Source organism: Chiloscyllium plagiosum, unplaced genomic scaffold (genome assembly GCF_037043375.1).
Source record: "Chiloscyllium plagiosum isolate Xiang-an unplaced genomic scaffold, Cpla_swu_hap1 HiC_scaffold_6, whole genome shotgun sequence".
Lineage (NCBI taxonomy): Eukaryota > Metazoa > Chordata > Chondrichthyes > Orectolobiformes > Hemiscylliidae > Chiloscyllium > Chiloscyllium plagiosum.
The window spans coordinates 57,175,842-57,464,199 of NW_028270144.1; the positions used below are offsets into that span (position 1 = coordinate 57,175,842).

Below are 288,358 nucleotides of genomic sequence, written 5' to 3' on the forward strand. Positions count from 1 at the left end.
ATAATAGTGTATATACGGTGCAGGATAGTTCTTTATCATTAGTTTTACGGAGTACTGGGGTCTCAGTGTTCCTCATGGCCTTTACTACCATCTTCCTTTGTCCTTTCTTACAGGTGCAATATAAGCAATTGTTTTGAGGGCTACACTACGAGAGCTGGGATTCTACTTCTGAGGCTGGAGAAGGCTCAGGTCATTGAGAGCAGTTTTGGGCCATGTAAAGGAAGGCCTGGGAGGGGATCTAGAGGAGATTCACAAGACTGACCCCAGAGATATGAGGAACAGGTAAGGGCTCTGGGCCCTTACTCAGTGGGAGTTTAGAAGGAAGGGGGAGGAATCTTGTTGAAACGTCCAGAATACAGATAGAGTGGATAGGGAGATGTTCCCACCAGTAGAAAAAACTGGGATCTGATGGCACAACCTCAGAGTGAAGAGATGACCCTTTTGAACTGAGAAGAATTTCTTCAGCCAGAGGGTAGTGAATCCGTGGAACTCATTGCTCCAGAAGGCTGTGGAGGCCAAGTCATTGAATGTTTTTCAGACAGGGAAATGTTCTTGATTAGTGAGGGGATCAAGGGTTACAGGGAGAAGGCAGTCGAATGGCTTTGAGAAATATATCAGTCATAATCAATTGGCAGAGCAGAATTGTTCAGCTGGATGGCCTAATTCCACTGCCATATCATGACTGTATTGTTTTTGTTTGGGAAAAAAAAACAATTACTGGAGCAGTAAATCTGGTTTTACTTGTTAACCGTTTGAATTTTGAAAAAAAAATTCTAAATTTGTAAAACTCAATGTCACCATTTGTTGTGGTGGGATTCATCCTCTTGGCCCAGAGCATTAGGCGGGTCTGTGGCTCATCAGTCCAGCAATAATATCCAAACAAATGCAACTTGGCCACTTTTCTGAAATTTACTCCCCACGTGATCTCCCAATCAGTACTCCAAGTCCAGGAGAGGGCTTGTCTACCATCAGGCATTTTGTCAAATGATAGTAAGTGCGACCAAAAAGACTTTAAACTAGAACCATTAATTGATTGATTCGATTTTGTAAACTATCTCCAAGAGTCAGGTCGTCCAACAGATTTTGTAATCTTATTTGCAGTACTTATCCAAGAAGTTGTACACTTGGACACACTGGACGGATTTACATAGAATGTAGCATTTGATATTATGCACAAAGTTTCCTGTTTATTTCACAGCAATGCTAAGCAATACTTGATACAATGGGAAACTTCCACGTACAAAACTAATGTTGTGGATGTGCTACAGATGAACAAAAAAGGAATCACGAATGAGTAATTTAACAGAATAAATCAATTTCCCAATTTATATAAAGCAATGTTTCAAATTTATACAAAAGTCTAGAAAGTAACTGTATGAAATGTAGTGTGCAAATTCTTCCTATATATAAACCCCAAATATAAAGTTTACAAAAAGAAACAAATTCTAGACACCATTCAGATGCAATTTCTTAAGATTCATCTCAAAAAATAAAATTACAAATAAGGTACCTATGATTTACTAATATTAAAGCAGATTGAAGAGATTTATATATTAACACAGGTATGAACATAGATAAAGTTGTAGCTGTTCTTGATTGATTCTGACTGTAGAGCATCACCGATGTCTTTTCATAGCTCTCAGTTTTTCCAAAGTTTTCTGAGGGAAACAGAAACATAATTTTCAGTAGATTCATGTACAAGCTTAAAAACTTGTGAGAAATCATAGTGAATGCACATAGAATAGCTAGCAAGCGTATTCTACTATATGCTGAATCTGTGCCATACATGTGTCCTTTCCATTCCACTTTACTTTTACCAAAAGATGCATCTGTCGGAAAAAACAGAAGTCTTACACAACATGCAAAACAGAAATTGCTGGAGAAACTCAGCAAGTCTGGCAGCATCAGTGGAGAGAAATTAGAGTTAACGTTTCAGGTCCGGTGACCCTTCCCCAGAACTCTTTTCTTGCTTCTTTTGCGGATCACTTCAAATCTATACCCCCTTGTTCTAGTTCCTTTTACTGGAACAGCTTCTCCTCACCTACGCTATCCAAACTGTTCAATTTTAAAAACTTCAATCATATCTTCTCTTAGCTTTCTTCTCTCCAAGGAGAACAATCGCAACTCCTTCCTATTTTCAAAGATTCCCACCTCTAGAACTAGTTTTGTAAAATTCTTCTACATTACACTAACTTTATTGAGTTTTTTTTTGAAGAAGTGACAAAGAGGATTGAGGAGGGCAGGGCGTGGACATGAACCATATAGACTTCAGCAAAGTGTTCGACAAGATTTCTCATGCTGGTTAGTAAGGTTAGATCACATGAAATATAGGGAGAACTAGCAATTTATTTACGGAACTTGCTTAAAAGGTAGGAGACAGAGGGTGATGGTGGTGGAGGGTTGCTTTTCAGACTGGAGGCCTGTGACCAGAGGTGCGCCACAATAATTGGTGCTGGGTCCACTGCATTTTGTCATTCATATAAATAATTTGAATGTGAACATAAAAGGAATGGTTACTAAGTTTGCAGATGACACCAAAATTGGAGGTGTAGTGAACAGCAAAGAAAGTTACCTCAGAATACAATGGGACTTAGATCAGATGGACTACTGGATCGACGACGAGCAGATGCTTAGCATTTAGACAAATGTGAGTTACTGCATTTTGGAAAGGCCAATCAGGGTAGGTACTTGGGAGTGTTGCTGGACAAAGAGACCTAGGAGTGCAGGTTCATAGTTCCTTGAAAGTGGAATCCCACGTAGACATGATCATGAAGATTGCTTACCTTTATTGGTCAGTGCATTGTGTAGGAGTTGGAAAGTCATGTTGCAACTGTACAGGACATTGGTGAGGCCACTTTTGGAATACTGCATGCAATTGTGGTCTCCCTGCTATCGGAAGGATGTTGTGAAACTTGAAAGGGTTCAGACAAGATTTACAAGGATGTGACCAGGTTGGAGGGGCTATAGAGTGAGACTGAATAGCCTGGGGCTATTTTCTCTGGAGCGTCAGAGGCTGAAGGGTTTCCTTATAGAGGTTTATAAGATCATGACAGCTATGGATAGGGTAAGTAGCTGAGGTGTTTTTCTTGTTTGGGAGGGTGGGGGGGGTGGGGGGTGGGGTGGAAGCGCACCCCAAAACTAGAAATCATTGGTTTAAATCTTTCCCCTATCACCTTGAAAGGGGCAAAGTTTTCACCCAGAGGGTAGTATATGTATGGAATGAGCTGCCAGAGGAAGCAGTGGAGGCTGGTACAATGCAACATTTAAACAGCATCTGCATGGGTGTATGAAAAGAAAGTGTTTAAGAGTAATATGGGCCAAATGCTGGTAAACGGGACTAGATTAATTTAGGATATCTGGTTGGAATGGATGAGCTTGCTGTACAGCTCTATCACTCTCCAATCTTTCCTACAACACAGCACCCAAACACGTGGAAGCATGGTCTCTACCTCTCAATGAGGTTGACACCCCCCTCATTCTTAAACTCCATACCCAGAGTCCTCAACCACTTTTCATATGACAAACCCTTCATTCCTGGGATCATTCTGGTCATTGGTCACATTTTCATCTCCAGTTAACTACGATCAGCAGGCCTTAGGAGAATGGAATTGAATTGGCTGTAAACTGTAGTCCACATGAAGATGTTGAAACACTCTCTCTTGCTGGCTTCACAAGAAGCCCAAATAATAATAATTTTTTTTTATTGACTACCACCAGACTATTGACGTTCAGGTCCTGTGACCCTCCTTTAGAAGTCTGAAGGGTCACTGAAGTCTTAACATTAACTCTGCTTTCTCTCCACAGATGCTAAGAGAGCTGTTGAGTTTCTCCAGAAATTTGTTTTTGTACTCTGGTTAATTCCACCAAGGGTTCCTTTAACAGGTGCTTGCTCCTGAATTATAGAACATTGAACATAGAAACGTACAGCACAGAACAGGCCAAGGATTAATCCTAATGTAAAATAAAATCACTTAACCTACGCACCCCTCAATTCACTGCTGCCCATGCATGTCCAGCAGTCGCTTAGATGTCCTGAATGAGTCTGCTTCCACCACCACTGCTGGCAATGCATTTAATGCATTCACAACTCTTTGTGTAAAGAACCTTCCCCTGACATCCCCTCTATATATTTCTCCTAATATCTTAAAACTATGACCCCTCGTGCCAGTCAATCTTGCCCTGGGGGAAATGTCTCTGGCTACTGACTCTATCCATGTCTCTCACTACCTTGTATACCTCAATCAGGTCACCTCTCTTCCTCCTCCTCTCCAGAGACAAAAGTCAGAGCTTAGTCAACCTCTCTTCATAAGGCAAGCCCTCCAAGTCCAAGCTGCACCTTCTTTGCACCCTCTCCAAAGCCTCCGCATCTTCCTACAAAAGCGCGACCAGAACTGGACATAATATTCTAAGTATGATCTCACCAGGGTCTTGTAGAGCTGTAGCAAAACCTTGCGGCTTTTAAACTGTATCCCCCGTTAATGAATGCCAAAATACCATATGCTTTCTTAACAACCCTATCCACTTGGATGGCAAATTTGAGAGATCTATGTACTTGAACACCAAGATCCCCCTGTTCCTCCACACTGCCAAGAATCCTGTCTTTAATCTATATTCAGCATTTGAGTTCGTCCTTCCAAAACGCATCACTTTGCATTTATCCAGGTTGAACTCCATTTGCCATTTCTCAGCCCAGCTCTGCATCCTGTCTATGTCGCGCTGCACCTGCAATAGCCCTCCAACCTTTGTTTATCTGCAAATTTACTAACCCACTCCTCAACCACTTCATCCAACTCATTTATAAAAACTATAAAGAGCAGAGGCCCAAGAACAGAGCCCTGCAAGACACCACTGACCTCCAGGCAGAATACTTTCCATCTACAACCACTCTCTGCCTTCTGCCAGCCAATCAATTCTGAATTCAGATATCCAAATCTCCCTGTATCCCATACCTCCAGACTTTATGAATGAGCCTACCATGGGCAACCTTATCAAAAGCCTTTAAGTCCACATATACCACATCCACTACCTGACCTTCGTTGACCTGTCTTGTCACCTCCTCAAAGAACTCAATAAGATATGTGATGCATGACCTGCCCCTCACAAAGCTATGCTGACTGCCTTTAATCACTCTACGATTTTCCAAAGAGTCATAAATCCTATCCCTCAGAATTCTTTCCAAAACCTTGCTGACTACAGATGTAAGACTGACTGGTCTGTAATTGCAAGGGATATCCCTATTCCCCTTCTTGAAAAGAGGAATAACATTCACCTTCCTCCAATCCTCCGGTACGACTCCCGTGGAGAGTGAAAAAGCAAAGATCTTCGCCAACGGCTTAGCAACCTCCTTTGTCAATTCCCGAAGCAGCCTAGGAAAAATCTGGTCTGGCCCTGGGGACTTATCAATCTTAATGTCTGGCAAAATTTCCAGCACGTCAACTTAATCAATCTTGATCTGTTCAAGCCGGTATCCCAGCTTCTCATTCACAACAAGGTCCCTTTCCTTAGTAAAAACCAAAGCAAAAAAGTCATTTCGAGTTTACCCTATCAATTAGACTCCATGCACAAGTTCCCTACGCTATCCCTGATCGGCCCTATCTTCTTCCTGATCATTCTCTTATTCCTCATGTATGAGTAAAATGCTTTTGGGTTCTCCCTAATCTTTCTTGCCAAGACACTTTCGTGTCCCCTTTTGGCTCTCCTCAGTCCATTTCTGAGCTACTTTCTAGCAAGCCTGTAATCTTCTAAAGCTGTGCTAGATCCTTGCTTCCTCCATCTTACGTGAGTTGCCTTCTTCCTTTTGATGAGAAGCTCCTCTGTTCTTGTCATCCAAGGTTCCTTAATTTTATCCCTTCTTACCTGTCTGAAAGGAATATATTTGTGCATCACTCGCAACAATTGCTCCTTAAGCAGTCTCCACATGTTTGCTGTGCCCTTTCTGTGGAACAATTGCTCCCAGTCTGTACTTCCCAACTCCTGTCTAATAGTGTCATAATTTCCTTTTCCCCCAATTAAATATCTTCCCTTGATAAATGCTACTTTCCCTCTCCAAGACTATGGAAAATGTGAGGCAGTTGCGATCACTGTCACCAAAGTGTTCTCCCACCGCGAGATCTGACACCTGTCCTGGCTCATTGCCGAGGACCAAATCCAAAATGGCCTCTCCCCTCGTCAGCCTGTCTACATACTGAATAAGGAAACCCACCTGAACACACCTGACAAAAATGGCTCCATCCAAACCATCTGCACTAAGGAGGTTCCAGTTGATATTGGCAAAGTTGAAATAATCAATAACAACCCTGCTACATCTGCATTTTTCCAAAATCTGCCAGCCTATGAATTCTTCAATCTCCCTACTGCTATTAGAGGGTCTGTAGAAAACCCCAATGAAGTGGCTGCTTCCTTGCTGTTCCTAACTTCCACCCATACTGACTCAGTAGACAAATCTTCCTCAACAACATTAGTTTCTGTAGCTGTGATGCACTCTCTGATTAGCAATGTTACACCCCCTTCTCGTTTTCCACCCTCCCTGTTCTTTTTAAATGCTCTAAACCCTGGAACACCTAGCAACCATTCCTGCCTCTGAGAAACCGACGTTTCCGTTACGGCCACAACATCTCAAAATTAATATAAATGAAATAAGGGCAGGAGTAGGCCATTCAATGTTTAGACCCTGCTCTGTTAGGTGGTGGACAATCCTTTAGATTAAGCACAGACATTAGTCCTAATACTAATTTGGTATATTTAGCAATTGAACATGCATAAAACTAAAATATGGAAGAAGAATTAAGCCATTCAGCTCAAGTCTGTTCCACCATATGATCACAGCTGATGGTTTTTTAATACTATTCCCAGTAACCCTTGTTCTCCTCACTAATCAGGAATCTCTGTCTTAAAGCTGAATGCAAACCAGTTTTGATCTGTGCCGATACTGCATGCTACAGCCCTGTTGTTTTTGATGATTAGAAATTATTTGATTAGTGAAAAAAGGAAAAGAATAACAATAACAATCTCTACATTAGCATGACAGCTACTCAAAGAAAAGGATAACAAACTTGTCACTGATCTTTAACAATTACAAAATGAGGTGCTCGAAAGGAGAAGAAAGCAACAGGTGGATTATCCTTCCTCAAATTTATCAGCTTTCCTCCAACGTTATTACCCACAAATGCAGAGATAAACAGATTAAGCATTTACCTTGTGGAATTCTTTTGCTTTTTCACGATTTCTTGTGCACTCTATTTGTCTGGTCATCTCTTTTTTCCTCGTTTTAACCTCATCAAGTTGGCTGTAGAGACTGCAAAGAACAAACATTATGGTTATACAAGGGGATTAATGAAGGGACCTTGTGGCACTGTGCTGATGTCCCTACCTCTGAGCCAGAACATCTTAGTTCATGTCCCACCTGTCCCAGAAGTGTGTCTTAACATGTCAAAATATCAAAAATAATTACCAAGGAAATTAATGAAAGGATGAGCACAGAATAGCCCCAGAGCCTTGACTTAAAATCAGTAGTTCAAACAAAGGTGTTGAATGGAATCTATAAATGGCAACAAAATCAGATGGGTCATGGATTATGAACATATGTGTACAATATAGTTTGGGGTATTTAGTGTACAAATGTCTCCAGGTGATTCCGTTCAGGTTCAGAATTTCCAAGATTAAAGGTGGAGGGGAGGTTTCCATGGTGGTCCAATAGTTAGGATTGTGTGTTCCCACTGTTATGGCCCAGGTTCAATTCTCAGTCATGTAATGACGATTTATTACTCTGATGCAGTTTGTCGGAATAAAGCTAAAATTGACAGAGGAACTCTTGGAGTGCAGTGGTAATGTCCCTACCGCTGAGCCAGGAGATCCAGGTTCAAGTTCTACCTGCTCCAGAGGTATGTCATAACATCTCTAAACAAGTCGCTTAAAATACCTCCAAGGTTGAGAGGAAAATGCAATCACAATGAAGCATCAAGGAGTACTGAATTTCTGGAAACGTATATTCCAGGAAATGGTCATCTCAGAGCAAGAGTGTGTGTTCAGGACAGTAGATAGCCATCTAGAAGAATAGGAAGTGAGGATTCTTCATGGTTTATACTACTCAAATCAGTACTGAGTAAAGGAAACCTCTGGGTGAAATGATACCTTTGGTAAGGGTAATGCCACCATTATAGATGTTCTAAAGTCAGATGAACAAACAAATGCTTCAGTAGCTATTATTGTGAACCCTCAATGTGTGTTACATCCTTGCTACACTGGTATACGAAGGTACTAGACAGAGAAGGTATCAAGGTTCTATATTTAGACTTCCAACAGCTCGAGTCAGTCTAAAAAGTAGGTAAGTTTCAAATCAGTAATTACTAACAGAGCTCAGACATCAATATTCTGGAATTGCTCACTCCCGTATCCTGCAGCTTTTGCAGTTCACAAAACTAAAAGACTAGTGGATAAGGTCTTCCTGGAAATATCTGCTATACAGAGAAAGCTATATACTAGGAGATGAGCTCCCTATACAACATTATCTTGGGTCTGGCAACTGTCACCCATCTGGGCAAGTTGACCACCTAACACTCTCCTTGATGACTGCCCCAGGTTGCTGGAATGTTGGCTGTTTCCTAGACTTCAATGATTTCATTACAGTACTGCCTGCAAATACTGGAGAGAATTGCTTCTGCAGAATCTTAAGTGATATTAGTGGTACAGGAACCAACCGCAACAAAACACAGAAGGGTAAGAGAAGTACGGCTTCGTATAGTTTGTGCTCTGAAGACATGGATGCTCCAAGCACGCTTCTAACATCTTCAAAATGTGCTGTTTGCTTTAGTAAGCTATTGTTCATTTCCTTGTCCAAGGGAGCATCAAGTGAGATAACACCCCTCAAACAAAAACTCCCTAAGATTAGTTGACAACGTTCAACTTTGTCCCTTGAGGACAATATTTAGTGGTCTATAATTTTCTTGGAGTGCAGCATGATGTAGGAATTCAGTTTTCAAACAACTGCTTTTTAGTTCTAAATGGTGTGTCACCTTGTAAAGCACTTTATACTGGGAGAGCAGTAATTGGCAAAAACAAGTTAATGCATGCGTTTTTCTATGTCGTTGTGTGAAGCTGAAAAGACTTCCATCAGTCCAGAAATATGTGAATCCTCTCCTTAAAAAGGTCTATAAGGACACTGGCCACAGCATACTAAAGATGGTGAATAAGATCATGGTGAGCACACATCCTGACTACATACCATTGGAGTTTCAGAAGGAATTTGAGGGGACAATTGTATTTTAATTAGGGATATTCTATAGGCCTCCAAATAGAGTGAAAAATATTGGCAAACCTGCAAGAAAATCAGACATGCAACAATTACGCGGTGGTGCTGCTAGTGGACTTTAATTACTTAAGCATCAATTGGGAGAAAGAAATATATTCAGGACAGCATCTTCATATGCACATTTTTGATCCAAACAGAAAAGGCACATTGCCGGATCTAGTGTAGAGGACTAGGTTGGGCCAAGTGAATGAAGCGTCTGTAGGGAAATGTGTGGGTAACAACATTCATTCTGCAAAACTAAGTAGTTAAGAATGTCTAAATTGAAAAAAGTTAAAAATCACACAACACCAGATTATAGTCCAACAGATTTAATTGAAAGCACACTAGCTTTCGAAGCAACGCTCTTTCATCAGATGATTAAGGAGCGTCGCTCCGAAAGCTAGTGTGCTTCCAATTAAACCTGTTGGACTATAACCTGGTGTTATGTGATTTTTAACTTTGTACACCCCAGTCCAACACCGGCATCTCCATATCATAAATTGGAAAAGGCTAACTTCAAATGGGATGAAAGCAGATTTTACCAGGAAACAAATTGGCAGGGAAAAGGCAGACTAAGTATATTCCAAAGGGAAAGGCAAGTTATGAAAGAAATCTGGCTTTGGTTGAGGGAGATAGTGGATTTGACGAAACCAAAAACTAAAGTGCATGATGCGCATCAGATGAATTCTTCAAGTGAAAATCAAGCTAAATAAATTAAGTTTGGAGGAGAGGTGAAGAGGAAAATATGATATGCAAACAGAGAAGAGGAGAATATACTAGTTTTAACATAAAAAGAGGAATCCAAACATCTTTCAAAGGCATGTAAAAAGTAAGTGGGTTAAAATTTATAGTGGGATCTAATAGGGGCAAATATATGTCTAAGGGGATAATACATGCTTAGAGCCAGAGGGCAACAAGGCTGGCACACAAATACTTACTCGTGTTTACAAAGGAACAGGATGCTGATAAAAATATTAAAAAAGAAAAAGGAATTGATGAGGTGAAAATTAATGGGAAAGGTGTACAGGAAAAGCCAGTCAAGTTGAAAACAGATAAGACATCTAGTCTGGATGGCTTGTATCCTAGGTTGCAAGAGAGCAAGGTAATAACAAAATGACTGGTTAATGTATGCATGTCCCGCCTCTCTATTTATAGGTCTTGGTTTCTTAAGGTGGGTGATGTCATTTCCTATTCTTTCTTTCAAGGGAAGGTAGATGGGATCTAAGTCGGTGTGTATTGATGGAGTTCTGGTTAGAATGCCATGCCTTTAAGAATTCTCATGCGTGTATTTGCTTCATCTGTTATAGGATGTGTGTGTTGTTCCAGTTAAAGTAGTGTCCTTCTTTATCTGCATGTATGGAAACCAGTGATAGTGGGTCATATCTTTTTGTGGCGAGTTGGTGTTCAAGTATCTTGGTGGCAAGAAATAAACCCAAACAAGCAGACTCAACTAAAACTTATAGACACATTACCTTACATCAAAGGCATATTAGAAATGACTTCCAGACGAATCGGATGCTTTGGTATCATGGCAGCCCTCAAACCTACCAACACTCTTAAACAGCGACTAATGAACCTAAAAGGATCCATTAGATACTAGCAGCAAAACTAACGTCATTTACAAAATACCACGCAAGAACTGTAAAAAAACACTATATTGGACAAACAAGCAGGAAACTTGCCACCAGGAAATGACATCACCCACCTTAACAAACTATTAACTATTAAGAGAGAGGCAGGAGATACTACCAGCGCTTCACTGGAGACACTCACTGATGATGTTATCATGTGGTGACGAAACGTCTGAAAACAAACCTTCCAGATCAATGAGCTAACTTACATTCCTCTCTCTCTATATTAAAAAAAAATCACACCACCAGGTTCTAGTCCAACAAGTTTATTTGGAAGCACTAGCTTTCGGAGTGCTGTTCCTTCATCAGGTAGCTGTGAAGCAAGATCATAAGATACAGAATATATAGCAAAACTTAGAAACGATACATTGAACAAACCCAGATTGCTGTTAAGTCTATCATCTTTTGCAATGCGTTGAAGGTTTCGGTTCATTCATATGTAAATTCCAGAACTTCTTTTCAGTCACATTCTCGAGATAACTTAAGGTTTTATCAAAAATGGTGACATCTCAGCTCAGACAATGCATTAAAGATGTGAGGTTAGAGTCTGTCTACATCCCAATTTGAGGTAAAAACAATGACTGCAGATGCTGGAAACCAGATTCTGGATCAGTGGTGCTGGAAGAGCACAGCAATTCAGGCAGCATCCGAGGACAGGCTGCCTGAATTGCTGTGCTCTTCCAGCACCACTGATCCAGAATCCCAATTTGAGTTAGACTAGTTCAATTTCCAAAGTAGGAATTTATAAAATATTACATGGATTGACTGCCTGCAGATTACATGCTTTTTTAAAAAGCAGTAAAAAGTGAGGACTGCAGATACTGAAGGTCAGAGTCGAGTGTGCGGTGGTAAAAAAAGCACAGCCAGTGAAGAGCAGGAGAATCGACATTTCGGGCATAAGTCCTTAACTCAAAATTGGGATACAGACAGACTCTAATCTCACACCTTTGTCTGAGCTGAGGTGTCACTATTTTTTTTAATAAAGCCTTAAATTATCTCAAGAATGTGACTTAAAAGAAGTTTGAGGATTTATATATTAATGAACCAAAACCTGCAACCCATTCTAAAAGATGAAAGACTTAATAGCAATCTAGGTTTGTTGAATTTATTGTTTTAATTGTATGATACTGTAACCTTTTGCTATAAATTCTGTGTCTTATGATCCTGCTCCACAGCTACCTGATGAAGGAGCAGCGCTCCAAAAGCTAGTCAGAGTCATAGAGATGTACAGCACTGAAACAGACCTTTTGGTTCAACCCATCCATGCCGACCAGATATCCCAACACAATCTAGTCCCATCTGCCCCACATCCCTCCAAATCCTTCCAATTTATATACCCATCCAATGCCGTACTAGCCTTCACCATTTCTTCTGGCAGCCCATTCCATACACGCATCACCCTGTGTGAAAAGGTTGCCTCTTAGGTCTCTTTTCTCTTTTCCCTCTCACCATAAACCTATGCCCTCTAGTTCTGGACTCTCCCCCACTACAGGGAAAAGACCTTGTCTATTTACCCTATCCATACTCCTCATGATTCTACAAACTTCTATAATGTCACCCCTCAGCCTCTGACGCTCCATGGAAAATAATCGCAGCCTATTCAACCTCCCCCTATAGTTCAAATCCTCCTACCCTGGCAACATAGTTTCTGAACCCTTTCAAGTTTCACAACATCCTTCCGATACGAAGGAGACCAGAACTGCACGCAATATTCCAAAAATGGCCTAACCAATGTCCTATACAGCTGCAACATGACCACCCAACTCCGGTACTCAATATCTGACCAATAAAAGGAAAACATACCAAACACCTTTGGAGAAAGTGAGGTCTGCAGATGCTGGAGACCAGAGTCGAAAGCGTGTTGCTGGAAAAGTACAGCAGGTCAGGCAGCATCCAAGGGGCAGGAGAATCAACATTTCAGGCTGGAGAATACCTGATTAAGGACTCCGGTCCAAAACATAGATTCTCCTGCTCCTCGGATGATACCTGATCTGTGTTTTTCCAGCAATATGCCTTTTCACTATGCTATCTACGTATGACTACTTTCAAGGAGCCATGAACCTGCACTCCAAGGTCTCTTTGTTCAGCAACACTCCCTAGGACCTTATCATTAAGTGTATAAGTCCTGCTAAGATTTGCTTTCCCAAAATGCAGCACCTCGCATTTATCAGAATTAAACTCCACCTGCCACTTTTCAGCCCATTGGCCCATCTGATCAAGATCCCATTGTAATCTGAGGTAACCTTCTTTGCTGTCCACTACACCTCCAATTTTGGTGTCATCTGCAAACTTACTAACTGTACCTCTTATGCTCAGATCCAAATCATTTATATAAATGACAAAAAGTAATGGACCCAGCACCGATCCTTGTGGCTCTCCACTGGCCACAGCCTCCAGTCTGAAAAACAACCCTCCACCATCACCCTCTGTCTTCTATCAGGTCTGTATCCAAATGGCTAGTTCTCCCTGTATTCCATGAGATCTAACCTTGCTAACCAGTCTCCCATAGGGAACCCTGTCGAACGCCTTACTGAAGTCCATACAGATCACGTCTACCGCTCTGCCCTCATCAATCCTCTTTGTTACTTCAAAAAAACTCACTCAAGTTTGCGGGACATGATTTCCCACGCACAAAGCCATGCTGGCTAAACCTAATCAATCCTGGCCTTTCCAAATACATGTACATCCTGTCCCTCAGGATTCCCTCCAACAGTTTGCCCACCACCGATGTCAGGTGCACCAGTCTATAGTTCCCTGGCTTGTCCTTACCACCTTTCCAAATAAACCTGTTGGACTATTACCTGGTATTGTGAGATTTTTAACTTTGTCCACTCCAGTCCAACACTGGCACCTCCACATCATAGCTTACCCTCTATGTCTGCCTTCTTCATTAAAGTGGTTAATAAAACATTCATCTTTGACCAAGCTTTTAGCCACCTGACTGAAGATCTCTCAAGTCTTATCAAATTTTGTTCAATAATGCACTTCAGAAATTCTTCAGATATTTTACTACATTCATGATGCTATGGGAATGCAATTTGTTATTGACTTCCCTATGAACATTGAAATTACATCTGGTCACACTTCAGATTTTGTCACTGGCTATTCCCATTGCATTGAAATTAGTGCAATAGAGAAAAGGTACTGACTCAAAATCAGTCTGGCTGGAACTATGAAACAACAAGTCAAAGAAAACATTGGTGGGAATTTTCTACAGGCCTCATTTTCTAAGACAGTAACGTAAAGATTGTGGCAGTGTTAAACTGGCAGTTAGGCAAGTGTGCAACAAGAGTGATACAGTAAGAATGGATTTACATATAGATCTTACAAACTATATTAGCAATAATACTGTGGTAGATAACTTCCTAAAGTGCGTATGAAGTTGTTCAAAAAAAAAAGTGCTTTGAACGACCAGCTAGGAAACATTCTAATATGGAGTTGGTTGTTTTGCAACGAGAGATTAGTTAGTCATCTCATTGTACAGTGTCCTTAGGGGAAAAGCAACCATTATCACAGTCAAATTTACAAAGGTATGAGGAGAGAGTTGACACTGACTGATTGGGTAACTTCATTAAAAAGATATAATGGTGGACAGGCAATGGCTAATATTTACAGAATAAAATGTGCGCATTGCAAAAACTCAACAGGAAAAGTAGCCTAGCCACATCCAACAAAAAAAAAGGATAGTATTAGGTACCAAGATAAATTTTTAATAAGTTTGCTAAAAACATTCTACAGGGAGGAGCATCATCTATGGTGAACTGTAGTAGTTACGGAAAGTATCAAAATTAAGGGAAAAGCATATAACTAGGCAAAGATGAGGTACAGGTCAGATGATTGGTCAGAATATAAACAACAGCAGGGACTGACTAAAAGGTTAACCAAAACAAATGTGGGCGGCACGGTGGCACAGTGGTTAGCACTGCTGCCTCACAGCGCCTGAGACCCGGGTTCAATTCCCGCCTCAGGCGACTGACTGTGTGGAGTTTGCACGTTCTCCCCGTGTCTGCGTGGGTTTCCTCCGGGTGCTCCGGTTTCCTCCCACAGTCCAAAAGATGTGCAGGGTCAGGTGAATTGGCCATGCTAAATTGCCCGTAGTGTTAGGTAAGGGGTAAATGTAGGGGTATGGGTGGGTTTCGGCGGGTCGGTGTGGACTTGTTGGGCCGAAGGGCCTGTTTCTACACTGTAATGTAATCTAATCTAATCTAATCTAAAAAAAAAAAAAAATAAATAAGTACGCGAAGCAGCTACGCAGAAATGTAAAAACAGCTGAATATCTCCAGGCCTAGATGGACACTATCCACAGGTCTTAAAAGACGTTTTAATGATGCATTGATGTTAATTTCCCAAAATTTGCTCGATTTAGGAAAGGTTTCATCACATTGGAAAGTAGCAAATATAATCTCTCTATTCAAGTGGGGAGGAAACAGAAAACTATTGGCGACTTAGCTCAATATCCATTATGGGGAAGATGTTAGAAATTATTAAAAAGATTATAATCGGTCACGTAGAAAAACATTGTATCATCAAAGGGAAATTATGTTTAACAAATTTATTTGGTCCTTTGAAGAAATAACATTTGCTGTGAATATAGGGCAGTCTCATACTTTGTTTTCCAGAGGACACTTGGTATGAAGCCATATCAGAAGTTTTGTAAAACAAATAGGCCCTTGAAGTATGTGGTAATATTTTAGCACGGATAGAAGGTGGTTTGTTGGCAGAAAACAGTATGTATAAATGGGTCTTTGTCTGATTGGTAGGATGTGTTGAGTGGAATTGCGCAGGGTCTTTGCTGGTGCCTAATGCTTGTACAGTTTACATCAATGAATTACATGAGGGGAGAAAAGGAACGGTAGCTTAATTTAAAACAGAAAGACAGGAAGGAAAGTATGTTGCAAGGACACAAGATAGTTGCAGACAAAACACAGATTGAGCCAGCAAACAAATATTACGCCATAGAAGGACAGCGACAAAGATTCACTAGACTGATCATTGAGTGGCAGGATCATCATAAAAAAAAAAGGTTGACTAAGCTTGCACTGAAGTTTAGAAAAATGAGGAGCGAAATGTGAATAACTCAAGTCGTCTGGACATAATGCATGCAAGGATAACGTTTCCCTTGGCTGGGCGTTCTGAACAAATAGAGACTATCTCAAAAAACAGGATAGGCTATTCAGGACTTTTAAGTGAACAGATTTCTTCACTCAGAGGGTGGCAAACCTGTGGAATTCAGTACCAAATAAGGCTGTGGAAATGAAGTCACTGGGAAAATTTAAGGAATAGGAACTAAACACGTCAAAAAGGTGTACAAGGAGAATATGGAGTATGACGCTGAGATTGAGGAACAGCCATGACCATGCCACATGGTGGAGCAGGCTCGATGGCCAAATGGCCTACTCCTAATTCCTATGTTTTAGGTTTCTGGATCAGAGTAAACTTCAACATGTAATCTAAAAAAAAGTGGCACAGCAACTGTGACTAAGTTGTTTAAAAATTATTTTTTAGAAAACTATAATATCAGGGAGTTTAACCAGAAATTCTGCAACTACTTCTACCATACCGGAATGTTCTTTCGCGCATCTCTACTTCAGCAGCTTTTCTATCTTCAGGAGTAGAGACTTTCACTTCCCCCACCATCTTCAAGTGAGCTGCTACTGATGATGATGCTGATTAGTAGAGGGAAATTAATGTGAGATTAGATCTATATAACTCAATTAACAGCAAAATCATGGAAAATGTGCAGAACAGTTCTTACCAAATACAGAGGGTTGTTCCTGTTTCAAAGACATTTTTCTATCGAGCAGTTCAGAGTTAACTTCTCCAGAGCTTCTCTTTCTTTTCATATCCTCCACTCGTTTTTTAGAATTTGCAAGAAATTTATGTTTTTTCTTCAGAACCACTTCATTCAAAATCTTAGTAGGTGAGTCAAACTGAAATATCATCGCTTGAAAAAAAAACTTAATGTATTAAAATGAAAACATCACTATATCCTGAAATATAAAACCAATTTTTGTGAGCAATTTAGTAGAGGGATTCACCTTTTTAAAAAGTGGTTTAAAAGCCTATTAAAATTCAGAATCATACGGTACAGGAGAAGCCCTTTGGCCAATTGAATTTGTACAGCTACTACACTAAATCTACTCTATTCCCACAACAGGTCCATAACCTTGATCATTTTGACACTTCAAGTGCTCATCCAAGTACTTATTAAAAAGGTACAGAGGTTACGTGTATCGATTACTCTCCCAGGCCATGCATTCCAGAACCACCCGTTCTTGAAAGTGTGCCTCCTTGCTATTATACTTGAAACACCAACTTTTCCACCTCCTGATGCTGCCTGGCTTGCTGTGTCCCCTTCTAGCCCTCTGCTTGTCTACTTTGGATTCCAGCATCTGTAGTATTTTTTGTCTCAAATCGTTGTTATTGGCCAACTATTGGACACAACTACTTTCCATCCACACCCTTCAATTTTATAGAGCTTTATCAGAATCCCCTTCAACATTCTCTGCTCTCAAGAAAACTTACACAGCTTCATTTTATAGCTAAAACTCAACACAGGCAGCCGTCATGGTGAATTTCCTCTGCAGCCCCTCCAGTGCAATGACATCCTTTCTACAGTGTAGTGGCCAGAACTGCACACAATATTCCAGCTTAAGCCTAACCAAAGTCCTGTACAGCTCCAGCAATAACCTGCCTGCTCTTAGAATCCATGCTTCAACTGATAAAGTTAAAAATCACATAACACCAGGTTATAGTCCAACAGGTTTATTTGGAAGCACGAGCTTTCAGAGCGCTGTTCCTTCATCAGATAGTTATGGTAGCGTGACTACCTGATGAAGGAGCAGCGCACTGAAAGCTCATGCTTCCAAATAAACCTGTCGGATTATAACACAGTGTTATGTGATTTTTAACTTTGCCCACCTAAGTCCAACACTGGCATCTCCACATTAACTGATAAAGGCGTGTCCTATGTGCCTTCTGCTACGACACGGCGGTGAACCCTTCTGTTAATTAAACCAAACACCTAGAGAAGCTCACCTCGCCTTGTAATCTGTTAAAATGAGTGACAAAGGACTCCCCAAATCCCACTATTAAAAAAAAATCAATTTATTCTAAAACTCTAAAAGTGAACGTTAAACAATTATTCACAACACTCAGCCCCCTTTTCTCTTAACTGCTTATTACCCGCCTCCAACTCAATAACAATATACTGTTCTATAAAACACTTATTAAAATAACATCAACATAATTTCAAAACCACATAGCGGCTGTCATCTTCGGTGTCTGTCTTCTTCCGGCTGAAGATCTCTCTTGGTCACTGTCTTTCTTCTTACTGTGAATATGTTCCATATGAAAAGGTACCTTTGATAGATCGTGTTTCCTAATTTCTTGGATCTGTATTGATAGCAGTTGCTCTGTCCGATTTTCAAAATGCCTGTGTTTTTTTATAATATCCCCAACATTGGATCATCTTATTGGTTCCATGTTGGCAAAACAATAAATTCAAACTCAACTGGGTTTTCGTATCCTTGGGCATAGTTTAAACTAATTGCTGGTTTGACAACAATTTGAATGTAACCAACCAACTCATTTCACAGCCAAATGTTACATGTTTTCAATTATCTCGTTCAGGCCGAGACTATCTAGTCATATGACAGAGATGCTTGCAAGCTCTCAGTTCAAAACAACATTCACTCTAAGATACAGTACACACCTTCAACTTCATAAAGTGGAATTTTCTGTGAAAATGTCCACACATTTAAACAGATAAGTTCATTTGTTTGATTATTAATTTCAAAGATTTTATACATTTGCATGAGAAGATTGTTTTGGCTCAAGTCAAAAATTATGCAGTTGCAGGGTTATACATTTAGGAAAAGAGAGTGCTCACTGTCACAATATTAATCTGAGAGATAATACTGTAGATGAGGAATACAGCTGTACAAGGTTAGCTAGGAAAGCACTGCAATTGGTGAATCAAAGCAGAAGACTCAGTAAGGTTTTTCACATTAGATAGAGTCATATAACATGGAAACAAACCCTTCGGTCCAACTCATCCATGCTGACCAAGTTTCCCAAAGCAAACCAGATCCACCTGCCCGCATTTGGCCCATATCCCTCTAAATGTTTCCTGCTCATGTAACTGTCTAAATCTGTTCTAAATGTTGTAACTATAACTGCATTTTCCATTTCCTCTGGCAGTTTCTTCTACATTCGAATCACCCTGTTTGTGAAAAAGTTACCTCTCGGGTCCCTTTTAAATCTTTTTCCTCTCATCTTAAAAAAATTATGCACCCTAGTTTTGAACTTCCCAACCTAGAGAAAAGTCCTCTTGAGGTGAGAGGTCGGAGAAGGAATTATTTTTTTAAAATACAATTTATGTGAGCGCAGATATTTAGCTTGGAGTGAAGTAGGATACAGTGATTTTTCAATACTCCTTCTAGATAGAAACATGACAGAAGAGGATAATGGAATCAGTACATTCTGTACAGTTTGTGCTGCTGGGTTTTCTATTCAATGTTTAGAGAATGACATCGAAGGTTGAATCATCATCGTTATTAGTCATTGATGTATGTGTGAGACTTAACCATGTCTACAGATGATACAATCAAGGAGTATCAAGTAAATGAGGAAGACAAAAAAGGCGAAGAATTCATCCTTGGATACCCTTAATATAACTCTGTTGGAGTCAGAGCACATCATGGGAAATTCCCTAAGTATGACCAGATAGGCACACGTGAAGCTGAGCAAACAGAAACAAAGGGGAGGCTTTAAAAGATGGTTTAAAAGACTGCAGAGGAGGATGATTTTAGTTATGGTTATTTTAGTACTAAAGGGGTGAAATTTTGATGGCAGAGATTCAAACAGAAATCTGCAGATATAGTCAAGGCTTTTGGGGAAGATGGGATGACAACTCTATCTTAGACTGGAAAAGAAATCAAAATGTAATTTGGAAATTGTACGTAAATTGTAAGGGACATGGGTGTCGAGAATGGAACATATTTTGTTTCACAGTAATTCAAGAATAGTTTACTAATTCCAAAATTATCTAGTATTTGGGACACTTTAGAGACTGACCTGAAGGTTTGCCTCATGGACAAGATCAAGATTAGCTTGGAGATGATATTTGTGATGTGAACGCCAAAGGAAAGAAGAGGTAACTGAAAAGAAAAATGGGTTTCAGGACAAGGACAGCAAGGAAACAAAGCAGAAGAACAAAGATTTCTACAATGGTGACACAGCAATATATTAAACCCTCATACTGCTTTTGAAAGGTTAACGATGCAAGGAAAAGGGAAAATTCAGACAGTGAAAATACCAAGCATTTTGACATATCAGGAGATCCATTGTCCCCAGAATGCACCAGACAATCCACTCTTCAATGCAGGTGACTGGTTGCAGGCTCTAAACTAGGTGGCAAAGTGATGCCTTTCCCCCTCAGTCGCCCTCTGCTGGATGCTCTTCCTGTTGATCACAGGGGCTGTTGCTAGACAATCTACTCTTTGCTTTCCTGGAGAGTAAAGCAATTCACTATCTTGGTAATTAAATTGAATATTTATATATACTTTGTGGATGTCTCATGGAGTAGCAAATGTTTGCTGACAGCATCAGTAACATTAATCTTTTTAGGCTTTAGAGATTTCCAAAGTCCCAATAACATGGGCATCCACAATGACCAGGAATACGGAGTTCATGAAAGGACCGGTTTAGTTGACAAGCAACTGAGTCCAGGCTTTACCCGGCTACTCCCACAAATGTGGGGGGTACTGCTGGTGGCAATTTTTGCCCTTGTTGGCACTCTGGGAATTGCCCCAACAATGCAGTTATGTCAGCGCTCAGCTCTGACCATCAGGCGTAGCTTCTTGCTAGCATCTTCATCTTGGAATCTCCAGATGACCCTGGTAGAATTTGGCCAGTATCGGGCAGTGACCTTTATCTGGGACAATCATTCTTGCTCCCCACAGTAATATGCCTTCAACTATAGTGATCTGACCTTGCTGTGTTCAATCCTGGTTGCAATGGCCCTTCTGTCTCCCCATTACCACAGCTGTTTCAGTTTTGCTAGGACAGGTTTATTTTGTGTCCACAGTTGGATATTGTTGGCAGTAACTGGAAGGGTGTCCAGAATGTTTAAAACCAAAAAAGTCTCTTCCAGAGGAGGCATCACCCCTCGAGTATCTGCATTAGCCACTCTGCTTCCTGGATGGTGTTCCATCTTGCTTTTGTACACACTGAGAATAAGGGCTCACACTGAATTCTATTGGAAGCTTTAAGCTGCACTACCTTGAAGACAAGTAGTCTTAGCACGGGTTTGTGATCTGTTACTATGAAAGATTCCCATCTGCAAAAGGTACTGGTGGAACTTCCTCCCACCAAACCTTCCTTCTCTATCTGGTCATACTTTTGTTTGGCATCAGCCAAAGTCCAGGAAGCATATGCTCTCGGTTCGGCCACTGGTGAGTCAATACTATCCCAACACCACACAGGGAGGCATTGTATGTCAGCACCACTCTCGTCTCGGACTGTAGTGACCCAACTCCTTACGTAGCAGCTTTATCATTTCCCTGAAGACTGCTTCTTGGCTTTGCGGCCATTTTCAAGGCTGATCGTTTTTCAACAAGTGTAAAGGAGCCAAGATGGAGGTCAGGTCACATATGAATTTTCCGTAATAATTCACTAACCCAAGGAAAGACCTAAGCTCCAGTACAGATATGTGAGCCAGGCTCCTTTGATTGCCCTCACTTTCTCTTCCATCGGGTGTAATCCGGTTTTGTCGACTCTGTAACCCAAGTAGGTCACTTGGGCCGCCTGGAACACAGTTTTCTCAATCTAAAGCATACACCCACCTAGGAACAATGTTTAAGCACGATGTCTAGTTCTCTTTATTGGTCTTCCCTGTTATTATTACACCATCCAGATAAATAGCAACCTGGTGTAGCCCTTGTAAAATGCACTCCGTGGTGTCCTAAAAGAGGATACAGGCTGATGATAACTCAAATGGCAGTCTTGTATAATGATATAAACCCTTATGGGTATTAATTGTAGCATACTTCTGGGACTCCTCATCCAGTCACACTCGGGGCGACGCAGTGGTCAGCACTGTTGCCTCACAGCGCCAGGGACTCAGGTTCAATTCGAACCTCAGGCGACTGTCTGTGTGGAGTTTGCACAATCTCTCAATATCTGTAAGAGTTTTCTCTGGGTGCTCTAGTTACTTCCCACATTCCTCAACAGATGTGCAGGTTAGGTGGACTGACTATGTTAAGATTAAATTAGATTACTCAGTGTGGAAACAGGCCCTTCAGCCCTACAAGTCCACACTGACCCACCGAAGCGTGACCCACTGAAGCATAACCTACCCAGACCCATTCCCCTACATTTACCCCTTCACCTAACACTACGAGCAATTTAGCATGGCCAATTCACCTAACCTGCACATTTTTTGGACTATGGGAGGAAACCGGAGCACCCGGAGGAAACCCACGCAGACACGGGGAGAATGTGCAAACTCCACACAGTCAGTCGCCTGAGGCGGGAATTGAACCTGGGTCTCTGGCGCTGTGAGGCAGCAGTGCTAACCACTATGCCACCGTGCCTCCCACAAATAGTTCTCTATTAGCCGAATAAAACCGATAGCGTCTTAGGATTAAAGAAGGTTCAGGTCATAATATTTCTTAACTCAGTCAGTTTTTGGAGGATTTGAGTGTCTGGTGCCTCTGGGAAAGTTGAGCCTCTGATCATTAAAAATGCTGCGGGTCCACGTGCAGTCAGAAGGATGACGTTTTGCTTTTCATCTGCCCCAAATGACATTTACCCAGAAAAAAATAATATTGTATTCTTTCCACATACTGGGCCCAGTCTTCGACAGCAGAGCCAAATGAGTCAAACTTCCCAAATAGAAGCATGGTACCAGAAATGCTTACCCCAACTCCAAGATGACTGTCGCAAGCGAATATTCTTCAGTCACATCCTGTTTTCTTCCATTCCCACTGAAATAACTGCAGAGTGGCTGGGTCCCGTCACTAAGTCTTCCTCTAATTACTCGAGCACAGTACATTGGTTGTCGCCAGCCAGCTCAGAGTCCGTCCTCAACTGAGGAGATTCAAATCTCCTGGTTATATTGGTCAGCCAAGGTTTTACAGATTGGCCCAGGTTAACAACCAACAATCGAGAACCTCAGTCAACAAGGTCCATCTGGTCCCAAACACTACACAGTCCCATTAAATTTCTCTAGCACTTTTTTTTTGAAAAACACTAATTTGCTTCCATTTCTTCTTCACAAAAGACCCTTGCTTCTCTATCACTTCTGGGAAGATTTTTGTGACTTCTGTTTCAGACTATAAGTGGATTACATGTGTCTTCACAATTTTTTTTCTTTTAACATACTTTTAGAAGTTCTTTACAGTTCATTTTTATGTTCTTCATAAATTGACTTTCATACTCTAATTATCTCCTCTTAATTTCTTGGTCTTCATTCAATGAATTTCAATCCTTTCCTATCCTCAGACTTGATTTTATCTTCACTTTTATTATTTGTTCATTTACACAAAAGGAATATAAAACTGCTGTAATGCATACATTTGCTCCTTAAATTTTAACCATTACCTATCTATTATCATGCCTTTTGATAAGATACCCAGTCTAACTTTTCTTTGTTTAGATTTAGAATCAGAGTTTCAGATTAGACTACTTCATATTCTATTCCAATTAAGAATTCTTTCATGTAATAGTCACTTTTTCCTAAAAGATCTTTCATAACAAGATTGCTAATTATCCTTATCATTGCACAAAATAAGTCTTAAGATACATTTTCCCAAGTTGGTTCCTCAAAGTGTTGGGCTTAAAAAAAATCCATCCTGTATACTCCTCGGGAACTCATTTGCTATAGTATTATGACTAATGTGGCTTACCCTAGTAACATCTAGATTCATATCAAAAATTAAATTACTGTAGTACCCTAGTTGCTTGCATCTCTAATTTCCTGTTCAATGTTATCATCTATTTCATTACTACCTTGTGGAGGCCTCTGGACTACACCCACTAACGTTTTCCACCCCTTATTTCTGCTTAGCTACACCCATGCCTATTCCATATCTATAGTATTATAATATTCACTAATAACATCAGCTCACCTCCATTTATGTTTTGCCTGTACATCACAGAATTTGACTACTCTTGGACGTTCAATTTCCAGGCGAAGTATTCACGATCATGAGAGCTCAAGACAGAGTAAATATGGAGAAAATGTTCCTATTCATGAAAGGATTGATAATGAGAGGGCGCTGATTTTTTTGTAACTAGTAAAAGAAGCAAAAATCAATAAGAGGGATAACTGTTCCAAGCACTAAGTGGTTCATATCTGGAAAGTATTATCCTGAATTGTGGTAGAGGCAGGTTTAATTGAGGCAAAGCGAATTATTTGAGAAGGATGAATGCACAGAGAGACAAGGAGAAAGATGGAGACGAAGCTACTCATTTGGAGAACCAGCATAGAATCCCTCCAGTGTGTAAGCAGGCCATTTGGCCCATCAGGTTCACACCCATCCTCCAGAGAGCATTCCTCACTCCTATCTGTGTAACTCTGCATTTACCCTGGCTAACCCAGCTAGCATGTGCATTCCTGGACACTATGGGCAATTTAGCATTGCCAATCCAGCTAACCTGCACATCTTTGGACTGTGGGAGGAAACTCATGCAGACATGGGGAGAATGTGCAAACTCTACAGTTACCCAAAGTGAAATTGAACCCTGGTCCCGGATGCTGTGAGGCAGCAGCATTAACCACTGAGTCACCACACACAGAGGCTTTGAAATGAGTGGCCTCCTATCTTGTACGGTGACATGTCAAATTGCCAATGTTCCTTTTTAGATTTCAATAGAGTTCATAATTATATCAAGTGTTATTAGTCAACTCACAATTTAAATACAGCTTGGAGCTTCCCCTGGAACTGTCAAGAAACTATGGGGCACCAACCCCTGACATGAAAGTTCCTGAGGAGACATAGTTTGCCACTTCCTTCTCAGTGCTTCGATGTTAAAAGGTACATTCACCAACATCACATTGCAATACAGTCTCATGGTAGGGAGGATTTTGGAACGGTAAAGGTGCAAGTGACTAAGTGAAGCGGGTCAACAGAGGCATTGAGACCTTGATAGTTACAAGCTTGGGTTATACAGCAAATGAGATAACATACATTTGGAAGAGGTCAAACTGATTCGTTCTAAAATTGAAGAATCACACTATGTTATTGAACAAAGATTGCAGCTGCAGACACTGATGCAAAAGACACTTCAGTCTAAAAATTATAAACTTGAACTCTGCCCACCTGAAAAAGAAACTTTTTTTAACCATTAATCTTCTACGAGGCTTGTGTCAGGAGTGGGATAGAATGCTCTCTCTTCCTAAGCAACAACACTGAAGTTGATTTGACACCATCCAGGAAATGCAGCCCACTTAATTGGTACCCATCCAACACCTTCAGCACCATTGCACAATACGAGCAACACTGTAGGTTGTACCTTAGCTCTTTTGCAGTACATTCCAAAACCACCATGCAGCAAATGCATGGGGGGGAGCACTGTCACTTGCAAGTTCCCCTCCAAGCCACATACCTACCTACTTAGTACTATATCGTTAGTCAAGTATAGATTTTCACTTTTCTGAGAAGCTTATGTTGGCAGTGTCAGTATGTAGTTGAGTCTTTGTGCTTGCAAGCACAATCTACTATCATTTTAGATGGTCTTAATTTTACAATGAAGTGCTGAAATGTTTGGCAACAGGTTGTCTTCTCTGGGATAGTCAGCTAAGACTGATGAACTGACTTCTTTATTGTTCACAAATCTTCAAATTCCTCATCATTTTCATTAAACCAGTCCCAGTTCTTCTTGGATGTCAGATCTCATGCCCACATTGAAGGAATCAGCAATGAGATTGGGTGTTCCAGTCTGATCCGCAAGATTGCTTGCAGAAGTGCCTATCAAGCAGAGATTTGCAGGTTGCTGACTCAATACTTGAATGTATTGAGTCTCCATCTATTCTTGGGCTTGAAATGGAGGTTCAGCTCTGAGTGATCGAGCCAGTTGCTATGGCTTTCCTAACTTTGAAGCTAACATCAAAAGAGATGTTGTTCATCTTGGAATCTCTGATTAAAAGAAGTTGTAGTCAGTGTTGTATTTTGGTAAGCTACCTTGCAGACCTTACACAAGGCCGCTCTCTTGATGCAAAAGCAGCAATTACTGGAGAAAACTCGGGTCTGAAGGGTCACTGGACTTAATGTTAACTCTGCTTTCTCTCCACAAATGCTGCCAGACCTACATTGTTTCTCCAGCAATTTGTTTTTTGTTGTTTCCAATTCCCAGCACCTGCAGTTCTTTGTTCTATTTCACTGCCACATTGATGTCTAGTCTGGCGAGTTCAGGGCCACCAAAGGAGAGTGTTATTTGGGATGACTGTTACTAATTTCAAACAACAGTTTCAAATTCCGGCAGGCAGGTTTTGGAATTTTTCTTTTTCCCCACCTTTTCAAGTTAGAGATTGTTCTTTTTGCCTCTATTGTAGTTTGACAGCATTATGAGTTTCCCATTGACTGCAGTAAATTGGTCATAGCCACAGGAACTAAGACAGTATCTGTGAAGTCTCTAAGCTGTGGATTCAGTTTCAGAATTTCCCTCTCAGGTGGGTTGCCAAGCAAAGCTCAAAGAATCTCCTATTCTTGTTTCTTTTCATCCACAGTCTGGTAAACAAACAACTGTAATAGAGTGACAGAGTCAGAGTCATACAGCATGGAAACAGACCCTTTTTTCCAACTAGTCCACACCGACCATGTTCCAAAATTAAACTAGTTCCACTTGTGTGCGTTTGGTCCATATCACTCTTAACCTTTCCTATTCATGTACTTATCAAAATGTCTTTTAAATGTTGTAACCGTACCTGCATCCACCACTTTCTCTGGCAGTTCATTTCACACACAAATCATTGCATTAAAAAAGTTAGCCCTCATGTCCTTTTAAAACTTTCTCCTCTTACCTTAAAATGTGCCTCCAGTTTTAAAACCACCCCATCCAAGTCAAAAGATCCTTGTTATTCACCTTATTTATGCCCAAGATTTTGTAAACCTCTTTAAGATCACTCCTCAACATCCTATGCTCCAGTGAACAAAGTCCCAGCCTACCTACCTCAACTCTCCATTCATGGCAACATCTTGATAAATCTGTTCTGAACCTTCTCTGATTTAATCATGTCCTTCCTATAACAGAGTGACAAGTACTGCACACAGTACTCCAGAACAGGTTTCACCAACGTCCTTTAAAGTTTAAATGTGACATCTCAACTCCTTTCCTCAAATAGTGTAAGCAACGAAGGCAAGTATGCTTAATGCCTTCTTAACAACTCTGTCTAATATATGGAATATGGTGTGCTTTTGCTCCAAAACATGATCAATTTAATCAGTTCGGCTGTATGGATTTCTTCCCACCTGACGTTTATTTGTATCAAGAAGGATATCACAGAGATGCTGTCAAGGTTCATTTGTTCTCTCCTCAGCCAGCAACACATATAGCCATGATAGACTACAGATCTAAAGTAATAGTCAGAAGGATTTGTGAAGAGTTGAGAAGGAATATTTTCACTTAGCGGATTATGTATTCTAGAACTCTGTCTGAAGAAGAGTTGCAGAAGAGAAAATCTCAAAGCATTTACAAATCACCAAGGTGGGTACTTTAAGTTCTCATAACCTACAGGTCTATGGGAGTGAGAATAGCCTGAACAGCTTTTTTTCCCTGACGGCCACAGAGATGATGGTGTGAAACGGTCACATTCTTCTGTGCCAGCCTAAATTTCTAACTAAACATAATTTTTCACGCGCTTCATCCTATTGAATAGTTTAAGGCAGACAGTAAACACTCCATAAAGTTAATCACTATCAGCTAAAAGAAAACAAAAGTATGACATGAAACTTATTATTTAGCAGAAGCAATGCAATGAATCAATTGGATAAGCTTAATATTAAACTCATCATTTTCAACACTGGTATTATTAAATTACTTAGGTAAAAACAATGACTGCAGATGCTGGAATTAAATTACTTCTCCATACCTTTTGGAGAGTTTTGAGAAGATGCCATGTGATTTATTTTGCAATCTGCAACTTCTAAGTTATGCAAGCTCGTAATTGCATGATCAGTGGTCTTGAGCTTTGAAGGCTGCAACTCATTTACCTACATAAAAAGATATAATACTTAATATTCTAGATGACTTTCAGACAAAAATATTCAGAAATAATTTAACTTTTTCTGTTTCATGTAATATGAAACTAATTTGAATTTGTAAACTTTACAGTCTATTATTTACCATTAGTATTCGGCAGAAATGTTACCAACATTAGTAGACTGAGCTCATGATATGTTTTTATTTGCATCAAGACAACAATCGAGCTGCAAAAACTTATGTATTCTAAAGTTCTATGTACTTGTTCAAAAATAAAAATACGTGATCCTCTGGAATTCAAGAGGCATATTATAGTTATTACATTCGTCAAGATGTTCATGGACATTTGGAGGTACTCAAGTTTTCAAAATCTGGATTAAAGCAGCTTTCGAACTAGAGATTTGAGGGGTTTTGGATTTGTTCTAATTTTTTTATCCAAATGAATTTGAACACCACAGTTGAAACAGATTGAGAATTTCTGGTTTTACACATCAACAGCGATATAGAATATGAAGTATGGAATATATTTTTCTGTTGAGCCTTTATAACATTCTTACGTACAGTTGGAGAGAAAGTGGGAGACAAGTGTTGCATAAAAATCAAAGTCTATGTGCAAAGTGTGGAAATTAGCACCAAAAGAAACATTCTAACTTTGTAGGAGTGGGAAATAAAAATCAGGATTCAGTTTTCAATTGCCAAAGTAACTAAACGGTTAAGGAAGAGAGTGTCAGCAATGGTAAAATTGTAATGTTTAGGTTGTACAATTGATTCATGGCTGTAGACCAGACAAATGTAATTAAGTTGGTAAGAGGTCAAAAATATAAAAAAGGAATATCACACCATCAGGGGCTGCAGTACAGACTTTATAATTATGAAAAGGTAATAGAAGAAAGAATTTGCAGACAATCAAAGTAATAAAATTCACAGAGGAGATTTCTCGGAGGAGAAATGGAATTTCTACTAAAGGGTATAAATAAACAAAAAAAAATTGAGATCTTAAACCAACTACAAGACTCTTTACTCAAAGATTATGCTGACCTCTAAAAGAGGAACACCTTGTCATTTTCACTTATTAGCAACCAATTAGATCAGGAAGCTGAGTTAGGAACATAACATGTGATCTACCATAAGTGAATCGTAGCTAATACGCACCTTCAGTTCCTTTTGCTACCTCTGCTCCATAACCTTTATGCCATTAACAACACAAAGCAAACAATTTGCTTGAAAGCTCCAATATTTCAAATGTCATGTGAATATCCATTGACTATAGCCTTAAATTTATACAGTTTTAAAAATAGGTCCAAACAAAAAATCAACCCAATTGAATTGAGACAGGGTAAATTTCAGAAGATGCAGGAGCTAATTAGCTGAGGTGATGTATTAAAAGGTGAAATTAGTGCACAGATTTATTGATCAGCAATAAGACATTAAAAAGGAAAATATAAACAGAATTCAATCCATTCACTTCCCATTTTAATGGTAGGGGCAAGATAATGGCAATTGCTAAAGTTTCACAATCTTTCATTCATTTATATATTGAAAGGAGGCTTAGTGCCTTAGTTTTTTATTCCATGTCCCACTGTTAAAAGGTGACAGGCCAGGTACCAATGCCTTGGAAATGCAGCATGTAAAAGGTTAGCATTAATGTAAGTGACAGTGCTTTTCTAGAACTGCTTGAAAGCCAAAAGCAGCAGGTGTGCTGATCCACACCATGAAGAAAGCCCATCAAAACATTCAGCAATTGGATCCACACTTAAAGTCCTCCTAACCCATGGAGTCTTTGTAGGACCGTCCAAAAATCCTCACTTGATCTTCCTAGCCCCACCATCAATATGTCTTCTCATTTTCCATCAGTCCAACCAACCCACTGACATCATCCAACCCTCAATCTCTACTCCTTCTCAAATGATTGCCTACAATAGGAAATGGATTTCAAAATGGACTGAGGAGCAGGAAAGGAGCAAGGACAAGGCCCAGACACGGCACATGCCAGAACTTGAGAGCAATATCTGAAGGCCACAATGATAGTAGCTGATACCAGCGGATGTTAAAATTGAAAATACAAGGTGATAAAAGGGAGCCAGGTGAAAGATGGAGTTCAAGTCTGAGCATGCAGTAGAAACAGTGAGGAAAAGGTCACGTGAGCAGGCAAGCCATTGAGCAGCAGTCTACAAACTATGTTAAAGAGAAACTCAGAACATTAAATGGATATATCAATGTTATAAAGAGCCTCAACAGAATAACATTAAAATGGTCAACATTAAGCATGCACACTTTAAAAATACTTTTACAGAATCATAGCTTATATTGTAATTGAATTTTAATAGCTTGTGTATGACTATAGCACAATGAATGTCAAGGTTTTAGGAGAACTCATTAGCAACATTAAGTTTTCCATATTTGAATATTTATGTTCAGTAAAATGTCATATGAAACTGTCACATGGGTGTCCATTACCTTAAATTATTTCTCCTTATGACTTATAGTCTCATAACAAATAATCAAAAAATGCAACCACTGTATAAAAGAGGTTTTGTAAAAGAAACACAGAACATGGTCTGCCAGATGTCCACTAGTGGAAAGAAATGTGGTGCCTCCAATGATAGTTTCTTTTCAAAATTAAAAATGTAATTCCCTAACTTCCCGTTATTGCCTGGATATCTATTCAAATCTTAAAAAACAACAAATCCAGCATTAATTACCAGTTCATATTTTAAACTTCTCAAATCTAATAAAGGGAGTGTACCGTATAGGGCTTCTTTTGCAACATATTTCCTTTTCACTTATGATTTTTCACATCCTAACAGTGAGAATAATTCTGCCCTCAGCAGCAATTCAATATCTAGAAAACACATTTCCCAACAATAAAAGGGGAAATTACTCAAATCATCTTCATTCTAGCAGAAGAGATTATGTTATTACATACAACCCCTCGTGCTCCAAAGCAGAAGAAAAACCAATGGACAAACCTCTAAAAGTGGGATCATAAAAGCTTCAAAATGTCACATCAGTTGTTTAAAAAAACAGTTTGGGAATTTTAAATCAGAGTTTCTAAGTTCCTTAAGCTGATAGTTAATGACTGATGACTAGTCTGTAAAATATGCTGTATGTTCAAGTGACTATGTACATAAAATAACTGTCCGATGACCTCGAACGGGAAATATTTATTCAAAAATCAGTGTTCATTCCAAATCAGAAATGTTCATTCAAATCATTAAAGATCAATTTTTCAAGAGAATATTAATAAAACCACCGACTATGCTTGTTGCCGCCATAGCCACAGTCCTTTCGACGTCATTATAAGCATCCAGATAGGACTGGCGAAATAGCTTCATATTTTGTTTTGTGCAGTAGCTTGGTTGCTGTGAAATGAATTCTAATAGAAGTGATGCACAGTAGACATAGGAACAACCCATGGTGACACATTCACTAACACACTTGCAAATATGTGAATGAAAATAAAACCAAGATACATTAAACCTGTGTCATACACAAAACTGTCTGAAAGTTGTTTACAACAATTAATGTTAAGTTTAAGTTGCCTTATGCGGTTGGTAGGAAATAAAAGGCCATTTGTAAATTAGATCCGTGAAACTGAAGGAATATACTTACTTGATTTCTTACCTGAGTAAATGTTTGGAATTCATTTTGACTTGTATTGCTTTTTATTGGAAATGTCAGTCCTAGTTCTTCATCTACTAAAGTTGAATCATTCAAAGATAGTTGGGAGAGTTCAGGTTCTTCCATGATCCCAATATTTGATTCAATTTCCTAAGAGTATTTACAAAATGGATTATTACAATTCCCAGCAGCATAAAAATTGATGAGAAAGCTCAAGAACACAGCTCATAAACTTGAATTACATTCAACATCATAAGCTCGAGCTACCTAATATTATAGTAAAATAACATTGCAAAAACCTCTCAATAGTTAAACAGTACTCAAAATGCAACAGCATTGCTGGAGATTAGTATTGTTGAGTGTTTAATCTTTACATTTAACAATTCTTCAATTAAAAACATCCTCAATGAGTCCTATTTTGCCAAACTGTGAAATTTTTAACAGTTCAAACATTCAAAGCTTTTACATTTAATCTATTTTGCGAGACATGAATTGTAGTCCATTTACTTCAGTATAAAACTTTCAGCAACGGCTGAGGAACATTATTTGTTTCAGCAACTTCTGATAGAAAAGAAGGAAGTGTTACAGATGGATGAGGCCAATTGGTAGAAATAATAAAGAAGATGGTGTTAATTGGACATAATACTACTTTCGAGGATGGACATTTTATTTCATCTTTAATATAAATTGGTGCATCCAAGTGAACAGTTCTGATAATCAGTGATAGGGTTGGTAGAAACAGAGGAAAAAGGTTTCCTTCAGAGGACTTGAGACTACATATTGTTTTAGAGTGGTTCCTTCGATACCAAGGTTTAAGTTAGAAATAAAACGGTGTTTGAAGCAGCAATTTTCAAAGTCACTCCACAGCTCCAATAAAGGATGTACAGTAACAAAAGACCCCGTGCTGGAAAGACAGCCAAAACTTCCAACAACTAATTCACCATTACACAGGCACAAGCCATTGTCTTCCTCCAATAAGTAACGTTAAAAAGAAAATTCAGGGCTAGAGATCAAACACATTTGGATTGATTGGGCTCCTAATTGTTTTCTGCACATCAACAACTTTTTAGAAAACTAAAGATGACACTTATATAGCAGAAGCATTTAAAGAAAAAGCTATTGAGAGCAGAAAAAAACAACAGGATTTCCCCACAATATTTATCTTCTTTTACTCCAGGCTACAACATTAAACTTGACTTTAATAGTACTATAAAGAGGAAAAAAATACTCTGGAAATAATTCAGCATTTTTCTCCTTCTGAATAATCCAGTAGTAGATTGTAATCATGAACAGCAGGTCCAAGAGAGCTTACAATAAAACAAAAATTAGAATTTTAAAGATATTAAAAATGTTGGGAAATCATGCACATAAATAATTCACAAACTAAGTGTTACAGTAAGCAATGTGGACTGTTTTCTTTGTCTCATTTTGTCATAGGTGCTGCCAGAGTTACTTCATCTGCACTGAATCTACTGTTGCCCCAGCTCCTACTAATCAGACTTGAACAGTTCCTGTGAAATTCTCTGTCTTCCACATTTGCTGCTATTCTAAATATAACTTTGCGTTCTTTTCCCATCCTCAACAACACACCTGCAAATTGAGTTTCCTATAGGTGCACTGGTTTCCTCTCTCAATCCAAAGCTGTGCAGGTTTGGTAAACTGGCGATGCCCATAGTGTTCAGGGATGTGTAGGTTAGGTGCATTGATCAATGGTGAATATAGGATAATAGGGGAGGGGAATGGGCCTGGGTGGATTACTCTTCAGAAGGTCGGTGTGGACTCGTTGGGCCGAAGGGCCTGTTTCCATACAGTATGGATTCAAAGAAACATTTGTGTCGAAAGGCAGTGCAGTTAGCAGGCCAAGCAGCAGTGTTTATCAAGCCTATAATTTTATAATTGTCCAGCACTGGATTGGAGGGACCTTTCTTGAATTATTTGCAGGCCTCAGCCTTGACTTTCTTGTGGACTACTTAGGATTTATTTTGAATCTTGGTCAGCAGGAATTTATAGTATAGAAACAGAACCATTCAAACCCTCAAGCTGAGTTAATGGCTAGTCTGTTGTCAACTTCAGCTGCCTTTCAACTGTCTTACCAAATAAGAACAAGGAGAAAGTGAGGACTGCAGATGGTGGAGATCAGAGTCAAAAAGTGGGGTGCTGGAAAAGCACAGCAGGTCAGGCAGCATACCAAACATCAGCATTAATGTTACAAGTCAATTTGCTTTAAATTAACACAGCTAACATAAAAGTTGAAACAATCATCTCAGAATGGAGAGAAAAATCTGATTTTCAAATTTGATAGAGTAATTCAGCGAGTTTACAGGGTTTTAAAAATATTTGTGACCTGGTTTCATCTCCTACCTAGTACAGTGATATTAAAGGTACCTCTTTGCTGGTGAGGCTAAGTTTGGCAGCATTGATTCAGTTCTTCATGGCCATAAGCCCACAGCACAGAATATGATAAACTGGCAAACACACTGAATGTGCAATGGCCCAGATCTTCTGGTTACCACAAGATAAAAGACTCTCTACTAATGGCCACTTTTATAGTCAGATCTGTCCTGGATGCCTCCATCGTAAGAAATTGGGTAGGAGTCTACTCAGTGCATGACCAGAGGCCAATACACCTTCCTTTTAACGACGATAGCTGTCTTTTCCAGTAAGTAAAATGTTTAAAATAACTAATTATGATCAGGAAGCACTTAGGGACAAGGCCGTAGGAAGATTGGAAAGGGAACTGAATTGAGAAATGGCCTCATCAATCTCTGTTCAACATCATTTCCCAGTGCCCTACAGTTAACGCTACAAGTCTTGCCCTGGTTTGCCTTACCAAAAGGCAACACCTCACATTTATCAAAAGTAAACGTCATCTGCCACTTCGCCTATCTGATCAAGATCCCACTGTTCTCTCAGATAACCTTCTTCACAGTCCACTCTGCCACCAATTTTGGTGTCATCCACAAACTGCCCACTTGATATAAATCACAAAAAACAATGGACTCAGAACCAGTCCTTGTGGCCTCCAGTCCAAATAACAACTCTCAATCACCACCCTCTGTCTTTTACCATCAAGCCAATTTTGTATCTCTTCCTGGATCCCATGTGTTCTAACCTGACCAATCATGTAGGACTTTGTCAAAGGCCTTGCTAAGCTCCATGTAGACAATGTCTACCATTCTGCCTTCATCAACATGGTAACCTCATCAAAAAACTCAAAGTTAGTGAGACACAACTTCCCATACACAAAGCCATGCTGACTATTCCTAAACAGTCCTTGCCTTTCCAAATGCACGTAAATCCTATCTCTCAGCACCCCCTCCAACACGCACCACAACTCACAACAGATTTGTTAGTCTTTAGTTCCTAGGCTTTTCCTTTCAGCGTTTCTTAAACAATGGCCCAATATTAGCCATCATCCACTTTTCCATCAGTTCACCTATGGCTGTTGATGATACAAATATTTTGCAAGGGACCCCACAATCTCTTCCCTAGTTTCTCTCAATATTCTGGGATAGGGTGGCATGGTGGTTCAGTGGTTAGCAGTGGGAACAAGCTGGAAATTTAAGAAGGAAGTTAAAAAGTAAGTGAGAATTAGAGAAGTTAAGACAGACAACAGATTCAATGGAGCACAAAACTCAAGGAGGGATCATACAGTATGGTCAAGTGAAACAGGGATTGATAGGAAGGTTGAGGGGAGTAACAAATTAAGAATATTATATATGAATGCACAAAGCATAAGAAATAAGATGGATGAGCTCGAGGCTCAGTTGGAAATCGACAGGTACGATGTTGTGGGGATAACTGAGATGTGGCCTCAAGTGGGCAGGGCTTGGAAATGAATATTCAAGGCTATACGTGCTATCAAAAGGACATACTGACGGGCAGAGGGGGTAGGGTGGCCCTGTTGATGAGGAAGGATATTCAGTCACTTGTGAGGGCGGATATAGAATCAGGATATGTAGAGTCAGTATGGATAGAGCAGAGAAATTCTATGAGTAGAAAGACCCTAATGGGAGTTATCTAAAGGTCCCAAACAGTAGTCTGGATGTAGAATGTAAGTTGAATAAGGAGTTGAAACTGACATAATAACTACAGTTGTTATAGGGGATTTCATCATGCAGGTAGACTGGGAGAATCAGGATGGTACTGGACCCCAAGAAAGGGAGTTTATGGAGTGCCTCAGAGATGGATTCTTAGAACAGCTTGTACTGGAGCCTACCAGGGAGAAGGCAATTCCGAATCTGGTGTTGTGCAACAAACCAGATTTGACCAGGAACTAGAAGTAAAGGAGCCATTAGGAGATAGTAACCACAATATGATTAGTTTTAATCTGCAATTTGAGAGGGAGAAGGGAAAATTGGAAGTGTCAGTATTGCAGTTGAACCAAAGGGAACTATGGAGCGATGAAGGAGGAACTGGCCAAAGTTCAATGGTTCAATACCCTAGCAGGGATGGCAGTGGAACAACAATGGCAGGTATTTCTCGATATGATGCAGAAGGGGCAGGATCAGTTCAGTCCAAAGAGAAAAAAAGATCCTAAGGGGAGGCAGGAGCGGCCGTGGCTGACGAGGGAAGTTAAGGACTGCATAAAGATAAAAGAGAAGTATAACATAGCAAAGATGAGCGGGAAGCTGAGGATTGGGAAACTTTTAAAGAGCAACAGAAGAGAACTAAAAAGGCAATACGCGGAGAAAAAAAAAAGGTACGAAGGCAAACTGGCCAAAAACATGAAAGAGGATAGTAAAAGCCTTTTTAGGTATGTGACAAGAAAAAAGATGGTTAAGACTAAAAGACTACAGCCCTGGAAGACAAACGGGTGAATTTATTATGGGCAACAAGAAAATGGCAGAAGAGTTGAATAGGTACTTTGGATCTGTCTTCACTGGGGAAGACACAAGCAATCTCCGAGATGTAATAGTGGCTGAAGGACTTAGGGTAATAGATGAACTGAAGGGAATTTATATTGGGCAGGAAATGGTGTTGAAAGACTATTAGGTTTGAAGGCTGATAAGTCCCTGGGACCGGATGGTCTGCATCCCAGGGTAGTTAAGGAAGTGGCTCTAGAAATCATGGACGCACTGGTGATCATTTTCCAATGTTCTATCGATTCAGGATCGGTTCCTGTGGATTGGAGGGTGGCTAATGTTGTCCCACTTTTCAAGAAGGGAGGGAGAGCGAAAACAGGGAATTATAGACCGGTTACCCTGACGTCAGTGGTGGGAAAGATGCTGGAGTCAATTATAAAAGATAAAATTACGGCTCATTTGGATAGCAGTAACAGGATAGGTCAGAGTCAGCATGAACTTACGAAGGGGAAATCATGCTTGACTAATCTTCCGGAATTCTTTTGAGGATGTAACTATGAAATGGACAAAGGGAGAGCCAGTGGATGTAATGTACCTGGACTTTCAGAAATTCTTTGATAAAATCCCACAGAGGGGATGAGTGAGCAAAATTAGGGCACATGGTATTGGGGGCAAAACACTGATTTGGATTGAAAATTGGCTGATTGACAGGAAGCAAAGAATGATAGGTGGTGATCAGTGGGATACCACAAGGTTCAGTGCTGGGACTGCAGCTGTTTACAATGTACACCAATGATATAGATGAAGGTATTAAAAGTAACATTAGCAAATTTGCTGATGACACAAAGCTGGGTGGCAGGGTGAAATGTGAGGAGGATGTTATGAGAACACAGGGTGACTTGGACAGGCTAGGTGAGTGGATGGATGCATGGCAGATGCAGTTTAATGTGGATAAATGTGTGGTTATACACTTTGGTGGCAAGAACTGCAAGGCAGATTACTATCTAAAAGGAGTTAAGTAAAGTAAAGGGGAAGTACAACGAGATCTAGATGTTCTTGTACATCAGTCAATGAAAGCAAGCATGCAGGTACAGCAGGCAGTGAAGAAAACTAATGGCATGCTAGCCTTCATAACAAGAGGAATTGAGTATAGGAGCAAAGAAGTCTTTCTGCAGCTGAGCAGGGCCCTGGTGAGACCACACCTGAAGTATTGTGTGCAGTTTTGGATTCCAAATTTGAGGAAGGATATTCTGGCTATTGAGGGAGTGCACAAGGTCAATTCCCGGAATGGCGGGACTATCATATGTGGAAAGATTGGAACAACTGGGCTTGTATACACTTGAGTTTAGAAGGTTGAGGGGGGATCTGATGGAGACATAAGATTATTAAAGGATTGGACACTCTGGAGGCAAGAAGCATAGTTCTGCTAATGGGTGAGTCTAGAACCAGAGGACGCAGTTTAAAAATATGAGGTAGGCCATTTAGAACAGAGTTGAGGAAAAACTTCTTCACCCAGATAGTGGTGGATATATGGAATCCTTTGCCCCAGAAGGCAGTGGAGGCCAAGTTGCTGGATACTTTCAAGAAAGAGATGGATAGAGCTCTTAAAGATAGTGGAATCAAGAGTAGATAAGGCAGGAACAGGATACTGATTGTGGATGATCAGCCATGATCATAATGAATGGTGGTGCTGGCTCGAAAGGCCAAATGGCCTACTCCTGCACCTCGTTGTCTATTGCCTCACCACACCAAGAACACAGGTTGGATTTCACCTTTGGGCAAAGTGTGGAGATTGCACTTTCTCCCCATGTCTGCATGGGTTTCCTCCCACAGGCCGAAGATACAGCTTAGGTGGACTGGCTATGCCAAATTGCTCATAGCATCCAAAGCTGTACAGGCTAGGTGCAGCAATGGCTAATGCAAGATGATAAGATAGGGAGGTGAGTCTGGGCGAGATGTTCTTCAGACAGTCAGTCTGGACTTGTTGGGCTGACTGGCCTGCTTCTATAGTATAGGAATTCTATACTTGATCAGGTCCCAGGGATATACCAATCTTAATGCAGTTAAGACCTCCAGCACCACCTCCTCTTAAACGTGGACACTTTTCAGGATATCACTATTTACTTCAGAGTATCCTAGCTTCCAAGTCTTTCTCCAGTAAATACTGAAACAAAATATTCATTTACTATCTCACCTATATCCTGCGGTTCAACTCATATGCAGCCTTGTTGATCCTTAAGAGGCCCTATTTTCTCCACAATTACTCTTTGCCCCTAAAGTACTTGTAGAATTTCTTAGGATTCTCAGAATCAGAGATGCACAGCACGGACACAGACCCTTCGGTCCAACTCATGCATGCTGACCAGACATTTTTTAAATGTCGCAATCATACCAGCCTCCACCACTTCTTCTGGCAGCTCACTCTATACATGTACCACTCTGACTGCAAACTGTGCCCCTTGGGTTTCTTTTAAATCTTGCCTCTCTCACCTTGAACCTATACCCTCTAGTTTTGAACTATCCATGATAGGGTATGCCTATTTGCCCTATCTACGATAGGGTAAATAAATAGGAAAATCAAGCCTGTCATGATTTTACAAACCTTTATCATTAACCTTATTTGCCAAAGCTATCTCATGTCCCCAATTTGCCCTTCGGATTTCCCCAAATATACCCCTACTCAGAGTTCATGGAATGTTTGCAAGAATTTTCTAGTGTGAGCAAACTGTAGGCTATACAGTACTTGTCTTAGTATTGTGAATGAGATAGGATTAATTCAGGATTTTACAGGAAAGGCTGTGACCATAAAACGTTTGAATTTTACATTCAGTTTGCATTAGTGTGTAAAAAATTATTTATAAACGAGGATAATTATGACAGCATAAAAATAGAGCTGGCTGAAGTGATTTAGTAAGTTAGGTTAAAGAATAGATCATTTCAGAATACTTGGAATAGATACATTCTAAAGAGTAAGAAAAATTCCAAGAGTCAGCCTCACCAACTATCCTTAACTAAAAAGATAGTAATAATCTTACGCTGAAAGCATATAATTGTGCAAAGTGGTAAGTTAAATGATTGGACACACTAAACCAAAGAAGGATCAGTAAAAATACCGAGGGAAAAATTACAGTACAGTACAAGGGAAAGCAAGCCAGAAATAAGCATAAGAGTTTCTATAAATAATGACAAAAGACCAGACTTAAGAATGAGTTTTTATCCTAAGTAAGCCTGGAAAAATAATAATGGAAAACATGACAGCAGTCGAATTAAACAGGCTTATTTCATTGGTCTTCACTATAGAGGTTACAAGTCACATCCCACATGAAATGATAAATTAGGCAAATGGAACAGAGGGGCTAACACACGAAAATCACAAATCACCAGAGAAGCAGTACAGACTTGGAGCTGAGGCTGACAAGTGCTTGGGTTCCGATGGACGTCATTGTAGAGTCTTAAAAGAAAGTGATTAGCTAATGCAATTTTATTTTTTCCACGTTCCCTTGATGTGCAGAACGCCCCATTCAATTGGAAGATAGAGGTTATTCAAAAAAAGGAAGAGACAGAAAGAAAGCAGGAAACTAATGGTCAGTTAGCTTAATATTTGTCTCCTGGAAATGCTAAAGCTATTAACAAAGAAATTGTAGCAGGGCACTTGGATGAGTTCAAGGTAATCAGGCAGAGTTAATATGGGTTTTTGAAAGGAAAATAGTAATTACTAATCTATTGGAATCCTTTGAGGAATTTTCCAGAAGGCATTTGATAAAGAGCCAAATCAAACATTATTGCAAAATGGTGTATGATGTAACTTGTTGGCATAGACAGAAGATTGGCTGACTAACAGGCAACTGAGTGTAGGCATAACATGTGTGTTTGAGGTTAGCAAGATATAACAGGTGGTACGCTACAGAGATCATTGCTGGGATCTTCATTATTTATAATTTACATGAGAATGACTTAGGGATGGAATGTATAGTTTGAAATTTGCTGACCACCCAAATGTGTTGAAAGGTTGTGAAGAGGACACAAGGAGTTGAATCTGATACTGAAAGATTAATTGAGTGAACAAAGATCAGGCAAATTGAGTAATATATGAAAAAAATATGCAATTTTCCAATTGACGGGAACAATAAAGATGAAAATAAATTTTTTTGGTTGTCATTTATATAAATGATTTGAATATCAGAATATAGAAGATATTGACGTTTGTGAATGACACCAAAATTAGTGGCAGAGTAGACATAAAGAAGTTTTTCTAAGATTACGAAGTGATCTTGATCAAATGGGTCAATGGGCTGAAAAATGGCAGATGGAGTTTAACCTGGATAATGCGAGATATTGCATTTTGGTACAACAAACAAGGGTAGGGATTATATCATTAATGGTAGGGCCTTGGGTAGCATTGTAGAACAGAGACATAGGTGTTCATTTACATAATTATTTGAAGTTTGCATCACATATAGATGGGGGGGGGCTAAAAAGACATTTGGCACGCTTGCTTTCATTGCTCAGTCCTTTGAGTAAAGGAGTTGGGAAGTCATGTTGAGATTTTACAGGACATTGCTGAGGCCTATTCTGAAATACTGAGTCCAGTTCTAATCACCCAATTATAAAAAAGGATACTGTCAATCTGGAAAGGGTTCAGAAAAGATTTACCAGGATGTTGCCAGGTACGGAAGGTTTGAGTTATAAAGAAAGGCTGGATAGGCTGGGATGTTTTTTTTAAAATGGAGCATAGGAGGTTGATGGGCGATCGGATAGAAGCTTATTGATAGATTTAATGGTAGTTGTCTTTTCCCGAGGATAGATGATTTCAAGACTAGCAGGCACATTTTTGGAGAGAGAGAGATTTGAAAAAGACATAACAGGCGGATTGTTTATACAGAGGGTGGTCCATGTGTGGAATGAACTTCTTGAGGAAGTGGAGGATGTGGGTATAATTACAAATGTTTAAAAGACTTGAGAGGGAAATCAGGAGGGCAAAAAGGGGACATGAGGTAGCTTTGGCAAATAGAATTAAGGAAAATCCAAAGGGTTTTTACAAATACATTAAGGACAAAAGGGCAACTAGGGAGAGAATAGGGTCCCTCATAGATCAGCAAGGCAGCCTTTTGTGGAGAGCCGCAGAAAATGGGGGAGATACTAAACGAGTATTTCGCATCAGTATTTACTGTGGAAAAGGATATGGAAGATATAGAATGTAGGGAAATAGATGGTGACACCTTGCAAAATGTCCATATTACAGAGGAGGAAGTGCTGATGTTTTGAAAGATAAAGGTGGATAAATCCCCAGGACCTGATCAGGTGTACACAAGAACTCTGTGGGAAACTAAAGAAGTGATTGTTGGGCCTTTTACTGAGATATTTGTATCATTGATAGTTACAGGTGAGGTGCCGGAAGACTGCAGGTTGGCTAACGTAGTGCCACTCTTTAAGACAAGCTAGGGAACTATACACCAGTGAGCCTGACGTCAGTGGTGGGCAAGTTGTTGGAGGGAATCCTAAGGGACAGGATGTACATGTATTTGGAAGGGCAAGGACTGATTTGGGATAGTTAAAATGGCTTTGTGCGTGAGAAATCCTGTCTCACAAACTTGATTGAGTTTTTTGAAGTAACAAAGATGATTGATGAGGGCAGAGCGGTAGATGTGATCTTTATGGACTTCAGTAAGGCATTCGACAAGGTTCCCCATGGAAGACTGGTTAGCAAGGTTATATCTCACGGAATACAGGGAGAACTAGCCATTTGGATACAGAGCTGGCTCAAAAAGGTAGAAGAAAGAGGGTAGTGGTAGAGGGTTGTTTTTCAGACTGGAGGCCTGTGACCAGTGGATTGCCACAAGGATGGGTACTGGGTCCACTACGTTTTGTCATTTACACAAATGATTTGGATGTGAGCATAAGAGGTATAGTTAGTAAGTTTGCAGATTACACCAAAATTGGAGATATAGTGGACAGCGAAGAAGGTTACCTCAGATTACAATGGGATCTTGATCAAATGGGTCAATGGGCTGAAAAGTGGCAGATGGAGTTTAATTCAGATAAATGCGAGGTGCTGCATTTTGGGAAAGCAAATCTTAGCAGGACTTATACACTTAATGGTAAGGTCCTAGGGAGTGTTGCTGAACAAAGAGACCTTGGAGCGCAGGTTCATAACTCCTTAAAAGTGGAGTCACAGGTAGATAGGATTGTGAAGGCAGTGTTTGGTATGCTTTCTTTTATTGGTCAGAATATTGAGTACAGGAGTTGGGAGGTCATGTTGTGGCTGTACAGGACATTGGTTAGGCCACTGTTGGAATGTTGCATGCAATTCTGGTCTCCTTCCTATCAGAAAGATGTTGTGAAACTTGAAAGGGTTCAGAAAAGATTTACAAGGATGTTGCCAGGGTTGGAGGATTGGAGCTATGGGGAGAGGCTGAACAGGCTGGGGGCTGTTTTCCCTGGAGCATCAGAGGTTGAGGGGTGACCTTATAGAAGTTTATAAAATCATGAGACTAATGGATAGGATAAATAAACAAAGTCTTTTCCCTGGGGTCGGGAACTGCAGAACTAGAGGTTTAGGGTGAGAGGGGAAAGACATAAAAGGCACCACAGGGGCAATTTTTTCACGCAGACGGTGGTACATGTATGGAATGAGCTGCCAGAGGAAGTGGTGGAGGCTAGTACAATTGCAATATTTAAGAGGCATTTGGATGGGTATATGAATAGGAAAGGTTTGGAGGGATTTGGGCCGGGTGCTGGCAGGTGGGACTAGATTGGGTTGGGATATCTGGTCGGCATGGATGGGTTGGACCAAAGGGTCTGTTTCCATGCTGTACATCTCTATGACTCTATGTCTTTTGGATAGATATATGAACAGTAAAGATTTGGAGGGGCTTAGGCTAGGTACAGGCAGTTGGGATTAGTTTAGTTTTAGATTACGTATGGCAAGGACTGGCTGTGCCCAACAGTCTGTTTCCGCGCTGTACAACTCTATGAAGCATATTATCTAAACAGTGAAAATGGCAGAACTCTGACATGCAGAGAGCTGTAGGTGTTGTAGTGCTTGAATCGATGAAGGTTCGTGTGCACATACATCAAGCAATTTGGAAATCTAATTTTTCATCGATATTGCTCCTCTACTGCGATTAGCAACTCCATATGCCTTTTGCCCTAATCACCATTACCACGTATTTCACTTGTTTCCACACCTCCATCTTTTGTTTACAACAGTGTAGAACTACCACTTTCCCTTTGTTCTGAAGTCATATCAAATTCAAGACATCAACTCTACTTTGCTTCACAACTGCTTCTTTCAAAAGTAGGGAGCTTAAGCTTCCGGTTATACAGGGCATTGGGTGTGACCAAATCTGGAGTACTATGCACAGTATTGGTCACTTAATTTTAGAAAGCTGCTCCTTTTATTAGCCAGGAATTAAAGGTAAGTTTTCATTTCTCTAACAATCCAATGACCAAAACATCCAGAGATGTGGGCTAATGATAACTGGTCGTGGAAATACAAAATAATCTATGAAATAGGAGTGGAGAAACACAAGAGAAAAGGATGGGGTGGAATCTTTGCTGTAATTTGATACTTTGCCCATGTGACAAAATTAAAATAAACGTGGTAAGAGAAATATAAACCTGCCAATTCCTCCCTTAGAAATAACTAATTAACCTTGAATTTTTAACCACAAAAATACCAACTTGCTATAATAAACTAAACAAATGGCTTATGTAACGGAATCAGTTCAAATCAACTCTTTGTTCGTGCACATCTGTTATTTTTGAACAAAATATATACATAATACACATACCCTCGCTGGTATAATACTGTGCAAATTGCAAACTTCTGATGCAAGGTTTGATGACGGACGCTGATCCTGTTCAGTCTTAAACTCAGGTTTGGCAGCAGTTTCAGTTCTTCCACAAGGTAACAGCCCAGATTGCACCACGTGATTCTGCTCTGAAACACACAGCACTTCACTTCCAGTGCAATTCCTTTTCCTTACTGATATTAGCCTAGAAAGTTCAGTAGTTTGACCATTCAAAGTACTCACTTCATTTATCTTTTTGGATTTTATATTCTCAGTAAAAGTGATGGCATGTGAAGTTATGCTTTCACAATTCTCCAGATGTTTTCCATTTTGATTAGGAATGTCACAGTTGTGATCATTTTCTGAACTCAATGTTACATTTAACTGGGAGAACGAGCCAAAGTCCTCCTGAGTATTTTCAGAACAAGTTGGCTGGTCTGTGGATTCAAGTGTCTGTGAAGCAGCAGCTACAGTTTCTTGTCTTATAAGATCCAATGGAGGAAAACATAGCGAGTGTATTGAAGAGGCACAGTTATTAAATCCTTGCTCCGAATATCTGTTGCACATTACATTTTCACTGGAATCATCAGTGTCCAAACTGTATTTGCTTGAACTAATTTTCAGTTGAAGTGGTTGAAAAGTGTTCAACCTACCATTTTCTACAAAACAAATAGAATCAGCTTTAGTCACCTAATGCATGGCACATTTACAAAAGAGACTGGATTCTTTACTATACATCAGTATACATATTAGTTTGCTTATTGTTCTAAGTACTTATTTTGTCTACTGAAACGAGATGATAATTTATGCTAATTGGATTTATGAAGTGATTCAATTAAACACTTTAATGTTAGTTATAACCAGTCAGTCAATTTAGACAAACAGATTTGAGTGTACCGGATTTCAATATGAACCAAATTACACAAGGAGAAAAATGACACACCAATTGATTACAATTCGTGAACAGCATGACAAGAGAAGCTGTGATCTTAGTCAAAGAGAAAAAGGAGGCATACTTAGCGAACTGAAGACCGACAAGAACATAAAAGAAAACAGGAAAGAACTTAACCAGGAGTTAAAAAGGAGCCATGAAATATCCTTTATCGACAGAAAAATCCCAAGGCATTTTATAACTAACTAAGGTGCAAGACAGTAACCAGGGAATGGCCAGGTCCATTCAAAAGACAAAACATAGGATTTATATGTGGAGCTGGATGAAACGGATGAGGTTCTTAACGAATACTTTGCATTCACAAAGAAAGAAGTGGCAGCTGATGAGTCCAGAGAGGGGTACATTGATAGTCTAGGGCATGGCGATATATAAAAGGAGTGTTTTGAAAAGCATTAAGGTAGAGAAGTCCCCAGCACTTGTTGGAATTTATCCTGGAATACTGAGGGAAGAGATTGTTGGGCCTTGTACAAAATCTTTGAATTCTCTATAGCCACAGGACAGTCCCCAGATGACTGCAGCATAGCCATTGGATTTGTTTAAGAAGGGTCACAGAGATAATCTGCCAAATAACAGAAGGGTGGGCTTCACTTCAGTGATAAGGAAAGTAGAGGAGAATAATTTTAGGGACAGAATTTACTTACTTTTATTTTATAGAAAAAGAGGCAGCATAGCTTTGTATTGGAAAGGTCATGTTGAACAAACTTGTTTGAGTTCTTCAGGAAGTGACAAAAAAGAAAGATGAGGGCAGGACAATGGATGTTGTCTACATAGACTTTAGCTAAACCTTTGACAACGTTCCTCATGGAAAGCTGATACAGAAAGTGAAGACACATGGGATCCATGGTGAGCTGGCAAGATGGAGACAGAACTGGCTTGATCAGAGAAGACAGTAACTGTGACTGGAAATCTGTGATCAGTGGTGTTCCACAGGGAGACCCCTGTTGTTTATACTTTATGTATAAAAATGATTTGGAGGGGAATGTAATAGTGTGATGAGTAAGTTTGCAGATGACTCAAAAATAGGGGGAACTGTGGATTGTGTGGAGAATTTCCAGAGGACACCCCAGGAGATAGAGTGGAGATTTGGGTGGAGAAATGGCAGATTGAAATTAATCCAGACAAATGCAAAGTGATACATTTGGAAGGTCTAATGCAGGAGGGATATAAAATAAATGGCAGAACCCTTAGAAACATTAATATAGATAGGGATCTAGGCCTAAAAAGGTCCACAGTTCCTTGAGAATGGCAACACAAATGGATAAGGCAATCAAGAAGGTGTACGTCATCTTGCTTTCATTGGTCAAGGCACAGAGTATAAAAATTGGCTTGTCATACAGCAGCTGCATACAACTTTAGTTAGGCCACATTTGGAATATTGTGTATAGTTCAGATTACCAGACTATCAGAAGGATATGAAGGCTTTGAGAGAGGGTACAAAAATAGTTTCAGGTTGTTCCAAGATTTGGAGGGTATTAGTTGTGAGGAGCGATTGGACAAACTTGGCTTATTTTCAGTTGAACATTGAATGACGAGAAGTGACCTGATAGAAACTTAGAAAATTAGTAAAGACATGGATAGAATGGCTAGGTAGAGTTTTGTCTTCCACAGAGTAGAACTGTAAATTAGTATGGGACATCGGTTTAAGGTAAAAGGGACAAAGTTTAAACAAGATGTGAGAGCTGATTTTTTTTCTGAAAACAGAGGATGACGAGGTGGCAGACAGAGATACAACGGCAATGTTTAAGAGGCATTTTGACAGATACACACACAGGCTGGGAACAGAGGGATATGAACCATGTAGAGGCTAAAAGTTTTTGTAGAGATGGAAATGTGTTGCTGGAGAAGCGCAGCAGGTCAGGCAGCATCTAGGGAACAGGAGAATCGACGTTTCGGGCATTAGCCCTTCTTCAGGAATGAGGAAAGTTTGTCCAGCAGGCTAAGATAAAAGATAGGGAGGAGGGACTTGGGGGAGGGGTGTCGGAAATGTGATAGGTGGAAAAAGGTCAAGGTGAGGGTGATAGGACAGATTGGGGTGGGGGCGGAGAGGTCGGGAAGAAGATTGCAGGTTAGGGAGGCGGTGCTGAATTTGATGGATTTGACTGAGACAGGCTGGGGGGAGGGGAAATGAGGAAACTGGTGAAATCCGAGTTCATCCCTTGTGGTTGGAGGGTTCCTAGCCGGAAGATGAGGTGTTCTTCCTCCAACCGTCGTTTCGAAACGACGGTTGGAGGAAGAACGCCTCATCTTCCGGCTAGGAACCCTCCAACCACAAGGGATGAACTCGGATTTCACCAGTTTCCTCATTTCCCCTCCCCCCAGCCTGTCTCAGTCAAATCCATCAAATTCAGCACCGCCTCCCTAACCTGCAATCTTCTTCCCGACCTCTCCGCCCCCACCCCAATCTGTCCTATCACCCTCACCTTGACCTTTTTCCACCTATCACATTTCCGACGCCCCTCCCCCAAGTCCCTCCTCCCTATCTTTTATCTTAGCCTGCTGGACAAACTTTCCTCATTCCTGAAGAAGGGCTAATGCCCGAAACGTCGATTCTCCTGTTCCCTAGATGCTGCCTGACCTGCTGCGCTTCTCCAGCAACACATTTCCATCTCTGATCTCCAGCATCTGCAGACCTCATTTTCTCTTAAAAGTTTTTTTAGTTTAGTTTAGAGAGGTGACATGGGCCAAAGGGCCTGTTCCTGTGTTTACTGTTCTTTATAACACTAAAACTTTGTAAAATATTCATAGTTTTAACGAAGACATTGTCGAATTCGTCAATATTAAATAATAGGTGAAATTTGTCATTGCCTGAAGCAGCATGAGTAACTAAAACAACATTATGAAAATAGAATGCAAATGAAAAAAAAAGGTTCCTAACATTGAGAAAGGAATTTCTGATGCTTCCCATTAGATTTAAAATGGCCTAGTTCTGAATCTTGTCATGTTAATTTTCAGCAACAACCTTATTCAGAAGTATTTGAATTTCATTATTAGATAATCGTGCCTCATTTCTACACAGTTCCCATTTCTTATTTCCTTCCTCAAAAAGCTACATAGTACAAATTCCAAACATAATCAAAGCAGTTGCCTTAGCATTAGTTTGTCACTTGTTTCTCCAGGCATCTGGCAACTCTTAACCAACCAAACCTCATGGACATCATCCTACTCTATTCAATTAGACATCGCCATTTAACCAGCCACACATCATCATAGCTGCTTTTACACCAACACTCATCATTTCAGCCCTTCAGGATTTTATTTTGAAGCTCATAGGGACACAATCTGCATGGTCCAGCCAGGTCACTGTGCACGCAGAGATATACACATTTCATATGCTTTTAGCTTACTTTCTTAACATGCTCACACTTTGTAGCCACTTGACTTGCAGCTGCTAGCCTCTGGCTTGCATTACGTTTTAGCCAGGAGGGAGAAGCAGATAGTTTGTCACAGTTCAGAGCTCTGAACATTTAGGAGGGTAGACATGTTGCTGTACAGTACCATGCTATGTCAATGTCACACCTACAGAATGTGCCAGTAGTGTGTGGCACAAACAACTTGCGGGCTTTGAATAAAACGGTCATGTGGAATGAAGTGGGACTATGGTCGCTCAGGGGGTGCCACTCAAATCAAGCAACTGATCAAATCTCAGTCCAGGAAGTTGACCAGAATCAGTCAGGTGCTTGGTTCTATCAGGCCACAATCAATCCTACAGGTCAAGCGCAACCGGTCCAGGGATTATACATCCGTCAGGGTGTGTGGCAATAGTCTAGGTGCTGGGCACATCTTTGTCACAAGACAGTTTGCAGAAGTGGGCCATGATCAGTGCTGGGAATTTGGCATTAATGGGGCTAATTACCATTCATTTGGAATCACCCTGGGATAGTGAAAAGCACAAAGAGAAGTTTTAGTCAAAAGCAATTTGGAATGCCATGGCGTCAAGGTAAATTGGGAACATTAACAATACTAGAGAGGGGCTGAAAGGTTACAGGGGCACAGGACAGCAAGAGAAAGGAAACATGAAGGATACAGATTTATACCTTCTGTCAGGGGAAGATTACACATAATTCATGAGGTCATAATCTTAAAACCTTGATATCATCATTTCAAACTCAACTGAATATGACAGAAAATGGCCAATAAATGGATAAATCAATGGCAGATGCAGTATAATTTGGATAAATATTCACTTATAACTGGAGGTTATTCACTTTGAAAACAAAAATAAGGAGGGATATTACTACCTGAAAAGCTGGAAACTGGGAAAGGGAAGTGTGCAGCGGGACCTGGGTGTCCTTGTGCAACAGTCGCTGAAGGTAAACACGTCGGTGCAGCAGGCGGTAAAGAAGGCAAATGGTAGGTTGGCCTTCACCACGAGAGGTTTAGAGTACAGGAGCAGAGATGTACTGCTGCAGTTATTCAGGGCCTTGATGAGGCCACACCTAGAATATTGTGTGCAGTTTTGATCCCCTTTTCATGAGGAAGGATGCTCTTGCTCTCAAAGACGTGCAGCAAATGTTTACCAGACTGATTCTGGGGATGGCAGGACTGATGTATAAAGAGAGATTGACTAGGTTAGGATTGTTTTTGGTGGAGTCCAGACAAGTGAGGGACGTGTGTGGGGGGAGTCTCAGAGACTCAAAATTTTAACAGGACTACACAGGGTAGATGCAGGGAGGGTGTTCCCAATGCTGGGTGCGTCCAGACTAAGGGTCACAGTCTGAGGATTTGGGCTGGACCATTTAGGACAGAAGTTAGGACACATTTCTTCACCCAAAGAGTGGTGAGCCTGTGGAATTCATTACCACATGAAGTAGTGGATGCCAAACATTGAATGTATTCAAGATGCGCCTAGGTTTACTACTTGTGATGAATGGGATCAAAGGATTATGGGGAGAAAGCAGATTAGGCTACTGAATTGGATGATCAAGCGTGATCATGATGAATGGCGGAGCAGGCTTGAAGGACCAAATGGCCTCCTCCTATCTTCTATGTTTCTATGTTACACTACTTGCAGCTTTCCCCCAGCTGCAGAATGCTATGGACTGCACCAATACTGCTTTAAGAGTACCCCATCAACAACTTGCAGGCTGTGCAGTATAGCTCATCATTATATGTGCTGCATCATTATGGCACGTTGTGCCCTTCACAACAGAAACTGAAAAAAGGTGTTTATGGATGAAGGAGGAAAGGAGGATCAAGAGTAATCTTTTGAGGATGAGGAACAGGCCATCCAGAAGGCCATGGTAGTGCTACACACTAACAAGCACAGGAGGTCGGACAGAACCTTACTGAAACGTTTCCAGGAGGAATTAGCTGCATTTGGACTTCCTTTCATTGTGTAACATTCTGTTGGTTGTTATGAAGACGTGGGTGAATTATACCTTTTAACACCAAGTGTTCTCAATAAGACACAATGAAACATGTGCCCCAGCTACTGGAGTAGCTGATTGCTTGGGAACAACAAAAAGAAAAGGTTTGAATTAGACCAATCGGTTTAAATTATACCCTGGAAAATACCAATTTCCAATCAAGTTTGAATGGAGTATATTGACAATCTCATAAGCCAATGATACAATCTGATGCTTTGGGGATACAAGACCAGGGAAAATTTGAACAGTTGGGAGGAGAACCGTCAAGCCCCAGCAGGTAAACAACCGACTGAAAAATAGCTCTCTCAAAAGTACCTTTTTCGATCAGTAACCTATGAAGCAAAATACCTAAGATGAAAAGACAACAGGAAAATCCAAAGAGAAGAACCAAAAGCCCCCTGGCTTTGAGAGGAGAAGTGTTGTTTTGTAAGTCATAACTCTGAGCATTATCAGACTAGTCTTATAGAAGGGAAGGTAAAAGATAGGTTAGAGTAAGGATTTGTACATAGTTGTTAGATAATTATTTTCTGATACACTTTAAGAAATAAAGTTGTGAATTTTTACTTTAATTAGTTCTTGGCCACTCAAATTTATGACAGAATACTGCATGGGATGAATAGTTTGTGTTGCCGGTTTTAAATTAAGCAGGAGAGCTTACCCTGTGCCATAACAGGTTATGAATAGTCCTTGGTCAGTTCACAGTGCACATAAATCTGGTTGTTTCTGCACTGTTTTAACTTTTTTGCACAGGAATAAATGCTCTCGTCCAAATAATTGTATGCTTGGTATCTTTGGGTGATCTAACCTTAAAAGTATTTGCATTTTACAGGTCCTCCTTGCCATTAGGAAGAAAGCAGCAGTCTGTGACACATGGCAAAAACATTGCATTGCCCAAGGTTAGTCAGATTTTTAGGTTTCATACGGTGTACTATATCGGAGTAAAATAAAGCAAAGAACTGTGGATGCTGGAGATCTGAAACAAAGACAGAAATGGATGGCAAAGCTCAGTAGGTTTAGCAGCTTCTGTAGAGACAAAGCAGACATTTAGAATCTGACGACTCTTAGTCAGAACCAATTCTGATGATGATATCTGAATGCTGTACAATCTAATCTCTCGTGATAGGCAGCATGTTGAGAACAATCCTGAGGCACCTACTTTCCACCACACCTCCAGGTTGTTGTTGGCAAAGCACTTTTCCACTCTACCCCCTCAGTGACTTCCAGTTCAGCAGCACACTGTGGAACCAGTGTTTTAATATGACAATAGCGCATGAATGTGGATAAGCCCTGGCAGCTGTGAGCACATCCATCTCTCCTGCTCTATGATTTTGATGCATTACAGGCCAATTATATAATTAATGAGCAGAAAGGTGGACAATTGCCACCACACAAACTCAAAACACAAGAAAGTAGTAGTTATGTTGCTATGAAACTTTCATTTTAAAACAATAACTGCAAAGGAAAAAGTTTAAACAGTACAAAAATCTGAAATCCTAGTTACTTGCTGAAAGGATGAAGCAATAAAATTAGAGAGAGTCTGAAGCAATAAAATTAGAGAGTCTGAAACAATACCTTTTACTGTACCAGAGTCAACACTAAATCTTAAAAATAGTAAAAGTAGTCGCCATTGTCCCAGATGACCATAGCACTGATCTCTTGGAGCACACAAGAATGTGCTAGCAAACGAGAATGAGTTAGAATGCACGAGACAGTAAGAATTGGTGGTAGTTTAACCTAAAGTTCACCATGCCCCAGAAAAGGAGGGATCTTCATACAAACTTCAGCTGGTATGGGAATTGAACCCACACTACTGGCATTGCTCTGCATCATATACCAACTGACGACTATTTCTTGCAAAATACCACCTTACCCAATGACCAACATTCATTATAGAGTCAAGGTCAATATTACCTAAAAACAAATTAACAGGCTTCATTGATTACACACTATGAATTACATCACGGTTCCAATTACAATGAGGACAGCTTACAAATTCGCTCTGAACTATACTCTGCATATATATAGATCAATCATCATAGGTTCTTCAAAACTTTTCAGAATTCCAAAGATTTTAATTTCTTCTTCAATGATGTAACCTATTCTCCAGCTGACTGCAATACATAACTATTTATAGATCCCCAGATGCAACCTTCACCTAAAAATACTGCCTGGATGTTGCAGCACATTTTTAAATTCAATCAGGATTGTAAGCTTCGCTGGCTTAGCCAACGTTTATTATCCATTCTTACTTGCCCTTGAGAAGTGGATGATGAGCTGCCTTCTTTAATCCCTGGTGCACATACACCCACAGTGCTGCACAGCTTCGAAGGAGTGATATATTAACAAGGCAGTATGGTGTGCGGCTTGAAGAGCAATTTGGAGGCGATTGTATTTCCCTACATTTTTTCTTCTCATTATTCTAGATGATAACAGTCGTGGGATTGGAAGGCGATGTCTAATGAAGTGTCTTCTCTGTTGTCTTTTCATCTTAGGTATTTTGCTTCATAGGTTACTGATTGAAAAAGGTACTTTTGAGAGAGCTATTTTTCAGTCAGTCAGTTGTTTACCTGCTGGGGCTTGACGGTTCTCCTCCCAACTGTTCAAATTTTCCCTGGTCTTGTATCCCCAAAGCATCAGATTGTATCATTGGCTTTTGAGATTGTCAATATACTCAATTCAAACTTGATTGCAAATTGGTATTTTCCAGGGTATAATTTAAACCGATTGGTCTAATTCAAATCTTTTCTTTTTGTTGTGAATTTCTGCAGTGCATCAGGAATTCAAACACACGATGCATTAATGGAGGCAGGGGGAAATAAATGTTTGCCGATGTAGTGCTAAGCCAGCAGGCTATTTTGTCCTAAATGGGGTTGAAAGTTTTATTTAAAGTGTTGTGTGAGCTGTGCTCATTCAGGCAAGTAGAGTACTGCGTCACATTCCTGACTTGTAAGTGATGGACTGGCTTTACAGAGACAGGAGCAGAGAGTTATTCACAGTAGGATTCCGAGACTTTGACATGCTCTTAAGAGTCACAGCATTGACACGGACTATTCAATTGAATTTTAGGTTGTTGGTAATTCCCGGGAGATTGACATTGGGTGAGTTTTGAGAAGATTTGTAGCTCAGGTGGAGGTTCTGGATGTAGGTTTGCTTGCTGAGCTGGAAGGTTCATTTTCAGACATTTTGTCACCACCTGTGTTTAATTCGGAGGCTCACTGAAGATGTTACCTAGTATGGTGACGAAACATCTGGAAATGAAACTTCCAGTTCAGCGAGCAAACCGAAATCCATTGACAGTGGGCATTCAGTAATGATACTATCATTTAATGTCAAGGAGGAATTATTAGAGTCTGACTTATTGGAGATGGTCATTGTAATTATTATTCACACCGTAAGTGTTGTGCAAACAGAAGCCTTAACGTTGTTCAGGTCTGCTACATTGGGACATGAGCTGCTTCAATATCTAAAGAGTCATGAATGGTGCTGAAAATTGATATGTTCGCTGATGACTGTACAACGACTTATGGGACAGTGACTAAATTTACAGATGACAAAGATAACAAGGAGGAAGACGGAGATGGATAGGTTAACTGAGTTGTCAAAAACTTGACTGATGAAATAGTGTGAAAATTTGTGAATTTCTTTACTTTGGCAGGAAATTTAAAAGATTATATAAATGGCAAGTGCAGAAATCCAAAGTGCAGACAGATCTGGATGTTCTACTGCCCAAGTCACAACAAGCTAACAAGTATGTGCAGCGAGTGATTAAGGCGAATAAAACTGAACCTTTTATCATGGCTCAAATTGAACATAAAAGTATATTATTTTTCAATTATACAGGGCACAGTGAGATAACTCAAATACTGCATTAAGTTTTGGTTTTCTTATTTAAAGAAAAGCTTTATAGGACAGCAGAGTGTGGGCTGTCTTATGTAGAAAGGTTGGACAGACTAGCCTCATTTTTTTACTGGAATTTAGAAGAACAAGTGGTGACTGTAGTAAGATTCTGAACAAACTTCACAAGGAGGACATGACAAGCTTGTTGCCGCTTGTGAGGTGAGTCCAGAAGGGTGCACAGTTTTAAAATTAGTCATGACATTTTAAAAAAATTAATAGATCACACAGTACAAAAGGAGGCCTTCTGGCCCATGAAGTTTGCACCGACAAAAACCACAATCTATATTTGCCCCACTTTCCAGTATTTGGCCCTCAGCCTTCAGCGTTATGACATTTCAATATCGGAGCACTTCAGAAAGTTTGAGAGGTTTCCAGGTTCAACGACCTTCGTGAGCAGTGCATTTTAGATTCCCACCCTGAGTGGAAAAGAATCCTCCAATCCCCTTTAAACCTCTTGCCTTTCACCTTAAAATGATAACCCCTTCTTATTGTCCAACTCGAGGAAACAGCTGCCTATGCCACTCTGTCTATGCCACTTATAATCTTATAGGCCTCAATCAGGACACTTCTTCAGCCTTTTCTGCTCAAAGAAAACAACCTTGACATAGTTAGCCTCGCTTTATAGATAAATTGCTCCTTCCATCACAGACAACATCCTGGTGAATCTTCTTTGCACCCCCTCCAGTGCAATCACACCACGGTGGCACAGTGGTTAGCACTGCTGCCTCACAGCACCAGAGACCCGGGTTCAATTCCCGCCTCAGGCGACTGACTGTGTGGAGTTTGCACGTTCTCCCCGTGTCTGTGTGGGTTTCCTCCGGGTGCTCCGGTTTCCTCCCACAGTCCAAAGATGTGCAGGTCAGGTGAATTGGCCATGCTAAATTGTCCGTAGTGTTAGGTTAGGGGTATGGGTGGGTTGCGCTTCGGCGGGTCGGTGTGGACTTGTTGGGCCGAAGGGCCTGTTTCCACACTGTAAGTAATCTAATCTAATCTATAGTGCAATGAGCAGACTGCACACAGCACACCAGTTGTGACCTAACAAAGTTCCGTGCTTTGTTTATTCATGGGACATGGATGTGGCTGGCCAGACCAGTATTATTGCCCCTCCCCAATTGCCGAGAGGGCAGCTGAGAGTCAACCACATTGCTGTGGGTCTGGAGTAATATGTAGGTCAGACCAACTCCAACATAACTTCCCTGTTCTTACTTCTGTCAGTCATGCCATAGATTATAAGTGTCCCATATGCCTTAACACTATTAGCCTGTCCTGCCATCTTCAGGGATCTGTGGACAAGCATCCCAATATTCCTCTGAGCTTCCTAGCTCTTGCCATTCATTGGAGCACTCCCTTCTGTGGGGACTTTTTTCAAAAGGTAGATGGAATGAAAATTGTTCAATTTATTGATAGAGCTCTCATGCATAGAACAAATAATGCTTACAGTCCAGGAACTGGCCCTTCGGCCCTCCAAGCCTGAGCCGATCCAAATCAACTGTCTAAACCTGTCACCCAATTCCTAAGCATCTGTATCCCATTACTCCCCACCTATGCATGCATTTATCCAGACGCATCTTAAATAAATCTACCGTGCCTGCCTCTACCACCTCTGCTGGCAACGCATTCCAAATGCCCACCACCCCTGTGTGAAGTACTTGCCACATGTATTTCCCCTTAAACTTTCCACCTCTCACCTTGAAAGCGTGACCTCTCGTTATTGAATCCTTCACCCTGGGAAAAAGCTTGTCACTATCCAACCGGTCTTTACCCTTCAAGATTTCGTAAACCTCAATCAGGTCCCCCCTCAATCTCCTTTTTTCTAATGAAAATAAACCTAACCTACTCAACCTTTCTTCGTAGCTAGCACCTTCCATACCAGGCAACATCCTCGTAAACCTTCTCTGCACCCTGTCCAAAGCATCCACATCCTTTTGGTAATGTGGTGACCAGAACTGCACACAGTATTCAAATGCGGCCGAACCAAGGTCTTGTACAATTTTAACATGACTTGCCAGCTCTTATACTCAATACCCCGTCCAATAAAGGCAAGCATACTATATACCATCTTGACCACTCTATCCACCCGTGCAGCAACCTTCAGGGTAGAATGGATCTGCACTCCCAGGTTCTCTGCCCCTCAACTTTTCCCAAGGCTCTTCCGTTCATTGTATAATTCACTCTAGAATTAGTCTTGCCTAAATGCATCACCTCACATGTGTCTGGATTGAAAAACCATCTGCCACCTTTCTGCCCAACTCTCCAGTCTATCTACATCCTCCTGTATTCTCTGACAGTCCCTTGTGCTTCCTGCTACTCCACCAATCTGTGTCATCTGCAACTTGCTGATCATACCAACAGTGCCCTCTTCCAGACCATTTAGGTATATTACAAACAACAGTGGCCCCAACACTGACCCCTGTGGAACACCACTGGTCACCTTTCTCCATTTCGAGAAACTCCCTTCAACTACTACTCTGTCTCCTGTTGCTCAACCAGTTCTTTATCCACCTAGCTAGAACACCCTGCATACCATGCAACTTCACTTTCTCCATTAGTCTACCATGGGGAACCTTATCAAACACCTTACTAAAGTCCATGTATATATGACATCAATAGCCCTTCCTTCATCTAACAACTTCCTCGAAGAACTCTAAGTTGGTAAGGCACGATCTCCCCCGCACAAAACCATGTTGCCTATCAATGATGAGCCCATTCTTTTCCAAATGTAAATACATCCTATCCCGCAAGACCTTCTCCAGCAACTTTCCCACCACTGACGTCAGGCTCACTGGTCTGTAGTTACCCAGAATATACCTACTATCCTTCTTGTACAGGGGTACAAAATGAGCAACCCTCCAATCCTCTGGCATCTCACCTGTATTTAAGGATGCCACAAAGATATTTGTCAGGGCCCCAGCTATTTCCTCTCTAGCCTCCCTGAGCATCCTGGGATAAATCCCATCCGGTCCTGGGATTCCTTAATAACCTCTAGCCTACCCAATACATCTTCCCTACTTAGGTCAACGTGATCCAGACTAATCAAACTTCTATCTCTTATCTCCACATTCATCATGTTCCTCTCCTCAGAGGATAATGCTGTAATCATTCAGAATCTCACCCATTCCTTCCAGGTTTGACGTACAGCCTTCCTTCGTTATCCTTTAGTGGACTAATCCTTTCTCTAGTTACCCACTTGCTTCTTATACAAGAATAAAATGCTTTGGGATTCTCTTCTTCATGATTCCTCGTTTAAGACTTGTCCTACTCTTCCGATATTCTTCCAGGGCCCGTTCGATTCTAGACCTTATGTATGCTTCCCTTTTCCTCTTGGCTAGTTGTACAATTTCTCCTGTTATCCACAGTTCATGAATCTTGCCTATCCTATCCTATCCTGTGCCTTCAACGGGACATGCCTATCCTGCACTACTGTTAACCCATCTTTGAAAGCCTCCCACATCTCAAATGTCGACTTCCCTTCAAATAGCGGTGTCCAATCCACATTTCCAAGCTCCGCCCTAATTTTGATATAACTGGCCTTGGCCCAGTTTAGTACTCTTCCATTAGATGAAGAGAGTGGTCCTAAGAATATTCTAAAACTTACAGAATTGTGGTCACTGTTCCCAAAGAAATCCCCCACTGCAACTTCTACCACCTGTCCTGGCTCATTCCCCAGAACCAGGTCCAATATGGCCCCTTCCCTCGTCAGACTATTGACATACTGCTCTAGAAAACTCTCCTGGACGCTTCTTACAAATTCTACCCTATCCAGACCTTTGACGTTAAGTGTATCCCAGTCAATGTTGGGAAAATTAAAACCTCCCATCACCACTACCCTTTTGCCTCTACATCTTTCCATAATCTGTTTACCTATTCTACCTCACGCTCACTGTTGGGAGGCCTGTAATACAGCCCCAACAGTGTGACTGCACCCTTCTTATTTCTCAGCTCCACCCATAATTCCTCACTACCCAAACCTCCATAGTGTGTTCCTTTAGCACAGCCGTGATATCGTCATTGACCAGCAATGCAACTCCACTCCCTTTTACATTCCTCCCTGTCCTGTCTGAAGCTTCTATATCCTGGAACATTTAATTGCCAATCATCATGCCCTTCCTTCAACCAAGTCTCTGTGATTGCAATAACATCATACTCCCAGGCACCAATCCAAGCCGCAAGTTCATCTGCCTTACACACTATAGTCCTTGCATTAAAGTAGATGCATTTCAGGTCACCAGCTTTTTGTGCTCATCAACTCTCTGCCTACTCTTCCTTTTATTAATGCTATCTTCATAATTCTTACAGTCTACAATCTCCACCTCACTGACTAATTGTTTTCTCTTCTGGTTCCCAGCCCCCGCCACACTAGTTTAAAACTTCCCCAGCAGCAGTAGCAAAGACTCCCCCAAGGACATTGGTTCCGGTCTGGTTCAGATGTAGACTGTCCATTTTGTAATAGCCCCACCTTCCCCAGAATCAGTCCCAATGTCCAACAAATCTGAACCCCTCCCTCCTACACCATCTCTCAAGCTAAGTGTTCACCCTGCCTATTTTTTCATTTCTACGCTGGCTAGCACGTGGCATTGGTAGTAATTCCGAGATCACTATCTTTGAGGTGCTCCTCTTTAACTTCTCTCCTAGCTCCCTGAATTCTTCTTTCAGGACCTCATCTCGTTTTCTACTTATATTGTTGGCGCCTATATGCACCAAGACAACTGGCTGTTCACCCTCTTCTTTCAGAATGCTCTGCAGCCGATCGGTGACATCCCTGACCCGAGTACCTGGGAGGCAACATACTGGAGTCCCATGTCTTTGTTTCGCCTGTCCTAAGATGAGTGTGTTGTCCCAAGTCCTATCCACCTACCTTCCTTTGAAGCAAAAATCAGAAATGACATCACCCACCCTAAGAAACCAAGACCTATAAATAGAGAGGCAGGACATACCACCACTGCTTCATCAGAGACTCTCACTGACGATATTACCTCGTATGATGACAAAACGCCTGAAAGCAAACCGTCAAGCTCAGCGAACTAGCTTACATACTGATTGAGAAGGTTAAAAGCACATGAAATTTAGGGAAACATGGTGAGATGGATCAGAAACTATCTTAATAACAAGATACAAACAGTAGTGGTAAAAGGCTATTTGAGTGACTAGAGGCTTATGTCCAGCAGTGTACCACAAGGATCAGTACTGGGACCCTTGTCATTTGTTATACACATTAATTATATGAATGAAAATGTGGGGGAAACTTAAGCAAATTTACAGAAGACGCCAAGACTGGTAGAGTGAGTAATAATGAAAAAAATGGTTGTCGGTTACAGGAAGATATAGACAAGTTGGTCAGATGTGCAGACCAGTAGCAGCTGGTATTTAACCCTCATAAGTTGGAGGCAATGCATTTGCAAGAAACAACAGGATGAGGAATTGTTTAATGAATGGCAAGACAATGGGTAGCTTAGTGGAACAGAGGGATCTCGAGGCAATTATTCTCAGATCCCTGAAGTCAAGCATAGCATGTGAATAGGATAGTTAAGAGGACATATGGAACACTTGCTTTCAACAGTCATGGCATTGAGTAGAAGAGCAAAGATGCAATGTTGAGGAGAAAGTGAGGACTGCAGATGCTGGAGATCAGAGCTGAAAATATGTTGCTGGAAAAGCACAGGTCAGGCAGCATCCAAGGAGCAGGAGAATTGACGTTTCAGGCATGAGCCCTTCTTCAGGAATGAGGAAAGTGTGCCCAGCAGGCTAAGATAAAAGGTAGGTAGGAGGGGCGTAGGAAATGCGATAGGTGGAAGGAGGTTAAGGTGAGGGTGATAGGCCGGAGTGGGGGTGGGGACGGAGAGGTCAGGAAGAAGATTGCAGGTTAGGAAAGTGGTGCTGAGTTCGAGGGTTGGGACTGAGACAAGGTGGGGGGAGGGGAAATGAGGAAACTGAAGAAATCGGAGTTCATCCCTTGTGGTTGGAGGGTTCCTAGGCGGAAGATGAGGCGCTCTTCCTCCGCTCATAGGTTTGGATTGTTTTCTTTAGAGCAGACAAGATGGAGGGGGCATATGATTGAGGGATATGGACAAGGTGAATACAGAGCAGCCGTTCCCCTTCGTTGAGGGGTCAAATCATGTGAGCGCATAGTTTTAAGGTAAGGAGCAAGAGATTTCGAAGGGCCTGAGAAAAAAAAACCTTTTCACTCAGCAGGTGGTGGGAATCTGGAATGGTTTGCCTGGGAAGGTAGTGGAGACCAGAAACCTTACAACCTTTAAAAAAATATTAGGATCAGCACTTCTAAAGAAAACAATCCAAACCTACGGGCGGCACAGTGGCTGAGTGGTTAGCACTACAACCTAACAGCATCAGGGACACGGGTTAGATTCCAGCCTCAGGCAACTGTCTGCGTGGAGTTTGCACATTCTCCCTGTGTCTGCATGGATTTCCTCCGGGTGCTCCGGTTTCCTCCCACAACCCAAAGATGTGCAGGTTAGGTGGATAGGCTGTGCTAAGTTGCCCATGGTGTTTGGTGCATTAGTCGGGGAAATATGGAGAAATAAGGGTCTGGTTGAGTTACTCTTTGGAGGGTCGGTGTGGACCTGCTGGGCCGAATGACCTGTTCCCACACTGTAGGGGTTATAAATAATTCTATCTTATCTCCATTACAGCTCAGTTTCTCCATCTCAGGCAGCATCCTGGTGAACTTCAAATATCATAATATTCAAGAATATGGGACAAGTGAAGGAAATTTGAATTAGCGCACCTTTAGTGCTAGTTATATCAGTCTAGATTCCATGGACCGAAGATCCTTTTCTGTGCTAAATGAATCTATGAATTCTTATGACAGCAATGGACTGGTATTCTTTGCTGACTTTGTTTTTCAGTAGATTGAAATTTCATTGAAGATTCTGATTTCTTTCTTTAAATATTTCCCATTGTTCATTCATCTTTCAGTCTGCATTCCCAATTAACTTCAGTTTAGTTTTCCTCTCATGCACATGCAATTCAAGTGTAAGACTGATGTTCACCTTTGGAGTAAATTACTTTCAAACTTGGTATGGCGGTCAATCGTATTTTGATCACTAGGATCTTTTACACTTGTCTTACCAATTAACTTAAATTTTACCATGTTATAAAGCCAAGATAGCTTTATTACCAGACAGTTCCACACACATTCCATAAGTAACTAGTATTCTGGAGTTAAACAAAACAGGAGGACAGATTTGGCCGTAGTCTCCTGGGCAGGAAGACTAAAAGGGAGGATAGTTGCTAAATTGTAGTGGATGTTTAAGGAGATACTCAACTGCTCCCAACTAAAATTTATACCAGAAATGAAGAGGCTAAGAGGAGGAAAAGCAAGGAAGTTAAAGATAATATTAAGACAAAAACTAAGGCATATCATATTGCAAAAGCAAATTATGAAAGAAAACTAGCACAAAAACTATAAAACTGGATACAAAGGCTTCTATATGTAAGGAAGTATTTAAAGCAAATGTTGGTTCCTTGGAGGATGATACTGGGAAATTAATAGTTGGGCACATAGAAATTTGGAGTCACTAAAATAATATTTTGCTTCAGATTTAAAGATGGAGGACACTAGTATCACCTCAAAAGTAAGAGATTATGCAAAGATTATAGAAGGGGAGGAACTTAAAACACTCAGGAAAAATGGTCTACATCAGAGTGAGTATCTTAGTGGAATAGACAGCAGACATAGTGGATCCATTGGTTATAATATACAAAAATTCCCTGGATGCAGAAAAGCTTCCAGTGGATTGGCAAAATGCTAAATATAACACCCTTATTAAAAAAAAATGGGGTGGATGGGGGCGGGCAGGGTAGAAAAAGACAAAATAGGAAACTAAATACCAGATAGATTAATGTGTTTTTTGGAAACTGCTACAATCCAAAGAATTGATTCCACGATAGCTAGAAAGTCAAAGTACAATCCATCAGAGTCAGTATGGTTTTATGATAGGTGGCTCAATGGCTAGCACTGCCACCTCACAGTGCCAGGGATCTGGGTTCAATTCCAGCCTCAGATGACTGTCTGTGTGCAGTTTGCACATTCTTCTCATGTCTGTGTCGGTTTCCTTCAGGTGCTCGCAGGTTAGGTGAATTGGCCATGCTAAATTGCCCATAGGTGTTCAGAGGTATGTAGATTAGGTATTAGTAAAGAGAAATGTAGAGTAATAGGGTTGGGGAATGGGTTGGTGCTGTTGGGCCAAATGGCCTGTTTCCACACTGTAGGGATTCTATGATTCTATATCTTGTTTGACTACTTTGTTGGCATTGAAGATCTATCAAGCAATCCGAGTAATGAGGATCCTACAGACTTAGTATTTTTGGACTTCCAGAAGGCATTTGATGAGGCACAGCATGAAAAGGTCAATACACAATGTAAGATCATAGGGGGTTCAGAATAATTTGTTAGCTTGATAATTTGTTAATTTGATAGAGAATTGGCTAACCCATAGAAAGCAGAGAGATGGGGTAAATGAGTCTTTTTTGTTGGCATGTGGGGTGTCACACTGTTCAGTTCCTGGGGTTCCAACTATTTACAATCTATTTTAATGACTTGAATGTTGGGATAGTACGTACTATTAGGAGAAAGTGAGGACGGCAGATGCTGGAGATCAGAGCTGAAAATGTGTTGCTGGAAAAGCGCAGCATCCAAGGAGCAGGAGAATCGACGTTTCGGGCATGAGCCCTTCCTGAAGAAGGGCTCATGCCTGAAACGTCGATTCTCCTGCTCCTTGGATGCTGCCTAACCTGCTGCGCTTTTCCAGCAACACATTTTCAGCATAGTAAGTACTATTGCCAAATTAGCAGATGACACTAACATAGGTGGGAAAATAAGTTGCAATGAAGAAATGGAAATGGATAGGTTAGGCGAATGGGCCAAAATGTGGCAGGTGGAAACTTCCGTGTTCTTCAATGCAGAGAGATCTGGGTTTTCTTGTGCATGATACACAGAGTACAGTACATATTAACTGGGGAGAGGCAAAAACAAAATTTTGGCTTTGATTGAAGGAAAAGAGTATAAAAGTAGGGAAATGTTGCTGCTTTGTGTCCAAGGCATTAGTTAGATTGCACCTGGAGTATTGCAGACAATTTTGGTCACTTAATTGAGGGAGGATGTAGTTGAATTGCAAGTAGTTCAGAGGGGGTTCACTCGATGCATTTCAGACATATGGAGTCGGTCTTATGTACAGCACTTGAACATTTTAGGACTATATTCTTTGGAGTTTAGAATGAGAACAGATTGAATGGAGCTGTACAAGATGCTAAAGAGGACTGACAAAATAGACATAGAACAGATGGTTACTCACTTGGGAAATCTAGAATTAGAGGTCAAGATTTAGGATAGGGTGGTGGATTTAGATTTAGACTTTTTATCACGTACTCAAGTATAAAAGTACAGGAGAACAGTGAAAAGTTTGCAATGTTGCCTTGGTAGAAAAACTTAAGAACAAGATAGAAAGAAATAAGGAATAAAGTTTAAAGCTAATCATGAGCCCTTCTTCAGGAATGAGGAGAGTGTGGCAAGCAGGCTAAGATAAAAGGTAGGGAGGAGGGGCGTTGGAAATGTGATAGGTGGAAGGAAGTTAAGGTAAGGGTGATAGGCCGGGAGTGGAGGTGGGGAGGGAGAGGTCAGGAAGAAGATTGCAGGCTAGGAAGGTGGTGCTGAGTTCGAGGGTTGGAACGGAGACAAGATGGGGGGGAGGGGAAATGAGGAAACTGGAGAAATCAGCGTTCATCTCTTGTGGTTGGAGGGTTCCTAGGCGGAAGATGAGGCGCTCTTCCTCCAGCCGTCGTGTGGTTATGGTCTGGTGATGGAGGAGTCCAAGAACCTGCATGTCCATGGTGAAGTGGGAGGGGGAGTTGAAGTGTTGAGCCACGGGGTGGTTGGGTTGGTTGGTCCAGGTGTCACAGAGGTGTTCTCTGAAATGTTCCGCAAGTAGACAGCCTGTCTCCCCAATATAGAGGAGGCCATATCGGGTGCAGCGGATGCAATAGATGATGTGTGTGGAGGTGCAGGTGAATTTGTGGCGGATTTGGAGATATGGATATGGAGTCCTGGCTCCTCCAGGGCGGAGGAGCGGGAAGTGGAGGAGATGCGGTGGAGAGCATCGTCGATCACGTCTGGGGAGAAATTGCGGTCTTTGAAGAAGGAGGCCATCTGGGTTGTTCGGTATTGGAACTGGTCCTCCTGGGAGCAGATGCGGCGGAGACGAAGGAATTCCCAATTCCTCCCCTATCAGCGTTCCGAAAAGACCACTCCCTCCGTGACTCCCTAGTCAGGTCCACACCCCCCACCAACCCAACCTCCACTTCCGGCACCTTCCCCTGCAACCGCAAGAAATGCAAACCGTGCGCCCACACCTCCCCCTTTACCTCCCTCCAAGGCCCCAAGGGATCCTTCCATATCCGCCACAAATTCACTTGCACCTCCACACACATTTACTGCATCCGCTGCACTCTATGTGGCCTCCTCTATATTGGGGAGATAGGCCGCCTACTTGCGGAACGTTTCGGAAAACACCTCTGGGATACCCGGACCAACCAACCCAACCACCCCGTGGCTCAACACTTCAACTCCCCCTCCCACTCCACCAAGGATATGCAGGTCCTTGGACTCCTCCATCACCAGACCATAGCAACATGACGGCTGGAGGAAGAGCGCCTCCTCTTCCGCCTAGGAACCCTCCAACCACAAGGGACGAACTCAGATTTCTCCAGTTTCCTCATTTCCCCTCCCCCCACCTTGTCTCAGTCCCAACCCTCAAACTCAGCACCACTTTCCTAACCTGCAATCTTCTTCCTGAACTCTCCGCGCCCCCACCCCCACTCTGGCCTATCACCCTCACCTTAACCTCCTTCCACCTATAACATTTCCAACACCCCTCCCCCAAGTCCCTCCTCCCTACCTTTTATCTTAGCCTGCTTGGCACACTCTCCTCATTCCTGAAGAAGGGCTCATGCCCGAAACGTCGATTCTCCTGCTCCTTGGATGCTGCCTGACCTGCGGTGCTTTTCCAGCAACACATTTTCAGCTCTGATCTCCAGCATCTGCAGTCCTCACTTTCTCCTTAAAGCTAATCATGTCAGTCACTCTTAGTATAGCATAAAAAAAGCTAAAAAGTTCAATCATTACAGTCATTACGCGCTTAGTCATGCTGGGACCACACTTCCGACAAGGGCTTGATCGTCCCAGCTCGTCATTGCTGCAGATGTCGGGAGAACCTCCACTGCCATGTTGGATCCCAGACCAACAAAGCCCTCATCCAGGTGCCGTTCATGCCAGACCTTGGACTCACCTTTGGTTGGCACGTCAGGCATCAAGATCTCACCAAGAGCCCGAGTCAAGCACCTAGCCACTACCTTGCACTCGACATCTAGCCGACTGCCAAATTCAATAAGCCTGATACTGCCCCACTGCCTGGTAAGTTAGTTGAAAAACAAAAAAAGGGGAAAAAAAGGAAAAAAAATACATCAGAAAAGGAGGAAGAAAAAAGAGAAAAGAAGAGCAGAGTAGATGAGCCTACACCGCTGCCATCCTGCAGAGATGCCGACTGCACAAGTCCATGCTCTTCAACAAGGGGTAAGATAAAGAGAGAAATAAAGGAGAAAAGAAAAGAAACAACCAGAAAAACAGAGTGGCCCAGGGTTCAGAAGCCATACGAGAGCATTCATAAAATTGCTGTTGAGTTGGGATTAATGGGCACTTTGTTGTCAAATGCAGGGGAAAGGAAGTTGATGAGAAGCAGCCAGAGGGCTCGGAATTAAAACAGAGTTGAGGAGAAACTACTTTTCTCAAAGAGTTGTAAACCTATGGAATTCAATACTCCACAGTCTCACGGATGCTGGGACAGTGAATAAATTTAAAGGGGGTCGATAGACTTTTAATTAGTAAAGCAGTGAAGATTATGGAGACTGGAAAAGTGGACTTTAGGCATTGATCAGCCATGAGCACATCAAATGCCATATCTGCTAGAGGGGTTGAACAACCTACTCTTGCTGCTTGTTCTTATGTTCTTGGGGCTCCAAAGAAATGTCACAAAACCACTCCTTAAATTAATCTTCTGGAGCTCTCGTATCAATATGGTTGTCCCAATTTATAAGAAGATCAAACAACCTCAAATTATCACGCTTTTTACAAGCCTTTCTTACAAGTTCCAATAATTTTTTTCCCTAGTCATCAGCTGTTCAACATTATAACCATTATGGTGGCCTATGACCTAGCACCACCAGTGTTTTCAGACTCTTGTTTTTCGTAACTTCCATGCTTCTACTCATTTTATATTTTATATCTGTGCATACATCCTTTGTTTTTACATTCTCCAGAATTATGAAAAGAAAGTTTATACAAAGCATCTTAATTATATAACATTTTCTAAAACACTTTAGCATCCAAGAGTACATACAGGCACATTAATACTGCAGAGGGAAGAATTGGTGAATTTTCTTTTTGAGAGACACTTACCAACATCATAATTCTGCTGAATGCAATTGCTCCCTTGACTTGCATTGCAAACTGCACTTCCATGGTCAGGACTGAATTCAATACTGTCTGTAAAGGACTTGATCTCAGAGTTTGTGGTTGAGTTAGAATGTTGATTTTGTGTGTTGCGATCAGTATCAAGGACATTTCGAATCTGTAACAGTTTAAAAGAAATGTTACCTCAGTTCGCTCAAAAATGAGAGTTTTTTTTTTTAAACTGACCTTAAAGATGCTCAAGCATCATGTCAAACATTGCTGTTTCAGATTTTGAAAGAAAGAACATCTGACCTCTAAACTCCTTGAAGAAAAGAAACCATACCAAGAATTCTCCAAATAATCATAACTTTTATCTTCCTGGTTGTGGTTAAGAGACTATACTACCCTACAGGTAATCATTTGGATTTAACACTTCTACATATCTTAGGAAACTGATGAGTTTTCAAATATTCTAAGTTGAAATACTGTGCATTCTTACTGGCCCATGATTATAAAGAACATGAACTTTAAAATGAAATGAATTTAAAATTATGAATAATAGTCACAAATATAAATACCATGACAGAGAAATTAAGAAAAGGAAGAGATGATCCAGGCAAGGAACAAGAGAAGTTTAAGAAAAGTGAAAGGTGGCAGAAGAATGGATCAATTTTTCTAGTTCAGGATGAGGGAAAGAAGTGGTACTACTACAACCATTGTTGTATTCAAAAACTAAGTTGTTCTAGCATAACATAAAAAGTCAGTGACTTAACATTACAATCAAATCTGAGCACCTTGCTGGAAGTAGAAGATAATGAAGTACTTGAAAAACCAAAATCAGGTATGGTCTCCAAAGGCTGAAATTCTAGATCTGAATCTGGTTGTGAAGACTGCAGTTCTAGATAGAAATTAGGTACTCCTTGGGTCGAAGTGTTATGACCAGTTGGAGGATCTAGAAGAAAAAGTGGAAAATTAAGAACCGGCTCTTACAGAACCAGAACATGACTCAGTGACTCTTAATTCCATAACAGTACTGAAGAAAATAAACAAAAAAATCTTGCACAAAGTAAGATTCATTAACCAGGTTCCCTTGTTAGCAAAATTATCCAGTGAGTAGATAATCTAAAGAAAATTAATCAGGTTTCCCCAATTGGTGTTTGCATTTGCAAGTTCTAGCAAAGACCCAGTAGCAAGGGAATCAGTGGAGACAAGATGGCTCCAAAGAGTGGCGACTTACATTCCAGCGGCGGAGATGCAAAGGAGACTCATGCCGAACCATCAGACCCATGGATCATGATGGACCATTTAAACAAGGAGGTCTGTAAAAGTTGGGTATTTTTCTTTATTTTTTTCAATGTTTTGGTTCATTTTGTGTTAAGATGGCACTGGAGAGTGGCAACATTATACAACACTTTCCACTATTTTTGTAATGTGGCAATAAATAAATCAAATCAAGTCACATCATTTGGTCTTTATACTGGAAGAGGGGTGGAAAAGACAGAGGAGGATGAGGAAAGATTGCTTGGGAGGGGTAATAAAGTAATTGCTTGCTAATGTACTTGGGCATTAAATGACTGCAGAGTTCAGACCTCCAACATATTTATTTTAGCTGTTGTCCTTCTCGTTTTCAGTGCCTGACCATCTTGCTAGTGCATATGCAATTTGGTGCAATCATACTGTTGCAGCAATCCTAACAAAACCAAAGTACTCTCTACTTGCATCAATGATTCCTGCTGTTGAGACTTCAGTGTTGACAATTTTGACAGAAAAACGCAACTGGAACTTAAAAAATATCCTCTGCTTTTTTGATGATTTCTATACACCTTTTTCCTGTACAGCAGCATTTTGTTGTAAAGCAGTCCAAGAATTCTCAAATCCAGCAATAGAGGAGATCGTTGTTAAAATCGGGCCTTCTTTTATATCAATTAGAACTTATTTTGAAGTTTAACTGCTCAACAGACACTTTCAAAACTACACAGGTTTTGGTTTGCAATGCCACACAAAGGTAACACTACCACATTGGTTGTGTATTTTTTGAGGTGGGAATGCCTAGGAAGGAAACAGGACAGATAGGAGAATATGGGAAAATTGTGCTGGGAGAGTGCTTAAAGTAGATTGGAGTTTTGGGTCAGGTGTGGGTGCTGCACCGATTGGGGGATGCAGAGGTCAGTGCTGAGCAGGGGTGGGTTCAAATTAAATGATTACTAAAAAATTATAAAAGTTTTTAAGAGGATGAAAAACCAGTGTTAGAACCCTCACTCATTTCATCCTTTTGGTTTGGTGCTGTGAACTAGGAACGGAGCGTGAAAGATGACCTCTGAACTGTGGGTAACAGCTTGGATTAAAGGCAAAACAGACCCAAGTTTTGTTCATTTGTGAGGCCAGGCATGGAAGTTAGCTGCAAGTTGGTTCCTGATGAAAGATTTCTGCAGATGTATTGTCACATAATAGAAGGTCGACAAGCAGGAGACTGGAAGAACACAGCACGCCAGGTAGCATCAGGAGGTAGCGACGTCAACATTTCGGGTATTACCTTTCAGTGATTTCCCCCTCTACTGCCTGCCACCTCATAGTCCCCTGGCTCCATGCTGCCAGAGATCCATAAGCCCAACTGTCCTGGCCGACCCATCGTTTCTGCAACCTCCTGCCCCACCAAACTCATTTCGTCCTACCTCGACTCCATTCTCTCCCCCTTGGTCCAGGCACTTCCCATCTACATTTGGGACACCAACCATGCCCTTCACCTCTTCAAAAACTTCCAGCTCCCCAGCCCTTAGCGCTTCATCTTCACCATAGATGTGCAGTCCTTATACACATCCATTCCCCACAATAACAGCCTGCAGGCCCTCTGTTTCTACCTCTCAAAGAGACCCATCCAGTCCCCCACCAGCAATACCCTCTTCTGCCTCGCCAAATTAGTCCTCACTGTCAATAGCCTTTCCATCAACTTTTCCCATTTCCTCCAAATCGAGGGCGTGACCATGGACACTCACATGGGCCCTAGCTACATATGCCTCTTTGTCGGCTACATGGGACAGTCTCTCTTCAGCACGTACACAGGTACTGTTCCCCAACTCTTCCATGTCACAATGATGACTGCATCAGTGCTGCATTCTGCACCCAAACTGAACTGAAGCAGTTCACCAACTTTGCCAACAACTTCCGTCCTGTCTTTAAATTCACTTGGTCTCTCTCAGACACTTCCCTCCCCTTTCATGACCTCGCTATTTCCATCTCTGCCGACAGTTTATAGACTGACATTTACTGTAAACTCTCAGACTCCCATAACTACCTAGACTACAACTCCTCCACCGTATATCCTGCAAAACCTCCATCCCGTTTTCAAAATTCCTCTGCATCTGCTCTGACAAGGAGACTTTCCACTCCCAAGCATTCTAGATGCCCACCTATTTTAAACAATGTGCTTCCCTGCCCCCGTCATCCACACAGTCCTCCACTGCAACTCCACCATTCTCCGTTTCACAGCATTGTCCTGTAAACATAAAGACAGGGTTCCCCCTTATCCTCACGTGCCACCCCAATAGTCTCCGCATCCAACATATAATCCTCAAACACTTCTGTCAACCCAAACCAGACCCACCATCAAGACCATCTTCCCCTCCCCACCCCTCTCTGCCCTCCACAAGGACCATTCCTCCTTCATCACTCCTTATTTCGGCCACTATCCCCAACCTTCCCCTGCAACCTTAGATGCAAAACTTGCCGACACACCACCTCCCTCACCTCCATCCAGGGCATTAAACAGTCCTTCCAAGTGAAACAGATGTTCACCTGCCTCTCCTCCAATCTAGTTTTTTGCATCTGTTCTTCCCGATGTGTCTTCCCTGCATTGGTGAGACCAAACGTAAACTAAAAAAACGCCGAGCATCTCAGTCGGCCCATAAGGGCCAACCTGATCTCCCAGTCACTGCCCATTTCAATTCCCCTTCCCACTCGCTCTCTGACAATGGCATCCTTGGCATCTTCCATTGGCACAGTGAATCAGACCACAAATTGGAGGAATAACATCTTATCTTCTGTCTGGGCAGCCTACAACACTGAGTTCTCCAATTTCAAATAACCTTCCCACCCATCTCCCAACTCTCCTTCCTCCCTTCCATTCCTCCTACCAACCCTTCCATCCATCTTCCAACCAGATTCATTACTCCCAACATCTAACCAGGTCATACCCATTACCTGTATTAATCTATTGTTACCTCACTATTTTGCCCCTCTCCTCACCCACATCCTCCCACCCTGCTTTATCTGCGGCTCCCCCTACCTCCACCTCCATTCCTTAAGGGTTACCTATTAAGCGCAATGACTCAGTCTAAGAATCTCAGTTTCAGACGCAGGGGGATTGCCCAGTAGAATTTTCAATATCCCCAGCATTTCCCTCAGAGTCAGCCATTTTGGAAACCCAACATGGTACCAACGTGCAACTCCAGTCTATGCTACTGAAAAGATTATTGCCCCTTAACAACATCTGGGCAATTTTGTTCTGCAACTTGCTGGAAATGAGCAGGGCAATAGTGCAATACCAGTGAGAGGGCAAATGGGATTGAAATAGACAAGTGAACGGAATGATCAAAATACCTCTTGCAGTGGGCAAAATGACAATGTACCACAGAGGAATGTATACATTAGATCTGGGGGCTTATGAAAGACTTAACAATTTAAGCATTTACACAGTGACAAACATGAGAATGCTGAATTATACATCTAAAGTCATAATCAGAATGTCTTTGCAGTTCATCCTCAATGAACAATGGAACGGCCAGACTTTATTTGCAACATAGCACTCTATTCTAGTTATAACATCACAGTAAGAATCATGAGCATTAGATAGGACACAGGATAGAGCAACAAAACTTGCTTGTACAAAATAAACAAACCTGCAGGAAAGATTGAATAAACGTATAAGCATGCACAGACAAATCAGTTCTTAAAAATAAAGGTTAAAAACAGCCCAATTAGAATATATTTCATCAGTGAAAATCTTTAGAACAATTTTCCAAATGGGATAATATACACATTGAAATACAGTCATTTAACAAAGAAAACATAATAATACAACAGTTAATTATAGATAAACATTGGGTTAAATTATATTTTCTTAAATTTTCTTCTCGTAATGAATAATATTAAACAAAATTATTTACCTTGATTCTTTCCAGTCGAATTAAGCCATTGGTTTAGGTTTCTAGTATACTTCTCCACTACCTGCTGAATCTTTCTTCCTGTTGGAATACATTCTTCTAAACTGGGACAACAACGATCAATGTCTTGATTTTCAGCTGTGTCCTTGTTCACAGAGAGTGAAGTTGAAGTTGAGGGAGCAGTTGACTGTCCAGTAATGATGTCATGAGCAGCGGAGGAATGATCACCTATTAGAGAAACAAAAAAAAACTTTAAGAACTATGCTAATCATACGGTACTGAAGATACAACATACAAGAGCAAAGATGTACTGCTGATGCTATGAAGCTCAGGTTTGACTGCATTTGGAATAGTGAAGTTTTGGGTCCTGGATCTAAGGAAGGACATTTGCCTTTGGAGGAGGTCCAGAAGAAGTTTACAAGACTGATCCCAGAGATGAAAGGTTTGTCACATGAGGAATAGTTGAGGTCTCTGGGACTGTACTCAATGGAGTTTGGAAGGATGATCGGGTTCGGTCTGAAACCTAGAGAATTTTGAGAGGCCTGAATAGAGTGGACATGGAAATGATGTTCCCAATAGGAGAGTAGGACCAGAAGGTACAGCATCAGTGTGGAGGAGTGACCTTTCAGAATGGATGAGAAAGAATTTCTTCAGTCAGCAGGTGACTCTGTGGAATCCATTGCCACAGAAGATTGTATAGGCTAAGTCATTGTTTGTATTTAAGACAGAAGCAGATAGGTTCTGGATTTGTCAGGAGATCAAGGGTTATGGGAGAAGGGAGGAGAACGGGGTTGAGAAATATATCAGCCATAATTGAATGGAAGAGCAAACGGAATGTGCCAAATGGCTTAATTCTATTCTTACGTCTAATGGTCCACACATCACTACAAAAAAATGGATGTTAAATAATGCCCATTCATCCCTTATTAATGCAAAAAATTATGTTGAATCCTGCAGAGTTGAGAATCGAACATACATATAAAATTGATTTGCACAACATTTTGAAATTATAAAACATCTGGGATGTCAAAATATGCTGCATCACAGAAGTTTCCACAGACAGTAGAATATGTGGAAATGAAAATTACAAACCTGGACTGACAGGACCAATATCTGTTGGTTCACTTGAAGGTAAACTCCCAGTAGATAGTGTTGTGGAAAATAGTTGACCTTCCTCAGGAGCTTTTTGAATATTACCAGACCAAGAATAAGGAAATAACACCTGTAGCATATAAAGATGTTATGTATAAAAAGTGAAATCTAACAACAGATTCTAAAGCATAGAGCAATTAAAGGGAAATAATAGATTATTTTTTTCAATTACTCCTCGGTCATAAATTTAAAGTTAAAACAAAATGCTCAACACGAGCATGAAAAACACTGAATCAGCCTGAGGGAGGTCATATATTTGTTCCACCTCGCAAAGAAAAATTAAAGAGATGACCATTGTGTATCTTAGAATTGCAATAGGACGAGTCGGGAGACTAACCGAGAATCGTGCTTCAACGGAAAACTTCTTACAGTAGACATGGTATGTTTATTTTCTTAATGCATTGGATGATTCTTGGCTAACTCCAATGACAATGAGTAGAATAGCACTAAGGTTCAATTCAGCTCTTCCTACAGTTAATGGGCAGTTTAGGAAAAGAGAGATCAAATCAACAGAATTCAGCGAGATTATCATGGCAGGTTGAATACTGTAGCTAAACTAATATGGAAAGGAATCTCAAAGAAGTTTACATAAAAAGGAGACACGAACCATGATATATTTAGCAAGAGAATTAACATTTTGACAGTTCCCAAATAAACTTTTACCATCCCCCACGGAATCAGTGAAATCTCACTATTCAGGTATATTTAATATCAAGTTTCAAGACATTCTCAGACCCAGTTAAAATTGCACATAGCAATTTATTCATACTTGCCCATTTTTATGGATAAATTTCAAAAGGCCATTTAATACTCAAGATTAAATTAAAAACTATGATACCATAAACATCTTAATTTAACTCTGAACTGCATTCAGTAGGCAGCAAACTTACATACTTTACTGAGGTTAATGCTACACCTTGGTGAAAATCTTTCTGCATTTGTTGGCTAATCTGGGTTTTATTACAATTAATTAACCCCTCAAATATGTTGTTTCATACAGTATTGTGATCTCTAAAATCCAAACAACAAAAGTTGTCACTGAATGTCGTCAAAATGTTGCATTTTAGACGCCTCAACAATAATAATGCTGCAAGAAAATGGTGTTTAAACATGAAGATCGAGCTGATTGTTTTCTTATTAATGACTTAAGTATACTTTTTAATATACTAGACACTAAATCACTAATTTGTTTTTAAATCAAGTACAAGGATTGGAGGGAGGAGAATGTTGTTTCTCTTTTCAAGAAAGGGAATAGGAAAATCCCTGGCAATTACAGACCAGTCAGTCTTACGTCTGAGGTCAGCAAGGTTTTGGAAAGAATTCTGAGGGATGGGATTTATGACTATTTGGAAAAGCATAGTGTGATTACAAGCAGTCAGCATGGCTTTGTGCGGGGCAGGTCTTGCCTCACAAATCTTATTGAATTCTTCGAGGTGGTGTCAAGACAGGTTGACTAAGGTCAGGCAATGGATGTGGTGTAAATGAACTTCAGCAAGACATTTGATAAGGTTGCCCATGATAGGCTCGGTCATAAAGTCAGGAGGTATGGGATACAGGGAGATGTGGCTGTCTGGATTCAGAATTAGTTGGCTGACAGAAGGCAGAGGGTGGTTGTAGATGGAAAGTATTCTGCCTGGAGGTCAGTGGTGAGTGGTGTCCCGCAGGGCTCTACTCTTTGTAGTTCTTATAAATGACTTGGATGAGGTGGTTGAGGGGTGGGCTAGTAAATTTGCCGATGACGCAAAGGTTAGAGGTGCCGTTGATAGTATCGAGGGCTATTGCAGGCTGCAATGTGACACTGACAGGATGCAGAACTGGGTAGAGAAATGGCAGATGGAGTTCAACCTGGATAAATGCGAAGTGATGCATTTTGGAAGGTCAAATTATAGAATATAGGATTAAAAACAGGATTCTTGGCAGTGTGGAGGAACAGCGGGATCTTAGTGTTCAAGTGCATACATCCCTCAAAGTTGACACCAAGTGAATAGGGTTGTTAAGAAAGCATATGGTGTTTTGGCTTTCATTAACAAAGGGATCAATGGGAGGTTTTGCCGCAGCTCTACAAATCCCACACTTTGAATACTATGTCCCATTCATGTTGCCCTATTATAGGGGAGATGCGGAGGCTTTGGAGAGGGTGCAAAGAAGGTCTACCAGGATACTGCCTGGACTGGACGGCTTGTCTTACGAAGAGAGGTTGACTAAACTCGGACTCTTCTCTCTGGAGAGAAGAAGGGAGAGAGGTGTACAAGGTAATGAGAGACATGGATGGAGTCAATAGCCAGAGACTTTACCCCAGGGCAGGACTGACTGCCATAAGGAGTCATAGTTTGAAGGCGTTAGGAGGAAGGTATAGAGGAGACATCAGAGGTAGGTTCTTTACGCACAAAGTTGTGAACACATGGAATGCATTGCCAGCGGTGATGGTGGATGCACAGTCATTAGGGTCATTCAAACGACTACTGGACATGCACAACTGTAAATTGAGGGTTGCGTAGGTTATTTTATTTTAGATTGAGATCAATCCTCAGCACAACATTGTGGGCTAAAGAGCCTGTTCTGTGCTGTACTTTTCTATATTCTGTGTTCTATACTTTAAAGGTTAAGTGTTATTCAGCATTACAAGTCAACATAGTGTGAAGACCTTTCTTAATTTACTGTTTCTGAAAGGAAGAAATTATATCTAGATAGTGCATTTAAGATAATGAAATATTCCATTCTGCTTCACAAGAGCAAAAAACAAAGTATGACACCAAAAATATACAATATTAGGTCAGTTGATCATAAGGTTAGGTCACATGTTTAGGGTTTGAGGAGTGTTTCAAAGGAGGAAATAAATATAGAGGAGGAGAGCTGGTGAAGATACTGAAGTTATGTAGATTTTAAGCTCTAAAGGGACAGCTACTTCTAATGATAAAGCAATTAAAATTAAGGATCCACAAGTGGCCAGAATTAGAGCATCACGGATAGCTCTGATATTACTGGGTTACAGAAGATTAAAGAGATAGAGGTGGCATGCACATGTTTGTTTTCAAAATTACAGGAGAATTTTTAAAATGAAGACACTGCTTGACCAGCAGCAGCAAGCACAGTTTATAGAGTAATGCAGCATGGAAGCAGATCATTTGATCCAACAGGTCGAACATAATCCTAAACTAAGCTCATCCCACCTGCCTACCACCAGCACATACTCCTCTAAACCTTTCCTATTCATGTACATAAACAAACATATTTTATGACGTGGAGGTGCCAGTGTTGGACTCAAGTGGACAAACTTAAAAATCACAACATTAGGTTATAGCCCAACAGGTTTATTTGGAAGTACAAGTTTTCAGAGCAATGCTGACCAACCTTACAACCAACTTACTCAGCCAGCAAACTTACATGCAATTTATCTCCTTTATCCTTTTTTTCCTTTCCTCATTTGAGTTTCGCATTGGGAGTAAACCAGGAATTACCACTTTTAAAGGTACTATTTTTAAACCTTTGACTAACTTCTTAAATTCACTGTGTACTGCTTTAATCTTTTCCCTAAAAATATCAACTAGGAGAAAGTGAGGTTTGCAGATGCTGGAGATCAGAGCTGAAAAAGGTGTTGCTGGAAAAGCGCAGCAGGTCAGGCAGCATCCAAGGAGCAGGAGAATCGATGTTTCGGGCATAAGCCCTGAAGAATTCCTGAAGGGCTTAGGCCCGAAACGTCGATTCTCCTGCTCCTTGGATGCTGCCTGACCTGCTGCGCTTTTCCAGCAACACATTTTTCAGCCCTAAAAATATCAATCCAACCAATGCATACAATTATTTCCAGCTTTCCCCTTTAACAATATGCTTGAAACATTTAGAGATTTCCTTAATCCTAGCACCAGGAAAGCAACATACCATCCTAAATTTACATTCAATGCCACAGATCTCCTGTCCATGATTTTGACAGAATAATCCCCTCTAACAATAATGCTATTAACTTTTGTCAAACATTGCCCAACATAAAAATCACTGAGCAGGAATATCATTGATACATATAAAATTCTAAGAGGTCAAGACAGGCTAGATGCAGGGAGGATGTCCCAGGTGGGGTGAGTCCAGAACCAGGGGTCATAGTTGAAGTGATAAACTTATTAGGACTGATAGGAGGAGGAATTTATTCAAAGAATGGTAAACCTGTGAAATTCACCATCACAGAAGTGATTCAGACCAAAACACTGTTTTCAAGGAGGTAGATATAGGTGTTGCTAAATGGATCAAGGGGAGGTGGGATTAGGGAATTAACCTCAGCCACGATTATACTGCATGGCAGAGCAGGCTCAAGATGTTGAATGAGCCTACTCTTGTTCCTTTCTTCTGCTTCTTCTTCATGCATCATTGCTCTACAGAAAGAACTGTTAGGTTATCAGAAAAGTAATAACCATTTCTACATGCGCACACACAGAAACAAACAAACAAATAAACAAACATTATATAGATACATGCATAGAATCATATGCAAAATACTGAGCTCAGTTCAAGTGTAGTGAACATCACTGGAAACATTTTAAAATCAGTAATTAAGTATTTTCATCATTGCTCAGAACAAAAAATGCTTACAATCACAGAAGAAATACCCATTTACTCATCCACACAATAACTTCAACACACACACACACACACACACACACACACACACACACACACACACACACACACACAGCTTCTCTGGTCTGATCACTAATCATTCATTATTTGATTAAATAATGATCAGATTTGGCTATTTTTCATCATTGACCCACTGAATACTCCAGTAGATCTCAGAAGAGATTCAGATGGATTATAATCAGTGTAACAAACACATGTGCCCTTTCCACTTAATTACCTCTCCCTTGACTTGGCAATGTCACCATTTCCCTACTTTAAATTCTATGGCACAATAAAGTACCTCTAGCTCTGCTTAACACAAACCAGATTCAAAATGAAGTCAAAACCAAAAAAAAGTCTAATGTATTTAAAATATCAGATCCCGATGCCAGCAATTGAGGAAATATTACAAATTAAGAGTTCATTAGACTATGCCTCAACAACTTATTGATTCATAAATACAGAAATGAACAGAAAAATATATTTGATGGTAACCATAGATGTATTAATATTAAAAGTGTGTTGGACTGCTTGCTTGCTATATCAATCAAAATGAACACTTATGCTTTACAATAATGCTGATATTCATAATAAAATTATTACTTGCCTTACTAGCTGTATGATGTATGGGACCAGGAAACGCAAGCATACTGCTTTCAACATGAGAGGAACCTAATTTGAAGTAAATAGAAAGAATCAGCACAACTGACACCAAACCTAGTCAGTCTGGAATTCATTCTTTCTCTAGATTCGTGCATCATTTCATCTATCACAAACTCATCCATATAACGGTCAAAATCTTATTAAAACAGAATTAACTGAGTTATTAGACTTTTGGAAATGAAAATTATTTTCAACCTCAAATGTTACAACTTTCAGTTATTTATTCTTCTTGCTTTGATCTTTCTTTTGCCTAGCAAAGATGTACCAACAGGGTATGTCTGTAACTAACATCAAAACTTGCTTTAAAAAATACTTTTAGGATAACTAAAGGCTGAAATTTCTAAGTAATCAAATTAGACTTTCTTATACTGCTGCAAGTTTGCAGTAACATAGACACTAACCGAATAAATATCAAACCAAATAAACTGCACATCTTCAGAAATTAACTTAGGCTACTCAAGACATGTTTAAAAAAAAGAAAACAAATACTTGGGTATTACAACAAATTAATTATAATTTCTTACATTATTTGAAGAGACCCCGAAAATTATACTTAATCTTGAGTTTTTTTTAAAGAATGTCATACATTCAGAGCAAATTGGTTTCACAGGTCATCAGTCAACAGTTAATACACATCTCAAGTTTCCCTGGAGGTTGTGGTCAGATGCTTACTTAAAGCAGGTTAATATGCAATTTATTTGGTTTGATATTTGTTCAGCTAATGTCTATGTAACTGCAACCATGCCTTGTTCTGGAGGATGTCAAACCTCTTGAGTAATGTTGGAGCTGCACTCGTCCAAGAAAGTGGGGATTATTCCATCAGATTCTTGCTTTTTGCCTTGTAGATGACCAAGGAGCTTTGGAGTGTCAGAAGGGGAGTTACTCACTGCAGAATTCCTGTTTTTGTCGGCCCATTATTTATATAGCAAGTCTAGTTGAGTTTCTGATCAATGATAATCACCACGGTGTTGACACCAGGATATTCATACATTTCCTGAAGAAGGGCATGTGCCCGAAACGTCGAATCTTCTGTTCCCTAGATGCTGCCTGACCTGCTGTGCTGTTCCAGCAATAAAGTTTCAACCAGGATATTCAGCAAAGTTATTGCAACTGACTGTCAGGAAGCAACAATTCAGTTCTCTTGTTGAAGATGGTCACTGCCTGACACTTCTGGGGCACAAATGTTATTTGTCAAGTTAGCCAAAACCCGAACGTTGTCCAGGCTGTATTGAAATTGGACACAGACTGAAGTAGTATAAATCACCATGAATGGTGCTAAATAATCACTCAACCATCCGCTAACATCACCACTTCTACCTTATAATTGAGAGGAAGTCAGCAATGAAGCAGCTAAAGGTGGTTTTGCCTTGAACACCTGAAAAGATGTCAGAGAACTGGAACATCAGCCTTCAAAAGCTACAAACATTTTCCTTCGTGATAGATATGACTCCAACCAGCAAATCTTACTCCTAATTCCCATTGTGTCCAGGTTTGACAAGCGCACTTTGATGACACACTCGACCAAAAGTGGCCTTGATGTAAAGAACACTGTTTCTCACCTCACCTCTGGAATTCGACTCATTTGTTTAGGTTATAAGTTAACCTAATAAGTTGTGATTCTGACAGAAACCAAATTAGGCAAAAACAAATAGGTTATTTTGAAACAAGTCCGAGCAATGTTGATAAACCCTTACCATCAGTTTACCGAAAGTTTCAAAAATTGAACTGAATATCAATTAAACAAAATTGTCTAAAAGGTAAGGAACCTAGAAGTACAGACTTTTAATATTTAACAAATACAAATGCACTTTTTATTTTACCTTGTCCTGCGAGACTGCTAATCTCCAATTTCAGTTTATCTCTCCAAGTCATTCTGCTCATTCGAAAGGAGTCTCCAGTGCAATTTGAAATATTAGACATTTGATGGCTGCTGCTTGTTGATACATTTGACAAATCTATTTCAGAGGAACAGGATGAATCTATCAGCTTTGGCCTTGACTCTTCAGCTTCTGAGCAACAGCAGTTATCTAAAGGCGTATTCCTGTTGACTGATGTAGAACAGAACACAATTAAGGATGGCAACTGTATACCAATCACTAATATCATCTAGGTAGGAATTAAATATTTTATTAAAAACTGTTTTGTTAAAATTAGCTTCTACTGCAAATGTTGTTGACCATACTGATTTTCCATTATGCCATTTTTTGTGGTAAAGATTCCATTAGAATAATTTCAGGTTGTGTGTTCAGGCAAACAACAAGACCCTTCAAATTTCCAATCGAGAATATCCTTTGCAATCTGCTTAAAGTGCACATTGCTACAACGAACATGAAGTTGTTTTTTTTTGTAAGTGAGTTGGAAAATCTTTTGAATTCAATAATTCAAAAATACCTAAAGAGTCAGTTTTTGAATTTCCATTCAAAGTCTCATTTGTTACTTGTTCAAAACCATCTATTCTTATTTTTGGACTTAAGTTGCTAAATGTTCAACTAAGCACAAGCAAGCAGCTGGCCAAAACAGGGGATACTCCACTCATTTAGACTCACAGTCATGCAGCATGGAAACAGACCATATGGTCCAACCAGACCTTGATGACCATAATCCCAAACTAAACTAATCCCACCTGCCTGCTACTGGCTGATGTCCCTCCAAACCTTTGGTATTCGTGTATCCAACCAAATGTCTTTCAAATGCTGCAATTTTACCCACATCCATCACTTCCTCATGAAATTCATTCCACACATGAACCACCCTCAAAACAAATCTGCCTCATGTCATTTTTAAATCTCTCTCCTCTCATCTTAATGTGCCCCCTTGTCTTGAAATTCCCCATCTTATGGAAAAGACTACTACCATCAACTCCACAAATACCTCATTATTTTATGAACTTCTCAGATCACCGGTCAATCTCCAGTGAAAAAACTGCCAGCCTATCCAGCCTCCCTTTATAACTCAGACATTCCATACCCAGCAACATTCTGGTAAATCTCTTCTGAACCCTCTCCAGCTTGATTATATTCTTTATATAACTGAGTGACCAGAACTGAACACCAGTACTGGGGCGGCACGTTGGCTCAGTGGTTAGCACTGTTGCCTCACAGCACCAGGGTCCCAGTTTTGATTCCAGCCTCGGGCTACTGTCTGCGTGGGTTTCTTCCAGGTGCTCCGGTTCCCTCCCACAGTCCAAAGATAACAGCTGCTCCTTTATTGAAGTATTTTAGGTGTTGGAGGCGATTTCCTCAAATTCCAGGAGCAGTAATTACTGTTTTATATGCTGTTGCATTGTTTTGGAACTTTGGGGAAAAAAGTCAAAACAACAGCAGTTTTAAAAGGGAGAAGAACAGACAAAGGAAGCACTTGGTGAGGTCAGTGCAGGAGAGAGAGAAAGAAACTGGCACAGCAGTGAACCTTCAGTTACTGCCTTTGCTGTTTGAATTCATGTATCGCTGGACATCGGAGTGCGTCTGGGATAATTAGCAAACAGTGAAATTCACAACTGATATTGAAGGAACTGTCTGGGTGAAGTTCACAGCACAGAAGCAGATAGGTGTATGGTTTTTATGTGTAACCTACAGAAAATCTGTAGTGAGTAGAGTGGGATCTTTCTTGATTATATGTTTTTTGACATATGTCTCTTGATTAAACTTAAAATTTAAGCCATAACTATTAATTTAACCTGGGGCAGTGTTTTGTAGAGGAATACGGTGGTGTAATTTTCTGGGTCTGTAGATTGTGAAGGAGCAAAAATGGTCTTTAGTAGAGTGATACGCACTTCTTGTCAGATGTGGGAGTTTAGAGAGAGTTTAAGGGTTACTGTGGATTATATCTGCAATAAATGCTGTTGGTTGCGAATCTTATCAGATTGAATGGATCGGTTGGAGAGACAGTTAGAAGCAATGAGGAATTTGCAATAGCAACAGTATGTGATGGATGGCAGTTATAGGAAGAGGGGGGAAATCTCAGATACAGTCACATACATGGGTTATCTCCAGGAAAGATAAGAGAGATAGGCAGCTAGTGCAGGAGCCTTCTATGGCTATACCTATTTCAAACAAGTATGCTGTTTTGGAAAATGTAGGGGGTGATAGATTCTCAGGGGAACGTAGCCAAGTTTCTGGTATTGAGACTGGTTCTAATGCAACAAGGGGTACATCAGGTTCCAAGAAATCAATTGTGTTAGGGGACTCTCTAGTCCGAGGTACAGACAGACGTTTCTGTGGCCAGCAGTGAAAAATCAGAATGGTGTTTTGCTTCCCTGGTGCCAGGACCAAGGATGTCTCAGAGAGGGTGCAGAACGTTCTCAAGGGGGAGAGGGGCCAGCAAGAGGTCATTGTCCATATCAGAACCAACAACATAGGAAGGGAAAAGGTTGAGAATCTGAAGGGTGATTACAGAGAATTAGGCAGGAATTTAAAAAGGAGGTCCTCAAGCGTAGTAATATCTGGAATACTCCTGGTGCTATGAACTAGTGAGGGCAGGAATACGAGGATAGAGCTGATGAGTGCAAGGCTGAGGAGCTGGTGTATGGGTGAAAGCTTCACTTGTGTGGACCATTGGGGTAGAAGTGACCTGTACAAGAAGGACGGTTTGCACCTAAATTGAAAGGGGACTAATACGCTGGCAGGGAGATTTGCTAGAGCTGCTCATGAGGATTTCAACTAGTAAGGTTGGGGGGGGGGGGGGGGGGGCACCCAGCGAAATCAATCAATCAATCTGAGACTTGTGCAGTTGAGAACACAAACGAGTCAAACAGTCAGGGCATACGGGGACAAGGTAGGACTGATAAATTAAACTGCATTTATTTCAATTCAAGGGGCCTAACAGGGAAGACAAATGAACTCAGGGCATAGTTAGGAACATGGGACTGGGATGTCATAGCAATTACGGAAACATGGCCCAAAAGCGGGCAGGACTGGCAGCTTAATGTTCCAGGATATAAATGCTACAGGAAGGATAGAAAGGGAGGCAAAGAGAGGAGGGGGAGTGGCATTTTTGATAAGGGATAGCATTACAGCTGTGCTGAGAGAGGATATTCTTGGAAATACATCCAGGGAAGTTATTTGGGTGGAACTGAGAAATAAGAAAGGGATGATCACCTTATTGGGATCGTATTATAGACCCCCTAATAGTCAGAGGGAAATTGAGAAACAAACTTGTGAGGAGCCTTCAGCTATCAGTAAGAATAATAGGGTGGTTATGTTAGGGGATTTTAACTTTCCAAACATAGACTAGGACTGCCATAGTGTTAAGGGTTTAGATGGAGAAGAATTTGTTAAGTGTGTACAAGAAAATTTTCTGATGCAGTTTATGGATGGACCTATTAGAGAAGGTGCAAAACCTGACCTACTCTTGGGAAATAAGGCAGGGCAGGTGACTGAGGTGTCAGTGGGGGAGCACTTTGGGGCCAACAACCATAATTCTATTTAATTTAAAATAGTGATGGAAAAGGATAGACCAGATCTAAAAGTTGAAGTTCTAAATTGGAGAAAGGCCAATTGTGACGGTATTGGGCAAGAACTGTGGTGGCACGGTGGCTCAGTGGTTAGCACTGTTGCCTCACTGTGCCAGAGACCCTGGTTCAATTCCACCCTCAGGCAACTGCCTGTGTGGAGTTTGCACATTCTCCCAGTGTCTGCGTGGGTTTCCCCTGGGTGCTCCGGGTTCCTCCAACAATCCTGTAGATCAGGTGAACTGGCCATTGTAAATTGCCTGTAGTGTTAGGTGCATTAGTCAGGGGTAAGTGTAGGGGAATGGTCCTGGGTGGGTAGCTCTTCGGAGGGTCAGTGTGGACTCGTTGAGCCGAAGGGCCTGTTTCCACACTGTCTGTAATCTAACCTAATCTAATCTAAACTTTCAAAAGCAGGTTGGGGGGAGATGTTTGCAGGTAAAGTAACGGCTGGAAAATGGGAAGCCTTCAGAAATGAGATCATGAGAATCCAGAGAAAGTATATTCCTGTTAGGGTGAAAGGAAAGGCTGGTAGGTATAGGGAATGCTGGATGACTAAAGAAATTGAGGGTTTGGTTAAGAAAAAGAAGGAAGCATATGTCAGGTATAGACAGGATAGAGTATAAAGGCAGTAGGAGTATACTTAAGAGGGAAATCAGGAGGGCAAAAAGAGGACACAAGCTAGCTTTGGCAAATAGAATTAAGGAGAATCCAACGGGTTTTTACAAATACATTAAGGACAAAAGAATAACTAAGGAGTGAATAGGGCCCCTCAAAGATCAGCAAGGCAGCCTTTCTGTGGAGCCGCAGGAGAAGGGGGAGATCCTAAACAAGTATTTTGCATCAGTATTTACTGTGGAAAAGGATATGGAAGATATAGAAAGTAGCGACATAGATGGTGACACCTTGCAAAGTGTCCATATTACAGAAGAGGAAATGCTGGATGTCTTGAAATGCATAAAAGTGGATAAATCCCCAGGACCTGATCAGGTGTACCCTAGAACTCTGTGGGAAGCTGGAGAAGTGATTGCTGGGCCTCTTGCTGAGATATTATTGATAGTCACAAGTGAGGTGCCAGAAGACTGGAGGTTGGCAAACATGATGCCACTCTTTAAGAAGGGTAGTAAGGATAAGCCAGGGAACTATAGGCCAGTGTGCCTGACCTCTATGGTGGGCAAGCTGTTGGAAGGAATCGTGAGGGACAGGATGTACATGTATTTGGAAAGGCAAGGTCTAACGAGGGATAGTCAACATGGCTTTGTGCCTGGGAAATCATGTCTCACAAACTTTTTTTGATTAGATTAGATTACTTACAGTGTGGAAACAAGCCCTTCGGCCCAACAAGTCCACACCGATCTGCCGAAGCGCAACCCACCCATACCCCTACATTTACTCCTTTACCTAACACTACGGGCAATTTAGCATGGCCAATTCACCTGACCTGCACAGTTTTGGACTGTGGGAGGAAACCAGAGCACCCAGAGGAAACCCATGCAGACACGGGGAGAATGTGCAAACTCCACACAATCAGTCGCCTGAGTCGGGAATTGAACCCGGGTCTCTGGCGCTGTGAGGCAGCAGTGCTAACCACTGGACCACCGTGCCGCCTAACTTGACTGAGTTTTTTGAAGAAGTAACAAAGAGGACTGATGAGGGCAGAGCGGTAGATGTCATCAATATGGACTTCAATAAGACATTTGACAAGGTCCCCCACGGGAGACTGATTAGCAAGGTTAGACCTCACGGAATACAGGAACAACTAGCCATTTGGATACAGAACTGGCTCAAAAGGTAGAAGACAGAGGGTGGTGGTGGAGGGTTGTTTTTTCAGACTGGAGGCCTGTGACCAGTGGAGTGCCACAAGGATCAGTGCTGAGTCCTCTACTTTTTGTCATTTACATAAATGATTTGGATGCAAGCATTAGAGGTATAGTTAGTAAGTTTGCAGATGACACCAAAATTGGAGATGTAGTGAACAGCGAATCGGGGTTACCTCCGATTACAACAGGATCTTGACCAGATGGGCCAATGGGCTGAGAAGTGGTAGATGGAGGTTAATTCAGATAATGCAAGGTGCTGCATTTTGGGAAAGCAAATCTTAGCAGGACTTATACACTTAAAAGCAAGGTCCTAGGAAGTGTTGCTGATCAAAGAGACCTTGGAGTGCAGGTTCATAGCTCCTTGAAAGTGGAGTCGCAGGTAGATAGGATAGTGTAGAAGGTGTTTCGTATCAAAAGAGAAAATGCTGGAAAATCTCAACAGGTCTGGCAGCATCTGTAAGGAGAGAAAACAGCTGACATTTCGAGTCTAACTGACCCTTTGTCAAAGGTGTTTGGTATGCTTTCCTTTATTGGTCAGAGTGTCAAGTACAGGAGTTAGGATGTCATTTGCAGCTGTACAGGACAATTGGTTAGGCCACTGTTGAAATTTGCATGCAGTTCTGGTCTCCTTCCTATTAGAAAGATGTTGTGAAACTTGAAAGGATTCAGAAAAGATTTAAAAAGATGTTGCCACAGTTGGAGGATTTGAGCTATAGGTAGAGGCTGAACAGGCTGGGGCTGTTTTCCCTGGAGTGTCAGAGGCCGCGGGGGTGAACTTATAGAGGTTTACAAAATTGAGGGGCATGGATAGGGTAAGTCGGCAAAGTCTTTTCCCTGTGGTCATGGAGTCCAGAACTAGAGGGCATAGGTTTAGGGTGAGAGGGGAAAGATATAAAAGAGACCCAAGGGCAACATTTACACGCAGAGGGTGGTACGTGTATGGAACAAGCTGCCAGAGGAAGTGGTGGTGGCTGGTACAATTGCAACATTTAAGAGGCATTTGGATGGGTATATGAATAGGAAGGGATATGGGCCGGGTGCTGACAGGTGGACTAGATTGCGTTGGGATATCTGGTCGACATGAACGGGTTGGACCAAAGGGTCTGTTTCCATGCTATACATCTCTATGACTCTACGATTAAGAGATTGCATTGAACCAAGTTGTCTATACCTAAAGTAAGATTCTCTTTCACACTTGGCTGGAACCTCAAAATCTTTATTCATCCATTGTTCCTTCACTTTACCAGCCTTCCCCTTCACTTAAACAGGAACAAAATGCCTTTGAACTCTCATCATCACACTATCCAACACCTACTTGTCAGATGTCTTTTTAACTGCAAAGGTCTACTCCAATCAACTTTTGAAACTTCTTGTCTCATACCATTAAGATTTGCCTTATTCCAATTAAAATCGTTAACTTTTATGGAAGGCATGTCCTTTTCCACAACCATTTTAAAACCAATAGAATTATGATTGCAAGACCCAAAGTGTTCCCCAACCTTTACTTCAGTCACTTGCCCTACCTTCTTGCTCAAGTTCTAGTTTTGCTCCTGCTCTTGTAGGAGTATCTACATATTGATAAAGAATTTTTTTTGTTGAACACTTGATAAATTCTTCACCATCCAAACCTCTAACTGTGGTAGTCCCAGTCAATGTGTGGAAAGTTAAAATATAATTATGATTACAAAAATCTGAGATCTCTGATATTGGTTTCTCAATTTCTTTCTTACTGTTTGGGTGATGGGCTATAGTACAATCCCAAAGTGAGCTTTCCTTTATTATTTGTAATTTCTACCCATAAATTTTCACTAGACAATTTTTCAGAAATATCTTCCCTAATTATCGCAGTAATGTATTCTTTAACCAAAATTCCTTAATCCCCCTTCCTTTCTTGCCTCCTTTTCTATACTTCCTACAGTATCTAAAACCCAGAACATTGAACTGCCAGTCTTGTCCATCTCTCAGCCAAGTTTCTGTAATAGCTATGCCGTCCCAATCCAATGTTCTTAAACATGCCAAGTTCATGAGCCTTATCTCTAACACCCCTTGTATTGAAATAAATGTGGGCGGCACAGTGGCTCAGTGGTTAGCACTGCTGCCTCCCAGCACCAGGATCAATTCCAGCCTCGGGTGATTGTCTGTGTGGAGTTTGCATATTCTCCATGTCTGCATGGGTTTCCTCCGGGTGCTCCGGTTTCCTCCCACAATACAAAGATGTGCAGATCAGGTGAATTAGCCCTGCTAAATTGCCCCAGAGTGTGAGGGTAATTAGTCAGAGGGAAATGAGTTTGGGTGGGTTACCCTTCGGAGGGTCGGTGTGGACTGGTTGGGCCGAAAGGCCTGTTTCCACACTATAGGGAATGTAATCTAATCTAGTTCTTCAAAGTTACTACATTGTCTGATTCTCTTATCTTTCTTTTCTAATTGATGTGGTGTCCTCACATTCAGAGCCAATCCCTTCAATCCTTCCATTTACATTGCTACTTAAAATTCCACTATTCACTTTCTATATCAGTCTAAAGTTTCCCTTAATGGAATTAGCAAATCCCCCTGCTAAGACATTGGTCCCTTTACAGTTCAGGTTAGATCCATCCTTTTTGAACAGGTCTTTCTGATCTCAAAAGACATTCCAATTGTTCAAAAACCTGAATCCCTGAACAATATACCAGTCCTTCAGCCATTGATTTATCTCATGAAACCTTTTGTTCTTTCTCTCGTTTGATTTTAGCATTGGGAGTAAACCAGAAATTACTACTTTTAAGGTTTTAGCTTTTAATCTTCTACCTAATCTCCTAAATTCATTCTGTACTGCTTTAAGCTCTTCCTTAAAATGTCATTCCTACCATCACGCAAAATAATTTCTGGCTTCTCAACCTCATCTTTAACAATATGTTTGAAACATTTAGAGATGCCCTTAATCCTAGCACCAGGAAAGCAACAAACCATACTAAAGAATCACTGCCACAGAACCGGCACGGTGGCACAGTGGTTAGCACTGCTGCCTCACAGTGCCAGAGACCCGGGTTCAATTCCCGCCTCAGGCGACTGACTGTGTGGAGTCTGCACGTTCTCCCAGTGTCTGCGTGGGTTTCCTCCGGGTGCTCCGGTTTCCTCCCACAGTCCAAAAATGTGCAGGTCAGGTGAATTGGCCATGCTAAATTGCCTGTAGTGTTAGTTAAGGGGTAAATGTAAGGGTAAGGATGGGTTGCGCTTCGGCGGGTCGGTGTGGACTAGTTGGGCCGAAGGGCCTGTTTCCACACTGTAATGTAATCTAACCTCCTGTCTGTCAATGCCTCTGACAGAAGAGTCCCCTATAAAAAGTAACTCCATTCAATCTTGTTAAATTCTGCCCAACGTAACAATTGTTTTAAGTGTCCAATAACTGACTGGCCTTCCATTTTCCTCAGGAGACTATCCCCTTCAAAGTTCCAAAAACTGAATATCTAATTGATGGAGGCATAGCCATTGGAGACTTTTGAACGACCTTCTTACCTTTCCTGACAGTCACCCATCCATCTGACTTATACTGCTGGGTAATAACTTTTCTACTAGTCAGCTCACTCGGTACCTTATATATTGCCTTAATAACATTAAGCCTAAAGTTTCAATAACACCTTACAAATAAAATAATGTTAAAATGGAAAAGAAATTAAAATATATGTATAAAACTTAAATAAAATCAACCATTTAACTGATTATTAAATAAAAATGATTCCTCTTCAATAAATTGCTTGAGGAAAAAAAGAAAATCTCTACAGCTGACCACATATAGGACTTTTCAGAATGAAAACTCCTGAATTAAAATGAAACTATTCAGTTTTCAAAAAAACCTTTGTAATGCAAAAAAACCCTTCTAAAACACCTAGACTTTTAAAAATTTTTGAGTTAAGAATAAAAAAAATAAGAATTCACAGTAAACCCTTAAAAAGCTTGTTTTACAAAGATCTCAGTTTGAAAAAGAGATTTTTTTGTTTCATTTTGAATGTTAATAAAACAAAATGGGAAAAAAATTATATTAGTAAACTATAATGACTAAAGTAACTATAAAATTGAGCAAGATCCCAAAATGGCCATAAAAAGACACCATTTCGTGTAGGTACACCATTTCAGATCAGTTGGCTGGACATCTGGCTTGCAATGCAGCGCGACGTCAACAGCACAGGTTCAATGCTGTTCCGCCTGAGGTTACCATAAAGGTTCCCCCTTTTTAACCTCTCCCCTCACCCGAGTTGTGGTGACCCTCAGGTTAAACCATCACCAGTCTCTTTAAAAAAACTGAAAGAACTACAGATGCTGTAAATCAGAAACAAAAACAGACATTGCTGGAAATGGTCAGCAGGTCTGGCAGCACCTGTGAAGAGAAATCAAAGTTAATATTTTGGGTCTAGTTACTCTTCCTCAGAACTGATCGTAGCTCAGAAAATATGGGTTTATATACAGAAGCAAGAATGGGGGGGAAGGAGGTAAAGATAGGTAGGGATGGAGTCCAAAGAGAAGAACAGCTGAACAAAAGAATCAATAACGATTTGGCTGGGAGGGTGAATAGCTGTTAATGAAGACAGTTAGTGGCTAACAATGTGCAAACATTGTGTGTAATGGCAGATTATATGATAACAAGGCCTAGTGTGTGGTGTAAGGGGCAGGGACACAGAGTTCAGACCTTAAAATTATTGAATTCATATTGAATCCAGGAGGGCTGCAGGGTCCCCAAGTGGAAAATGAGATTTTCTACTTCTGGCTTGCGCTGAGCTTCGCTGGACAGAGACACAGATGTTGGCCAGGAAACAGGATCGTGTGTTAAAGTGGCAGGCAACGGGAAGCTCAGGGTCTTTCTTGCTGACAGAATGTAGATATTCCACAAAGTGGTTACCCAGTATATGCTTCACTTCCCCAATGTAAAGGAGACCACATTGTGAACAGCGAATCCAGTAGACTTGATTGTGACAGGCTCAGGCAAAAATGCAGCTTCACCTGGAAGGTACGTTTGGGCCCTTGGATACCGAGGATGGGGAGAGAGATACATGGGCAGGGGAAAGTGCCATGGAGTGGAGCAGCAGAGAGGATTATTGGGTGTGGATTACGGTGTCCTGGAGGGTGGATAAGGGAGGGGAGAGAAATGCGCTTCTGGTGATGGCTTCTTGCTGGAGGTGGAAGAAATGACAGCTGATGATCTTCTGGATGTGGATGCCACCAGTGGGATGGTAGGTGGGGACAGATCAGACGTTTGCTGCAGAAAGAAGCAGAGAGCGCTCAGAACATCCTGGTGGGGGACGGTCGTGTAAAGGTATTGCACATCCGGTCTCTCTTTAATGAGAGCACAGGAGTACAGCAACTATACCATACCATCTAAAGACTTCAGAATGGTATCAAGCATCCAAAAGTGACTTGTCTGCAGGATGGCCTGCAGCTAAAGAATGTGTCTGTAGTTTGACTGCTTGCTAGATTTGTTTAGTTATATTTCTCACAAAAAACGGATTTGAAAATCCAAGTTTTAAAAAAAAAAGGTATGCTGTTGAACATTCAATCCCATGCTACCTAATCTGTAGTCCGATCGTGGTGATTATACCTTGCCTTTTGGTTGTGGAATACCCCTATAGTTGGGGAAATAGAACAAAAAGCTGCAGAAAATACATATTTTGGAAGAAAACTTCACTTTAATTTGTCATAAAGCTATGAATATAATTGCAATTCAAGAAACAAAAAGAAAAATAGAATAGTAGTTACCAAATAGAGACAGTCTATCACTTTTAGGGGATTCTCCTTCCTGGATTGCACTTAATTCATGCTGGTCAAACAGCCCAAAAAGTCCCAGTCTTAGCTTGGTTACAGGTGGCTTAGAAGGTCGCTGATACTGATCCTCACTTGAGAGTGCTTCAACATTTTGAGATGCTGACAAATAACTTCCTTTGCAAGTGGGAACTAGATTACAATAAAACATTGAAATAAGATAGGTTAATATCACTTAATTAATAATTTCCTACACAAGAAAACAATCACTAAAACAACAGTGTGCTTAAAGTGTCAAAGAATGATATATGAGGATCTTTCAGGGAAAGAAAGCTTGAACAACGCAGCAGTTACAAAAAGGCTTACATATTAATTGCACAAGAATATTTTGTTCTAAATATCATTTCACTTAGTACTAATTAAGTTAGCTTTGTGTAGAATTCCCAAGATTTCTAGTTAAATTGACCAGTTCGTATCAATTTGGAATCATAGGACCACTGAGGAGTTAATGTACCATTTAGTGGAGTTGTTAGCTGCAGATCTTCCAGCTGAGCTTCATTTTTTAGTTGGAAATTCTCCTTGGTTGGTCCAGTGTTCAAGTCCTATAAATTTGCAGAAATGATGATGTTGGATGAAAATGCTCAACATTTCCACTTTCACAATGCAACAAGAGTCCAGAGTAGAACAACATTCAATAATATTTTACCCAACATACATGCAGACGGTAAAAGTATCTTATATTTTCATTCTGGTGCACATTTTAAAAATACGCAAACATGAATAAAATGAATAAATATACCAACAGTAATATCCACACTAGTAGAAAAATCACAATGTATTCAGTATCAGTAAGTGCATGTGTTCAAATCTATAATGCTGGATTCCAGTATAAATATTGTTTTCTGGATTTTAACAGATTGTTGCATAGGGATCAGGTTTTAGATTGGAAGGGGGTTTCAGGCTTTTTGTGTGCAATAGAATTTCCACAGCACCTCTTTTGTGTTCAAGTACTCACACCCAGAACTGACTGGTTTTCAGTTGGGATACAGTGCACAGACGAGGACAGGAAAGAAGTCCTATTTTGCCTGGCCCGCAATTCGTATTGGAAAACACTTCATTTCAATGCAGGAGAAGTCTTCAGCTTTCTTCAGCTGTTGAGTTTCCCAAAATCTGGGATACCTTGTCAGCCATAGTTTAATCTGTTGGCTGCAAGTTTTAATAAAATATTGAAATTGCCAATCCACTTGCTGTTACAGCCCATCCCTCATCTCATCTCCATTAAACATAGAAGTGAGTGGGTTCACTGAGTATCAGGTTTTTAGAAATATCATTTGATCCCATTCCAACAAAATGTTATGGCCTTTTTAAAAAAAAATACTTTGTAGGATACAGGTGACTTTCGCAAGCATTTAGTGGTCATCATCAAATATACTGAGATGATCGTTGTGCAGTCTGTCTAGTCAAGATATACTCTGATTATGTTAGGTTGTGAACTGAAGGACTTTGACACAGTAACAATGAAGGAATAACTAATTATTTCCAGGTCAAAGTTATATGACATGGAGAAGCGGTATGTTTGCATATACCATCTGGTTTTATTTTCTCAGATGGATGCTAAAAGTTTGGAAAAAGTTCTCAAAGAAACCTTGGTGAGTCACTTGTTGATGGTACACAAAAGCAGTCAAAAGGCACCAACAGTTTAAGCACTGAACGTTAAGATGGTGGTTCAGTATCAGTCAAGTGGGCTGTTTGCTCTGAACGGTATTGAGCTTCTTCAGTAATGTTGGAGCTTTATTCATCCATATATGGACTGGACCATGCTCCCAACTTATGCGTGTCAGCAGTGGAAAAGATTTGGAGTGTCAGCAAGAAGTCTCTGACCTGCTCTTGCCATCAATATTTCCTGTAGTCTGTAGTACACGATTATTCTACTGTACTAGAAATTAGAACGAATGATCAGTAAGCAGAATTATGGGAGCAAGGCAAAAAAAAAATGTTCGATCCTAGACTTGGAACTTGGCCTAACAGCCAAGCTATGGAGATACATCCATTACAAGGGATGTAGCGGTTCAAGATGATTCATCAGAAGATAGGCAATAAATATTTGCTTTGCCAGCAACAAGTACATCCCTTAAACCAAAAGAAAATGTAACATCTTTCAACATATCACAACTGTCAGGGATTCAGCAATGGTAATACCATTGGACATCACAAGGCATCGGAAATTATGTTTGGATATAGCCATTCACTGATACATGGCTCAAATGTTACTGACTATTTATCAGTCCAAACTGCATGTTATCAAGGTCCTGCTGCCTGTAGTCATGGACTGCTTCAATATGTGAAAAATTGTGAATGGTACTGAATACTGACCAATAAGCAAACATCTTCACTTCTGACCTTAGTTGGAGAAAACGTAATTGATGAAGCAGCTGAAGATGATTGGGCCAAGGTTGCACCACTATCTTGGGACTGAAGATTTTCCTCCAAAACTTTCACTACCTTTCTTTGTGCAAGGTATTACTTCAGTCACTAAAATATTTTCTAATAAATTGTCATTGATTTTAACTTTTATTTAGAGGTTCCTTGATATGTCAACTCAGTCAAATGCTACTTTAATGTCAATAGCAGTAAAGTCTAGAGTGAAGTGGTTCTGGAAACGATAAAAATGAAACTTTTATACTAAAATCACCCTTTTTCCACGAAGATGACAACATCTGTTAGGGAAAGATTACTTAGATATATGTACCTGATTCTCAACAAAATTAATTTCGGATGTGTTGTGCTGATCTTGCATTGATTTTTTCAAAAGTTTTTGCCTGTGCATGAATTGCTCTTGTAACATTTGCGTGGCAACAAGATTCTCCCTCTGTCTACACAATCTCTGATGCAAGTCTTTTAAACGTTCCTTTGGAACCTGAATACCGGTTGATGCAGCACATGATCTCTCTTGATCGCTCAAATTTTTAACTGATTTTGTCAAGGTTGAGGAAGGAATAGAGTGTGTCAATGTTCTCACTGAAAGTTCTGGTGTTCCCTGTTGTCCTTCTAAGGGTTTTAACTGATTTTGCAACATCTGCATTAATCCTACTTTTGTTAGCCCCTGTTGTGGCTCAACTGTGCCTGACGTTGCAGCACAATGTTCTGATACTTCCACACCATTCACTTCAAGTACACCATGAGGCATGATAAATATTTTAGATTTTGACAAATCAGATTCACTATTGCTAACATTATACACAACAGACTGGTTCTGATTAACATGGTCAAGGCCTCCAGAACTATTTGATCCAGCATTAAGTACGCTGTCTCTTTGTTGTTGTATAATTGTGGACTCAGCAGTTGCAGTATTTTGCTGGGCAGTTTTGAACAATGCTGAATTGAATAAAGTAGAATTTTTTAAAAGTTGGTGCCTCGGTGAAAAACCAGAAGCATTTTCTGAACTCTCAGGCAAGCAAACAGTGCCAACTCGTACTTGTAACCTTTGATTTACCGGTAGTGATTGACAAGTAAACTCATATGGCAATTTGGTCTGTTGCAAGTGAACAAATGGTACAGTTATAGGTTGGTTCTGACACAGAGTTCCAGATCGATTCTCAAAGTTAGGATATTGAGCAGAAAGAGCACAAGTCACTTCAGGCTTATTCCTGGTCACATCAACTTTGAGTTCAGATCCAATAGATTTATCATAATGGTTTATACAAGATGGCAACTGTTGTTCAGACAAGTGTTTTGCTGTAGTAGAAACAAAAGACCATCCTTTTTTCAACCGATACTCATCCAGCTGCTTCCTGATTCCTTCCAGTGATGTTTTATGCAACCTTAAAAAAAAGTTAAAAAAAGACTTTTACTACATTTTCTTTAATAACAAAACAGTCATAAGTACTTAATAAATATGCAAAGTTACTATTCTCAAAAAAGAAATAGCCACTTTCAAAGCTAAATGTAAAAATGAACTGTATTAACTTACTCAAGATCTCACTTAGCAAAACTCAAAAACAATGTTTTAAAATTTTCTCAAGCTAACCAACCAATTTGAGTTCGACTATCCATTCACCTCGAATTGAGGGCACTGGGTTAAATTCCACATTATAAAATGGTGTTCTGCTTTTCCATTGTTCTATCCATGTGTTGTTGCTCCTCCTTTTTTCTCCATAAATCAACATGAACATGACTGATTCTCTTTCTCAACAGCATATTCCAACTTTCTCTCCAAACATCTTAATGTAGAACATAGAAAAGTACAGCACTGAGTTGCAGGGAGGACATTCAATGCCCTTACTACTGAGTAAAGAACGTACCTCTGACATCTGTCCTATATCACCCTGAAAAATGTGTTGCTGGAAAAGCGCAGCAGGTCAGGCAGCATGCAAGGAGCAGGAAAATCGACGTTTCGGGCATAAGCCCTTCTTCAGGAAAGGGCTTATCTATCTATTATATATCTATTACTCCTTAGTTTAAAGGTATGCCCCCTTCTGCTAGCCATCACCAGAGGAGAAGGGCTCATCGTCCATCCTATCTAAATCCTCCAATCATCTTGTCTGCCTCTAATAAGTCACCTCTCAACCTGCTTCACTTTAACGAAAACAGCCTCAAGCCCCTCAGCCTTTCCCCATAAGACCTTCCCTCCAATGCAGGCATATCTTGGTAAATCTCCTCTGCACCCTTTCTAATGCTTCTACATCCTTCCTATAATGCGGCGACCAGAAGTATATGCAATACTCCAAATGCGGCCACACCAGAGTTGCAACATGATCTTATGGCTCAAACTCAAACGCTCTACCAATAAAAGCTAACACACCATATGTCTTCTTAACAACCCTATCAACCTGGGTGGCAACTTTCAGGGATCTGTGCACATGGAGACCAAGATCTCTCTGCTCATCCACACTATTATGAATCTTACCATTAGCCCAGTCGTCTGCATTCCTATTACTCCTTCCAAAGTGAATCACCTCACACTTCTCCGCATTGAATTCCATTTGCCACATCTCAGCCCAGCTCTGCAGCTTATCTAGATTCCTCTAACCTGCAACATCCTCCTGCACTGTCCACAACTCCACTGATACTAGTGTCATCTGCAAATTTATAACCCATCCTGCTACATACTCATTCAGGTCATTTATAAAAATGACAAACAGCAGTGGCCTGAAAATACATCCTTGTAGTACACCACTAGCAACCGAACTCCAAAATTTCCCTTCAACCACCACCTCTGTCTTCTTCTAGCTAGCCAATTTTTGATCCAAACCACTAAATCACCCTCAATTCCATGCCTCCATATTTTCTGCAACAGCCTACCATGGGGAACCTGATCAAATACTTCACTGAAATTCATAAACACCACTTCACCCTCATCCACCTGTTTGGTCACATTCTTAAAGAACTGAATAAGGTTTGTGAGGCACGACCTACCCTTCACAAGACTATATTAATTACCCCTAATTAAAGTATTCCTTTCCAGATGATTATAAATTACCTCTCTACTAATCACTTCCAACACTTTACCCACAACCAAAGGAAGGCTCACTGGTCTATAATTACCAGGGTTATCCCTACTCCCCTACTTGGGGAAAACATTGCTATCCTCCAGTCTTCTGGCACTATTCGTTTAGAAATAAAGATCAAAGCGAAAGGCTCTGCAATCTCCTTCCTGGCTCCCAGAGAACCCTAGGATAAATCCCATCCAGAAATGCTAACATCTCCTCCTTATGAACTTCAATCATCTAGTCTAATAGCCTGTATTCTCCTCGACAACACTGTTTTTTTCCTGTGAACACCAGCAAAAAATATTAATTTAGCGCCTCTTCTACCTCCTCGGACTTCATGCACAACTTCCCACTACTGTCCTTGACTGGCCCTAATCTTATTCTGGTCATTCTTTTATTCCTGACACCTATAGAAAGCTTTAGGGTTTTCCTTGACCCTTTCTGCCAAAGGCTTCTCATGTCCCCTCCAGACTCTTCTTAGCTCTCGCTTTAGGTCCTGCCCAGTTAACCTGGAGCTCTCAAGCACCCTAACTGAACCTTCATGTCACACCTTTACATAAGCCTTTTTCCTCCCCTTGACAAGAGAGTCAACATCTTTAGTAAACCACGGTTCCGTTGCTCGACCACATCCTCCCTGCCTGACAGGTGCATAGTTATCAAGGACAAGCAGTAACTGTTCCTTGAACAAGCTCCACATTTCAGTTGTTCCCATCCCCTGCGGTTTCTTTCCCCATCCAATGCATCCTAAATTTCATCTAATGGCATCACATTTGCCTTTCCCTCAGCTATAGCTCTTGCCCTGCGTTATACACCTATCCCTTTTCATCACTAAAGTAAGCAGAATGAATTGTGGCCACTATCACCAAGTGCTCAGCTACCTCCAAATCTAACACCTGGCCTGGATCATTACCAGGTACCAAATCCAATGTTGCCTTGCCTCTTGTTGGCCTATCTACATACTGTGTCAGGAAACCCTCCTGACATTGGACAAAAACTGACCAATCTAAAAGAACTCAAACTATAATGTTTCCAATTAATATTTGAAAAGTTAAAGTCCCCCACGACAACTAACTTACTTTCAATCCTGTCCAGAATCATCTATACTATCCCTTCCCCTACATCTCTGGAACTATTCGGTGACCTATAGAAAACTCCCAACAGGGTGACCTCTCCTTTCCTGTTTCTAACCTCAGTAGAAGTGTCCTCATCAATGTCCTTTCTGCCACAGTAATACTGTCCTTGACTAACAATGCCTCACCTCCCCCTTCTTTTACCACCTTCTCTGTTCTCACTCAAACATCTAAACCCCGGAACTTGCAACAACGATTCCTATCCTGCTCTATCCATGTCTCCGAAATGGCCACAACATTGAAGTCTCAGGTACCAACCCATGCTGCAAGTTCACCCACCTTTTTCCAGATGCTTCTGGCATTGAAGTAGGCACACTTTAAACCACCTTCCTGCCCGCCGGTACACTCCTGTGACTTTGAAACCTTTTTCATAACCTCACTGTTCTCAACTTCCTGTACACCGGAGCTACAATTTAGGTTCCCACCTCTCTGCTGGATTAGTTTAAACCCTATTGAACAGCATTAGCAAATTTCCCCCCCAGGATACTGGTACCCCTTTGGTTCAGGTGTAGACCATTCTGTTTGTCAAGATCCCACCTACTCCAGAATGAGCCCCAATTATCCAGGTATTGGAATCTCTCTTCCTGCAACATCTTTGTAGCCACATGTTCAACACCTCTCTCTCCCTATTCCTTGCCTCGCTAGTATGTGGCACGGGTAACAAAGTAGAGATAACAACTCTTTTGTTCGAGCTCCAAGCTCCACCCTAACTCCTTGAATTTCTGCCTAACATCCCCATCCCTTTTCCTACCTATGTCGTTGGTGCCTATGTGGATCCTGAGAATATGATCAGAGATATCACGGATTCTGACAGCAACACACCAACCGTGAGTCTCTCTTGTTCCCACAGAATCTCCTATCTGTCCCCCTAACTACGGAGTGCCCAATGACTAATGCTCTACTCCTCTCCCCTTTCTCTTCTGGAGCAACATTGACAGACTCTGTGCCAGAGACCTGTACCCCACGGCTTACCCATGGTAAGTCGTCCACCCCAACAGTATCCAAAACGGTATACTTGTTATTGAGGGGAACAGCCACAGAGAATCTCTGCAATGCCTGCCAGTTCCCTTTCCGTCCACTGACTGTAACTCATCTATCTTTTTCATGTACCGGAGGTGTGATACCTTAAAGGAGCAGCATACGTGCACACCAAGGTCTGTCTGATCCTTGGTGCTTCCCAGAGTGGGATTGTTCATCATTTATTCCCTTGCCTCATTTGTCCTGCCATTTGTCACACTAATCTGTATTAATTTAATTTGCCACTGATCAGCCCATCTAACAAAAAAAATGCTGGGAAAGCTCAGCCAGTACATCAGCGTCTGTGGAGAGAAAGCAGAGGTAACATTTCAGGTCCAGTTACCCTCCTTCAGAGCAGTATTTTTGTTCAGCCTCATCTAACCAGTCCATCCAAATCCTTTTAAGACTATCTTCCTCACTATTTACCACACTACCAATTTTCATATTAACCACAAACTTGATAAACACTCCTCATTCTAGTTTAAAACAAACAGCAAGGGCATCAACACTGGTCCCATTGGATCCTCCTAGACACAGACTTTCAGCCAGAAAAACACTTTTCAAGCATCACCCTCTGCTTTCTGCCATTCAGCCAATTGTGGATCCAATTGGTCAATTCCCTCATATCTCATGGACCCTTAACTTTGCTATCAGTCTCCCATGCAGCACATTATCAAAGTCCTTGCTGAAGTTCAATCATATACAAACGTGGTCATCTCTTTGAAGGATTCATGCAAGTTAGTCAGACATGACCTTGCTTAACAAAACCATGCTGACTCTTATTAATCCCTGAAACTTCAATTGCATATTAATTCAGTCCCTCTGAATTCCTTTGAACACTTTCCACACCTTTAAGGATTAGATTAGATTAGGAAACTACAGACCAACTAGTTTATCCCTTACTCCCTTCCTGAATAATAGTACCACATTGGCACAGTTTCTGTAACCAGACAGGAATTGAAAGTTTTTGCAAGTCCCCCTGCTATTTCCTCTGAAGAGGGTGATGGCACGGGGTGGGGTAGGGTAGGGTGACACCCCCCCCAAACACAAAGGTTGGGATTTGAAGTGGGAATTGATGGGCCAAGGGCACTAGGGGTTGTGAAGCACAAGTGGCAAAGTCAGCTAACACTGAATTCTGTAGGGGCGAACAATGCAGAGTCCATTAGAGTTTAAGTTAAAAGTTGAATGCGGTCTGTACTTGTAACTTCCAACGTAGTGAGAAAGAAGAGCTGATTACTTTGACGAAGAGCCAAACCTCAGTGGAGCACATGTTACCAAGGTGGGTAGCGTGGACACTGAGTAACCATGATACCCTGTCAGTCCGTGGTAGAACGACAGAGCTTGAATAGTTGTGGTGGCAGGGAGGGTAAAGAGTCCCACTGGAAAATGCACACCAGGCGTGAGGTAGGTTTCTGGGCCTATCGGGAGGCGTTGGGTCAGTAGAGGTGGCCAGGAGTCCCACTGGTAGAGAGCACACCTACTGAGCCAGCATTCCCAGCCAACTGGTAGGCACCAACTAGTAGTGATGGCCAGGAGGGCAGAGGAGTCCCACCAGTAGAGAGCACACCTTGCTCGGAGGCTGCTACGGCCGTACAGACAGTGCTGGGACAGTATTATTGGCCGGGCAGTAGAGAAGTCCTCACTGGATTAGGAACATCTTACTGTTCGCAGTATTCGGGGGTACACAATCTGCTAAATGGCAGGTAAAAAGCTTTAAATACTGCAAGTTCCCTTATTCAGAGGTACAAGGCAGACAGACAGACAAGGGCTCACAGATTAAAAGAAGAAGAATGGTTGGGATCCATCCCAGACATTTGCACAACAGAGAGAGTGGATAGATAAGCGAAACAGAATAAAACTAAAAAGATAGGAGTAGTGTTAGTGCACCAATTAGCCAGCCTAATTGAACAAGTGACTGCCTCCACAATTAGGAGGAGAAAGGACCAGGAGCAAGTTAGAGAACTGGAAGACAGAATTCACATTAGGGAAAATGCGAGAGGAGACAGAAATATACTGTCTCCCCTCTTATGAAACTGTCCAGCAGGAGCCAACTGCTCCCTCTGTTCAACAACCTGTGCAGCAGCATAACTTAGCACCTGTTACCAGAGGAGGGACAAAGTCCCAACCCAAAGCAAATTATAAACCCTTCACCCCAAGGGAAGAGGAATCAGATTATGACTTCCCTGGGCAAATTACAGCCCTGGAGCACTAACACCAGATTCTGGGAAAAGCTGGATACTGTATGGACAGTGCACCAACTACACTTGAGGGACATACACCAGCTGGTCAGGGCAGCATTCCCAGCAGACAAGTGGAGACAGGTAGCTGGCGGACCCGACACCACAGCAACCCGAGACTTTAGGGGAGGACAGTGGGCACATGCCATTGCCCTCATAGCAGAAACAGATGCCCAGCAGGTCCCCTTCACAGACTTTAAAGAAGAAATCCAGAGTGTGTTAGGAAATGTTCCCACGAACTGGAGCAGGATCACAACCACTAAGCAATTCAAAGGTGAAGGGGGCCTCTGAATATGGGGAACGATTATTTAAAATATATCAAGAATGCTCAGGGCAAGCAAACCCAGATCGAGGGGACTGGGCATTCATCCAAGCTTTTAAAGATGGCTCTCTAGCACCCACAAAACCATCCTGAAAATGGGAGTGATAATGTCCGAGGATTATGATGACCTAGTCGGGTAGGCTAGCAGGGTGCCAGATGCAGAAGCTCCTGCACCAAAGGCAAGACCTGACAAGGCAGCCTACCGGAATGGAGGCGCAAATAGAATAAAACGATCCTGCCACAACTGTGGCCGGCAGGGACACTTTGCTAAAGAGTGTAAGGTCCCATGAGCAGGATTTAGACCAGGAAACAATGTAAAACACTGCAGTCACTGCGAAAGAACAGGACACACAGAAGCAGTGGACTGGGAAAAGCATGGGGCATCCCCAAAGACCATCCGGAACACCGCAAGAGTCCAGAGGACAGCAGAGCTGACAACCAGCTGCCCCCATTCGTGACAATAAGGGAGAGGTGAGAATTTACATACCCGCAGTTATAGGAGGGAGGAAATGAGAGATGCTAGTGGACACAGGAGCTGCTGTATCCATCACAAACTTATCTTTATCCCACACAATGATTCACTTAACCGGGGTCGGAGGGGATAAAACACCAGCTTACCTAAGCAAAACTACCTTCGTATATATATCCCCGTGATATATTTATGTATACTAAAATAATGAGGGCACCATAATGGCAATGATCGCATGAAAGAATGTAATGTTTTAATTGACTGTGTAAAAGGAAAATTGATTTGGCCCAGACAGGACGGTCAGAAGACTGAGATTGGGAAACTTACAAATCACCTTGAAACTATTAAAGTGGCTACAGTCACTAGCAGGCACTGGAGCCTCAAAAGGAGGGATTCGAAGGAACAAAGTTGAATGCAGGTCTAATTAACACAGACCCGATAAGGATTCCCAGACCTGAGCATAAGCCCCACCGACAATACCCAATAAAACCCGAACAAGCAGTTGTAAAGATAGTGCAAGGACTAGTGAAACAGGGTATCTTGAAAGAAACTGCAAGTACAACTAATTCCCCAACTTGGCCAGTAATAAAGCCTGACAGGAGCTACAGGCTCACCACTGATTATACAGGACTAAATAAGCTCACCCCTAAATTGCATCCCATTGCAGCAGACCCCCCCACCATTTTAAACGACTTGGCCCCCAAGTAGAAGATTTTTACGGTTTTAGACATAGCCAAGGGTTCTGGTCTATCCCATTATACCCCAAGTTCCAGAACAAATTTGCTTTTACAGTAAAGGAACAGACAGTACATGTGGACTCACCTGCCACAAGGATTCCACAACAGCCCCACTATTTTTCACAGGGTGATGAGTGACATCTTAAAGAGAGTAGATTTACCAGAAAGTAGCACTGCCCTCCAATATGTAGATGACATCCTAATTCCCTCAGAGTCCAGGCCAGAACAACAGGAAGCTTTAGGCCTAGTATTGCAGGAATTGGCAACTGCAGGGTTAAAAGTCAATCCCACAAAAGGCACAAATTGGCAGAACACAAGTCTTATACCTGGGACACCTCATATCCCAGGGATTCAAAGAAATGCCCAGCGACCACAAGGCGGCAATCCAACAGATGCTTTGACCTGCCACAGTCAGGGGAGTCAAGAAAGGTATGGGGCTATTCAACTACAGTCGGACGTCATACCAGAATTTGCAAAATTGGCTGAACCGATCTGAATTAAAGCAGGCAAACCTGCCTTAGAACCTATAATCTAGGGGCCAGAATAGGAGGAGGCATACAGTCAGCTTAAGACTCTACTCAAATCAGCCCCCGGGCTAGGGCTGCCAGACCCCAGCAAGGATTTTCACATCCACTGTAGTAACAAAGGAGGATTTTACTTCACAGTGGTCACCCAAGACCACGGTGGCATGAGAAGGCCTGTAGGATACTACACAACAATAGAAGGGCCAGTAGTCACCAAGTTGCCCAGGTGCATAGCAGCCTTAGACTGTGCTGCTTGGGCTGCAAGGGTTAGCGAGCCCATAGTAATGACAGGGAATGTCATCCTCCACAGTAAACACACCCTAGTAGAGATGCTAAACACAGGGAAACTGAGGGCCATTTCCAATATGAGAAGGGCAAAGTGAGAGACAGCTCTTTTATCCCCAAGTCAGTCCGTGGTAATAGTCAGGGACATGGGAGAAAACCCAGCTGAGGGAATTCCAGACAGGGGAACTGCACAACTGCGGAGATATAGATGGGGATGAGGATAGGGGGCAAGTAAAAGATACCCCCCTAGACACAGCCGAGGAGACCCTCTTCGTGAATAGGTCACGAAAATACGTAGCAGAGTCGCCCCAAACAGGATGGGCTGTGGCAAATGATAAATTTGAAACAGTTCTGTCTGGAAGGATTGATGAAAGTCAGTCCGCACAGGTAGCAAAACTGGTAGCACTCACTAAAACACGAACTAGCGAAAGGAAAAACCGTGAATATATATACGGACAGTTAATATGCCTTCGGTGTAGTCCGTGACCAAATGGTGGCATGGGGTAGAAGAGGTTCGTCACTGCAGGGGGAACCCCTATCAGACACCGATTAAGAATTCAGGCACAACTGCGTGCCAGTGAACAGCCAAAAGAGGCTGCAGTAATAAAAATAAAGGCCCATCAAAAAGAGCCAGCAAAAGAGCCCAAATTGGCTCTTATTCAAAGGAAACCAAGCAGCAGACAGAGCAGCTCAGAAAGCCCTAGAACAAGACATTAACAAGACTGCAATAGCCACTATTGAATTAGAAAAGCTATGCAAATTCAGCAGTTACAGGAGGATACATTGCAGGAAGAGAAAGAACAATGGGAACTGCAGGGGGCATTCAACGGAGAGGATGGTGTCTGGAGGCGAGCAGACAAGGTGGTAGCACCAGCATGTATACAAAGCACATTGCTTGAACTACACCATAGGCTCTTCTATACAGGTAGAGAGGCCATGATAGCAAGCCGAGAGACAGAGGGTGGAAGGGAATGGGAAGAGATGTGGCCAAGTACTGCCACAGGTGCATGCCTTATTAGATTAGGTTACTTAGATTAGATTACTTAGTGTGGAAACAGGCCCTTCGGCCCAAGTCCACACTGACCCGCCGAAGCGCAAGCCACCCAGACCCATTCCCCTACATTTAGCCCTTCACCTAACACTACGGACAATTTAGCATGGCCAATTCACCTAACCTGCACATTTTTTGGACTGTGGGAAGAAACCGGAGGAAACCCACGCAGACACGGGGAGAATGTGCAAACTCCACACAGTCAGTCGCCCGAGGCGGGAATTGAACCCGGATCTCTGGCACTGCGAGGCAGCAGTGCTAACCACTGTGCCACCGTGCCGCCCACAAACATATGGGTTATGCACAACATAACCCAGGGAGACCCATAAAAATTAGGATGGGACACCAGCCCAGACCCAGGGGACCTTGGGAACACCTTCAGATAGATTTTACGGTGCCATACCACCTTCCCATGGGAAAACGTACTACCTGGTCATCATAGATCAATTCACCTGGTGGGTAGAAGCATTCCTGACCAAAAGCTCCATGGCAACCACTGTCGCCACAAGATGAGGCATTCTCTAGGTGGGGGGTAGCCCTCCAGATCGACTCCGATCAAGGAACACACTTTACAGGAAGAGTCATGAAGACTGGATGTCGGTTGCTCGGCATTTGACAGAAATTTCACATTCACTGTCATCCCCAGAGCTCAGGGATGCTAGAGAGAATGAATAGAATGCTGAAAAATGCTTTAGGAAAGGCTATGCAAGCCTCAGGCAGAACATTGGCTGAGGTGCTGCCAGCCATACTGAAGAAATTAACAGCCACTACGAATCAGGCAACCAGCTAACACCATATGAATTAATGACCGGGCGAACAATGCAATTGCCAGAGACAATAACAACAAGTGATACTGATGAGGGTCATTAAAAGACAGAATTCGGCGATATGTCATAGAATTAAGCACCCAATTGAATGCGGAAATCTGTAATTGACAAACAGGACAAGGCAGGGGAACTCAATATCTTTCCTGAGGTCCCAGCAGCAGGAAGCCGCATCCTAGTCCGAGCATTGCCTGACAAACCAGGCTTTGTCCCAAAATGGAATGAGCCATACAATGTGGTGATAAGTGGGGATACCTGTGTCTGCCTGGATATTAAAGGGAAAGGAACATGGAAGCAGTGGACCCAACTAAAACAGTTTAAAGACTCCTGCAACCAAACTGACCAATCCCCAGGTGCAAACAGCAAAGTTGAACAAGACTGACAGTCATCCCAGGAAAAGTACTGAAAACACAATGGAACAAGCCACACAGGAGGAAGACTGCACCTTCTAACAAAGACAGATATATTTTTCTGATATCTTTATCTTTAACCACAAGACATATATGTTTGTATGTATTTCAATGTATTTAGGTGTTACAATTGTCACAAGCATTCCTGGTTTTCAAGATAACCTCTTCTATAAAACCCAGTTGCATGGGAACTGAACCGTCTGCTATCCACTGACACAATCAGTAGAATTGTGGACTCCTCGCGAACTGTATGCAAGTCGACATTTTGGGAGTGCCATATAAAGGGCTGACAGGGAAATACAAGCAGGGACTCCAAGGGAGACATGTGCAGCTGGACAGGACCACTGGCCCGTGGGGCTGGGGCTCCCAGCCTGTTGAAGGGAAGACCCATTCAAAACCCCGGTAACTATCCACTCAGTTTCACAGGCAGAGATGGGGATGTGTTTATGCCTGGTTCCAAAAACGACTCATGCATCCAGACTCAGTGCACTTATCAGCAGCATACTAGGGGACAGTTTATCTGTACCTGCAGCGAGCAAGCATGCTTTAATGTGACCGCCAGCAGACAGTTCGTATGTGGTCAGTGCAATGGCACCTATGTCAGCTCTGCCACATGGACATACTCATTCAATACTTACCAGCAAGAGGGATTGGGGCAACATGGGTGGACAGAAAGGCAGAACAATGTCTGTTACTGAGCAGCGATGGGATTTGTTTTCCTATTTAGAGAGACTTACATGACAGACACCCCAAACCTGTTCGCAGCAGGGACAATTGTGCCCTTTACAGTACCTTGCCCCAGCAGGGGACATATTCGGAGAAGGATAGTGGCCCGCACCAAGAGTTTTGCGCTGATTAGCAGACCCCCTCCAACCAGGGATTCCTGGGATCTCTATTTGGGGAGGGGGGGGGAGGAGGAAAGAGTAGGGGTCGTCAGCATCAGAAACAGAAAATTATCTTGTATGTGGCCTGACTATCCTCCGCAACAGAACCTCGAAAGCTCTGGAAGCAATTAACACAGAACTGGCTGAACCCAGACTCTACATACAGCAGACACGTTACGCGGTGGATTGTCAATTAGCAGAGCAAGGGGGAGTTTGCACAATTATTGGTGACAATTGTATTACCCATATTATTGATGCCTTTTATAATATTACAGAAGCCATCAAAAATATCAGAGACCAGCTGGACAGTTTTCGACAGGGAGCCAGAATTACAGACAGCTGGCTAAGTTGGTTGCTAGGTAAATCTTGAGGACCCTATTTGGCACATGGGGTAGTTTTCCTCATTGCACTCATGCTGGTATGCTGTGTGGGCCTCAGGTGTTTAAAGCTCTGCTGCATGACGCTACTAACAAGGACTGTGCCAGCAGTGAGTGTCACCACGGAAGAGCCCCCAATAAAACTGGCACTCCATAATACCCCCTTACGAGGAGGAGCTCCTACAGATGACCTACCTCTACATGTAAATTGGGTGGTCTGAGGGAGATCTCCGAAATCGCTTCCTTGACCAAAAGGGAGAGTGAAGAGGGAGATGGCACTGGGCAGGGTGACACTAGGCACATGGACACACAAGATGGTCACCGAGCCATCAGTTGGCCAACCTGGCACATAAGACGGCTGCTGGATCACAACATGGACAGAAACAGCAGAGCAGATACAGACACTGCCTGAAGCCACCAGAATGCCAGCACAATGCACTTGATTAGTTTAAGACGGGTGGGGGAAGAGAATACACGAGTAACGAACACTGTCTACCAAAACGTCCGGGTCCAGCCAGCACCTCTTACAGAAATGCTAACGACTTGATACAGACTCAATATGAATGTCAATGGCCAGGGCTGCAGTAATTGCCCTTCTCAGGAAGGGAGATTAGTGCCTACTACTACAGCAATGGATTTCCATGCAGGCATTGAAACGGACATTGTTTACACCAGAACTGACGACGACCGCACAGAAATTAACAAATTAACCAATGATTCAGTAATGATTACTATAAACAAACCATGTACAAAGACAATAATCTCATCACTGACCTATTGTATCACAAGATGTATAAACATTTCGCGACAGAAGATTTGCAGCTGACTGCTGTGCTGTTGGTGTCTTTCTCTTCCCAGAGCTCCAGCATTTCCGTATGCAATAAACTCTGTCATTGAACCCCGATTCCGACTCAGACTGGTGATTTTCCCCACAACACCTCCTTGACTTCATTCAAAACCTGGGATACATTTTATCCGGCTGGAAAGTTAGCCTTCTTAGTCCTGACCGACAACTCAAAACCTCCTTTTTGTCTATGCTCACTTCTTTAATTGTATCATAGACCACCTCCCCAATTCCTCTGTCCATATCATCCCTCTCATAAGTGAGAACTCAGACAAATTATTTAGAATTCCACCTACCTCCTCTATCTGTCGACACACAAATTACCACTGTAGTCCTTAATAGGTCCTACTCTTTGCTTCATTATCTTTTTAACCTTGATGTACTTGTAGAATAATTTAGGAGCTTCCTTTACTTTATCTGCCATTCTTTCATAATCTCTTTTAGCTTGCCTAATCTCCCTTTAAAATTCCCCCTTTAACATTCTGTAAACTCTAGGGTTTGCACTGTTTTCAGCCCTCAATATCTGCCATAAGCCTCCCTTATTTTCTAAATCCAATGCTGTATATCTTTTCATATGCAAGATTATTAGGATTTGATGGCCCCACCTTTATTTTCCTATTGGAACATCTTGGTTCTGAACTCTCCACATTTCCTTCTTGAATGTGTACTGTCCCAAGACAGGATTGCCTGAAAGTCAGAGTCAGAGGGAAATAGCACAGAAACAGATCCTTTAACCCAACCCATCCATGCCAACCAGATTTCTTACACTTAATAGTTTCATTTGTCTGCATGTGGCCCATATCCCACTAGATTTTTCCTATTCATATACCTGTCCAAATGTTTTTATATGTTGTAACTGTACCCACCTCTACCACTTCCGCTGGCAGCTTGATCCATGTATGCACCATCTGTGTGAAAAAGTTACCCCTCAGGTCCCGTTCAAATCTTTCCCCTCTCAACCTACACCTATTTCTTCAATTTTGGACTCCCCTACCTTGGGAAAGACAGCCTGGCTATTCACCTTATCTATGCCCTGCATGATATAATAGACTTCTACACTCCAGAGAAAAAAGGTCCCAGCTTATCCAGGTTCTTCTTAGAACTCAAACCTTCCAGTCTCTATAACATCCTTGCAAATCTTTTTGTACTCTTCCCAGTTTAATAACATCGTTCCTCTAGCTGGGTGACCAGAATTGTAGTGGAGTGTGGGGTGCTGGAAAAAGCACAGCAGGTCAGACAGCATTCAAGGAGCAGGAGAATCAACATTTCGGGCATAAGCCCTTCATCAGGAAAGGTCGATTCTCCTGCTCCTCAGATGCTGCCTGACCCACTGTGCTTTTTCCAGCACCACACTCTCAACTCTGATCTCCAGTATCTGCAGTTCTCACTTTCTCCTGACCAGAATTGTAGACAGTAATCTAAATGTGGCCTTATCAATCACTTGTACAGCTGTAATATGACATTCCATCTCTTGTACTCAATGCTCTGATCAATGAAAGCAAGCGTGTCAAATGCGTTCTGCACCACCCTGTCTACCCGTGACATCACTTTTATCAAACTATGTACCTGCACCCCTCGGTCTCACTGCTCAACAACACTCTCCAAAGCCCTACCACTAATGGTGCATGTCTTACCCTGGTTTGTCTACTCAAAATGCAATATGTCAGGTTTAAGTGACTTAAACTCCTTCTGCCATTTCTCGACCCAATGGCCTAATTGATCAAGATCCCCTTTGTACTCTTCGATAAACCTCTTCGTTGTGTATTATACCATCAACTTTGGTGTCATCCGCACAATTACTAACCAGATCTCCAATATTGTCATCCAAATCAATTATATGAATCACGAACAACAGTGGACCTTGCACCGATTTTTGCGGCACACCACTGGTCACAGGCCTCCAGTATGAACAACTACCCTCTACTACCATCTTCTGTTTCCTATCAAGCCAATTTTGTATTCATTTGGCTAGCTCTCCAGAGATCCCATGTGATCTCACCTTACTATGGGCGGCACGGGGGCACAGTGGTTAGCACTGCTGCCTCACAGCGCCAGAGACCCGGGTTCAATTCCCACCTCAGGCAACTGACTGTGTGGAGTTTGCACGTTCTCCCCGTGTCTGCGTGGGCTTCCTCCGGGTGCTCCGGTTTCCTCCCACAGTCCAAAGATATGCAGGTCAGGTAAATTGGCCATGCTAAATTGCCCGTAGTGTTAGGTAAGGGGTAAATGCAGGGGTATGGGTGGCTTGCGCTTCGGCGGGGCGGTGTGGACTTGTTGGGCCGAAGGGCCTGTTTCCACACTAAGTAATCTAATACAAACCAGTCTACTATGCAGTGCCTTGTCGAAAGCCTTGCTGCCTTCTACCTTCTTGGTCACCTCTTCAAAAATCTCAATCTAGTTTGTGAGACACAATTTTCCACACAAAGCCATGTTGACCATCTCTAATAAGTCCTTGCCTTTTCACAGGCACGCAGATCATGTATTTCAGAATCCCTCCAACAATGTACGTACTGACATCAGGCTCACCAGTCTAATTCCCTGGCTTTTCCTTGTAGCCTTTCTTCAATAATGGCACATGAGCCTTCTGGCACCTCACCTGTGGCTGTTGGTGATACAAATATCTCCATTAGGGGACCCACAATTTCTTTCCTAGTTTCCCACACTGTCCTCAGATACACTTCAAATATTTACTTACTTATGTGTTTTAAGACCTCCAGCCACTCTTCTCTTGTAATGCAGATTCTTTTCAACACATTATTATCTACTTCCAAGTACCCTAGCTTCCACATCTTTCTCCTAAGTATTGATGAGAAATATTTAGAATCTCACCTAACTCCTGTGGTTCCAGTCAGTTGGCCTCAATGATCTTTAAGAGCCCTATTTATTGTTTTCCCCTTAATATACTTTTAGAATTTCTTTGGATTCTCCTTTACCTTATCTGCCAAAGCTAAGTACCCCTTTTGCCCTCTTGATTTTCTCTTCAGTATACTCTGACACCCTCTATTCTCTTTAAGGGACTCACTTGCTGCCAATACTTGACATATGCCTCCTCCCTTTCTTGACAAGAGCCTCAATATCTCCAAGTATCCAGAGTTCCCAACTCCTGCCAGCCTTGCCTTTCATAGTAACAGGAACATGCTGGCCTTGAAGACTAGTTATCTTGTTTTTCAAAGCCTCCCATTTGCCAGACTCCCTTTACTTGCAAACAAATCAACTTTTGAAAGTTCCTCTCTAATCTCATCTAAATCGGCCATGTCCCAGTTTAGAACTTTTAACTTGTGGAGCAGACCTATCCTTTCCCATAACTACTTTAAACCTAATAGAATTATGGTCACTGGTCTCAAAGTGCTCCCCTGCATACACCTCAGTCACTTGGCCTGCCTCACTTTCCAAGAGGAGGTCATGTTTTACCTCTTGTCTAGTAGGGCCATCTACATATTGACTCAAAAAAATTTTCTTGAACACAATTAAATTCCTTCCCCTTCAAGCCTTTAACATTATGGCAGTCCCAGTCTATGTTTGGAAAGCTAAAATCCCTTACTGTTACAATCCTTTTATTCTTACAGCTGTCTATAATCTGCCTTCATTTATACTCTTCAATTTCGTACTGACTATCGGGGATGCTATAGTACAATCCCAAAGTGATCACCCCCTTATTTCTCAGTTCGACCCATATGACCTCACTGGATGATCCTTCAGAAATAATCTCTCTTGCCTCACCATCTATCCTTCCTATAGCATTTGTACACTGAATCATTGATAGGCCAGTATCTGCCCCCAGTCCACTCTGGCTAAATCATATCTGATTAGTTGAGAACTTTAATTTCATCCTCAAGGTCACCAATAGCAGATTCAAGGGGCTGAATAGTCTATTCCAGTTCTTGGTTTTCATATTATGTTAGAAGGCTGGGATAAATCAATCTTTTTCTGGTTGGCAAGATGTGATTAGCGAGGTGCCAAAAGTTTCAGTCCTTGGGCCCCAACTATTTACAATCTATATTAATGACTTAAATGCAGAGATAAAATATACCACAGCTAAATTTGCAGGTGACACTAAAGTAGGTGGGAAAGTACATTCCAACGAAGGAGGAAGAAATTTATTAGGTGAATTGGCTATAATGGGGCAGGTGGCATTTAACGGTGTGAGGTTTCTAATTTTCATTGGAAGAATACATTGGCAAATTATCTAACAGAAGAAACTTTAAAATGCTTTCATGTAGAGATCTAGATGCCTGTGTGCATGAGTTGCAGAAGGCTAGTATACAGGTACAGCAGGCAATAAAGGAAGGCAAATGGAATTTTAGCATTTATTGCTAAAGAAATGGAGTATAAAGAACAAAGAGAACAGTACAGCATAGGAACAGGCCCTTCGGCCCACCAAACTTGCGCTGACATATGACATTTTTCTAAACTAAAAACCTTATGTCTCCAAGCAGTTCATGCCCCTCTATTCACATATCTAATCAAAAAAATTATTGCTATTGTACTTGCTTCTACCACCTCACCTGGCAGTGCATGCCAGGCACTTAAAACCCTCTTTAAAAAAAATACTTGCCTCTCTCATCTCATTTAAACAGTTTTTACCTTAAAGGGATGTCCTCTAGTAGTTGACATTTCTACCCTGGGAAAAAGACTCCGATAATCCATGCCTCTCAATTTCATAAACTTCCATGAGGTTGCTCCTTAGCCTCTGATGTTCAAGTGAAACCAAACCAAAATTTGTCTGTCTTCATAGCTAATACACTCCAAACCAGGCAACGTCCTAGCAAACCTTTTTTGTACCTTCTCCAAAGCCTCCATATTCTTCTGGTGGTGTGGCAACCAGAATCATATGCAACATTCCCAATGTAGCCTAATTAAAGTTCTATACAGCTGCCATATGATTTGCCAATTTTTATAATCTATGTTCCAACCCATGAAGGTAAGCATGTCATACGCCTTTTGATCAGCTTATCCACTTGTGTTGCCACTGTCAGGGAACTACTAACCTATATGCCTAGATCCTTCTGTACGTTAATACTTTGAAGTATTCTACCAATTACCATATACTTTCCTCTTGGAGTTGACCGAACAAATACAACATCTTGCATTTTTCTCCAGAATAAGTTCCATCCATCATTTCCCCACCCAAATAAAGGTAGGCAAGTCCTCAGGACCTGATGGGGTCTATCCCAGAATACTGAGAGGGGAAATTGTTGAGGCCTTGTACAAAATCTTTCCATCCTCTTTCGTCACAGGCAAGGCCCCAGAGGACTGGAGAATAGCTAAAGTTGCCCCTTTAAGAAGGGTAACAGGGATAATCTGGGAAATTGCAGGTCAGTAAGCCTTATGACAGTGGTAGGGAAATTACTAGAGAAGATTCTTAGGTACAGGATTTACTTCTATTGCCAAGAGGTGGTGCTGGTAGATTCCTATACAAGGTTCCAAAAGACTACTGAGTATATATTTGAAAGATGATAAATTTGGAGGGCTATGGAGATAGGACTGGAGAACAGGATCAGTTGGGTGCCTCTTTAGAGAACCGGTACAGACACAGTGATCGTCCTCTGTACTGTAAATGCTATTGGATTCTAAGATCTTCTGTTCATGAAGCCGTGCTAACTCAGCTTTATCTTGCATACTCCTTAATCTTCTGCTATTACTTGCCTTACATTAGACTAACATTTTCCCAAAGAACAGATGTTCTTCAACCATCATTCCGGTTAAGCTCCTTTCCTAGTCCAATCCAGTCAGCTCTTAAATACCTCATTGTCTAGCCAGCTTTGCCCGCATATTTAGACTTAGCACAGTTGTTCCAGACCCAAGTTCCTCTCTCTCAACTGAATACCAGTCTTTACTATTGTTATAATCACTGCTTCCTAGGGGATCATTTCCTGACATTAATTAAACCTGAAAATGTGTTGCTGGAAAAGCGCAGCAGATCAGGCAGCATCCAAGGAGCAGGAGAATCGACGTTTCGGGCATGAGCCTAATTAATTAAACCTGCCTCTTTACACATCAGTAATCCAAAATAGCCCAATTCCTGGTTGGATCCACATACTATTCTTGGAAACTGTCCCAAATACACTAAGAAATTCTTCCTCATGACTTAGTGTGCCAATTTGACCATACCAATCTGCAAGATAATAATAAAGTCACCCATATGCCTTAACATACTGCCCTTGTTACACACCCTCTTTATCTCTAAATTTATGCTCTGTTCCATGGGATAACTTTTGCTCGGAGGCCTATAGATTACTCCCACCAGTATCTTTTTAAAAAATATTCTTACCATATGGATTCTACATCTTCCAATCCAAGGTCATTTCTTGCTATTGCATTTACTCTGAATTTCATCCTGTACCAACAGTGCCATCCCACTACCTTTCCTTACCTTCATTTCAAAATCCCATGCAGCCATTATAGTGACATGTTTTCAAGATGATCAAAGTTGGGAACTAAATATTCAAGAGCATAATAACAAACATATTAACTTATATTGATGCTATTAATTCATTTATTTTGTTCCAAATAACATATGCATAGTTACAAACTTTGCCATTTTATCTCCCCACCAGCAGCATTAGCTAGGCAACAAAGTTTTCAGGACTCCTGCCCATGGCTGTTACAATTATATTCAAAGCAAAAGAAGAGCCATATTAATAATGATATATAGTGGAAAAGGATATACCATGAGGAAAAGGTTGTAACCATGAAATCGACATGTTATGCACCATTTTCAATGATTGACACACAGACTCTGAGGGCACATGGCTAGAGGAAAAAGATTGGGCCTAGAAATTTTTGGGAGTCGGGCGGGGGGGGCAGGGGGTGGGCAGGGTGTGTGGTGGGGAATAGATCAGGATCTAGGAGACAACGGAAGGCATGTGGGAGCACAGAAGGGAGACTTAAAGCATGGGGCCTCTGGTTCCTGGGCCCTCCTGACACACCCACCCACCCTTTCCTCCTCCACCTCCATTTCAGTCCCTTCTTCCCTTTTCACTCCTGGAGTACTCACACACTCCTGGCTCTGCAGTCCAGTATTGTACGCCTTGCTGTAGCCCAGTTCGAAATCACACATGCTTTCCTGCACATGCAGTCATGCACTTATGCAAAACATAACATGTAAAATCTCTGCGATGGGTGTCAGAACTTGGAACCATTCATTCCCCAATGAGCACACATGCATACTTGTCCATAGTCGCAAGCAAACACTTGTGAAAAAAGGTGTCAGCAAACACTGCCTAGAAATAATGTTCTCCACCTCTACGTACAATGGAGGAAAAGGCAATGTACTGACATCTTGAGGAAAGTAGTACTGAATCAGAGATTCAGATGCTCACTAAAACTAAACAAAAAGCAGAAATTGAGCAAATAATAGCACCAAAGACATTAAATGCTTGCATCAAAATGATTCCACGTTGCCAAGACAAGGGTTTTAAAGGAAGTAGACAAGACACTGCAGATATCTTAAATGTTCTAACTATCTACTGATTGAATGACAGTTCCTATTGACTGGAATATTTCATGTGACACTTATTTAAAAAAAGAACAGGACAGGGATGCACTAAGGAATTCTACAACAAATGGCTGAATATGTCTGGTCATAAATTTAAAAGATTCTATTCTTCAGGATAGACCAAATCAATGCCTTAACATTTTATCCCCCCACAGATTAGAGAGACAGCCATGATGAATTTACAATGAGGGTCACACCAGATGAACTAGATTGAAAACGTTGGGTAGTGGAAGCATCCAAAGGACCTGCCTCACTGAAGGGAGTGGCACTTGTCAAGGACAGAGGCAGTTCAGTACTCTCTGGAAGGAAGCACTTCATGGATGTCCTCAACAAAGACCTAGCCCTCAACATGTGTGCCCTCAATCATATTCCAGAGCATGCTACTCATCACCATTTCAGCACAACCCCAGCCCAACAAGTTTGCAAAGATTACCTGCTAGCTGAGAACCAAAAAGGCTAACAAGCATAATATACTCAAAAATACGAAAACACACAGGAGAACCAATCTAGACATGAATCCAAGATCTCAACCCTCTCATCCAAAAGGAGATGAGCATGTCAGAAGATCCGGAACACGATAATTGTGGCCACCTTTGAAAAGTGAGACTAAGTGATTGTGTTCTAATCACTCCTGTCTGATCCAGAGATGGTCACTACAAGAATCCTCAACTACCTCAACAGAATGGGCAACTGTTTCAACTTTTGTCATTTTCATTCCAGAACCAAAATCAGACCAACCTCGGTCATTGAGCAGCAGCATGCTGATAATGCTTACTTGCATGCGTACTCAGAGGCCAAACTCAAAACTAGATGCATTCACAAAGAGTATATTAAAATAATGGGCTTTAGGTTAAACATCCTGAAGTCAAAAAGATCTTCTACCAGCCTGCTCTTACTGAATAAACACTCTTGCCCAATTATCAAGATACATGACAAATCAGGAAGAACGGCATCAATGATGAAACTGAACATTTTTACCAATATGCCAGTGCAGCCTGGCAATTGAGGAAAAGTAATTTTTGATGTGAAAGATCCCCAAAACAGCACCAAGGTCAGTCTACAGAGCTAATGTTATCTGCCTTCCTGCAAACAAATACAAGGACACTGTACAGCGGACATTCTCAAAGTTTCCCTGAAAAAAATACAACACCTGACTGTCTTGGGGGAACCTGTTGCTGAAGACTGCTCAAATTGGAGAAAGATCAAGATGATGTTAACCATTTCATGCATCTCTGACAGACCATGCTGGCTTGAAGGTAAGTGACAGAGGCTGGTGGTGGAGAGTTGTTTTTCAGACTGGAGGCTTGTGAAAGATAATAGACAATAGGTGCAGGAGTAGGCCATTCTGCCCTTCGAGCCTGCACCACCATTCAATATGATCATGGCTGATCATCCTTAATCAGTATCCTGTTCCTGCCTTATCTCCATAACCCTCGATTCCACTATCTTTGAGAGCTCTATCCAACTCTTTCTTAAATGAATCCAGAGACTGGGCCTCCACTGCCCTCTGGGACAGAGCATTCCACACAACCACCACTCTCTGGGTGAAGAAGTTTCTCCTCATCTCTGTCCTAAATGGTCTACCCCGTATTTTTAAGCTGCGTCCTCTGGTTCAGCACTCACCCATCAGCGGAAACATGTTTCCTGCCTCCAGAGTCTCCAATCCTTTAATAATCTTATACGTCTCAATCAGATCCCCTCTGTCTTCTAAACTCAAGGGTATACGAGCCCAGTCGCTCCAGTCTTTCAGTGTTAGGTAATCCCGCCATTCCAGGAATTAACCTCGTGAACCTACACTGCACTCCCTCAATAGCCAGAATGTCTTGCCTCAAATTTGGAGACTAGAACTGCACACAGTACTCCAGGTGTGGTCTCACCAGGGCCCTGTACAGCTGCAGAAGAACCTCTTTGCTTCTATACTCAATCCCTCAATTCCATTTAGGTAGTAATCTGCCTTCCAAAGTGGATAACCATACATTTATCCACATTAAACTGCATCTGCCATGCATCTGACCACTCACCTAACTTGTCCAGGTCACCCTGTAATCTCCTAACATCCTCATCACATTTCACCCTGCCACCCAGCTTAGTATCATCAGCAAATTTGCTAATGTTATTGCTAATACCATCTCCTATATCATTAACATATATTGTAAAAAGCTGCGGTCCCAGTACTAATCCCTGCGGTATCCCACTGGTCACTGCCTGCCATTCCGAAATGGAGCCGTTTTTCACTACTCTTTGTTTCCTATCAGCCAACCAACTTTCAATCCAAGTTAGTACTTTGCCCCCAATACCATGCGCCCTAAGTTTGCTCACTAACCTCCTATGTGGGACTTTATCAAAAGCTTTCTGAAAGTCCAGGTACACTACATCTACTGTGATCTCCCTCGTCAATCTTCAGAGTTACATCCTCAAAAAATTCCAGAAGATTAGTCAAGCATGATTTCCCCTTCATAAATCCATGCTGACTCTGACCTATCCTGTTATTACTATCCAGATGTGTCGTAATTTCATCCTTTATAATAGACTCCAGCATCTTTCCCACCACTGAGGTCAGACTAACTGGTCTATAATTTCCTGCTTTCTCTCTCCCACCTTTCTTAAAAAGTGGTAGAACATTAGCCACCCTCCAATCCACAGGAACTGATCCCGAATCTATCGAACTCTGGAAAATAATCACCAACGCATCCACGATTTCTCGAGCCACCTCCTTCAGTACCCTGGGATGTAGACCATCAGGCCTCGGGGACTTATTAACCTTCAGACCCAACAGTCTCTCCAACACCAATTCCTGGCAAATATAAATTCCCTTAAGTTCAGGTCCTTCAGCCACTGTTACCTCAGGGAGATTGCTTGTGTCTTCCCCAGTGAACACAGATCTGAAGTACCAATTCAATTCTTCTGCCATTTATTTGTTCCCTGTAATATATTCCATTTCTGTCTTCAAGGGCCCAATTTTAGTCTTAACCATTTTTTTGCCTTGCACATACCTAAAAAAGCTTTTACTATTTTTGGCTAGTTTACCTTCGTACCTCATTTTTTCTCTGCATATTTCCTTCTTAGTAATCCTCTGTTGTTCTTTAAAAGCTTCCCAGTCCTCCGTTTTTCCACTTATCTTTGCTATGTTATACTTTTTCTCTTAACTTTATATGTTTCTTAACTTCCCTGGTCAGCCACAGCCATCCATGCCTCCTCCTAGGATCTTTCTTCCTTTTTGGAATGAACTGATCTTGCATCTTCTGCATTACACACATAAATATCTGCCGTTGTTCCTCCACTGTCATCCCTGCTAAGGTATTGCATCATTGAACTTTGGCCAGCTCCTCCCTCATAGCTCCATAGTTCCCTTTATTCAACAGAAATATTGTCACTTCCGATTGTACCCTCAAATTGCAGATTGAAGCTTATTGTATTATGGTCATTACCTCCCAATGGCTTCTTCACTTCGAGGTCCCTGACCAATTCTGGTTCATTGCACAATACCAGATCCAAAATTGCCTTCTCCCTGGTCGGCTCCAGCACCAGCTGTTCTAAGAATCTATCTCTGAAGCACTCCACAAAGTCTCTTTCTTGAGGTCCAATACCATCCTGATTCTCCCAGTCTACCTGCATGTTGAAATCCCCCATAACAACTGTAGTAACATCTTTGCGACAGGCCAATTTCAGCTCCTGATTCAACTTACATCCGACATCCAGACTACTGTTTTGGGAGTCATCTACAGGCCCCCAGAGGGTCTTTTCACCCTTAGAATTTCTAAGCTGTATCCATACTGACTCTACATCCCCTAATTCTAGGTGCCCCCGCGCAAAGGACTGAATATCATCCCTTACCAACATGGCCACCCCACCCCCTCTGCCCGTCAGTCTGTCCTTACGATAGCACGTGTATCCTTGAATATTCATTTCCCAGGCCCTGTCCACTTGAAGCCACGTCTCAGTTATCCCCACAATATCGTATCTGCCAATTTCCAAAAGAGCCTCAAGCTCATCCATCTTATTTCTAATGCTTCGTGCATTCATGTATAATATTTTTAATTTGTTACTGCCCTCACCCTTCTCATCAACTCCTATTACACTCAACCTTACAGCATGATCCCTTTCTGAGTTTTCTGCCTCACTGATAGTTATCTTTCTTGACTTCTCTTGTTCCAACTTTCCAACTTTTGGGCGGCAGTGGCTAGCACTGCTGCCTCACAGCACCTGAGACCCGGGTTCAATTCCCTGCCTCAGACAACTGTCTGTGTGGAGTTTGCACATTCTCCCTGTGTCTGCGTGGGTTTCCTCCGGGTGCTCCGGTTTCTTCCCACAATCCAAAAATGTGTAGGTTAGGTGAATTGGCCATGCTAAATTGCCCATGGTGTTCGGTGAAGGGGTAAATGTCGGAGAATGGGTCGCGGTGGGTTACACTTCGGCGGGTCGGTGTGACTTGTTGGACTGAAGGGCCTGTTTCCACACTAAGTAATCTAATCTAATCTAATTGAGCATCGTGTGTAGCTGCACAGGACTTTGATGTTTTAAAATACCACATTTGTTTCTGGTTTCCCCGCTAAATGAAAAGATATTATTAAACTTGAAAAGACTAATCCTTGCCAGGATTGGAAGGTTTGAGCTAAGGGAAAGGCTGAGTAGGCTGGGGCTTTTTTCCATGGAGCATCGAAGGGGTAGAGGTTTTGTAGAGGTTTGTAAAATCATGAGGGGTATGGATAGGGTAAATAGATGAGTCTTTTCCCTGGGGTGGAAGAGTCGAAAACAAGAGGGCAGAGGTTTAAGTTGAGAAGGGCAAGATTTAAAAGGGATTTATGGGGCAACTTTTTCACAGAGTGGTGCATATATCGAATGAGCTGCCAGAAGTAGTGGTGGAGGCGGGTACAGTTACAACATTTTAAAAGACATCTCGATAGATATATGAACATGAAGAGTTTAAAGGGATGTGGGCCAAATGCTGGCAAATGGGATGTACTGTAATCAGTTTAATTGATAGGTTAGCATGGATGAGTTAGACTGAAGGGTCTATTTTTATGCTGCCTGACTATCCCTCAGACAAAAGAGGACTTTTTGTCTATTCTGGAGGTGTGGGCCCCTGAGATGACCTGAATTGTTTAATACTAGATCCACATTCCTTGCCACAGGCGGGCAGATGATAAATGAGGCATTTGGGTACAATATTGTGATTTTTGGTTTATTCCATTCATGATTTGTACCTGACCTCCAAATGGCTAGCTCCCCCTGAATTCCATGTGATCTAACCTTGCTAACCAGTCTCCAATGTGCAACATTGTTGAATGCCTTATGTTGAGGAGGACTTGTGCCTCACAACACACTTCACATTCAACAACCAGATATACGAACAAATCAACGGAACACCCATGGGATCACCAATCTCGGGACTCATAGCAGAAGCAGTAATGCAAAGGTTAGAACAAACAGTCTTACCGCAAATTCAACCCAAACTCTGGGTCAGATATGTTGATGACACCTTTGTAAATCATTAAAAACACAGAAATAGAGAAAACACACCAGATCATCAACGCCACACTCACAGGAATCCGATTCACAAGAGAAGAAAAGGATAACCAACTCCCATTCCTAGACGTGATGGTACAGAGAACACCGAACGGAGAATTCAGCACAAAGGTATACAGGAAAGCCACACACACAGACCAAGTCCTAAACTATGAAAGCAACCACCCCAACACACACAAATGAAGTTGCATCAAGACACTATTCAAAAGGGCCACAACACACTGCAGCACACCAGAACTGCAAAAAGAGGAAGAGGAACACCTGTACAAGGTATTCGCCAAAAACGGATACCCGCGCAATTTCATCAACAGGTGCCTAAGAGAAAGACAACGGAACGAGGACATGCCACAACCCAAAGGACTAGCCACACTACCATACATCAGGAGCATTTCAGAACTGACAGCCAGACTACTGCGACCACTGGGACTTATAACAGCACACAAACCAACAGCCACCCTCAGACAACAACTCACCAGAACGAAGGACCCGATACCCAGCATGACCAAAACTAATGTAGTGTACAAAATCCCATGCAAGGACTGCACAAAACACTATATAGAACAAACAGGAAGACAGCTAACGATCCGCATCCATGAACATCAACTAGCCACGAAACGACACGACCAGTTATCCTTAGTAGCCACACACGCAGACGACAAGCAACATGAATTTGACTGGGACAACACTACCATTATAGGGCAAGCCAAACAAAGAACAGCCAGGGAATTCCTAGAAGCATCCACAAACTCCATCAACAAACACATAGACCTGGACCCAATTTTCCGGCCACTACAGCGGACAGCTGAAACTGACAACCGGAAGCGGCAGGGACAGGCCACTATAAATGCTGGAGGAAACACCACAGAAGCGCTTCACAGGAGGCTCCCAAGCACTGAGGATGTCACCTAGACAGGGGACGGAACGTTTGCAACAAACATTTCCAGCTCGGCAAACAGAGCCACAACAACGTTGAGGAGGAATGAAGGGGATAATGAGAAGACAAAACAGAAGATTGAGGATGAACTTAGATGGAGGAAATAGAAAGCATATATCCAAAAACAATGACAAAAGCAAACAGCACTGTAACAGTATAGATGAAAACACCAAATTATAATATGGTTATAAATTAAAAGTAATGGGCAAATTTATGGTAAATAGACTTTACTGCAGGCAAATGAGAGCCATCCATATTGTCCCTAAAGCGTGATAAAGCAGCGTAATTATTCAACGGAATAAAGATAGAAATGGTGGAAGCCCAATGAGACGTGAGGACCCAGGTAAACACATTACAGATGTGTCACGAATAGATAAGAAAATACGTGAAAACACTAGTAGAACATGGAACAGAAAAGTACAACGGAGCAGAGGGAAAGACTGGACAGTTCTAAATATTTAAACATTTAGAATAAGCAGAAGGTAAGCAAGAGCAATGGAGTGAAACTATTTTGGGTATTTTATTGGGATAAATGTTAGAGTGACAGCCAAAAAGGGCTGTATTTCTGCAACTTCCTTCTTGGTCCATCTCGCAAAAAGACATGGCTGGATCAGGTGCTGAGGATTTACGTGGGTCAAATAGATCAACCAAGTATAAGCCCACAGATGTTTAAGAGTCAAAGATTAGCTTTGCAGTGGACATAACCAAGAACGAAAAAAATCTGAAGCTGAACTTCTCACTGGAAAAAGGCTTTTTTTCATACTAGTTTTTATAACAACTAGCAGTGGCTATATGGTCACAATTAAGTGAGTCTTCTATTCCAGATGTTGGTGAAAATAAATTTTACCATCTGTCATAGTGGGGTTCAAACCATGTCCCAGAACATTGGCTTGGGGTTTTGGATTTACTAGTCAGTCATTATGATGTGAACATGATAAGAATATAAGCAAGATCTTTTCTGAAAAAGAGATAAGAGTAAAGGAATAGATTTGCACACACATAGCACTTTTCATAATCACCAAACATCTCAGGTCACCAACACCACCCAAGTGCTTTTTGAAATGTAGTCATTGATTGTAATGTAGGAAACACAGCATCTCATTTTAATAATTTGATGAACAGCAAAGCAAGTAATTTTTTCATAATATTGATTGTGGAATAAGTATCAAACTAGGAAATCTGGGATAACTCCCCAGCTCTTCTACAGAATACACATCTTTAACATCTACCTCAACAGGCAGATGGTCCTTTGATTTAACATTTCATATGAAAATGGCACCAATTCTTCAGCACTGCACTGGAATCTTAGCTTTTCTTTTCCCCCTTGTTTCAACACGGGATTTGCACCTCGTGATTCACAAACAAAACGTATTCCAATTTGGAGAATACAGATAATGGACTGAAAGCATCTATTAAGAAGGCTGGCTATGTGGACAGGGAATAAGTCATCTAGTCAGAATGGCTTGCATCCTAAATTGAAGTAGGGGTGGACACCGTAGAAGGACTATAATCTAATTAATTATCCAACAGATGGCAAAGGTAATTGGAGGAGAGTGGAAAATTCAACACATTCATTCAAGGAAGAACACAAGAACATACCCAACAGGCTGGTGAATTGACGGTCTATTGGGAATATATAATTCAATAGGTACTTGGAGAGGTCTAACTTTGTTTTTAAAAACACACAGATCATGTTTAACTTGGTTAATGGAATTTTTAAAAGGTAGTTACAGAGAAGGCTAAAGAAGGAAAAACACTATGCTGCCCATACGGAATTGAAAAGGCAAGTTAACAAAATTGTGGCTTATGGAATGGAGGGTGTCAGCTTATGGGTTGAAAGACAAAACACTGAATCAAAATAAATGTTTGCTTTTCAGACAAGAGTGAACTGTTTCAAGAGTCAGTACTAAAATTCCTGTTTGTTTTTATTTATGCAACTACCTTGGATATTGAAGCATGGATGAAAGTTTGCTGATGACACTGAACTGGGAGGTTTGGCTAACAGAAAGGTGATATCAATCAACTACAACAGAATATAGATAGACTAGCAAAACAGTAGTCAGTGTAGCCAAGGAAGACAGGCAGCCAAAAACAAAAACTGAAAGAGAGAAAAGGGAGGTGATAGACTTTTGGCATAAGTATGAGGCAAATGGTGAATCTAAGAAATTTCTTTGCCTGCAATAATGGAGTGTGTTAATATCATTAGATGTTGCGGTTTTAAAATAACTATGGTTCAAAAGCATTGATCAAGACAACATTGCATGGATTGCCACATTAGCAGACAACTTAAAGACATGTACATTGAAAAACATCCAAATAATTTAAATCAGCAAATGCAATCTATAATTAGGAGCCAAAAATAGTTTACAAATATCTTTGCAGAAAAAAAAATGGTTAAGGGCATCATAAAACATCAGAAGATGAGTAACTGAATACCTTACCTGTTTTGCTCAATAAGGTGCTGCTGGTACTGATGAATTGCACACATATGCTCATCATCTGGGGATGGCTCATTTGTCAGAAAGTACTTGTGATGCTCCAACTGTGGAGAACAGAAAAAAAAACAAAATTATCCTACAAAAATAAAACTACTCTCAAAAAATTGATTTCCTTTGTAACATGTAATATCAAGATTATTTGAAGCACTAAACAAATATATTGGACACCTGTTTACTGAAACAGTTACAATTTTGTTTCTACCTTACATGTCCACTCAGCATGGTATCATGGTGCCAGCCAGCTTCAGTAACTGACAAATGACCTTGAACAAAGTGCAGTCATCAGCAAATATCTCATTTCTGACCTTATGATGGACAAAAGCTCACTGATGAAGCAGCTGAAGATGGCTAGGCCTGGGATACTACTTTGAGGAGCTCTCAAGGTATTCTATAGCTGCAGTGACTCACCTCCAACAACTAGAACCCTTTGTGGTAGGCACAATTCCGAACAGCATAAAGTTTTCCTCCTTAATTCCCATTGGCTCCAGTTTTCACTTTGACCCCACACTTGGTCAAATGCAGTCCGTACATCAAGGGTCATCACACTTACCTCACCTCTAGAAACTGTTTGATCAAAACATGGATCTATGGCTGTTAGGAGATCGGGAGCTGATGTTGAAAATTAGGGTCACTTTAAAAAACTTCCTAAGTATTTACAGTACAGCATGAGATTTCATTCAACTTGTGTTAAAGCAGCCATTGGTTTTCCAAAAATCTAGCATTAAGTCGGTCTGCAAAAATTGGTATCAAAGGTCACAAAGCTCCAATCATTCGAGTGATAACAACAATTTATCTGGCATCATATTTATCTGGAATCATTTCAAAAAATTAGTTTTTTGTCTTTCTAAGAAGAAAAAAAAACTTATCTTCTGATGAATGTAGACAGCCATCCTGGCATCATGTGTGGCTGCCCGAGGTCATTGGTCAAAAGAATTTGGACAGATGACTGATGAGGCATAGATTGCCAGCACCCGAAATATGGTATTTTGAGAGGGTTAGGTGTGAAGTTGAGTCAGAGGAGAGCCAAGGAACACGGCATCACCTTCTCTGGAGAAGGCCAGGAGTTCAAGGGAGCAGCAAAGACTTACCACTAGAGACTACAAAACATCAAGGACAAAAAAAAAATCACCAAAACACTAAACGTAAGGATAAATTTGTTTCTGCTCCTCCCTTCTACAGAATTGCTTCAGGAGAAGTAATATGTTAGTGTCACAAGTTGTACATTTCCTTTGTGTTTAAACTACTGCCTCTCAAATTAACAATCTGGAATATGCAGAAAAATGGTGGTTGATCAAAAAATTTCCAAAATCTTAAGAGTAGCCCTAGTGAGATTCAAACTGATTGTCAGCAAGAAAATGCTGCACTGTTGATAACACTTCCCACTTTTCTGATCAAGAGTAGACTGATGAGGCAGCATATTCTTGAGCATCAGTCTTATTGCCAGAGTGCTGTCAAAGCTCATAGCCTCTACAGCAGACAGTGGCTTCAGCTATTTGGTGATATCACATGGAGTGAATAAAATTGCATGTGGGCAGCCTTTGGGAGAAGGCAGAAATAGATTAGCGAGCTTTGAGAAGATTTGCAGCTCAGGTTGAGGTTCTGGATGTAAGTTTGCTCGCTGAGCTGGAAGGTTCATTTTCAGATGTTTCATCACCATACTAGGTAACATCTGGGTGAAACACTGGTGGTATGGTCTGCTTTCTATTTGAGTTGGTTTCCTTGGGTTGGTGATGTCATTTCCTGTGGTGATATCATTCCCTGTTCTTTGTCTCAGGTGGTGGTAAATTGGATCCAAGTCAGTGTGTTTGTTGATAGAGTTCCAATTGGAATGCCATGCTTCTAGGAATTCTCATGCATGTCTCGGTTTGGCTTGTCATAGGATGGATGTGTTGTCCCAGTCGAAGTGGTGTCCTTCCTCATCTGTACGTAAGGAAACTAGTGAGAGTGGACAATGTCTTTTTGTGGCTAGTTGATGCTCATGTATTCTTGAGGCTAGTTTCCTGCCTGCTTGTCCAATGTAGTGTTTGTTACAGTTCTTGCAAGGTATTTTGTAAATGACATTAGTTTTGCTTGTTGACTGTGTAGGGTTTTTCAAGTATCACTATAAATGCCGGAGGAAACATCACAGAAGCGCTTCACAGGAGGCTCCCAAGCACTGAGGATGTCACCGAGACAGGGAGCGAAACGTCTGCAACACAAACTCCCAACTCGGCGAACAGAACCACAATAACGAGCATCCGAGCTACAAATCTTCTCCCAAACTTTGAGTTCATTGCTGTTTTAGTTTGTTGGTGGGTCTGTGGGCTACCATGATGCCAAAAGGTCTGAGTAGTCTGGCAATCATTTCCGAGATGTCTTTGATGTAGGGGAGTGTGACTAGAGTTTTTGGATGGGTTTTGTCTGCTTGCTTGGCTTTGTTGCTGAGAAATCAGGGGACCGTGTTCATTGGGTACCCGTTCTTTTTGAATACACCCGTTCTTTTTGAATATAGGTGATTTTCCTCTGCTCTTCATAGTTCTTCTATGCAGCGGTGTGTGGTGGCTCGTTGAAATACTACTGTAATGCAGCTTTGTTTGTGGATGTTGGGATGATTGCTTCTGCAGTTTAGTATTTGGTCCGTATGTGTTGTTTTCCTGTAGACACTGGTTTGAAGTTCCCCATTGGCTATTCGCTCTGCTGCGACATCTAGGAATGGCAGCTTGTTGTTGTTTTCCTCCTCTTTAGTGAATTTTATGCCAGTAAAGTGTATCTTTGATGGTCTTGAAGGTTTCCTCTAATTTGTTTTGTTTCGTGATAATAAAGGTGGCATCTACGTAGCGGACCCAAAGTTTGGGTTGGACAGTTGGTAGAGCTATTTGTTCGAGTCTCTGCATTAGTGCCTCTAGATCCCAGTTACCACCCACTATGAAAAAGAACAGGAAATGACCAACCCAAGGAAACTCAAACACAAATAAAAAGTGGGCCATACCACCAGTGCTTCATCCGGCGGCTCACTGATTATGTTTCCAGCTAAGCGAGCAAACTTATGTCCAGCAGAAATAGACTGCCTAAATAACACTTCTGGCTGAAGAATGTTGCAAATATTTCAGCCTTATCTTTTGTATTGGTATGCAGGGCTTCCCCATTATCGAGGTTGGGGACATTTGTGGAATATCCTCCTCCAGTGAGTTGTTTGATTGCCCACAATCAAATTGTGAAATCACTTAGACCAATTTATCAATTGCTAGTTATGATGGTTGGCACGTTTGTCAAGTTCGGTAGTCTCACCATGTTGTCAGCTCCTTTTCAGATATATCTGGCATAACCTCCTTTCTTCTTTGTTGATCTGGGGTGGAGGGAAAGGGTAAGAGGAGACTTGGTCTCATGAAGAAATGTGCAGTCACAACACGTACCAATAGTGTCATGGGCAGATATTTGTTACAGGCAGATTGGGGAGGACGTCGAGTCTTTCCTCCCTCACATGCAGTCTGGCAACCATATCGTGTAGGACTCAACCAGCCTGGTCAACAGTAGTGCTGTCAAGCCACTCGTTGATGGCCATTGTTGTCTCTACCCAAACAGCTCCATGGAGCAGATTGTGAAACACTTCTCCCAATTTTGGCACTAGCCCCCAGATGTTGACAGTGACCTCTTTCAAGAATTTAAAGTTGGGATCAGTGCAAATTGCTTTAAGGAATTGCACTTAACCTTTTTCCAGGGAAAACTTGCTTTAGAGTCTTAACAACTAATCAGGTAGCAAACCGATCTGTAATCCCCACAGCACGTGCAGAGGTTTGGGCCGCTGCTCGTACAACACACAAGGAGGATTACCACCAGCCCACACATCCCACTTTGTGTGAACTTATACCTGTTGCTAATAAGAGGCAGAGGAATGACACTAGTGGTCTTCTCCACTTGTAAATTTTCAAAAACACTGGGGGCAAGTAGGTAATCAATGAGGGAGGCCAACAGCTGGATATTATGGCACTCACACCTTCAAATAAGCCAGCAGGGTAGTACAAAATACAGCCCATAGAAAGTTCATGGCATGGAGTTATACAGGTTCATTACACATGTTAATTTTTAAGAAGCGTGTCTACCTCATAGGTCCTTTCAGGGGCTATTTCTTATATTCCACCACCCAATCTGGTTTTTAAAAAATGCATCAACAATTAGTTATGTGATAATTACCATCACAAGGCTCCCTTTGAACTCAACTTGAAGCTTTCCCTTGGAACCTTTAGACTTTTAATCGTCTAACCTGCCTATCATGTCAAAAGCCTCGTTGAAGTTCACCTGGAATATATCAAATGCATTATGCATACGAGCCTTTCACACCACTACAAAAATTTCAAAGTAAGTCAGACACATACACTTCCTCAATAAATCCTTGTTGACCACTGCATACCAGTGAGCATGAAGAGAAATCCAAAGAAAACGGCCTTCTCAACCGTGTGACACAGTGGCTCTTTGAGAGATTGGTGTACAGGTGTCATGTACTCTATGAGAAGATAACAATTTGGGAAGCCTTGGGTGTTTTTTTTCCCCTAAAGCTAGAGCAATAGAAGCAATCTGAGTGGGTATGGCCAAGCTCTCAGATTCAGTACTTTTAGTTAGTTGTTGCTGGAGTCTCAGCAGAGTTGGAAGGCAGTGAACCTCTCTCAGCTGCTACATACACTCCCTCTCTGTCAGAATTGTCATTTGATGTTCTTTCCTCCTGGACTCGAGAACTGCTACAAGGCTCTGTTTTCAGAATTTGTCTTTTACAAGAGTGTGCTTATTGAATGGTGTTATATTGGATATTATTCTGTTAAGTTTTCTAATAGAGCTAGGTTATTCCAAGTTTTTTTTTAAAAATGTTTTAAGTATAGTGTTTCAATAAATTGTATTTTGCTTAATGCTGAGAACTTTGACCAATCAAATTGCATCTAGAACACAGCACCTCATATTTAGCATTAAAATGAGAAGAAAAAACGTTAAGGTTGAGGCTACCTTTTTAAAATATTTTGACGAGGTCTGGTCTGCTCCAAAACAGGTCAGCACTGGTGCTTCACAGCGGCAGCAACCCAGAGTTCAATTTCAGCCTTGGGTGACTCTGTGGAGTTCTCGCGCTCTCAATGTCTGCATAGGTTTTGTCGAGGTGCTCTGGTTTCCTCCCATAGTTCAAAGACCTACAGGTTAGGTGGACTGGCCATGCTAAATTGCCCTGTAGTGTCCAGGGAACTGCAGGCTCGATAAACTATAATAAATGCATAGTTACAAGGATAGGGTGGGAGTTTAGATGCTTGATGGGCCGAATGGCCTCCACCTGCACTGTCAGGATTCTATATTGTTAAGTTTAAATTTGTCTCTTAAAAACCTGCCTGGACTCAAAATGGCAGAGGTGGATCACGCGATCGTATTTCCAGAGTATCTGAACTCTTCCCCCGACAAAAAAATCAAATTGCTATCTTGACATAACCGACAGACTTCCAAACAGACGATTCATTGGACTCAGGTATTCCCATACCAGCATCTTTGAATTTAAGAAACACAATATATCTCTTTTTTCCTTCCTTGTACACTCAGTGTGCTGTAGTGAAGCAATTCCCATATTTTCAACTTTTGTTAGTCATGCTTTATTTTTCTTCTTAAAAAGGATTTTGTTGTAGGTCTGTGTCAATGGTTAGAATCTGAAAACAAAGGTTTTGGGAGTACTCTTCAGCCTACCTCCATAATTCCCCCTTTATCAGTGACGACTGCCTTTGGCTATAAAACATGGCAACTGATACTGTTCAGCTCTTCCCCCACCAGAAGGTTAGACAAATTTGCCTGTAATTACTTGCTTTTCCACTCATTTAAAGAGCTGATTCAACCTTAACAGTACTTTGCCAGGGTTGTAAAAGGCAGAGTGTGGTGACGAGTGGGCAGAGCATGCAGGATGGGACAAAAGGCAAGATGAGTGAGATCATGTGGCATATATGATAAACACGAGGAGATACATATGTCTAAGGTCACGCAACTGCCAGATGAAATGAGACATCTGAAGGGTGTTGCTACTAATAAGATGGTTGACATCTTACTGGGGCATCATGCTGCAAATCAAGCTCCACTATTTCCAGAGTCATCACAAAAGACTTCATTTCTTCAATAAAAAAAATTATGTAGGGCTCCTAATTTACCTGTCACATAGAACCAGATTCACAGAAAATATGAATAGCTCTGTACTTAGAGTCAGAGTTGTACAGCATGGAAACAGACCCTTCAGTCCAACCCGTCCATGCCAACCAGATATCCCAACTGAATCTAGTCCCACCTGCCAGCACCCGGCCCGTATCCCTCCAAACCCTTCCTATTCATTTACTCATCCAAATGCCTCTTAAATATTGCAATGTACCAGCCTCCACCACTTCCTCTGACAGCTCATTCCATACACATACCACCATCTGCATGAAAAGGTAGCCCCTTAGGTACCTTTTATATCCTTCCTCTCTCACCTTAAACCAATGGCCTCTAGTTCTGGACTCCTTTAACCCAGGGAATAGTTCTTGCCTAATACTGTCAGAATTGGCCTTTCTCCAATTTAGAACTTCAACTTTTAGATCTGGTCTACCCTTTTCCATCACTATTTAAAAACTAATAGAATTATGGTCGCTGGCCCCAAAGTTCTCCCCCACTGACACTCCAGTCACCTGCCCTGCCTTATTTCCCAAGAGTAGGTCAAGTTTTGCACCTTCTTAGTAGGTACATCCACATACTGAATCAGAAAATTGTCTTGGACATACTTAAATTCCTCTCCATCTAAAGCTTTAACACTATGGCAGTCCCAGTCTGTTTGGAAAGTTAAAATCCCCTACCATAACTACGCTATTATTGTTACAGATAGCTGAGATCTCTTTACAAGTTTGTTTTTCAACTTCCCTCTGACTATTAGGGGGTCTATAATACAATCCCAATAAGGTGATCATCCCTTTCTTATTTCTCAGTTCCACCCAAATAACTTCCCTGGATGTTTTTCCAAGAATATCCTCCCTCAGCATAGCTGTAATACTATCCCTCAAAAATGCCACTCCCCCCCTCCTCTTTCCTCCTCTATCCTTCCTGTAGCATTTGTATCCTGGAACATTAAGCTGCCAGTCCTGCCCATCCCTGAGCCATGTTTCTGTAATTGCTATCATATCCCAGTCCCATGTTCCTAACCATGCCTGGAGTTCATCTGCCTTCCCCATGAGGCCCCTTGCATTGAAATAAATGCAGTTTAATTAATTAGTCTAACTTCATCAGAATTATATTTTACTACAAGTTCAAATTCTAGCTACAGGTAAACAACTATGAACCATTAACACAATGTAGCCAACACCTACCCCCCACTTCCCCAGATCCTTACTAAATCCCACCTCTCTCTCACACAGACAGAATTAAAAAAAATGATAAAAACAGAAATTGCTGGAAAACCTCAGCAAGTCTGGCAGTATCTGTGGAGAGAAATCAGAGTTAACGTTTTGGGTCGAATGATTGCTTTTACTGATTTACAGTATCTACAGTTCTTCTCGTTTTTAAATCAAGAAAATATAGTGTTACGGGCAGCGGGAAAAATAACCGGGAAACACATTTCAAATAGCACCAGTACACAGGATTGGATTGAACTATTGTTTTAGTTCCCCAATACCTTCAGTTCTTGGATCTTTTCATTCTGGCTGTGACTTTTTTTTTTTACAGGATATATTGTGAAACTGTTTGAAAATGAGAGTCTTTAATTTATTGGCTAACAGAAGTAGCTTACAACAACTGTTGGGAGAAAATAAACTGGCTTTAGGTTATTTTTAAAAACTGAAGAGAGAAAAAGACTATCAACCATTCAGCTTTCCAAAGGCCATCCAGATGATTGTAAAACTAATATCCACAACTGATCATAACTCCACAAGCCAATCAGCAATTGGCTGGTACAAGAGTCTACAAACTGCTTCCCTTCCGTTTGAATAAAGCAGTGTATACTTAACTTATAATCAGTTTCACTAGTATGCTTTTTATAACAGATCGGTTAATTCCGTCCACAATCCTTGGTTTTAAACCATCTTTCTTTCAAATGCAGTCCATAAACAAAGCTCCAGAAAAATAAAATTTGCTGTTACTACAATGGTGGCAAAAAAGGCCTACAAATTAAGGTTGTGCATCAGTGAGAGCCATTGAAGACATTAACCAGAAAGAATACAAAGTACCTAAGGTACATTTGCCTAATTACAGTCACTTCTGAGGGGGCTACGCTGTGTGAACTAACTTTGTTTTCTTATAACACAATGCCTTTGTTCTTCGCTCTAACTAGCAGAAAGCATTCCAAAAGGATTCTACAGAAACAAGCTAATTACAATGCCACATCTTCAAATCCTTTGGCCTTTTCAAAGTTATAACAAACATTTATGGTAACGCATTCAACACAATCTCACAAGCAGTGAAGTACTACTGCATGTTGAACCAGCCTGATCAGCAATTTTTTTCTTCTTTTCATTTCAATGATAGGGATCCAAATGCTATGAAAGTAAATAATATCAAGTTTGCTATCACCGTTTAGGACTGCAAATTTTTTAGATAATAAATAATGATTTTTATTTTGTCATCACAATTTAAGGTATGCAACAATTCACTTACCTCAGTATTCACATGTGGGTTTCCTTTAACCACCTGTGCAGCTTTGGATCTCCAAGTACTTTGTTCGTACAAGGTATTTTCTTTCCTTGGCTCCTGACATCTTAACCATTCTTTTGTCTGCACATCCTGCTGCCGTGACCGCTTTTCCAAGTCGCTATTCACTCTTTCTTGCATTCGGATTTCTTCACTTTGTTGCTTCTGTAACTGAACGCCTTGCACTTGTGGTTCTAGATTCAGCTTCTGTTGTCCTGATTGCCAGATCAAATGCAACTGTTGTTGCTTTTTGTATTCTAATTCATGTAACTAATGAAAAATAAAAGAGTATAGGCAGGTAAAATACCAAAGATACATTGATATCAAACACTCATTAATAAATTCTATTTGTCTTTCATAACCATTTCATAGAAAATGATTGAGAAGGACGAGATAGCACAATAGGTTGGAACATTGACTCAATTCATCACCTTTTCAGAATTTTGAGGTTTGGATATATGGAAAAAGTTTTATTGTACCTTAACAGGACTGAGATATCCTAGACATTAGAAATGCAACTATTGAAGAAAACGTTCACCTCACCACACACAATGAGCACAAATTTCTATCACATATTGCACCAAAAACCCCTTTCTTCATTTAAATATTTACATTCATTACATTACAGTGTGGAAACAGGCCCTTCGGCCCAACAGGTCCACACCGACCCGCCGAAGCGTAACCCACCCAGACCCTTACATTTATCCCTTCACCTAACACTACGGGCAATTTAGCATGGCCAATTCACCTGACCTGCACATCTTTGGACTGTGAGAGGAAACCGGAGCACCCGGAGGAAACCCACGCAGACACAGAGAGAACGTGCAAACTCCACACAGTCAGTCAGTCGCCTGAGGCGGGAATTGAACCCAGGTCTCTGGCGCTGTGAGGCAGCAGTGCTAACCACTGTGCCACCGTGCCGCCCAATCTAGCTATTGGAAGTGATGATCAATATCCAATTGTCGGTACTTTGAAGCAGCAGCTTAAAAAAGATTAAAGAAAAGTAGGTAGATTAAGGGGAGAAAGTGCAAATTGTTGGGGTTAGTAGCCTAAAGGCATGACTACCAAGATAATCTGAACAGGATTGTAGTACTGCTAGTAAATTACAGTAACTGCGAACAGGGGTAGACCACCTAGCCCCTCAGGTTATAGTTTATATTTAAAAAAATCACAGGAATTTGAACACAAGGATGGAAATTATGAATGGAATTCTTGAAATGCAAAGGAAGCTTCAATTTCAAAAATAAATACAACATCAAGAGTGCTCATTCCAAGATTATTCCATTGAAAGGAATGGTACTGGTGGTCCTATACTAGCAAATGAGAGGAGCTTTGTAACAGCGAAAATATTTCTAGAGAAATACTACGCCTCATCATGAATGTGACAGATATAATTGAAGCTTAATTAAGGAGAGAAAAATAAGTGCATCTTTAACACTTCCATAAGAGTTTCAGAAGGCAACAGTGCAAAACTAAAGCAAAAAAAAGTGATTTAACCCAGCAAAATGAAATCAGATAAATAGTGCAGTCACACCGACTTCCTCTCTTAGCCCAAAATTATAAGCAAACCATGAAGAGGAAAACACAGCCTTTAAGGAACTTTAGGGGTTTTCTTGTTAAATTTTCAGCTAGGTTGCCAGCATAATTAAGAGCTAAAGATTCATTCACATGATTAATTCACAGAGTGACCATAATTGTGAATCAGTACCAATCTGAGGAAGGAGCAGCGCCCTGAAAGCTTGTACTTCCAAATAAACCCGTTGGGACTATAACCTGATATTTGTGTGAATTTTGACTGTGAATCACAACAATTTCCCAATTATATGTATTAAAGAACTCAAACTGTATATTTTCCTCCCATCAAGACAACAAATTTTGCATCATAATAAAAAATGTTGCCAGCAACAGGACACAAGTCAATTTCAAAGAACTGTGAATGCTGGAGATCTGAAACAAGAACAGAAATTTCCAGTAAAACTCAGGTGGTTTGGCAACATCAGTGGGTAGACAGCAGTATTAACATTTTGAACGACTCTTCAAAGAAGAAAAAAAAAAGTGGTACTTATTTTGAAGATGAATCGGGGATGGGTAACAGGGAGATTAGGAATAGCACATCAGGACAGAAGAATGGGCAGCACTTTGGCTCAGTGGTTAGCACTGCTATCTCTCAGTGCCAGGGAGCTGGCTCGATTCCTGCCTTGGGCGATTGCCTGTGTAGAGTATGCACGTTCTTCCCATTCTGCGTGGGTTTCCTCCGGATGCTCCGGTTTCCTCCCACACTCCAAAAGATGTGCAGGTCAGGTGAATTGGCCATGCTACATTTTTAATAGTATTAGATGCATTAGTCAGGGGTAAATATGAGGTAGGGAAATTGGGATGGGTGGGTTGCTTGCTCTTCGGAGGGTCGGTGTGGACTTGTTGAGCCAAAGGGCCTGTTTCCATAATGTAGGGAATCTAATCTAATCTAAAAGCTGAATAAATGATAAGAATTGAGAGAGTAGGATAAAATGGGTGAGCTCTACTGAATGAAACCCATTATGCAATAATAGGCCTGTGAGTAGGTGAGAATAGGTGATCCAGCTAAAAAGCAACCCATGTTATAATAGAACTTTTACTTTGCAACAGACCAGAAGAGCTTTTCTTGAGGGATGGGAGGGAGCACAAAGAAAACATAACCCTTTACTTAGCGAAGACTCTTCCTTTGAGTTTCTGTAAACATACTTGTTTCCTTCTGTCTATTTCAGATCTAGTTGCTTGCTCTTTTGGGTGACACAAGGTTGCACTTCTAGCCTTTATGGCATCTTCACAAACTTCATTTTGCTCTAGAAAAGTACAACAGGATAGATTATGGATCATAAATATATGTTGTACATGATATCAGTGTACTTCATAAGGTAATTAATTTCAATCCAATGAACAATATATCAAATGGAGATTGGTCAAAATTCTGTCCAACAATTGATGCTAAAATAAGATTTCTGACAAAACTACAAATGATACGTTGACTAATGATACAAAATTAAAGAACCAAAAAATGTTTGGACAAAAGTGCAATTTACAAAATGTAATTTATTGGTCAAGATGACGGCAAAATGAGCCTTCAGTCGGAGCTCCTCTGCTCCTTCTATTTATTTCTCTCTTTTTTTAAAACCCCCCCTCTTTTTGGTGATTATCCCTGATGCAGAGTGGACTGCAGGCCCGAGAGGAGTGGGAATGGTTGTTGGCTTGAAGACCTATGCAGCGGTCAGCGGCTTGGGAGCCTTGTCAGGCCACGTGTGGAATCCCCCTATGGTGATCTACTTGAGGTCCTTTATAGAAATGCTATCATGCTTATTTTCTAACTTACATTAATGAATAACTGTAAAGTAATGGAACTTTTTCTTTCCCTTTTTCCCCTTTATTTCTCTATTTTGTGTCTAACAAGAGAAACATTTGTACCTAAGATGGCGCCTTGTGACATTGTAAACTTTTCACTGTACTCCCGCAATTGAATATATGACAAAAAAAAGGGAAGATATTCTAAAATTCTAAAGGAAAATCAAAAAAAAAAACTTAATAAAGGCCATTGGACTCACGTTTATTGGCTTGAATCAGCACTGACGGTATTTCTAGATGCTCTTCGCTTAAATGGTTAGCTGTGGATTTCATTAAAGTTCTTTGATCATTTTTTCCACTGGTAATTGACCCAGACTCAATGGTCATATCTTTGCTCATACACTTTGGTTCAGGTTTTGAACAATGGTCCCTCTGTGTCTTTATCTTGGTCAACAGTTTCTTCAAGGCAGCATTACTTTGGCATGTAAAAGGTTGACTGGATGCTACCAAACCTAGATCTTAAAAATAGCAGAAAGAAATGATTAGTTACAAAGTCCTATACTATTTTATTAATTGCTTCATCTGCCTGATTGAAAATCAATACAAATGGCACAAAATCAGTTGAACATTAGTGTACATAAAAAAAATCAAAATTCAGAAAAAGCAAAACCTTTCAAAATGTTTTAAAGGCAGAGGTGCACAGATTACTGGAAAGCAAAGTGTGAATGGTTATCAGCAGTAGGGCAGGAAAGTAGAGTTAAGTTACAATTGAGATCAGCATTATCTGATTAAATAACAAAGCAGATTCAAAGTTTCAAATGGCCTACTCCATGTACCAGTGGAAGCGGTTGAGGCTGATACATTAACAACATTTAAAAGGCATTTGGACAAATACATCAATAGGAAACGTTTATGGATATGGGCCAAGTGCAAGGAAATGGGGTTAGCGTGGAATTACATTTTGTTGGCAGGGACCAGTTTGAGCCAAAGGGCCTGTCTCCATGCTGTAGGGCTCTATGACACCTTCTCCCAGTTCATGTTTGCATCCATAAAGTGTAACAACTGGACTTAAAGAAATGCCTTCAGATCCAATACACTGTCGTAATCTACATAGGAAAGATAGTATGAAGTTTAGTTATGAAACTAAATACAGTGGATAGCCAAACAGACTTGGAATTCAGGTGCACAGATCTTTAAACATCACAAACAGGTGAAGAGAGTAATCAAGAAAGCTAATGGAATGCAGACCTTCAGATCTAAAGAACTGGAGTAATCACAACGCTGAGGATACACAAAACCCTGTTTAATCCACTTGGAGTACTGAGCACCAGCAGCACCACACCTTACAAAGGATATATTGCCGCTGGAGGGAATACAACATAGGTTTAAAAGAACAAATCTGGACTTCAGGAGTTATGTCCCAAATCTTGTGGGTATCTGGGAAAACATGCCTTAAACTTGAACCTGATGGAGTCCCTTAAAAGTCTGTTGGTAGCTCTCCAAAATTCCCAGTGTCTACAGATAATGGAGAGTTGACTTCAATTGTTTTTATACTCAAACTGATGATCTCCTGGAAAATTTTATACATTTTCTAACACTTTGGCTTACACTGAACTCTGCAGGGACAACAAAATCCTTCACCAACAAGAAAGTCTGAGTAGCTCCTGTATCGCTTTGCCATGGGCTTATATGCCTCATTTGAAGAAAAAGGGGATTTATCGTCCCTTCAGGTAAAAGAGCCTTTGTATCTCTCATCCAACCTACGTGCTTCTTCTACACTCCGAGCAGCGTTTACCTCTGTTTCCTATAATTCCAATTATAAATTTGATCCATTGCCTTTTGCTTTTGCTTTCCATTTTGGACTCATGAAGTCAGTTAAGTCCCTTCAGTCTTTCTTTCAAAATGCTGGAAGTTGAAGAATGTGTCTCATTTTGTTACAGTGGAAACATTTGAGCCTTCAGTAATCTTTTTAATCTGAGATTACCCGAGGGCAGTCCCAGCTATCCTACTTTAGCTTGGCTACTTAGCTTCAGTTCCTATTCCTTTGAATTTATGTGGGCAACAGAAAAAGGTTTAATTTTATGAATCAACACAACCGTTATTCACAACTGCTGCCTGTCTAGCAGTTTGGTCCTCAACATAAATTTTTATGACAGGAGGTAGTGAGATTTCAAATTCTAAAAGAATAATTTCTCTAAAGAAGTGATGCATAGTTTCAGTTTTTATTGCTTACACCCATGTCAAATCTACTTTGCCTCACCCTATCAAATTCAATGTAGGATCTGCTCAAACAGTTTCTAAAATTCTGAAACCTTGCCAATATGCCTCAGGCATCAATTCACATGCAGCCAAATCTGCTCTTATTACAGCATCATAAAGCCAAGAAATCACTTCTGACACTGAAGCATAAATGTCCAGCCCTTTCCCTGTCAACACAGACTGCATGGGCCAATTACTTGTCTCACTTCTTTCTAAAAATATGAAGGATGCCAATAAGTCCTTTTCTTCAAATTTTTAGTTCTCAAAATGTAAATGGCTCTGAAAGATGCCACTGGATCCAAAACATAAACTCTTCTTTCTCTCCACAAATGCTGCCAGACCTGCTGAGTTTTTTTCCAGCATTTTTGTCTTGGTTCAATTTCCAGCATCCGCAGTTCTTTGTTGTTTTTTGTAAACTTTGTTTTACTGGGGTTTGGATTACAACTCAAGATTATCCCACATCAGTACGAGATACTTGTCATTGAAAATATCTGCAGTGCTGCATTTTGGAAAAGCAAATCAGAGCAGGACTTATACACTTAATGCTAAAGATCCTGGAGAATGTAGCTGAACAAGGAGACCTTTGAGGTGCAGATTCATAGCTCCTTGAAAGTAGAGTCGCAAGTAGACAGGATAGTGAAGAAGGCATTTGGTATGCTTTCCTTTATTGGTCAAAGTATTGAGCACAGGAGTTGGGTGGTCATGTTGCAGCTGTACAGGACATTGGTTAGCCTACTTTTGGAATACTGCATGCAATTCCGGTCTCCTTCCGGAAGGATGTTGTGAAACTTGGGGGGGATTCAGAAAAGATTCACAAGGATGTTGCCAGGGTTGGAGAATTTGAACTATAGGAGGGATGCTGAATAGGCTGGGGCTGTTTTCCCTGGAGTGTTGAAGACTGAGTGACCTTATAGAGGTTTATAAAATTATGAGGGGCATAGATAAGGTAAATAGACAAGGTCTTTTCCCAGAGATGGGCGAGTCCAGAACTAGAGGGCACAGGTTTAGGATGAGAGGGGAAAGATTTAAAAGAGATCCAAGGGGCAACTTTTTCAGAGGATGGAGGTGTATGGAATGAGCTGCCAGAGAAAGTGTGGTGGCTGATACAATTACAGCATCTGGATGGGTAAATGAATAGGATGAGTTTAAGAGGGATATGAGCCAAGTGCTGGCAAAGCAGACTAGATTGGGTTAGGATATCTGGTCGGCATAGACGAGTTGGACCTCAGGATCTGTTTCCATGCTGTACATCTCTATGACTATTTTAAGCCTACATTTGTGTTCTCTCTCACTTGGCAATTCTAATTTTCTAATTTCCTTTGTTCGTCTTCCTCCTCCCTTTAGAATTCAAATCTCCAGCTTCTTGATTTCAAGTTGTTTTGATTTCTCACATTCAAGCTGCTTTAACTGTATCTAAATATTACTTGATTCCAATGTTTCACTGCCCAGAGTGCCTGGTGACTCATTTCTACTAAACCAAAATGTGTGCTAATGCTTCAACTAGCTTCACTTTCTTAAATTTGGTATACAAAGCCAATGAACTCAACTTATCTGGCTTCTGTAATTTCACTCAATACTGTCAGGGACAATTCTGCTACCTACAAGAGGTTCTTTTCAATTTCCAATGCCATTTCTCGTGCTATTCAGAACCTGGTGTCTCGTTTCTCTTTATCATTTACAAATAGCACACCCAAATCCTCATTAAGCTTCAAAATAATCCTGACAAGAGCCCCCAAACATATGTAATGACCCACCTAGTAGAAATAGTTAGAAAAGCAAGTTGTGACAGGGATACAAAAAGTTTAGAGACATTGATAGATTAAGTGGGCAAAGAGCTGACAAATGGAGTACATAGCAAAATGTAAAGTTATTTATTTTGGAAAGGAGAACAGAAGAATAGAGTATTGCTTAAATGGGGATAAGCTATAAAACGCTACAACACAAAAAACCTGGGGCTACTTGTGCACAAGAAACACACATCTACAGTGGATAATCAGGATGGTTGGCCTGGAAGCTCTCATGGCATAGTGGTTATGCCCCTACCTCTGAGCCAGGAGGCCTAGATTCAAGTCCCACCTGCTCCACTGATGTGCAATAACATCTCTGAACAGGTTAATTAAAAAATCTCTGCAATCTTGACCCTTATTTTCAGAGTTTTGGAGTACAAGTCAGTAAATCTCACTGCAACTATAAAAGGTGTTGGAGAGCATAATTTTGGTCCTCTTATTTAAGGAAAGTTACTATTTCATTGGATGCAGCTCAAAGGCGGCATCAGGAAGATCCCTAGTATGGAGAGATTGTCTTGTTAGCAAAAATTAAACAGATTGTGACTCTACACTCACTCAAGTTCAGAAGAATGAGAGGTGATCTCATTCAAACATGTGTGATTCTTAAAGGGTTTGACAGAGTAAATGCTGAGAGGATGTTTCCCCTGATGGGAGAGTCGACAACCAGAGGTATAGTCTCAGAATAAACAGGCACCAATTTATGTCTGAGATGAGGAGGAATTTCTTCTCAGAGGGCTAAATGCCTTTAGAACTCCTTGACACAGAGAGCTGTGGAGGCTACTCCTTGTGTCCATTTATAGCGAAGTTAGATAGATTATTGATCAGTGGAGGAAATCAAGGGTTTAGGGAAAGGGCAGGAAAAAGGGAATGAGGGATGCCAGAATTCGATTGAATGATGGAGCAGGGTCTAGAGACTGAACGGCCTCCTCCTATTCCTATTTGACATGATCTATTAGCTATGGAGTCAAGAATGAATGAATGAATGAGAGGAGATGTAATTAAGGTATACAAGATGCTAAAGGGATTGACAAAAAATAGAGAGGACGTTTGCTCGTGCAGCAATCTGGAATGACAGATTGCAGTATCAGGATAATGAAAGTATTCTTAAAACAGAAATAAAGAGAAATTACTTTTCTCAAAGGGCTCACGAATCTGTGGAATTCACAACCCAGAATGTGGTCGATGCCAGGGTTTTAAGCAGATGTGAAAAGATAGACAGATTGAAGGAATGCGGAGATCAGGCAGGAAAGTGGAGCAGTTAAGGTCGAGATGAGATTGGCCATGGTTGTACTCAATTGCAAAACAAGCTTGAGGGGCTGAATTGCCCACTCCTGTTTCTAGTTCCTACATAAAATTCAAGCTGAACGCAATACAGGTATTATTACAATAACAGAAAACTTCAATTTACGTACTGCCTAGGTAAACTAATTAGCTAAACTAAGTAATGTTGCAGAGGATGAATTCCTGAAGTGTGCCTGAGATCGGTTACTGAAGCAGTAATTTGAATAACAAACTAGGAATTAGGCTGCTTTATGCAATAATAAAGGATAATTACAAACCTTGCTGTAACACGAGCCTTTGGGAAAAAGCAACCAATGTGATGGAATCTCACAAAGTTTGATGACAATATTGCAGAAATTAAAGGTCTTGAATCCAACAGGAAACTATGGAAGCAAGAGGGTCAAGTGGCTATAGTAGATTGCGAAAAATATTTGCTGGCTGACAGGCAATGTTTAGCATTTTAACGAATACTACACAGTCTGTAACAAAGCGAGAAGTCGCACGTCAACAGGTTACAGTCCAACAGGTTTATATGAAATCACAAGCTTTCTCAATGCTGCTCCTTCGTCACGCTCTGAAAACTTATGGCTTCAAATAAACCTGCTGGACTGTAAGAACATACGAAATAGGAGGAGCTGACCATCTGATCCTTCGAGCCCACTCCGCCATTCAATAAGATCATTGCTGATCTCTTCATGGCCACAGCTCCACTTACCTGCCTTCTCATCATAACCCTAAATTCCTTTACTGTTCAAAAAATCTGTCTTAGCTTTAAAAACATGTACTGAGGAAGCCTCAACTACTTCACTGGGCAGGGAATTCCAGATTCACAACCCTCTGGGTGAAGAGGTTCCTTCCCAATTCAGTCCTAAATCTGCTCCCCTTAATTGTGAGGCTATGCCCTCTTGTCCTAGTTTCACCTACCAGTGGAAACATCCCATCTACTTCTAGCTTACCTATTCCCTTTATAAATTTTGTGTATTTCTCTCGCTCCCCCCTGCCGCCACCCCCACAAATGGCAGAAAGACAAAGTGTCATTGACTGGTTTGTCTTCATGGAGAAGACAAAACTCCCCCAGACATACTCAGCAACCAGAGTTAAGGCTTGGGACTAGGATAATGTGGGAGGAGAGGAAATGAGAAAGCTGTTTAAATCCACATTTATGTCATGTGGTTGCAATGTCCCAAGGCGGAAAATGAGAAGTTCTTCCTCCAGGCGTCGAAACGTCAGCCTTATCACTCGTGACATCACTTCCGCCCCTGTTAACACGGATATAAGCTCCACTTCTGCCTCCTTTGTGAGCGTCACTTCAGTTGGTGAGATCACTACTAACACTACAACCACTCAAGCAACTGTCTCCACTCCCGCCCTCACCCTGCCATGCTCCAGACCTCCCCCTAACTGAGGACGAACATTTAGTCCTCAGTAAAGGCCTCACCTTTATCCCTCGATGGCCCCAGGTTAATCAGTTTAACACACTCTGCGACCTTGAATGTTTCTTCTGCCGCCTCTGCCTCAGCGCCCACTTTTTCAACCAAGACATCCCCACCCAACGAGGCCCCCTTCGCCCACCTCCAATACACCCCATCAACCTGAACACGCAGTGCCGACCTGTTACCCACCCTTGACCTCTTCATTTCAAACTGCTGCCGTGACACTGGCCACCTCAACCTGTCCAGCCCCTACACCCACTCCAACTTCTTACCCTCAACGTGCAGCCCTCCACTCCAACCTCAACCTTACCATGAAATCCATAGACAATGGGGGCACAGTGGTAGTGTGGCACACCGATCTCTATATCACTGAAGCCAGGCAACTCATCGACATTTCCTACTACTACCCCTTGATCACAACCTCACCTCCCTTTACCAACCCTCACCTCCCTTCACCAAACCATCATCTCCCAGACCATCCACAACTCATCACATCTTCCATCCTTATTGTCAGTGAACCCTGCACTGCCCGACTCTACCTCCCTCTGAAGATACACAAACCTAACCGCCCCGGTCGACTCACTGTCTCATCCAGTGCCTGTCCCACCGAACTCACCTCTTCCTATCTCAATATGGCCCTGTCTCACTTAGCCCAGAAACTTACCATCTACGTTCGTGACACCACCCACGGGATGGCAGTTTTGCAGAAGGTAGGGTGGGAAGAGGTGTAATCCAGATAGCTGTGGGAGTTGGTGAGTTTGTAAAAAAAGTCAGTGTCAAGTCGGTCGTCATTAATGGAGATGGAGAGGTCCAGGAAGGGGAGGGAGGTGTCAGAGATGGTCCAGGTAAATTTAAGGTCAGGGTGGAATGTGTTGGTGAAGTTGATGAATTGCTCAACGTCCTCGCGGGAGCATGAGGTGGCGCCAATGCAGTCATCAATGTAGCGGAGGAAGAGGTGGGGAGTGGTGCCGGTGTAATTACGGAAGATCGACTGTTCTACGTAGCCAACAAAGAGACAGGCATAGCTGGGGCCCGGCGATGCTCTCCACCGCATCTCCTCCACTTCCCGCTCCTCTGCCCTGGAGCCTCCCCCCCTCCAATCGCTACCAGGACAGAACCTCACTGGTCCTCACCTACCACCCCACCAACCTCCATATACATCTTAACATCCGTCGTCATTTCCGCCACCTCCAAACAGACCCCACCACCAGGGATATGTTTCCCTCCCCTCCCCTATCAACATTCCGAAAAGACCACTCCCCCGTGACCTCCCTCGTCAGGTCCACACCCCCCACCAACCCAACCTCCACTCCCGGCACCTTCCCCTGCAACTGCAAGAAATGCAAAACTTGCGCCCACACCTCCCCCCTTACTTCCCTCCAAGGCCCCAAGGGATCCTTCCATATCCGCCACAAATTCACCTGCACCTCCACACACATCACTAACTGCATCCGCTACACCCGATGTGGCCTCCTCTATATTGGGGAGACAGGCCGCCTGCTTGCGGAACGTTTCAGAGAACACCTCTGGGACACCCGGACCAACCAACCCAACCACCCCGTGGCTCAACACTTCCAACTCCCCCTCCCACTCCACCAAGGACATGCAGGTCCTTGGACTCCTCCATCGCCAGACCGTAACAACACGACGGCTGGAGGAAGAGCGCCTCATCTTCCGCCCAGGAACCCTCCAACCACAAGGGACGAACTCAGATTTCTCCAGTTTCCTCATTTCCCCTCCCCCCACCTTGTCTCAGTCCCAACCCTCAAACTCAGCACCATCTTCCTAACCTGCAATCTTCTTCCTGACCTCTCCGTCCCCACCCCGGCCTATCACCCTCACCTCAACCTCCTTCCACCTATCGCATTTCCAATGCCCTCCCCCAAGTCCCTCCTCCCTACCTTTTATCTTAGCCCGCTTGGCACACTTTCCTCATTCCTGAAGAATGGCTCATGCCCGAAATGTCGATTCTCCTGCTTCTTGGATGCTGCCTGACCTGCTGCGCTTTTCCAGCAACACGCTTTAAGCTCTAATCTCCAGCATCTGCAGTACTCACTTTCTCCTAAATGTGGATTTCAACAGCTTTCTCATTCCTCCCCCCCCCCCCCCAACCACCCAAGTCCGAAGCCTCCAACTTGGCACTGTCCTCTGGACCTGTCCATCACTCCCCTTCCCTCTGACGTAGCACCTTCATCCACCCACTGTTTTCTCAGCTACCTCCCACCCCCATTTATCTCTCGGTCCTGACCCACAAGCCTCATTCCTTATGTAGGGCTTATGCCTAAAACGTTGATTCTTCTGCTACATGGATGCTGTCTGACCTGCTGTCCTTTCCTAGCAACACACTCTTGACTTAGTGAGATTACACTTCAAGTATGGGGACAGTTAATGTCACCTTAAATAAGCAAGTTTATACTTGTCACATAGTGTAATGGAGGTCCACCATACTAACCCCAGAGATTGCACTCTTATCTCCTGGTGGTGAGATGGAAGAAATTGGGTCTGTATTCTTGAGTTTCTAAGAATGAGGGATGATCTCGTGGAAACAAACTTCTTAGGGAGCATGACAGGGTGGACATAGGCAAGATCTTTCCCCTGGCTGCTGAGGGGTAGTCTCAGACTAAAACAGAAATTGCTGGAGACACTTAGTAGGTCTGGCAGCATCCTAAGAAAGCAGATTCAAAATTACAGTTCCAGAGATCCTTCTTCAAAACACCAGTTAACACTACTTTCTCTCCAGATTCTGACAGACCGGAGTTTCTCCAGCAATGTGTTTTTGCTTCAATTTTCCAGCATCTGCAGTTCTTTGCTTTTCAAGCTCAGATCAAGTGATATCTCATTTCCGTTCTAAATGGTGTATGTTTCTTCAATTAATGTGACAAATCTTGAATTCATTACCCCTAGAAGACTGTAGATTCTAAATCATTGAACCTGTTCCAGACAGAGGTCAATAGATGTCAGGAGATTTATATCAGCAAGCTTGAGATAGTGCTGTCAGCTACATGATCAGCCATGATCTAACTGAATGGTGGAGCAGGCTTAACAGGCTAACTGATGTTCTACAGATGTTCAATATACAAGAAGTTTTGACAGAAAAAAAAGAGAAATGTTTTCATCTGGTAAATAAATTGTTAGCCAAGAGTCAGATTAAAGATAAAAGAACAAGGTCGATATGAGAATTTCGTCATGATGGGTGTTATAATCTGGGCTATACTACCTGGTGAAAACAAATTCCATTAGAACTTTAAAAATGCAAGTGGACATGCACTTGAAGTTTAGCACACTACAGGGTTATGGGGAAAAGTCTGGAACATGGGAATCAAGTATACAGTTGTTCAAAGACTGAGCACAACTACAGCTAGCCAAATGGCACCAGTCTGCACTGTAATACATCCTGGTTTTAATACATACAAACTGCAAAAAAAAAAAAAACCTTTTCTGAAGTATTAAACACTTCAGGCTTCTTTTTAGGAAAGCCATGAAAGTTGGGACTCTATTCTTCAATAATATTCAATGTTTGTACCCTTCAAAAATAAGGGAGAAGCAAAGAGTTGCCAAGAGAATACAGCATTATGCATAAATCTAAGGAGGCGAGTCCTTTCTGGGTTATTTGATGATCTTGAGATATCTGCAATCCCTCACCAATAAACAAAAATAAAAATGGCACCATTCAAAGCAGTGTAGGTGCTAAGAGATTTGGGTGTATGCACCCATCAATCATTAAATATGGAAGGACAGAGCAGTTCAGAGAGAATAAAGTTCAAAATGCAATGGCACCAGGTTATAGTCTAACAGGTTTATTTGGAAGTTCTCTGAAAGCTTGTAGTCCAACATGTTTATTTGGAACTATAACCTGGTGTCATGTGAATTTTAATTTTGTCCGCCCCAAAGACACCGGCACCTCCACATCAGAGAGAACAAAGCAGAGGTAACAAAGCATACAGTATAATTCTGTTAAAAGTTGGAGCATGGTATACAAGAGCAAGGATGTTACGTTGAACGTCTAAGACACTCATTCGGCTTCTAACGACAATGGAACTAACGACATTGAAAGGAAAAAGAATAAGATTCTGAAGGGAAAATATAAAACGTTAGGAATAAATTTCAAAAAGGAGGCTCTTGGAGGATAGTTATTACTAGATTACTTCCAATGCCACGAGCAAGTGAGGGTAGGAATAGGAGGACAGAGTGGATGAATGAGTGACTGAGGAGCTGGTGCAAAGGAGACGGGTTCACATTTCGGACCACTGGAATCTCTTCTGGGGTGGAAGTGACCTAACATACTTGTGGGGAGACTCACTAGAGCTGCTCAGGAGGATTTAAGGTGGTAAGGTGGGGGGACTGGACCCAGGGAGATTGTGAGGAAAGAGATTAGTCCGAGACTGCTACAGGTGGGAGAAGGAGCAAGCCAAACAAACAGTCAGGGTAGGCAGGGGAAAAAAAGCAGAGAATGAGGAAGGAGTGATAAATTAAACTGCATTTATTTCAATGCAAGAGGGCAAACAGGAAAAGATGAACTCAGGGCATGGTTATGAACATGGGATTGGGATAGCATCATAACTACAGCGATGTGGCTGAGGGATGGACAGGAGTGACAGCTTAAATGTTCCAGGGTACAAATACTATAAGGAGGATAGAAGGGTGAGCAAGAGAAGAGAGGGAGTGGCATTTTTGATTAGGGATAACATGGATGTACACAGGGAGGATATTCGTGGAAATACATCCATGGAAGTTACTTGGGTGGAACTACGAAATAAGAATGGGGTCTAGAGTACAGAGTACAATCTCAATAAGGTGATCATCCCCTCAATAGTCAGCAGGAAATTGAGAAACAAATTTGTATGAAAGATTTCAGTTACTGTAAGAATAATAGGGTGGTTATGGTTTTTAACTTTCCACACAGACTGGGACTGCCATAGTGCTAAGGGAATTTAAGTGTCTACAAGAAATTTTTCTGAGCCAGTATGTGGATGTACCTACAGAGAAAGTGCAAAACTTTACTACTCTTGGGAAATAAGTCAGAGCAAGTGACGGAGGTGTCAGTGGGAGAGCACTTTGGGGCCAGCGACCGTAATTCTCTTAGTTTTAAAAGCGTGATGGAAAAGGATAGGCCAGATCTCAAAGATGAAGTTCTAAATTGGAAAATGCCAAATTTTGACAGTATTATTAGGCAAGAACATTCACAATTGATTGGGGACGGATGTTTGCAACTGAAGGGCAGCTGGAAAAGGGAAGCCTTCCAAAATGAGATAATGAGAGTCCAGAGACAGTATGTTCCTGTTCGGGTGAAAGGCAAAGCTGGCATGTATAGGGAATGCTAGATGACTAGAGAGATTGAGGTTTTGGTTAAGAAAAAGAAGGAAGCATGCATCAGGTGCATAAACAGCGGCAATGAAGTGATTCCTCAGAACAGCCTACTCGAGAGGGAAATCAGGAGGGCACAAACAGGACAGGAGATAGCTTTGGCAAATTAGGGTTCAGGAGAATCCAAAAGGAATTTATAAATACATTAAGGACAAAAGAGTAACTAGAAAGAGAATACAACCCTTCAAAAATCAGCAAGGCAGTCTGTGTGTGGAACCGCTGGAGATGGAGTAAGATACTTTGCATCAGTGTTTATTGGAAGATATAAAATGTGGAGAAATAGATGGTGACATTTTGAAAAATGTCAATATTAGAGGTAGTGGTGCTGGATATCTCAAAATGCATAAGGCAGATAAATCCCCAGGACCCATTTCTGTTTTTCAGCGGCAGCAGCAACTCAAAAGGACGGGAGCTTGCACCAGGGGCCTGCCGAAAGCAACGAGTCACGGGCTTGTGCTTTTAAATTTGAAGTCAGAGAGCAGAAGTTTCTGGGAAAAGAGGGACTTTGTATTTTTATTTCCGTCCAGATGTACAAGTCAGTGTTTTCACAACCCGAAACACTATCTTTGTAGGGCCTCCCACCCAACAATCTCCTCTAACCTTAAAGACCAGGGACATATCAGGTAAGCATCTCTCTTTTTTTACTTGGGATGGCAGAGCAGGGAGAGCAATGTTCCTCCTGCATGATGTTTGAGGTGAGGGATGCCATTCATGTCCCATCCAAGTACATCTGCAGGAATTACACACAACTCCTCTCGCTCCTCCAAGACCGTGTTAGGGAACTGGAGTGGGAGCTGAATGAACTTCAAATCATTCGGGAGGCAGAGGAGGTGATAGATAAGAGTTACAGGGAAGTAGTTACTCCTAGACACTGAGAAAGCTGGGTGACTGTTCAAAGGGTGAAAAAAAATGTCAGTGGAGGGATCCCCTGAAAAACCATGTATACCGTTTTGGATATTGTTGAGGGGAACGATTTACCAAGGGTAAGCAGTGGGGCGCAGGTCTCCAGCACAGAGTCTATCACTGTTGCACAGAAGGGAAGGAGGGAAAGGAGGAGAGTGTTAGTCATTGGGGACTCAATAGTTAGAGGCTCAGATAGAAGGTTTGTTGGGAATGAACAAGACTCGCGGTTGGTGTGTTGCCTCCCAGGTGCCAGGGTCCATGACGTCTCAGATCGCATCGTTGGGGTCCTGAAGGGAGAGAGTGACCAGCCTCAAGTCGTTGTCCATGTAGGTACCAACGACATAGGTAGAAGGAGGGATAGAAATGTAAGGCAGGATTTCAGGGAGCTAGAGTGAAAGCTGAGAGCTAGAACAGAGTTGTTATCTCTGGTTTGTTACCAGTGCCACGTGATAGCGAGACAAGGAATAGGGAGAGATATCAGCTGACCACGTGGCTGCAAGGATGGTGCAGGAGGGAGGGTTTCAGGTTCTTGGATAATTGGGGCTCATTCTGTGGAAGGTGAGACTTGTACAAACAGGACAGTCTTCACATGAACTAGAGGGGTACTAATATCTTGGGTGGGAAATTTGCTGGTGGTATTCAGGTGGGTTTAAACTAGCTCAGCAGCAGGATGGGAACCGGAGGTGTAGTTGCAGTGCACAGGAGGGAGGAGTAGGAAGGAGAGGGACAGGATTTCAGGGTCACAGGAATGTGCTGGCAGACAACGAAGTGGTTTGAAGTGTGTTTACTTCAACGCCAGAAGAATCCGAAATAAGGTAGATGAGCTTGCAGCATGGATAGGTACCTGGGACTTCGATGTTGTAGCCATTTCGGAGACATGGATAGAGCAGGATGAGGAATGGATGTTGCAGGTTCCAGGGTTTAGATCTTTCATTAAGAACAGGCAAGGCAGTAAAAGAGGGAGAGGTGTGGCCTTGTTAGTCAAGGATAGTATAACGGTGGCTGAGACAACTTTTGACGAGGACTCATCTACGAAGGTAGTGTGGGCTGAGGTTAGAAATAGGAGAGGTCACATTGCTTGGAGTTTTGTTTAAAAATAAGCCTCTGCAGAGTTCCAGGGAGGTGGGAGAGGGGATTAGCAAAATTATTCCGAGTAGAAGTGAAAGGAACAGGGTGGTCATTATGGGGAACTTTAACTTCCCCAACATTGACTGGAAATGCTAAAACTCTAGTACGTCAGATGGATCAGTTTTTGTCGAATGTATACTGGAGGTTGAAGGGCCGACAAAATGGGAGGCCACACTGGGTCTGGTGCTTGGTAATGAACCAGGCCAGGTGATTGATTTAGTTGTAGGTGAGCACTTTGGAGAGAGTAACCATTAATCAGTTACATTTAGTTTAACGGTGGAAAGGGATAGGTACATAACAAGAGTTATCGATGGAGCAAGGGCAATTATAATGCAATTAGGCATGAATTAGGATGCATAGAATAGGGTAGCAAAATTCAGGGGATGCAGACAATGGAAATGTGGAGCTGGTTTAAGGAACAAATATTGCGTGTCCTTGATAAGTATGTCCCTGTCAGGCAGGGAGGTAGTGATACAATAAGGGAACCGTGGTTTACAACAGACATTGCATCTCTTGTTACGAAGAAGAAGGAAGCTTCTGCATTGATGAGGCAAGATGGTTCAGATGAAGCAATGGAGAATTACAGATCAGCTAGGAAGGATTTAAAGAGAGAGAGTTAAGAAGAGCAAAGAGAGGACATGAGCAGTCTTTAGCAAATAGAATAAAAGAGAACCCTAAAGCTTTCTATAGGTATGTGAGGAATAAAAGGATGATTCGGGTCGGAATAGGGCCAAAGACAGAAGTGGGAAGTTGCGTGTGGACCCTGTGGAGATTGGAGTGGTGCTAAACAACATTTTTCATCGGTTTTCACTCAGGAAAAGGAGATTATTGTTGAGAAGAATGAAGTACGAGATATTAGACGAGAAAGGATCGAGGTTAGTTACAAACAGGAGTGAAAGTAGACAAGTCCTCTGGGCTGGATGGGATTTATCAGAGGATTCTCTGGGAAGCTGGGGAGGAGATAGGAGAGCTTTTGGCTTGGATATTGGAGTCATCATTGTCTATGGGTTTGATACCAGAGGACTGGAGGATGGCAAATGTTGTGCCCTTGTTCAAGAAGGACAGTAGAGGTGACCCATGTAATTATAGACCAGTGAGCCTTATTTCTGTTGTAGGAAAGGATTATAAGAGATAAGATTTATAATCATTTAACAAGCATAAATTTTATTTCAGACAGTCAACATGGTTTCGTCAAGGGCTGGTCGTGTCTCACAAACATCAGTTTTTTGACAAGTTGACCAAGCATGTAAATGAGGGTAGAACAGTTGACATGGTATACATGGACTTCAGTAAAGCCTTTGATAAGATTCCACATGGTAGGCTGTTGGAGGAAAATGCAGAGGCATGGGATTGAGGGCGTTTTAGCAGCTTGGATTTGAGACTGGCTTTTTTAAAGAAGGCAGTGAGTGGTGGTCGATGGAAATTTTTCAGCCGGGAGTACAATTAATAGTGGTGTGCCACAATGATCTGTTTTGGGGCCACTGCTGTTTGTCATTTTTATAAATGACAAAGACGCAGGCATAGTGGATGGATTAGTAAGTTTGCAGATGACACTAAAGTCGGTGGAGTAGTGGACAGTGTGAAGGAATGTTACAGGTTGCAGGGGGACATGGATAAACTGCAGAATTGGGCTGAGAGGTGGCAAATGGAGTTCAATGCAGCTAAATGTGAGGGGATGCACTTTGGGAAGAATAACAGGAAGGCAGTGTACTGGGTCGATGGAAAGATTCTTGGCAGTGTGGATGTGCAGAGGGATCTTGGAGTCCATGTACATAGATCTCTGAAAGTTGCCACCCAGGTGGATAGTGCTGTGAAGGTGGCATAGTGACAGTGGTTAGCATTGCTGCCTTACAGCGCCAGAGACCCGGGTTCAATTCCCGCCTCAGGCAATGGTCTGTGTGGAGTTTGCACATTCTCCCAGTGTCTGCATGGGTTTCCTCCGGGTGCTCCGGTTTCCATCCACAGTCCAAAAATGTGCAGGTTAGGTGTATTGGCCATGCTAAATTGCCCGTAGTGTTAGGTGAAGGGGAAAATGTAGGGGAATGGGTCTGGGTGGGTTGCTCTTCAGAGGGTCGATGTGGACTTTTTGGGCCGAAGGGCCTGTTTCCACACTAAGTAATCTAATCTTAATCATACAGTGTGTTAGGTTTCATTCGTAGAGGGATTGAGTTCCGGAACCGCAATGTCATGCTGCAACCATACAAAACGCTAGTGCGGCCACACTTGGAATATTGTGTACAGTTCTGGTCCCCATATTTCAGGGAGAATGTGGAAGCATTGGAAAAGGTACACAGTAGATTTATCAGGATGTTGCCTGGTCTGGAGGGAAGGTCTGCTAATGTAGTCAACTCAGCCACATTAGGGAGATTTAAACAATCCTTAGATAAGCACATGGATGATTTTGGGATAGTGTAGGGGAACAAGCTGAGAACAGTTCAAGGTTGGCGCAACATCAAAGGCCGAAAGGCCTGTTCTGCGCTGTATTGTTCTACGTTCTACCTGATCAGATGTACCCTAGAACTCTGTGGAAAGCTAGGGAAGTGACTGCTGGGCCTGTTGCTGAGATATTTGTATCATTGACAGTCACAGGTGAGGTGCCACTATTTAAAGAACGTTGGTAAGGAAAAGCAAGACAACCATTGAGCCTGACATCGGTAGTGGGCAAGTTGGTGGAGGAAATCTTGAGGGACAGAATTTGCATGTATTTGGAAAGGCAAGAACAGATTAGGGATAGTCAGCATGGCTGTCTGTGGGAAATCATCTCTCTTGAATTTAAGATTAAATCTTTTTGGAGTAGCAGTGAGAACGACTGATGAGGGCAAAGTGGTGGCCGTGATCTAGATTGTATTCAGTAAGGCGTTCGACAAGGTGGACTGGTTAGCAAGGTTAGATCACATGGAATACAGAGAGAACTAGCAATTTGGAAACAGAACTGGCTCAAAAGGTCGGCAGAGAGTGGTAGTGGTGGTGGAGGAGGTGGAGGGTTGCTTTTCAGGCTGGAGGCCCGTGACCAGTCGTGTGCCACAAGGATCAGTACTGAGTTTTGTCATTTATATAAATGCTTTGAATGCAAACATAGGAGGTATAGTTGGCAAGTTTGCTGATGGCATCAAAATTGGAGGTGTAGTCGACAGCAAAGCAGGTTGCCTCAGAGTGATCAGATGGACCAAGATTGAGATCAGATGGACCAATGGCTCAGCAGTAGCAGATGGACTTTAATTTGGACACATCACATTTTGGAAAGGCAAACCAGGGCAGGACATACACACTTAATGATACAGTCCTGTTGCTGAACAGAGACCTTTGAGTGCAGGTTATAACTCCTTGAAAGTGGAATCGCAGGTAGATAGGATAATGAAGGTGGTGCTTAGTATGCTTTCCTTTATTGGTCAGAGGATTGAGTATAGTGTTTGAGAGGGAGTGAGCACTGCAGATGCTGGAGACTAGAGTTGAAAAATGTGGTGCTGGAAAAACACAAACATCCGAGGTGCAGGAGAATCGACGTTTCGGGCATAAGCCCTTCTTCAGGAATGAGGCTGGTGTGCCAGGCGGGCTGAGATAAAAAGGTAGGGGGGAGGGGAGCTGGGAATGCGATAGGTGGAAGGAGGTGAGGGTGAGGGTGAAAGGCCGGGAGAGGGAGTGGGGCAGAGAGGTTGGAAGGGGATTGCAGGTCAAGAGGGCAGTGCTGAATCCGGGAATTGGGACTGAGATAAGGTGGGGGGGGTGGGGGGGGGGGGGGGGGTGGGGGGGAGGAAAGAGGGGAAAATGAGGAAGCTGGAGAAATCTACATTCATTCCCATGTAGTTGGAGGGTTTCTAGGTGGAAAATGAGGCACTCTTCCTCCAGGCATCGTGTGGTCAGGGTCTGGCGATGGAGGAGGCCAAGGACCTGCATGTCCTTGGTGGAGTGGGAGGGGGAGTTAAAGTGTTCAGCCACGGGACGATTGGGTTGGTTAGGTGCGGGTGTCCCAGAGATGTTCCCTGAAACGTTCCGCAAGTAGACGGCCTGTCTCCCCCAATGTAGAGGAGACCACATTGGGTGTAATGGATACAGTAAATTGTGTGCGTGGAGGTGCAGGTGAATTTGCGATGGATATGGAAGGATCCATTGGGGCCTTGGAGGGAGGAGGTGTGGGCACAGGTTTTGCACTTCTTGCCGTTTGCAGGGGAAGGTGCCGGGAATGGAGTTTGGGTTGGCGGGGGGGGGGGGGGGGGGGGGGGGGGGTGGTATCATCCTCTGTCATATCCGCCACCTCCAAACAGACCCCACCACCTATTTCCCTCCGCACCCCTATCAGCGTTCCGGATAGACCACTCCCTCCGCAACTCCCTCGTCAGGTCCACACCCCCCCACCAACTCAACCTCCACTCCCGGCAACTTCCCTTGCACCCGCAAGAAGTGCAAAACTTGCGCCCACACCTCCTCTCTCCAAAGGCTCCAATGGATCCTTCCATATCCGTCACAAATTCACCTGCACCTCCACACACACCATTTACTGTATCCATTACACCCAATGTGGTCTCCTCTACATTGGGGAGACAGGCCGCCTACTTGCGGAACGTTTCTGGGACACCTGCACCAACCAACCCAACCGTCCCGTGGCTGAACACTAACCCCCCCTCCCACTCCACCAAGGACATGCAGGTCCTTAGCCTTCTCCATCGCCAGACCCTGACCACACGACGCCTGGAGGAAGAGCGCCTTATTTTCCACCTAGGAACCCTCCAACCACACGGGATGAATGTAGATTTCTCCAGCTTCCTCATTTTCCCTCCCCCACCTTATCTCAGTCCCAACCCCCGGATTCAGCACCGCCCTCTTGACCTGCAATCTCCTTCCCGACCTCTCCGCCCCCACCCCCTCTCCGGCCGATCACCCTCACCCCCTTCCACCCATCGTATTCCCAGCGCCCCTCCCCCAAATTTCCTCCCCCCTACTTTTCATACCAGCCCGCCTGGCACACCAGCCTCATTCCTGAAGAAGGGCTTATGCCCGAAACATCGATTCTCCTGCTCCTCAGATGCTGCCGGCCTGTGTTTTCCCAGCACCACATTTTTCAACTATAGTGTTTGAGAGGTCATATTGTGGCTGGACACAACATTGGTTCTCCCACTTTTGAAATGTTGTCCGCAATTCTGGTCCCCCTGCAATACGCAAGATGTTGTGAAACTTGAAAGGGTTCAGAAAAGATTTACAACAATGTTGCCAGGGTTGGAGGATTTGAGTTCAGAGTGTGATGCTGGAAAAGCACAGCAGGTCAGGCAGCATCCGAGGAGCAGGAGAATCGACGTTTCAGGCATAAGCCCTTCATCAGGAATGAAAGGCTTATGCCCAAAATGTCGATTCTTCTGCTCCTCAGATGCTGCCTGACCTGCTGTGCTTTTCCAGCATCACATCCTTGACTCTGATCTCCAGCATCCGCCATCCTCACTTTCTCCTTGGAGGGTTGGAGGCTGGGACTGTTTTCCCTGGAGCATCAGAGGCTGAGGCGTGACCTTATAGAGGCTTATAAAATCATGAGGGGCATGGGTAGGATAAACAGACAAGATCTTTTCCCTGGGGGAGGGAAGTCCAGAACTAGAGGGCATGGGTGTAGAGAGTGAGAGGGGAAAGATTTAAAAGGAACTTAAGGGACAACCTTTTCAAGCAGAAGGTGGTGTTCTATGGAATGAGCTACCTGAGGTGGTAGTGGAGGCTGGTACAATTTCAACATTTAGCAAAACAGCTGGATGGGTAAAGGAATAGGAAGTTCTAGAGGGATATGGGTGAAATGCTAACAGGTAGGACCAGATTAATTTCGGATACCTGGTCGGCATGGACGATTTAGACTGAAGGGTGTGTTTCCGTGCTGTATATCTGTGACTAGAAATGATAGCTACAATTCAATGAAGCCTGGCAGATGTTGAAGAAAACAGGTTGAGTGTATTGTAAATGGGTTCATGTTAGGATTATTGGGAGTGCATTTTACGATGTGTTTCAAAATTGTTAAATTTGTGTTCCATGTATGTAGTTGGTTTATTCTATTTTACCTTCATTTCTTTTTAAACAATAAACCGGTTTTATTCTTAAACCTAAAACTCCAGCATTGCCTGCTTATATTTCAGTGAAAGACTACCCTGTTAACTTCAAAGAAAAACATGATCTATCAAGCCAGATTGCAATCTATTATTTGACGAGATTACTGCTAGGATCATAATACAACAATCAGTGTTGCTTGCTCATTCTCACCCCGCTCCTGCTACCCCATGGTCATTTTCATATCCTTAGAGCTATTTTCCCATGACTCTGCTCATGGCCCAGAGGTTATTAGTCAGGAACAAGCAGCCGTGTCCAGCCGAGCACCCGGGCCCCACAGCCAGGTATGACGGATCGAGCCCTAGGTCCAGCCTGTGCCCCTCACTGGGCCCCAGGACCTGGCCTTGCCGCTGGAGCTTGAGTGCCGCGTTCTCGCCATCCAGAGTCACGTCAGGTGGAGTGGGGGTGGGTAGGGTTAGTTAGGAAGAGATGTGTTTTTACTGGGGTAGTGGGGAGGGAACATTTTTTTTCCCCACATTTCAGTTACCTCGGATTTTACCAGAGTGGAGTATGGGTAGATCATTCTGGGTAGTACTTCCATCTTGCTCTTCCTTTTGAAATCCATCTGGCTCAACAGAAAGGTCCAAATCTTCATCTTGTACTCCAATAGTTGGGGCCGGTAAAGGTTCATGCTCGAGTCGCAATATTAAGTCACCTCTGACTTCTGGTGGCGGTGACAATAGTAGTTAGTTAATAAAAAGAAATCATGCCTTGATTACAAAGAATATTAATAACATGACACCAAAATCAGCACTTAAAACTTGCAGACAGCATTCAACGGATACATGGGCATGCTGTCTGTTTCAAAAGGAACAAAGCATTTTAATTGTAAAAATAAAACAGTTGTGCAGTTAGCACCAACCTAGTGGGCGGCACGGTGGCACAGTGGTTAGCACTGTTGCCTCACAGCGCCAGAGACCCGGGTTCAATTCCCGCCTCAGGCGACTGACTGTGTGGAGTTTGCACGTTCTCCCAGTGTCTGCGTGGGTTTCCTCCGGGTGCTCCGTTTTCCTCCCACAATCCAAAAGATGCGCAGGTCAGGTGAATTGGCCATGCTAAATTGCCCATAGTGTTAGGATGGGTAAATGTAGGGGTATGGGTGGGTTGCGCTTCAGCAGGGCGGTGTGGACTTGTTGGGCCGAAGGGCCTGTTTCCACACTGTAAGTAATCTAATCTAATCTAATCTTTTTCCCTAACCTTTGACCAGCAGACAGCATAACAAAAGATGGGGATAGTTAGAAGGCTGGACCTCACTGGAAGCATAGTCGCTGCTGCACCACCTAATTAAAACATTGAAGAGGTACCCAAAGAACTGCCCTCAATTTAATACATGGAGCAGAGTTAACTATTTCAGATGAAATTTCTGCCCTTTCCATTGCAATGTAGAGTGGAAATAGTGAGGGAATCCCAGCATCTCAGCCTTGCAAAATGGCAAGAGTCAGTTTGTCTGTCAAGGCAAACCACAGTCAAGGCCACTCCACTGAAGATGGTCAAGGTCGTCGGTGAATGTGCCCACATGTGTGTGTGGGGGCAAGTTCAACAATGTCGTGGTGTGGTTGCAAGGCATTTTGGGGAAGTGGAGGGTGAACATCCAGAGATCACAGTCCATCTCCAGATTACTCCCAGTGTCAAGTCGTCAGCAAGTATAGAAGGAAAAATATGAGTAAATAAGTGGCTGGATGACTGGTGCACGCGTAAGAGTATTAGATTGCTGGCGTATTGGGACTATTTGTTTTTGGTCTGGGGTAGACAGCATTAGAGGCTGAAGGCTCACCTCAGGTTTAAAATCACGAAAGGCATGGAAGGGGTGAATAGCCGAGGTCTTTTTGCTCCAGGACCTGATCAGATGTACCTTTGAACTCTGTGGGAAGCGATTCCTGGGCCTCTTGCTGAGATATTTGTATCATTGAAAGTCACAGTGAGGTGCCGGAAGACTGGAGGTTGGCTAACATGGTGCCACTGTTTAAGGAAGATTGTAAGGACAAGCCAGGGAACTATAGATAGGTGAGCTTGACATCAGTGGTGGGCAAGTTGTTGGAGGAGAAAGTGAGGACGGCAGATGCTGGAGATCAGAGCTGAAAGTGTGTTGCTGGAAAAGCGCAGCAGGTCAGGCAGCATCCAAGGAGCAGGAGAATTGATGTTTCGGGCATGAGCCCTTCTTCAGGAATGAGGAGAATGTGCCAAGCAGGCTAAGATAAAATGTAGGGGGGAGGGGCGTTGGAAATGTGATAGGTGGAAGGAGGTCAAGGTGAGGGTGATAGGCCGGAGTGGGGGTGGGGGCGGAGAGATCAGGAAGAAGATTGCAGGCTAGGAAGGCGGTGCTGAGTTCGAGGGTTGGAACGGAGACAAGATGGGGGGAGGGGAAATGAGGAAACTGGAGAAATCTGAATTCATCCCTTGTAGTTGGAGGGTTCCTAGGTGGAAGATGAGGTGCTCTTCCTCCAGCCGCCGTGTTGCTATGGTCTGGCGATGGAGGAGTCCAAGGACCTGCATATGCTTGGTAGAGTGGGAGGGGGAGTTGAAGTGTTGAGCCATGGAGTGGTTGGGTTGGTTGGTCCGGGTCTCCCAGAGGTGTTCTCTGAAACGTTCCGCAAGTAGGCAGCCTGTCTCCCCAATATAGAGGAGGCCACATCGGGTGCAGCGGATGCAATAGATGACGCGTGTGGAGATGCAGGTGAATTTGTGGCGGATATGGAAGGATCCCTTGGGGCCTTGGATGGAAGTAAGGGGGGAGGTGTGGGCGCAAGTTTTGCATTTCTTGCCGTTGCAGGGGAAGGTGCCGGGAGTGGAGGTTGGGTTGGTGGGGGGTGTGGACCTGACGAGGGAGGTCACGGGGGGAGTGGTCTTTTCGGAATGCTGATGGAGAGAGGAGGGAAATATATCCCTGGTGGTGGGGTCCGTTTGGAGGCGGTGGGGTCTGTTTGGAGGTGGCGGAAATGACGACGGATGATATGATGTATATGGAGGTTGGTGGGGTGGTAGGTGAGGACCAGTGGGGTTCAGTCCTGGTGGCGATTGGAGGGGCGGGGCTCAAGGGCGGAGGAGCAGGAAGTTGAGGAGATGAAGTGGAGAGCATCGTCAATCACGTCTGGGGGGAAATTGCGGTCTTTGAAGAAGAAGGAGGCCATCTGGGTTGTTCGGTATTGGAACTGCTCCTCCTGGGAGTAGATGCGGCGGAGACAAAGGAATTGGAAATATGGAATGGCGTTTTTATAGGGGGCAGGGTGGGAGGAGGTGTAGTCTAGGTAGCTGTGGGAGTCGGTCGGTTTATAGTAAATGTCCGTGTTGATTCGGTCGCCCGGAGATAGAAATGGAGAGGTCTAGGAAGGGGAGGGAGGAGTCTGAGACGGTCCAGGTAAATTTGAGGTCGGGGTGGAAGGTGTTGGTAAAGTGGATGAACTGTTCAACCTCCTCGTGGGAGCACGAGGCAGCGCCAATAGAGTCATCGATGTAGCGGAGGAAAAAGGATGGTGCCAGACTAGCTGTGGAAGATGGACTGTTCCACATATCTTACGAAGAGGCAGGCATAGCTGGGGCCCATGCAGGTGCCCATGGCTACTCCTTTGGTCTGGAGGAAGTGGAAGGATTGGAAAGAGAAGTTGTTCAGAGTGAGGACCAGTTCAGTCAGTCGAAGGAGGGTGTCAGTGGAACGGTACTGGTTGGTACGGCAGGAAAGGAAGCAGCGGAGGGCTTTGAATCCTTCTTGATGGGGGATGGAAGTGTACAGAGACTGGGTGTCCATGGTGAAGATAACGCGTTGGGGACCGGGGAAGCGAAAAATCATGGAGGATGTGGAGGGCATGGGTGGTGTCCCGAACGTAGGTGGGGAGTTCTTGGACTAAGGGGGACAGGACCGTGTCGAGATATGCAGAGAAGAGTTCGGTGGGGCAGGAGCAGGCTGAGACAATGCGGTGGGGCAGGAGGGACAGGATGTTGTTGGAGGGACAGGATGTATGCGTATTTGGAAAGACGGACTAATTAGGGATAGTAAACATGGCTTGTGCGTGGGAAATCATGTCTCACAAACTTGATTGGAGTTTTTTGAAGTAGTAACAAAGAGGATTGATGAGGGCAGAGCAGTAGACGTGATCTACATGGACTTCAGTAAGGCATTCGACAAGGTTTCCGATGGGAGACTGGTTAGCCAGGTTAGACCTCGGAATACAGGGAGAACTAGCCATTTGGATACAGAACTGGCTCAAAAGGTAGAAGACAGAGGGTAGTGATGGAGGGTTGTTTTTCAGACTGGAGGCCTGTGACCAGTGGAGTGCCACAAGGATCACTGCTGGGTCCACTACTTTTCATCGTTTATATAAATGATTTGGATGTGAGCTTAAGAGATGGAAAGCAAATCTTAGCAGGACTTATAGACTTAATGCTAAAGTCCTCAGAAGTGTTGCTGAACAAAGAGACCTTGGAGTGCAGGTTCATAGCTCCTTGAAAGTGGAGTTGCAGGTAGATAGGATAGTGAAGGTGGTGTTTGGTATGCTTTCCTTTATTGGTCAGAGTATGGAGTGCAGAAGTTGGGAGGTCATGTTGTGGCTGGACAGGACATTGGTTAGGCCACTATTGGAATATATTGCGTGCAATTCTGGTCTCCTTCCAATCGGAAGGATGTTGTGAAATTTGAAAGGATTCAGAAAGGATTTGCATGCTTGGAGGATTTGAGCTATAGGGAGAGGTTGAATAGGCTGGGACTGTTTTCCTTGGAGCATAAGAGGCTGAGGGGGTGACCTTAGAGGTTTATAAAATCATGAGGGGCATGGATAGGGTAAATAGACAAGGTCTGTCCCCTTGGCGTGGGAGAGTCTAGAACTAGAGGGCATAGGTTTAGGACGAGAGGAGAAAGACAAGAGAACCAAGCGGCAACATTTTCAGTCAGAGGGTGGTGTATGTGTGGAATGGCTGCCAGAGGTAGTAGTGGAGGTGAGTACAATTCAACATTTAAGAGGCATCTGGATGGGTTTGGAGGAATATTGGCCAGATGCTGGCAGGTGGGACTAAATTGGGTTGGGATATCTGAGCAGCATGGACACGTTGGACTAAGCAGTCTGTTTCCATGCTGTACATCTCTATGACGCTAGACGATAGAAGTTTAAAGCGAGAGGGTGTAAGATTTTTTAAAAACAAAAAGGGACCCAAGGGGCAACCTTTTCATGTAGATGGTAATGAGTGAATGGAATTAGCTGTGAGGAAGTGGCAGAAGCTGGTAAAATTAAAGGGCTTTTGGCTGGGTATATGACCAGGAAGCATTTAGATGGATATGGGGCAAATGGGATTAGGATTTAGCAAAGTCCATATATGTGCAGGTTAGATGAATTAGCCATGCTAAACTGTCTGCGTTAAATTGCCCATATAGTGTTCAGGGATGTGTTGGTTAGGTGCATTATTCAGGGGTAAATGTAGCAAATGGGTTTGGGCAGGATGCTCTTCGGAGGGAAGGTGTGGATCTTTTGGGCCGAAGTGTCAGAACAGGCTCTATCGGGATTCTATAATATTAAAAGGATTTATTTAGAATATCTGGTCAGCATTGACAAGTTGAACCAGAGGGTTTGTTTCCATGCTGTGCAACTCTATGACACCATAAATTATCTATGGCAGTGAAGAGGGATGATATCTTGGAAGGATCATTGAATGAGGCCAAATGGGTAGAAGCAAAAAAGACAAAAGGGGCAAACATGCAGTTAAGTGTGTACAAGGTTCCACAAAAACACAAAACACCGTCAGGGAGAGATAAAGGATAAGATGTGCAGTCAAATTTCAAAGAAGTGCAAGAATAAAAAGGCAGTAATAGTAGTGTATTTTAACTACCCAAATATTAACTGAGATAGTTTGGGTGTACAAGGTATCGGGGAGCAAACAGTGAGAGAACATTTGAGATAGCCACCATAATTTAGATTCATTACGAAACAGAATATGGAGGAACTACAAATTAAAGTTTTGAACTGGGACAATGACAATTTGCTAAGATACAATTTAACCCATGTGTACTTGAAGCTGCTTCTTGCAGATAAAATTATGTTAGAGCAAAGGAAGTCATTCAAGTGGGAAATAGCAACAGCACAAGGCAAAGTATCTTCCCATAAAACAAAGATTGAGACACAGACCAGAGAACCCTGGTTCTCAACAGACAAGTTGGTTAGAATTTGGAAAAAAAGGATAATGGTCGATAATGGGCGTTCAATACGGCAGAGTCCCTAGTAGAATATATATGGGAAGCTGAAAAGGAAATTACAAAAGCCAAGAATGCATGAACAAAATAAAAAGGAAAGCCCACAAGGATTTATTTTGAAGTATATTAAGAGCAAGAGACTTACTAGGGGTAAGAGTAGGGTCCACTAACTGCACATGGACCTGAAAGAGATTGAGGAATATGCCAATGAATACTTCACATCAATCTTCATAATGGCAAAGGGCAATGCATATATTGATATCAGGATGGAAGTGTGTGAAACATTAAGAAATTAACAAGAAAATGAGAGAATAGAAGTTTAAAAGTGGGTACAGCCACAGGTCTGGATAAGCTACAAGAAGAAACTGCAGACACTGGAGATCAATATTGAAAAAGTGTGGCGCTGGAAAAGCGCAGTAGGTTAGACAGCATCTGAGGACCATGAGAGTCAACATTTTGGGCATAAGTCCTTAATCAGGATGGGCTACATTCCACACAGTCAAGGGAAACTCAAGAGAGGATACTGTGTGCATGGCAGCCATATCTTTTCTAGCCTCAAAAAGAGATGCCAGAAGACTGATATTATCCCTTTTTTAAAAATTAAAAAAAAGGTTAGACCAAACTACTGACTGCATTCTTTTAAAAACACTGATTTTGATTTTGGATTGAAATGGGAAAACTTGATTTAATACCAAGAATAGTTGAAGAAATTGCTGCACTCAAAATAAACTATTGGAGTGGGCAGCTGGGAACAAGAGAGAAAAGACAACATGGGGTACATGTGCAGAATGAGATTCTTTCAGCAAAGGATCGCTCATTCATTTGTACAATGGAAACCAGTTTTGGATGCCTGAAATCATCAGCCTGCTGACAACTCTGACTCCTGGACAGATGATCAGCTGGAGTGTTTATGATGGAGAGAGCGAAACCTCCAGACTACTGCAGAAACAGATTCCATCTCTGCTGTAAATATAACTAAAGTCTGAAAAAAGTTAGCTTTTTTCTCCCACCAGGTGCTGTAAGCTGTTGCCTTTAACCAGTAACAAAATACTTCATAAATTAGTGCACCAATCACCCTATACCTCCTAAGAAGAAGTGAAAGAACCTGGAGAAGATGACTGGAAGACAAAAAAAACCGTTGGAAGCAAAACAAACATCTAATCTACGGAGGACTCTGCATGCTTTGATTTGACTCATCCACTCATGGCAATCCCAGGAATTGTGGGGCTTGAGAATTAGCACCCTGTCCCCAGTGGGGTCAGTCATAATACCAGGAAATTACACACCAGTCACAGTCTAACCTTGGTGGTGGAGGAGTTATCAGAAAGAATTAAGGGACACAATCTATAGATTTATTAAGGAAAGGTCGTGATTGGACAAGTCTTGATATTTGCTGAGGTAACCAGCAGTGTTGATGAGGAGCGAATTTGATACGACCCACATGGACTTGGCAATAATTTTGATAACGTCTGTTGTGGCAGACTGGTCAAGAAAATAAGGAGACCATGGGATCCAAGGCAAAGTGGCACATTGGATCCAAAATTGGTTATAAGAAACAAAACGTAGAGTGTGATGATAGAACAATGTTTTTGTGACTGAAAGTTAGAGTTCTGCAGGATCCAATGTCCGGGCCTTTGACGTTTGTGGTCCACATTATATTTTAAGTCTGAATTGTTAGAGGCCAAAATCAAGATCCTCATGAATGACATGAAAATCAGTAGGGTGGTAAATAGTGAAGAGGATAGCCATAAAGCTGCAAGGAAGATAGCAACAGACTGGTCAGATGGGCAGAGCTGTGGCAAATGAAATTCCACTCTGAAAAACATGAGGTAATGCAACTGCAGAGGGCTAACAAAGCAAGGGATACACTATGGTCAGACCCTGGAAATTACTGAAGATCAGAGTGACTTTAGCAAGCATATCCATTGGTGCCTGAAGAGCGTAGTGGTTAAGGGACCCCTTCAGCAATTTGTTTTTATTTCAGATCTCCACCATTCTTCATTTTATTTTCCCCAATAAGCTGTGCCAGACAGAGGGTCAATGACTATCAGTGCACAGACACCATTTGCAACATTACACTTTTGTTCAATAGGTTGCTGCTGCACACTGAGCTCTGAACAGAAGGGGAAAAATAGTGGGAATATTGACCTAAAGAATGATTAAATATTGGATAGGTGATATTGTTTTCCTTAGAACAATGATGATTGAGATTGTACCTGATAGAGAAAGATGATGATGGTTGTGGATTTTTTTTTGCATTAGTTGAGGAGTTAATGCCCAGGGCTATAGATTTAAGCTAAGAGGTAGAATACAAAGTAGAGAGAGTTGAGAAGGCATTTTTCCAGTGAGAGGGTGAAGACAGGAGATCATGGAGAAAAAAAAAAGAGGTAGTTGAGTCAGAAACTTTTAAGTTTAGGCAATATTTAGATATTAGTTTATATTGTCATAACACCCAAAGACTTTGAGCCAAGAGCTAGAAAATGGGATTAGCATAGTCAATCTTTGTTGACCTCCAAGGGCCCAATGGTCTCCATCTGGCTGTAAACATGGGGCTATGAGAAATATTTCAACATCCACACAAGTAGTCTTTACACAACTATATTACACAACATCTTGTAAGTCAGATTCCAGCAAAGAGTGTTTCTGAAAATTTCCCACATTAAAGAAGTTTTTAACCAAAAGAATATACATTATAATCTTGGTCTTACTTTGATCACCAGCATACATATCCTCAAAAGCAAATTCCATCTCCCTCTGCCGATCCTCTTTTACTTGCACAAGTCTATATGGTGGCTCAAACAATTGGGGTGGCATCCGGGGTACAGTCTGCCTTCGACGTGCCAGATCAGCTTGTTCCATTTCTCCAAGTTCCTTCACCAGTTTCTCTTTGTCCTGGAGGTGAAGGTAATAAAATATTTAACATGTATCAAAGGCTTATATAGTACAAAGAAAACTGACACTAGAAATTCACTTATAGCACAGGGATCTCACGGTTTCTATTGAGGGAAATCTTTCTCAAACTATGCAGTTGCTTTTTTCTACAAATCAACATACTATTTGTTTTCATTTGTGAAAAGAACTGGAAAGGATTAAATCATTTCCACAAGATGTATTTTTTTGAACTAGAATAAAATGCAAGCACAGCCAAAGAACAGCAGATATAAAGAGACAGAAGGATTGGAATAAACAAAACCTCAACAGCGCAAGGCCAGAAATATGTGGGAAATGTTTGAAGGGACCAAGAGGTAGTCCAAACTGTACAATCATTAAGGTGCAAGAGGTCAATGGCTAAAGAACAATGTCTGTTACATGTCCTGTATTAGTTTACATGGCTCTTGCAGGACATCAGTTTGACATGCAATGTTAAACAGTCAAGAATAGAACTGGGTTAAACAGTATTTGAATCTGGCTTAAGGAGTGTGTAAAGGATGAACATTTGCGGCTTTTGAGAGTACTGCTTTAGTGCTCAAGATTGGCTCTCCCAGAGTACAGTAATCATCATCATCATTATTTGTACCCAGTTACTTGGTCGTTTGTCAAGTTTCACTCCAACAAATTCAAATGATAAGCCAATGGAGGAAGGGAGGTTACAAATTGGAGATCTCACTTTTAAAAAAAAACAAAATGTAAAAGTTGTGAAATATAGTTCTTGACAGAAATAGACTATACAGCAAGTAACAACAAATGTGGCACTGATGTAAGAGCAGGGAGGTCACGTTTGAGCTGTACAAGACTTTGGCTAGGCCATAGCAGGAACACTGAACTGGAGGGGATGCAGAGGACGTTCACTGAAATGGAGTATTTCAGCCAAGAAGAGAGAGAGGCTGGATAAGCTTGGTTTTATTTGGAGTGGAGAAGGTAGAGGATGATCCTAGAAGAGTGATGCAAGATTATGAGGGGCATGGAAAACAGCTGTTCCCCTTAGTTGAGAGGTCAAAAACAAGGGAGCATAATTTCAGTTTTAAAGTGGAAGAGATTTAGAGGGGATTGGAGGAAAAACCTTTTCATTAACAGTGGTGTTGTAGTGGAGACAGGAAGCCACAATCTTTCTAAAATAGAGTACTTGGACAAGCAGTTGAAGTGTCATAACATTCATGGCATGGGCATATTGTGAGAAAGTGGGACTATATTTTTGATTGTATAGATCTGATAAGCAGACAGGGTGGCTAGTACAGAATATATATATCAATTTCACAAGAGGTGGACAACTCTCAGATTGTAAATCTCAACAGGCTACACCAAAACAAAAAAAGTGTGCTGACTGCAAATCTAAAAGCTATTTAACGGAGACTTCAGTACATCTTGATGAAACAGGTGTTGGACAAAATGAATATGCCAATGGGTCTCTACAGATGTTTGAGAGTCATTTAACTTGCACCAGGCAATTACCCTGCATCTGCAAACCCCAACTCAGATTTTGAGTCACAAGTTAAAAAGATTGGAAGCAAGTCTTATAGCTTGCCAGGAAAGAAAATGGAATTAAATAAGATTCAGCTCTTAGCTAACTAAAGGACAGACTCCTCAAATACTCATTCTCCACTCACTAAAGATCTTCCAACACACGCCACTTAGAGACACAGCACCTGACCCTACCCCTTATTATTCAATGAGCCAACTTGGCCATTGCGAACTTTGCTGAAACATATTTCTATTATTCTCATCATCACCTACTAACCTCTGCCCAATTGACTTCTTCGCTTGCTTGTAGTGCCCTCACCAAATTGGCACTCTCATGACCTCTGCCCCAGTAAAAATAAAACCGACCCTTGCTTCACTCACCTTGAGCCAGCCACCCTCCTGTGTTTCCTTCCACACACCTATCACCCTCAGTTTCCCCTCAAATCAAACCCCCATCAATCTGCTGCTCTAACAACTTGCATGCCACTATACTGCCACCCTCAAGATTCCTCCAGACATCTCAACCAACCTCCATGACTCTTGCCCACCACCACCACCACCAACCCCCTCTACAAAGCTGTATTTAAAAAGGTCTTCTCCCACCTTGAGCAACCTACTCAATCCACTCTGCTCAGCAAATCCCAGCCTACAATGACAGGGGGTCAGGTACCAATCCCTCAAATGTTTGACCAACACTCTCAGCCTGCATACCTGTCAACTCAAACAAAATTCCCTCAGACCATTATACAATGATCACCTGCACTGTGGTCACCCCAACTTCCTCCCAAGAACTACACAACTTGCTCCCCACATGTGCCTCCAAACAGCCTCCTTCACACACCATCACAACGGTCAATTAAGCGCAACACCCGCTCCAACTGTAGAGTCTTGTGAAATGACAATTTCTAATGGATGTGTGTTTTTGTCTGATTATGGCACTATCAACACCCAAACAGAACTGTACGCATCATGAATTTTAGCCTGATAACAGATCACACATTAACCAACGCTAAATGCCAAAATATATGGCCAAACTAACAAACCTTACTATGCTCTTTCACCTACTTTCCTGCCATTTGTTTCTCCTCTTTCAATCAAGCAAACACAGATTAGATAGCAGAGAGTCAGAGATGTACAGCGTGGAAACAGACCCTTTGTTCCAATCCGTCCATGCTGAAATAGCAATTCCAATCTGATTCAACAAGGTGTCTAAAGATTAGTACTGGGTTGTATTATCCATTCTTTGAACACTTACTGAATTCATGGATAGTGGTTGGAGTACCTGTATTAAATGAACTAACTGGAGAGCGTAGCTGCCTCGCAATCTAGCTTTCTCCAACTGCTCCAGCCTCTCCATCTCAGCTTCTTGTTGCAAATCCTCCAAGCGCTTTGTTTCCTCTTGTGCAGTCTGTTGGGCATTAATCTGTTGAAAGGGAATTTAAACAAAAGTAAAAAGTGCAAAGTAAACTTGTAAATATATTCCAAGACCAACCAGACGTCAGAATATCTAGTAATAAGCTACTTCACTTAACCTATTCAGGTTGTTTAATACAGTATATATTAAACAGGTGGGTCAGAAACTTAGAAATATCACCCATTATAGTTCGATAGAAAGATACACTTAGAAATCTCAAAAGTTTGTTTTGATTACTGCCAAATAAAATAGCTTCAACAGAAGACTAAGAATTGCTACAACCAAGGCAGTTGTAGAAGGCAGTAAAGCAAGAACTATTCCCACGGTCATACCAAATGTCAAGGTTTTTATTTAAAAGAGCAGTTACCCAATTTACCTGGTCTTCAATCCAAGGTTAAGAGATAGAATGGACCAGGTTTCTGTACTAGCCAAGAACTATTATATATTACTAATAATGAGACAAAAGCTACAAGTAAACATATAAATGATTGGCATGTAACAACAAAACGTGTAACCCCCTCAAGTCCCCCTTACATATGTACACACAAAAAAAAAGGTTACTGTCAGATTTAGAAAAACTGAAGAATAGTTCAGTCATCTCTGCTTCCCAATTCCAATGTTGGGGTGATCTTTTTTGGCGACCAGACCCCTTGATGTTCTGATGTCTTTTCCTGAATGCTTCCATTGGTTTGTAAAAACAAAAAGTGATTCACTTGGAAAATGTCACTGATTTACCAATTCAAAAGTCACAGCTCACAGCCATCACTGCACAAAAATAAATTGGTTTTCTTCAGGTTTAGACAGTTTTGACTTCAAGAACAGGCAGCTTCTCAGGTTGGAAAGAGGATGTCACACAGTCGTTTCCCCGATAATTTATTTTCCAGTTCCAAACTGCTCAGTCATCCAGGAACCACAGTAGTTTGAAAGCAACAAGTCTTTGATGGTATGTTGGCCTTCATTGAGAGAATTTTTGGTGACAGGTGTAGGGATGCCTTGCTGCAATGATAGAGGGCCTTAAGGCCACACCTGAAATACAGTCTGCAATTTTGGTCCCTTTATCTGAGGAAGGATGGTATTGCTGCAGAGGGAGTGCAGAGATTGCTTACCTGACTGATTCCTGTGATCTCAGGATGGCATCGAGGAGATATGGAATCAGTTAGGATTAGGTTTGCTAGATTTCAGAGGAATATTGCGTTCATTTATGCAGTGGATTTCATATAATTTCTAATAGGTCTAGTCAGAGCAGATGCAGGAAGATGTTCTCAATGATGAGGGAAGTTCAGAACTACTGGGTAACAGCCTAGGGAAACAGGGTAAATCACGTGGACTGAGAGGAAGAGAAATTTTTCCAGAGGGTGGTGAGCTTGTGGAATTCACCACCACAAAAAGCAGTCAAGGCTACTACATTGTAGGATTTCAGGAAGGAATAGGATAGATCATTTGGGGCTAAAAGGATCAAAAGGACATATGAAAAGCAGAAACAGGTTACTCAGTTTGATGATCAGCCATGATGTAATACCAGCGCAGCAGGGTCAAAAGGACAGAGAAATATAGAAAACAGGAGCAGGCGTAGGTTTGTCAACGATAACTGTCCCTAGTCCAAAACAAAATCAATTGTTTTTGTCAGACCTATCAACCAGCAGAAAAAGATTTACATAAAGAAGTGATGGTTACTGACTTAACTACAACTCATGCCTTTTTTTTGGGATGGGGATGTAGAGGAGGAGAAAGAGACTGGGTGGGATAACCAGGGTGAAGGGATCTTCAAGGTGACTTAAGTCTAAACAAGATTAAAACTAAAATTTGCCTCAAATATCCAAAGAATAAACTTTTCTAAAACACGAGTGAAAAAAAATGATAGAACTAAAGGTAGAGATAAACTGCAATTAAAAGGAGAGTTAACATGGCTGGGGAACAATGTCCAAAATGAAAAGCAATCTGCAGGTATTACTACACGTGATCTAGCTTCTCAGAATAAGGTTCACTAAAGTATGGCTATAGACAGACAATCAGATCAAACAGACATTGTAGAACACAACATCTACTTAGAAATAAAAAGGAAAAGGAGGAAGGTGGGTTGTCTATATTCAAGGGAAAAGAAAAGTCAGCCAAATGTGTGGAAAAAAAGTTGATTTTAAGAATAAAATTCAGGGAAGCAAAATGAACAATGTTTGACATGGATGCAAAATTGTAGCATTGGGTCCATCTCAATGAAAAACACAATGTGAGGAATTAAAGTTATATGCTTACATACAACTTATTTGAATGCATTTGAATCCTTACTTTCAGCAAGAAATGAGTAAAAAAAAAAAAAAAATGAAGTCATAGTTGTGGTTGCTTTTATGCTATTAACAAGGCAAGAAACAAACAAAACATAGTTGGAAGTCATATGGGCAAAGTTTTTAAAAGAAAAACAATTTAAAAAAATAAACAAAATATAAATAAAAACATCGAACCACAACACCTGGGTAATCTTAGATTGATCATGGGCTTTTCACACATTGATAAAGTTTAGGCTGTTCAGGACAGTTGTGCATTGGAGATCACGGTCAATAAGCAGTAATTCTTGGTGGCTCAATACACAGAAGACCAAACATCAAAACAAAAAACAGCAAAGAAGGGATCTGGGCTCAATTCCAGCCTCAGGTGACTGTCTGTGTGAAGTTTGCACATTCTCCCTCTGTATGCGTGGGTATTCTCTGGGAGCTCTGGTCTCCTCCCACAATCCCAAGATGTGCAGGTTAGGTGAATTAGCCATGCTAGAGTGCCCATAGTGTTCAGGGATGTTTAGGTTAGGTGCATTAGTCAGGGGAAATGTAGAGTAATAGGATAAGAGAAAATGGTCTGGGTGGGATACTCTTTGTAATGTCGGTGTGGACTTGTAAGGCCAATTGGCTGTTTCCACACTGAAGGGATTCTATGATGAAGATTACCTCAGAGTACAACAGAATCTTGATCAGATGGGCCAATGGGGCAAGGAGTGGCAGATGGAGTTTAATTTAGATAGATGTGAAGTACAACATTTTGGAAAGGCAAATCAGAGCAGGACCTATACACTTAATGGTAAGGTCCTGGGGAGTGTTGCTGAACAAAGAGACCTCGAAGTGCAGGTTCACGGTTCCTTGAATTTAGAGTCGCAGGTAGACAGGATACTGAAGGTAGCATTTGGCATTCTTGCCTTCATTGGTCAGTGCATTCAGTATAGGAGTTGGGAAGTCATGTTGCAGCTGCACAGAACATTGGTTAGGCCACTTTTGGAATACTACGTACAATTCTGGTCTCCCTGCTATAGGAAGGATATTGTCAAACTTGAGGGTTCAGATGAGATTTAAAGGATATTACCAGAGTTGGAGGGTTTGAGCAATACAGTGTGCTGCAGCTGTTTCCCTAGAGTTTTGGAGGCTGAGGGGTGAGCTTATAAAATCATGATTGTCTATTCACCCCAAGTATTCTCCCCATGATAGCAGAATCCAAAACTAGAGGATATAGGTTTAAGATAGAGGGGAAAAGATTTAGAAGGGACCCAAGGGGCAACGTTTTCACGCAGAGGATAGTGAGTGCATGGAATGAGCTGCCAGAGGAAGTGGTGGAGGTTATCATTAATTTTTTAATACCAGATGATTTTCACTGAATCTAACTTCCACCACCTGCTTTTGCAGGTTTTGAATCCAGGTCCTTGGAACAATACCCAAATCTCTGGATTAATAGCCTCACAGTAAATACCACTAGGCATAGCCTGAGTAGTCAATTGAGGGTGGGAGTGAGAAGGGTCTCTGCCGGTAGGTTTTATTTAAGTTATTTATTTTAAAGTTACTTTTGCTATAAACCAGTGATGTGTATACCTCCTGCATTACACTTCTATTACTTTGTGCGCATTTTTACACTGATTACATAGACCTCTTGATCAACCAGAATATTTGATTAACTGACACACACTTACTTCCATAGGATGCCAGTTAATAAATGTTTACTGTATTAATAAGGAATAAGAACATTGAAAATGATACAAAAAAGTTTCAAAAGGATGATATCAGAAATAGAGCAGTTGCATTCATCTGGAAAGGAGCAGCATGCAATATTTCTTCTTGTGCAACAAGAAAACTTAGGGTTGACCGAATGCAAATTGTAAATTCTGGCAAGATTTTGATAGCATGGACACAGGAAATGTTTTCAAGATGGGTAAAGCAAAACAAGGAAATTATTAAATCTAAGCTAGTTGTTATCTAGGAATCAAAGAAGAAATCGAAAAGAAACTCCAATAAGAAACTGCAGTGATAACTTACCATGGAGTGGTTCGGGAGATTCTATAAAGTAACTTTTAAGAGGAGACTGAGTAAGCATTTCAAAGAGAAGAGGATATAGAGATATGCTCAGAGAATGCTGAGAGAATGCTCAAGTGAAGAAACACCAGCTTGGGTTGGTCTCTTATCTACATAATTAATAAGCTATTTATTTGTTTTCAAATACCTGTGGTGTGTCACTTTCTCTGTCCACAAAAGGTCCAGGTAGATGGTAGCGTGTCTCAGAGAAGCTGTCAATGTCATACATCTTCACTGCTGGATATTTTTGGACTTCAAGATCCTATCATTTAAAAGAAAAAGTTGTTTCCAAAAAAATTAATGACATCGAAATTAGATTTCTTCAGAAACATGTATATTATAAAAATTAATTTTACATAAAATAAGTTTGCTTTGCACCACCTTTAACAACAGCAATATTAGATACCATTAACAAATAATCTTCTGACCAAGTTCAAAGAAACATCCATATTTCCAGTGCAAATACTTTTTCGATTCAGTTCAAACAAGCCAAAGTTTGGGACAAAATGCAACAGTAATAAAACCAAAAAGATATTTTTAAAATACAGTGCAATCTTAATCCTCAAACTGAACAACTTATCAGTTTTGGTTGGTCATCTTCCTTTTCACAAATCTTTCTAGTTCTCCCACTCAGTCCTCTTACATTTTAAAAAATTAAATACTTATGACTTGACTCTGTCGTTATGCATAAATCAAGATTCAGCGTTCCATGCAACTTCATAGTTCATTCTCATTTCATTTGGGCGAATTCCAAGGACGAATAAACAACTCTAACATTAACTAACTCCTCAGTTTCCTAGTTGAATAAATTATTGTCTTGCTTTACAAAAAAAGAGAGCAAACTATGCCCAGCCTAACTTTGGGGCAACAATCAAAGCATTTCAGCAACTGGTAGAATTTTGGGTAATTTGAGTGGAATGGAAAGAGTGCAAAACTATAATCACGTGACATTGAGGGTAAAAAGGAAGAGGGTCAAGAATTACTTAAATCTTAAAACATTATTGCATGACAAGTTGACATCAGCACCTAAAGAAGTTGGTTGTTTATTTGACCATCTTCAGATTAGCAGGGTTGAAGAGTTTGAGCTATAGGGAGAGGCTGAATAGGGTTATTTTCCCTGGAGCGTCAGAGACTGAGGGGTGAACTTACACAGGTTTAAAAAAAAGTCATGAGGGGCATGGATAGGGTAAATAGACATGATATTTTCCCTATGACAGCAGACTTCAAAACTAGCATACATAGGTTTAAAGGTAAGAGGGGAAACATTTAAAAGGGTCCTAAAGGGCAACATTTTCCACACAGAGCAAGGAGCATGTAAGGAGTGAGTTACCAGAGGACACAATAGACATTAATACAATTACAACATTTAAAAGACATCTGGATGGGTATATGAATAGGAAGGATTTAGAGACATATGGGCCAAATGCTGGCAAATGGGACTAAATTAATTTAGGCTAATGAGTTGGGCAAAGGGTCTGTTCTCATGTTATACATCTTTATGACTCTAATCACTAAGTGCAACAAGAGCCAAGCCCATGACACTGCAGGTGGCTAGGCTGCCCGGGGTGGTGGGGAGAGGGGAAGGAAGAGGGGGAAGGGAGGGGGGAAGAGAGGGGGGAAGAGAGGGGGGGGGGGGGGGAAGAGAGGGGGGAAGAGAGGGGGGGGGGGAAGAGAGGGGGGAAGAGAGGGGGGGGGGGAAGAGAGGGGGGAAGAGAGGGGGGGGGGGGGAAGAGAGGGGGGAAGAGAGGGGGGGGGGGAAGGGAGGGGGGAAGGGAGGGGGGAAGAGAGGGGGGGGGGGGAAGGGAGGGGGGAAGGGAGGGGGGAAGGGAGGGGGGGAAGGGAGGGGGGGAAGGGAGGGGGGAAGGGAGGGGGGAAGGGAGGGGGGAAGGGAGGGGGGAAGGGAGGGGGGAAGGGAGGGGGGAAGAGAGGGGGGAAGAGAGGGGGGAAGAGAGGGGGGAAGAGAGGGGGGAAGAGAGGGGGGAAGAGAGGGGGGGGGGAAGAGAGGGGGGAAGAGAGGGGGGAAGAGAGGGGGGAAGAGAGGGGGGGGGGAAGAGAGGGGGGAAGAGAGGGGGGAAGAGAGGGGGGGGGGAAGGGAGGGGGGAAGAGAGGGGGGAAGAGAGGGGGGGGAAGGGAGGGGGGGGGAAGGGAGGGGGGGGAAGGGAGGGGGGGGGAAGGGAGGGGGGGGGAAGGGAGGGGGGGGAAGGGAGGGGGGGGAAGGGAGGGGGGGGGGGAAGGGAGGGGGGGGAAGGGAGGGGGGGGAAGGGAGGGGGGGGAAGGGAGGGGGGGGAAGGGAGGGGGGGGAAGGGAGGGGGGGGAAGGGAGGGGGGGGAAGGGAGGGGGGGGAAGGGAGGGGGGGGAAGGGAGGGGGGGGAAGGGAGGGGGGGGAAGGGAGGGGGGAAGGGAGGGGGGGAAGGGAGGGGGGGAAGGGAGGGGGGGAAGGGAGGGGGGAAGGGAGGGGGGAAGGGAGGGGGGAAGGGAGGGGGGAAGGGAGGGGGGAAGGGAGGGGGGAAGGGAGGGGGGAAGGGAGGGGGGAAGGGAGGGGGGAAGGGAGGGGGGAAGGGAGGGGGGAAGGGAGGGGGGAAGGGAGGGGGGAAGGGAGGGGGGAAGGGAGGGGGGAAGGGAGGGGGGAAGGGAGGGGGGAAGGGAGGGGGGAAGGGAGGGGGGAAGGGAGGGGGGAAGGGAGGGGGGAAGGGAGGGGGGAAGGGAGGGGGGAAGGGAGGGGGGAAGGGAGGGGGGAAGGGAGGGGGGAAGGGAGGGGGGAAGGGAGGGGGGAAGGGAGGGGGGAAGGGAGGGGGGAAGGGAGGGGGGAAGGGAGGGGGGAAGGGAGGGGGGAAGGGAGGGGGGAAGGGAGGGGGGAAGGGAGGGGGGAAGGGAGGGGGGAAGGGAGGGGGGAAGGGAGGGGGGAAGGGAGGGGGGAAGGGAGGGGGGAAGGGAGGGGGGAAGGGAGGGGGGAAGGGAGGGGGGAAGGGAGGGGGGAAGGGAGGGGGGAAGGGAGGGGGGAAGGGAGGGGGGAAGGGAGGGGGGAAGGGAGGGGGGAAGGGAGGGGGGAAGGGAGGGGGGAAGGGAGGGGGGAAGGGAGGGGGGAAGGGAGGGGGGAAGGGAGGGGGGAAGGGAGGGGGGAAGGGAGGGGGGAAGGGAGGGGGGAAGGGAGGGGGGAAGGGAGGGGGGAAGGGAGGGGGGAAGGGAGGGGGGAAGGGAGGGGGGAAGGGAGGGGGGAAGGGAGGGGGGAAGGGAGGGGGGAAGAGGGGGAAGAGGGGGAAGAGGGGGAAGAGGGGGAAGAGGGGGAAGAGGGGGAAGAGGGGGAAGAGGGGGAAGAGGGGGGAGAGGGGGGAGAGGGGGAAGAGGGGGGAAAGAGGGGGGAAAGAGGGGGAGAGGGGGGAAAGAGGGGGAAAGAGGGGGAAAGAGGGGGAAGAGGGGGGAAGAGGGGGAAGAGGGGGAAGAGGGGGAAGAGGGGGAAGAGGGGGAAGAGGGGGGAGAGGGGGGAGAGGGGGGAGAGGGGGGAGAGGGGGGAGAGGGGGGAGAGGGGGGAGAGGGGGGGAGAGGGGGGGAGAGGGGGAGAGGTCCCTGGCCAAGCGAAGATAGTAGAAATACAGAAATTAAGGCATACCACATTGCAACGGCCAGTGACAAACTGGAAGATTGGGAAAACTTTCAAAGATCAAAAATTTACTAAAAAGACCAAATCATGAAATAAAACTGGTGCAAAATATAAAAAGTAGATTGTATAAACTTAGATGCTTTTGCAAAGGGAAAATAATTGGCCTGGCATACAGGAATTACCTAGAGAGCTTTCTTCAAAAAGAACTCAAGGAGCAGGAGCAGACAATGGCACGAGCTGCCACCACCATTTGACACAATCTTGACTGAGATCGCAAACTCAACTTTCCTGCATGCTCCCCATAACCCTTCAACCCATTACTAACTTAAAAATCAATCTAACAGCTCCTTCAATTTACTCAATGTCCCATCATCCACTGGACTCAGGGCAGTGAATTCCACAGATTCATGATCCTCTGAAGAGAAGTAAATCGGTCTTCGTCTCTGATCAGCTACTCCTTATCCTAAAATCAACCTTTTGTTCTAGATTGCCTCCCTCTGTTAGATTAGTTTTTATTCCTCTGATAATTGTAATTCTGAATTTTGTGCATCCAATGGACAGGAGAAGTAACAGCAAATAAGAATGCAAATCCAAACTAAAACAAGGCGACATTGTATTTTTTTTAAAAAAGTACTTACAGCAAGTGGGTTTGGTGGAGGTGGTGGAAGTTGTGCAATTTTTAATGCTCTTTTCTTCTCAATGAGTAGGGCCTTTTTGCGTGTTTTGATATACCTGCATGGTATGGAAAAATATTAAATCTTGCAAAATATGCAATTAGAAAGATGTGATGGCAGCAAAATAATGCTTAATGTTTAAAATTTGCTGCTAAGTCATAAGATTTTTTTAAACCTAAAAAGATTGACCTAAAAAAATTTATTTACCACTGGGAAAGGTAAATTCTTACAGAGCTGCTGTCTGAAAGAAGTTACTAATGGCGGTTTAACCGAGGGTCACCATGCCTTAACAAGAACAAGATCAAGAAGGGGGACCTTCAAAGTGACCTCAGCCAGTAGAGAAATGCAACCTACACTGCTGGAGATACTCTGCATTACAAGTCAGCCTTCCAGCAAACTTAACTGATACCTCTCCCACCATAGTAACAGAATTTAGAATTGATAATAAAATGTAGAGATGAAATTGGCATTTGGGTAATGATCTGTTGGGTCATATGGACTGGAGAATGGCAAATATAGCATTTAACAAAGCTGGAATTTAGAATGTTGCTAATAAGTATGTTAGTGCTTGCAGTATTCTTGAATTTTTAGAAGCTTTTCATGCATTTTGGGAAAGCAAATCTTAGCAGGACATATACACTTAATGGTAAGGTTCTAGGGAGTGTTGCTGAACAAAGACCTTGGAGTGCAGGTTCATAGCTCCTTGAAAGTGGAGTCGCAGGTAGATAGGATAGCGAAGGCGGCGTTTGGTATGCTTTCCTTTATTGGTCAGAGTATTGAGGAGAAAGTGAGGTCTGCAGATGCTGGAGATCAGAGCTGAAAATGTGTTGCTGGAAAAGCGCAGCAGGTCAGGCAGCATTCAGGGAACAGGAGAATCGACATTTCGGGCATAAGCCCTTCTTCAGGAATGAGGCAAGTATTGAGTACAGGAGTTGGGAGGTCATGTTGCAGCTGTACAAGACACTGGTTAGGCCACCGTTGGAATATTGCGTGCAATTCTGGCCTCCTTCCTATCGGAAAGATGTTGTGAAACTTGAAAAAGGTTCAGAAAAGATTTACAAGGATGTCGCCAGGGTTGGAGGATTGAGCTATAGGGAGAGGCTGAACAGGCTGGGGCTGTTTTCCCTGGAGCGGAGGCTGAGGGGGTGACCTTAGAGGTTTACAAAATTCTGAGGGGCATGGATAGGGTAAATAGGTAGAGTCTTTTCCCTGGGGTCAGGGAGTCCGGAACTAGATGGCATAGGTTTAGGGGAAAGATATAAAAGAGACCTACAGGGCAACTTTTTTCCACACAAAGGGTGGTACATGCATGGAATGATCTGCCAGAGGAAGTGGTGTTGGCTGGTACAACTGCAACATTTAAGAGGCATTTGGATGGGTATATGAATAGGAAGGGTTTGGAGGGACTGGTAGGTGGGACTAGATTGCGTTGGGATATCTGGTCAGCATGGACGGGTTGGACCGAAGAGTCTGTTTCCATACTGTACATCTCTATGACTCTATGGAGGTTCTCTCTCTAAAAAGGTTGGTTAACAAAATTAAAGCATATGGGATAGGAGGCAGCATAGGGGTAAGACCATAAGACTTCATTCTCAACCTTTCACCTCATCAAGTCTAGCCAAATGAGATCATAGCTGATCAATTTCATTTTCTACTGTCCAGTAATCCCTAACCTCAACCCCATGACCATATATATATATCTTTACTGATTAGGAATGTAGTCTCTCTCAGCCTCGAATGTACTTAAATGACGCAGCTTCGAGAAACAGACAAAAGTACTTGGTTCTTGATTGTGGCCTGGCTTGTGTCTTGTGTAGTTCGAACAAGACTTCCTATCTTTATTCCAGATTAACCATTGAATTTTGGTTCTAGTTGAGATTCAAGGACATGTACTCCCAAATTCCTCTGCTGTGTAGCTTTCTGCAATGTTCACCTATTTAGATAATATTGTGCTCCACTATCCTTTCTTCTGACATGTACAAAGGCAGAGGTGTAGTGGTATTATCACTGGATAAGAAATCTCTTGTTTTTAATCTGGTTTATTATGTGTGACACCAGACCCACAATAAATGTGGTTGACCCTTACCTGGAAACAAATGCTGGCCTAGCCAGTGATGCCCACATCACATGAAAGTAAGTGTCACATTATATTCCATCTTCCAAGTTTTTCTCCACTCACCCAGCTTGTCTATAGCCCTCTGTAAAGTCTTTATCTCACCCTCACTATGTACCTTCACATCCAGTTGTGTGTCATCCACAAACTTAGCAACAGTACTTTTCGTCGTTTATATAAATGTTGTGGATGTGAATATAGTAAGTATACTTAGTAAGTTTGCAGATTACACCAAAATTGGAGGTGTAGTGGACAGCGAAGAAGGTTACCTCAGTACAATGGAATTTTGATCAGATGGACCAATGGGCTGAGGAGTGGCAGATGGAGTTTAATTTAGATAAATGTGAAGATCTGCATTTTGGAAAAGCAAATCAGAGCAAGACTTATACATTTAATGGTAAGGTCCTGGGGAGTGTTGCTGAACAGAGACCTTGGAGTACAGGTTCATAATTCCTTGAAAAAAAAAGTTGCAGGTAGATAGGATAGTTAAGACAGTGTTTGGTATGCTTTCCATTATTGATCAGAGTATAGGAGTTGGGAGGTCACGTTGCGGTTGTACAGGATATGGATTAAGCCACTTTTGGAATATTGCATGAATTCTGGTCCCCTTCCTGTTGGAAGGATGTTGTAAAACTTGAAAAGGTTCAGAAAGATTTACAAGGATGTTGCCAGGGTCGGAGGATTTGAGCTATAGGGAGAAGCTGAATGCTGGGGCTGTTTTTCATGGAGCATCTCTTCAGAAGAAAATATATCAGACTCAGAACATGAACATAGTTTCTTTCTCTGTGGATACTGAAGTGGGAAATGGCACGGGACAGGGTGACACTAGGCACACGGACATAAAGTTGGCCACTTGACACACAAGATGGCCACCAGAACACAATATGGAGAGCGACGGCAAAGCAAAAGATACTGCCTGGGGCCACCTAGATGCCAGCATAATGCACTCACAACCTAGCTGATTAGTTTAAGGTGGATGGAGGAGAGAATACACGTGGAATAGCATACACTGCCCACCAAAGTGTCTGGGTGCAGCTAACACCTTTGATAGAAATGCTAACTGTCTGATATGGACTCAATACAAAGAGCTATTGGCCACGGCTGTAGTAATCGTCCTTCTTAGGAAGCTCAGACGTTGAAATTGACAATGTCTGCGCTGAAACTGACAATGACCACACCAAAACTATCAACGATTCTGCAATGGTTTGCAACAAACAAATAAACTATGTTACAAAGGCAATAACCCCATCACTGACCTATTATATAACAAAATGTAGAAAAGTATCTTGACATGTGCTCCGGGTGGAGAGAAGACTCGTAGCTGACCACTGTGCTGTTGGTGAGTCTCTCTCTCCCCCCAGAGCTCCGGTATTTCCTAGTACACAATCAACTCTCTCATTGAACCCTGACTCTGAACACAACAATGCTGGCAGACTTGTTCAGTTTCCCCAGCGCTTTTATTAATTGCAGATTTCCACCATCTAAAATACTTTGCGTTTGCTTGTCTGACAGTCAGGTTCATGTACAAAAGGGAAATTACATTGATTCATACTGAAGCCTTTGTAGACAAGGAACTTCAATTCTTTTCATCCTTTTTTTTAAAAAAAAAAGAAAAACGTTGAGTATACCGATCCATGTTGCATTCCCCAAAGCAGCACCTTAGCCAGTCCACCTACCTGGTGGAAGAGTTTAAAAACCAGGTAAGATTAACAGATTCTGCTGCATTACCATGCCAACTAATCAGCACCTTATGTATAAACTGACACCTACGTTCTGCCCACAAAAATGACACAGAGCTTACAGTTGCCTGCCACTTTATCATAGCACGCTGGACCCAGGCCAACATCTGTCTCAGGTTTGTTGCAGTGCTCCAGCGAAGCTTAATGCAAGCTGGAAAAATAACATCTAATTTTTCGCTTTGGAGCCCTGCAGCCCTCTAAACTCTAAATTTTTGTACTTGATATGGAGCCATCATTGAACGCAAATTGTCCTTGCCCATTTCTTAGCCCACAACCCAACCACGAGGCCTTGTTATCACAGTCTGCCATTACAAAATACCTATTATTAACCACCATCAGCATCCATTAACAGCTATTCATCCTCCCAGCCAGGTGTGTTATGGATTCCTTTGTCTGTTCAACTAATCTCCCCTCTTTGGGCTCTATCCCTACCTATAGTTTACTCCTTACCTCCTCCCCATCATCTGTATATAAACCAACATTTTCCTAGCTACCATCAGTTCAGGGGGAAGGATCACCAGACCCAAAATATCAACTTTGATTTCTCTTAACAGATGCTGCTGGACCAGCTGAGCTTTTCCAGCAACTTCTGATTTACAGCATCTGCAGTTCTTTCAGTTTTTATTTCCTTTCTAAAGTTGTTTTCTTACATGTTTGCCATGATGAGTACAACATAAAGAGCTTTGACCTTGGTGTCTTTTGGTAATTTTGTAAAGTACTGTACTGGCAAGCAATTTTTCCATCAAAACCACTGTGTAGCATGCTTCGAGGAGGGAACAGCAGTGGTCACAAAGACAAATATGTTCCCAAGTAGCATCTAGCTTCATTATTCTACAATTTGACTGGGTATAAGTTAGGAATTTAATCAACCAGTACAAATAAATACCCTTAACCCAATTGCTAGGTAGGGCATGTAACAAGCTTGCCCATGAATGTGTGGTAGTGACCTGAAGTGCCTCAAGGAAAATATTTCACAGAAAAAGCACAGTCTTGTTGGAAAAATGCGCTGCTCAAAATGCAAGTTAACTAAGTTAAATCTTTGAACATCTATTGCTGTCCCCACTATTAAAAATAAAAGGCTGATGAATTGCATTCAACCTAATACCCCCCCATGGCAGCAACACGTATAATTTAATACATTTAGCAACCTCGTTGCCCCTTTGGCTTTCTCTGCACACTTTTATTCAGTATTGTTTCTCACTCTAATCTTTCACCAAAATGCTTCATCAATGTTGATATGTTCCATATACTTTTTAGCTAACTTAATGTTATAGGTTCAGATGAGCAAAAGCATATTAAAGTTAGTAGTTTTCAGCAAACAATTGAAGTACAGGATTAAAGATTTTCATTTTTTGAAAGAAGATAAAAGTGGCAGCGTGAGATAGGTATAGAACAATGGGAGCTCAGAATTAACAGCTGATAACTTGCTCACATTAAATGTTATGATAATCAAATCAATGTTTCATGAGAAGCATGCTGCAAGACTGAGCTTTTCTTTATGAAGAGGATAGTAGGTAATTAGAAAACTACAAAAAAAAGCAAGAGTTTTAACCATATGTGCAGGCAGTAAATAAATCTACTGCAACCGATAGAAGAAGAATCAGCCAGATTCAGGAGGCAAATTTCCATTTAGTTTTACATAAGCAAAATTTAGATTTTTGAAAAAACAGGTGATCAATCTCAGGGCACGGGTGGCGGATTGTCTTCTAATGCCTGACAAATTAACTGTAAATACAGTGCAATGGAAAACCCAAGCTTACCCATTGAACGGTGTAGAAAATTTATACATCAATATGATTACCTGTAAACATTTACAGCTGTTGTTTTGTGCTGTCTTCTAAACAGGACAGTTAAAGTTTGAGACAAAAATCCCAAAATCTAGAATGTTGAAGGCCCACTAGTTGTAATTGAATATTTACAGATTTGTTACATGTTAGAAACTAGAAATAAAAGTTGCGATTACTGAAGAGGTTCATAACTAAATAAATAAACTTCATTATGCAAGATCCACAAGTCAAATAAATATGAGAACAATAGCAAACCTATTTTGGACTTCATGCTCTTTATCCTTTTGCTGCTTCAACTCCCTTAATGCTTCTCGGTGCCTTTTCTCTGCTTTTTCTCTGTTTACAACTGCCTGTTTTGAGTGAGCTTTCAAATCTGGTTCCTGAAATCAAAAGGACACATGCATATTAAAGTGAAAAGATTATTTCGCTATCATTAGGTGAACGTTTCGGGCATAAACCCCTTCATCAGGAATCACTTTTCGACCCTGATCTCCAGCATCTGCAAACATCACTTCTCTCTTTTATTGTGGATATCTAATAGTTAACTTCACATTAAACAGCTAGTTTTGAATTTCATATTTAAGATTTCATTTTTAGCACACAAACATAGTACTACAAGTTTACTTCCTAAACATTTAGTTACAATGACGTAACAGTACCTTGTAATTCTGGTCACATAGGAAGAGTGGGTAAAAAAAATTGCAGAAATGCACAAAAGGTTTTTCATTTCATAGGTACAGTAGGTGAGAAAATACATTAGGTGATAAAAAAAAATCCTAGGAGTGGACAGAATTGCAACAGCCCAGAAATGAGATTATAATTAGAGACGACAGACAGACAGAATTCCTATAATAGATAGGAACTGGGGTCTAAATGGAGCAAGTAGAGAAATTTTTAGTTACAAGAAGAATCACGAACCATTTTGGAACCACTGTCTAAAATAGTAACAAAAATTACAAAATATAGTTGCTAAAAACATGAGATGGATTCAAGAATACAACAGTTCACTCAAGAATATTGACAGGCGAGACTTGTCTGTTCTGGAAAAGTCTGGAGAAGCAAATTAACAAACAACTTTACAATTATAAAAGGAGAGGCTGGAGGGAAGAACGGAACTAGGGAAACAAGTATCAGATACAGATAGTTACCGCTAAATTCAATGGGGAATTCAGAAGAAACTTCTTTGTCCACAGTTGCTAGAAAGTGAAACTATTTATCACAAGTAGAGGAGACAAGCAGCATGGATGCATACAACAGGAAGTTGTGTGAATGCAAGGGAGAAAAAAGGTACAGAGATTATGTTGATGGGGAGAGAAGAGATCCATGGACCTTTATAGTGCCAATTTAGGAGCGGTAGATCTGATGCAACTATATTAACAGAGTTAAATCAAAATGCAAATAGTAATATTATAGAGAAGGTCAATCAACGGATACAGACTTGGCATGGATAATATCTCAGATTCTTTATACGTAGAAAAGAGTCAAATTTTGCCACGGAGGTGCTGGTGTTGGTGGCGGACAAAGTAAGAAGTCACACTACAACAGGTTGATTTGGAGTGCAAGCCCTTCATCAGGTACAGCAACAGAGCAGCACACACAGACCCAGAGTTTTAAGTTTGCTCACTGAACTAGTAGGCATGTTCTCAAGTTTCATCACCATGCAGACCAATGTCTGCAGGAAACCAACACACATACAGACCAGATACTCAACTACAGGAGCAATCATCCAAACACCCACAAACTGAGCTGCATCAGGGCATTTAAAACAGGCCACAACACACTGCAGCCCTCAGAAACTACGAGCAGAAGAAAAATATCTAAGCAGCATATTCAAGAATGGGTACCCAATAAGCACAGCCCACCAATTCTTAAACAACAAACCCAAACAAGAAGACACAACATCCCCAGAGACTCTAGCCAGACTACCATACAAAGACAAAGACAAAGGCAAAGACATCGGAGATAATGACCAGACCCCTCTGCCCTCTTCGCATCACGGTAGCCCACAAGTCTACCAACACTAAAAGCAACCGATGAACCTAAAAGGATCCTGTACCAACAACCAGCAGAACAAATGTCATATACAAAATACCCTGTGAAGACTGCAACAAACCCTACATTGGACAGATGGGCAGGAAACACTAGCACCAACGAACCACAAAAGGAAAATGACCAACTATCACTAGTATCCTTACACACAGATGAAGGAGGACACCACTTCGACTGTGACAGCACATCCATCCTAGGACAGACTAAACAGAGACATGCACCAGAATTCATAGAGGCTTGGCATTCAAACCAGAACTCCTTCAATAAACATCAATTTTGAACTCCATTTACCAACCTCTGAGAAAAAGAGCCAGAAATGATATCACCAATCTTAACAGACCAATACACAAATAGAAAGTGGGACAGAACACCATCGCTTACTGGAGGCTCACTGATGATGTTACCTAGCATGGTGACAAAATGTCTGAGAACAAACCTACCAACTCAACAAGCAAACTTACAACCTGAACTACAATTCTTTTCAAAGATCATAGACGCAGAGTTTATAGGCAGAGATCAAAGGATACAACAGAGCGCACATGCCGGGGGGAGGGTGAGAGAACCAATTCAAGGTAAGACTATACTGTCAAAAACAGGAAAGAAAGGAAAATTTTACAGAGGCCGAACTGTGAGGTGGGGTGCCCTGTAGCACAACATGAGCCCAAGATCACTGAGGTGCCCATTCTTGATGGAGATGTGTATATCCAATAATGAGACTGATTGAGGCATAACGCTAGCCAAGTCTGATGGTGGGATGAAACCTGTTGATATTGCTATGCAATAATTTCAGTGATTCATCGCTATGATCCAAAAGAAGAAACTGTAGTCAACATATCTAATGCATAGCATTGGTCAAAGGACCTGCGCATAGAAGTCATGCTTGAACTTATGCCATTCAAGTGCTGGCATACTGGAGTGCAAATTTGGTCTCCATGGCTGCTGTGTGTCTAGATGAAGAGCTGGCGGTCGAAGGTGAAGACATTGTGGTTGAGTATGAAGCATGAGTTGGAGGATGGTGTCTGGAAACTGGCAGCTGTTGGTATTGAGTATTGAAGTTTTTGCAGCAATGTAGTCATCATAGAGTGCCAAAATGTCCATTATGAGGAATGCTCCTGGTTCGACAGGTCCATGGGAGCCAAGTTTCTATAAGAAATCTGTTATGTTGTGACAAAAGCTGGGGGTTCCTTGTACAATGGGTTTCAAGATGCCCAAGACATAGCCAGAGATGTTCTCATAGGATGTTCAGGTGTATTGACTTAGTGTTTCTTCAGAAGGCTGTCAAAGTCTGCTACAAGCGAAGTACATGGATGAGAGTGCACAAAGATACTCTGAAGGACTGAATCATATGTCCTGATCAACCCGTTAAGCTGATGGGTGCGTTCTTTGGTTGGATCGGCAGGTAGTTGTATCATTCCTGATTGATCAGTTGTTGGTATACTACTTGACCGTAGTCCGTTCTATTTTGTATAATCATGGCTCCTCCTTTGATGACAATGTTGTAATCAGTCTTGAGAGCATGGATGGTGCTGCGTTGTGCATGGATGACGTTCTGCGAAACCTTGAGTGCAGCTGATGAATCTGGCATTAACACATCTCTCGACAACTTAATCATACATGTCAAGCCTAGTGCATCAGAGGGATCTGATTCAGCTGTAGGGACGTACAACATGGAAACAGACCTGTCATTCCAAATCATCCATGCCAAGCACGACTCCTAAATTAAATCTTATCCCATTTGCCACAATTGGCCGATATGCCTCTAAACCCTTCCTATTCATATACCCATCAAGATGCCTTTTTAAATATTGCAATTGTACCAGCCTCCACCAGTTCCTCTGGCAGCTCATGTCACAAACACATGACCCTTGGGTCACTTTTAAATTATCCCCATCACACAAAACCTAGGACCTCTAGTTTTAAACACCCACATCACACGGAAAAGACCCTATCCATGCCTCTCATGATCTTATAAATCTTTATAAAGGTCACCCCTCTGCCTCCAATGCTCTAGAGAAAACAGCCCTAACCTAAAAACCTATTGCTCAAACCATCAAACTCAGACAGCATCCTTGTAAATCTTTTCTGAAGTTTCATAACATTTTTCCAATAGAAGGGAGACCAGAATTGCACACAATATTCCAAAAGTGGCTGACACAACGTCCTGTACAGCCGTAACGTGACCGTACCACTCCTATACTCAATGCACTGACCAATAAAAGGAGAGCAAACCAAATATCCTACCTACATGTGACTTCACTTTCAAGGAACTATGAACCTGCACGCCAAGGTTCAGCAACACTATCCAGGACCTTACCATTAAATGCATAGGCCCTCCTCTGATTTGCCTTTCCAAAATGCAGCCCTCATTTATCTAAATTAAACTCCATCTGCCACTCCTCAGCCCGTTGTCTCATCTGATCCAGATCCATTGAACCCGAAGGTAACCTTCTTGGCTGTCCAATACACCTCCAATTTTGAGGTCATCTGCAAACTTACCAACTGTACCTCCTAAGTTCACACCAAATAATTCATTAAATTATGAAAAGCAGTGGACCCTTGTCATAAAGCAATGAGCCTTGTGGCACACTGGACACAGGTCTCCAGTCTGAAAAGCATCCCTCCACCACCACCCTCCTGTCTCTCACCTTCAAGCCACTTCTGTCTCCAAGCTCGTTCTTCCTGTATTCCATGTGATCTAACTTTGTTAACCATGAGTCTACCACGTCGAATGCCTTACTGAAGTCCACATCAACTGCGGTGCCCTAAATCAATTTTGAGTTTTTTTTTGAAGACGTAACAATCAAATTAGTGAGACATGATTTCCCACACACAAAGCCACGTCGATTGTTCCTAATCACTCCTTGCCATTCCAAATACATTTGAATCCTGTCCTTCAGTAATCCCTCCAACAACTTGTCCAGCACTGATGTCAGGCTTACCAATGGACAGTTCCCTCACTTTTCCTTACAACCTTTCCTAAATAGTGGCACCATGCTAGCCAATCTCCAGTCTTCCAGAACTTCAACTATGAACAATGATACAAATATCTCAGCAAGAGGCCCAGCAATCACTCCTCTAGCTTCCCACAGAGTTCTAGGGTACACCAGATCAGGACCTCGGGATTTATCCACCTTTATGCGTATTAAGACTTCCAGCACCTCCTCCATGGTATGGACATTTTCTTCCAAGATGTCACCATCTATTTCCCCACATTCTATATCTTTCTTATCCTTCTCTACAGTAAACACTCATACAAAGTACTCGTTTAGTATCACCCCCATCTTCTGTGGTTCCACACACAGGCTGCCTTGCTGATCTTCGAGGGGTCCTATTCACTCCTGAGTTATCCCTTTGTCTGTAACGAATTTACAAAATCCCTTTGGATTCTCCTTAACGCAATTTGTCAAAGCTATCTCATGTCCACTTTTTGCCCTCCTGTTTTCTCTGTTAAGTATACTCCTACTTCTTTTATACTCTAAGGATTCACTCGATCTATCCTGTCTATACCGGACATATGCTTCCTTCTTTTTCTTAACCAAGCCCTCAATTTCTTTAGTCATCAAGCATTCCCTATACCTACCAGCCTTTCCTTGCACCCTAATAGGAACATACTTTCTCTGGAGTCTTGTTATCTCATTTTTGAAGGTTTCCCTTTTTTGCAGCCATCTGTTTATTTGTGGACATCCGTCCCAAACAACTTTTGAAAGTTTTGCCTAATATTGTCAAAATTAACCTTCCGCTAATTTAGAACTTGATCTTTTGGATATTATCTATCCTTTGCCATCACGATTTTAGAAAGAAGAGAATTATGGTCACTGGCCCCAAACTGCTCCCCCACTGATAATTCAGTCACTTGTCCTGCCTTATTTCCCAAGAGCTGTTCAAGTTTTGCATCTTCTCTAATAGGTACATCCACATACTGAAAACAGAATTTTTTTGTACACTCTTAACACTACAGCAGTCTATGTTCGGAAAGTTAAAATCCCTGACCAAAATCACCCACAAGTGGGCTGATGTTGTGCCATATCATTTGCCCTTCACTCCTCCCTAGAACATCTTGATACCAACAATAGCTACGTAAGAATCCTACTCTGACTGCAGTTCAGCCTTCAACACTATTATTCCCTTGAGAGTGATTACTAAACTTCGTGATCTCAGATTAAGCCCCACTCTCTGCAACTGGATTCCCAGTTTCCTGACCCACAGGCCACAATCGGTGAAGACTGGTGACAATATTTCATCCTCATCTTAAAGATCCATTCCCACTCTGGCTACGTTTTACTACAACCTCTACCATCGGGGAGAAGGTACAGAAGCCTGAACACAACCACCGGCTGGTTTTGAAACAGTTTCTACCCTACTGTTGTTAGAATACTGAATGGACTCTCAAACTCTTAACATTCACCTGTACCTGTGTTTTTGTTTTTGCCACTGTTTACCCATTATTTATTATGTGTGCTACTTAACTCTGATCTGCCTGTATTGCTCGCAAGACAAAGCGTTTCACTGTGCCTTGTACACTTGATAATAAATTCTATTCAGTACAGATGACCCCACCACACTATTCGGCATCTGTAAAACATTCCTTACTTTCTTGTTTTTACAACATCACCTTGATAAATTATTATGATCGCTACATTAATTAATTTGTACAGTTTTGAATTACTTATTACAATCTCTCGCATGCGTACTCTCTCAAAAGCGCACACACAAATTTATGGGGTGAATCATTTCCATAAAGACCATAAGACATTGGAACAGAAATTAGGCCATTCAGCTCAGAGTCTGCTCTGCTATTCAATCATGGCTGATAACTTCTCAAGGGGACAAAAGTCAGGACTGCAGATACTGGAGATGGAAAGTGTGTGGGGTGCTGGAAGAGGACAGCAGGTCAGCCTCAATTCCAATCACAACAGGGACAGAACCCCCATCCTCTCCCCCTCTCTCCACCACCCCCCCAAAACAAACACTCCAATCCTCATTTCCCACCCCACTAACCTCAGCATACATTGCATCATCCTCTACCACATGCAAACAGACCCCAGCATTGAGGATATATTTCCCTCCCCACCTCATCTGCATTCCAGAGAGACCATTCCCTCTGCAACTCCTGCGTCAGAACCACACCCACAACCAAGCCCACACACCCCCACTCCCAGCTCCTTCCCTTGTCACCACAGGAAGTGTAAAGCCTATGCCCACACCTCCCCAACTCACCTCCATTCAAGGCCCCAAAGAATCTTTCCACATCTGACAAATTTATTTTTACTTCCACACACGTCATCTACTGTATCCGTTGCACCCGATGAGGCCTCCTCTACATCAGGGAGAAAGGACACCAACCTGAGGATCATTTCAGAGAACATCTCTGGGACATCTGCACCAACCAACCCATGGTTAAACATTTTAACTTCACCTCCCACTCCATCAAGGACATGCAGGCCTCCACCATCACCTAACCCTTAGAGGAAGAATGCCTCATCTTCCACATTGGGATCCTGCAACCACATGGACAGTGAAGACAAGGAGGACCCTATACTACTGAGGGACAGAGTGTTGAAACTATTTTGGTCACATATTCATTAATGAAATAACTGAACAAAAGTATTTACTCACATTTTCTTTAGCTTGTCTATGTCCTTCACCCACTGCCTTCAAACCAGAGAGGTAAAGTTTTTCTAGAGACTGAGCTTTTTCCATTTGTGCCATCTGCCATTCAGCCTTCAACTCATTTGCTAGTTGCTCAAGCTGTTGATTACGACGATGTTTTATCTCCTCTCGGATCTGCACAGCAATAGAACGCTCCTGCTCTCTGACCTGCAAAGTAACAAGAAAATGTCTAAAGAACAGAAATAGTCTCAACCTTGGCTACTGTATGTGCTTTTTGTACAGTTTTTAAACACCCTTATTGTTTCACATTATTCTAGTTTGCAGAAAATTAGAAAATAATGGTAGTATTTGAATTTAATATACTGACTACCAATAGGAAGTAATAAACTTGGATGTCACCTTTGACTTTTTGAAAATTAACCAAAATATTTTTGAAGCAGAGTCACCAATGTCCAATTTCCAAATCATAGATATTCAATTAGAGGGAAGCTTGCAGGTCACACTCCCAGTGTGCCTGTTGCCCTTCCAGGGGCAGACAGAACCTAGAGTTTTTTGTCATGTTTTTTTACACTGCATTTCGATTCTGTAAAGCCTGTGATGAACATAGATCTTTAAAAAAAAACCTTTGATTGGGTTGTTACAAAAGTACATGTCTGACCATACCTGCTTTATTCTTAACCTTCGTCTTCTCTCATGCTCCTCTTTTATCAAAAATGCCTCTTCATTTGGACTAAGACGAAGACCACTCAATTTAACCACTTTTCGTTTCATCATTCCTGGATTTGTAAGAAGGACCGACTTAGAAAATAAAATCATACAGATATCTTCCAAGTTGCACAATGACAGCAAACCGGGAATTTTAAAGTTCAAGCGCCAACTATTCCACAAAAATGTAATAACATCTTCGATGAAGACAATACAGTTCTGCTGAGTCTCTACCCTATCTCGACACCAACCCTGCCCCTCTCTCTCTGCCCAAGCTCCAGCCACCCGTCAGAATCCTCCTCGATCCCACCTCCCATCGCAATGCCCTTTGCTTTAATCTACCGCCGGCCGCATTTCCTCTCCCGCACACCACCCTCTGTCCCACCCCCATCCCACAGTTTCGTCAAGTTTTCCGAACCCTCACCAATAATATCAAAGTTTTGTTAGCAATCCAAAACAGAACGAAGGCAGAGTTAACCAGGAACTACGCACGTACACGTTTCAAGGAATAGTATATTTGTTAACGGGATAAAAACAAAATGCTATTGCTGTTTGGGAGACATTTCTCCCCGCGGTATTTTAAAAACAACCGAACCAAACAATTTCACAAACATGCGGTCGGTAAAAGAAGTGTTTCTCGCCCTCCAATTTACCTAAACTTCGGACGGGGCTGCTAACTTGCCCTTCACGACTCAGATGGCACGGCCAAGGAGTGCGAGCTCCTGCAGTTGTGAATCCACCACGAAAGGCCACGTTACTGAGACCAAGCGACGGTTCCACCGACAGCGCGAGACAGACATTTAACAACGAACTGCATTCTATGACATCACTTCCGCGATTCAAACTGAGCGTCAACCAACCGGAGTCGGCGCGAGCAACCAAACAACAGGGAGCGTCGGGGGAGGACCCAGGTCACGAACGATCGAGAGACAGGGTCATAGAAAGTCATTGACTCGATGGAGGGCCCAGCTCACTGGCTATGCAGAGAAGGTCACAGAGGACCTGGTTCAGAGTGCGATCAGAGGGTCAAAGGGAGGACTGACTTCACCGACAATAGAGAGAGGACGCAGATCGTTGACTACATCGAGAGAGCGCGAGAACTCGAAGGAAGACCCTGATCACTGACTACACACAGAGAAATAGGGACAGAGAGAACACAAATAGCTCACAGGGAGAATCCACATCATTAACCACAGAGAAAAACAGAGTCCAAAAGTGTGGTGCTGGAAAAGCACAGGCAACATCCGAGGAGCAGGAGAAAGCAGGAATGGGGTGGGGGTGGAGGTGTCAAGGGGGCTGAGAGATAAATGTTGGGGGAGAGTTGGGCTGGGGGAGAGTAGCTTGGAAGGTGTGGGGTGATGGTCATGATTTGGAGATGCCGGTGTTGGACTGGGGTGTACAAAGTTAAAAATCACACACCAGGTTATAGTCCAACAGGTTTAATTGGAAGCACACTAGCTTTCGGAGCGACGCTCCTTCATCAGGTGATTGTGGAGGGCTCGATCGTAACACAGAATTTATAGCAAAAATTTACAGTGTGATGTAACTGAAATTATACATTGAAGAATTGATTGTCTGTTAAGCCTTTCATCTGTTAGAATACAGTGATAGTTTCATTTCTTTCATGTGTAAATCACAAAACCCTTTTTTTTAAAGTTGCATTCTCGGGTTAGCTCGGGGTGATGGTGATAGGTTAGAGCAGAGGGAGAAGTGGACAGGTGGGAAGGAAGAAGAACAATTAGGACAGTTCAAGAGGGTGGTGCTGAGTTCCAGAACAGTTCAGAGGACATCTCCAAGACACACACACTCAACAACCCCACTGCCTTGTGGCCGACCACTTCAACTCCCCCTCCCACTTCACCAAGAACATGCAAGACCTGGGGCTCCTCCACTGCCAAATCCAAGCCACCTGAAATCTGAGGAAGTGAGAGAGGAAATACCTGGGGCTTTAACAGATATAAGACCATAAGACATAGGAGTGGAAGTAAGGCCATTTGGCCCATCGAGTCCACTCCGCCATTCAATCATGGCTGATGCGCATTTCAGCTCCACTTACCAGCGTTCTCCCTGTAGCCCTTAATTCCTCTAGACAACAAGGAATTTTTGCAGCATCCTTGAACATGTGTGAGGTCCCGGAGCACTGGAGAATTGCTAATGTTGTCGCCTTGTTTAAGAAACAAGGATAATCCACATAATTATACATCAGGTGAGCCTGACATCAGTGGTAGGGAATTTGCTGGAGAAGATACGGAAGGATGGGATCTATTCCCATTTGCAAGAAAATGGGCATATCAGTGATAGGCAACATGGTTTTGTGCAGGGAAGGTCATGTCTTACCAACTTAATAGAATTCTTTGAGGAAGTGATAAAGTTGATTGATGAGGAAAGGGCTGTAGATGTCATATACAGCCTTCAGTAAGGTATTTGATAAGGTTCCCCATGGAGATGGATGTTGCGGTTAGGAATGGAGTAAGTGGGGTTCAGGTATACTTGCTAGATGGATAAAGCTGGGCAAAAGGTGACAGAGAGTAGTAGCAGAAGGGAGTTTCTCAAAATGAAGAACTGTGACCAATGATGGGACCACTGTTGTTTGTGATATACTTTCATGCTCTGGAGGTCTGATTAGCAATTTTGCAGATAACACTAAGATTGGTGGAGTAACAGATAGTGAAAGGGACTGTCAGAGCATGCAGCAAAATATAGATAGGTTGAAGAGTTGGGTGGAGAAATGGCAGATGGAGTTCAATCCAGGCAAATGCGAGGTGATGCATTTAGGAAGATCCCATTCAAGAGCGAACTGCACAGTAAATGGAAAAGTCCTGGGGAAAGTTGATGTACAGAGAGATCTAGGTGTTCACCTTGAAGGTGGCAACGCACGTCAATAAAGTGGTCAAGAAGGCATAAGGCATGCTTTCCTTCATTGGACGGGATATTGAGTATAAGAGTTGGCAGGTCATGTAACAGTTTGTATAAGACTTTGTTCCGCCACTTTTGGAATACTGCACACAGTTCTGGTTGCATAAAGGATGTGGATGCTTTGGAGAGGGTGCAGAAGAGGTTCACTAAGATGTTGCCTGGTATGTAGGGCACTAGCTATGAAGAGAGGTTGAGTAGCTTAGGAATATTTTCATTAGAAAGATGGAGGTTATGGGGGGATCCTGATCATCATCTACAAAATCATGAGAGGTATAGACAGGGTGGATACCAAGAATCTTTTTCCCAGAGTGGGAGATTCAATTATTCGGGGCATGTGTTCAAAGTGAGAGGGGAAATGTTTAGGGGAGATATACGTGGGAGGTTCTTTATGCAGAGGGTGGTGGAAGTGGTAGAGGCAGGCACAATAGTGTAATTTAAGATGTATCTAAACAGATACATGAATGGGCAGGGAGCAGAGGGGTACAGACCCTTAGAAAATAGGTGACAGATTTAGATAGAGAATCTAGATTGGTGCAGGCTTGTAGAGCCGAAGGTCCTGTTGCTGTGCTGTAATTTCCTTTGTTCTTTGTATTTCACACACTTCTACTCTCATCCTTTCCTTTCATACTCCAACACGATAGAGTCCCACTTGTCCTCCGTTTCTACCGAACAGCCCAGGACCCAAAGAATCATAAGCTGCCATATTCCCCTCCCTTGTCAGTGATTCCAAAGGACTATTCCTTCCAGGACACCTTGGTCCACTCCTGTCCACTCCCAACACCCTCACGGCACCTTTCCATTTACCTCAATATCCAAGACCCAAACATATCTTCCAGGTGAAGCAGTAATCACTTCATTCAATCTAGACTACTGTGTTTACTGCTCACAATATGGTCTCCTTTTCATTGGGGAGAGTAATGCAGCGTGGATGACTGCTTTGTGGAACACATCTGCTGTACCAGTAAAAATGGCTCAGAGCTTCAAGACGCCTGCCACCGTGTTCCCATGCCAATATTTCTGTCTCAGGCCTACTGCAGTGCTCCAGCAAAGCTCAATGCATGCTGGAGGGACAACACCTCATCTTCTGCCTAAGTACTTTACAGCTATCAGTACTCAACATTAAGAATTTAGAATGTGAACACCTTCCTCCATGTTCATTACCCGTCCCCACACCGCATGTCCTGTTCTGTGTGGGTTGCTGCCAGCACAGCCAGCCCATTTTCAACTATTCACAGTTCCTAATGTCACTTAATCAGCAGTTACTACTATCAGCAATTCCTTTGTCTGCTTCCCCTCTTTCTCTCTCCCTCACTCTCTCTCTTTAGGATCATCTCCATCTAGTTGTTCCACTTACATTCTGCCTCCCCTGCACCTCCCAATTCCATCACCACCATCAGCATAATATATCAGCATTTCCCAGTTGCTTTCAGCTTATTTTTGTTGCTTCACAAGCCTATGAAGTAGCTTTCCTAAATTCAGTACTAATCTCCGAGTGTTAGTATGAATGACTTTACAAACTACAAAAGGCTGAGTATACAATTGTTATGTACTGATTTGTTGCTTAATTTGCAGCCAATAAATCTATTTTGAGCATTGACTTCTTTATGTTGTATTCTGAGCTACTTCAGAGAGCTGATATCACTCATAGAGTCATAGTGATGTACAGCATGGAAACAGACCATTCAGTCCAACACATCCATGCTGACCAGATATCCCAACTCAATCTAGTCTCACCTGCTAGCACCCGGCCCATATCCCTCCAAACCCTTCCTATTCATGTATCCATCCAAATGCTCCTTAAATGTTGCAATTGTACCAGCCTCCACCACTTCCTCTGGCAGATCATTCCATACACGCACTACCCTCTGTGTGAAAACGTTGCATCTTAGGTCTTTTTTATATCTTTCCCCTCTCACCCTAAACCTATGCCCTCTAGTTCTGGACTCCCCAACCCCAGGGAAAAGACTTTGCCTATTTACCCTATCCATGCCCCTCAGAATTTTGTAAACCTCTATAGGATCACCCCTCAATCTCCGACGCTCCAGGAAAAACAGCCCTAGCCTGTTCAGCCTCTCCCTATAGCTCAAATCCTCCAACCCTGGCAACATCCTTGTAAATCTTTTCTGAACCCTCTCAAGTTTCACAACATCTTTCCGATAGGAAGGAGCCCAGAATTGCACGCAATATTCTAACAGTGGGAGTGGGACACAGTTCAATCAGGTAAGACCATAGGGTTACCTTTCCTAAAGGGAATTAGAGAACCAATTAGGTTTTCATTCTAATCATGGTCATTTTCTACACACCAGCTTTTTTATTTTAGAGGCACAGTGGTTTCATATGTAATAATTTTTGTAAACTTGAGCTTGAGATTTTGTGGATACTTGGTGAAGTGGAACAGATAGATTACACTAAAGATTCAAGTAGCAGGGCAGTAGAGGATCAATATGAGCCTAAAAACATACAGTAACACCACCAGAGATAATAACTTATCAGGACCAATTCACCTACACAAAGTTTTAATTTCATGACAAGCAACTGAATGAAGTCATGCACACATTGCACTGAAGTTTGTGCAATGATGGGAAAACAATATTGTGGAAGAGATTTTGTGGCTCTGGAAGCCATTTTCTTTGTGCCTTAACTTAGCTACCCTAAAAATCATTACTAAGAGAAATTTGTAACTAACTGTGTAACAAGATTCTGTGTCACAGTCTGACCTGACCTCATATAACAATTTCTCCTTTGAAACCACCCTTAACAATTTCTCCTTTGAATCCTCCCACTTCCTCCAGACCAAAGGGGTAGCCATGGGCACACGTATGGGCCCCAGCTATGCCTGTCTCTTTGTTGGCTACGTAGAGCAGTTGATCTTCCGTAATTACACCGGCACCACTCCCCACCTCTTCCTCCGCTACATTGATGACTGCATTGGCGCCACCTCGTGTTCCCGCGAGGAGGTTGAGCAATTCATCAACTTCACCAACACATTCCACCCTGACCTTAAATTTACCTGGACCATCTCTGACACCTCCCTCCCCTTCCTGGACCTCTCTATCTCCATCAGTGACGACCGACTTGACACTGACATTTTCTACAAACCCACCGACTCCCACAGCTACCTGGATTACACCTCTTTCCACCCTACCTCTTGCAAAAATGCCATCCCGTATTCCCAATTCCTCCGCCTCCGCCATATCTGCTCCCAGGAGGAGCAGTTCCACCATAGAACACACCAGGTGGCCTCCTTCTTTAGAGACCGCAATTTCCCTTCCCACGTGGTTAAAGATGCCCTCCAACGCATCTTGTCCACATCCCGCATCTCCGCCCTCAGACCCAACCCCTCCAACCGCAACAAGGACAGAACGCCCCTGGTGCTCACCTTCCACCCTACCAACCTTCGCATAAACCAAATCATCCGCCGACATTTCCGCCACCTCCAAACAGACCCCACCACCAGGGATATATTTCCCTCCCCACCCCTCTCCGCCTTCCGCAAAGACCGTTCCCTCCGTGACTACCTGGTCAGGTCCACGCCCCCCTACCACCCACCCTCCCATCCTGGCACTTTCCCCTGCCACCGCAGGAACTGTAAAACCTGTGCCCACACCTCCTCCCTCACCTCCATCCAAGGCCCTAAAGGAGCCTTCCACATCCATCAAAGTTTTACCTGCACATCCACTAATATCATTTATTGTATCCGTTGCTCCCGATGCGGTCTCCTCTACATTGGGGAGACTGGGCGCCTCCTAGCAGAGCGCTTTAGGGAACATCTCCGGGACACCCGCACCAATCAACCAAACCGCCCCGTGGCCCAACATTTCAACTCCCCCTCCCACTCTGCCGAGGATATGGAGGTGCTGGGCCTCCTCCACCGCCGCTCCCTCACCACCAGACGCATGGAAGAAGAACGCCTCATCTTCCGCCTCGGAACACTTCAACCCCAGGGCATCAATGTGGATTTCAACAGCTTCCTCATTTCCCCTTCCCCCACCTCATCCTAGTTTCTAACTTCCAGTTCAACACTGTCCCCTTGACTTGTCCGACCTGCCCAGCTCCTTTTCCACCTATCCACTCCACCCTCTCCTCCCTGACCTATCACCTTAATCTCCTCCCCCACTGACCTATTGTACTCTATGCTTCTCTATCCCCACCCCCACCCTCCTCTAGCTTATCTCTCCACGCTTCAGGCTCTCTGCCTTTATTCCTGATGAAGGGCTTTTGCCCGAAACGTCGATTTTGCCTGTCCTCGGATGCTGCCTGAATTGCTGTGCTCTTCCAGCACCACTGATCCAGAATCTGGTTTCCAGCATCTGCAGTCATTGTTTTTACCTCATATGGACGAGATTAAGTTTATCCCTAAGAAAAAAAGCATTATTGGAAATTAACAGTGATTATCTCTGTTCTGTGTTTTTGCAACAGTGTACAAGCAAATTAACTATCTGCAATTAATTATCATCTTACATTCAGTAAAACTCATATAAACACCTGTTAATCTGTGACTCCTAGGATAAGAGAATTCGGGTCCATTCCTGAGTAGTCCCTGTTTTTCCTTTACTAATGGTGCTGCCTTTTCTTGATTTAAAGTTCCGCTCCTGAAAACCATACTTTCTGCATAACTCATGAAATGCTTTATCTGTGGAATGCCATTAAATCCGCAATGTAAATACAAAGTATTGACACAAACCTAAAACAATGGACCTTTTAATATACATTTTTGGCAAGGCCTCCATTTAATCCAATGCAAGTGCAAGTAGGCCATCTAGTGGCTACTTTGTAGTACTTGTGTCCAGTTAAAGTATCAACTGAAAATCCGATGTAAATCCCAATTGTAATTTTATGGTCTGGCTGCTTCCCAATGAAACAAAGTTGGTCAATACTGAAGGTCTGTGTCTGATATTTTCTTTGATAAATACTTTGAGATTAAACCATTTCAGTTAAATTAAACAATCACTTGATGTCTAGAACTGTCTGTGTCAGCACAGTAAAATTGAGGAAACAGGGTTTGGGTACATCTGAGGTCCACATGAACTCTACATATCTTGCTGTGACAGGCTGAGTTGCAGCAACTAATTAGCCATCTGGATTCAGTAAATGTATATAAACCTTGTATCTAACTGTTCAGAGAGACCAAGTATAGAGAGCTTTGTAGGGCCTGACTGAAGACTTGACTCGGTAAAAACAACGACTGCAGATGCTGGAAACCAGATTCTGGATTAGTGGTGCAGGAAGAGCACAGCAGTTCAGGCAGCATCCAAGGAGCAGCAAAATAGACGTTTCGGGCAAAAGCCCTTCATCAGGAATAAAGGCAGAGAGCCTGAAGCGTGGAGAGATAAGCTAGAGGAGGGTGGGGGTGGGGAGAAAGTAGCATAGAGTACAATAGGTGAGTGGGGGAGGGGATGAAGGTGATAGGTCATGGAGGAGAGGGTGGAGTGGATAGGTGGAAAAGGAGATAGGCAGGTAGGACAAGTCCGGACAAGTCATGGGGACAGTGCTGAGCTGGAAGTTTGGAACTAGGGTGAGGTGGGGGAAGGGGAAATGAGGAAACTGTTGAAGTCCACATTGATTCCCTGGGGTTGAAGTGTTCCGAGGCGGAAGATGACACCCGCACCAATCAACCACACCGTCCCATGTCCCAACATTTCAACTCCCCCTCCCACTCTGCTGAGGACATGGAGGTCCTGGGCCTCCTTCACCGCTGCTCCCTCACCACCAGACGCCTGGAGGAAGAACACCTCATCTTCCGCCTCGGAACACTTCAACCCCAGGGCATCAATGTGGACTTCAACAGCTTCCTCATTTCCCCTTCTCCCACCTCATCCTAGTTTCAAAATTCCAGCTCAGCACTGTCCCCATGACTTGTCTGGACTTGTCCTACCTGCCTATCTCCTTTTCCACCTATCCACTCCACCCTCTCCTCCCTGACCTATCACCTTCATCCCGTCCCCCACTCACCTATTGTACTCTATGCTACTTTCTCCCCACCCCCACCCTCACCCTCCTCTAGCTTATCTCTCCACGCTTCAGGCTCTCTGCCTTTATTCCTGATGAAGGGCTTTTGCCCGAAACATCGCTTTTGCTGCTCCTTGGATGCTGCCTGAACTGCTGTGCTCTTCCAGCACCACTAATCCAGAAAGGGGATTTTATTTCCAGACATAGACTGGGACTGCTATACTGACAAAGGCTTAGACAGAGATGAATTTGTGAAGTATGTACAAGAAAAGTTTCTGATTCAGTATGTGGATGTACTTACTACAGAAGGTGCAAAACTTTACCTACTCAAGGTAAATAAGGCAGGGCAGGTGACTGTGGTGTCAGTGAGGACCACTTTGGAGTCAGTGACCATAATTCAATTAGTTTTAAAATAGTGATGGAAAAGGATATACTGGATCCAAAAGTTAAAGTTCTAAATTGGAGTAAGGCTATTTTAACAGTATTAGGTAAGAACTTTCAAAAGTTGATTGGGGGCGGATGTTTGCGGGTAAAGGGAACAACTGGAAAATAGGAAGCCTTCAAAAATGAGATAATGAGAGTCCAGAGGTAGTATGTTTCTATTAGTGTGAAAGTTAAGGCTGGTAGGTGTAGGGAATGCTGGATGACTAGGGAAATTGAGGTTATGGTCAAGAAAAAGAAGGAAGCAAATGTCAGGTATAGACAGCAGAGATTGAGGGAATTCTTAGAAAAGTATAATGGCAGTAGGAGTACACTTAAGAGGGAAATCAGGAGAGCAAAAAGGAGACATGAGATCACTTTGGCAAATAGAGTTAAGGAGAATCCAAGGGGATGTTATAAATACATTAAGGACAAAAGGGTAATTATGGGGAGATTCAGATCATTTAAAGATCAGCATGGCAACCTGTGTGTGGAACCACGTGAGATGAGGGAGGTTTTAAACAGGAGTGGTGTTGGAGGACTGCTTTTCAGACTGGAGGCCATAAGGATAGGTGCTGGGTCCATTGCTTTTCATCATTTATGTAAATGATTGGGATGTGAATATAAGAGGTATAATTTGTAAGTTTGCAGGTGACACCACAAATGGAAGTGTCGTGGACAGTGAAGAAGGTTACCTTAGAGTACAATGGGACCTTGATAATGGGTCAAGGTGTGGCAGATAGAGTTTAATTTAGATAAATGTGAGGTGCTGTATTTTGGAAAAGCAAATTAGGGCAGGACTTATAGACTGAGTGCAGAGGTCCTGGGGAGTGTTACTAAAGAAAGAGACCTTGGAATGCAGGTTCACAGTTCCTTGACAGTGGAGTCACAGGTAGATAGGATAGTGAAGAAGGTGTTTTGTATGCTTTCCTTTATTGGTCAGTGCATGAGTATAGGAGTTGGGAGGTCATGTTGAGACTGTACAGGACATTGGTTAAGCCACTTTTGGAATACTTTGTGCAATTCTGGTCTCCTTGCTATAGGAAATATGTTGTGAAACCTGAAAGGTTTCAGAAAAGATTTACAAAAGTATTGCCAGGGTTAGAGGGTTTGATGCCCTCAATGTTGCGCTGACCTGTGAAACCAATCTGAAGCCCATCTAACCTACGCTATTCCATTTTCATCCATATGTCTATCCAATGATGCTCTTAAAGTTGACGAGTCTACTACTGTTACAAGCAGGCCGTTCCATGCCCCCTACTACTCTCTGAGTAAAGAAGCTATCTTTGACATCTGTCCTATATCTATCATCCCTCCATTTAAAGCTATGTCCCCTCGTGCTAGCCATCAACATCCAAGGAATAAGGCTGACACTGTCCACCCTATCTAACCCTCTGATTATCTAATATTTCTCAATTAAGTCACCTCTAATCCTTCTTCTCTCCAACTAAAACTGCCTCAAGTCCCTCAGCCATTCCTCATAAGGCCTTCCTTCCATACCTGGCAATATCCTAGTAAACCTCCTCTGAACCCTTTCCAAAGCTTCCACATCCTTCCTATAATGCGGTGACCAGAACTGTATTCAATACTCCAAGTGTGGCCGCACCAGAGTTTTGTACAGCTGCAACATGACCTCATGGCTCCAAAACTCAATCCCTCTACTAATAAAAGATAACACACCATATGCCTTCTAAACAACCCTATCAACCTGGTGGCAATTTTGAGGGATCTATGTACATGGACACTGAGATCTCTCTGTTCATCTACACTACCACGAATCTTACCATTAGTCAAGTAGTCTTTATTCCTGTTGGTCCTTCCAAAGTGAATTTCCTCCCCAAGCACTGTTTTAGAGAGCATACCTCTTGTGTAAGTCAGTGATATTGTGTCAAAAGTCTTCTCCTGCTCTAGGCAGATAGAGCAGTAGTTCAGCACAGGTAATCTTATCCCTGAGCATGCTGCTCTCAGAGATCTTCTGGCAAAGGAGTAGGCAATAGCTGAGTGGTATTGTCACTAGATTATTACTCCGGAAACTCAAGTAATGTACTGAAAACCAACCTATCTGGTTGACTAATGTCCTTCAGTGAAGGGAATCTGCCATCCGTACTTGATTTGACCTACATCTGACTCCAAACCCACTCTCAACTGCCCTCTGAAATGGCCTAGCAAGTCACTCCCATTGTAGAAAATGCTACAAAGTCTCAAAATAAATTGGACGAACAACCTGACTTTGACCAAGGAACAGGAAATGATATCTGGCAAAGCAGCCCAGTCAACTGTGCAAAGACCACCTTACTAACATCTGGGGCTAGTGCCCAAATTAGGAGAACTGTCCCACAGACAAGTCAAGCAACATAGTCAGCCTGACATAATCACAGTCACAAAATCATACCCTACAGACAATGTCCCAGACACTACATCTCTGGATACATCCTGTTCCACTTGCAGGACATGGCCAGCATAAGTGGCAGCACATGATATACAGTTGGAAGGGAATTCCCCTGGGATTCCTCAACACTGACTCTAGACTCATGAATTGTCATAGTATGAGGTCAAACATGGGCAAAGTAACCTCCTGCTGTTTACCACATACCGTCCTCCCTCAGCTAATGACTGACTGTTACTCCATGTTGAACAACATATGGCAGAAGCACTGAGGATGGCCTGGATGCAAAATGTACTCAGGTGGTGAATTTCATTGTCCACTATCAAGAGTGACTTAACAGCAGCATTACTATTGATTAAGTTATTGTGTCCTAAAGGACATTGCTGCTAGATTGGGTCTGTGGCAGGTGGTGAGGGAACCAAAAGAGGGAAAAAAACACGCTTCACTTCATCCTCATCGATCTGCCCACCACAACTCCATGGCAGTTTTGCTGAGTGCGACCACCACACGGCCCTTATGATAATGAAGTCTTGCCTTCACATTGTTATGTGACATGTTATGTGACACTCTCACTCTGCTAAATGGGACATATTTCACACAAAATCTAGCAACTCATGACTGGGCAACCATGAAATATTGTAGACCATCAGCAGCAGAATCATATTCCTTCATAATCTGTAGCTTCATGGCCCAGCATACCCCAATTTGACCATTATCATGAAGCCAGTGTGTCAGCTTGGTGAAGTTACAAAATGGTACTACTTGTGTGTCAAACAGCATAAGCAGCAAATGATGGACAGAGCTGAGCAGTCCCACAACCACTAAATCAAATCTAAGCTCTGCAGTTCTGACACATCCAGTCCTGAATGGTAATGGACAGTCAAACAATAAAATAGACAATAGGTGCAGGAGTAGGCCATTCTGCCCTTCGAGCCTGCACCGCCATTCAATATGATCATGGCTGATCATTCCTAATCAGTATCCTCTTCCTGCCTTATCTCCATAACCCTTGATTCCACTACCTTTGAGAGCTCTAACCAACTCTTTTTTAAATGAATCCAGAGACTGGGCCTCCACTGCCCTCTGGGGCAGAGCATTCCACACAGCCACCACTCTCTGGGTGAAGAAGTTTCTCCTCATCTCTGTCCTAAATGGTCTACCCCGTATTTTTAAGCTGTGTCCTCTGGATCGGCACTCACCCATCAGCGGAAACATGTTTCCTGCTGCCAGAGTGTCCAATCCTTTTATAATCTTATATGTCTCAATCAGATCCCCTCTCAGTCTTCTAAACTCAAGGTTATACAAGCCCAGTCGCTTCAGTCTTTCCATATAAGGTAATCCCGCCATTCCAGGAATTGACCTCGTGAACCTACGCTGCACTCCCTCAATAGCCAGAATGTCTTTCCTCAAATTTGGAGACCAGAACTGCTCACAGTACTCCAGGTGTGGTCTCACCAGGGCTGCAGAAGCACCTCTTTGCTTCTATGCTCGATTCCTCTTGTTATGAAGGCCAGCATGCTTATTAGCCTTCTTCACAACCTGCTGTAGTGAAGAAGGCTAATAGCATATCAATAGCTATAGAGGAGGAAATTCCACAAATATTACCATCCACAATGAAGGGACAGCCCAATACATCAGTGGAAAAAATAAGGCTGAAGCATTTGCAACAATCTTCAGCCAGAAATGATCCATCTCGGCTACCCCAAGAGGTCCCCAGCGTCACAGCTTCTGGTCTTCGGCCAATTCAAACCATTCCACTTGAGGCTCAAGAAGTAGTTGGAGACACTTGATACTGCAAAGTCTATGGGGCCTTACAGTATTCTGAAAATATTACTCAAGTGTATCCCAGAACATTGTGGGAAGTAAGGGAGGGAATTAAGACACCACTTGCAGAAATATTTGCATCATCTACAACTACGGGTGGGGTGTCTGATGACTGGAGGGTGGCTAATTTTGTCCCTTTGTTAAAGAAAGGTTGTAAGGAGAAACTGGGGAACTATAGACCAGTGAGTCTGACTGCAGTTGTGGGTAAATTATTGGAGGTGATTATAAAAGATAGAATTTATGGACATTTAGAGACACAAAAATTGAATTGATATAGCCAGCATGATCTTATGTGAGGAAAATGTTGTATCACAAACTTGTTTGAGTTTTTTGAGGAAGTTACAAAAAGTTTGATGATGGCAGAGTTGTTTATTGTTGTTATTTGTATTTTAGTAAAGCCTTTGACAAGGTTTCACATGGTAGACTGATTAGGTCATATAGAGTTCAGGTGAGCTTGCCAATTGGATACATAATTGGATTAATGGAAAGAGACAGGGAATAATGGTGGAGGGTTGCTTTTTGGACTGAATTGGTTCTGAGTCCTCTTTTGGATAAATGATTTGGATGAGAATATAAAAGGCATGGTTAGTAAGTTTGCAGATGACACCGAAATTGGTGGCATAATGGACAGGTTTCCAAGATTACAAAGGATTTCAATGAGCTGAGAAATGGCAGTTGGTGTTCAATGCAAAGTATTGCATTTTTGTCCAACAAACAAGGATAGGACTTATAAATTAATGGTAGGGCCTTGGGGTGTGTAATAAAGGGACCTAGCGGTGCAGGTACACAATTCTTTGATGTTTGCATCACATATAGGCAGGTGGTTAAAAAAGGTGTTTGGCATGCTTGCCTTCATTGCTCAGTCCTTTGAGTATAGGAGTTGGGAAGACATGTTGAGGTTGTATGGACATTGGTGAGGCCTCTTCTGGAGTTCTATGTCCAGTTCTAGTCACCCAGTTATAAGAAGGCTATTATCAAGCTGGAGGGAGTTCAGAAGAGATTTACCAGGATTTTACTGGATATGAAAGTTTTGAGTTATAAAGAAAGGCTGCATAGACTGGACTTTTTTCACTGGAGCGTGGGAAGTTGATAGGCATAGATAGAGTTTATTGTAGCTTCTTTACCCTAAGATGGGAGATTTCAAGACTAGGGGGCACATTTTTAAGGTGAGAGGAGAGAGATTTTAAAAAGACATGAGAAGCACATTTTTTTACATACAGGGTGGTACGCTTGTGGAATGTACTTCCTGAGGAAGTGGTGGATACATTAGATTAGATTAGATTACTTACAGTGTGGAAACAGGCCCTTCGGCCCAACAAGTCCACACCGACCCGCCGAAGCGTAACCCACCCATACCCCTACATTTACCCCTTTACCTAACACTACGGGCAATTTAGCATAGCCAATTCACCTGACTTGCACATCTTTGGACTGTGGGAGGAAACCGGAGCCCCCGGAGGAAACCCACGCAGACACGGGGAGAACGTGCAAACTCCACACAGTCAGTCGCCTGAGTCGGGAATTGAACCCGGGTCTCTGGCGCTGCGAGGCAGCAGTGCTAACCACTGTGCCACCGTGCCGCCCACCATGTACAGTAACAACATTTAAAAGACATATGGTTAGACACATGAATAGGAAAGGTTTGGAGGGATATGGGCCAGGAGCAGGCAGGTGGAACTAAATTAGTTTGGGATTATGTTCGTCATGGATTGGTTGAACCCAAGGGTTTGTTTCCCTGCTGAATGACTCTGTGGTTCCATGACTGGGTGGTCTGTACTCCAGAACTTACTGCACCTCAAGCCAAGCTGATCTAGTACAGCTACACCACTGGCATCTGTCCAACAATGTGTAAAATAACTCTGGTATGCCCTGAAAATGAGAAGTAGAACAAATACAACTTGGTTAATTGTCGCCCCCATCAGTTTACTCTCAATAATTTCTAAAATGATGGAAGGTGTCACCAACAGTGCTGTCAAACATCAACTGCTCAGCAATAATCTGCTTACTGATGCCACCAACCCCTGACCTCATTAATGTCTTGTTCCCAATATGAACAAATGACCTAAATTCCAGAGGTGAAGTGAGAGTGACAGCCTTTGACAGGCTGCATTTGAAGCAGTGTGGTAGGACTTATATCTGGTACATAGTAAGATGCTTGTGGTCATTGGAGGTCAGTTGTCTCAGCTCCAGGATGTCTCTGTAGCAGTTATTCATGTTCAGCTTCATCAATTACCTTCCTTCTATTATAAGTAAGAAGTGGGAATGCTCACCAATAATTCCACAATGTTCAACACCATTTGCAACTCCTCAATTACGAAATCAGTCCATGTGCAAATGCATCAGAACTTAGATAATATCCAGGCTTGGGCTGACAAGTGAGAAGCAACACAAATGCCAGGCAATGACCATCTTCAATAAGAGACAATCTAACTACCAACCCTTGATATTAAATGGCATTACACTCACTGAATCCGCTACTATCAACATCCTCAGTCACCATTGACCAAAACTGAACTGGACTCACATATAAACTCAGTGGCTATAAGAGTAGGTCAGAAGCTAGGGATACTGAAGCAAGTAACTCATCCTGACTCCCTAAAGTCTATCTACCATCTACAAGGCACAAGTCAGGAGTGTGATGGAATAGTCTCCACTTGCCTGGACAGGTGCAGCACCAACCACAATCAAGGAACTTGACACCATCCAGGACAAAGCAGCCCACTTGATTAGCACCATATCAGACCAACATTCAGTTGGTCTATACCTACTGCTCAATAACAGCAGTGTAGATTCAACAAGATGCACAGCAGCAATTCACCAAAGATCCTGTAAAAAATACACTCAGAGATAATTCTAGAACTAGTGTTTAAATCAACAATTGCTATCCACTGAAACACCATTAGGTGAATGCTCGAACAGTAAATAGTGTTTTACACTTTAAGATATAGAGAAGAGAGACAATGAAGCTTAAGTCAGAGTCTGGAAAAGAGAAGGTCTGATGGGCAGTATAATGTTTTCAGACTGATTGAAATTAAAGCAATATCGTAACTGTTACACAAGTTAACTTTCTTTCCTTGACCTTCACGACATTGAACACTGACTGTCTTCTGATGTTGTCCAGCTCAGTAGGGCTGCTCTCGTCTGGTCCGATTTTTATCTAATTTCAGCAGAGAATCATGAGCAAAGGCTTATCATTTTGTTTTCTCAACAATATCTCTTATGTCCCACAAGATTCTATCCTTACCCTCCTACAAATTTTCATTTTCCTATCTGTGACATCATCTGAAAGCAGTGTTAGTTTTGTGATGCAAGGTGTTTCTTGTGATTACACATTTTACTGTAATTTCTTTTTGAGTTTAGATTTTTTAATTTGAACGAATGATAAATGGATTGTCTCTGTGTGTGAAGGGTTTTTTTCTATTTATTCATTTGTGGGATCTGGGTGTCACTGGCTGGCCAGCATTAATTGCGCATCCCTAGTTGTCCTATGAGAAAGTGGTAGTGAGCTGCATTCTTAAACTGCTGCAATTCACTTTTTGTGGCTTGACCCACAATGCCATTAGGGAGAGAGTTCCTGGATTTTGACCCAGCGACAGTGAAGGAACAGTGATATATTTTCAAGTCAGGATGGTGAGTGGCTTGGAGGGGAACTTGAAGGTGATGGTATTCCCATATATTTGCTACCCTTGTGCTTCTAGTTGGAAGTGGTTATGGGTTTGGAAGTTGATTAGATTAGATTAGATTAGATTCTCTACAGTGTGGAAACAGGCCCTTCGGCCCAACAAGTCCACACCGCCCCTCTGAAGAGAAACCCACCCAAACCGATTCCCCTACCCTATATTTACCTTTGACTAACACACCTAACACTGTGGGCAATTTAGCATGGCCAATTCACCTGACCTGCACATCTTTGGATTGTGGGAGGAAACCAGAGCACCCAGAGGAAACCCACACAGACACGGGGAGAATGTGCAAACTCCACACAGACAGGTGGGAATCGAACCCAGGACCTTGGTGCTGTGAAGCAGCATTGCTAACCACTGAGCTACTGTGCCGCCCTATGCTGTCTGAGGATCTTTGGTGAATTTTGCAGTGTGTCTTGGAGATAGTGCACACAACACCTATTGAGCAGCAGTGGGGGATGGAGTGGATGTTTGTGGATGTAATGACAAACAAGCAGGCTGCTTTGTCCTGGATGGTGTTAAGCATCTTGTGCATTGTTGGGACTACACTCATGCAAGCTGGTGGGGAATATTCCATCATGCTCCTGACATGTGCCTTGTAGATGATGGACAGGGTTTGGGGAACCAGGAGGTGTGTTACTCACCACAGTGTTTCTCGCCTCTAACCTGCTTTTGTGGCCACAGTGTTTCTGGCTGAGTTTCTGGTCAATGATAACCCCCAGGATGTTGATAGTGGAGGATTCAGTGATGGTAAGACCATTCAATGACAAGGGAAAAGTGATTAAATTGTCTCATGTTGGAGATGGTCATAGCCTTACATTTGTGTTACTTGCCACTTATAAGCCCAGGCATGGATATTGTCCCGATCGCCTTGCATCTGGACATAGACTGCTTCAATATCCAAGAAGTTGCAAATGGTGCTGAACATTATGTAATCATCAGTGAACATCCCACTTTATAATAGAGGGAGGGTCATTAATGAAGCAGCTGAAGATGGTTGGGCTTGGACACTACGTTGAGGAACTCCTGCAGAGATGTCCTGGAGCTGAGATAACTGACCTCCCACAACCACGATTATCTTGCTGTGTGTCCCCCAAAATCCCATTTATTCCAGTTTTGCTCTGGCTCCTTGATTGAATGCTTGGTTGAATGCAGCCTTCATATCAAGGCCTGCCATCCAATGGATTAAATTATAAGTATTTCTATAGCCATGATAATGTCTTTTTAAAAAATGATTTAAAGGAGATACTTTTTGAAGATTAATGGAAATTTGTTTACTTTGAGAGAGTGAGCAAACAAAGTAAGCATATTGTCACGTGTTAACTTTTCAAATCAATAATTGTGGAATTTTGAGAGACTTGGGAGTCACCCATAGCTTGAAACAAAACACTTTTTTTTTGGTTTTAGTTAGGACAGTAATAAAGAATATTTCGCTGAAGTTAGATGTATAAACAGTAGCTCCTGAAAAAGGGAGAGCATACTTTAGAATTATTAAAAATAGATTACCTTCACGTAAGGCGTTCAGTAGAAGTCCCAGACCAGAAGTATTTGGTTAAAACTCTAATGAGTTATTTGAAACTGAGAAAATTTAATCTCAGATATACAATAAATTAGGGAAGAGAATATCAGAATCTCAAGATCATAAATTGAAGTCACAACTAAGTGGAATCCTATGTGGGATAGAGAAGGGCATTCTCTCAAGTATTTGAGTACATAATGGGATTCCTTTAGAAATAACAGCATTGTCCTTTTACCACAGATTTCAGAATGTTTCTGTTTGTTTTATGTAAGTAGTTTTGTTTGTTCTATTTTATCTTTATTTCCCTTGTGTTGTCAAAATTAAATGTGGACGATTATGTGGTTATGATTCAGTAAGATACCACCTTGTTAAAACCAAAATAAACTTATCAAGGCACATTTCACTCTGAAGTCTGACTTTTCCAGGAGTTACATTAGCTGGTATCATAAAAGTTTACAGACATGCTGACAACACCCGCATTCTTAGAATATCACTTATGGAAAGGCATTTTTATAAATGTTACTTTATTAACCATGTTAAATTTTCTTTTATTCATTCATGGAATGTGGACACCATTGGCTGGCCCAGAATTTATTACTCATCCATAGTTATCCTTGAGAAAATGGTGGTGAGCTGCCTTCTTGAACCATACACTCCATTTTCTGCATGTATGCCCAAAACGTTTGGTTAGAGAGGGGTTCCAGGATTTTGGCTCAATGACGTTGAAGTAATAGAGTCATAGAATCCTACAGCACGGAGACAGCTCCTTTGGCCCAAGCTGGTCCATGCTGACCAAAATGTCGATCCATGCTAAACCCATTTCTTTGCACTTGGCCCATGTCCTTCTCAGGAGAAAGTGAGGTCTGCAGATGCTGGAGATCAGAGCTGAAAATGTGTTGCTGGAAAAGCGCAGCAGGTCAGGCAGCATCAGGGAACAGGAGAATCGATGTTTCGGGCATAAGCCTGAAGAAGGGTTTATGCCCGAAACATCGATTCTCCTGTTCCCTGGATGCTGCCTGACCTGTTGCACTTTTCCAGCAACACATTTTCAGCCATGTCCTTCTCATCCTTTCCTATCCATGTATTTGTCCAAATGCCTTTCAAGTGTTGTTAATGTACCCGCCTCAACCACTTCTGCTGGCAGTTCATTCCATATGCATATCACCTTGTAATAGTAAAATATATTTCCAAGTCAGGATGCTGTGTGGCTTTGAGGGGAACCTGTAGATCGTATTGTTTCCATATACCTACTGCACTTTTTCTTCTGGATAGTAGTGGTCAGAATGTCAGAAGGGTCTGGAAGGTGCAGTTGCTCTTGAGAGGGTGCCAGTGGTCTGCCTTCTTAGAACATAGAACAGTACAGGCCCATCGAGATGTTGTGTTGACCTTTTATCCTAAGATCTAAGATCAGACTAACCTACATAAACTTCATTGTACTATCTTCCATGTACTTATCCAAGAGTTACTTAAGTATCCCTAATGTATGTGACACTACTACCACTGCCGGCAGCACATTCCATGCACCCACCACTTTCTGTGTAAAGTACCTGCTTCTGACATCTTCCCTAAACCTTCCTCCAGTTACCTTAAAATTAATTATGTCCCCTTGTGATAGGCATTTCTGCTGTAGGAAAAAGAGTCTGACTATTCTTGAACCTTGGAATTCCATTTGGTATAGGTAGACCCACAGTGTTGTTATGAATGGAATTCAAAGATTTTGACTCAGAAAGGATGTTGATATCATTCCAAGTCAGGATGGTCTGTGACTTGCAGGGAAACTTGTAGATGGTGGTGTTCCCATGTATCTGTAGGCTTTGTCTACCTAGGTGTCAGAGGTTGCAGTTTTGGAAAGCACTGTTGAAGGAGACTTCAGTGTATTTGTAGATGGTACAAACAGTAGACACTGCATTAGCATTGCAGGAAGTAATTAGTAAAGGATATCATGAGTGGTGTGCCACAGGAGTTGGTGCTGGGGTCTCAACTCTTTACAGGGAGAAAGTGAAGATTGCAGATGCTGGAGATCAGAGTCAAAGAGTGTGGCGCTGGAAAAGCACAGCTGGTGAGGCAGCATCCGAGGAGCAGGAGAGTTGACGTTTCGGGCATAAGCCCTTCATCAGGAATGACGTCAACTTTCCTGCTCCTCGGATGTTGCCTGACAGGCTGTGCTTTTCCAGCACCACACTCTTCAACTCTCACCTCTTCACAATTTATGTCAATCTTTCAGATGAAGGGCTGAATTGTACCTAACTTGGCTAACGGCATAAAGATAGGTTGGAAAGTGAATGTGAAGAGGACATAAGGTATGTACAAAGAGACGGAGATAGTTTAAATAAATGGGCAAATGGACAATGTTAAATTGTCCATTGTAGCAGAAAGAATACAAAGAAATCATATTATCCAAATGGTGAGAGATTGCAGACCTATGAGATGCAGAGAGATCTGGGGTTGCCAGTGCATAAATCACAGGTTTAGTTTCTAGGTACAATAAGTAATGAGGAAAGATTAAAATGTCATGTTTTATTGTGAGTGAATTGAATACAAAGATAGGGAGTTTATGTTTAATTTATATAGGGCTTTCATGAGACTGCATCTGGAGTACTGTGTACAATACTGGCCACTGTTATTATGGATGGATGTCAATTGTTTGGAAGCAGTTCAGAGAAGGTTTACTGGACTAATATTTGGAGTGCCTTATAAGAAAAGTTTAAACAAGGTAGGCTTACATCCTCTGGAGTGGATATAGAAAAAAATAGTTCCTCTTTGGGGAGTATCTAGAACTTGGAGTCTTGGTTTAAGAATAAGACAGAGATGATGAAAAATAAATCTCTCTGAGGGTTGTAAATCTTAGGAATTCCCCAATTCTGGTCTCCCTGCTATGGGAAGAATGCTATGGGAAGAATGCTATGGGAAGAATGCTATGGGAAAAACACTTGGGAGTGTTCAGAAAAGATTAACAAGAATGTTGCCAGGGTTGGCAGGTTTGAGCTATAGGGAGAGGCTGAATAGAATGGGGCTGTTTTCCCTGAAGCATCGGAGGCTGAGGAGTGACCTTATAGAGGTTTATAAAATCATGAGGGGCATGGGTAGGGTAAATAGACAAGGTGTTTTCCCTGAGGTGGGAGAGTCCAAAATTAGAGGGCATAGGTTTAAAGTGAGAAGGGAAAGATTTAAAAGGGACATAAAGGGATAACGTTTTTCACGCAGAAGGTGGTGCATGTATGAAATGAGCTGCCAGAGAAAGTAGTGGCTGGCACAATTACAGCATTTAAAAGGCATCTGGATGGGTATATGAATAAGAAGGGTTTAGAGGAATATGGGCCAAATGGTCGCCAATGGGACTAGATTAATTTGGGATATCGGGTCAGCATGGATGATTTGGACCAAAGGTTCTGTTTGTGTGCTGTATAATTCTCTAATTTGATGATTCTATAAAAGAATTTTTAAATTTTTTTAGGTACAGGTAGATAGATTCTTGGTTACCAAGGGAATGACAGTTTATTAGGCGTGTACAGGAATGAACACTTGATGTTAAAATCAGAGCAGGTATGAATGATTACTGAATGGTAGATCAGACTGGAAAGGGCTAAGTGGCCTACTCATGTTCCTTATTTGAACGTTGGGAAAGTAAGGTCATGACTAGTTCCAGAGCACAGTATTCATTACTAACTGATTGCTGTCATGGCATACCGTCTTTGCAGTATCCAGTGCGTTCAGCCATCTCATGATATCACGTGGAGTGAATTGAATTGGATGAAGATTGACAACTGTAATGCTGGGGATCAACTGTAATGCTGGGGATCTCAGGATGATTTTGAAATGGATCATCCATTTAGGACTTCTGGTTGAAAATTGATGCAAGTACTTCAGTCTTGTTTTTTTCATTGATATGCTGGACCCCCTGTTATTGAGGATGGTGATATTTGTTCATCTCCATTCATAGCATGATTAGATTACTTACAGTGTGGAAACAGGCCCTTCAGTCCAACAAGTCCACACCCACCCTCCGAAGAGCATCCCACCTGACCCATTCCCCTATATTTACCCCTTCACCTAACACTACAGGCAATTTAGCATGGCCAATTAACGTAACCTGCACATTTTTGGACTGTGGGAGGAAGCCGGAGCACCCGGAGGAAACCCACGCAGACACGGGGAGAATGTACAAACTCCACACAGACAGTTGCCTGAGGCAGGAATTGAACCCAGGTCTCTGGCGCTGTGAGGCAGCAGTGCTAACCACTGTGCCACCGTGCCGCCCACTAACTGTAGAGTTTTAATCCAATGTATTAGCTGTGGGATTGCTTACTCCTATCTATTGCATACTGTTTCCACTGTTTGGCCCGCAATTCATGCATTCTCACTTCACCAGCATGACACCTCATCTTTAGGTATATCCAATGCTGCTCCTGTCATGCCCTCCTGCACTCTTCATTAAAGAACTCCTTGATGATAATAGCAGAGTAGGGTAATATGCTTGGTCATGGGGTTGCAGACAGTGGCCTAATAGATTTCTGTTGCTGATGATAGTCCCTACTACTTCACGCATACCCAGTTTTGAATTTCTAGATCTGTTTGAAGTCTATTTCATTTATCATGGTGCCAGTGGTACCACACAATGTGATAGAGGCTGTCCTCAATGTGAAGACAAGATGTTATTTCCATAATGATTTTATAGTGGTCACACTAACCATTTCTGTCATGGGTAGTTATATAAGGAACAGGTTGATTGGTGAGAGTAAGGTCAAGTTTGTTTTTATCTTTTATTGGTTCCTTCATTACCTGGAACAAGACCCAATCTAGTAGCTATTAGGACTGGGCCAGCTTAGTCATCAGTGATATTACTGAGGTGCTCATATTGATGGATCCTGAGCACCATCCAGAGGACATTCTGTGCCTTTTCCACTCTCAGTGTTTCTTCCAGTGGTATTCAACATGGTGGAGTATTGAGTGGGTCAGTAGCTGGTAATCAGCAGGAGATTTCCTTGCCTATGTTTCAGCATGTGTCATGAGACCTTGTAGGGCCTGGAATCAATGATGAAGACCCCCATACTGCAGCTTCCTGACTGTATACCACTGTGCCGCCACCTCTGGTGTACCTTTCTTGTTGGTGGCACAGAATGTATTTAGAGTTGGTGATGTCTAGGAAATTGGCTGCACAGTATGATTCTATGAAATATGACAATGTCAGGCTTTTGCTTGACTAATCTATTGGAAAGCTCTCCAAATTTTGGCACAAACTCCAGTTAAGTAATAGGGAGAGCTGGCAAAAGAACTGTATGGTTAGAAGAGTGTGCAAAGGAAGGACTAGAGGTAGTCAGTGCATTTTGATGAGTGATCAGTAGTAGGATTCTGAGGCAGTCAGCACTGGAATTACGTGGAAGAGTGTAGAGATTACAGCTGCAGATTTTATAGAACGCCGTGTTTTTTTTTTCAAAAGAAAAACAAATTATGATATAATAGGAAAGTCAAAAGTTGACTGGCTGGTGAGGATTGCTGCTTTATAATTAAGGAAAAACAAACAGGAATTCATTTTTTAAAAAAATGTACTATTATAAACAAGTAAGAGGCGAATAGCTGCAGAATCTTACCCTGTATTTTCACATTTCATAGAAACCGTACAGCCCATCGAGTCCACACTGACATTCTGAAGACCATCCCACTCAGATACCACACCCCCCCCAACTCTGTAACCCTGCATTCTTTATGGCTAATTTAGCAATTTAGCCTGGCCAATCCACCTCACATGCACATCTTCATATATGTGTTAACGTAAGCATCATGTGTATTAAGTAAGGTTTATTAGTATTCATATGGTTTCTTAATAGTAGTAAAGTTTTAAAAGAACTGCACAGAGGTCAATATCCTGCCACCAAGTCACGCCTTATTTACGTACAAAGTATATTGGCTGTGACCAGCCAGCTCAGAGTCTGTCTTCTGAACTGAGGAGATTCTAAATCTCCTCGTATATATATTTTTTCCTTTTCTCTCTTTCCTCATTCTATCCGTGGTGCTTATATTCCTCAGCACCCATGTTGTGTGCATGTAGGTGTGAGACACAGTGAGAAGCACCAAGTGTGAATAATTTTATTAACATTCCACCACCAGAAAAAAGCACCCATGTGGCCAAGGAGCCAGTGACAAGCGGAGCCCCATAGGGGCAATGGCTATGTGAATGAAAAAGTGAAGGGAAGGGTAGGGATTAAATCAAAATAGAGCTGGAGGGGGAAATAAAGCACTACACACCCCAAGGTGTCCACCTCTCCCTAAAAACCTCAAGAGTGTTGGTGGACACTGCGTGCTGTCTCTCCAGGGACCCCCGGGCATGAATGTAACCATGGAAGAGAGGCAGGCAGTCAGCCAAGATGACCCCTCCATGGCCTCCTGCCTGACCCTGTTTATGGCTAGCCTGGCAAAGCTCAGGAGCAGACTCATGGGGAGATCCTCTGAACTGCCCGCTCCCTGTGCACCGGGTGCCCAAAGATGGGTTTGAAGTGCAGCAAAAAACATAAAAGAAGGATCTGTTGGTTACGTATTTTCTTAAATCCCCACAGTACTGTCAAACAGCAGTAGAGCTTATTTCTCTCCAGCACTCATGTCGTGTGCGTATAGATGTAGGACACAGTGAAGAAACAACAAGCGTAGAAAACTTTATTGACATTCCACCACCAGCAAGAAAAGAAACGCCCATGTGGCCAGTGACAAGCAGTGCCGTTCTCATCAAAGGACAAGTGATCGAGCAAGTAAAGGGGAGGGCAAGGATTAAATCAAAATAGAATTGGAGGGGGAAATAAAACACTTCATGCCTCATGGTGTCCATCTCTCCCTGAAAAACTTGAGGGTATTGGTAGACACTGCATGCTCCTTCTACCAGGACATCTGGGCCCAAACATAATCGCAGAAGAAGAGCATGCAATCAGCCATAACGGCCCCCTTCACAGCCCATTGCATGGCCAGGAGCAGACTCACGAGGTGGTCCTCTGGCCAACCCTCCCACGTTTGTAACGGGTGCCCAAAGATCAGGAGTGTGGGGCTGAAGCACAATGAAAAACATAAAAGAAGTATCTCCTGATTATGTTTTTTTTCTTTTATAAACAATAAAGAAACTAAAAGAACAAATGGCTTCCCTAAACAAGAGGAAAGATAATAAATGCTGGCCTAGCCAGCGATACTCTCATCCTGCGAATGAATGAAAAGAAACCAACCAACTCGCACCATGTGGACCTGGCTCTGGCTGCATTTACCAGTGTGATGCAACCAACATGGTCATTCTGAAAGATGAGAGACTTCACAAACAATCCAGGTTTTTTTCAATATATAATTTCAGTTGCATCACACACTAAACTTTTGCTTTAAATTCAGTGTCTTACGATCTTATACTCCACAATCACCTGATGAAGAAGCAGCACTCCAAAAGCTTGTGCTTCCAAATAAACGTGTTGGACTATAACCTGGCGTTGTGTGATGTTTAACTTTGTACACCCCAGTCCAACACCGGCATCTCCATAGCATAAAGGACAAAGAGTAGAGCACACTGGTAATAGTTTACCCGAAGTGGAAAATGAAGACCTAGTGGGTGAAAGGAAGGTGAAAGGCCTCAGGTGTTTCCATTGTGGTAAGATGGGACACGTAAAGTCACAGTGCTGGTCGTTGAAGCAAGGCACTGTGGAAAAAGATGTGGTAAAAGAGGCTAAGCCAGTGGCATTAGTGGAAGTAGTAAAGGAAACCCCAAGAAATGTCTGGGAGCTGCAGGAGAGTGCACAGCGTAGGCAGGGGCTGGGTAATGATTTATTGCCTGATCTCTATAGACCTTGCCTCTGTGGGTAAAATTTACTCAGAAAGAACAGGGGGAGAAGGGAAAGAAGTTATAATTTTGAGTGATACAGGATCTAACCAGTCTCTAATAGTAAGAAATGAACATATTTGCACTCTTTCTGACATGTTACCCAGGTAAGTTGTAATTTGAGGAATAAATGGACAGAAATTTAGCATTCCCCTATGTAGGATCTGGTTGGAGTGCCAACTCAAGACCAGGGAAGTTACAGTGGGAGTGATTGACAGAGTGTCAGTTCCAGGAATACAGTTTGTTCTTGGGAACATTTTAGCAAGATCCAAGGTGGGAGTGACACCTCTTGTTGTGGAGAAGCCAAGGGAAGACCAGGGAACTGAGGAGTTAAAAGAAAAATATCCTAGAGTTTTCCCAGAATGTGTCGTAACATGATCCCACTCTCATAAATCACAGCAAGAAGCAAAAACTAAAGAGAAAGACAAAGGAGTTGAGGTTCAGATAGCAGACACCCTGTTTGCTGTCATGGTGCAAGAAAGTCCTGAACAGGAAGAGGGTCAGGCAGAAGTGTATACAGAGGAACCTTGATTATCAGAAGGAACGGGCGGCGAGGATTTTGTTTGGTTAATCGAATGCCGGATAATCAATACTGGATCACATAGTTCGCCACATAATGGGACCTTGCAATCTTGTTTGGATAATCCAAAATTCAGTTAAACGAATGCTGGATAATTGGGGTTCCTTTGTGGTCCTGAGAGGCTAATGGATTTACAACAGAAAGATGAGACAATCAAAGATATATGCACACTCAGAAAAGGAATCAGAATGTATTCCTGAGGGTTATTTTCTTAAAGATAGAATCCTAAGATGAAAATGGAGACCACAGCAGGTTAGTGCGGAGGAGAAATAGGCAGAAGTGCACAAGATTATGTTGCCAGTAGCATGCAGACAGGAACTATTGTGGTAGCACATGAGTTATCAGCAGGAGGTCAGCTAGATGTGAGGAAGACTCAGGCTAAGGTACAGAAGCATTTCAATTGGCCCGGACTGCACAAGGATGTGGTTAAATTTTGGCATACATTTCATACATGCCAAATGGCAGGTCAGCCACAGGCAGTAATAAAACCAGCACCTTTGTTGCCAATTCCCACACTGAAGAACCTTTCATGCGGGTTATGATTGATTGTGTAGGTCCACTTCCTAAAACTAAAAGTGGGAACCAATACTTGCTAACCATAATGGATGTGTCTACCAGATTTCCTCAGGCAATTCCATTATGGAGTGTCAAGGCACAAAAGATGGTAGAGGAGTTAGTGGCTTTCTTCATGCGGTTTCGGGTACCCAGAGAGATTCAGTTAGGCCAAGTGTCGAATTTTACTACTAGGCTGTTTAAAGAAGTTGTGGATAGCTTAGGCATACAGCATTTTAAATCAAGTGAGTACCATCCTGAATCCCAGGGAGCTTTGGAAAGGTGGCATCAGACCCTGAAGACTATGTTAAGGATTACCCGACTGATTGGAATAAAGGTATCCCATTCGTATTTTTGTCATTAGAGATGCCCCAAACAAATCTACTCAGTTTACTCCCTTTGAGTTAATATTTGGACATGAAGTGAGAGGGCCTTTGAAATTAATTAAAGAAAAATTATCAGGACCGAAGTCGGAGAACTTAAACTTGGAGTGTGAGAGAAGGAGAGCTTAAGACGGGCAGGTGAGTAGGTGAGAGGGCACAGCATAGAATGAAGCAGGTGGCAGATCAAAACTCTAAAATTCGGATGATTTCCCATGTGAATGATGTATTAGTATTGTTACCTGTGGAAAGAAATCCCTTCAAAGCCAGGTTTAGTGGTTCTATCAAATTGAGAAAAAGTTAAGTCAGGTAAACTATCTGGTAAAGATGCCAGATAGAAAAAAAACTGTATCGGGTATGTCATGTTAATATGTTGAAACCTAACTATAATAGAGACAGGGAACGGGAAATACAGGTGTTAGTTACTGCTGCACAGAGTGAGGAATCAAATCCAGATGTCATGGAGTTTGGTGTATCCCAAAATACGTTAAATAATGAGGAAGTCCTTGAGGAGTGGGATAGGTCAGTGAACCATCTGTCTGAAGAGCAAAGAACACAGTTGAAAGGTTTGCTGCAGCAGTATGAGGACATATGCAGGCATAAGATGGAGAGGACTAATATTATTGTGCATGAGGTAGAAGTAGGGGATGCTGTTCCGATAAAACAATGCTCCTACAGGCTTAATCCTTTCAAAGCCATACAGGTCCAGAAGGAAGTGGATGCAACGTTCGACAAAGATATCATCGAACCGAGTCAGATTGAGTGGAGCTTGCCAATTATGTTAGTTCGCAAACCTCACAGGACTCAACGATTTTGTGTGGACTATCAGTAGGTCAACGCCATAATATAATCAAACTCATACCGAATACCAAGATTGGAGGACTGTACAGAGAAATTTGGACTAGCCATTATTGGGCGGCATGGTGGCACAGTGGTTAGCACTGCTGCCTTACAGTGCCAGAGACCCGCGTTCAATTCCCACCTCAGGCGACTGATTGTGTGGAGTTTGCACATTCTCCCCGTGTCTGCGTGGGTTTCCTCCAGGTGCTCTGGTTTCCTCCCACAGTCCAAAAACATGCAGGTTAGGTGAATTGGCCATGCTAAATTGCCCGTAGTGTTAGGTGAAGGGGTAAAATGTCGGGGTGTGGGTTATGCTTCGGCGGGTCGGTGTGGACTTGTTGGGCTGAAGGGCCTGTTTCCACACCGTTAGTAATCTAAAATAAAATCACAATGTTGGATTTACTGCATGGTTATTGGCAGATACTTTTATCAGAGAAAGTGGAAAAGGTTTCTGTGTTTGTAACCCCAAATGGGCTATATCATTTCAAAGTGATGCCTTATGGAATGAAGAACGCACCAGCCACATTCCAAAGACCCATGAACAGAGTTGTGGCTGGATTAACAAACTGTGCAGTTTATCTGGAAGTTGTAGTGATCTTTAGTGAGTCATGGAAAGATCACATGGTTCAGTTGGTGGAGCTCTTTGAACAATTACGAGAAGCAAAACTGCTAATTAACTTAAGGAAAACAGAATTCACGAAGGCAAAGATGACGTTCTTGGGACATAACATCGGTCGTAGAAAGCTGACCCCAAGGAACGCAAAGATGAAGGCCGTTAAGGAATTTCCATGACCATCCTCAAAGAAAGAGGTGCTTCTGTTTTCGGATCTTAGCAAATTCTACCGGAAGTTTGTTCCAAGCTTCAGCAGCGTGGTGGCACTGCTAATAGATTTATTGAAGAAAAACACAAAATTTCAGTGGACACAACAATGCCAGGAGGCATTTGAGAATTGAAAAGCAGTATTAACCATATCACCAGTTTTAGCTACACCAAATTTTTCGAACCCCTTCAAAGCTGCAATCGATGCTAGCGATAAAGGAGTAAGAGCTGTACTATCTCAGGAAAATGATGATGGAATTGAACGGCCAATTGGCTACTTTTCAAAGAAAGTCAACACCCACCAGAGAAAATACACTACCATCGAGAAAGAATTGTTGAGTTTGGTACTGGCCTTATAAGATTTTAATGTTTATGTGATGAACAATGTGTCGGATACAGTTGTGTACACGGACCACAATCCTCTTACATTCTTGGAACTATTAAAAACAAAAATATGAGACTATTTCATTGGAGTCTTACGTTACTGTCAGAGAAATTCAGCCCAACGACAGAAACCACAAACGAGGATTGCAGTGAAATTGACAAGCAGTTTATTTAAACAAAGCGACATCACTGAAGAGAAATTGACGAGGCTGACACAGAACTAATCCTCTATGCTCTTCCCAGAACTGATGGTGCAGGCATGTTTTTTTATCAACACAAAAGTGATAATTGTAAAGCAGTTACAGTACAATGGTAAAAATTGTAAAGCGATTAAAACAAGAATAAACTAAATGGAAGTTAACCAAGCATCCAGCAGTAGCAATTCATTTGTAATTGACATAGGAGATTTCAGCCATCTCTGTGAGTAGGTGAGAATGTCTTCTAGAGGATTCTTCATTTTATTTCCCGTCAGCGCGACTATGTGTAAATGTCTCTTCTGGCATTCAGTTGTGTCCATTGTGTTCCTCCTGTGAACTAAGTCTTCAGAGGTTTCTCGGTCTGCCTGTTTGTTTATGCGGTATCAGTTTCAATGAGAATCAAGCCTGCCCTTTAGGTATTGGGACCGCAGTGCTAATCGGGGCTGCGAGCTTTGCTGTGAAGGTTTTTTGGGAAGTGTATTCTCTGCTCTGGGAATAGCTTGGCCATGTCTGGTTTCTTTGTTAGCCTGGTAAAAACAATGACTGCAGATGCTGGAAACCAGATTCTGGATCAGTGGTGCTGGAAGAGCACAGCAATTCAGGCAGCATCCGAGGACAGGCAAAATCGACGTTTCGGGCAAAAGCCCTTCATCAGGAATAAAGGCAGAGAGCCTGAAGCATGGAGAGATAAGCTAGAGGAGGGTGGGGGTGGGAGAGAGTGGCATAGAGTACAATAGGTCAGTGGGGAAGGAGATGAAGGTGATAGGTCAGGGAGGAGAGGGTGGAGTGGATAGGTGGAAAAGGAGCTGGGCAGGTCGGACAAGTCCGGACAGGTCAGGGGATCGAGTTTCTGGAGGTTAGAAGCTAGGATGAGGTGGGGGAAGGGGAAATGAGGAAACTGTTAAAATCCACATTGATGCCCTGGGGTTGAAGTGTTCCGAGGCGGAAGATGAGGCGTTCTTCCTCCAGGCGTCTGGTGGTGAGGGAGCGGCGGTGGAGGAGGCCCAGCACCTCCATATCCTCGGCAGAGTGGGAGGGGGAGTTGAAATGTTGAGCCACTGGGCGATGTGGTTGATTGGTGCGGGTGTCTCGGAGATGTTCCCTAAAGCGCTCTGCTAGGAGGCGTCCAGTCTCCCCAATGTAGAGGAGACCGCATCGGGAGCAACGGATACAATAGATGATATTAGTGGATGTGCAGGTAAAACTTTGATGGATGTGGAAAGCTCCTTTGGGGCCTTGGATGGAGGTGAGGGAGGAGGTGTGGGCGCAGGTTTTACAGTTCCTGCGGTGGCAGGGGAAAGTGCCAGGATGGGAGGGTGGGTCGTAGGGGGGCGTGGACCTGACCAGGTAGTCACGGAGGGAACGGTCTTTGCGGAAGGCGGAGAGGGGTGGGGAGGGAAATATATCCCTGGTGGTGGGGTCTGTTTGGAGGTGGCGGAAATGTCGGCGGATGATTTGGTTTATGCGAAGGTTGGTAGGGTGGAAGGTGAGCACCAGGGGCGTTCTGTCCTTGTTGCGGTTGGAGGGGTTGGGTCTGAGGGCGGAGGTGCGGGATGTGGATGAGATGCGTTGGAGGGCATCTTTAACCACGTGGGAAGGGAAATTGCGGTCTCTAAAGAAGGAGGCCATCTGGTGTGTTCTATGGTGGAACCGCTCCTCCTGGGAGCAGATACGGCGGAGGCGGAGGAATTGGGAATACGGGATGGCATTTTTGCAAGAGGTAGGGTGGGAAGAGGTGTAATCCAGGTAGCTGTGGGAGTCGGTGGGTTTGTAGAAGATGTCAGTGTCAAGTCGGTCGTCACTGATGGAGATGGAGAGGTCCAGGAAGGGGAGGGAGGTGTCAGAGATGGTCCAGGTAAATTTAAGGTCAGGGTGGAATGTGTTGGTGAAGTTGATGAATTGCTCAACCTCCTCGCGGGAGCACGAGGTGGCGCCAATGCAGTCATCAATGTAGCGGAGGAAGAGGTGGGGAGTGGTGCCGGTGTAATTACGGAAGATCAACTGCTCTACGTAGCCCACAAAGAGACAGGCATAGCTGGGGCCCATACGTGTGCCCATGGCTACCCCTTTGGTCTGGAGGAAGTGGGAGGATTCAAAGGAGAAATTGTTAAGGGTGAGGACCAGTTCGGCCAAACGAATGAGAGTGTCGGTGGAGGGGTACTGTTGGGAACGTCTGGAGAGGAAAAAACGGAGGGCTTGGAGGCCCTGGTCATGGCGGATGGAGGTGTAGAGGGATTGGATATCCATGGTGAAGATGAGGTGTTGGGGGCCGGGGAAACGGAAGTCTTGGAGGAGGTGGAGGGCGTGGGTGGTGTCTCTTTGGCTAAGACTGAGGCATTGTGGGTGTGTTCTGTATGTGTTGGCAGGCTTGATTTATGTGTCTCGCAGGCCAGCTTCTGTGTTTTTTATGTGCCTATGCTGTGGGTGGGCAGGGTGGCAGATCTTTTTTCCCACAATTACAGACTTTTAATACACAAATTATTAATGTGCAGATCATAAAAATGTGATAGCAGATGTGTTATTGTGGATTTAAAAGAAAAAGTATGGATATGATTGAACAGATTACAATGTTTTATATCTATATATGTGTGAGAAATTAATATGAACTTAGATTAATGACCTATGTATTTCATTGTAGTGGGATTAAGAATTAGAAAAATAAGAAGCCATCTTTTCATTATGATAGTTCATTTTTTTCTTAAGGGGGGAGGTGTTTTGAAGTAAAAGGCATGTACTATACATTTAAGAGAGAGTGAATGCCGTTCCACACTTGAGAGCTTACAAGCATCTGTATCATAAGACTAGGTAACAGTCTCAGAGTGTACTGGAAAAATGAAAAAATGTAAAATTTGGTTGTGAAATAGATACCTGAGTTAATTGCAGTTTTGATGACAATTCAAATTTAGCCAATCAGTTTAAATTATGCCCCAGGATACTAAAGCCCCATCAAGTTTGAATTTATTGTTTTGCCAACATCGAACAAATGAGACAATTCGATGTTGAGAATATAAAAAAAGGCAGGCATTTTGAAAGTCAGACAGAGCAACAGTCATTGAGATCCAAGAAATTAGGAAACACTCTCTGTCAATGGTACCTTTTCATATGAAACGTCTTCACAGTAAAAAGAAAGAAGACAACCTAGGGAGATCTTCAGCAGGAAGAAGAAAGACATCGAAGATGACAGCAGCTGTATGCCTTTGAAATTAAGTCGATACAATTTTAGTAAGTGTTTTATTGAAACAGTATGTTAAAATAGAGTTGGAGGCAGGTAATAAGCATTTAAGAGAAAGGGGTGCTAAGAGTTGTGAATAGATGGTGTTTAATGTTCACTTTTAGAGTTAAAGAATAAATTGATATTATGTTGTTTAAATAGTGAAATTTGGGAGTTCTCTGTCACTCATTTTAACAGATTACGAAGCGATGTGAGCTTTTAGATTAAATTACTTACAGTGTGGAAACAGGCCCTTTGGCCCAACAAGTCTACACCGACCCACTGAAGCGCAACCCACCCATTCCCCTACATTTACCCCCCTACCTAACACTACGGGCAATTTAGCATGGCCAATTCACCTGACCTGCACATCTTTGTGACTGTGGGAGGAAACCGGAGCAAACCCTCGCAGACACGGGGAGAAAGTGCAAACTCCATACAGTCAGTCGCCTGAGTCGGGAATTGAACCCAGGTCTCTGGCGCTGTGAGGCAGCAGTGCTAACCACTGTGCCACTGTGCCGTCTGAGTGTTTAGTTTAATTAACAGAAGGGTTCACTGCTGTGTCATAATAGTATGTACCAAATCCAACAAGCCTGGGCTCAGTTCTAGATTTAGGAAATAAAGCTGTGCAGCTGGAATGAGTGGAAGTAGAAGAGTAACTTTCATAGTAGTGTTCATAAGTCAGTTAATTTGAGCATAAATATGGAAATACATAAAACTGGAATAGGAGTTAAGGTCAATTGCTAATTATCAAAAGTGGATTGAAACAGCTGTTTGAAGGTAAATCAGTGTTAGTATTGTGAAAGGCATTCAAAGTAGAGATTCAAGGGACTCAGAACAAATATTTGTCAACAAAGAAAAGGTATGGGACAACCAAATCTAGAGCCTCCTTGAGGTCAAGGAACATATAGAATAATATAGTGCAGAAAAAGAAAACTTATGTTAGATACTGATAACTCAATATTGTAGAAAGGCTAGAAAATATAAGGTTGAATTCAGAAAGCCGACTGGAAAAGCAAAGAAAAGGCATGAAAGAATATTGGCAAGTAGAACAGCAATATTGGCAAGTAGAATTGGCAAGGAGAAGCCAAGATGTTTTAATCATACATTCATTAAGCAGATAATTAAGGAAAGTGTAGGCCCACAAATGTTCAAAAGGTAACTATTTCTAGAGGTGGAATATGTATCTATGGTTGTTCATGAAGACTTGTTGTGTCTGTTTTCATAAAGGAAGGGAACAATGCAGGCACTGTAGTTAAGGAGAAATGTGACATATTGGATATGATATATATATAGGGAGAGATGAAGTAATCAGGAAATTAGCATTCTTGGAAGTGGATAAATCAGCCAGGCCTGCTGATATGTAACATAGACAATGTTACATTTGCCTTGCTACCATTTTCCAATCTTTCGTGGATGTAGGTGTGGGGCTGGAGGTTTGGAGAACAGCTAACATTATAACCTTTCTTAAAAATTGCGTGAGGGATAAACAGGCCAGTCAGCCTAACCTTCATAGTGAGAAAATTATTGGAATCCATCCTGATAGACAGGATAAAAACCTAAATAACTGCAGATGTTGTAAATCAGAAATAAAATTAGAAATTGCTGGACAAGCTTAGCAGGTCTTAGCAGAACTCGATCCAAAATATTAGCTTTGATTTCTCTCCACAAATACTGCCAGACCTGCTGACTTTTTCCAGCAATTTCTGTTTTTGTTTCTGAGAGACAACAGTTACTTAGAAAGGCACAGAATAATCAAGGACAGTCAGCATAAATTTTTAAAATTTGGAGGTGCTGGTGTTGGACTGGGGTGTACAAAGTTAAAAATCACACAGACAGGTTATGATTAGATTAGATTACATTACAGTGTGGAAACAGGCCCTTTGGCCCAACAAGTCCACACCGACCTGCCGAAGCGCAACCCACCCATACCCCTACATTTATTCCCTACCTAACACTACGGGCAATTTAGTATGGCCAATTCACCTAACCTGCACATCTTTGGACTGTGGAAGGAGCACCCGGAGGAAACCCACGCAGACATGGGGAGAACATGCAAACTCCACATAGTTGCCTGAGGTGGGAATTGAACCTGGTCTCAGGCGCTGTGAGGCAGCAGTGCTAACCACTGTGCCACCGTGCCGCCCACAAACCTATTATAGTTCAACAGGTTTATTTGGAAGCACTAGTTTTCAGAGTGCTGCTCCTTCATCAGGTGGTTGTGGAGTACACAATTGTAAGACACAGAATTTATAGCAAAAGTTTACGGTGTGATGTAAATCCCAGAACTTAAAAGTTACATTCTCAAGTGAACTTTAAAATGTCTTGCAGCGCACCAGTATATATTTGTACAACGCAATTTTCAAATACAATTTGAATGTTGATATGTGTGATATATATAGTATATATTTATTTAGGTAATATTTACATACATATATTTGACCTCTGCATGCAAATATCTATGGTACCTTATGGCAGCCCTCAACCTTATCTTCCCGCTGTTGCCTCAGTTTCTTAGAAGTAGGTGTCATGTACAGTTGTGCTCTGAACTTATTGTAAAACGTGCCCAAATTTTTCTGACAAAATGGCATCATGAAGAAACAAGTATACAGCACAGTTTAAACTAAAGGTTATTGAAGTTGCAAAGAAGAACAACAATAGCGTAGCTGCAAGGGAGTTCTGTGTTTCTGAAAACCTTGTTTGAGATTGGAGGAAAAAAGCCACACTGTTAAAGGCTGTGCCAAAACAGAGTATGCAGAACAAGTGGCCACAACTAGAAGAAAAGATTGCTGACTGGGTAACTCAGTGTCATTGGAATGAAAGCATTGTGATTCGAAAATGTATAAGAATACACACTAAAAATGAAGCAAAAAAAATGGATTCAGTGTTTCAAAGCTGGTGCTTGATGGTGCAGTAGGTTTATGAAAAGGTATGATTTAGAGTTTAGACAGAAAACCAAGATTGCCCAACGTCTACCAACAGAACATAATGACAAGTTAATTGACTTTGTAATCAGAAGTTGGAAGAAAAACTGGTACAGGTTCTCATGCATCACCAATATGGAGGAAGCCCCAGTGAACTTTGATATGCCAGTGAACAGAACTGTGGACAAGTTTGGAGCAAAAATAGTTTTGGTTAAGATTACTGCCCATGAAAGGAGTCAGTTCACTGTGGTACTTGGTTGGACGTCAGGTGGAACAAAGTTCAAGCCTATGGTGATTTTTAAGCAGAAAACTCTGCCGAAACAGAAATTTCCAAAAAGCATTGTTGTCCTCGTCCATGAAAAAGGGTGGATGGATGAAGGTGGCTACAAGACTTGGATTTGGGAGGTCTGGAATATGTGACCAGGTGGACGTAGAAAGGAAAAAAGCTTCCTGATTTGGGATATGTTCAGATCACACAGAGTGGAAAGTGTTATCAGTGAACTTCGAACTAACAATACTGACATTGCAATGATTCCTGGAGGCCTAATGAGCATGGTGCAGCCACTGGATGTTAACATCAATAAACTTTTTAAGGACTTAGTACGGAAGAAATGGAATGATTGGATGCAAGAAGGGGAAAAAAGCTTCACAAAAGGTGGTAACACGTGTGCTCCATTACTTGCGACTGTATTTGAGTGGATTGTTGAGTCCTGGAAGGACATGAAAATTGAAATTATTGTGAAAGTCTTCAAAAAATGTGGATTTTCTAGTGTTTTAGATGGTATAGAGGATGACTATTTATGGTCAGATGGAAGTGATGACAAATAGATTGATGTTTGACCCAGATGACTGGAATAAATTATTCAGTGGTGCAGCTGATCAGGACAGTGAATTTGAAGTATTCTAATGTATCAGTATCTTTTGTTTTAAGCAGCTATCCATATTTTTTATGATATACGGTGAGAAGAGTTTTTTGCTGTGAATATCAGTTTTTTGATGTAAAGCGTTTATCATATATTATTAACAGTTTCATGTGGTATTTTTTAAATGAAATATTATCAATTTTTTTTTGTTTTTACTGCTCCTTTGTTTTTATTTCATGAATTGCGTGTTGTACAAATACCCCCGATAGATGGCCTGACCACTTGCTGGTATGCTGACTAACTTTTGTACATATATGTAGACCTACATGCACTTTACACTACTGGTAACTGGAATACGATGCGACAGTACTGTTCTACCTTAGCAGGCAGAATGGAGACAGTTATTTGGTAGATAAATATTCAATAATGGCCAAATTATTTTTCCTTTTGGTGTTTACTATTTTATATAGAGATCTGGTTCTTGTTTGTTCATTTTTTGACTGATGCCAAGCATGAATTTCATCCTCTCAAAAAGAATACCTCGTGTGTAAGTCGACCCCCTAATTTCAGCTTAAAAAATGGACTTCAAAACTCGATCTATACAAGAGTATATACAGTAATTCAGTCTTCATGGATTTTCGCTAAGCTTTTAATAAGGTCTCACATGGCTGACTGGTTGGCAGAAAAGTACCCATGGGGAACTTAGCAAACCAGGTACATTCCGTAGTGGGAAAGGAAGGGTATGTTGATCCATGTTTTTGCAATTTCTCAAAATTCATTCATGCAATGTGGATATTGCTGGCTTACCCAGCATTTATTATCTATAAAAGCAAATTATTGCAGATGCTGAAATCTGAAACCAAAAGAGAAAAATGCTGGAAAATCTCAGCAGGTCTGGCAGCATCTGTAAAGAGAGAAAAGAGCTTTCTTTTTATTTCAAAAATATACTTTATTCATAAAATTATTTGGATCTCTGTACAATTGGTCATGCCATTCTTGTGCACACATTACATTTCTTTACATACAGACATTGAAATTTATTTTTCCTATATACAAATCTGTACATTTACTAGCCAGCGGAGTCCCCTGTTCTTCTTAGACAGGCAGTGGTCTTTCCCCACCGCACTTGGAAGCAGCTGCCCCAAGCTTCAGCACGTCCCTCAACACGTAGTCCTGGACCTTGGAATGTGCCAGTCTGCAACACTCAGTCGGGGTCAACTCCTTCAGCTGGAAGATCAACAGGTTTTGGACCGCCCAGAGAGGGTCCTTCACTGAGTTGATGATAAAAGAGCTGACGTTTCGAGTCTAACTAACCCTTTGTCAAACCTAAAAAAAGGGAGAAATAGGGAGGTATTTATACTAGGCTGAGAGAAGGTGAGTCATGGCTCCAGAAGCAAAGGTAGTAATAAAGAGGTGATAATGACAGTGCATAGAGAGATTATAGTGAGATTAGGAGCTGTGAATGACCAAGGCTGTAGCCAGTGCTATGTGACAAAATATGTGGGGGATGGGTGAAGCAGAGGCAAAATGGAAAACAGATGAGAAGGGTAGCAAAGGTGGAAGAGGAGAGGAAAAAGGTGATGAGAGAGTAGGGAGCGAGAGAAAGAGAGACAGTCAAGAAATAAGAGGTACAGAACAGTGAAAATAAAAGATAAATAAAATAAATGAAATAAAATTACAGAGCAGAATGAAAACAGAGGGGTCGAGATGGAATAATCATCTGAAGTTGTTGAATTCAATGTTGAGACCGGCAGGCTGTAATGTGCCGAGTCGGAAGATGAGATGCTGTTCCTCCAGTTTGCGTTGAGCTTCACTGGAACATTGCAGCAGGCCAAGAACAAACATGTGGGCATGGGAGCAGGATTGTGTGTTGAAGTGGCAAGCCACGGGAAGGTCCGGGACCTGATTGCGTACAGATTATTATCTATCCCTAGTTTTCCTTGAGGTGACCTGTCTTCTAGAGGTGTTGCATCCTATCCAGGCTAGATGGCTGTTTCCAGTAGGGTTTTGCAGGGCTCATATTGAGCCTCCTGCTTTTTGTGATTTGTATTAATAGCATGGATGTAAATGTCAGGAGCATGATCAAGGAATTTGCAGGTAACACAAAAATTGGCTGTTTGGTCGAAAGATGGAAGTCCACAGCATCATATCAATGGACTGGCGTCAGGAGGACAGAAAAGTGGCAAATGGAATTTCACCAAGGGAAATGTGAGGTAATGCATTTGAAGAAGTCAAACAAGGCATAGGAATACATGTCCAAACTTACATTCAAGCAACCGGTGTAGGCCATTTGGCTCCTTGAGTCTGCTCAACCATTCGACAAGATCACGGTAATCTGATTGTAACTTAAAATCCACATTCCTGCCTACAATGATAACCTGATAGACAGAGCAGTGGATGCAGTCTTTGCTAATGGAGAATATCCTGAGATACTGATAACTGGTGTCCAAGATGGAGGTCCAGAGGAACAAGCAGCAAGCCAGATTACCACCAACTTTCCCTCTAATTTTTTTCCCAGCTGCTTAGGTCTCTGAGACCTGTGTGCGGCAATGACTTCTGGAATCAAAAATCAAAGTGTGATTGGTGTGCCAATACTGAACACCATGTCTGAAACATCACAGTGGCTGCAATTGTGTATAGCTATACAGCTTATAGGGAATATTGCTTAATGCTCTGCTTTTATGTCAGGAATTGTCACCATCCAATTTGTACCTGGTAGATGGAAGGATGGGAAAATGCATATCAATGAAACTGGATGATGTATTTATGAGGATATTAATGCATACTTTTGCATTAAACAAGCCTCATACTACTCACTAATCAAAACCTTATCTTGCCATTTAACACTTGTTTGAAAAGTGTGACTTTTTGTTCTCAATGTTGGAAATCTTCTCACTACTGATCTCATGTGATTCTTTCAACGTTTTCACCATGGCCCACTTCACTCAGTAGCAAGGAAGATTCCACCCAACGTATTGGAGATTGTTCATGTCAAATTACTATGACTGTGTGAAGTGTCCAGGTGGCCCCTTCTCTGAGTGCAGACTAGATGACTGTATCTCTGTGAAATGTTCAGTCTACTCTCCCCAGTAGGAGGACTGTTGACTGTGACTATGAAATATTGAGCCTACTCTTGATCTTGGTGAGGATTATTTGGCAGTGACAGAAATTCTCAGTTTGCTCTTGCCTGTTGTGAGAGCTGTGACAGTGTCTGAAATTCTAAGTCTGTTCTTACACATTGTGAGGACTGTGTGACAGTGACAGTAAAATTCTCAGTCTGTTCTTGCCCATCGTGAGGACTGTGTGACATTGCCTGTCAACCTTTTAGACAGTGGCATTGTGGTAACGTCAGTAATCTAGAACTTCATGCTACTGTCCTGCACACAGCTTTTAAAATCCCAAAGTGGCAGATGGTAAAGTATCAATTGAATATAAATCTGGCTTAATGTTAACCATTTAGCTGCTGTCAGTTGCCATTAAAAAGCCATATGGTTCACTCAGGTGCTTTAGGGAAGGAAATCAGCCACCCTTTCCTGGTTTGACCTACAAATGACTCCAGACCCACAGTAATAGGGTTGACTTTTAACTGCCCTCTTGCAAATAGATTTGAGCAATACAACACAACCTCAATTATCCAAATGAAACGGCCGGGGAGTATTTTGTTTGGATAACTGACAGTTCAGATAATGGATTGGTTAGATAATGGACCTTGAGATCTTGTTCGGATAATCTGAAATTCAGATAATTGATGTTTGGATAATTGAGGTTCTGTAATTGATGCTGACATCCCATGAATAAGTTTTTTTTAAAGCAAAAAAATCAAGGTTGAAAACAGTCAGCAGGAGAAGTTGATTTTCATAGGTGCCAGTTGGCTAAATGGATAGTAACAATTATTTGAATCAGGAATAATGTTGGGCAAAGCAGGAGATTGGCATTCATTAATGATGTTCATTTGAAGACCTGGTGTAAACATGATGGGATATCCTTCCTTCTGTACCGAACACTTCCATGATTCAGTTCTTGCTCACTGTGAGGTCTGGGTGACAGTGAAATGTTCAATCTGTTTTTCTGGGTGAAAGTGACTGGTAAAGTGTGAAACGCTCATGCTGTATTTGCCCTGGCCACTGTGACTGACTATTCCTCCAATGGGCAGGGGGCGCTCCACGGGACGAGCGGCCGGAGTCAGAGTCGTTTCTTTTCCTCCGGTTCCTGCTATCCTCGTGCAGTTCTGGTGCCACGTATTCAGGGTGATTGGGGGTGGGCGTCCGGGGAAGGAGGAAGCGGCGGAGGCTTCCGCATTTGCGGAGCGGAGACCACCGGAGTCTCGCTCTTGGCGGAGTCTGAGCCGCTATCAAGAAATTGATCCCGAGCCAGTGCCTGGTAAGTTTTTAGTGGCAGGGCGAGGGGAAAGTTAGCAGGAACCGGGATAGAGTTCACTGGAAACGCAGAAGGGCAGGGGGAAACGGGGAGAGGGTCTGGAGAAGGAGTCGGCGTTCAGATGGACGGGGCGAGAGCGTCGAGAAGGAAGAAGTGGAGAAACAGAGGGAGTCAGAAGGGTTTAGGTTGACAGAGGGAAGCAGAGAATGGATTGGGGTAAGATGGGAGGAGGTGGCGAGAACTGGGTAAAGGGGGTAACGAAATAGCGGGGTTAGGGAAAGTAGAGTGGGTGGGACACTTAATAAAGGGGAGGAGTGTTTTGAGGGAAGAGACAGTGCAGAGAGGGAAGTTTGGGGAAGAGGAGGGAGGACGATTTGGGTCTAAATCGGGCAACGGTAGATTGGGAAGAGTGCAGTTTGGGGACAGTGATGCAATTTGCTGAAAGGCGAGAAGTGTTAGGGGTGGAGTTGAGGGTGCTTGGTAATTTACTGGTGGAATTTTCATATGAAGGAATGTTGATCCGAATAAGACATTTTTTTAAAAAAGTTTTTTTTAAAAGAGACATGATACGGTTGGTAAAAGGGAAGAATCTGCAATTTTGAGCCATTCAAATTTGCATGAATGATGAGGAACAGGAGTTTGATGGTCAGTGGGAAGATAGTGTCCATCCATTGCTAGCCTTAAGCAGTCTATAACTGAAATACACTGGGTATTGAAGTGTTTAAATAGAAGTTAGTGAAGGACATGAGTGAAGAAAATGTGCAATGTTGATAAGTGACTTGAGGTGTAGAATGCCTTGGACATGTGCAAAATGTGTTTTTATTATGCTCCAATCTGGCTTTCTAAAAAGCTTTTGAATTATTTGCCTGTTTGTGAATGATTTTTCAACAATTAGTTTTGTTCAAAAAACACTTTTACTTTAATGAAATGCAGGGACCATAACGTTATCAATGAAAGAATATCTTCTTACGATATGATATAAAGTGGATCTTTAGGCTCAAAGTTTTAAATGAATCCTTAAATATTGCATACAAAATAAGCGCACAGATAAAATGGTGAAGCTCTCTTTGGATGTATTTTACTAACCACCAAGCCACTATGCTGCCCTAATGTCTAGTTCCAGTTCTCATCTTGGAATGCTGTAGGTTTCTGGAAATATTCTTTAGTTCCCTGAGGTTTCTAAATTAGCTGTTTCCTTTTTTATGAAGAGGTCTTTGTGTCTTTCAGTATTTGCCTTGAGGATGTTTGTTTTCTTTGCAGCATATTCATTTAATTTTGCAAGTTACCACTCATAAAAATAGATTTTCGAATCCAAGTTTCGAGTCTTTGGCAGTTATTTTCTTGCTTCTGGGTGGGTGCTTTCCAATGGTTGTATTACCCTTGACCCTCATTGATGTCGTCTTTATCCCATAGCTTACAAAGATTGTAGAAACATAGAAAATAGGAACAGAAGTAAGCCATTCAACCACTGAATCCACTCTGCCATTCAGTATGATCCATGCTGATCCTTTATCTCATTGCCATACTCTTGTGTTCTCCTTGTACATATTGACACCTCTAGCCTCTCAGATCCATTTCTCCATTTCTTTCTTGAATATATTCAGTGACTAGGCTGCCTTATCCTCTGATAACAAATTCCACAGGTTCACCATCTTCTGAGTGTAGAAGTTCCTTCCTATCTCAGCCCAAAATAATCTACCCCTTATCCTGAGACCATGATCCCTTGTTCTGCATCCAGTGTGCAACCTCATCAATGTCCTATACAACTGCAATATAATATCCTAACCTCTATATTCAATGCACTGACTGAAGGCCAGTGTACCAAAAGCCTCCTTCATTGCCCTGTCTACCAGTGACTCCATTTTCAGAGAACCATGCATCTAAACTTCAAGGTCCCTCTGTTCCACCACACTCCTTAAAGGCCTTACCATTTACCATGAAGCTGGTACCTTGATGTGACTTTCCAAAATGCAAGACCTCACATTTGTCTATATTAAACTCCATTTGTCATTTCTTGGCCCACTTCCCCAGCTGATCAAGGTCCTGTTGCAATTTCTGATAACCTTCCTCACTGTCCACGAAACCCTCTATTTTAGTGTCATCTGCAAACTTACTAATCACTCCTTGTATGTTCTTATCTAAATCATTGATATTGATATGGGGTGGCACAGTGGCTCGGTAGTTAGCACTGCTGCCTCACAGCACCAGTCTCTGGTACAGTTTGCACATTCTCCCTGTAACTGCTTGGGTTTCCCCTGGATGCTCTTGTTTCCTCCCACATTCCAAAAATGTGCCAGTTATATGAATTGGCAATGCTAAATTGCCCATAGTGGTCAGGGATATGTGGGTTAGTTGCATTAGTCAAGGGAAATCTAGAGTATTAGAGTGGGTCTGGGTGATTATTCTTTGGAAGCTCAGTTTGGATTGTTGGGCCAAATGGCCCGTTTCTACACTGTAGGGATTCTATGATGATAACAAACAGCAGTGAGCCCAACACTGACTCCTGAGGCACTCCTAGTCACAGGCCTCCAGTCCAACAAGCATCCTTCCCCTGTTACCCTCTGCTCCCAACCACCCAGCTGAATATATATCCAATTTGCAATCTCCCCTTGGATTTCATGCAATCTAAACTTCCAGAGCAGCCTACCATGTGGAACCTTATCAAAGGCCCTACTGAAATCCATATGGCCTGTCGCCCTCAAACTTTCTGGTCACTTCATCAAAAAAGCTCTAACAAATTTGTGAGCCATGATCTCCCACTTATAAAACCACACTGAAGGGCTATTGCCCAAAATGTCGACTCTCCTGCTTCTGAGGCTGCCTGACCTGCTGTAGTCAAACCCTGTATTTCCAAATGTGTGCGTATCTTATCTCTCAGAATCTTCTCAAGTAACTTACGTACCACAAATTAGGCTTACTAGTCTATAGTTCCTGGGTTTTTCTTTGCAGCCCTTTTTGAATAAGGGCACAACATTCGCTACATTCCAGTCTTCTGGGACCTCACCTGTGGTTAATGTTATTGCAAAAATATCAGCCAGGGCCACTGCAATTTCTTCTCGCATCTTGCAGTGTCAGGACCAAGAGATTTATCCATCTATGTACATTCTAATACAGAGGAACCTCAACTATCCGAAGGATGCAGGCGAGGATTGTTTCATTCGGTTTATTGAATACTGGATAACATAGGTTAGCCAAGCATCGGCCTTACGATCTTGGTAGATAATTGCAGTTCCTCTGTGCATCCAACATCACCTGTAGTGATACGGACAGGCCCCAAGATATGATCAGTAACTTCCTCAAGTTGAAAAATGTGTTGTTGGAAAAGCGCTGCAGGTCAGGCAGCATCCAAGGAGCAGGAGAATCAACGTTTCGGGCATAAGCCCTTCTTCAGGAACTTCCCCAAGTTCTCAAGTCTTTCTCCACTGTGAACAGAGGAGAAATATTCATTTAGGACCTTGCTGATCTCCTGTAGTTCTACACATACAAACTTATACACAATATAGAGATTATACACAATCTCTAGTCATATGACAACACAATCTGTATTCATATAACAAATTTACTGTCTCAAGAATCAACCTGGTGAACGTTCACTGTTCTCCCTGTATGGGTTTAGGTAAGGAGACCAAAACTGCGTGTCAGACTTCAGATGCGGCCTCACGAAGGCCCTGTAAAGTTATGTTCCTATACTCAAACCCTCTTGCATCAAGGGCCAATGGATTGCATTCCATCAGCCTATTCCGAGATGTTATTACACACCTTCTGGAGAAATGGGACTTGATACTTGGCCCAGAGGTAGAGATGCTATTGCTGCATCACCAAAGCACACAACAGAAAGTTAATGTTTTGAATCCAGTACATCTCCTCTTAAGATCTGACCATCTACCATGATGGGTTTTGAACCCGTGATGTTGGAGCATGAGCCTGGGCCTTACCTGGACATTACCACTATGCCACTGCCTCCATGAAAAAGATTTTACCTTAGGGGATGCAACTTGTCCCTTTTATAATGAAAAATCAGACCACAACTAGTGACAACATCTGCAGCTTTTTTAGATTGATGATAGTTTAGGGTTTGATATTATAAATGACTTTGCAGTCTTAAAGAAGCGATCTTTGAAGGCAGTGGGCTATAGTTTGTCCTGTTGCCAATCTCCTGTCCTGCCAAGGGCCACACACCCTGGACCGTTGCTACACAACCATCAATGATGGCTACTGTTCCACTCCCTGCTCACACTTTGGTAAATCAGATCAAAAGGCTGTGCTCTTTCTCTCGGCTTACAAGTAGAAACTGCAGTGTGAGGATCAAGTACAGAAAGTTATACGTTTCTGGTCTGAGCTAATCATGACTGCTTGGAGTTGGTGGACTGGAGCATATTCAAGAACTCAGTAGCCAATCTAAATGAGTATGGCACTACCATTACAGATTTCATCATCAGTAAATGTGAAGCGATCTGCATGCCAAAGGAATTAATCTGTGTGTGAAGTTCTTCTTTTCCTGAGGTCATTACACACTTCATGCAACTGCAACACACCAACTTCTGTGAGCAAGCAACCAAATTTATTCAACACAGTACAGTACAAGCTTTGGAGAAGCTCTGAACACTCCTCACCATGCTTGCGAGGTGTGTCCAAGGGTCTTTGCAGAGAAACCTTAAACACCTTGCAAGGCTTAAGGAGTCACGGCAAATGTTCTTCCTGAACAAAGGAAACAGTTAATCCTTTTATACAACATTTTTATATCACAGTTCGTAATGCCAACAAGACAACCCCCAGTCACTCCCTCACAGTCACATGCCACTCAAACTACAATTTTGTATTGTGTGACCACCTCCCCTCCAGAAGCAATATAATGCAAATCATCCCTTAATGGCCAGATCGGATGTGAATTGTATTTTTTTAACTACAGGAAATAGTCAGAATTCCAACTATAGCCGCCTTAATGATTTCTGAAATGGGGATGAAAATGTAAATCATCCCTGAATGGTAAAGGATGAGAACGCAAACCTCCCACATTCCACCTATAAGGCAAAGATACACCACCCTTCCCCCAGGGCATTCAATTTCTTGCAGGTCAGCAGAGCAAATTAACTCTTTAATATCACAAGTGTTCCACAACTGGAAATCATAGATGAACTGGAAGATCCACTACCTACTGAAGTCTGGATCTGAGCTGTGCAAGTCTGGTGACGTTGACCTATATAGGAAATCTAAGTATGATCTTCGCAAAGCCATCAGGGATGCCAAGAGACAAACCAGATGAAACTAGTGTCCCAAACGAACGACATTGATTGTGGCAAGGTTAACACGATATAACAGGCTACAAAGTGAAGTTGAGTAGAATCACTGACAACAGTGAGCTCATAATGACCTCCCCAATGAGCTCAATGTAATCTATGTTTGTTTTGAACAGAAGTGCAATGTAATAACGTCACCTCCCCGAAAGCTTCTGGTGCACCTGTACCCACAGTCACCGCTGCAGACCTCAGTGAACAGACAGAGAGCAACTGGCCTAAATGGAGTCTCTGCATTCAAATCCTTCGTGGACCAGCCGGTGGGAATATTTTGGAACAACTTTAAGCTCTCCTTACTACACTGAGGTTCTCACCTGCCTCAAAAAGATAAGTCATCCCGGTGCTAAAGAAAAATCAAGCATGTGCCTTAATGACTACTGCTTCAGACAAATAATTCTAACAAAACTCCCCTCCAAATTCCAAGACCAAGGACTCCCTGCGCACCCCTCCTCTGATACAGGATCCTCAACTTCCTGACCTGAAGACTGCATCTGTAAGAATGGGTGACAACATTTCCTCTACAATAATCCTCAACACCAATGCCCTGCAGAACTGTGTGCTCAGCCCCTTACTTGTACTACTTATGCAATGTGGGATCGTGTTCAAATAACAAGCCGAATTGGTGAGTGGCAAAAATTTTGTACAGTAGCATAGCTTAAGTTCGCGACGGCAATAAAATCCCCAAGCACAGTTCTTACATACCATAAAATTCCATTTCTCTGGTGTTACATTGTCTTATCTATAATGCACAAAGGTTTGTAGAGCTTCTGTCCTTGGAGACAGGAGATGGGTTAAAGCATGCTAAATGCTGGCTGCTACTTCTGTTGGGATTAAGAGTGTCTGTTCGGACTGCTTGCATAATTAGGAGGTGTTAGTCCTTTTGTCTTTTAAGTTACTAAATGTTAGTTAAAAATGCTAGGCCTATATGCACTAAATAAGTTAGAAATTGTACATATACTTAATGAAAGAATAAAGGATTTTAAACTGATTACTGCAGTTGTATTGTGAGATTTGTTTATTATTTGCTGGTGAGAGTTTCATTAATTCATGCAATTTCATGGAAGCGCTGCTTTGTCAGTTAGTTTCTTAAAGCAATAATAGCCCAGTTGACTGGTACTTATCAGTCTATTCAGGTCCAGGAGATGGTTGGTAAAGGCTTGTTAATATTATAATTTTTGTGGAGACTTAATGGGGATGGTATTGTTCTGTATGCTACACGTAAGACCATAAGACATAGGAGCGGAAGTAAGGCCATTCGGCCCATCGAGTCCACTCCACCATTCAATCATGGCTGATGGGCATTTCAACTCCACTTACCCGCATTCTCCCCGTAGCCCTTAATTCCTTGTGACATCAAGAATTTATCAATTTCTGCCTTGAAGACATTTAGCGTCCCAGCCTCCACTGCACTCTGTGGCAATGAATTCCACAGGCCCACCACTCTCTGGCTGAAGAAATGTCTCCGCATTTCTGTTCTGAATTTACCCCCTCTAATTCTAAGGCTGTGTCCACGGGTCCTAGTCTCCTCATCTAACTGAAACAATTTCCTAGCATCCACCCTTTCCAAGCCATGTATTATCTTGTATGTTTCTATTAGATCTCCCCTTAATCTTCTAAACTCCAATGAATACAATCCCAGGATCCTCAGCCGTTCCTCATATGTTATACCTATCATTCCAGGGATCATCCGTGTGAATCTCCGCTGGACACGCTCCAGTGCCAGTATGTCCTTCCTGAGGTGTGGGGACCAAAACTGGACACAGTACTCCAAATGGGGCCTAACCAGAGCTTTATAAAGTCTCAGTAGCACAACAGTGCTTTTATATTCCAACCCCTTGAGATAATTGACAACATTGCATTCGCTTTCTTAATCACGGACTCAACCTGCATGTTTACCTTTAGAGAATCCTCAACTAGCACTCCCAAATCCCTCTGTACTTTGGCTTTACGAATTTTCTCACCGTTTAGAAAGTAATCCATGCTTCTATTCTTTTTCCCAAAGTGCAAGACCTCGCATTTGCTCACGTTGAATTCCATCAACCATTTCCTGGACCACTCCTCCAAACTGTCTAGATCCTTCTGCAGCCTCCCCACTTCCTCAGTACTACCTGCCTGTCCACCTAACTTTGTATCGTCGGCAAACTTCGCTAGAATGCCCCCAGTCCCTTCATCCAGATCATTAATATATAATGTGAACAGCTGCGGCCCTAACACTGAACCCTGCGGGACACCCCTTGTCACCGGCTGCCATTCCGAAAAAGAACCTTTTATCTCAACTCTCTGCCTCCTGTCAGACAGCCAATCCTCTATCCATACCAGTAGCTCACCTCGAACACCATGTGCCCTCATCTTGCTCAGCAGCCTCCCATGTGGCACCTTATCAAAGGCCTTTTGGAAGTCTAGGTAGACCACATCCACTGGGTTTCCCTCGTCTAACCTACTTGTCACCTCTTCAAAGAACTTCAACAGGTTTGTCAGGCACGACCTCCCCTTACTAAATCCATGTTGACTTGTTCTAATCCGACCCTGCTCTTCCAAGAATTTAGAAACCTCATCCTTAATGATGGATTCTAGAATTTTACCAACAACCGAGGTTAGGCTAATTGGCCTATAATTTTCCATCTTTTGCCTTGATCCTTTCTTGAGCAAGGGGGTTACAACAGCGATCTTCCAATCTTTCCCGGACTCCAGTGACTTTTGAAAGATCTCAACCAACGCCTCCGCTATTTCCTCAGCCACCTCCCTCAGAACTCTAGGATGTAACCCATCAGGGCCAGGAGATTTATCAATTTTAAGACCTTTTAGCTTTTCTAGCACTTTCTCTTTTGTAATGGCAACCATACTCAACTCAGCCCCCGACTCCCTTTAATTGTTGGGATATTACTCATGTCTTCCACTGTGAAGACTGACGCAAAGTACTTATTAAGTTCTCCTGCTATTTCCTTATCTCCCATCACTAGGCTTCAGCATCAGTTTGAAGTGGCCCAATGTCTACTTTTGCCTGTCGTTTGTTTCTTATGTATTGAAAGAAACGTTTACTATTATTTCTAATATTACTGGCTAGCCTACCTTCATATTTGATCCTCTCCTTCCTTATTTCTCTATTTGTTATCCTCTGTTTGTTTTTGTAGCCTTCCCAATCTTCTGATTTCCCAGTGCTCTTGGCCACTTTATAGGCTCTCTCTTTTTCTTTAATAGATTTCCTGACTTCCTTTGTCAGCCATGGCTGTCTAAGCCCTCCCCAGATAATCTTTCTCTTGGGGATGAACCTCTGTACAGTGTCCTCAATTATACCCACAAACTCCTGCCATTTTTGCTCTACTGTCTTCCCTGCTAGGCTCTGCTTCCAGTCTATTTTCGTCAGTTCCTCTCTTATGCCCTCATAATTACCTTTATTTAACTGTAACACCATTACATCCGATTTTGCCTTCTCTCTTTCAAACTGCAGACTGAACTCTACCATATTATGATCGCTGCTTTCGAAGTGTTCCCTTACTTTAAGATTTTTTATGAAGTCTGGTTCATTACATAGCACTAAGTCCAGAATAGCCTGCTCCCTTGTGGGCTCCATGACAAGCTGTTCCAAAAAGCCATCCTGTAAGCATTCCATGAATTCCCTTTCCTTAGATCCACTGTATTCAAGAGGTAAACACCCCTTATAGCAAGGGCTGATAAGGTATGAAAATGTTGTAATGGATTTGAAAGGGTTTTTTTTTAGTTTGGTCTGTCTTATGATGTAAAATATAGCACAGAACTGCAGTTTTATGAATGAATAAAACTGTTATAGTAGGGAGTTATGATTGAAACAGGAATATAGTATTCGCTTGCGTGGGTTAGTAAAGGAGTTATAAATGAACGGGAACCTGGTATTAATGTAGTGAGCTGGTGAGAGAGTTAATAAAGATGACCTAAAACACAATATTTCACAGCACACACAACTTTGTGTGGCCAAATCCAGCTCTAACTCTGTTTACAGATTTGTTGATGATACCACCGTAATGGATCGGATGTCAAACAATATTGAGACAGAGTGCAAGAAGGAGATATCCAGCTTCGTGTCATGGTATTAAACCAACGATCTTTCCCTCAATGTCAGCAAAATGAAGGAGCTGATCATTGACTTCAGGAAGCAGAGTGGAGGACGTGTCACAGTCTATATCAATGGTGTTGAGGTGGAGATGGTCATGAGTGTCAAGCTTCAAGGAGTAAATATCACTAATGATCTACTCTGGTCATCCACGCCAACTCTGCAGTCACAAAAGCACACCAATGCCTCTACTTCCTCAGAAGGCTAAGGGAATTCAGCATGTCCAAAATGATTCTTAGCAATTTTTATAGATGCTTTACAGAAAGCATCCAATCCTGATACATGGTAGTTTGGTATGGCAACTGCACTGCACAAGATTGCAAGAAATTAGAGTTGTGAACGTAGCCCAGTCCATCATGAAAACCAGCCTTCCTTCCATTGACTTCATTTACGTTTCCCGCTGCCTTGGAAAGTAGCCAATTTAATCAAACTCCCACCCCAATTATACTCTCTTCTATTCGGCAGAAGGTACAAAAGTTTGAAAACACATACCAACAGGTTTAAAATAGCTTGATTTGATTTTTATTGTCGCATACTCAATTACAAAAGTACAGGAGTACATTGAAAAGTATATAACATTGCCGCATAAGATTACATTACATTACATTACAGTGTGGAAACAGGCCCTTCGGCCCAACAAGTCCACACTGACCCGCCGAAGCGCAACCCACCCATACCCCTACATTTACCCCTTACCTAACACTACGGGCAATTTAGCATAGCCAATTCACCTGACCTGCACATCTTTGGATTGTGGGAGGAAACCGGAGCACCTAGAGGAAACCCACGCAGACACGGGGAGAATGTGCAAACTCCACACAGTCACCTGAGGTGGGAATTGAACCCGGGTCTCAGGCGCTGTGAGGCAGCAGTGCTAACCACTGTGCCACCGTGCCGTCCACATAAGGCATCATCTTGGGTACAAGTACCTAGGTACAGAATCTCATGAACAAGGTTAAAAGTTAAATGTTGCAATAGTTATAATATTGTGACACCTTAGTTTAAGTTGTGTTTGTGTTTGCAAGATTAGTAGGGATTCTATGATTGTAGAGAAACCTTTTAATATTTGTAGATAAGAGACTTAGTCAATCTTTCTTTCTTTGAACACCTAGAATCATAGAATCCACACAGTGTGGAAGCAGGCCATTCAGCATATCAAGTCCACACTGATCCTCCGAAGAGCATCCCACCCTCTTACCTTATCCCTGTAATCCTAGAGCTAATCCACCTAATCTGCACATTGTTTGGACTGTGGGAGGAAACCAGGGCACCCAGAGGAAACACCGCAGCATGAGGGGAATGTGCAAATTCTACACAGTCAGTTGTCTGAGGGTGGAATTGAACCCCGGTCCCTGGCATGTGAGGCAGCAGTGCTACCCACTGAACCACCATGCCACCATTTTAAAAGGACCATGCCTAACAGAAGGAAAGCGTAAATTCAAATGCAGTAGCAAGGAGGTATTAAATGCATCACATTTAGTAGGAGCACAAAAGAATGAAATACATAAACTATTCTAGATTCTATGACTAATAATATTGAGATATAATATAGTCTCATTTCGCATCAACACATCTATGGCAATATGATGTCTCATACAAAATATAAAGTGCAGAGAGAATTTGTTTTATCCTTTTGTGGCACTGCCAATAGGGTCTTTACAATAGGTTGTAATTTTCTGTATTTAGTATCTTAATTGTTTAGTATTGCTGTTGAGGTTGTTAGTTAAATGACAGATGTGGCAGTAGGACATGAGTAAATGAGGAGTCTGTTAACTTATTTGTTTTTTACATCATTTTAAAAAAATATTTTATCATTTCCCCCTTATTTGAATTGGGGCCATACTTTCTTGGTGGGAAAAAAAGTTAATTGTGCCATTCTCTTATGCGGGCCTTGCCAGGAATGTGCATTGTCTTTCACTTGGGCAGTATGCTTTTGTGAGGATGTTCCTTTTTGAAGGTGGTGTTTCAATCCTGAAAAATCAGTGAAGTTGTGACATTATTTTAATCACCATGTTTGGCAAAATACTTGTCAGGACTTTACAAAGACCTGATTTATTTTCAAAATTTTGGAATGTTAGGTAATTAAAATCTAGACAGTTTAATCTTATTCCATGAAATTGCATTGAGAGTTTTTTTTTTACAGTGAATATAACAATCTTTCTTGGAATAATGCATACTTGGAAATGTTATTGTATTTTGATACAGTCTGTGAGGTAGAGTTCTATCAGTAGCTTTCAACGCTTAACCAGGAACTACACTTAATACACAGTGTCTTGCAACATACATAGCCATTGTTTTTAGTGGGATGAATACATAAGGCTAAAATAGTAATTGTTGACTCAGTGTTTGACTATTTTCAGTGTGATTTCATAAAGTTTTTAGTTCTGAATTCAGTTTGCTGAAAATTAAGCTGCCAGAACACTTAGGAACGCGGGGAGCTGTACCTCATCTTGTGCTCTTGGGTGGTAAATTGAGAGACTTGTTTTGTTTTTATTTCATGGACATCTTCTAATGCTAATTATAAATTTGGGTGGGCAACATTTCATTGTCAATTTTAAGACCATGTAAGGAACTGAATCCCATTGTACTACAGAGTAAATTGCTTGAATTTCTAAATAGTTGTGAGTATTGCGATGTATTCTAGTGCTCAGATGACACTACAGCCTTTAGTAGAAACTGCATTACTCAGTCATATTGCAATATAAAATGATCCTAATAATTGAAAATTTTGAATTTGTAATATAATTGGTTTCCAGTTGGGAGATAATTTTATTTATATTGAATCTGGTTGTCTGTCCATCTCTGTATATTAAATGTGTTTTATTCAGTTTCTGTGTAGATTAATCCATTTAAAATGACTTTCCAAGCATTTTCCCCAATGTACACCATTTTGAGGCTTGAAAATTGGTGCAGTATCTCCTGAGTGCTGTGACAGTGGGTGCATGCAGGAGCAGAGATACACCTGTTGTAATCCAGTCAAGAGTTCCACATCAGCTATTGGTGTCTCATAACTTGCCACTCCAAAATTTCAGCTTTCACCTCCAATTCAGGCCCAAACTGCACTTCGGAAGCTCTGGTATTTAGTATCTGATTTTACTTACCAATTTTATATTGCATAGCAATCTGCATGTTGCACATCTGCATGTAATTGACTTCATGTTTTGAATTCGCAGAATAATGACCAAGTACAGCAAATCAGAACAAACAAATCAACATAAAATAAACAGGAATAATGTCTTTCAAGCAACAATTTTTTCAATATCTGTAGTTATTAGATATCAAAAGGGGCAGCGAAATTGGTTCAGACATTTTTGTGTGTAAAAATTTTAGTTTTTGAAGTTTTTATCATGATTTACAATATTAAATTCAAAATCTGTCATTAAGATAAACTTAACATGTCTGTAACAATATTTTTTGGAAAGAAGCTCGAGAGTTTCCAGGAGAACCAGCACAGCTTACTGAGATCATTACCTTCAGAGCTACCAACATTTTGAGCATTTTTCCAATTACATTCATGACTCTACTTCAGCAACACTACAGCAATTATAAAATACTTTGAAAAGCTCTGAATGGTGCTGGATGAGTGCAAGTTATTTTAATTATGGTAATTAGTTTTTATTTATAAATTACCAAACTAGCAAAGCATGAACTTATTAACAATTTCTGTTAACTTCAGAAGGGATGTAATGACCTTGTGTGAGATATTAGGCAAGGCTTGAAATTTACAGGAAACTACCAGCAAGTTAGGATGACCTACCAGAAGATTTTTACAGTTCATAACACATTGGATTTTGTTGCTGCTGTGCCTTATTTACTGTACTACTTACAAAAGTCAGAATCCATAAGACTTTATGGAGAAGCTTATGTAGAATATATGATACAAAAAAGCGCTGTTTGGTGCAACTAATTAGTTCATGCTTACATGTATTTTCCACTTGGGCCTAATCCCTCCTTTGTTCATCTAAGTCTATTGTGATATTTTTCTTCCCTTCTCTCTCCAATGTTTATTTGGCTTCACCTTGACTGTATTGCTTGAAACTGCTAAACTCAAAGAACTGGGGATCTTGAACAAGGACAGAAATTGCTGGCAAAACCACTTCTGATGATGAGTCACTGGACTCAAAACTTTCTTCCCACCAGGGCTGCCTGACCTGTTGAGTTTTGCCAGTTTGCCTGTTTCTGTTTTTGTTCCAGTTGAAACTTCTGTTCACCTTTGGACGTCATCTCAATTACATCAAGGCTTCCAGATCTGACTTGCATCTGTAAGACTCAGTGGTGATTCCTTGTTCCCTAAATCTTCGCAAGTCCTGAATCTCCCTTCCTTTCATATAGGAAAACAACTCTGCTTGTTCACCCAGGGCAGTCCTTTTTTGCTCTTCACGGTAGCAGCTTTTTCTTGCAAACAGCAGCATCAATTTTTTATGTCTGGGTCTCTGAAAGCAACTGCCCATTTATTGGGCGTCACTTCAGAAAGGCGCCAAAGCTTTTACTTGATATTTCAATAGGTTTCTGTTTCAGTTTCGCCCTACGGCAACCAGATCACAGAGTCCAGTGTTTAGTATTCCATCCCCCTTTGCAGGGACAAAGAAACTGCAGATGCTGGAATCCAAAGTAGACAAGTAGGAGGCTGGAAAAACACAGCAAGCCAGGTAGCATCAGGAGGTGGAGAAGTTGACATTTGTCAGGTATAACCCTTCAGGAGTGGAGGTGGGGATTGGGGGAGCTGCAGATAAAAAGGTGGTAAAACCAAACGCAGTGCCCTTTTCTCTCTCTTTCCCCCCCCCCCCCCCCCCCCCCAAGCTATTGGCAGTTTTCCCCCTACCCTCACCTCTGTTCCTGAAGAAGGGTTATACCTGAAACGTTGACTTCTCCACCTCGTGACCCCCCCCCCCCCCCCCACCACCCCCACACCTCCTTTGCAGAGCACGCTGTTTTATCCTTGCCTTGAAAGGATACATTTTAAAATAAACATTTTGTGAAGTCCAGCATTTGGACCAATGTATAGATAGTCTATTCAGGCCAGGATTTCTGTCAAGGAGAAAATGAAGACTGCAGAGGCTGGAAATCAGAGTCGAGAGTGTGGTGCTAGAAAAGCACAGTAGGTCAAGCCGCATCTGAGGAGCAGGAGAATTGACGTTTTGGGCATAAGCCCTTCATCAGGCACCACGCTCTCGACCCAGGATTTCAGTCCTCAAATTAACGAGTTTATTCAGTACATTTCCTTTCGTTTATTTAAAACGAGCTTATCTCATCATTGAATATCATATTGACCTGTTTCATCTCCTTGATATACATGTGATGGTATTTTTAATGTTTCTGCTATCTGCCTCTGATATTCTTCTGTCTATCCGTTAATGGTTTTATTCTCAGCAAAACCTGATGTGCTTGTAAAATATTTGTTTGTTTTATTCTTGATGACTTAATTTCATAGATCCTCTTTGCCTTTGCTTTTTCCTTCTCAACTAACTTCTTTGTACATGCTTATCATGCACTCAGCTGTGTGTGCATTTAGTGTAAGCCTCATTCCTAACCCTCTGTTATTACCATAACTTTATTCACCCATGGAGTCTTAAATTTTAAGTTTGTCCTTTCCTTGTAGTATATAGGAATTTATTTTAGGAATATATTTTCTCTGCATTTTGTTAAACACCCAGTTAAAACATTTCCCATTGTTTGTTCACATTATTGTTCACTGGAGAGTCAGAGTTGTACAGCCTGAACACATCCTTCGGTCCAACTTGTTCACGCAAACTAGATATCCTAAATTAATCTAGTTCCATTTGCCAGTATTTGGCCCATATCCCTCTGAAGTCTTTCTATTTGTGTAGAAAGTAAGGTCTGCAGATGCTGGAGATCAGAGCTGGAAAAGCGCAGCAGGTCAGGCAGCATCCAGGGAACAGGAGAATCGACGTTTCGGGCATAAGCCCTTCTTCAGGAATGAGGAAAGTTTGTCCAGCAGGCTAAGATAAAAGGTAGGGAGGAGGGACTTGTGGGAGGGGCGTCGGAAATGTGATAGGTGGAAAGAGGTCGAGGTGAGGGTGATAGGTCAGACTGGGGTGGGGGCGGAGAGGTCGGGAAGAAGATCTCAGGTTAGGAAGGCGGTGCTGAATTTGATGGATTTGACTGAGACAGGGTGGGGGGAGGGGAAATGAGGAAACTGGTGAAATCCGAGTTCATCCCTTGTGGTTGGAGGGTTCCTAGCCGGAAGATGAGGCGTTCTTCCTCCAACCGTCGTTTTGTTGTGGTCTGACGATGGAGGAGTCCAAAGACCTGCATATCCTTGGTGGAGTGGGAGGGGGAATTGAAATGTTGAGCTACAGGGTGGTTGGGTTGGTTGGTCCGGGTGTCCCAGAGGTGTTCTCTGAAACGCTCCTCAAGTAGCCGGCCTGTCTCCCCAATATAGAGGAGGCCACATCGGGTGCAGAGGATGCAATAGATGATATGTGTGGAGGTGCAGGTGAATCTGTGGCGGATATGGAAGTTTCCTTTGGGGCCTTGGAGGGAGGTGAGGGGGGAGGTGTGGGCGCAAGTCTTGCACCTCCTGCGGTTGCAGGGGAAGGTGCCGGGAGTGGAGGTTGGGTTGGTGGGGGGTGTGGATCTGACGAGGGAGTCACGGAGGGAGTGGTCTTTACGGAATGCTGATAGGGGAGAGGAGGGAAATATATCCTTGGTGGTGGGGTCCGTTTGGAGGTAGCGAAAATGGCGGCGGATGATGCGCTGTACATGGAGATTGGTGGGGTGGTAGGTGAGGACCAGTGGGGTTCTGTCCTGGTGGCGGTTGGAGGGGCGGGGTTCAAGGGCGGAGGAGCAGGAAGTGGAAGAGATGCGGTGGAGGGCATCGTCGACCACGTCGGGGGGGAAATTGTGGTCCTTGAAGAAGGAGGCCATCTGGGTTGTGCGTTTTTGGAACTGCTCCTCCTGGGAGCAGATGCGGCGGAGTCGAAGGAATTGGGAGAATGGGATGGCGTTTTTACAGGGGGCAGGATGGGAGGAGGTGTAGTCCAGGTAGCTGTGGGAGTCGGTCGGTTTGTAGTAGATGTCCGTTTTGATTCGGTTGCCTGAGATAGAAATAGAAAGGTCGAGGAAGGGGAGGGAGGAATCTGAGACTGTCCAGGTGAATTTGAGGTCAGGGTGGAAGGTGTTGGTGAAGTGGATGAACTGTTCAACCTCCTCGTGGGAGCACGAGGCGGCGCCGATACAGTCATCGATGTAGCGGAGGAAAAGATGGGGGCTGGGGCCAGTGTAGTTGCGGACGATGGATTGTTCCACATATCCTACGAAGAGGCAGGCATAGCTGGGGCCCATGCGGGTGCCCATGGCTACTCCTTTCGTTTGGAGGAAGTGGGAGGATTGGAAAGAGAAGTTGTTCAGGGTGAGGACCAGTTCAGTCAGTCGAAGGAGGGTGTCAGTAGAAGGGTACTGGTTGGTACGGCGGGAAAGAAAGAAGCGGAGGGCTTTGAGTCCTTCGTGATGGGGGATGGAGGTGTACAGGGACTGGATGTCCATGGTGAAAATAAGGCGTTGGGGACCGGGGAAGCGAAAATCATGGAGCAGGTGGAGGGCATGGGTGGTGTCCCGAACATAGGTGGGGAGTTCTTGGACTAAGGGGGACAGGACGGTGTCAAGGTACGCAGAGATGAGTTCGGTGGGGCAGGAGCAGGCGGAGACAATGGGTCGGCCGGGGCAGTCAGGTTTGTGGATTTTGGGCAGGAGGTAGAAGCGGGAGGTGCGGGGTTGTGGGACTATGAGGTTGGAGGCGGTGGATGGGAGATCCCCCGAGGTGATGAGGTTATGGACGGTCTGGGAGATGATGGTTTGGTGGTGTGGGGTGGGGTCATGGTCAAGGGGGCAGTAGGAGGAGGTATCTGCGAGCTGGCGTTTGGCCTCAGCAGTGTAGAGGTCGGTGCGCCAAACTACTACCGCGCCTCCCTTGTCTGCTGGTTTGATAGTGAGGTTGGGGTTGCAACGGAGTGAGTGGAGGGCTGCGCATTCCGAGGGTGAGAGGTTGGAGTGGGTGAGTGGGGTGGGGGAGTTCAGGTGGCGGTTAATATCGCGGCGGCAGTTGGCTATGAAGAGGTCGAGGGCAGGTAGGAGGCCAACACTGGGTGTCCAGGTAGATGGGGTGTGTTGGAGGCGGGAGAAGGGGTCGTCAGAGGGTGGGCGGGAGTCTTGGTTAAAGAAGTGGGCATGGAGGCGAAGGCGGCGGAAGAATTGTTCAATGTCACGCCGCGTGTCCTATTTGTGTACCCATCCAGATGTCTTTTAAGTGTTATAATTGTACCAGCCTCCACCATCTTCTCTGGCAACTCATTTTACGCACTCACCACCCTCTACATGAAAAAGTTGCCCCTTAGGTCCCTTTTAAATCTTTTCCCTCTCACCTTAAGCCTATGGCCTCTAATTTTGAACTCCCCTATCCTGGGAAAAAGACCTTAGCTATTTACCCTAACCATGGCCCACATGATTTTATAAACCTCTAAGGTAGCCCTCAGCTTCCGATATTCCAGGGAAAGTGGCCCCAGTCTATTCCACTTCTCTCTATAGCTCAAACTGTCCAACTCTGACAACATCCTTGTAATCCTTTTCTGAACCTTTTCAGATTTAATTATAGTCTTAATGTAACCAATTATAGTTGTCCAGTTTATTTTTCCACATTCTATTGTTAGTCACTTCACATCAGCTTAGCTTCAACAGAATAACTTTTGAAAATGTGTTCACTCATGGGACAGAAGCATTACTGGCTAAGCATTCATTGCCTGACCCTAGTTATCCTTGAGAAGGTTGTGGTGGTGAGTTGCTTTCTTGAACCGCCACAAGCCAGGCAATGTAGGTAGACCCACAGGAAGGGAACTTCAGAATTTTGACAGCAATAGTGACGGATCAGCAATTTCATTCCAAGTCAGGGTGATGAGTTGTTTGAAGGGGAATATACAGATTGTGATGTTTTTGTTTCTGCTGCCCATATTCTTTTAGATGGAAGTGGTTCTGGGTTTGGAAGGTGCTGTGAAACGATAATTGGTGAATTTCTGTAGTGCACCTTGTAGATGGTGCATACTGCTCCTATTGAGCATTGTTAGGGGAGGAAGTGGAAGTTTGTGAATTTCGTGTGAATCAAGCAGCTGCTTTGTCTTTGACGTCAAGCGTCTTGAGTATTGCAGTTGCACTCATGCACAATATTCCATCAATGGCAGACAGGTGAACTACTTGGAATAACCCAAGCCTCTGGCTTGCTCTTCTAGCCACTGTACTTATATATTGAGACCTTGAGTTTCTGGTCAATGATAAGCCCTGGGATGTTGATAGTGGGGGATTTATTGATGGTAACATCATTCAGTCTCAAGGGCAGTGGTTAGATTGTCTCTTATTGGATATGGTCATTGCCTGTCATTTGTGTGGCATGCAAGTTACTTGCCTCTTGTCAGCCAACCCTGAATATTGTCCAGATCTTGTTGCATTTGGACATGGACTGCTTCAGTATCTGAGGAGTTGTGCGGAACATTATACAATAATAGCAAACCTTATGATAGAGGGAAGGCTATTGATGAAGCAGCTGAAGTTGGTTTGGCCTAGGGCATTACCCTGAGGAACAGTCTGAAATGACTACTGTCCAACAACCAACATCTTCCTACATTGTAAGTCTGACTCCCACAAGCAGAGAGTTTGTTCCTTGATGTGCATTGATTCCAATTTTGCTCGGGCTTCTTGATGCCACTCTTGGTCAAATGAGACCTTGATGTCACCTCTGGAATTCAACTTTTCTTTCTTCCATAGGACATACCTAGGCAACTTTTCATTTTTGGGTAGTTACCAGTGTTGTAGGTGTACTGGACAAGTTTGGCTGGGTGAGTGGCAAGTTTGGGGCAAGTCTTAAGTATTATTGTCAGAATGTTATCAGGGCCCATTGCCATTGTTGTATCTGGTATGTCCAACAGTTCTTGCTATCATGCGGAGTGAATTGAATTGGCTAAAGATTGGTATCTGTGATTCTGGGACCACTGGAGGAGGCTGAGATGAATCATCCACTCAGCATGACTGGATGAAGAGCACTGTGAATGCTGCAGTTTTGTATTTTGCTTTGATCTGCTGGTTCTCTTCCATCATTTGATGATGTGGAAGTGCAGGTGTTGGACTGAAGTGGACAAAGTTAAAAACCACACAACACCAGGTTATAGTCCAGCAGGTTTATTTGGAAGTACAACCTTTTGGAGTGCTGCTGCTTCATCAGGTACCTAATGAAGGAGCAGCATTCTGAAAGCTTGTGCTTCCAAATAAACCTGTTGGACTATAACCTGGTGTTGTGATTTTTAGCATCATTGAGGACAGGAGGCATTTGTGGAGCTGACTCTATATTGTTTAATTGTCCATCATCTTTCACGACTGGATGTGGCAGGATTGCAGAACTCCAATCAATCAGTTGGTTATGGGATAGCTTAGCTTTGCCTATTACTTGCAGCTTATTCTGTTTGACATGTAAGTAGTCCTGTTTAGTAGCTGCTTTAGAACATAGAACAATACAGCGCAGAACAGGCCCTTTGGCCCTTGATGTTGCGCCGACCTGTGAACTATTCTCAGCTTGTCCCCTACACTATCCAAAAATCATCCATGTGCTTATCTAAGGATTGTTTTAAATCTCCCTAATGTGGCTGCGTTGACTACATTAGCAGGTTAGGGCATTCCACGTCCTTACCACTCTCTGCCTAAAGAACCTGCCTCTGACATCTGTCTTAAATCTATCACCCCTCAATTTGTAGTTATGCCCCCTTGTACAAGCTGACGTCATCATCCTAGGAAAATGTCTTTCATTGTCTACCCTATCTAATTCTCTGATCATCTTGTATCAAATCCGCCCCCCTTAGCCGCCACCTTTCCAATGAGAACAGACCTAAGTCTCTCAGCCTTTCCTCATAAGACCTTCCCTCCAGACCAGGCAACATCCTGGTAAATCTCCTCTGCACCTTTTCCAATGCTTCCATATCCTTCCTGTAATGGGGTGACCAGAACTGTACACCATATTCCAAGTATGATCGCACCAGTGTGACACTTCAGGTTGACACTTCATTTTTTAGGTATGCCTGCACTGCTCCTGGCATGTCCTCCTGCATTTTCCAATAAACCATTGTTTAACTCTAGCTTCTTGGTAATGTTGAGTGGGAGACGTACTGGGCAATGAGGTTGCAGATTGTATTGGAGTATGATTCTGCTGTTGTTGATGGCCTGTAGAGTCTCATTGATTCCCAATCTTGAGTTGCTAGATCTGTTCGAAGTCTGCCCACTTAGCATAGTGATAGTGCCACACAACATGATAAAAGGTATTTTCACTGTAAAGATGGGACTTTGTCTCCTCAAGAACTGTATGATGGTTACGCTTAGCACACTGTCGTGGGTAGATGTGTCTGCAGCCAGGATGAGGCCAAGTATATTTTTCACTCTTGGTTGGTTCCCTCACTATTTGCCACAGATCCAATCTAGCAGCTATGTCTTTTAAGACCTGTTCCAACTTTATTAATATTGCTGCTAACTAGCTACTTTTAGTGGTGGACATTGAAATCCCCCACCAAGAATATTTTGTGCCCTAGCCACCCTTGGTGCTTCCTCAGTGTTGTTCAACATGATTCATCAACTGTGGGAGGATGGTACTTGTAATCAGCAGGACGTTTCCTTGCCTATATTTAACTTGATGCCATCTGACTTCATGAGGGCTGGAGTCAATTGTTGAGGACTCCCAGAGCAACTCTATCCAGACTGCACACCACTGTGCTGCCACTTCTGCTGGATCTGTCCTGCTGGTAGGATAGTACATAGCCAGGGATGGTGATAGTTGATTTTTATGGTCTTGATTTTATCATTCTTTTGTCATTCTTTCTGTCATCCCAGTTTTAAGCAACATTAGAGAGTATGGCGCTTTGCTGGTGGCTAGGTCCAGCAGAGAATGCAAATTAAGAAATGTCCAAACTTGTTCTAACAATCTTCAGTTGTCAAAAGCTTTTTTATTAAATATTTGGCCATTTGCAGATATGAGTGTTGCACAGATAAGGAGAGGTGTTCAAGATGTTGTAATTTGATGTTGTACAAATGTATTGCTTTAGCTCATTTAATTGTGTTCATGAAATTTCTTAGAATCTTATTTATGCAGTACTTGTGGGCGGCACGGTGGCACAGTGGTTAGCACTGCTGCCTCACAGCGCCAGAGACCCGGGTTCAATTCCCGCCTCAGGGGACTGACTGTGTGGAGTTTGCACGTTCTCCCCGTGTCTGCGTGGGTTTCCTCCGGGTGCTCCGGTTTCTTCCCACAGTCCAAAGATGTGCAGGTCAGGTGAATTGGCCATGCTAAATTGCCCATAGTGTTAGGTAAGGGGTAAATGTAAGGGTATGGGTGGGTTGCGCTTCGGCGGGTCGGTGTGGACTTGTTGGGCCGAAGGGCCTGTTTCCACACTGTAAAGTAATCTAATGTAATCTAATCTAAATGCTAAAAAAATATATAATTTTTGTCCCAAATTAATGTTTATTCTTCTGACCAGTACACACACTTAGCCATATCAGAAGAATTCTATATTGCACAAGATAATATACTGTCGCTGTAATCTCAGTAATAGTGAATTCCATGTTTATTAATGGGAAACAATTTTGTCTTTGACTTTCCAGCAAGTTCACACTTAGGCACTAAATATTTTCATCCTGCATGATTAGCCAGATAATTCTGTAAAATCTACCATGTTTTTGTTTTACAGAACAGGGATGATCAAATACAAAAGTTGAATTTAACATTGGACAAACAGTACAGATCAAGAAGAGAACCGAAACAACCAACTAGTTTCTGAAAATCAAATAAAAACATTGTGAATCCTATCGTTTATTTTCAACAATCAAAATGAGGCAGCTGAAAGGAAAACCAAGAAAAGAAACTTCAAAAGACAAAAAAGAAAGGAGGCAAGCCATGCAAGAGGCTCGCAGTCAGATTACCACCATAGTGTTTCCCACATTAGCTGTGGTTGTCCTATTGATTGTTTTGTTTGTTTACGTGGCCACACGACCAACCATTGCATGAAAGAAATATTACAGAGCATTTTATGAAGAAATTTCATCTTGGCTGCAGTGGATTAAAATTGAGTAAATCCAACCAGAGCGCTTCAATTATGGAAACATTTGTTCAAATTTAATTACATGTTTTTAAAAGTATTGTTTCCCAGTGGTACAGTATATACATGCTCATTTCTCTTATGTGCCTTTGAACCATTTGCTAGGACATCCTTGTTTGCCCCTTTAAAAGAATTTGGAAGCATTTCTTGTATCCTCTATAGAAGAAATTAAGTGTAACCTAACTAATACTGTAATTCAAAAGAATTGTCTGAGGCCATTTTGTTGCAATGTCTGTACAGTAGTATTGTCTTAAACAAACTTTTACAATGAATTTCACCACTCTTGCCAAAGGATAATCCATTCTTGTTTTGGAAGCATATCACTTGAAATACAATGATTATAAATTGTAAATGTTTATTTTTAGAATAAAATCAAAATGTTCATACACTTGCTGCATGATTGGACATTCTGAAGTAGCAAACTACTTTAGACATTTTTATTCTCACATTGAGGTTGTCAATGACTATTGTTCTAGAAAAGATGTAGTGAACCACTATTTCGACCCACTGCAGTCCATAAGATGTAGGGACATTTACTTAGTTGTTGGAAAGGGAAATGCAGGATTTTGACCTGGCAACAATAAAGGGTTGGCAGTATAATTCTAAATCAGGATGATGTATGGTTTGCAGGGAAACTTGCAAATGACGATGCTTCGATGTATGAGTCATCAAATAGAGGTTCAGTTTGGAAGATGCTATCAAAGGGGTCTCATTGAATTGTCACAGTGCATCTTGTAATGGTATACAATGCTGCTACTGTGTGTTGGTAGTGAAGGAAGCAAATGTTGAAGGTGGTGAATGGGATTACAGGTTGCTTTGTACTGGACAGTGTTAAGTTTGAGTGTTGTTGACACTACATTCATGCAGATAGGTGGAGTATATTTCATCACATCCTTGACTTCATACATGGGTTTTGCAGAGTTCAAATGTTAATTACTTGGCACTGAATTCACACCCTCTGACTTGCTCCTGTAGCCACTGCTTTGATATGGCTGATCCACTTCGGTTTCTGTTCAATGGTAAGTGTTAGGATGTTGGTAGTTGGGGTTTCAGTGTTGGTAATGGCACTGAATGTCAAGAAGAGACAAATCGTTGTTTGGCATTGTGTCTCACAGATATTAACCCAAGCCTATGGCCAGCTAGATGATCCTGTTGGCTATCAAAAGTTTAAGATAATTGCCTTAAGAGCACTTAATTCCTTTGCTTGTATCATAGGCCTCTGGATCTACCTTCATCAGTAAGTAGATGCTTCAATAAATAGTCAACTATCTTGCTGTGATGCTTTAGCAAAGATAGCTGGCTTTGTGGAATTCTGTTAAGCAGAGAGGTTATTTTATTTTGTGACTTTTTGAACTGTCAATTTCTGTTGGCAATAGTTCAGTTTCACGTGAATGTGTACAGCTGAGTGCAATAGTGGCCTTTCTCATACCTCTCTTTACCTTGTGATTTGGAAGGCAGTTTAGGGATTTCTGACAATCTGGACATAACCCTCCAACTGTGCTACACCAAGGTTTTTTTTAATATACTTACCAATATGATGTGACATTTACGTTCCTTTCAATAAAATCAAAATAGCTGGAATTATTCCAGCCATTCAAGTGCTATTTGTGGAGCATCAGAAGTCTCTTAAAAGTTCCAAGTCTAACAACTTACAATGCACACAATTATCAGTATCCTCTTGCATTTTCTTTCTAAGCCAGAATTAATTATATCTTCAATTTTAGTAATACTTGCAAGTTTTAATGCTACTATATACAACCTTAATCATTGTACACTGCAAACAACATTTTCCTTGCAACAGAGGTCTGTGGGGCTCCCCTTCCTATTCTCAACTACACAGAAATTTTCCTTTGCCCAAATAGCTCACACTTAATATACACACAGCTCACTGGAGGGTGAGGTTGCACCCACTTGTATTCAGAAGAGGAAGTCTATGAGGTAGCATCCAGATCAAGGCTGTTATATATGCTGACATGCCTAGCCTGCAGTGCATTGTCAACATCAGCCTGAGAGCAGAGCCGAGAGCTTATTCTGTCCAGGGCGGAATTGATGAACGATACTATTCCCACATAATGCAGCGTCTGGTAGCTGATGCCTCCGTCTCCATTGTAGCTCAAGCAAAAGGTACCAATGTCTGAGAACTACAGGAGAAGCTCAGGCTGATTATGCTGGCTCAGCTTGTTGCTCTGAACACTCACCACTAATGTACATACTTACGGGTAACAGTGACCAATAGGATTTGTAAAGGTCTCACAGCATTCTATTTAGAGGGACATGGGCCAGAAGCAGGCAGGTGGGATTAGTTTAGTGTGGGATTAGTTTAGTTTGGGATTATGTTCAGCATGGACTGGTTGGACCAAATGATCTGTCTCTGTGATTCTATGACTACGTACATTCTCCTGCAATATGTTGTGAAAAGTTTTTTGAAAGTCCTTAAATCCACTACTTTTGCCCCATTTACTCATTGTCATCTATTGAAAGAAATAGATATGTTAGTTTCTGAAGCAGCTATTCGATATTTAGAAAAAGTCAATTCTTGATTGTGCAGTGACTTAAATTGCTTTTTCCAGAAAGATAAAATAGAAAGTTCAGTTCATTTGACTTTAGTACAAGTTTAGGTGCATGCCCTTACTAGCATTTTGAAAAAGCAACAGCAAAGCTTTTTGTTTTTCAACTGGGAGTGATAGATTTTTGTAACCTATTTTTTCCTCCCCAGGGACTTATTCCACAAATTTGGATATCTTATGAAGAAGCTTCCATTGAAATCCATAAGTTTTATCAGTGTAATTTAACTGAAATTATCCACCCCCAGGCCCAAGATCAAGAAATTTCAAGCATAAACGACTTCCAATCCAATTACATTTGTCATGTTTTAAATTAGTGCAAAACATGCTAGAAGATGGCCCTATCCAAGTCTGGTTGCATCACAGACCAAATTAACCATTTTCCGTTTTTGTTAGTTGCACCTCTAAGAAGAACCTTAAAATTGTCCTGAAACCCCTCGGCTGCAGAAATGACAAGTGAGTTATCACTACGTGCACAAGTCCCTCCCAACTCAATACTAATGCACAATTGTACCAGGGTCTTTTAATCCTGTATTTTACAAAAATGCTTTGTGCCTCAGGACTGCATTAGGATGAATTAAAATCCGGAGATGATGAGACACATTCCATTTTTACAGGATGAGCCACTGTAGGTTAAAGGTCCAGTCTTTGAGTTCTGGTGAACAGAGGAGTGAAGGATTGGTGGGTGAGTGGATAGTCAGTGGTGCTAGTCAGGTGGTCTGAAGGATATTCAGATGACCAAAGATTCAAGTATATATTGTAGTTACCCATGTGTTAGATGAGATTTTAATCCATCCAACATTTGGAGCGGCACGGTGGCTCAGAGGTTTGATTCCAGCCTTGGGCAACTGTCTGTGTGGAATTTGCACGTTCTTTCCCGTGTCTGCGTGGTTTCCTCCGGTTTCCTCCCACAGTCCAAAGATGTGCAGGTCAGATGAATTGGCCATGTATTCCTGGTGAAGGTCTTTTGCCCAAAACGTCGGTTTCCTGCTCCTCGAATGCTGCCTGAACTGCTGTGCTTTTCCAGCATACTAATCCAGAATCCATGCTAAATTGCCTGTAGTGTTAAGTGCATTAATCAAATGGGTCTGGGTGAGTTACTCTGTGGAGGGTCGGTGTGGACTGGCTGGGCCGAAGGACCTATTTCCATACTGTAGGGAATCTAAATCTAAATAATTACCTAAGTATGAGGAACTCCTGAGGTTTTTGTAGGGCCTGACATGCATTTTTACTTTGAACTTCTGACCTCAGGATCTGGAGACTGGAAGATTTAGCCCAAGTTAAGTTGAATATTTTAAATGTACAAACACTTGCAGCTGCATTTTAAAAGCTTTTAAAAAGATCTTTTAATTTACTAAAGAACTGACGACAAATTTATCTAGTACGCATTACTGTGTAGTTGCTGAAAGTAGATTTTAGTTATTTGGAATTATTTTATTCATGGCTGCTTGACCAAATTTTTTTTTTGTGATGAATGCACTTTTGTTGTTAATAAACGAACACCAGGTTACTGTTCTTAAACAACAGAAATATTTCTAATGCCATCTAAAAAAGAATCCTTTAGATTACCTGAAGTTTGCGGACTTGTGACATTTTGGATGAGGTATGCAAAAATGTGCAGAGACCATTGGATCAACAATTGGGGCCAAAATGAATCCCTTGACTGCTAGTTTTCCTCAATGGAAAGAACAATTTATTTCTAGGCCTCAAGCAACTTTCAGTTTTCATTTTTCACATTTTCATGGTAAATTCATACAAATTATCCTACATTTCAAAAAAGCGCAGTACAAATATGGTGAAAAACTTCAGTGGGAGTCATTGTTGTTACAATGATGTCCTTATGGTTCATATGAACTTTCATTTTTGAAGGGCTAATTCTATCGGAAATTCCATTGGGTAAAAAATAGAGAGAGGTGCTAGTGTTGAGGATGACTCAGTTTGGATTTGTTTGACTAACATTATGTTACTGATGACACTATAAATGAAAACCGATTCTATCAAAATGGTAGAAAATAAAGTAAATGCTAAATTAAGTTGATAATTCTTTTAGTTTTACTACTGCTTCTTGTAAAGTAATTTGAATGAAAATGTTGGTGGACTGGTTATGAAGTTTTCAGATGACATAAAAATTGGTGGAGTTGCAGATCATGAAGGTTATCAGGATACAGCAGGACAGAGACAAGTTGGAAAGTTGAGCAGAGAAATGGCAGATGGAGGAAAAGTATACAACAAATGGCAGGATCCTTAGGAGCATGAGTGCATTAGTGGTAGAGATCGTGGAACCCCTGCAATGCAGAAGCAGGCCATTTAGTCCATCGAGTCCACATCAATTCTCCAAAGAGCAACCCACCCAGACCCTACCCTATCCTTATAGTCCTGCATTTCCCATGGCTAATCCACCTGTGGACTATGGAAGGAAGCCCATACAGATTCAGGAAGAATGTGCAAGCTCAACACAGACTGTTGCTCAAGGAATCGTGGATAGCTAGTTTCTTTCTCCCAGGGTGGAAATGTCAAATACTAGGGGGCATTGGTTCAAGACGAAAGAGTGGAAAGTTTAAAAGAGATTTGCAAGAAACGTTTTTTATGCAGAGGGTAGAATGTGCTGCCAGGGGAGGTAGTAGAAGCAGACTCAGTAGCAATGTTTAAGGGGCACTTAGACTGACACATGAACAGGCAGGGAATAGAAGGATATGGACCAGGTGCAAGGAGGTGGGATTAATTTAGAAAGGCAACATGGCCAGCACAGACATTGTGGGTTGAAGGGCCTGTTTCTGTGCCCTACTGTTCTGTCTGTACTGAGAATTATTGTCCTGAAATGCGTTCAGATGTCCTCAGGTTCTGAAATGTGCTGTAGGTTCATGTACTTTACTAAAGCAATATGTTGCATGAAACAAAAATTGTTTGTTTAGCACCAGTGCTAAGCTCTCTTTAACCCTAGTTGCAGCCAAACCTGCACATTATTTGATGAGGATTGCAGTAAAATTAATCCTGTATCTGTCTACAAATGCTTTTGCCTTACCCCCACACCCCTCAGATTTAGGTTTAGGTCTTGCAACTTGATATCAGTTTGTTGAAAGTACATTATACTGACCTTAAGAAAGCCTCAATACGATTGCACATTGTTTCTGACACTTTAGACTCGAGTCTAAGACTTTTATTCATATAACAATCACATTGAAATAGCTCAAACTATTTTGTAGAATGAATTTTGTAGAAACTATTTTGTTTTATAGATGCATTCTAAAAATATAGGAAATCATATAGGATAGCTCAATGGAGAATTAATTGGAAATATTATTCAGTGGCAAATGCATTCAATTCCGTCACTTGCTGGACAAAGGTCACAAATCTTGTACTTTATAATGACATCTAAAACTATTACAGATGCTGATGTGGGACTGGATTGAATTGCATATCATAATCAAAGTATTGAAATTTTTCTTAATTTATACAGATTACATTGTCACTTTGCCAACATTTATCTTACTAACTTGTAAATTTGTGAATTATCACCATGGATGGTCCAGAAACCTTTCAATTTTAAATTCATCTGCAAGCTTGAAACCATGCAGGTGTCCTGCATACGCCTATTCATGCACTGTTTGTTTTTATATGTCTATTGTCAGAGTCTATTTTCTGAAGTTGAATATCATCTGTAGAACAAATTATAAATAAGTCAAGGCACATTTCAAAGACCTAAACATGATTACATCTCATGAATGAAGAACACCTGCTGAGTTTTAGCTATTCCATTAAGGTATATCACTTCCCTTGGGTCATCATAATGTTTTCTGTTTATGCCTTACACTGAAACGTAATGAGGAATATAATTTGGGTAAAAAGATAAATATATATTTTCAGGATGCATTATACATATGTGATTAAACTCTGATGCAGCTGAAGTGCTAATTGATATTGTACATTCTTATGTAATTCCAACTTTCCTGGAAAAAGCCATCCTTGAAAAAAATTGTAAGCAAGGCCAATCTGACAGAGTATTGCCGCAACAGAGCACTTTTTTAGGGAATTTGAGGAGGTGCTATTCTCATGCTTTACAGAAAAGAGTAACCTAAGAGGTTGAGTGAAAAACAGCGAGAGCCAAGAGGTCAAACAACGTTAAGTATCTTCAAGCCCACTTCTTTCAGAGGTTGAAATGCCATTACATCATGTTCTGTGGCTTCAATAAGTTCTTCACAAATGACCTGATAAACATTGTATGAAGTGCTCTTGGAAGCATTTCAATGTCACGTATAATTGAGACTTGCTTTCAAACACCATCTATCCTAAAATCTCCGTGAGCAACACAATGCAGTTCTGACAAATTCTTGATTTCACATTGCAATACCAATTTTCTTTCCAATCATAACAGAAGCTCTATCTGACATAAACATCATCTTCTGTAAATCAAAGTCATTGTTAACATACAATTCCTGAATCGCTGTCACAATGGAGATGCAGTCACAAGCAGTCAGTTTTCAAATTCCTGCAAAGACCATCCAAGTTCAGATCCTCATTTGAAATTTAAAATATAAAATCAAAATCTCTACAAAAATGTTTATAATTTTTATTACTAATGCATAAAAATGGGATTTGCACAGTTGATCCAGGAACTGTTTCTGTATGATGAAGTTAATGTATTCCACAAATTCAAAAGCATAATCCCCGCTGAGTTCAGTAAGTAATTATTGTATACTTTGTCACATGGTCATAAACATCTCGCACAGAAAGTATGCCTGCAATAATGTTTACTGCAAGAATGACATTATCCATTGCAGCATTCACCATGTCAGGATTGGTATTTTTGCAATCAATGCTTCACCCTGCTCTCATGATCTCCTGGTAAAATTCCATCCTTGCTGAGGTTTCAAAAACTGTGCACTTTTTGGTTCATGTGCTGCTTTAGTCCCAATTTGTAATCATGTCATTTTTTTCCAGTGCTGGACCTGGCTCCAGTATTTGTTTTAGAGCAAGTGGTGCTCAAGACACCATCAGTTTCATGGTATAAAATCTTACTGATTTGTACCTTCTGCTTGAGCGTTCAAGTTCCATTTCAGTCTCAATGATTTTGGAAACCATTCCATTTCGAAACGTTCACAAACATTTTTTTCAGTGTTTGAAGACTCCTTTGATTTTCCTTTGGGCATATTTTAAACTTATCAAGAAAACAAATTTTAAAATCTGAATGAGAAATGAAACTTAATACTTGTGTTATATTCTCCTGAAATAGCAACCTGCTTCTCAGACTTCATGTTACTTACTCAGAGTTATACAGCACAAAAACAGAACCTTCAGTCTAACCAGTGCATGTCAACCATAACTCCAATCAAATTAGTTCCATTTGCCTGTGCTTGACCCATATCTCTCCAAATATTTCTTGTTCATATACTTATCCAATATCTTTTAAGTGTCATAAATGTACCCACATTCACCACCTCATCTGGAAGTTCATTCCACACACAAAGCACTCTGTGTAAAACAAATTGCCCCTCATGTCTGTTTTAAAATCTTTTTCCTCTCACTTTAAAAACATGCCCACTAGTCTTGAAATCTTACTCCCTAGGCAGACACTTGCCATTCACCTTGTCTATACCCCTCATGATTTTGTAAACCTCTACAAGGTCACCTATCAACCTCCTACACTCCAGTTAAAAAAAGTCCCAGCCTATCAGCTTCTCCTTGTAAATCTCTTCTGAACCATCTCCAATGTAATAATATCTTTCCTAATACAAGGCATTATTCGCCTAACCTGCACATTTTTGGACTGTGGGAGGAAACCGGAGCACCCTGAGGAAACACACGCAGACACGGTGAAAATGTGCAAACTCCACACAGATGGAGTTTGCACAAGGTGGGAATTGAACCCAGGTCTCTGGCGCTGTGAGGCAGCAGGGCTAACCATCGTGCCACCCATTACCATGCGGAATCTTTTCAAAGACTTTACTAAAGCCCAAGTAAACAATGTCTACCACTCTGCCCTCATCAATCTTCTCGGTTACTTCAAAAAGGTCAATCAAATTTATGAAACAGTACTTCCCTCACACAAAACTATGCTGATTATTCCTAATCATTCCTTGTCTCTGCAAATTGTCGGACTTTGGCTCAATCTACCAACTTACTTTCTTCTATGTGTGAGCCAAGTCCTGTGTGTTCTTTTAAATGAAGCAATAGGAGAAGATATTCGGTTTCACATTTTTAATTTATTTTAGGAATAAGTGGATAAAGTATACAGAGCTCTGGGTCTAGACCTTTCTGTCCCTGACAAACTGTACAGTGTGTCAGTTTGGAAAATACACTCACTTCTGTGCCAGATCCAGTCTTTTTATATAATAAAAAACGTCATGCAATCACTGATATAGGATTATCTTCTGATTGGCTGTTGATCTGACTCCATTCTCCGCCTCCTTACGTTCCCGGATGTCCGACCCCACGTGACCCTGTTTTGCCCGCGAAACGGAGAACCACGTGACCGGCGCGTGAAACAGAGCATCACGTGACCTTGCTGCACGCCTCCGGCGCGTGGAACAGAGCATCACGTGACCTCGCTGCATGCCTCCAGCGCGTGAAACAGCATCACGTGACCTCGCTGCACGCCTCTGGCGCGTGGAACAGAGCATCATGTGACCTCACTGCACGCCTCCGGCGCGTGGAACAGAGCATCACGTGACCTCGCTGCACGCATCCAGCGCATGGAACAGAGCATCATGTGACCTCACTGCACGCCTCCGGCACGTGAAACAGAGCATCACGTGACCCTGTTTCACAACGGAGTGGAGCACCACGTGACCTTGTTCTGCACGCGCGCATAACGGAGCATCCCCAAAGGCTTCCGAATGCCGAGTATACTTACAGTCGCAGCCAGGTACATATTTACAAGCAAGCCATTCATTTACAAAATGCATATAAATCCTACCTCTCAGAATCACAATTTACCCACCACCAAAGTCAGATGCACAGGTCTATCGTTCCCAGGCTTTTCCTTAGAACATCAAACAATACAATGCAGAATAGGCCATTGGGCCCTCGATATTGCACTCACCTGTGAAATAATCTAAACCCATCCCCCTACACTATCCCATCATCATCCAAATGCTTATCCAAGGACTGTTTAAATGCTGCTAATGTGGTTGAATTAACTACTTTGGCAGGCAAAGCATTCCACACCCTTACCACTTTCTGAGTAAAGAACCTGCCTCTGATATCTGTCTTAAATCTATCACACCTCAGTTTGCAGCTATGGCCTCTCGTACAAACCGATGTCATCATCCTAGGAAAAAGACTCTCACTGTCCACCCTATCTAATCCTTTAAGCATCTTGTACATCTCTATTAAATCCCCTCTTAGCCTTTTTCTCTCCAATGAGAACAGACCCAAGTTCCTCAGCCTTTCCTCATAAGACCTTCCCTCCAGACCAGGCAAAATCCTGGTAAATCTCCTCTGCACCTTTTCCAATGCTTCCACATCCTTCCTGTAATGGGGCGACCAGAACTGTACACAATATTCCAAGTGTGGCTGCACTAGCATTTTGTACAGTTGCATGACGTCACGGCTCTGGAACTCAATCCCTCTACCAATAAAACCAAATACACCGCATGCATTCTTAACATTCTTAACCTGGGTGGCAACTTTCAGGAATCTGTGTAAATAGACATCAAGATCCCTTTGCACATCCACACTACCAAGGATCTTCCCATTGACCCAGTACTCTGCCTTCCTGTTATTCTTCCCAAAGTGAATTACCTCACATTTATCTGTATTAAACTCCACTTGCCACCTCTCAGTCCTATTCTGCTGTTTATCCAAGTGCCCCTGCAACCTGCAACATTTTTCCAAACTGTCCACTACTCCAACTTTCGTGTCATATGCAAATTTACTAACCCAACCACCTATGCCTGCATCCAAGTCATTTATAAAAATGACAAACAGTAATGGTCCTAAAATTGATCCTTGTGGCACATCACTCCAGGCTGAATATTCTCCATCAACCAGCACTCTCTCCCTTCTTACAGAAAGCCAGTTTCTAATCCAAACCGCTAAATCACCCTCAATCCCATGCCTCCACATTTTCTCCTAAAGCTTACAATGTGGAACCTAAGCAAAGGCTTTACTGAAGTCCAAATACACCACGTCATCTGCCCTACCCTCATTCATGTGCTTGGTCACCTTCTCAAAAAACTCAATGAGGTTTGTGAGACACGACCTGAACTTGACGAAACCATGTTGACTATCTCCAATCAAATTGTTGCTTGCTAGATGATTATAAATCTTATCTCTTATAATCCTTTCTAAAACTTTTCCTACAACAGACGTAAGGCTTGCTGGTCTATAATTACCTGGGTCATCTCTATTGCCCCTCTTGAACAAGGGCACAACATTTGCAATCCACCAGTCCTCTGGTACTAAACCTGTAGACAATGATGACTCAAATTTCAAAGCCAAAGGCTCTGCTATCTCCTCCCGAGCTTCCCAAAGAATCCTCGAATAAATCCCATCTAGCCCAGGGGACTTACCTAGTTTCACATCATCTAGAATTGATAACACATCCTCCTTACTAACCTCGACCCTTTCTAGTCTAATAGCCTGTATGTCAGTCTTCTCCTCTACAATATTCTCCTTTTCCTGAGTGAAAACAGATGAGAAATATTCATTTAGAACCTCTCCGATCTCCACAGGGTCCACACACAAATTCCCACTTTTGTTTTTCACTGGCCCAATTCCTACCCTAGTCATCCTTTTATTCTTTACATACCTATAGAAAGCTTTAGGAATCTCCTTTATTCTACCTGCTAAAGACTGCTCATGCCCCCTCCTTGCTCTTCTTAACTCTCTCTTTAAATCCTTCCTAGCTAATCTGTAACTCTCCATTGCCTCTTCTGAACCATTTTGTCTCAACGTCAAATTAGCCTCTCTCTTCCGCTTAACAAGAGATACAATTCTTTAGTAAACCACAGTTGCCTTACCTTATCACTTCCTCCCTGCCTGACAGGGACATACCTGTCAAGGACACACAATATCTGTTCCTTAAACCAGCTCCACATTTCGATTGTCCCCATGCCGTGCATTTTGCTACCCCATGCTATGCATCTCAAGTCTTGCCTAATCATATTATAATTGCCCTTCCCCCATCTATAACTCTTACCCTGTGGCACATACCTATCCTTTTCCATTGCTCAACTAAACATAACCAAATTATGGTCAATCTCTCCAAAGTGCTCACTTACCACTAAATCAAACACCTGGTCTGGTTCATTACCAAATACCAGATCCAGTGTGGCCTCCCCTCTTGTTGGCCCTTTGACATACTGTGGCAGGAAACCCTCCTGCATGCATTGGACAAAAACTGATCCATCTGACGTACTAGAGGTATAGCATTTCCAATCAATGTTGGGGAAGTTAAAATCCCCATAATGACCACCCTGTTCCTTTCACTACAATTGTTTTGCCAATCCTCACCTCCACGTCCATGAAACTTTACAGAGGCCTATAAAAAAACTCCCAGCAGTCTGATCTCTCCTGTCCTGTTTCTAACCTCACCCCATACCACCTCAGTAGACGAGTCCTCATCAAAAGTTCTTTCAGCCACTGTTATACTGTCCTTGACTAACAAAGCACATACCCCCTCTTTTACCACTTTCCCTGATCTTAATGAAAGATCTAAACTCTGGTACCTGCAACATCCATTCCTGACCCTGCTCTATTCATGTCTCCAAAATGGCCACAACGTTGGAGTCCCAGGTACTGTGCTGTAAGCTCAGCTATCTCATTCCAGATACTCCTGGTGTTGAAGTAGATACGCTTCTAACCAACTTGCTGTCTGCCAGCACATTCCTGTGACCATGAATGTCTGTCCATGCCCTCCCTACTCTCATCCTCCTGTGCACTGGAAGTGCACCACAGATTCCTATACCCCTGCTGAGCTAGTTTAAACCCACCCGAATATCACTAGCAATTTCCCACCCAGGATATTAGTACCCCTCTGGTTCAAATGGAGACCATCCTGTTTATAAAGGTCCCACTTTCCCCAAAATGAGCTCCAATTATACATATACCTAAAACCTCCCTCCTGCACCATCCCTGTAGCCACGTATTCAGCTGATATCTCTCCCTGTTCCTCGCCTCACTATCACGTGGCACTGGTAACAAACCAGAAATAACAACTGTTTGTTTTAGCTCTCAGCTTCCACCCTAGCTACCTAACATCTTGCCTTACATCCCTATCCCTATTTCTACCTATGTCGTTGGTAGCTATGTGGACCACGACTTGGGGTTGATCACCCTCTCCCTTCAGGACCCCAAAGACAAAATCCGAGACATCACGGATCCTGGCACCTGGGAAGCAACACATCAACCACGAGTCTCTTTTGTTCCCAACAAACCTTCTATCTAACTCTCTAACTATTGAGTCCCCAATGTCTAACACTCTCCTCCTTTCCTCCTTCCCTTCTGTGCAACAGGGACAGACTCTGTACCAGAGACCTGCATCCCAATACATGCCCCTGGTGAGTCGTTCCTCCCAACAGTATCCAAAATGGTATACTTGTTTTTCAGGGCAATGACCACAGGGGATCCCTGCTCTGACTGTTTTCTCCCCTCCTAACAGTTACCCAGCTTTCTTCATGCCTATAAGTAACTACTTCCCTGTAACTCTTATCTATCACAGACTCTGCTTCCTGGATGATCCGAAGTTCATCCAGCTCCTGCTCCAGTTCCCTAATGTGGTCTTGGAGGAGCAAGAGTTGGATGCACTTCCTGCAGATGAACTTGGATGGGACACTAAAGTTGTCCCCCATTTCAAACATCATGCAGGAGAAAATTTCCTCTCCCTGCACTGCCATCCGTGCTAGTCCCCTTATCAGAAAGTAAAACAAAGGAGAAGCTTACCTTGTATGCATGCCCTTACATCCCTTCTTAAACAATGGCACAATATTAGCCATTCTCCAGTCATCCACCACCTCATCCATAGTTATAAGTGATACAAATATTCCATCAAAAGACCCTGCAATTTCCTCCCTAAACTCCCACAATGTCCAGGGATACACTAGATCATATCCCAGAGAATTATCCACCTTTATATTTTCTAAGACCTCCAGCATTTCGTCTTCCATATTGTGAACTGCTTTCAAAACATCAATATTTATTTCCCTGAGTTGTCTATGTGCAGGATAGGGGACTCTGCGACCCCCATCAGGCACTCTGCTTCCCTTCCCAAGAACAAAGACACGGAGGAGTTCGTCCAAAACTATTTATTCAATTCTGCAGAACCGGGTGTTACCTCAATGGCTTCCCACGAGGCACACACACAGATTGTAATCCCCGCACGTTATATACATGTAGGAGTGGGCTGGGCCTTCTACTGTCTCAGCCAATGAGTGTTAAAGTTCCCCACTGTCCTCCTGATGTATGAGATTATTTGGTTATTCACTCAGCCAATCAGTGTTCGAGTTCCCCGCTTCTCCCTTATATGGATGATGACGTACAGCCGTGGTTGTGGGCGGTCCCTCAGCCACGAGGAAAGCTGTTTCCATTGTTCCATTCATGAAAATCTGGGGGAGTGTCTGCTCGTGCTTACTACAAGGTAGAGAAGACTAAAATGGTGGCTTTGTACTTACTATGTGCTTACTACAACAGTTAATGATTTAAAAATTACACCACCCCCTACAAATCCCCCGTGTCTTTTCTTACGGTTTGTAATTTTTAAACTGGGAGTTTCTTCTCCAGGGCGTCCAATAGCTCCCGAGCTTGTTTATCAAGCTGCCCGTCTCTAATGCTACCCCCCCCCCCAAGAGGGATTCAGACTGTTCTATCTCGAGGTTCATCCTTTCGACCTGCCCATAAGGAACATCCCTCTTAGTAAGGGCGGTTTCGATAAGTCGCTGAGTTAACCCCCTGGCACAGGGAATGATGCAACACCCGAGGGCAGTGAGTACCCCTGCCACCACTATACATGAGACGAGAAAGGAAACGACCACCCCCTTCCATTTACCGAACCAAGCTTCCAAACAACCCGTGAGGCCAGAATCGATGCCCGAGTTTTCGGCGAGTTCATCCGCCAATGTGGTGAGCCCATCCAGGGCGCGGGTGATGGACCCATCAGGGGCTGTGTTGTTGGGGATGAAAGTGCAGCACTGAGTGCCTATCATGACACAAACACCCCCCTTCTCTGCTAACATCATGTCCAGGGCCAACCTATTTTCCCACGCCATTCTGCTAGTGGCGTCTAGTTGTTCTGCTATTCCCTTCACTGCATCCCGAGTATAATTAATGAACCTCTGCTGATTGTAGTAAATATAATTAATCCAATCCACGTTCTTATTGATGGTAACCCACCAGAACAGTGACGACTCAAAACCCGCCGCTATCTGGTTCCTAGCCTTGTATTCATCAGGAACACCCCTGGGGACCCCTATGACATCTAAATATATATTATCATCAAAAGAGGTCTCCAAAGCCCTCTTAGTTCTTCTACTGGAACGGGGTTGCTCTTGTTTTTCGAATGCCAGGGTGAATGGGATGGCCAATTGAACGATTACACAAGTGCCCGCCCATTTTTGGGGCAGGGTCGGTCGCAGAATCCTCCCACCACAGTACCACCAGAGGTCTGCCCTAGGCACATGAATGTGGGAGTAATTCCTGCCCCCGGTAGTTTCGTTGACCCGCCGAATTGATCCGCTGCACTTGTCAAATGTCCCCACATCATTGTCCCATTGCGGTCCCGTCTGAGAGACGCAGGCTTGGTGCGTACCCGTTACCCCTGTGAATGACGGAGGGCGGGGCGCCCCTTTAGACCTGACGGGAGGAAACTTCAAACTTAAGGGTCGACAAGTGGGGTCGTTCCAGGCCTCTCGGTCCTGGTACAGCCTTACCATGCAGTCCAAGGCTTGTGGATGTTTCTCCTATCCCAGCGGGAATGGGACCACCTGAGGGTTAGGACGGGCACCCGTGCACGCGTAGCAATCACTCTTTTTCATGCTCCTTACCGTATATTTGACCCATTCCATCCAGGCATTCGCCTCCCCGTATCCCGTTTCTATTTCAAAGGTCCTTTCCAAGTCCATCACCTCAATTATCCTAACCTTTTCCTGCTCATCGGGGGTGGATGAGGCCCCAGACTCAGCTTCAATGACCGTGATGGTTGTGCAGCACAGCTGCAACCCCTTCTGTCCTGCCTGGCCCCCAACCCTAATACCCAGGATCGTTCCATTAAGGCTCGTCCCGTTGTTCCCCAAGGTCCTTATGGTCAGATAGAGTGGATTGCACTGATTCTGCTCACAATTCCGCCCAGGGGTGATGGGATCACGGACAATTGACACCATAGCCTGGACCCCGGGGGCCGGAGGCCTATTGATGCCTTCTTTGCCATGCAACTGTAATACTAACGTCTGACCCTGGAATCCCCTTTCTCTCTCTAGGTTACGCTTAGTCTGATTCAGTTCACTTTTAGTCGCACAGGGCACCAACCCACATAGGTCTAAACTAAGTGTCTGTGTTGGCTTGTTGGCGGGAACGGAGATGGAGAGCCACCGACGGTCCTCTGCCTGTTTTTTTTCCCAGAGGCCGAATTGGGTAACACGCACACTATGACCCAGCCGAAGGATAATGGCAAAGCAAGTTAACAATACGATTGACTGCATTTTGTTGCAACACTCGTGTCCGGCCGGAGGACACAGTCCTTTAAACTCGCCAAAGTCCAATTAGTCTGTTCTCAGGGTTTCTGTTCCTTAGATGCCTCTGTCAGAGAGGTTTGTTCGTTCTTCGTCGGTTGTGGCACCGGTCCCTTGATCCGAGTATAATGTGTCCAGCCCTTTTCGGCCGTGCGGACAGCCGTTTCGGTCGTCAAAAGTACTAGGAAGGGACCGTCCCAAGTTGGTTCGAGGGTGCGTTGCTTCCAGTTTTTAATTAGGACCCACTGACCCGGCTTGATGGTGTGCACCGCAAACTCGAGGGGCGGCGTCTGTGCCAAAAGTCCCTGTTGGCGTAAACGAGATAGAGCAGACCCCAGAGCCACCACATATTTTTGCACAAACATGTCCCGAGACTCGAATAAGGGAGGTTCTCCCTTCGGCCCATGGAACGGGAGGCCAAACAGCATTTCGTAAGGGGAGACGCCCAAATCCCGTCTTGGCTGGGTGCGAATTTGCAACAGGGCGAGGGGTAGGCATTTGGTAACTGTCTTCAGGCCCTGCCTCCCTTCCCAAGAGATGGGGTATTGGCGCACTCTGACGTCGGGGCTCTGGGGCTTTAATTTTACCTCCACAGGTCGAATTGCGAGCCCCCCCCCGGTTCCCTTTGGCGACCCAAACCCTAGGGTCTATCTCTGTCAATCGGGACTCACTAAGGTATGACATGGTAACGGCTAATTCATCCTCTTCTCCCACTTCTATTCGTAGTCCGAAACGGACTATTAAATCCCGTCCCAACAACCCATAGGGAAGGTGCGGGAGGTGAAGGAGTTCCACTTGGAGCTCCTCCTCCTCCAGCCGCAAGGGTTGTGGTTCAAATATTCTTGCACTGAAAACCCCACTCTTTACTCCTGAAATGTTTAATGTTTTAGCCTGGAAGCCAACCCCCCTAGGATGGAGGGGGATTGAGGACCTGCCGGCGCCTGTGTCAACTAAGAAAGTAACATCTTGTCTAAATGGGCCCACCCGTAAATTTACCAAGGGTTCTTGGTAGGCCCGTGTTCCGATCCTCCCCTGACTTCCCTAATCCATTTGTTCGCGCTCCATTTCATACATCCCTTCTCGCTCCCTTTTAAAATCGGGACAATCCCTCTTGAAGTGTCCCAGTTTCCCGCAATGGTAACATCCGGCCGCCTGAGGCTGTTCGATTCCATAAGATCCTCCTCTCCCACTTCTGCCCCGTCTCGCTCCTCTCCCTCTCCAACTTTCCCTCGACCTTCCTCTTTCCATCTCATAACCTTCTTCCCCCATTCCGGTGGATTTACAAGCTTCCCGTACGGCTGCCACAATCATTTTGGTCTTCTGTTTCTCCCTTATTACATCCCTCTGAACGTACACCTTCTGTGCTTCCCGTAATAATTCTGCAACATCTTTTTCAGCCCAATCCTCCACTTTCTGTAATTTCTTCTGAATGTCAGGCCATGACTTAGTCACAAAGTGCACCTTAAGCTTGCCCTTGCCTATTTCCCCATCGGGGTCTAAACCTGAATACTTTCGTATGGACTCCCGCAAACGGTCTAAAAACTCACTCGGGGATTCATCCTTTTTCTGTCCAACTTCGAATGCTTTCGCTAAATTCCGCTGTTTAGGCACGCAGGTTTTGATTCCCCTGATTATAAGATTTCTGAGGTCTGTCATATTAGCCCGTCCCCCCTCGTCATTATGATCCCACCGGGGGTCCTCTAAGGGGTACTTCTGCTCTCCACGCTGAGTGCCGTCCTGATGCTCCCTATCCCAAATGGCCATTGCACTATTCCGGATCATGACAATTTCATCGTAATTAAATAGTATTCTCATCATGGCCTGCAATTCGGCCCATGTGTATATAGGGCCCCAGAAATTGATCTAATTGTGTTCCCACACTGACGGGGTCGTCCAGTAGACGGGGTAGTTCATTACGGAGTTGTCGGATATCCCCAGAATTTAAAGGTTGTACTACGAATCTGGTCCGTTCGTTCCCAAACGGCACCTCTCGTAAAGGGTTCATCTGTTCAACATTGTTAACCCTCTCAGCACCCAATCTCTCTTCTTGATCTCTCCGCATCTCAATTCGGGCTGATCTCCTAATGCCTGGGGTGGGCTCTTCTTCCCTTCCTGTGTCCCCCCCAGCAGGCTCTCCCTCACTGAGCATGACCTGCCGGGAACCGGGATTATCCGACGCAGGAGGGAGGTCCGCGCTGGACGCCTGGCCGTGCGCGGGTTGTACATACGGGGGCGGGGCAGAAGGGGGCAAACCGTCGGTGAGGACGTCCCAAGACTTCTGGGGCTTTCTCGGGTCTGTTTGGGGAATCAGAGGATAGAGACTCGTGGGGTCCCCGCAGTCACTCGCCAACCAGGCGGCGGCGTATTTGCTCTCTTCTGGGTCAAACGGTTGTTTTCTGTTAACATATATATTTAGGAGTTGACAGACCCAGTCTTCATCAGACCCATACTCGGGCCAAACTACCGAGGGGGCGCGGATAGGTTCTTTGGTCCATATAAAACAACAATATTTTATCATAGTCTCTTTCTTGAAGTCCTTTGTCCTACTGCTTTCCGTCCATAAACTCAATTTCCGACCTAGTGGACTATCGGGGGGTATTTCTTTTCCATTTACAGTCCTCCCTGACTTGTCCTTAGTGGACCTAAAAGTCTGATTTCCCATGGTCTATCTTCGGTCCTGGTCTTAAACGCCTAAAGCATTTTCACAGATAACCGTCAAAACCACAATTTCCCATGGTCTATCTTCGGTCCTGGTCTTAAACACTTAAAGCGTTTTCACAGATGACCGTCAAAACCACGCGGCCAACAAGGAAGAACAAAAAGAAACTCTCTCACCTTGATTCGTGCACGAAGTTGTCTGGCCTTTTTAAATGTGTGTACCCCCGCGTATAGTCACTAACCGGTCGTCCCAGCACTCGTCCGTGTGTTCCTTTTCTCGGGATCCAAAATTATTTTAATGAGTCGGGTCACTCTCTTGGCCGACGGCTGACGGACCAAGCCGATCCAGTGAGCAGTATAAATATATACCAGACGCGTCTTTTTGTATCAGACTTGATCCACGAGCCGAAGAGAGCCCCGGCAATAATTATTGCATCCCGGACAAGCCCCAAATTGTGCAGAATAGGGGACTCTGCGACCCCCATCAGGCACTCTGCTTCCCTTCCCAAGAACAAAGACACGGAGGAGTTCGTCCAAAACTATTTATTCAATTCTGCAGAACCGGGTGTTACCTCAATGGCTTCCCACGAGGCACACACACAGATTGTAATCCCCGCACGTTATATACATGTAGGAGTGGGCTGGGCCTTCTACTGTCTCAGCCAATGAGTGTTAAAGTTCCCCACTGTCCTCCTGATGTATGAGATTATTTGGTTATTCACTCAGCCAATCAGTGTTCGAGTTCCCCGCTTCTCCCTTATATGGATGATGACGTACAACCGCGGTTGTGGGCGGTCCCTCAGCCACGAGGAAAGCTGTTTCCATTGTTCCATTCATGAAAATCTGGGGGAGTGTCTGCTCGTGCTTACTACAAGGTAGAGAAGACTAAAATGGTGGCTTTGTACTTACTATGTGCTTACTACAACAGTTAATGATTTAAAAATTACACCACCCCCTACAAATAGCCTTCATTTCTTTCTCCACAGTAAAACCTAAAGGGAAATATTCATTTAATATAGCTTTCATCCCCTGAGGTTCAACTCAAAGATGACCTCTTTGATCTTTAAGGGCCCTACTCTATATTCCTGCTGGTCACTGCAGATATTTAAAGATCCATGTGGCTGGCCCCTTCTCCTTCCCTGTACAAGACTTGCCCTGGATCAGAAACTCTGATGCCATGGAAGTGGCTGTATGAGTACCAAGTGCCAACTGATGGTTCATAAAAGCTAACTTAAGCTTTGTGGCTTGTGGGATGTGCAGAGCTTTCTCCTGAAGTGCAGCTTGAAGGGGATGATAATAGAAAGCTTACAACAAAAAAATGTCAGGATATCAAATTAAACTTTGATGAGTACAGTGTATGTAGGAAAGGTAAATCAAGGGAAGGTGTGAGCTGGAGTCCCTGCACTAATATTGGGGAAGGAATCAGAGCAGATAAGAGAAGTCAAAGTAAGGGTATGTCTAGTTAATACTAATCAAAATATACAACACAGAATAATGGAGAAGTAGGTTGAAAACCAAAATAATAGACCAGAAAAAATCTGATACTGAATGGATGAAACAAGTAGTATAAATGGATTCATATAATACAGAACAGAACCAGGTCCTTCAGCCCACCAAGCCTGCGCCGATTCCTAATCCTTATTTAGGTCTGTTACTTCTTGCTTATACGTGATTTCCGACTGTTTGCCTCTATTCATTTGTCTAACAAGATATGCCTTAAACGTTGCTAACATCCCTGCTTCCTCCAACTCTACTGGCAGTGCATTCCAGGTACCCACAACTCTCCGTGTGAAAAACTTTCCCTGCACATTTCCTCTAAATTTACCCCCTCTCATCTTGAATCTGTAATTGACCTTTCCACCCTGGGAAAAAGCAAGTGACTATCCACCCTATTTATACCTTGTAGACCTCTATTGGATCATCCCTCAGCCTCCAGGTGCAAGTTCCCTCCATTATCCCTGACCGGCCCTACCCTCTCTCTAGTCATCCTCCTGTTCCTCACATAAATGTAGAACACCTTAGGGTTTTTCTTAATCCTACCCACTAAAGCTTTTTCATGCCCTCTTCTAGCTCTCCTAAGTCCATTCTTCAGTTCCTACCTTGTGACCCTCTAAAGCCCTGTTTGATCCTTGCTTCCTCAACCTTAAATAAGCTTCCTTCTTCCTCTTGACTAGATGTTCCACATCCCTTGTCACCCAAGGTTCTTTCAACTTACCATCCCTTCCTTGCCTCGGCGGGACAAACCTGTCCAGCATTATCAGCAAGTGCTTCCTAAACCTTCAAATTTCTGTTGTGCATTTCCCTGAGAACATCTTGTCCCAATTTAGGTGCCCCAGTTCCTGCCTAATAGCATTGTAATTTTCCCTCCCCCAATTAAATACTTACCTATAGAATAATTTTGTTATAGTTGGTCTTCCCCAGATTTAACACCTACATTCAAGTTCCACTCCTGTCCCTATCTAGAATTATCTGAAAACTTAAAGAATTATGATCACTATTCCCAAAATGCTCCTCCACTGAAGTTGTGATCACCTTGCCAGGCTTATTTCCAGTATGACTCTCTCTAAGGGAGTCTCAGTCAATATCGAGGAGTTAAAATCACTTACCACAGCAATCTTGTTATTTTCACATCTTTCCGGAATCTGACTACATAGCTCTTCCTTGGTCTCCCACTGGCAGCTAGGAGGTCTGTAGTACAATCCCAGCATTGTTATTGCATACTTCGTTTTTCTGAGTTCTACCCAAAATGCCTCGCTGCAAGATCACTCCAGGATGTACTCCCTCAACATTTCTGTGATATGCTCCCTAACCAGTAATGCAATTCCCTACCCTTTTTTGCTTCCTCCTCTATCTAGTAGAAAACATTGATATCCCAGGACATTAAGCTGTCAATCATATCCCTTATTCAACTACAGTCTATGATAGCAAGATTATAATTGCATGAATTAATCCAGTCTCTAAATTCCTCTGTTTTACCTGTTATACTTCTTGCATTGAAGCAAATACAGTGCAAGCCTCCAAGTCCACTGAGCTCAGCAACTTCTCCCTGACTGCTCTTTCTCTCCACTATATTTCCTTCTTCCCTTCACAGTCTCAAAGATGTGCATGTTAGGTGAATTGGCTGTGCTAAATTGCCCATAGTGTTCATTGACCTGTAGGATAGTAGGTGCATTAGTCATGGGTAAATCTAGGGTAAGGGGAATGGTTTTGGGTGGGTTACTCTTCAGAGGGTCAGTGTGGACTTGTTTGGCCAAAGGGCCTGTTACCACAGTGTAGGGATTCAATTTTATGATTTTTGTCTTTGATTCAAGCTCTTTCCCCATCTCTATACTGAGTGACATTCTGCTCCAGTTCTCACCTCACCTCCATCACACTAGTTTACACTCTTTTGAGTGGCACTATCTTACATCCCTGCCAGGGTATTAGTGCCCCTTAAGGCAAAGCTAGACACATGCTTGAGGGAGATGGGAGATTTAGATAAGGAAAAATGGGAATTATCAAGTGAAAGTTCAAAACAACAATACATTAAACTGGGAGACAAGGGACGTTGCTTCTGAGAGCTGGTTGCTTCTGAAGAGTTGAGAAAAGAAAGAGGCCGTGATTGGCTGACTGGCTGTGAAGATACAAGCATCTCTAGACATTGGAATTCGGTCCAAGAGAAAGAGACAAACACTGAAATTCACAGCTGCCCTTGAAGAGATCTCATTATCGGGAACTGCTCACAGCTGGGGATCAGCTAAGCATTTTTAAGTCTCATAAATCTTAATCTATTTGTTTTTGCAAAATCTATAACAGTGAATAGGCTGTAATTTTTTACATATATTTTATTGAGATCTATCTCTTGATTACGTTATTTTGATATACAACACAGGTACTAAGTTATCCTGGAGCAATGCTTTTCTGGGTTGGTAAATTGTTAGGGTGCAAAGATGGCATTTAATAGAGTGATGTGTTTTTCCTGCTGGATGTGGGAGATTAGGGAGAATTTCAATGTTCCTGATGATTATATCTGCAGGAAGTGTGTTTGATTGTGAATCCTATTGGATCACATGGATCGATTGGAGTGGCATTTTGGCAATGAGAATTTACAGGAGCTGGGGGTGTGCTGTATGTCAGTTTCTGGAAGATAGAAAAATCACAGATACAGTCAGGCAGATAGGTTGCCTCTAGGAAAGGTAAAAGGGGTGACCGGGTAGTGCAGGAGCCTCCTGGGGATATCCCCATCTCACGAATGCTGTTTTGGAGAATGTGGGGGTTGATATACTCTCAGGCAAATGTAGCACTGACAGCCAGGTGTCTGGTACCATGACTGGTGCTACTGTAACAAAGGGTACATCAGGTTCTAAGCAATCAATTGTGATAGGGGACTGTCACATCAGAGGCAGAGACAGACATTTTTGCAGCTGACAGCAAGACATCAGAATGGTGTGTTGTCTTCTGATGTTGGGGTCAAGGATATCTCGGAGAGGATGCAAAATATTCTTAAAAGGGAGAGTGACCAGCTGGCATCATTGTTCACGTTAGTCCCAATGACATAGGAACAGAAAAGGATAAGGTTCTGAGGAGAGAATATAGGAAATTAGGAATGAAGTTAAAAAGTAGGTCCTCAAGGGTAGTAATATCTGGATTACTCCTGATGTGACGTGCTAGTGAGAGGAGGAATAGGCGCTTAGAGCAGATGAATACATTGCTGAGTAGCTGATGCAAGGGTGGGGATCATTGGAATCTCTTCTGAGGTAGAGATAAATTGTATAAGATGGACGGGTTGCACCTGAATTGAAAGTATTCTGGACTAGACCAGATACCCTCAAAATATTTTAAGGAGGTAGACTAGACCCTAACTTTTTCTTATTTTAGAAGTAAATGGGAAGTGCTGTGTTCCAGCTGTGATGCAACTGGTCAAACTTCTCAATGTTAAGCAAAACACAATTTATTTAAACACTACCTTTAAAATACAAACAAAAGAAGGAGGAATTTAAAATAACTATTGGAAATTTTAAAAGAACAACAGATACAATACCAATCACTAATTAACTTTTCCAATACAATAACATCCCATAAACAGATCCCTTGGCAAAAAGATAAATTTAACACAGATTCTTACATACAGTTCTCCAATCCAAAAGAATAAAAAATACATCAAAAGAAATTTCAGAAAAAGTAGCATACAGGAATTAATCACTGAAGCTTCCAATTCTTCTGAGACTCCAAACAGCTTCCCATTGTGTTTAGAAAGGTAAGGACTGCTTAGGGATAGTCAACATGGCTTTGTGCATGGGAAATCATGTCTTACTAACTTGATTGAGTTTTTGAAAAAGTGACAAAGAAGACTGATGAAGGCAGGGTGGTAAATGTTGTCCAAATGGACTTCAGTAAGATATTCAACAAGGTTCCACATGACAGATTGGTTAGCAAGGTTGGATAACATGGAATACAGGGACAATTAGCCATTTGGATACAAAATTGGCTCAAAGGTAGGAGAAAAAAAGGTGGTGATGGAAGGTTGCTGGACACTGGAGGTCTGTGATCAGCAGTGTGCCATAGGGATAGATGCTGGGTCCACTGCTTTAAAATAATTTATGTAAATGATTTGGATATGAATAGAAGTGGTATGCTTGTGAAGTTTGCAGATGACACCAAAATTCATGGTGTAGTGGACAGCGAAGAAGGTTACCTCAGAATACAACAGGACCTTAATCAGATGACAAATGGGGCGAGGAATGGCAGATGGAGTTTAATTTAGATGAATGTGAGGCACTGCATTTTGGTAGGGCAAATCAGGACAGGACTAATACACTTAATGGTAAGGTCCTAAGATGTGTTGCTGAACAAAGTGACATTGGGGTGTAGGTTCATAGTGCCTTGAAAGTGGAGTCATGGATAGACAGGGTAGTGAAGAAATTGTTTGGTACGCTTGCCTTTATTGGTCAGTGCATTAAGTACAAGAATTGTGAGGTCAAATTGCTGCTGTACAGGACATTCGTTAGGCTACTTTTCAAATACTGCATTCATTTCTGTTCTCCCTCCTATAGGAAGGATGTTGTGAAACTTGAAAAGGATCAAAAAAGATTTACAAGGATGTTGCCAGGATTGGGGGTTTTGAGCTATAGAGAGAGGCTAAATAGGCTGGGCTATTTTCTCTTGGAAAGGAAGAGAAGTGACCTTGTACAAATTTGTAAAATCACGAGGGGAACAGATAGGGTGAATAGCCAAGGTCTTTTCCCCAGGGAAGAGAGTCCAAAACTAGACTGTATAGGCTTACGTTGAGAGGCTGAAAAATTTAAAAGGGACTTAAGAGGCAACTTTTTCACGCAGTCATAATCATAGAGCTGTAGATCATGGAAGCAGACCTTTCGGTCCAATTCGTCCACGCCGACCCATTTGCCAGCATTTGGCCCATATCCCTCTCAACACTTCCTATTTATACAGTATACCCATCCAGACGATAGTTAAATGTAATAATAATAATACCACCTCCACCACTTTCTTTGGCAACTCACTCCATACATGCACCACCCTCTGCATAAAAACATTACCCCTTAGGTCCCTTTTAAATATTTTCCCTCTCATATTAAATCCTCTGGTTTTGGATTCTCCTACCCTGGGAAGACTTTGGCTGTTCACCCTATCCATGCCCCTGATGATTTTATAAACTTCTATAAAGTTACCCCTCATCCACCCACACTCCAGAGAAAATACCTCTAGCCTATTCAGCCTCTCCCTAGTGCTTAAACCCTTCAACCGTGGCTACTTCCTTGTAAATCTTTCCTGCGTCATCTCAAGTTTCACAGGTGCGTGTATGAAATAAGCTGCAGAGGAGGTGGTGGAGGCTGACACAATTATAGAGTTTAAAAGGTATCTGGATGGGTATATGAGTGGGAAGAGTTTGGAGGGATATGGCCCAAATGCTGGCAAATGGGACTAGATTAATGTAGAATATCTGATCAGCATGGGCGAGTTGGATGGAAGGGTTTGTCTCTTTGACTCTATAGCCAGAAACATTGATGTAAATTAGCTGGGTTAAATGGCATGGGTTTCGGAATCATAAATCCGATATAGTCCCATGTAATTAGCCTATTGTTGTTTATGTATAATTAAATAACATACAACACTCCATTTCCCATTCACTGCTCTGAACCATTCATAATATTTTACATCTTCACACTTCCTTGCTTAATACACTGGTTAAGATGCCAAATGTGCCTGTGAATTTATTTGATCTGAATTATTTCAGCTTAATCTAAGTCATTTAACTTAATGTTTTGTTATATTGGAAGTATTTTGTAAATCACTGAATAAAAGAAAGAATTCTGCGTTTAATTTTGGTTGTAATTTGAAATGTTTACAGTTATAACAGAGTTCTGATGATAGGTGGGAGATGTCAGAGGTAGGTTCTTTACACAGAGAGTAATGGGTGTGTGGGACGCACTGCCGCTGTGGTAGTAGAGTCAGATACATTAGGGACATTTAAGCAACCTTTGGATAGGCACGTGGAAGATAGTACAATGAAGGATATGTCAGCTGCTCTGATCTTAGAATAGGATAAAAGGTCAGCACAACATCAATGGCCGAAAGGCCTGTAACTGTGCTGTACTGTTCTATGTTCTATAGGGATTTTAATTATCCTGATGTAAACAGATACAAACAGCTTTTGAAGTCGAAATGGGAAAAGGCTATAGAAAATGATGAGGAACTATTTCCTGTATTACCATATTGCATGAGATTGAAAGTTTGGAGATACAGCTGGGTGAAATGCAATTGGAGTGAAAGCTGCAATAATGAACTTGAAAGGGTTCAGAAAAGATTTACAAGCACGTTGCCGGGGTTGGAGGATTTGAGCTATAGGGAGAGGTTGATTGGGCTAGGGCTGTTTTCCCTGGAGTGTTGGAGGCTGAGGGGTGACCTTATAGAGGTTTATAAAATCATGAGGGGCATGGACAAGGTAATTAAACAAACACTTTCCCTGGGGGGGGGGGGCGGGAGGAGTCCAGAACTAGAGGGCATAGGTTTAGGGTGAGAGGGGGAAGATATAAATGGACCCAAAGGGCAACTTTTTCACACAGTCGGTGCTGTGAGTGTGAGAGAGAGAGAGAGAGAGAGAAAGAGACAGAGAGTATGAGAGAGAAAGAGTGTGAGTGTGTGGGGGAGAGAGAGTGTGAGTGTGAGACACAGTGTGTGTGAGAGAGACAGAGTGTGAGAGAGACAGACAGAGTGTGAGAGAGACAGTGTGAGAGAGTGAGAGAGAGTGAGTGAGAGAGATTGTGTGAGAGACTGTGTGTGAGACAGAGAGCGCGAGAGACAGAGAGCGCGAGAGAGCATGCGCATGCGTGAGAGAGAGAGAGAGAGATTGTGTGTGTGTGAGTGAGAGAGAGAGAGTGAGTGTGAGTGTGTGGGGGAATGGGCTGCCAGAGGAAGTAGTGGAGGCTTTTAAATTGCAACATTTGCATACCTGGTCGGCATGGACGAGTTCGTCCGAAGGGTCTGTTTCACTGCTGTACATCACTATGACTATATGGTGGCGTGAAGGATAATGGTTTCTGAGGCCCTGGAGTGAACCATAGAACATGAGGATTCCAAAGCCAGCATCTGTAAATTATTTTGATATTTTATGGTTGTGTCTTTGTGTTGACTGATTTCAGGGCCTCTTATTATTCTAAAAAATTAAATTTTACTTAATTCACTTCAAGGAACATTCACAAGCTCAATGAAAGTGACCACAATTTTAGTTCTGTAGTTTAATACGTTAATTTAGCTTAGACTTAGCTATTAAATATAAACATCTTATATTGAAGTGATCTTATGTTGGGGGAAGATTGAAAATAGCAGTTAAGTAGGCACTGTGCAGATAGAAAATGCCAAATTAAATGTCTGGTTTTCACTGCAATTTTTCTGGTTAATTGCTGATTGCCACAATTTAATTATATGCATGAAAATGCTAAACTGGAGACCTTGCCTATTTGGAGCAATTTTTATGGATTGATATGTATGTTGTCTCCATATGCACAGATCCCAAAACATTGTCAGACAGTATCACTTGTCAGGATGTTTATCATGAAGTGAGTAAACTCACAGTTTACAAGAGCAGCTCTGGAGGCTCTGGCTGGAATGTTATGAAGGTGTAGGTGTGTACTATACCTTTAAGAGAGAAAGGAAGCTAGCACATCTGACTGAAAGCACAGAGTGTGAACAATTTAAAAATGTAACATTTGGTTGAAACAACTAGCTGGCGTTGTGTTGTTGTAGAACAAAAACAAATTAAAATTTGGCCAATCAGGTTAAATTATCCCCCCAGTAACCAAATTGAATTTTACTGTTTGGGATGACATCAAACCAATGAAATGATCCAATGTTTCAGGTATAAAATCAGGCATTTTTAACAGTTGGGGGAGAACAGCATAGAGTAGCCAAGCAAGCACCAAAATAAGGCAGCCAGATAACTCTGAAAGATATCTGTCCAGAAGAAATTTGTGCAGCAGAACACTGAGGCTGACCTAGAGAAATCTACAGAAAAAGTTCGACATCCGAAGACGACAACTGGGTTTGAAAGTGATATCCTGTAAACTTAAGAGGGAATTCATTGGACCAGTATTGTAGAGTAGGAGGTAAAAGATAGGGTTAAGAGAAAGGAGTTGTAAATAGCTGTTGTTTTAATCTTCTCTATTGGACTTAAAAGAATAAAATTGTTAATGTTTACTTTAAGTTGTGACATCTGAGATCGTTCTTTGTCTCTCGAAATTTAACAGATTACGATGTGACGTGAGTTTCTCTGTGTGTTGGCTTTAAACTGGCAGAGGAGTTTACCCTGTGTCGTAACAGTTTGGGGGCTCTGGTTTGTGGTTGAACAGGTTTAGACAGATCCAGTTTGAGATTTGGACAGATTTGAAAAGAGTTGGGGTATGAAAAAAGCCCAGTCAATTTAAACACTTGCGGTTAGTGTTCTAGATCTTTAAATAAATGTAGAAGAGACAATTTGTTTAATTTTGGTTACTTGTGGTTGGTTAAATAAAAAAATGAGAGAAATGGCTCTTAAGATGGCTAAAGAGGTTCTGGGGTTTGAAGATAATTCCCAAATTTGCCAAGAAATTTTAGAAAGAAAAGACCATACTCTTAGAATTAGCGAAGAGATTAGTGTTGGGTTTAACAATTTCAGCTCTACTTTTGTCCTTGGTTAAGTGTTTGTACTCAAACACTTCGGTGTGTCAGAGATTAGACAAGTGCAGTAGAGTTAGAAAAACTTAAAGTACAATTGAGGAAAATGGAGTTAGAAAATCAACAAAGAGAGAGAGAGAGAGAGAGGAAAGAGAGAGAAGAAAGAACAAAGAACTTACAGCCCAGGAACTGGCCCTTTGGCCCTCCAAGCCTGAGCCGATCCAAATCTACTGTCTAAACCTGTCACCCAATTCCTAAGCTTCTGTATCCTTCTGCTCCCCACCTACTCATGCATCTGTCCAGACGCATCTTAAATAAATCTACCGTGCCTGCCTCTACCACCTCTGCTGGCAACGCATTCCAAATGCTCACCACCCTCTGTGTGAAGTACTTGCCACATGTATCCCCCTTAAACTTTCCACCCCTCACCTTGAAAGAATGTCCTCTCATTATTGAATCCTTCACCTTTGGAAAAAGCTTGTCACTATCCACCCTGTCTATACCCTTCATGATTTTGCAAACCTCAATCAGGTCCCCCCTCAATCTCCTTTTTCCTAATGAAAATAAATCTAACCTACTCAACCTTTCTTCATAGCTAGCACCTTCCATACCAGGCAACATCCTCATAAACCTTCTCTGCACCCTCTCCAAAGTGTCCACATCCTTTTGGTAATGTGGCGACCAGAACTGTACACAGTATTCTAAATGCAGCCGAACCAATGTCTTGGACAATTTTAATATGACTCGCCAGCTCTTATACTCAATAACCCGTCCAATAAAGGCAAGCATACTATATACCTTCTTGACCACGCTATCCATCTGTGCAGCAACCTTCAGGGTACAATGGACCTACACTCCCAGATCTCTCTACCCATCAACTTTTCCCAAGGCTCTTCCGTTCATTGTATGATTCAATCTAAAATTAGTCTTGCCTAAATGCATCACCTCACATTTGTCTGGATTGAAAACCATTTTCCACTTTTCCACCCAACGCTCCAGTCTATCTACATCCTCCTGTATTCTCTGACAGTCCCTTATGCTTTCTGCTACTCTACCAATCTTCGTGTCATCTGCAAACTTGCTGATCATACCAACAGTGCCCTCTTTCAGATCATTTATGTTATTACAAACAACAGTGGCCCCAACACTGACCCCTGTGGAACACCACTGGTCACCTTTCTCCATTTCGAGAAACTCCCTTCAACTACTACTCTGTCTCCTGTTGCTCAACCAGTTCTTTATCCACCTAGCTAGACCACCCTGCATACCATGCGACTTCACTTTCTCCATTAGTCTACCATGGGGAACCTTATCAAACGCCTTACTAAAGTCCATATATATGACATCAACAGCCCTTCCTTCATCTATCAACTTGGTCATTTTCTCGAAGAACTCTCAAGTTGGTAAGGCACGATCGCCCCCACACAAAACCACGTTGCCTACCACTGATAAGCCCATTTTTTTCTAAATATAAATAGATCCTATCCCTCAATACCTTCTCCATCAACTTTCCCACCACCGACATCAGGCTCACTGGTCTATAGTTACCCGGAATATCCCCACTACCCTTCTTGTACAGGGGGACAACACGAACACCCTCCAGTCCTCCGGCACCTCACCTGTGTTTAAGGATGCCACAAAGATATCTATCAGGGCCCCAGCTATTTTCTCTCTTGCCTCCCTCAGCAACCTGGGATAGATCCCATCCGGTCCTGGGGATTTGTCCACCTTAATAACCTCTAGCATACCCAATACATCATCCCTACTTATGCCAACGTGATCCAGACTAATCAAACTTCTATCTCTAATCTCAAGATTCATCATGTTCCTCTCCTCAGTGAACACTGATGCAAAAGTAATCATTCAGAATCTCACCCATTGTCTCAGGTTCAACATACAGCCTTCCTTCATTATCCTTTTAGTGAACCAATCCTTTCTCTAGTTACCCGCTTGCTTCTTATATAAGAATAAAATGCTTTAGGATTCTCCTCAATTCTGCTCACTACAGCTATTTCATGACCCCTTTTAATTCCTCGTTTAAGACTTGTCCTACTCTTCCGATATTCCTTCAGGGCTCGTTCTGTTCTTAGCTGCCTAGACCTTATGTACGCTTCCCTTTTCCTCTTGGCTAGTCATACAATTTCTCCTGTCATCCACGGTTCACGAATCTTGCCCTTCCTATCCTTTGCCTTCAACGGGACATGCCTACCTTGCACTACTGTTAACCCATCTTTGAAAGCCTCCCACATCTCAAATATCGACTTCCCTTCAAATAGCTGTGTCCAATCCACATTTCTGAGCTCCTGCCTAATTTTGATATAATTGACCTTGGCCCAGTTTAGTACTCTTCCCTTAGGACCACTCTCTTCTTTATCTACGAGTATTCTAAAACTTACAGAATTGTCGTCACTGTTCCCAAAGAAATACACCACCGCAACTTCTACCACCTGTCCTGGCTCGTTCCCCAGTACCAGGTCCAATATGACCACTTCCCTCGTCGGACTATTGACATATTGCTCTCGAAAATTCTCCTGGATGCTTCTTACAAATTCTACCCCATCCAGAACTTTGACGTTTAGTGTATCCCAGTTAATGCTGGGAAAATTAAAATCTCCCATCACCACTACCCTATTGCTTCTACATCTTTCCATAACCTATTTACCTATTTGCTCTTCTACCCCACGCTCACTGTTGGGAGGCCTGTAATATATCCCCAACAATGTAACTGCACCCTTCTTATTTCTCAGCTCATCCCATAATACCTCATTACCCAAGACCTCCACAGTGTGCTCCTTGAGCACAGCCATGATATCATCCCTGATCAGCAATGCAACTCCACCCCCCCTTTTACTTCCCTCCCTGTCCTGTCTGAAGCGTCTACATCCTGGAACATTTAGTTGCCAATCATCATGCCCTTCCTTCAACCAAGTCTCTGTGATTGCAATAACGTCATACTCCCAGGCACCAATCCAAGCCCAAGATCATCTGCCTTACACACATACTCCTTGCATTAAAGTAGATGCATTTCAGGCCACCAGTTTTTTGCGCTCATCTGCTCTCTTCCTACTCTTCCTTTATTACTGCTATCTTCATAATTCTTACAGTCTACAGTCTCCACCTCGCTGCCTACTGGTTTTCTCTTCTGGTTCCCAGCTCCCTGCCACATTAGTTTAAAACCTCCCCAACAGCAGTAGCTAAAACTCCCTCAAGGACATTGGTTCAGGTCTGGTTCAGATATAGACCGTCCATTTTGCAATAGTCCTACTTTCCCCAGAATCGGTCCCAATGTTCAACAAATCTGAACCTCTCCCTCCTACACCATCTCTCAAGCCACGTGTTCAGCCTGCCTATTTTTCATTTCTACGCTGGCTAGCACTAGTGGTAATCCTGAGATCACTACCTTTGAGGTCCTCCTCCTAGCTCCCTAAATTCTTCTTTTAGGACCTCATCTTGTTTTCTACTTATATCATTGGTGCCTACATGCACCAAGACAACTGGCTGTTCACCCTCCCCTTTCAGAATGCTCTGCAGCCGATCAGTGACATCCCTGACCCGAGCACCTGGGAGGCAACATACCATCCAGGAGTCCTGTTTTCGGCCACAGAACCACCTATCTACTCCCCTCACAATAGAATCCCCAATGACTATGGCCCTCTTTTTCCCACCCTCTGAACAGCAGTGCCCGCCACAGTGCCATGATCCTGGGAACTGCTGCCCTCCCTGGTGAGCCATCTCCCCCA

At 42.4% G+C, this 288,358-nt stretch overlaps 1 protein-coding gene, 1 long non-coding RNA gene and 1 other non-coding gene across 8 annotated transcripts; 1 reads left to right on the forward strand and 2 right to left on the reverse strand.

The window, feature by feature from the left end:
• Window positions 1-1,160: 1,160 nt before the first annotated feature.
• cep295 (centrosomal protein 295) lies at window positions 1,161-192,355 on the reverse strand. 6 transcript variants are annotated; one of them, XM_087988022.1, is made up of 29 exons: window positions 192,058-192,355; window positions 191,363-191,475; window positions 190,706-190,906; window positions 183,296-183,420; window positions 177,366-177,459; window positions 173,278-173,391; window positions 168,679-168,819; window positions 165,707-165,890; window positions 157,314-157,490; window positions 136,857-137,114; window positions 136,003-136,103; window positions 133,249-133,551; window positions 124,588-124,688; window positions 94,338-95,409; window positions 92,103-92,190; window positions 91,586-91,780; window positions 80,416-80,643; window positions 78,540-78,604; window positions 73,268-73,397; window positions 72,179-72,403; window positions 67,811-67,968; window positions 67,023-67,194; window positions 44,342-45,000; window positions 31,735-31,893; window positions 28,013-28,133; window positions 16,673-16,861; window positions 16,478-16,583; window positions 7,195-7,294; window positions 1,161-1,658 (listed from the first exon to the last, which is right to left on the reverse strand). In XM_087988022.1, exons 2-29 carry the CDS (start codon window positions 191,471-191,473, stop codon window positions 1,617-1,619), a joined length of 5,619 nt encoding a protein of 1,872 aa, XP_087844148.1. In that variant the 5' UTR covers window positions 191,474-191,475; window positions 192,058-192,355; the 3' UTR covers window positions 1,161-1,616. The 6 variants fall into 6 exon arrangements, with proteins under 6 accessions (XP_087844148.1, XP_087844153.1, XP_087844149.1 ...); XM_087988027.1 differs by lacking the exon at window positions 192,058-192,355 and having other exon boundaries at window positions 95,082-95,409; window positions 191,363-191,489; XM_087988023.1 differs by lacking the exon at window positions 192,058-192,355 and having other exon boundaries at window positions 44,585-45,000; window positions 191,363-191,489.
• On the reverse strand, window positions 78,011-78,084 carry LOC122551213 (small nucleolar RNA U2-19). Its single transcript, XR_006312060.1, has one exon. It is a non-coding gene; the product is annotated as a small nucleolar RNA U2-19 (small nucleolar RNA).
• Window positions 192,356-232,893: 40,538 nt separating the features above from the next.
• LOC148149770 (uncharacterized) lies at window positions 232,894-255,972 on the forward strand. Its single transcript, XR_015757421.1, has 2 exons — window positions 232,894-233,072; window positions 255,179-255,972. It is a non-coding gene; the product is annotated as an uncharacterized LOC148149770 (long non-coding RNA).
• Window positions 255,973-288,358: the final 32,386 nt, after the last annotated feature.

Coding starts and splice junctions, on each gene's coding strand:
- cep295 (XM_087988022.1), bottom strand. CDS start 191,473: ATGATGAAACGAAAAGTGGTTAAATTGAGTGGTCTTCGTCTTAGTCCA. Junction 183,421..190,705: donor ATAGACAAGCTAAAGAAAAT/GTGAGTAAATAC, acceptor TTTTGATTTCAG/GAACCAGATTTGAAAGCTCA. Junction 73,398..78,539: donor TACATCATACAGCTAGTAAG/GCAAGTAATAAT, acceptor TATATGCTACAG/GTGTTATTTCCTTATTCTTG.